We start from the raw sequence: 288358 nt of genomic DNA, 5'->3' as shown, positions 1-288358 counted from the left end.
TAAATTGCTATTATTTTGGCACCATCGATGCACATCTTTGCGGGTGTCCAGCAATATCACAACCTCAGTTATGAGAAAGCAAAAGTGCAACTGCCCCCCGCCAGATTTCTCTGTTCCAAAATGGCACCCATCTAGGATGGAGCACAAGAAGAAGGTCCTTTCTCCCATTTCAGACTATTGGGGTCATTCTAGTGCAGTACTATCTACACCACGGGTCAGCAAACTTTTTCAGCAGGGGGCCGGTCCACTGTCCCTCAGACCTTGTGGGGGGCCGCAATATATATATTAACCCAGAGATGCATGTTTTATACATTTTTGCTAATTTACTAGGGGTTTCTGAAAGGGGTGAGTAACAGCCCTACCTGGGAACTCCAGGGATCAACCCGTGAGCAAGGCCTCCACCATGAGATTGGAACTGTGGCAACAGTTTTGCTTGCACAGTTGCCAAAGGAGAGCGGTCGCTGCAACTATCATGTGACAAATGAACCCCTGCAAATTGACATTCATAAAACAGCCTTTTCAGCCTCCTAGTGTTTCCTCTCTCTGTCTCTTTTTTTAATAGTAGCTTGGCACCCAGGAGACCAGCAAGTGCAGGTTTGGCCTACCCTGTGGCAAGGAAAATCTGCACCTGTTGAATTTCTGCCTGTCACACACATATTAACACTGCAGAGCCTCTGTCGGTTTGCTGTTTGTTGATAGACATTCATATGGATCTATTTGTGTCATTAGGAAAATAAACCTTCAAAGCAACATACCAGGAGCTGGAAGGAGCAGCCTCTGCACACTGGGTGGGTTGTTTTCCATGCTTAGAATTATCCCTTTCATAGAGTCCTTGAAGGATGGAAGACGCACCGGGCAGCTGAGGACTCCACCAAGCTAATATTAGGATTGCTGATTTATAGCTGGAAGGAGCGGGCAATGCAGTGCTGCTCATATGGGCACTGCTCATGTTTTCCAGCCTCGAAATGTTGGTTGGTATGAGAAGGCAGCGAAAAGGAAACTAGATTTGCAAGAATGTAAAAAGAACCTGCCGGATCGGGCCAATGGCACAGTTGGTTCAGCATCCTGTCCTCAGCAGTGGCCAACTAGATGTCTCCATGGGAAACCTGCAAGCAGGATTTGAGATCAAGAGCAACTCTCTCCTCCTGTGATTTCCAGCAGATGGTATTCAGAAGCATTGCTGCCTCCAATTGTGGAGGCAGAGAGGAGCCATCCTGTCTAGGAGCCACTGATAGCCCTCTCTTCCATGAATTTGCCTAATAAATAATGATGGAGATGGTGGTGATGGTGGTGGTGGTGATTATGATGATGATGATGATGATAACGATCCACTATAATAATAATAAAATAATGATAATGATAAAAATAAAAATATACAGTGGTACCTCTACTTACGAATAACTCTACTTGCGAATGTTTCTACTTACGAATGGAGCTCCGTCTGCCATCTTGGATGCGGTTTAGATTTTTTCTACTTACGAATTTTTAGATAGGGTTGCTTCTACTTATGAATTTTTTCTCCCAATGCATTCCTATGGGATTCGACTTACAATTTTTTTCAACTTACGAATGTGCGTTCGGAACGCATTAAATTCGTAAGTAGAGGTACCACTGTATATTATTTATACCCCGCCCATCTGGCTGGGCCTCCCCAGCCACTCTGGGCGGCTTCCAACAGAATATTAAAATACAATAATCTGTTAAACATTAAAAGCTTCCCTAAACAGGGCTGCCTTCAGATGTCTTCTAAAAGTCTAAAAGCGAGGGAACGATATAACACCGGTCCTGAAAGACCTACATTGGCTCCCAGTACGTTTCCGAGCACAATTCAAAGTGTTGGTGCTGACCTTTAAAGCCCTAAACGGCCTCGGCCCAGTAGACCTGAAGGGGCGTCTCCACCCCCATCGTTCTGCCCGGACACTGAGGTCCAGCACCGAGGGCCTTCTGGCGGTTCCCTCGTTGCAAGAAGTGAGGTTACAGGGAACCAGGAAGAGGGCCTTCTCGGTAGTGGTGCCCGCCCTGTAGAACGCCCTCCCACCAGAGGTCAAAGAGAACAACAATTACCAGACCTTTAGAAGGCATCTTAGGGACCCAGGTGGCACTGTGGTTAAACCACTGAGCCTAGGGCTTGCTGATCAGAAGGTCGGCGGTTCGAATCCCTGTGACGGGGTGAGCTCCCGTTGCTTGGTCCCAGCTCCTGCCAACCTAGCAGTTCGAAAGCACGTCAAAATGCAAGTAGATAAATAGGAACCGCTACAGCGGGAAGGTAAACGGCGTTTCCATGTGCTGCTCTGGTTTGCCAGAAGCGGCTTTGTCATGCTGGCCACATGACCTGGAAGCTATACGCCGGCTCCCTTGGCCAATAATGCGAGATGAGCGCACAACCCTAGAGTCGGTCACGACTGGACCTAATGGTCAGGGGTCCCTTTACCTTTAGCTTTAGAAGGCATCTTAAGGCAGCCCTGTTTAGGGAAGTTTTTAATGTTTAATAGATTATTGTATTTTAATATTTCTGTTGGAAGCAGCCCAGAGTGGCTGGGGAAACCCAGTCAGATGGGCAGGGTATAAATGAATTCTTCTTCTTCTTCTTCTTCTTCTTCTTCTTCTTCTTCTTCTTCTTCTTCTTCTTCTTCTTCTTCTTCTTCTTCTTCTTCTTCTTCCTTTACAACAATTGGTTCTGGAAGTCTGTACTTAAACGGAAGCGTACTTAACCTGAAGCGAACTTTCCCATTGAAAGTAATGGAAAGTGGATTAATCCGTTCCAGACAGGTCCGCCGCGGAGTACTTAAACTGAAAATACTCAAACCGAGGCGTACTTAAACCGAGGTATGACTGTACATGGAGAATTCATTCATTTTCTCTGTCCTGAATCTTCCAACGTGCAGCTTCCTAAGATGTTCATGTATGAGTTCTTGTGTTATGAGAGAAGGAGGCATAATTTTAGAAACCTACATCATGCCACTTCCACCTTTTTTTTCTAAACCAAAACCTCCTGCAACCTTTCTTCCATAGGGGTGTCACTTCATCACTCCCTGGATCATTTTGGCTGCCCTGTTCTGAGCTTTCTGCAACTCTACAGTGAGAAGCAGCAATGAAGAACGGTTGCTGGAAACCGCAGGAGAGGAGAGAGAGCTCTTGTTCTCAAATCCTGCTTGCTGGTTTCGGACTGGGTCATCTTTTTGGCCACTCGGAGAACATGATGCTTGACTAGATGGGCCACTGGCCTCACCCAGCAGGGTTTATAGTATGTTAGAGTCCAGAAATCAAAACGGAGTAGTAGTAAATAAATAAATAAAATCCCTGCTTCTCTGCAACAGAACCAGGAACATGAAACTGCAGAGGATTCTTTGAATGAACAAACCATTCTAAGGCTCTATTTTTCTTTGTTTGCTTCCTGCATGAGGGGAGATCCTCTACACACACAGCAAGTTCCACTGGGTTGTGAGATCTTTGGAGGGTAAATTATAAAAGAAAAATTGAAGAGATCATTTCTTGTAGGATGATTCCACCATGAGTAATTTCTTGGCAGGTCAGACTTTCACAGAGGTGAAAAGGGAGACGTCAAGGGAGGCTGGAATGGGATGCTTCATGGAGCCTTTCCTTTGGCTGGGCCTAATCCCAGGTGATGAAGCTGGAGGGGGCCAAGCAGTAACTACTTTAGATAGAGGAGTGAGATTCTGCACCGAAATGAGAGAGGTCAGGGCAGTCAGAAAAGCAAAACCATCCAAGATGCACTCAACATATACTGAGGGAGGCACCTGGAAGCAGGGACCCATGTTCTCTAAGTTGGAAACGTTTAGGGGGGCAGCTGCCAAGAACCAGATCATTTGAATGACACTGGGGGATTTTTCTTGGCTTCTCAACTGCACCCAAGCCCACCATACTAAGTCAGTCAGATTGGAGAGCTGCTCACAGACAGCTCATGTTCTCCTCCTGCTGCATACTAACCCGCCCCCCAGAAATGCATACTCTACAGCTGTGTTTTTTTAAACATTTGTTGCATAACCCTTTTAACTTGTAAGGACAGGCTTTCCCTAATTAAACCCACCCAGGTGGTATGAGGCATCTCCATGCCACCAATCATTCTCTCTGCAGGGGGTGGGAGTTGAGAAGCACCGTAGCGGAACTATTTATTTTTTTGCAAAAAAGACAGATGAGCATCCTGGCAATTGCAGGGGCTGTTGGCTGGGTAACTCCACAAATTTGATTTGCAGCAACTCCCAGTAGAGATGGGAAAGCCCCCTCCCCCTGAAGGGTTGCTGGTGGTCAGTGACTCAGTGAGAGTCTGTTTCCTAAGTCCCTGAGCATTGAGAGCCCTGGTGTATCAATGGCGATTGATGGTTACTAGCCAGAATAGCTATACTTTGCCCTCCACAGTCAGAGGCAGTAATGCTTCTGAATCCCAGTTGCTGGAAACCAGAGGAGGGGAGAGGGCTCTGGTGCTCAGATCCTGCTTACAGGCTTCCCAGAAGAGGCATCTTTTGGCCACTATGAGAACAGGATGCTGGATTCGATGGGCCATTGTCCGGACTCAGCAGGGCTTTCCTTAAGTTCTGATGCTGCAAACATTTTTGAATGTGGAGATGCAAAGAGGTGGAGGGAACCTTCTTTCATATGTGGTGGACATGTAAAAGAGTATTGGGAAATGATCCATAATGAATTGCAAAAATATGTTTAAAAGTACTTTCCAAAAAAAAAACACAAAAAACCAGAGTCCTTTTGGTTGGGGATAATTCAGACTGAAATTCCCAGGTGTCAAAAAAGGTTATTTATGTATGCCACTACTGCGGCCCGTGTTTTGTTAGCCCCAAAATGGAAATTGAGCGAGGTCCCAACCAAAGAAGAATGACAACTTAAACTGACAGAATATGCACAGCTTGCAGATTTAACATATAGAATAAGTGAACAAGAAGAACATAGGTTAAGAGAAGATTGGAAAACATTTATTGAATATATGGGAAATAATTGTGTACAGCTGAAAACATGGGCAGCATTAAAATAAATTCAAGTGTAAATAAGTCTTGATGGATGCAATAATGGAATACTGAATGCTATACTTTCTGTAAAATATGCAGGGATTTATGATACGGTATGTAAAATGAACCATGGAAAGAGAAGAAGGGAAGTCATTGATATTTTAAAGATGCAAAAGTGAGTATTTTAAATTGTAAAACGGAAAATTTAATAAAAAAAATTATAGGGACATTTTTGAATGTGGTTAAATGAAGCTCAGACTAGACAGCTTGTTTTTGGAAATCTGCTCCTAAGCACTTTACCTAAGGAAACGGCTTCTGTTGGATTCCACTGCTCTTAGACCTTAGAATCATAGAATTCACATAGTTGGAAGGGACTCATCCAGTTCAACCCCCTGCAATGCAGGAATATGCAGCTGTCCCAGACGGGGGTCGAACCTGCAACCTTCGCATTATCAGCACCACACTCTAACTAACTGAGTTCAATTCCGGGCATAATTGTGTACTCAGGATTCAATCTCCTTGTCTTCAAGGGGGCTTTACTCCCAGGAAAGCATGTAAAAGGATTGCAGCTTCTGTGCAGCATAAAGAATACTGGACATGATTATACAGCAGTTTCAAGACTGAAATTTAAAATGAAAATAATAGCACTGCAATGTGCAAGCATAAGGCCACTCAACTCGCAGTAAAGTTAGAGCCCAGAGTATGGGGTCCTGGTGGGATGAATCAATGTGAAAAAAGTCCTGTGCTAATCTGGACCCAGTCAAAGGGCCAACTACCCCAGCCACCGCCTCTCACAGAAGTCAATGAGGTGCTTTTGGCAAGCCCAGAAGCTGGTCCAACAAATCTCTCTTGAGCTAGGGAGTTCCACAGGCTGGTAGCTGCAACAGAAAAAAGCTTGTCAACATGTTCCTACCATACATACTTGAGAGAAGGTGCTTGGACCCAGAGATGAGCCTCTCTACCTGAGCTAAGTTGGTGGCCCTGATTTCAACTTGGCCTTTTTACGTTGCCAAATGCGCCCTAGGACCTTTCGGTTGCGGGTGAGCGGGAAATCCAAAAACCACCAGCAAGTGATATGATTTTAATTCTATTTCTATGTACATTTTTACGATTCTTCTATGTTTTCAGCTTGTTCTGGTTTCTCTGCGCAAGCCGCCTTGCGTCCCGGCCTGGCAAAAGGCATGATAGAAATATGATAACGAAATTAATACGAATAATACTTTGCCGTGCCCTCCCAACGCCTTCTCTCTCCAGCACCCGCTGTTCCGAAGGAGGCAGGGCGGGGGGAAAAAGTGGGAAGAAACTGAGAAGGGGGGAACCCCCTTTCCCCCGCAGGTCAAGCCGCACGGCAGCCGGCTCTTCTCTCTCCTCGCCGGTAGCCATCGAGGGGCAGCCTCCTCCGCCTGCTCTTTCTCTCCACCCCGCCGAGCAAGGCAGGACAGGCAAGCAGTCCCTCCGGCGAGCAGAGGAGGGCGAAGCAGGCCAGCCCGCGCGCCCGCCGGGCGAGAGGCGCGCCCGGCCTTGGAAGCGCTGCCGGTTCCGGCGCAGCAGCCAGCCGGGGAGGAGAGAGAGAGAGAGAGAGCTTGGCCGGGCTGCCGACGGAACGCTCCCCCCAGCGGCTTCTCCCTCGCTCTCCTGCTCCGCTCGCAGCCGAGGGAAGCGCCGACGGCTTGTCTCTCCTCCCCCCGGGCATTCCCGGCCCTCTGGCCTGGGCGGAGGGGAAACCCCGAGGGGGAGGGCTCTACCTCCACCTCCGCCGCCTCCCTCCTGCCTTCCCAGGCCGAGGACTAGGAGCGCCCGTCGCTCGACAGCCAGCTTCAGCAGCCTTCCTCTGCAAAGCATCCTCCGTGCGCCCCGTCCAGCGCACCGGTCGCCACCTGCCCAGCCTCGATGGCGCGCCCCAGCCCGGAAAGCGGGGCGGCGGGGATGGCCCCCGGGCTGCTGCTCCTTCTACTCCAGCCTCTGCTGCAGCTGGGGGCGTCGGGGGCCGGGGAGCCGGAGCCCGGGCCGCCCTACGACGCGCTCTACGCAGCCGGCGTGGAGGCGCACTCGCAGGGGGACTTCGCCGGCGCCGTGCGCTTCTTGGAGGCAGCGCTGAGCGCCGAGCGCCGCCTGCGGGAGGCGCGCCTGGGCTGCGCGCTGCGCTGCCGTCGGGAGGCGCCGCTCAAAGAAGCTGAGCCGCGCGAGGATGCTGCCCGTCGGGACCTGCGCTTCTTCGGCGTGCTGCTCCGCCGGGCGCGCTGCCTGCGCTCCTGCCGCCGGGAAGCGCTGCCCGGTGCGGACTCCAGACACATCGCCAGCGACGAGGTGCGCGCGGATTTCCAGCGCAGGGTGCCTTACAGCTTCCTCCAGAGAGCCTACATCCAGGTAAGGGAGGAGGGTGCCCGCGCCTGTCTATGCCTCACCTGCGCACCTTTGCGCACGGAGGATCCCACTGGTGCCCTCATAAGTAATCATTGCGGCGTTGTTGTTGTTGTTGTTGTTGTTGTTGTTGTTGTTGTTGTTGTTGTTGTTGTTGCTGCTGATGTATTGCATTCATATTCCACCTTTTCCTGCAAAGAGCATAAGGATACATGGCTCCCCGTCCTCGTTTAACCCCCACAACAACCCTGTGAGGTAGGATAGCTTGAGAGGCAGAGACTGGCCCGCAGGTACACCTAGAAAGCTTCATGGCAGAGTGGGGGGATTTGAACCCAGGTCTTCTAGGTCCTAGTCTTCGTTTAATGCCCACAACAACAGCCCTGTGAGGTAGGTAAAGCTGAGAGGCAGTGACTGGCCCTCAAGGTCACCACTCACTCATGGCCGAGGGTGTAATTTGAACCCAGGTATCCCAGGAAGAGTTACAAATAAATTTGTTGCTTTTTTATTTCATAAAATTTGTACACTGCTTGACTGTATAACAGCCACCTCAAAGTGGTTTATGAAAAAGATAAAACAATAAAATGATCACTAAGAAAAGTGAACAACAATAATCTAAAACTTTCAAAAAGTTAATTTAACAACAGACTGAAACATAATGAATAAAACTTTATGCATTAATGTTTTGAAGCAGGTGTCAGAAAGAGTACAGTGAAGAGGCCTGCCTGAGATTAATAGGCAGGGAGTTCCAGTGTTTTAAAATAAAATGTTTAAAAGAGTCAAAGCAGGTGACACCTTTCGACCTATCCAGGTATGAGGGTTGAGGAGCCCATCTGGGTTGTGGGGCTGAGTAACCCTCTTGTTGGAACCCCCCCTCCCCCAGCTGCCACCCTTCCACACATACAAACTGGTTTACTTTGATTTTGTCATTGTTCTACTTCCAGGGAGGGGTCTCCAACCAACATGAGATGTGCTTTTCCCTTCAAATTGCTGTAGGTGAACCACCGGGGCGTGAGAGACACTTTTCCCACAGAGAGGGAAGTGCCATTGCTCAGTGGGTAGAGCATCTGCCATGGGAGACACTCCTGCGTGAAGTTCGGTCAGTGTAGACAATGCTGAACTTGATGGTCACATGGTCTGACCTGGTCCTATGTTCCTGCTTAGAAAAGGCCATACCTTTGTGCTGAACATCGCCTTTGCAGGCAGAATGTCCCATGTTCAATCCCTGGGAACGTCTCTTTCTTGAAACCCCGGAGAGCTGTTGCCAGCCATTGTAGACAATACTGAGTTAGATGGTCTGACTCTGCATAAAGCAGCTTACTAGGAGAGCTCATATCCAGCCAAGGGAGATGCCCTCATGCCCTGAGATGTCAGATCTCTCCCTCCTGCGTCCCATGTTGAGGTTCTCACCATCTGCTTGGAGAAGACCTCTCATCCTGGCTGCCCCTTGCATTCCCCCGCCAAGTCTTGCTTAGGAGGGAAGAAGACTCTTCCACTACAGCTGACTACTGCCCTCCACATTGATTGATTTATCCTCAAACATTTGTCCCATCCAGCTGTGCTCTTCCATATCTGCTCCACGGGGATATTTATATATCCCACCTTTTTGTCCAAGGTGCTCAAGGTGACATACGTATCCTCACAACAACCCTGCGAAGTAGGTTAGGCTGAGAGAGACAGGGAAGGGAAGGGAAGGCCATACCTCCGTGGTAGAACATCTGCCCTACAAGCTCTGTTCTACCAACTCCTGCCTGAAGAGCTGCTGCCGATCAGCTTCATGGCCAAGCAGGGATTTGAAGCCTGGCCTCCCAGCTCCTAGTCCAATACTCTAACCACTACACCACACCCACAGATGAACCATTGTTTTCACAACGCCTGGCTGTTTGGCAGCACCCAAAACTGGATGCTGAAAACTGTGTCTTCAGCTGCTTGAACCCCAGGAGGTCCCTGCAGTGGGCTTCCTTGAAGGTGAGAATTCCCACCTGTATCCACCTAAACATTAGGAAGAACTTCCTGACAGTAAGAGCTGTTCGGCAGTGGAACTTGCTGCCAAGGAGTGTGGTGGAGTCTCCTTCTTTGGAGGTCTTTAAGCAGAGGCTTGACAGGCATATGTCAAGAATGCTTTGATGGTGTTTCCTGCTCGGCAGGGGGTTGGACTGGATGGCCCTTGTGGTCTCTTCCAACTCTACGATTCTATGATCTTGAAGAACATTCCCACCTTTCCTACCCCTAACACTAAATCAGGTGACCACTTTAATACTTGTACCCAGTGCTATTTTTCTAGAAAAAGAGGTGGTGGAACTCATCCTGAACACCTCCCTTGTCCCCACCTGAGAGGTGCCGGAACTGAGTTCCAGCTGGAAAAAAAGCCCTGCTCATATCCTCAGTCATTCTGAAGACACCGTCCCCCTCTTTTGTGTCAGGTGAAAGGAGCCCCTGCTTTCTTGCTATCCTTTCTCCAGGGCAGGTTGCAAGGCAGTGACGGGAAGAGCTGTTGGGCAGTGGAGCGTGGACTACCTGGGAAGGTTGTGGGCTCTCCATCGATGGAGGTTTGTTAGGAGAGGCTGGAAAGCCATCCGTCAGGGATAACTTAGCTGTGATTCTGCATTGCAAGGGGTTGGAGAAGATGACCATTGTGAACACTTCCAGCTCTTCAATTGTATCATTCTGACACCTCAAGAGGGGTTCTTAATTGCTTGGCTGGGGTTGCAGTCCAAAACATCAGGAACGGCACCAGGTTGGCCTAATCCTTACTTTTAAAGCACTGTCGGAAGCAGGGGCCAAACATTGGCTCCCAGGACGTTTCCGAGCACAATTCAAAGTGTTGGTGCTGATCTTGAAAGCCCCAAATGGCCTCGGCCCAGTAGACCTGAAGGAGCCTCTCCACCCCCATCGTTCTGCCCGGACACTGAGGTCCGGCTCCGAGGGCCTTCTGGCGGTTCCCTCCCTGCGATAAGCCAAATTACAGGGAACCAGGCAGAGGGCCTTCTCGGTGGTGGCTCCCTCCCTGTGGAATGCCCTCCCATCAGATGTCAAGGAAAGAAACAACTATCTGACTTTTAGAAGACATCTGAAGGCAGCCCTGTTTAGGGAAATTTTTAATGCTTGATGTTTTATTCTGTTTTTAATCTGTTGAGAGCTGCCCAGAGTGACTGGGGAAACCCAGCCAGATGGGCGGGGTATAAATAATAAAATTATATTATTATTATTATTACTACGTCTCTTGTGTGTGTGGGGGGGGAGGCCATAAAGGTCATGGAGCCAGCCCCAGCGAGGCCCCCTCACAAAATCCACACTGTGCTTTTGCCCTAGGATCATCTTATTTCCTTTATTAGCATTTCTGACATCCCCCCCCCCCCCATTCACAGATGATCCCTTGGCAGGGAAAGGGATTAGGTCGCTATTTTCTCTGTAAGTGACCTGCGGCCGTCCTGCTGTGGGTTTGGACTGCGTCTGGACCTGAGGGTTAAGTTCCCGAAAGCCGTAGAGGAAATGAGGTTAGGCTCGGCTTCCTGCTGTGAATCCCGAACAATTGTTCCCCGGAGGGGGGTCTGAGTGGGTGGTTGGGTGGCTGCTGGTTATCTCTGCCCTTTCGCTTTCCTTTGTCTGGCGGAGGAGAGGGGTGGGTTTCAAAGAGGCGAGCGGGTGCTTTGTGTTCCACAAAACCCTGGATTACCCTTCATTTCTCTGCTGGCTCCTGGGAGCAGCCTGGCTCACAATGGTGGTTTGGGGAGGGAACAGTTCATAATAAATCAGGCTGCCCCCCCCCCCCACCTCACCCCCAGTTTAAGACATTGTGCATTTCTGAAGCTCTTACCTGGTCTAGAAGCCACAGTAGGCTTAGGCTGCAATCCTGTGCATAGTTTCTTAGGTGGAACCATAGAATTGTATGATTGGAAGGGACCCCCAAGGGTCATCTAGTCCAACCCCCTGCAGTGCAACAGTCTCATCCAGTGATCTCATCCACCACCTCCTGAGCAAGTGCGTTTCACTGTCCAACAGCTCTGACAGGAAGGCTTTGTGCATGCCACACATTTAAAGCACCCTGCCCCAAGGATCCTGGGAACTGTAGTTTATTAACCCTGCTGGGGGCTCTAGGCCTGCAGCGGATAAACTAAAGTTACGAGGATCCCTGGGGAGAAGGGGCAATGTGCGTTGTTTTTATTATTTTTATTATTTTTATTCATTACATAGCCTTCATCAGCAGCTCCCAGGGCAGGTTGCAATGATTCACAATTCAGAATTAAAAACAGTTAAAACATTAGGCGACATGAACCATTTCCAGCTGGTTCCAATAAGAATTGTGAACTTTTAAGAACCAGTGCCTAAGCTTGCATTTTTCTTTCTCCTTCCCTGTCTCCTTCTCCTTATGCGCCACGACTTTCTGGGATATGTGCTGCGTACGAGAGGCTGCTGTCTCTGGCCTCCTGGCTCAAAAACCTCCACCAACCCTACCCCATTGCCAGCATGTCACCTTTAGACCTCACCCACCCCTCCCCTCACAGCTTGTTCAACCCCTCCTTTCCCATCCCCTCACAGCTCCCCAAATCTCCCCTCCCCTATAGCTTGCCCCCAAAGCCCTCACAATTTCTCCCCCCCCCCCAATAATCACCATGTTCCCTCCACCACTTTGGAGGGTGGAGAGAATGAAAGGAGGATAACAGAGGAGTGAAGGCATTATTGACAGCTGGGAAGAATGAATGAATGAATGAATGAATGAATTAGAAATGCAGAAATACGTGGCCTGGTGGTCCCTGCCCGGACATTATTATAATCATCGTCATTCATTAAATGTACATAGCATTAGCACACTTCGTCCAACGATCCCAGGGCAGTTTACAACATAAGAACTTGTTCTTTATTGCATGCATATCGCACTTTCCAACCGTGATTCCAGGAAACGGTTCTCTCCCTCCCCCCCCCATTTAATCCCCAGAACAGCCCTGCGAGGTGGGTTAGGCCATGGCGGCACCCAGCGAGAGTTTCACGGCCGAGTGGGAGGGATTTGGACCCTGGTCTCCCAGGTCACAGTCCGACGCTCTAACCGCTATGCCACACTGGCAACATTGCAGATTTTGCAATGGCCCTGTGCCTGCTTGCGTGAAGCGCTGAGGGCGTGACACCCCATGTCAAGTGAAGATATGCACCGGGGAGAAGACAACCTTGGAGATGGCAAGGGAGGCTGACTCAGGGGGAATTTTCGGAGAAGGTCCCTCACAGGTTTTCCCCTCTCCCTTGGGCAACCTCCTGTGACTCAGCAGAACGCTTGGCCAAAAGCAACAAGCAAGTTTTGTGGGAATGTTTAAAGGTCTATCAATTCAACATTTCTTCTCTTCCTTTGGAAACTTACTCAAACTTTTTTTTTCAAAGAAATGCATGCTGGCACACCCCAGCTACACCCCTTTGACATTTTGCTTCTCCAGGAGAGATCTGCGGATCAGACACTTTTAAAAATCACACGCTGCTTACATTCCTCGCCGGATTACAATCAGGCACCGTTTCATTTGGCTGTTTCTGTTTAAGCTTGCCAATCTGCATGCAGGTACGTAGACGTGGCGCCATGGTCAGAGTGGGAGACCGGGGTTCAAATCCCCGCTTAGTCACAAACTATGTTTTGCAATTGTGGGCCGGTCACAGTCTCTCAGCCTAACCTCCCTCGCAGGGTTGCCGTGGGGACAGCATGGAGAGAGGGGAGAACCATGTAGGGTGCCTTCAGCTCCTTAGAGGAAAGGATAAATGTGCTTCTATTCTTTTTCATAGAATCAAAGAACGGCAGAGTTGAACGGGACCCCAAGAGTCATCTAGTCCAACCCCCTGCAATGCAGGGATCTCAGCTAAAGCATCCATGGCAGATTTGGGGGATGGGGAGAGATGAAAAGGAAGGGCGACAGTCTTTGGAAATGTGTTTACGTGAGCTATTGACAATAAAGATAAAAGCACATATTCCAAATGCTGAGTGTCCTGGTTCAATCCCAGGCATCTTCACTTAAAAATAGAATTAGCTAGCAAATTATGGGAAAGGCATCCTGGAGATTAGTTGCTAGCCTAAACCACTGAACCTCTTGGGCTTGCTGATTGGAAGCGGCACTTCGAATCCCTGCGACGGCGTGAGCTCCCGTTGCTCGGTCCCAGCTCCTGCCAACCTAGAAGTCCGAAAGCACACCAGGGCAAGTAGATAAATAGGTATTGCTGCAGCGGGAAGGTAAATGGTGTTTCTGTGCACTCTGGTTTCCGTCATGGTGCTCCGTTGTGCCAGTAGCAGCTTAGTCCTGCTGGCCACATGACCCGGAAATGTTGCCTGTGGACAAATGGCAGCTCCCTTGGCCTGAAAGTGAGATGAGCGCCGCAACCCCACAGTCGCCTTTGACTGGACTTAACCATCCAGGGGTCCTTTACCTAATTTACCTATATTGACTAGATCAATCCCTCCTTTTCTCCCCAAGGAGCTCAAGGTGACGTACAAATTTCTCTCCACCCTCATTCAATCCCCAGAACAACCCTGCAAGGTGGGCTAGGCTGAGAATAAGTGGCTGGCCCAGAGAGTTTCATAGCTGAGTGGGAACTGGAACCCGAGTCTCCCAGGTCCTTGTCTGACATTAACTGCTATGCCACAATGGCCCCCTTGATGCTGAGCTTGAAATGAAGTGAATCTGTTGCATCCTAAGGACCGCCCCCTTCATCAACAGCATCCTGTTCTCACAATGGCCAGCCTTAATCAGGATTCGAACACAAGACCAATACTCTGCCCTCCTGTGCTTTTCAGCAACTGGGATTCTGTAGCATGGCTGTCTCCAACCGTGGTGGCAGAGCTGAGCCATCACAGCCAGAAGCCCATCGATAGTCATCTCGATGAATTTGTCTAACCCTCATATAAGCCCAAGGGGCACAGCAGATTTATTCATTTACGCCGGCTGCCTCGGCCTATAGAGCGAGATGAGTGCGCAACCCCACAGTCATCCGCAACTGGACCCTAATTGTCAGGGGTACCTTTACCTTTACCTTTTAATGGCATTTAGTTCTCTTCGGGGGAAGAGTGAGGCAATAAAGGGTTTAAAAAGGAGAGGGCAAGTGAAATTAGGTCAAAATGTTGCAGAATCAAAAACGTTTTTTAAGTGGTGGTGATGGAACACTCTCTTGGAGGTGACCGAACAAATCTTTCTTGAGGCAGGGAGTGCCACAGTTCCTCCCACTGGGTGCAGCCTGGCAGTAGCCACTCTCCCTCGATTCACTTTTCTGGCGGCATTTTTTGGGGTGCTTCCAACTAGATGTCAAGCCAGACTGAAGCGCAACAACCACCCCTTGGAAAACTTTGCTCTGCATTTTTAAAATTCTGTGTAATTGCTAGACTAATTTCAGAGCTTTCCATTCTTTGTATTGCCTATTGTTCCAAGTCCCACACAACAAACGTTGCAGCAAACCAAGGCATAATTCCTTTCGTAATAAGGAATCTGTGCTATTCGCTGGCATTTAGTTCTGGAGTAATCCTGTTCAGCCAGAGAGAAGTTCTGGCTGGCCTCGGTTCCTGCTGGAAACTCTCTGAGCAAAGCTGTCAGTCGGAGGACTCGGCCCTGGATAAATATCGCCCTGCGCAGGATGGTTAAAATTAATATGGGACAAAAATAAACCACGAGGGACTAAAGATGCTTCAGTCTGGCTAGATGCATCACCAGAGAACGTTGGCCAAGTATATGGAAAAAGATCAGAAACTCTGAATCAGCCAGACAGCTGCCATCTAGCATGCAAACATGCCAGGCATTCAAAGGAACTTTCATTTGCAAATTACTACATGTGCTGGGGCTTGCTTCTTGAAAATGCTTGATCATTTTCAAACTATGGGGTGTGGTTAAACTACGGGACTCACTTCCACAGGAGGCAGGAAGGGCCACCAACCTAGATGGCTTCGAAAGAAGATCAGGCAAAAAAGTTCACAGAGGAGGAAGAGAGGCAGCCATGCTTCTGAATACCAGTTTCTGGAAACCGAAGGAGGGGAGACGGCTCTTGTGTTCGAATCCTGCTTGTGGGTTCCCCTTTGGGGCATCCAGTTTGCCACTGTGAGAACAGGATGCTGGACTAAGTGGCCCTCATTGGCCTGATCCTGCAGGCTCTCCTGAGGTCCAGCACTGAGGGCCTTCTGGCGATTCCCTCGTTGCAAGAAGCCAAGTTGCAGGGAACTAGGCAGAGGGCCTTCTCAGTGGTGGCGCCTACCCTGTGGAACACCCTCCCAACAGATGTCAAAAAGGAAAACAACTACCAGACTTTTAGAAGACATCTGAAGGCAGCCCTGTTCAGGGAGGCTTTTAATGTTTGATAGATTATTGTGTTTTATTCTTCTGTTGGAAGCCGCCCAGAGTGGCTGGGGAGACCCGGCCAGATGGGCGGGGTATAAATAATAAATTATTATTATTATTATTATTATTATTATTATTATTATTATTATTATTATTATTACTATGTTCTTAGCCCAATTCCTGAATATTGCATAGTGCTCAGCGGGGATTTTGAAAGCCTTCCTCCGACCTATTCCTCCCTGTGCCTCTCGACACATTCTGCTCCCAAACCATCTGGAAACATGAGGGAAATTAGCAAGCATTGAACCACAGATTGTTGCTGAATAAATCTTAACAGACTAGTTAACAGATGTTAACAGACTAGTTAACAGATCTGACTGGCTCATCAATGCAAACGATTCCTGCATTGTAGCAGGTTGGAGAGAGAAATTGCAAAAAGTAACAATAGAATCACAGAATTGTTGAGTTGGAAGGGATCCCAGGGGCCACCTAGTCCACCCCCTGCAACACAGATATCGCAGCTAAAGAATGTCTGGCAGATGGCCATCCAGCTTCTGCTTAAAGACCCTCCAAAGGAGCCTGTCCCACTGTCAAACAGCTCTTACCGTCAGAAAACACTCTTCCTAATGTTTAGTCAGATATCTCATCTCCTTGTAACTTGAATGTATTTGCAAAATGCCATCCGCACTGCTGTTTTGCAGGAGGGGTGTGTGTGTTGTTGTTGTTAGCAGGACCTAGGGCTGGATTTCGGTTTGATGATTCCCTAAGCTCCTGAAGGTAATGGGGCCCTTTATATGTCCAGCTGTCCTTTGTCAACAACAAATTGTCTCTTTTTTTGTGTTGAATATATGCTATATGGTCATTGATGGACCCAATAGGTATCTAAAGCCATTTGCACATCACAAAAGATGTATTTTATCAAAGTAATTGTTGAACTGAAATACAATTAAGAAGAAGTATATTAATGGTGAAATAATTATTAAGCTCTAACGTAAAATGATTTTTTATTCATAACAAACTTAATAATGCAAACACATTGGCATTTGGCAATAACAAAAGTTCCTTTAGAAACACAATTTAGAAAGACTCATAATCTAGTCTCTAGAAACTTGCTATAACACGAAATAATAATAGGTGTAAATATATGATGCAAACTACTAATAATTATATAAAGCTTTATTAATATGAAATTAAGTGTTATAACTTGTACAATGCAATGGTTTGGGAACCAAGGTACCACAGTATATAGAAATGAGCAAATGAGTGATATTTTCAGGAGCAGGCTAGCAGGCGGGGCCCATGACTTACATCCTAGGAGCCTACACAACACAACACAAAACACTGTTGCTGTATGTAGGCTTTATTTTATTTGTTTTTTATCTTATATTTTTGAAATGTACATCCAGGTTTTTTTCCTTTACAGTGGTACCTTGGTTTGCGGACCCGATCCATTCCAGGGTGCCATTCACACCCCGAAAAGTCCGCAACCTTTGACCATTTCAAACCTTTGACCATTTCTGCGCATGCGTGAAGCACGCAGAATGCTTTTGCGCATGCGCACGTGGCGAAACCCAGAAGTAAATGCTTCCGGGTCTGCCACGTTCGTAACCGGGAAAAGTGCAACCCACAGCGGACGCAACATGAGGTATGACTGTACATTTTTGTGGGGCCCCCAAGAGCTTGTTTAGCTTATACATAAATCCAGCACTGGCAGGAGGAAGGCATCTGAGAGGGATTTCTTAGCCGTGCCACCTATCTGAACCAACACCCCGCACTTTCCTCCCCCCCCCGCCAAGTCAAGGAAATCATTAGCAAGCTGTGCAGCAGGCTGGCATCAAAGGATTTGGGGTCAGCCACTAAATGATCACAGTGGTCAAAATAGCCTAGCCGCCTGCCTCTCCCCACAGGGCCTCCCTGGGCTGCCCAGCGTATGAAATGGCCTTTTGTTTTCTGCTCGGGGCGGGATGCAAAACCCACGCCTTGACTGGCAAATGTGGCCGAATGTGGCCTCAGCCTGCGGGAGGGTGAAGAAGGGTGGAGAAATGTTTCCCTCCAGCTTCTCCTCCCTTTAAAAGCCACGGTTCTCTCTCTGTGTGTGATAGAGATGGGGTACATTGTAGGGGCAGCAGCAGATGCTAAAAAAGTCCTCAGACGCAGGCCCGTGACACAGATGTGTCTTTCAGAAGGTTCAGGGGTGTGTGTTGGAGGCCTCCCTGCCACAGGACTTTGCAGGGGGGCCAGGCACCCCATAAGGAAGGATGGGGCAGAATTCGATTCTGTTTCTGAAACTATACACGAACTGGAATGCAGGCATCCTTTGGTGTTTGCATTTTTCTGAATTTTGCAGTGCACTTTTCCAAACAGGCCATGTGCTCACAACTAAAGTGTTTGTGTCAGGGTACATATTAGCAAAAGGTAACATAAAAAATGCATTATATATTGGGAAATGGCTTTGCAAAAATGTTAATATTAGGCAAGGATTGCATAGAAAAATGTGTAAACTACTTGAAATTATTGCTGTTGTCATAGCTGTTGTTGTTGTTGTTATTATTATTATTATTATACATCACCTTTCCCCCTGATGGGCTGAGGGATTTCTACGAGGCCTTTTGGTGTTTTGGAAACTAATGTGAAAATGTGAAGAACTGGAAAAACGAGAAACCAAATGTTAATTAAGTACCTAACCTTCACCCTAAGGTCTCTGGGCGCATTAGAGCATTAAAACATGATATATATATATATATATATATATATATATATATATATATATATATATATTAAAGGGACCCCTGACCATTAGGTCCAGTCGTGACCGACTCTGGGGTTGCGCGCTCATCTCGCATTATTGGCCGAGGGAGCCGGCGTATAGCTTCCAGGTCATGTGGCCAGCATGACAAAGCCGCTTCTGGCAAACCAGAGCAGCACATGGAAACGCCGTTTACCTTCCCGCTGTAGCGGTTCCTATTTATCTACTTGCACTTTGACGTGCTTTCGAACTGCTAGGTTGGCAGGAGCTGGGACCGAGCAATGGGAGCTCACCCCATCTCAGGGATTCGAACCTCTGACCTTCTGATCAGCAAGCCCTAGGCTCAGTGGTTTAACCACAGCGCCACCTGGGTCCCTATATATATATATATATATATATATATATATATATATATATATATATATACAATTTTTAAAAACTGTAAAAATAAGGTGGATCCTAAAATGGTACACCTGAAGTTTCAAATGCCAGGGTGAACAGGTGCATCTTCAAAATCCTCTGGAAGCTGTACAGTGAAGGTGGAAGGTGCACCGCTCAGGGGAGGGAGTCCCATAGCTTAGGGGCTGCCACAGAGAAGGCCCTTTCCTGGCACACCACCCCCAAGCCTCTGAGGGCAGAGGAACCATCAAGGGGGCCACCCTCTTCTGATCTCAGCCCATTTGTCCATTCCCTACCTGTGAGCAAGGTGTTGTTTTGAAATGGTTAAACGGGAAAGAGGGAAGTGGCCAGAGATCTTGGGCTCCAGGCCTGGAGGTTCAAGCAGGTGCCTCCTTCAGAAAGCCATTCTGCACCTCTTCATCGTAGGAATTCGGCATGAGGAATGTGCAAACACAGCCAAGCGTTTTGGGATAAGCAAGTTTGTTCTTTTCCTGACTCTGTTTGGTGTGTTTGAGTTTCTAATCTTTAATGAGGTGAAAACCCTCCGCAGGGAGGGAGCGTCACTGGGGAGTTGGCACAAGGCTCTCGCCTCCTTTGTCTGGAGGGTCTCGGGCGAGGCGATGAGCTCTGAGCACTGGGCCGAGCAAAAACAGGCGGAGCAAAATGCACATGTCAGCTGTTAGGTGCAGCGCATGACTGAGTGTGGTGGAAACATTGGAGCCACAGTGGAGGAGCACCTTGCCAAAGCATCTCTGGGCAAAACAAAACAGGCGAGGGAGATGCTCGCTAGAGGAGAAAAGGTTGAGCCGGGACCTGGCAGGGGATGAATACATCTGAGGTTTTGAAAAGCAAAAACCAAACCATTGCTAACCAAACCGCCAGCTTAGGGACAATGAGAGTTTTGCAGTGCACACGCATATTTGTAAAAGTACATTGTCTGCGCTCTCTGTTGTTTTTCACTCCTGTGAGTTGCCAACTATTGGCCACAGTGGTTGTGTTCCTCCTCCGCAGTTGGAGGTAGCAGTGCCCCTGAAAGCCACTTACTGGAAACCACAAGGGGGGAGAATTGCCCTTGTGCTCGGATCCTGCTTGCTGGTTCCCGTCTGGTTGGCCACTGTGAGAACAGAACAATGGCCTCAACGGGCCTTTTCTTATATTGTTAAAATAATGTTGCTTTAGAAAATCCTGCAGTTTTGACAGGCATTTTTAAAAAAGCGGAGGCACAGAGGTGCTGGGCCAAGGGAGTTAAGAACATAAGAAAGTAAAGCCATACAAGTTTGTGGCCATCACTGCCTCCTGTGGAAGCAAGTTCCATAGGTTAACAATGTGCTGCGTGAATAAGTCATTCCGTTTGCATGACCTGAATCCACGAGTTATGAATGAATGATAATAATTTTTCTCTATCTGTTTTCTCCATGTCGGGCATCATTTTATAAACTTCTATGATGTTGCCTCTTACACATCTTTTCTCTGAACTAAAAAGTCCCTTCTCTGAACTAAAAAGCACCCTTTCCTCATAGGGGACTCGCTCCGCCCCCTTGATCTCTTGCGTTGCCCCTTTCTGAACCTTGCCCAACTCTACAATATCCATTTTTAGGAGAGGCGACCAGAATGGGATGCATTATTCCGAATGCAGTCGCACCCTCTGGGTTTATATTGCTAGAATACCGGTTTTGTTCATTTCTCAGGCTAATATCCCTTCCTTCGGATTATGAGGGATGATCCTATTTTCCCCTGCAAGCCACACAGGAGCCTGCTTGCCAAAAGGCTTATGGAGAAGTAGATAAAGATCGATCTAGTCCAGGCATCCCCAAACTGCGGCCCTACAGATGTTTTGGCCTACAACTCCCATGATCCCTAGCTAGCAGGACTAGTGGTCGGGGAAGATGGGAATTGTAGTCCAAAACATCTGGAGGGCCAAAGTTTGGGGATGCCTGATCTAGTCCATGTCGGTCCAGGGCCTGGGAATGAGATCTTTGTGGCGCAAATTTCCCTGGAATTGGACGATGAGTGACCTGCCTCTCGGGACCCATTTCTTCACAGGCTCTGCAAAACATACACTGGAAAAATAACTTCGCCCTGTAGCACAGGGTTATCCGTGGGCTTGTTTTGAAAACATTGCATCCCTGCTATTTTAATAAGCGACCATCTCTTTTCCAGGGTTATTTCCAGAACTCTTCTAGTTTACAAATGTGCTTCATAAAGCCCTTTGAAGTTTTCATGGCCCTGGGGAAAAAAAATGCATTAGAGCTCAGCCCCGAGAGACAGCGTTGGCTAAATTCTAGCCTTGCAATCTAAGAGATTTGTTCCTCCTAGTCCGCTCCTAAGAAATGTAGACTGTGCACATGGCAGCTGTATGCGGAGAATGAAATGAGAGCTTTCAGATAAGGAATTAATGGTTCCCAAACCCTTTTTGGCTTGCATCCCTCCAAGGGCTACCAATCATCCTCTATCCTGCATAAACTTAGGAGACTGTGAGCGGCTCCCTCTTAACCCAGCAGGTCTCTGATCCTTTAAGTAGCATCTATAAAAAGCACATTTCTATAAAGGGCTCCCATGGAAAGTTTGGCGGTTCCAGCTGAGGTGGTCCTTTGGGAGTGGCTGGCTTGCCTTCGCTGAGTAACGGATGAGACTGCAAGGTGAAATGATGAGGGCTAGAATTCCGTCACTCTTAAGAATATATAATTATACAAATTGGTATCCTTGGGGTTGAAATGCAATCGCCCATCGTTGCACATCTGGGGAATACCGACCCAGATGCAAATATAGAAGGATAATGATTTCTAGCCTAGTAGCAGTGTCACAAATTCAGCTCAGCAAGTTTACATCAAAGGCAAGGCAGGAGAGAAAAGTTAGAATGAGAGTCACTTTTCCAAATGCACATCCAGATGCTTTTTAATCTCTTAGTGTGTCTCACTAATAATAATAATAATAATAATAATAATAATAATAATAATAGTAGTAACAATAACAATAACAATAATTTTTATTTATATCCCGCCCTCTCCAGCCAGAACTGGGCTTAGGGTGGCTAACATCAAAATATATAATACATTAAGACATAAAATTCAGCAATCATAGAATCATAGAGTTGGAAGAGACCACAAGGGCCATCCAGTCCAACCCCCTGCCGAGCAGGAAACACCATCAAAGCATTCTTGACATATGCCTGTCAAGCCTCTGCTTAGGTAAAGGTAAAGGGACCCCTGACCATTAGGTCCAGTCGTGACCAACTCTGGGGTTGCGCGCTCATCTCGCATTATTGGCCGAGGGAGCCGGCGTATAGCTTCCAGGTCATGTGGCCAGCATGACAAAGCCGCTTCTGGCAAACCAGAGCAGCACATGGAAATGCCGTTTACCTTCCCGCTGTAGCGGTTCCTATTTATCTACTTGCATTTTGACGTGCTTTCGAACTGCTAGGTTGGCAGGAGCTGGGACCAAGCAACGGGAGCTCACCCCGTCACAGGGATTCGAACCGCCGACCTTCTGATCAGCAAGTCCTAGGCTCAGTGGTTTAACCACAGCGCCACCTGGGTCCCAACCACAGCGCCACCTGGGTCCCAGGTGTTTTTAACCCGAGCAAAGTTTTTAACCCGAGGTGGCGCTGTGGTTAAACCACTGAGCCTAGGGCTTGCTGATCAGAAGGTCGGCGGTTCGAATCCCTGTGACAGGGTGAGCTCCCGTTGCTTGGTCCCAGCTCCTGCCAACCTAGCAGTTCGAAAGCACGTCAAAATGCAAGTAGATAAATAGGAACCGCTACAGCCTGTCATACATACCGGTACATATGCCTGTCAAGCCTCTGCTTAAAGACCTCCAAAGAAGGAGACTCCACCACACTCCTTGGTAGCAAATTCCACTGCCGAACAGCTCTTACTGTCAGGAAGTTCTTCCTTACTGTCAGGAAGTTCTTCCTTACTGTCAGGAAGTTCTTCCTAATTTCAATTGACTGAAATACATCTTAAAATCAGATTAAAATCAAAATAAGATCAGATGGCTACCCGCAGTTTATAACTATAACTATAGGGGTTGGGAACCTTAAGTACTCCCCAAGCTAGGGGGCATTGTTTCTTATGATACCATGTGCTCCTGGGGTAGCCCTGAGACTCAAGAGAAGTGGCCGCACCAAGGCCTCACTCCAAGCAATCCCACACCCAACCCTGGATTGATGCAGATTCCACAGGATTTGGGAATGCATTTAAATGGTGGGTTTTCATTGTATGACCACTGGCTTTGAGACGTGCTCACCGACATGTGTGCTTGCAACTGGAATGTGGATAAGAATTGGCTCCGGTTTGTTTCATCTAGCAGCTAGGTTCTAGCCAAGAGCACTGCGGCTCTTTAAGACATCTCCACTCAAAGGGAAGAGAAGGGCGATTCCTTGAGGTTTTCCATTTCCCCCCTTTTTGACTGGAAATCAAATATTAACCTTAAATTAGTAATTTCAAAAGTTGGATTGTGAGATGTAGTTTTTCTGCATGCAAATGAAATATGTGGCTGGAATGGGGATCTTTATTTCACTCACACACTCCTTTCCAGGGCCATCTTAAGCATATACAGCGCCGTGGTGCAAAGCTCCCTCCGGTAGCCCCCCCCCCCCCGGTTTCCAAGAGTTGTTTACCTTTTTTTAGGGAGGGCGGCTCCTCCGGCAGGGAAGAGGTGGAGGCTGGACACGGCGCCTCCCAGCTCAGCTGGCTGCCTCGTGCCGTGGTGGCCACAGTAGGCGGAGGCTCTGGGCACGGCACTGCTTCGGCGTGGCATGGCGGAGGCGGCGGGCTGATGCCAGGAGGCATCGCGTCCAGCCTCTGCCTCCACCCTGGCACCCTGCACCACTCGCCTCTATGGGTAAGACGCCCCTGCTCCTTTCCTTTTTCTTTTTTCTGCTTTGGAAGACATCCGTCTTTCAGCATGGCAGCATGAACACTTTGGAACTCCCTGCCTATTGATCTCAGACAGGCATCTTCACTGTACTCTTTTCTGGGTCTGCTAAAAACATTCTGGTTTAGACAAGCCAGACAAGCTCTGGTCAGACCTCACCTGGAGTACTGTGTCCAGTTCTGGGCACCACAGTTCAAGAAGGATACTGACAAACTGGAACGTGTCCAGAAGAGGGCAACCAAATTGGTCAAAGGCCTGGAAACGATGCCTTATGAGGAACGGCTTAGGGATCTGGTTATGTTAAGCCTGGAGAAGAGAAGGTTAAGGGGTGATATGATAGCCATGTTCAAATATATAAAGGGATGTCATATAGAGGAGGGTGAAAGATTGTTTTCTGCTGCTCCAGAGAAGCGGACACGGAGCAATGGTTTCAAACTACAAGAAAGAAGATTCCACCTCAACATTAGGAAGAACTTCCTGACAGTAAGAGCTGTTCGGCAGTGGAATTTGCTGCCAAGGAGTGTGGTGGAGTCTCCTTCTTTGGAGGTCTTTAAGCAGAGGCTTGACAGCCATCTGTCAGGAATGCTTTGATGGTGTTTCCTTCTTGGCAGGGGGTTGGACTGGATGGCCCTTGTGGTCTCTTCCAACTCTATGATTCTATGATTCTAAGCCTGCCAAGACATGTTGAATGTGCATGTATGTTTTAATCTTAGTTTACTGCTGATTTCAATGTTGCTTTTACTGATATTTTTTATTGTTTTCTTCTCTTTGTAAACAACTTTGTGGTTGTTGGCTGTTGTAAACAGCTTTGAGGTTGTTGGGTCTTGTTTTTTTTGCAATTGAGTGGTGTCTAAATTTGATGAAATTGAATAAATCAATCGACGGAACTTTTGGACCGCAATTTGTTAGTCCCAGTCAGCACGGCTGATGGAAATTGCAGTCCAGGACATCTGGAGAGTATCAGATTGGGGAAGGTTGCATAAGCCCGTAGCCGGATAGTGGAATGTATCTCTGCGCACATTTCTAAATGATGTGCAATTCCTGAGTAATTGCACACCATTGTGATCTTCCACTACAGCTGAGTTGTCAGAGATTGGAAGGAGGCAACACTGTCGGCCTCCCAAGGTTCAGGAAATGGAACTTGAATTGCAGAGGCGAGATAAGCTGCGGCTTCTGCTGCCTTCCCAAGTGGAAAACACTTTTAGGAATCCCATGGCTGTCGGAGCAGAAGCGTCATGACGCAGCCTGGCGTGACTTAGCTGGCCTCCAGCCCTGCGGGACAAGAGTAAACAACTCTATAAAAAAAAGGGAGGCTGGTTGTACTAGCCACTGTAAGAGACTCTCTGCTTGGTCTAGAGAGTAAACTGCCCTCGCTAGAGAAAAGGGGCACAGTGATCTGTGCTCCCCACAACCTCCACCCCCAGTAGGGTTGCCAGACTTCCAGGTCGGAGGTCTGAAGTCTCCAGGTTTGCATGGCCCACTCCAGGCTTGGGAGCTTGAACCTCCAGGTGGGTGAGAGAGCTAATAATAATAATAATAATAATAATAATAATAATAATAACCGTGTGTGCAGCTTGCAAGCTTCAGAAAGCATTATAATAGGGAGAGATGGCTTGCAAGGATGTGCCTTTTTGCCAAAACTGCATACGAAGATGCGTTTATGAGGTCAAATGCAAACTGGTAGCAATCTCCACTCCTGCCGTTTCCAGAACCTCAAAGGACAGCAGAACATACAGTAGCCATCATGGTTGAAAGCCATTGGTTGGTTTATTCATTATTTCATAAAATTCATACACCGCTTGGTTGTTAAAAAAACCTCAAAGAGGTTTGCTAAAACAGTAAAATCAAGAAAAATGCAAACCATACTTTAAAGAATACAAAAGTCACAATACTCAAACAGATTAAAATAACTCAGCTTGCTGGGTAAGCTTGTCTGAACAGGAATGTTTTTAGCAGGCGCCGAAACGAGTACAGTGAAGGCTACCGTCAGATCTCAATAGGCAGGGAGTGTCAAAGGAATTTAAGACTGAATTCTTACCAATGTGGAATGGGTGTTACGTGCCACCTGTAAGTAGTGCCAATTCTTCCGATCAAAGTGCTTGAGGGTACTCCACCTTCCATGAATTTGCCTAATGGGTTGTTTTTTTAAGCCATCCCAGTTGGTGGGAAGAAAACCACAACGACTTGGCCTCGTCCATATGGATTCCTTGGGCCCACCTAGACAACCTCCTTGGCCCCAGTCCACCAGGTTTACCAGCTGCCACTGCTGCCCACCATAGTTCTGTTCTCCACCCATCCTGCACCTGGGGAGAGATGCAAAACCAATCCAGGCAGCAAAGAGAGTGTAGGCTGCGCGGTTTAAAGGTGGACCTTCCTCACGGGGTGGGGGAGCTTGGAGAGCTCTGCTCTGGGACAAGAACCAGCACAGGATCGATCTGGTTTAAGAGCCCTGGACCTTTGTGAGTTCCAAGCTCCGCTCCTCCGCTGTAGAGCAGCCAACTCTCACACTTCGAGAGGGGAACACCCAGTTGTAAAGCCCGGTGTCTCTCCCACTTTGAAATCTGATCTCCAGGCAGTGCCTGGTTGGTTTAATCTTCACTGTGTTTCCTAAATGACTTACAGTACAATCCTGGGCATGTCTGCAAGGTTTGTGTTTAGAGGACATCAGCCTGGGTGATGGTTCTTTAGAGAGAGAGAGAGAGAGAGAGAGAGAGAGAGAGAAAGCTGCAATGAATTAGCTCTCCAAAAATGCATTACTGGCCACCCCAATCTCAGAGCAGTGAGAATGGTGGAATTGTAGAACTGGAAGGGACCCAGGAATCTCAATTAAAGCATCCATGACAGATGGCCATCCAACCTCTGCTTTAAAATCTCCAAGGAAGGAGAGGCTGCTTCTGAACATGAAGGTTCAAGGAAGGCATTATACTCAGTGGCTATACTCTATTAATCTATTTGTCCAATTCTCTTGTTAAAGCCATCAAAGAGATGTGTTGCTTCCTCTTTCTTTCTTTCTTTCTTTCTTTCTTTCTTTCTTTCTTTCTTTCTTTCTTTCTTTCTTTCTTTCTTTCTTTCTTTCTTTCTTTCAAAAAACCCCCCACAAAACTGTGCTTTGCTAACCTTTCCAAGGCTCTGGTGATATAGTAAGATAATCGCTATAGTGACCAAGTGTGAAGCGGCCATGAAAAAGGAGAATCTCGTGCCAAGGATCATCAGGAAAGGAATTGAAACTAAAGCTGCTGAATACTGTAAGGGGAACCAAAATCGTTAAGGGGGTGGAGCAACTCCCCTATAGGAAACGTTTGCAGCGTTTGGGACTTTTAAGTTTAGAGAAAAGATAAGCAAGGGGTGACTTGACTGACGTTTATAAAACGATGCATGACATGGTGAAAATGGGCAGAGAAAAGATTTTTCTCCCTTATAACACAGTAACTCAAGGACATCCAATGAAGCTAAAGGCTGGAAGATTCAGGGCACATAAAGTAAACAAATTCTTCATGCAGCAGGATCGTGTCATGAGCTTTGAAGACACTCGAACTCAGGACGCAAGGGAGAAAAGTGCTAAGGGGAAGGCATGCTTGGCAAATCAACACCGTGATCGACTCCCGCCCGCAAACCAATGTCCCCACTGTGGAAGGATGTGTGGGTCCAGAATTGGCCTCCACAGTCACTTACAGACTCATTGTTAAAACCGTGTTTATGGAAGACAATCTTACTCGGCTACAAGGGATCACAGAAGAAGAAGAAGAAGGAGAAGGAGAAGAAGAAGAAGAAGAAGAAGAAGAAGAAGAAGAAGAAGAAGAAGAAGAAGAAGAAGAAGAAGAAGAAGAAGAAGAAGAAAGACCTTTCCAATCCCACTTGCTTCAAGAGCCCTTGCATGACACATGTTGGTGTCAAGAGAAGTATGTGGCAGGTAAAGTTGGATCAGACACTTGTCCGCCTTTCCCACCTAGGTGAAATGGGATCTCCTGCCCTCCCAAACGTGCCTTCAAGGTCTCCAACTGCACGCCGGGCTCTTAATTGCTTGCAGCCCGCTAGATATTATTTTCGTGCAGGAAAATTTCCTCCTGGCAGGCTTTCCAGAGCGCTTACAGCCAGCCTGTTGTGCATTAGCGAGAAATCAGTTTTTCTCATCAGCAAAGCTCTATTAAGGCTTGTGTTTGTGTTTCATTTGCCCTCGGTTGCCGCACGGAGGTCCTGGACGCTGTTATCGGCTTTGCTCATAAAAGGGAAGGCGGCTGCTTCTGACAGCTGCAGGGAAGGGCTTGGGAGGCCAGCAACGCAGATGTGCCGGGCTCTTGCGCAGCCACACTTGGCTGCAACTCCTGCATCTCAGGGGGTTGGACTAGATGACCCTTGGGCCCCCTTACAGCTCTATGTTTCCATGACCTCAGAAGGTGTTGGACTCTCCTTCATCAGAGGTTTTTAAGCAGAAGTTGGATGGGCATCTGTCAGTGATTCTTCAGCCGTGATTGCTTCATTGCAGGGGGTTGGACTGGATGGCCCTTGGGTGACCCATAGAACTCTCCAGTTCTATGATTCTGTTTCATTGTACTGAGGATGTTGGGGCTCCTGTTTTGCATCCAGTCTGACTCCTTGGGCAGAGAAAAGCCCGGATCTGTATTCATCGTTGCCAACCAAACTACTGTATCCCTTTTCCCTCTGGCGCATCGTACCAGGAACTTATGAATGGTTGATTCCACTGAACTGTCGGGATTGCGGCTGTGGAGTTTTGTGTTTGCTCACGTAATGTTGGCTGTGCCAGGTCTGGGCTAGCCAATTCCGCAGGCCCCTGAATTGCTTGTAGCTGATGCCTTAATGAGTTGCCTTCAGTACATGCTTAGCATTCTTTCCGCTTTATGGCATTGTGAGAGCTCTCTCTCTCTCTCTCTCTCTCTCTCTCTCTCTCTCTCTCTCTCTCTCTCTCTCTCTCTCTCCTCTCCCTCTTCCTCTCCCCCTCTCTCTCCTTACCTCATTAGCCACAGAGAGGCAGCTTGGAAGTGAACAGGAACTTTTCCCACAAAGGTTCCTGGCCTTCCCTTCTCTGCCTCTGGATGCAGAGCCCAAATGGATGTAGTCTAAACATAGGACCGGAATCCAAGATTACCCGTGGAGTATAAGCAGTAGCCTGCCTGAGGTCGGAATCCAACTTAGAACTATGATAAACACAATTACTTGATGTCTAAAGGCTTTGTTTTCTTTTTCAATAAAAGCAAAGGAGTTGGTGGAAAGGGCTGCTACTTGTACAGTGGTACCTTGGGTTACAGACGCTTCAGGTTACAGACGCTTCAGGTTACAGACGCTTTAGGTTACAGACTCCGCTAACCCAGAAATAGTAAGGTAAAGGGACCCCTGACCATTAGGTCCAGTCGTGACCGACTCTGGGGTTGCGCGCTCATCTCGCATTATTGGCCGAGGGAGCCGGCGTATAGCTTCCAGGTCATGTGGCCAGCATGACAAAGCCGCTTCTGGCAAACCAGAGCAGCACATGGAAACGCCGTTTACCTTCCCGCTGTAGCGGTTCCTATTTATCTACTTGCATTTTGACGTGCTTTCGAACTGCTAGGTTGGCAGGAGCTGGGACCAAGCAACAGGAGCTCACCCCGTCACAGGGATTCGAACCGCCGACCTTCTGACCAGCAAGCCTTAGGCTCAGTGGTTTAACCACAGCGCCACCTCGGGTTAAAAACTTTGCTTCAGGATGAGAACACAAATTGCGCAGTGGCGGCACGGCGGCAGCGGGAGGCCCCATTAGCTAAAGTGGTGTCTCAGATTAAGAACAGTTTCAGGTTAAGAACGGACCTCCGGAACGAATTAAGTTCTTAAACAGAGGTACCACTGTACTGCATTTTGCAAAAGCACCACAGCTCGCTCCAAATGCAAGTCTCTTGCTGAGTCCTAAGCCCAGGTTGGGACATCCCAGAAGCAGACCCCATCCCAGATGGTGCATTTTGGTCTCCAAGCAGAAACGTCAGGGGAGGGAACAGCTCCCCTATGTGGAGAGCTTACAACATTTGGGGCTTTTTACTTCAGGGCAGCGGTTGCCAAACCTTCTTTGGTCCACTGCCCCCTTGGTTCCATCAACTCACCCCCAGTGCCCCTTACCCAATAAAAAAGCATCATTCAGAATAGTGGTTTGCAAGACCTACTAAGGAAGAGAATAGCACAATTCATTGCACATTTATTCAAACTCCAATTAAAACTGGTTCAATTCATGCAAGAAAAGTGATCAACTTGATATAGCAACAAAAGCTCTTCAAAGTATGATAGTCACGATTCAGAGCAATGGTAACTTCCATGTATAGATATCTCATGAAATCATTTTTTTGCCTTATGCCTTTTTTTAAGCATTCATGAATTTGCTTCGAAGTACAGAGGGATGCCTTAAGTGTGCTACGAAGTTTGTGGGGTGCAAAGGGGTCTCCAGTGCCCAGGAACTCTGGTTCTTCCTGTAGGTCTCTTTCTGGTCAGTTCTGAGCTCCCTAACCTTGCTCAGGGCTCTTGCGTCAGATGCAGATAGTGTGATGCCTGCATTGCAGGGGGTTGGGCTAGATGACCCTTGGGGTCCCTCCCAACTCTACAATTCTATGGTTCTATTATTTATACCTCTAGCATCCCCCTTAGGGAACCCCCCACCCACGGGGCAGCAGCACCACTTTTGGAACCCAGTGGTTTCGAGCAAACAGGGACAGAAAACTATACATGAACTGGATAATGTGTATTATTATTATTATTATTATTATTATTATTATTATTTTATTGAATTTATATATTTTCCTATACCCAGAGGTCTCAGGTGGTTCACAGAACAAAATTAAATATAAAACCACAAAATATATAATCAAAATAAAAACAACAGCCCAATAACCCCCTCCCTTCCCCAAAAGTAAATTTCAAAAGGGCATAGGATGTCAATCAAATCAACCAAAGGCCGGGTTAAAGAGGAACATTGTTACCTGGTGCCTAAAGGTGTATAATGAAGGTGTCAGGCAAACTTTCTTGGGGAGGGCATTGCAGAGATGGGGAGCCACTGCAGCAGAAAAATCTTCCTCCCTCCCTCTCCCATAGAGAGCCAGTGCGGTATAGTGGTTAAGAGTGATAGACTCGTAATCTGGGGAACCGGGTTCGTGTCTCCGCTCCTCCAAATGCAGCTGCTGGGTGACCTTGGGCTAGTCACACTTCTCTGAAGTCTTTCAGCCCCACCCACCTCACAGGGTGTCTGTTGTGGGGGAGGAGGGGAAAGGAGATTGTGAGCCGCTTTGAGACTCCTTCAGGTAGTGATAAAGCGGGATATCAAATCCAAACTCCTCCTCCTCCTCCTCCTCCTCCTCCTCCTCCTCCTCCTCCTCCTCCTCCTCCTCCTCCTCCTCCTCCTCCTCCTCTTCTTCTTCTTCTTCTTCTTCTTCTTCTTCTTCTTCTTCTTCTTCTTCTTCTTCTTCTTCTTCATAGCACTAGAAGTGGTAACTATCCAAGGAAACTGAAAGTTTTAAGATTCGGGACAGACAAAAGAAAATGCTTCTTTGCATAGGGCATAGTTAAATGATGGATTTGTGCTTCTAGAGGAGGTACTGATGGCCGCCAACTTGGATGGCTTTAAAAGAGGATGAGACAAATTCATGGAGGTGGAGGAGGGGGCTATCGATGGCTACTAGCCAGGATGGCTATTCTCTGCATCCACAGTCGGAAGCAGAAATGATTCTGAATATGAGTTGCTGGGAACCACAGGAGAGAAGAGTGTTGCTCTTGTGTTCGAATCCTGCTTGCTGGTTTCCCTTGGGAGCCTCCCAGCTACTGGGAGAATGGGATGCTGGACCAGATGGGCCCCTGGCCTGATCCTGCAGAGCCTTTCTTATGAGAGAGGCATGTCGAACTGAATTCTTTCTTGGCTCTGATTCAAATATGAATGAGAGTAGTTTTTGTTTAGGGGCGGGTTGAGGGGAGAGAACCTAACTCTCACATCCCATGCTTTTTCACTGGAAATAATAGTGGAAGTGAAACCTGAAAATTGTAACAAGTGATAGCATCAAAAGATGTATGCTAAACAACACAGGAAATTGCAACGTGACCAAGTTTAAGCTGTTTCAGCCCAGTGGACAGCATGACTGGTTTGCCAAGAGCAGAACTCGCCATTCAGCATGCCACGCAAGCCTCCTCAGTTCCAGGGTGATGAGCGGCAGGCAGGATTCGGAAGTCCTGTGAACGAACCAATGGGGCTGGACTAGATGACCCATGAGGGTCCCTTCCAACTCCACAATTCTGTGAACCTCTTGGCCAAGTGCAGGGCAGAAGAAAGGAAAGGAAACAGGTGCCCTGGGCAGGAATATGCAGTCTGCTTGCATGATTTGGAAATGTGGAAGATCCCCCTTGCCCCAGAGGCCACTTTTGAAATGTACAGAATTAGGAGGATCCTGTCCCCAAGAAGATATCATTTCATGGGATCTCAGAAGCTCACTTGCAGGCTTCAGGAAAGCTGTGATTGGCTGTGCTCGAGTGGAACCCCTTCCTAAACAACATTGCCCGACAGCTGCATCCTGTTGGAGCAGGGAAAGGACAGAGTTTGGCCATCTCCTCTGTATTGAGGAGCAGCTGCAACTGCCTGTTCTCAAAGCCTCTGGCGACAGGGACCAAGACGAAAGCATAGGAGGCATAAAGGATCACCCACACACGGTTATTTGGATGTTGATCTGCAGAGTTGCAAAGAAGAAAATGTGGCCTGCCCATTTTAACTTGCTGCCTCTCGACAAACCTATGTAATGTTCGCCCTTCTCTCCAGTTATTGACATCCTGGAAACCAGCCTGGAAATGAGATTCACACCAAATTTCCTAAAGGACAACTCGAGGAGTTGATGAAGCTTTGTGGCTGATGGAGTCCTACCTTCCCGGCAGCCCCGCAAAGCAGACTTGTCAGCGACCCCCGGTGGTCCTAGCAAGCGTTGTATCTGCACATAGCCTCTTTCCTTTGACTTAGGACGCTGCCTGTCTGGGTGCCAGAAAGCCCCTCCAGATGTTCTTTTTATTTTGCTCGTGGTGGTATTGGGAAAGTTATATGTCATGCTTTTCATGCCGTTTGCACCTGCAAATGTTTTAGGGTAGACATGCTACCTCATTCCCTATTAGTGCATGCACCGTAACTCCCTGCTGAAATCCTGCAACTTTTCATACCTCGATTTTTTGATTTTTTTTTTTTGCCAGGGACGGGGTTTGACTTGCTTTTGTGGCCTTATGTGACTTCGCTGTGTCTTCTGCACTGTAGGGAGCTGGAGCAGAGGACCACTGAGGTCCCTTCCAACTCTGCAATTCTGTAATTATTTGTTGCAAAAGTGCCCCTCCTGACAAGCAATAATGCAGTAATATGATAAGTCTGAGGAAGTGCCAGAGAGCAACTAATAAAGTGTAATAAACCCACTATTAATGTGTCAATGAAACACTGCACAAACACCTGCAAAAAGACAACAGCAACACTAGTCTTGAGGGGCCCTGAAGGTGGCTGGGCCCCCTCTTTATTAGTTGCTCTCTGGCACTTCCTCAGACTTATCATATTACTGCATTATTGCTGTCAGGAGGGGCACCTTTGCAAATTCCAGCACAAGCTCACCTGTTCCTTCGCCTCCCAGCCTATTATGTGGATCAGAACTTAGTAAATCGTCGTGATCAAACTGTGAAGTTACACTCAGACACAGATCTCATTATCTAGCACATTTTCTCTCCAAATGCACATTTTTAAATGCATCCTGTTCTCACTGTGGCCAAGCAGATTTTCATTTTGTGAAACCTGTAAGGGGGACCTGAGAGCAACTTCGCTCTCCCCAATTATGATTCGAAGCAATTGGCATCCAGAGACCTAGTTTCCTGGACAGGGAAGGTAGAGCAGAGCCATTGTGGTTAGTAGCCATTGATACATAAAGCCATCCAAGTTAGTGGGAGCGAACGCTTCTCTTGCTTTAACCAGGCGCTGCGTGAAGAAGCAGCCAGCAGGATTTTTGGATCCTGCAGGATTTGTCCAGTGCCTCCTGCTTCGTTTCTCTTGAGACACCATGTGCTGAGATACAATCTGGGTATGTGTCAGTTTATCGACCTGGCCAAATCCAAGCCTCTCCCTCCACCGCCCCCCTGCGCTGATATCACCACCTATTTGCCATTTAAAAAATGTTCACATTGCTTGGCCAGAAATCTCCTGCACTCACATTTAAAAGCCCTCTGATGAAGTGTCCTGGCTTTGACAAGCACTGGGCACAGTTCCCATTGACCTCACCAGTCAACTCATAAAACTCCATCTTAGACACACAAACACCGATGTTGCTGGGACCATAAAGCTTGCTGTCCAACCAGCAAGGCTTGCAAACTGGGACTTTCTTGGGCAGCGGGAGAAGCATGGGTCACTGGGAGCCAGTCAGGTGTGAGGTGTCCTATGAACAGGTGCTCCAGCTGCAGCTGGGGAGGGAAAGCCTTCAAATTTCAACCAGGACCCAGGAGAGAGGTTTGTTTCAGCAGAAAGCCATTGCCTCTTTTCACAATCTTGGCGAGAACACAGACAATATTATATATTATTAACATTCTTCTTCTTGGGACCCTCGTATCTACGGGACCGCCTCTCCTGGGTATGCCCCGCGGAGGACCTTAAGGTCCACAAACAACAATCTGGAGATCCTGAGCCATAAGGTGGCTAGATTGGTCTCTACTAGGGCCAGGGCCTTTTCAGTATTGGCCCCAACTTGGTGGAACGCTCTTTCACAGGAGACCAGGGCCCTGCGGGATTTGTCATCTTTCCGCAGGGCCTGCAAGACAGAGCTGTTCCGTCTGGCCTTTGGGTTGGACTTAGTCTGACCCCTGCGTTTTTCCTCCCTCATGGCTTGAATTTGACTACTCAAAATGAGGCTGCATTTTAAATTTTAATACTGTATTTTAATCTGTATTTTAATTAATTGCTTTTTATGTTTTATTGTAATTTTATTGGTGTGAGCCTCCCTGAGCCCGGTTTTGACTGGGGAGGGCGGGGTATAAATATTATTATTATTATTATTATTATTATTATTATTATTATTGATGCTTGGAGCCCTCATCCAGTTACTGACCTCTGGAAAATGCAGTGGAACGATCTGGCTTCCCATTCCGGGACACTGAGGTCCTGTAACTTGAGCTTTGCATCCTACCTTTTGTTTGACCACTTTAGCAAAAGGCCAGGCATGCATCCTGTCTTCCAGAGCAGGGTTCTACCCCATGGCGAGTCTGCTTCTTTTCCTCTCTGTTTCTTCTTACACCAATTGAAGAGAGAAAAGCTCCGTAGCAGGATTGGTCCAAAGGGTTCTCATCCATCTTTGTGTGAATGTTCAGGGTGGCAGGAGAGGATATATTGTTTATTAATATCTTTCCTAACTTGCGCTAGCATGTCCCTTTACTTAGCAGAGTTTTACATTCCCCTTTTAAATGCAAAGCAGATACTGTAGCTGGTTGCAAGCTTGTTTAAGCCTCTTACTATTAGGTTCCTGGTAAGTTCCTGCGAAGGGGTGAGCGCCCATTGTTCAGTCCCAGCTCCTGCCCACCTAGCAGTTCTCACAGGGGCCAACCAGATGCCCCAAAGGGGAGCCAGCAAGCAGGATTCGAACACAAGAGCAACTCTCCCCTCCTGTGGTCTCCAGCAACCAGTATTCAGAATCATTTCTGCCTCCAACCATGGAGGCAGAGCTAGGCTTCATGTCTATAGCCACTGACAGCTCTCTCTTCCTTCATGAACTTGTCCAATCCTCTTTTAAGGTAATCCAAATTGGTTGCCATCACTGCCTCCTGGGGGAGGGAGTTCCATAGTTTAATTGTGCACTGTGTGAAGAAGGCGTTCTTCTATCTGCTCTGCTTTTCAGGGTATTGGGGGGGGGTACACACTGGTCAAGCGAGAGGCAGGTATAGTTGTTGGCATATCAGATGATAATTTTAATCATTTTTTTATTAATTATACTCTGCCCATTTGGCAAAATCCAGGGTTGCCTTGAAACCAGGGTTTTTTTTCCAGCCAGAAAGCTCAGTTCCGGCCCCTCTCAGGTGGGCTACTGTAAGAGAACAAGTGACGTGTTTATGGTGAGGTCTGACACCTCTTTTTCTAGAAAAATAGCCCTGCTTGGAACTAACTGGAAATTTTCGACTTCAGGTGCCTTGCCAACCTCGAAGCGTTGTTGTAAAATAAAAGTGGGGTGATAACTCTGAGCTCATTGGAGGAAGAGTGCAAATGTACTAAAATTACTTCTCTTTGTCCAAAACCAGTGCTTGCCTAAGTAGATCTTAAACTGGATTTCCTTTTTATGTTTTTTTGAATGGGGGAGTTGAACTCGTTTTCCAAGGTCACTGTTTTTGGGGTTTTTTAAAAGAACTTTTAGTATAGTGTTGGAAAACTTAAAAACCCACGAGTGGAAAAAACCTGGTGGTAAGAGAGCAGATGAATCTCTTTAATGCACTTTTAAACTGCCATTGCACAAATGCAGTCCAGATGTGTCGGAAAGGGGACTTGATTTTTGCAAATCGCTGAGCTGCCGCTTTTGGAAACTGGGCTGAGCTTGAGCATCATGCTTGGACCACTCAGGTACAGAGGCTGCCAGGAGACTGGTGTCGGCTGGCACCGCTCTCCGAAAAGTCTGCTTGCTTGGATGCGAGTCTCAGTGATTCCAGTAGAAATGGCTCCCAAGTCATTTATCTAGGGAATCAGCCTTACCTGTGTGGTTCAAAATCAGGTACTTTGGGACTCTCTTCTTTCCGCCGACTCTCTCCCACCTCTGCTCATTTTCCCAATCTCCTGTTCTCAAGATAGTTACATGGGTTTGCGATTTATTTATTTTGGCCTCGTGAAAATTCACCAGCCTTTTAGTGCAAGATGCACATTTCCCCATGCAAGTTCCCTTAACGCAACACATATGGTACATTATTTGCACTGATATATGCCTTTGTTTATTCACACTGTAACCTAATGCATGCATTTTCGCACTGATTATTTATCTGGGGGACTGCATGGCAAAATTCAGAACAGTCCGAATTTCAAAAGCTAGCTGAACTTCAGTTTGTATAAGAAGAGCCTGCTGGATCAGGCCAGTGACCCATCAGGTCCAGCATCCTATTCTCACAGTCCCTAGAGTGAAACCAGCAAGCAGGATTCAAGCACAAGAGCCTCCTCTCCCTTCCTTTGATTTCCAGCAACTTGTATTCAGAAGCATTGTTGCTTCCCACTATGGAGGCAGAGCAGATAGCCCTCTCCTCCTCCATTAATTTTTCCTGTCCTCTTTTAAAGCCATCCAGGTTGGTGGCTGTCATTGCCTCCTGTGGCAGCGAGTTCCATAGTTTAACTGTGTTCTGCACTAAGAAGGACTTTCTTTAATCTGTCGTGAGCCTTCCAGCATATTGTTTCAGGAAGTGAGAATGTGAAACCTACTTCTTTCGGTCTGAAACCTGCACTTTCAGTCTGAGATGCCTCTCTTCTGCCCAGATAAGCATTCACACCTGCCCTGCAAATGGCAAACTGGAAACTTGGAAGGCTCCCGTACCTCACTCCATGGATCTTCATTGGGTCCCTGAAGGAGAAGGGAGAATGGCCAAGGAAGGATCACTTGTGGAGGAGCTCGGAGGAGCCGCTTTGTTGCCAAGCCACAGAGGAAGCCAGGCTCAATTCAGAGGTGCTGGTGGTGTGGTTTATTTATTTGGATATCCGAAGCCGTTACAAAGCAATATACATGCAACCAAAATAAAACATGTTGCACAGTTGAAAGAATTGTTAAAGCGAGGCAGGCTGTCAAATAGGAATTTAATGCACTGAAGAATTTAACTTTGCTTCCCCACGAACTTTTCTCCTTAAAACTGCTGCTCAAAAGACAAAACAGGCCACTTTTGCAGAAATGATATGGGGCCTGATAATAATAATAATAATAATAATAATAATAATAATAATAATAATAATATAATCAGGTAAGAGATTTATATCTTTGAACGAGGCTGCTCTTAAGTCCTCATAAACAGTGCAAACAAGTCAGTAGTAGGGCAAATATTCAGGGGCTTGATGCCCACCCACCCAACAGAGTCTCTCTTTAGGCAGAATCTGCCATTGCGGCCTTCAATTATAGCAGAGTGCATAGCCTGGAATCGCAGAAGTGGAGAAGCTTTTCCCCATTGAACATTTGTCCTGCTGGTTATGGGGTGAGGGCGAGGAGTCTGAATACCGGTAGGCACCTTGGCATACCAAGAGCCGCATTTGGACAGGCAGGCAGAAGTGTGATCAGCACAAAAACCATGTCTTGAGATACGAGATTTCATACAGCAAGACGCCATCTCAAAGATCGACAACCTCAGAATGCTCCCCAAAAGTCTATAAACATCAGTAACTTGTCATGTTTCCTGATTCTGAGGTGGAATTGCTTTATTACAAGATGGATGATGGGGCATCCCCCGTTCTTTGGATTCCATTGGAAATCCACCAAATGCAAGGGCACAGCCTGACAGTCAGATCATGTTGCCACAGAGTGCCAGTTGGTAGCAGACTCTGCTGCCGCTGGGCAATGGCAAAGGCAGGTTCCAGCAGCTACAAAACAAGGATAGAGAGAGAGGAGATTCCAGAATGAGGATGCCTTCTGCCAGATCCCCAGGCCCACAGATGGTGTGAGATGGAAGCCACACCATGGAGGAGCGGGGGGCAGAAAGTTTCCGACCGTGGATTAATCTAGACATCGTGACATCACCAGGCCTGGGCTGGCTGGCTGGCAAGCGGGCCAGCATTTCCAAAGACTGACGGTAGCTGCGGTGGAAAACGGGAGACTGTATCAGGTCTTGCCAAGTTCGCGGCAGTGTCTAATACAAGAGTGTTATGGGGAGGAAAGAACATTCCCGAGGAAACTCTTGTTCTTTTGAGGGAGCTCCGATGATCCTTTGCGACTTCTTTTATTTACTCAATGGAAATCCCAGGACGGCAACGGAGGCTGCTCTTGAATGGCTGGGCCTTTGCCAAAGCCCAATGAAGTCAGTGGAAAAAGTGTGAGTGTTTTAGAACTTGATCTGTTCCCCCTACAGCCTGGTTTCCTTGCTTGCCAGCTTCCAGATGGAGTAATTGGTCCTTCAGTCTCCAAACTTTCACTCGGCACTTCCAAACATAAACACAGCTTCGCTGGGCAGCCACGCAGCACCGTTCCCCCTTCCTTTGTACCTGGAGAGCTTTTGCTGATAACAGCAACTTTCTCTGCACTGGGAGTTTCTTGCTCTTTAAATGCCTGGTGGGCAGCGGTTGTTGTGGCCTGCTGTCCTCCCCCCAAGTTGGGGGCCGGTTTCCTTTTGGAAGAGAAAATGCAGGAGACTTGCACTCTTGGTGGCTAATAGCTACGATGGCTATGTTCTATGTTAGGGATGGAGGCGATATTTTCCTCCCACTCCTGTCACACTGGAACTCAAGGACATCCATTGTAGCCGAATGTTGGAAGACTCTGGCCAGAATGAAAGGAAGGAAGGTGGTGGATTCTCCTTCATGGGAGGTCTGTCAATGGATCACCCCATCACCAGCTCTACAATTCTGAGAGTTTTTGTTTTGTTTTGTTTTGTTTTGTTTTGTTTTTACAGTTGCAGCATCTCTTCCTTCAAGATGTGTTGGGGGGACAGAGTTGAACTCTGCCTGTTTATGTTGAAATTGGTGTTGTCGTGCTCTCAGCTTGGAGAAGAGGCATGAATGTGGTCCTGAGCTGCGTTGCAAATCACGAGCGTGCGCACAACACTGCCAGCAGCACCCTCATTGAGCGCGGAGAGAAATGCAACTGTTCCATGCTCCGGGGAGAATGAGACAGAGAATGTCCTGGAACCTGGAAGAGAATCAAAACCAGGCCAGATGCAGGCATCCCAACAGCTTCCAGGGACAGGATCGAGATGGGAGGGATCTGACGGTTGTGGATTCCCTCCGTTTCTCATTTCTCCAGCCTTAACCTCAGTTTGCCACTTTTCAGCATCGGTTTGCAAACATTCTGAAGAAAATCCAGCAGCCTTTGGTGCAAACTGAAAGGATCAAGGGGGTGGAGCGACTCCCTTATGAGGAAAGCTTGCAGCGTTTGGGACTTTTTAGTTTGGCGAAAAGGAGAGTAAAAGGCAACATGATAGGATTTTATAAAATTACTAGTGTATTTCAGCCCGTTTAATAACGGGCGCTAGAACATCCTGGGGTTTGGAGAAGCGCTTGTGCAGCGCTTCTCCGAACCCTGGGACCTGTCCTTGCTGTCAGCGGCAGGGGGACAGGAACGGAGGAGGAGAAAGCGCTGCGTTCTCCTCCTCTGTTCCTCTCCCGCAGCCGCCGACAGGAAGAAGACATCCCAGGGTTCGGAGAAGCGCTTGCGCAGCGCTTCTCCGAACCCTGGGACCTGTCCTTGCTGTCAGCGGCAGGGGGACAGGAACGGAGGAGGAGAAAGCGCTGCTTTCTCCTCCTTCCTTCCTTTCCCCCAGCCGCCGACAGGAAGGACGCGCGCACTCTCCCCCCCTGCCTCCTCCAACCGCCGCTCCTCACGGCCAGGGAGGGTTGTGAGGAGGCCTTCGCCGGCCTCCACCCTCGCTTCCCTGACGTGCCCTGCAGTGAGGCGGTGTCCGGCAGGAGCGGTGGTTGGAGGAGGCAGAGGGGGGGAGAGTGCGCGCGTGCAGTCTCTGCTGTCCAATCCCTGTATCCCTGGGGCACATGCGCAGTACCCCAGGGACACACGGGACAGCTTGGACGCAGGGACAACTTGGACTTTATTATATAGGATGCATGGCATGCAGAAAGTGGATGGAGGAAAGCTAAACTTTCCTAAACAGGGCTGCCTTCAGATGTCTTCTAAAAGTCAGATAGTTTTTTTTCTTCCTTGACATCTGGTGGGAGGGTGTTCCACAGGGTGGGCGCCACCACCGAGAAGGCCCTCTTCCTGGTTCCCTGTAACCTCACTTCTCATAGGGAGGGAACCGCCAGAAGGCCCTCGTCGTTGGACCTCAGTGTCCGGGGAGAATGATGGGGGTGGAGACGCTCCTTCAGGTTTACTGGGCCAAGGTTGTTGAGGGCTTTATAGGTCAGCACCAACACTTTGAATTGTGCTTGGAAACGTACTGGGAGCCAATGTAGGTCTTTCATGACTGGTGTTATGTGGTATCGGCGGCCACGCCCAGTCACCCGTCTAGCTGCTGCATTCTGGATTAGTTGCAGTTTTCGAGTCACCTTCAAAGGTAGCCCCACATGAACTCGGTCTCACAGGAAGCAATGATGTCCAGCAACCTAGATGGCTTTATGAGTGCATTGGGCAAGTTTATAGAGGAGAGGGCTTTCAATGGCTCAGCTCTGCTCCCATAGTCGGAGGCAGCAATGCTTCTGAACACCCGTTGCTAGAAACCCCGAGAGGGGAGAGTGCTACTCGTGTCCTCAATTACTGCCTGTGCCTTCTCCACAAGCATCTGCTTGGCCCCTGTGAGAACAGGGTGTTGGACTAGATGGGCCATTGGCCTGATCCAGCAGGCGATTCTTATGCTCTTATCTTTAGCCGTGAATTCCATATGTCACTCCCTGCAATAGACACAAAGACAATCCTCTCTGCTTGAACATTGCTTTTAGTCTCTACTGGAACTTGGAAAGGGGCGGGGGTTTGGAATTGTCTCTCTCCTGGACTTTAGCCACTTTCCTGTTAATACCTCACCTAAATCATTTGCATCATGTAAATCTTCCAAGGCCCTAGGTTGATGAAGAACAGACCCGCCGCTTTCACAGTCCATACATCTGGATTCGGGTAGATGTCCTGGGAAAGATGGGTTCCTTTGAATATTTGAGCCGGAACACTCTGGAACACTCTGTGTCTCCCTTTTGGCTCTGAGCCGGGAGCCAGGTGACCCCCGTAGTTGGTCATTCTCTCGCTTTGGTCCCGAGAGGTGAAAGGGGGAGATCCCCTAGTGGGGCGTGGTCGCCGCAATTAATTTCAAGCCGTGTGGTAATTAATTACAAGGCTGTTTACATGTTGGGATGCCTTGTTTATATCCCTGGGTTCTTCGATGTGAGGTGCCCTGCCAAGTCGCGAAACCTCAGCCAAGACCGTCCGTCTTGTGACGCTGAGCAGATGTGAGGGGACCTTTTAAAGAAAATGCATTACATAGTTTGTTTTGCCTGTTGAATCAACTTTGGGGGCCAGTCCCCTTCCCCCCACCTTTTCCCATTGCTGAAGATCTGCGTGGTCAGCTCAGTCCTCAAGGTTTTGGGATTCCCCTAGATGGGGACGGAGGGGCTGTTTTGCATGGTGTGGAATGGCTGGAATTCAAGAGACATGGCTGGAATTCAACGGACCCTGTGCATATTTTCTCACAAATAAGTCCCACCATGTGCAGTGGAGGAGAAGAACACTGCATTGCCAAACTCTGGAAGACCTTTAGTCTTAATTATTTGGTGGCTTGTATTCAAGGGTTTGGCCAACGGCCCTTCTCGAAAAAATATCTCATAAGCTAAAAGTGTCCAAAGTATCTAACTTGTGGACAGCCAATGAATAGCATCTGGTTGGCTACTGTGAGAACAGGATACTGGAATGGATGGACCACTGGCCTCATCCAGCAGGCTCTTTTAATGTTCTAAGGAATCATGGGAAGCTACCAAGACTGGGATTCCCATGGATTTTGGGGGAAATCATTCCTTTTACCTTGAAAAATATACATATTTCCACACGGAATTTCTTTAAAAGTAACAAGAGCAAATCCCCACCCCACCTCCGAAAATTTCATGAATTTTTATCTCCCCATTGTACGTTTAAAAGTACATTGTCAATAACTGATTGACAATAGCAAATAGCAAAGATAAAACAAAATGCAGAAGGCCCTCCCCCCTCCCGTCTTTTGGCACATCAATGCTTCAAATGTCTGCAAGGAGATTCCTTTATCAGAATGGGAGTGGCCCAAACCCTTCCAGTAATTTCAGCTGCTCAGGTTTGGAATTCCAATATTTCTGGCCTCCTGGGTCCCTGAAATGCAGATCCCTTTGGGGTCTTTAAAAGCCCTCCTGCAGAAGAGTCCCCTTTGCCTCTATAATTTGGTATGCTAGCCACACATAATCTGGGATCCTGCAACAGGGTGGAATCTTCTGCCCTGGTTGACCCTCAAGCCACTTTTCATTAAAGAGCTTTGCTAATGAGGGCATAATAATTATTAATAATTGTTTGGGGCTGAACTGGGGGGGGGAGTCTTGGACTCGGGTCATAGAACAGGGAGGTTTTTGACGTTTGTCCAGGCTTGGACTTTTGGTGAAAGATGGCTGGCCAGCTGGCCAAAGGCGACTGCAAGTCAAAGGTCAATGAACTATAGGGCTGCCCTACTGAGAAGCTTCCTGAGCACTACTAGTATCAGAATACTAGGCTAGATGTGCTCTCTCAAACCCATATTCCCAGCATGTTTGCACTCCTGTCTCAGCGACATCTACACTGCCTTGGCCACGTCCACGGAATGGAAGATGGCAAGTTTCCCAATGATGTGCTCTGTGGGGAGCTGGTTTCTGGCACCAGGTAGGTTGGCAGACCAAAGATGTCTTTGGTGTGCAAGGATGTGCAAACATGTCTTTGGTGATCATTCGTAGCCATGTAAGATTGTCTTCCATGAACACGGTCTTAACAGTGATTCCGTAAGTGACTGTAGAGGCCAATTCTGGATCCACACATCCTTCCTCAGTGGAGACATTGGTTTACCGGCGGGAGTTGATCACGGTGTGGATTTGCCAAGCGTGCCTTCTTCTTAGCAAGTTTCTCCCTTTTGTCCTGAGTTCGAGTGTCTTCAAACCCCATGACACCTTTGGTCAAGGCTGTTCTCCAATTGGAGCGCTCACAGGCCAGCTTTTCCCAATTGTTGGTGTCTCCACCTCCATCATTCTGCCCGGGCACTGAAATCCAGCACCGAGGGCCTTCTGGCGGTTCCCTCATTGCGAGAAGTGAGGTTACAGGGAACCAGACAGAGGGCCTTCTCGGTAGTGGCACCCGTCCTGTGGAACGCACTCCCAGCAGATGTCAAGGCAATAAGTAACTATTTTACTTTTAGAAGACAACTGAAGGCGGCCCTGTTTAGGGAAGTTTTTAATGTTTAATGCTGTACTGTTTTAATATTTGGTTGGAAGCTGCCCACAGTGGCTGGGGGGACCCAGCCAGATGGGCGGGGTATAAACAATAAATTATTATTATTATTATTATTATTATTATTATTATTATTATTATACTACATTTTTTAAAAATTTGCTTTGAGAGAGTCTTTAAACCTCTTTTGTTGACCGCCAGCATTACACTTTCCATTTTTAAGTTGGGAATAGCTTAGTTGCTTTGGAAGACGATAATCAGGTATCCGCACAACATGACCAGTTCAACGAAGTTGGACATGACATGAAGGCTGGCAACATCAACCCTCCCATGTGGGGAATCCCTTGCAGAAGACTGCAGTGCCTGGAGACAGGCAGTCTGGTCATGCTTCCATAGCTGTGACCAGAGGAGGAATGAGCGCTGGGAGGAGCACGGAGAGAAGAAATGCCCTGGTGCATCTGGAGCAGCCCAAGCGGACGCCTGCCTCAGCCCCAGCTGCAACAGAACATGTCTCTCCTATATCGGTCTCTACAGCCACAGCAGGCGCTGTAACCTTCCGGCCGTCTGACTTTACCCCTAAAGGCACACTCCTCCGTTTTCTCCTGAGAAAGAAGGATGCCGGCAGATGGGGCCAGCCTTGGTTTAATCTGGAAAGGCAGCTCCTAATATTCATTTATTATTTAATATTTCATAAAATTCATACAATGCGTGATTGCTTTAAAAAAAGGCTCAAAGCAATTTACAAAACAATGATAAAACAATAAAATTGCCAATAATAAAAAGGTAGACTGTACAAAAGTTAAAAGACTAAAACCAGATTAAAACTTGCATGAGCTTTGTCAAAATCTGGGCAGGTTTGTCCAAAATAATAATAATAATAATAATAATAATAATAATAATAATAATAATAATTCATTTGTGCCCCGCCCATCTGGTTAGGTTGCCCCAGCCACTCTGAGTAGCTTCTAGCATATATAAAAACACAGTAAAACATTAAACCTTTAAAATGTTTTTAGCAGGTGCCCAAAAGAGCACATTGAAGGCGCCCAGCTGATGTCAAGAGACAGGGAGTTCCGAAGTATAGGTTCCACCACACTGAAAGATTAAGTTCCTTACAAATGCAGAACGGGTCCTATGTGTCATGCCCGACGTTGCCAGCTCCGCCGATTGAAGCGGTCGATTGGGCACCAATCGATCAGTCATTTTATTTGTGATGGGGAGGGCGATCTTGTAGGTAAACTGCCTCCCACTTTGGCTTGGCAGTGCCTGGTTAAGCCTGGTGGGAAGCATTGCCCACAAATTATTCCAGGACATTGCCCACTCACACCATCCCTCTGTTGAGCTTGTGTCAAAAAAACCGGCAGTGCAGGGCAATGAGTCGTGGAATGTGTGTCTGGGGGCCCTGGAAGTATAGCTGAGGTCAGAGTAATCAGTTTTAGATTGGAAAAAAGGGCAGCTGGTGTTCCCAGGCCCTTGCTTTCTTCAAGGAGAAGAGCAATTGGAGGCCAGGCAGGGGTAGCTGACCGCAGGGGTTCGGGATCAAGAATTGTGCCTATTTTTCCAGCTGTCGGCTATTTAATGCCATTAATGTCTCCTCCTCCTCCTCCTCTCACAGCTGCAGGGCAGCCAATTCCTGGGCCAAATTCATGGCTCCGGGTTCCCTGTAGATGACGGCTCTCTTCGACTTCTTTCTGGCAAGGAAGTGTGTACTTTTGGAGGAGGCGAAGAATCCCCCCCCCCATTTTTATTGTTTTCATGTAATCATGCATGAAGAAATAGTCAACATTCAACAATGCCCCCCAACAGAAGCACAGGAAGACTTTTCAGTTTAGAGAAAAGGCGACGGAGTGGCAACATGATGGGAGTTTATAGAATTATGCCTGGCCCAAGTGGATAGAGAGAATGTTTCCTCCTTCTCCCCTAAGGTTAGAACCTGTGGACATCCCAGGAAGCTGAAGGTTGGAAGATTCATGACAGATAAAAGAAACTGTGGAGGCAGAACTAGTAACTGTTACCAGAAAAAAGGGGCATGACTTTTGATGGCCCAACTGGTCAGAGATTAATGAGCTGAGGCAGAAATCCAGGGAAAGCAAGACTGATATTTATTATCTGTTGCAACACAGTCCCCCCCCAATTTGTCAGGAGGTGATGGACCCAGAACAAAAGAACACAACTCCTCTTAAAAGTTTGCATTTTGGCATGGAGGAGGACATTCCTTTCTGTGAGGTCACCTGGGATAAGTGTCATGGTTACATCAAATACTAGGTGGGGTCAGGCAGACTGGAGTTTTCATACAGTTCCAGACAGAGTTTGCATAAAGTATGGACATTGGAAATAGAGTTTCTTGGGGTAGTCAACATGATCACAGTGATGCTCAGCAGGATCCGGAGATTTCTTTTATGTACCTGAGCAAACAGGGCAAACTTCTAGGGCGATTAGGACAATAGTGTTGGCAGATTCTGGGAGAGGAACTCCTTCAGGCGCTTCCCTGATGGGCACCCTGCCCATGTGACCCTGGACTTCAGGGATTATGGAAGACCCCAAGATTCCCACAATGCAAGATAGCATGCGCGTGTGTGTGTGCGCACACACACACACACACACACTATAGGCTCAAGAACCATACATTTACAAGCTACCTTACCATAGTTCCACAGAGAAATCCAGGTTTTCATTGTTTTAACAGAGTGAAAGTAGCCGTCTTAACAGTTGAAGAAAGGTCACAGCGTGGGGGTGCTTTGAGGCCACATAAGGAGACACTTGTTTCATGCGCATACTGGGGACATGTGGCAGAGCACACAGCAAATGTATAGAGAAGATGCAATGGGCATTTTCTTTGGCAACACTAGTAGACATTGCTAGCCCTCTCCTTCGAATGGAGACTGCTTATTCTGAGTCAGGCCATTGGCCCTATCCAGCACAGTCCCCCTTACTCTGATGGGTAGCAAGTCAGGAGACAGAATCTTTTTCCAAACCCTGCCCTGCTTCCTACGGGGGGGGGGGGGGGCGACGATGACAAAAAACCCTCTTCCAGCCTCTCTGGGGCACAGAAAAGGAAAGGTCTGGGGATCTCTGGATCCTGCTTAAACCCAGTCAGCTCCTGTGCCCCTGTGCAGTTTGCATCTAATTAGTCTGCAAATTATCTGTGTCCATCAGGCTGACTCCTTTTAATTGGTCCTGACAAACAGCTGATAGAGCTAGGCCTGGCGGACAAAGGGGCTGCCTTGTTAAGAGCTCTTTGTGCCTCTGAAAAAGGACTCTGGTCCGTCCAGGCTCCTGGGAACAAGGGAGTGCAGAGCGGGGGCGGGGTGGGTATGTTTGAGTTCACAAGCCTGAGCCACATGACTCATTCTCAGTCTCTGCCAAAGTAGTAGTACTGGATCAAGGAAGGGACAGGAAGGCTTAAATTAGAAATGGGGGGGGGAGCGTGGTGGAGGGGGGAGAGAGAAACTGGGCCTCCTCTCCTCACTTGAGCTGTTGGGAGCTTCGGCTCTCAAGCAAGGAGAGGCCCAACATCTGCAAGGGTGCAGGGTGTGGTATGGCTGCCCTTTGTGGGTGCACCCCGGGGGGGGAGGTGCATAAACTTATAGAATGGTAGAGGTAGAAAGGACCTCCAAGTACAACCCCCTGCAATGCCGAAATCTCAACTAAAGCACCCCCGACAGGTGGCCACCCAAGCTCTGTTGAAGAATCTCCAGTGAAGAGAACCCACCACCTTCTGAGGTCATAGAACTGTAGAGTTGGAAGGGACCCCAAGGATCATCTAGTACAACCCTCGCAATGCAGCAATCACAGCTGAAGAATCCCTGGCAGATGGCCACCCAAGCTCTCCTTTAAAATCTCCAGTGGAGGAGAGTCCCAGAGAGTCTTTCCCACTGTTGAATGGCTCTATATTGAGTTGGAATCGACTTTCTTGTCATTTGAATCCTTTCATTTGGGTCCTGCCCTCCAGAGCAGCAGAAAGCAAGCTTCCTCCATCTTCAGATATTTATTTGAAGAGTATGTTGAGGACTCTGGTGTATTTAAAGGAATGCATGGATGGTAGCAGCACAGGCAAGTGATTAATCCACTCAAAAGTGTTTGCTAGGCCTTCTCAGCTCTTGCCAAGCTCACCATCAACACGAGGAAGAGTCAAGCTTTCATACAAGAACTCCAGGGTATGGTTGTCTTTAATATAAGATTTCAACTCTTATAAAGTTTATCTTCTTCAACTTGTTGTTGTTGTTGTTGTTGTTTAGTCGTTTAGTCATGACCCCATGGACCAGAGCACACCAGGCACTCATGTTGGTAGCTTTGAGAACACTGTCCAACCATCTCATCCTCTGTCGTCCCCTTCTCCTTGTGCCCTCCATCTTTCCCAACATCAGGGTCTTTTCCAGGGAGTCTTCTCTTCTCATGAGGTGGCCAAAGTATTGGAGCCTCAGCTTCACGATCTGTCCTTCCAGTGAGCACTCAGGGCTGATTTCCTTCAGAATGGATAGGTTTGATCTTCTTGCAGTCCATGGGACTCTCAAGAGTCTCCTCCAGCACCATAATTCAAAAGCATCAATTCTTTGGCGATCAGCCTTCTTTATGGTCCAGCTCTCACTTCCATACATCATATTATTATTTATACCCCGCCCATCTGGCTGAGTCTCCCCAGCCACTCTGGGCGGCTCCCAATTCAATATTAAAACAATACAGCATTAAATATTAAAAGCTTCCCTAAACAGGGCTGCCTTCAGATGTCTTTTGAAATTAGGATAACTGCTTATTTCCTTGACATCTGGTGGGAGGGCGTTCCACAGGGCGGGTGCCACTACCGAGAAGGCCCTCTGTCTGGTTCCCTGTAACCTCACTTCTCGCAATGAGGGAACCACCAGAAGGCCCTCGGCGCTGGATCTCACTGCCTCCATTTCTTCTCCTTCTATTTGCCAGGAGTTGATGGGACCAGTGGCCTTGATCTTAGTTTTTTTTTTTTATGTTGAGCTTCAGGTCATATTTTTTTGCGCTCTCCTCTTTCACCATGCCTGTAGATTGAGGCATTTTGTGTGTGTGTGTGTGTGTGTGTGTGTGTGTGTGTGTTTTGCAGAAGCCCCAGAGAGTCTTTGTAGGCTCACTGCTCCGATGCAATTGCAAAGTGGAAGGAGGCAGAGCAGGAAATGGATGACAACTGAGGTCAAGAGCCCAGAAGACAGTCCAAGATCACGTAACGCGTACAAGGGGGAACCAGTTGAGTGGAGCCAAGGTCATTACTAGGGAGTGAAATGCAAACTGGTAGAGAAGATAGTCCGGGAATCACATCGCCACAAAATATATAGGCTTCCCTGGAAAACAGTGATTGCTATGGCAAAGTTCTTGCTAACTACAGGCAGGGCTAGATGGCCAAACCTGCTGGCTCCTTTGTCAGGCTGTTGTTCTCCAGGTGCAGCAGAAAAGGATCGTGGAAAGTGGTCTAGTGTCCACCTCCCAGCCAGCAAGAATCTTGCTACTGTCCACTGTCTCCTCCGGAGATGAAGACAGAAACCACCCCAGCCTCTTACAGGAGCCCTGTGAGAATTACAGGGGGGGAAAACACAGTTGACTGTAGAGTATTCAAACTACAGTACTGTGTAAAAAAGGACTGTTCCTGCCCCCCCTCCCTGCCGATCCAATTCAGGGCCTGATATGACACTTTGGAATGGCCCCACTCTGACCTGGGTTGACTCAAGGCAGACACAACCAGGACCTCAGCCCTCTCCCAGGACCTCAGCTCTCAACCAATTTGAGGTCAGAAGGGTGGGGATAAATATACCCATACAAGATAGTGGCCTGAATCTCTTCCTGCCCTTCTCCTGACCACCAGACCGCTCCCCTCTTTCAAAAGCCCTGGGTCGCTCCTGTGGATCTGATCTGACTTGGGACAATCCAGAACTCCCCCCACCTGCTCTAGCCGAATCCCTAACCAACCCAAATTGTCCCAGTTGGGTTTAGAATCCAGGATTCAGTCGGAGCCGAGGCACAGCCCTGCTGTAAATGCTGAGCATCGCTGGGAGCTGTGTTTTGAAAAATTCTACAGACACAGAGCAACAGGGGCTCTGAAAAGGAGACACGATAGCACTTCCTTCTGGCTGCAGGGATCGGCTGTCATGACAGGTGCCAATGAGTTGGCTGAGTGTGGGGGGAACCTCCCGGGGGGGGGGCAGCATAAAGCATGCCTGTCTTTTGCCTTACAGGCATCCCATTGTCCCATGGAAAGGCTTAAATTTCAAAGTCTTGGAAAAGGTCAGTGTTGCTCAAGGCACGGCAGCATCGTTGTGATATTCTCCTCTTTTCTTCATCCTCCCACAGTGTTTCACTAGGATTTGCGGATTTCCCCTTTTGCCAAGACTTTGTGGATGTCATGTATTGCCGTGGAAACTGCTCTCCCTGGAGAGCCATAAAGATGTCTGTAAGACATCACCAAAACAGCAGGTGAAGCACCAAAGTTGCCAAGCAAGGACCAGAGACCACAGGAGGTGCTTGCACTTTGCTTTCGAGCAGCTGGTTTATTGTCTGTTTTCACAGAACAATCCTGGGAATGTAATGCCGGACGCCTAGGAGGAATCGACTCTTGACCACAATGGTGTCAATATTTGGACCGTAATAAACTGATAGGGAAGCCAGGATGCTCTCCAAGTCAGATAATGAATAGCAGGTTAGAGAGATGATCTCACAATTACCTCTTCTGCAATTCATCAAGGCGTTGTGTCCGGTTTGATTGAGCGTGTTTTGGTTGAAGATTCCAACTTTGGTCTTCAAAAACTTGGGACCAGTTGTGTGCAAATGGTACCTGGGCCTGATCCAGTGTGAAAATTGATAGGTCTTTTGTGGAGCAAACTGCCACACTGTCAGGAATGCTTTGATGGTGTTTCCTGCTTGGCAGGGGGTTGGACTGGATGGCCCTTGTGGTCTCTTCCAACTCTATGATTCTATGAGGAAGACACTCACTGTACTTGGACGATGGGGTGGGGAGAGTACTAGCCAGTAGCATTCAGGCTATTGGTCTGCGCATGGATTGGAACATTTGTGCTCCACTTTTTGTAGTGCATCTCAGGGTGACCCTACAAGCGTCCCCTTGAAACAGGAGATGCAACAGCCCAAATGAGGAAAGGGATTTGCATGGAAACAGCATGTGCTCATTTATATTGCAAATTTAGAAATTGCCTGGATTTCAGTTTCACAGGCAAGGCAATTTGTTCCACATCCAAATTGCTCCAAATGCATTCTTCAGTCCGTCTCTTCCAGACGCAGGTCACCCCAAAGGAATCTGGAGCTAATTTGTCCCCAAATTATTTTCCCCACACCCGTTCAAAACCCAAAGTCCTCATCCTGTTGCTAACCAATGTTATGAAACATTTCATTATTATTTTTTAGAAATGGAAAGGAAAAAAATGCGGGGGAACTTATTATTTGGAATTTTCCACCCCACATGTTGCAGAAAAAGAGGAGGATGACAGATGTCAGTCTGCCTTAGACCACCCAGGGAGCCCCTAGCCAAAGTGGAAGAAGAACTCCTGGGACCTTCTAGGGTCAAGTGCACCAAGGGAGATAAGGGAGATGTCTTCCTGGGAAAGCAGGGCTGCTTGCTTTCCCCACAAGGCCCCCAATTTGAATGGTTTTAAGGGAGGATTGTAGGGACGCAGGTGGCACCGTGGGTTAAACCACAGAGCCTAGGGCTTGCCGATCAGAAGGTTGGTGGTTTGAATCCCCGCGACGGGGTGAGCTCCCATTGCTCGGTCCCTGCTCCTGCCAACCTAGCAGTTCGAAAGCACGTCAAAGTGCAAATAGATAAATAGGCGGGAAGGTAAACAGCATTTCCATGTGCTGCTCTGGTTCGCCAGAAACAGCTTTATCATGCTGGCCACATGACCTGGAAGCTACACGCCGGCTCCCTCGGCCAATAACGTGAGATGAGCGCCGCAACCCCAGAGTCGGCCATGACTGGATCTAATGGTCACGGGTCCCTTTACCTTTAAGAGAGGATTAGGCAAATTCCTGGAGGATACGGTTGAGAAGAGCTAGTAGCCATGATAGCTATGCTAAGAACATCAGAGGAGCCTACTGGATCAGACCAATGGTCTGTCTAGCCCAGCATCCTGCCTTGATAGTCCACTCCTCTGCTTGTGTACTTGAGATCTAGCACTGCAAATTCACAGCTTTCAGATAATTTCCAACCAAGTTAAGCATGGGGACGGATGGGCACAGCACCAGAAGCTTTCTTCTTCTTCTTCTTCCTCCTCTTCCTCCTCCTCCTTCTTCTTCCTCTCTCTCATAGCCGAGTAAGATTGTCTTCCATGAACATGGTCTTAACAGTGAGTCCATAAATGACTATAGAGGCCAATTCTGGACCCACACATCCTTCCACTGTGGGAACATCGGTTTCCAGGTGAGAATTTATCACGGTGAGGGTTTGCCAAGCATGCCTTCCTCTTAGCACGTTTCTCCCTTGCGTCTTGAGATCGAGTTTCCTCAAAGCCCAGGACACCTTTGGTCAAGGCTGTTCTCCAACTGGAGCACTCGCAGGCTAGTGTTTCCCAGTTGTCGGTGTTTATACTACATTTCTTTTAGATTTGCCTTGAGCCAGCATTGCTGTGACAGCATTTGTTTCCCCCTCTGCTGAGAATTACCAGCTCTGCATTCCCTCCTGTTTTTTTTCTTCTGATGGGTGAGGTCATGGACATTTATAGGACCAACTTTCTCACATTAGCCCCTCTTGAGCCAAGCTGGCTAGCCCCTTCTTTGTCCTGAGCCACCAGAACAGCAGGGTCAAGCCAAGAAAGGTTTCTTGGTGTCGCCATTCCTGGCTGTGGGACATGAGACACACATTCGAGGGCCTGGGCATCAGGCGCAGTCAAGACTTGTTGGTGAAAGAGACACATTTTTGGATGCAGACCAAAGCTGTTCAGCCAGGCAATGAATCCACATCCACTGTTCTTTGGTCCTAAATCTTCCAGCATTCAGCTTCATTGGATGTACCCAGTTCTAGTGATAAGAAGAAAAACTTTCCTCTGTCCACTTTCTCAATGCCAAGTATAATTTTATGAACGTCTATCATGTCACCTCTTCCCATACCTGCCAAGTTGCTGTCGGAGAAATAAGGGACTGGGTCGGAAGTAGCAGACCGGAAGTAGCACTGCCGCCATTTTGGAACTGGGCGGAGCATGCTCAGAAGTGACTTTTGATGCTGCTTTGCCCAGTTCCAAAATGGCCGCCACGCCAGAAGTCGCACTGCAGCCATTTTGGAACTGGGCAGAGCAGCATCAAAAGTCGCTTCTGAGCATGCTCCGCCCAGTTCCAAAATGGCCGTCGCACCATAATAAACCGGGGGGTGGGGTGGGAATCAGAATAAAAAATTCCTTCAGTAGCACCGTAAAGACCAACTAAGTTTTTATTTTGGTATGAGCTTTCGTGTGCATGCACACTTCTTCAGTTCTTGAGTTCCCCCAGCCACTCTGGGTGGCTTCCAACAAAATATTAAAATACAGAAATCCATCAAACTTTAAAAGCTTCCCTAAACAGGGCTGCCTTGAGATGCCTTCTAAAGGTCTGATAATTGTTGTTCTCTTTGACCTCTGGTGGGAGGGCATTCCACAGGGTTGGTGCCACTACCGAGAAGGCCCTCTGCCTGGTTCCCTATAGCTTTGCTTCTCGCAGTGAGGGAACCGCCAGAAGGCCCTCGGCGCTGGATTTCAGTGTCCGGGCAGAACGATGGGGGAGGAGACGCTCCTTCAGGTATAATGGACCGAGGCCGTTTAGGGCTTTAAAGGTCAGCACCAACAGCTAGCCCCTATGACTCGCCAGGTCTCATTTCTGGGCAGTCACTGCCAATTCGGACCCCATGAGAGTACATGTGAAATTTAGATTTATTCATTTATTGCATTACTTTACATTTGTTTACAGTGAACTGTTGGGCAGCGGCATCCTGAGAAAGATAAATGGCTTTTCCTCCTGGAAGGCCCTATGAATATGTGTTTTGCATTATGCCCAAGAACGAGCATAACATGTTTTTTCACTGTGTATCTGGATTTAAGGGGCTCTTTAACAGACTGCAAAGGAGTCGTCTCTGGGCTTTTGGTGCTCTTTTTGGAAAGTTCAGCAGGGGACGTCGGCGTTTTTAGCGGGGAAAAGGAATAATATTGAGCAATGGCCACTTTGTTGCTGGTGAGGAGAGGAGAAATCTGGTTCAGTTTACATTCTGCACCTTTAGATGCGAGAAGAAAATGTTCACCTTCAACCAGGTCTTGGGATGATTAACATCCTAATACCCTTTAAAATGTGTTTCTGGTAGGGGGTGGGGGTGGGGTTATTGTTTTGGTTTGTCTTAGTTCTTGTTTTTATTATGTATTTTGTGTCTTTTATCTTGTACTTTTATGTTGTGGAACCGCCTGAGATCTATGGATGAAGACCGGTGGTTAATAATAATAATAATGATAATAATAACAACAATAATAACAATACAGTGGTGCCTCGCTTAACGAATGCCCTGCTTAACGAAATTTCTGCTTAACAAAAGGATTTTTCGAGCGGAGGCTGCCTCGCTAGACGAATTCGTTTTATGAAAAATTCGTCTAGCGAATCGCGGTTTCCCATAGGAATGCATTGAAATTCAATTAATGCGTTCCTATGGGCAAAAAATTTTTCACATTTTTTTTCAATGCATTCCTATGGGATTCGCTAGACGAATTTTTCGTTATAAGAAAAGACCCGTGGAACGAATTAAATTCGTCTAGCGAGGCACCACTGTAATAATAATAATAATATCTTCATGGGAATGTGCCCCTGATCTCATTTCCCAAAACAATACACAAACTGAAATCTAACTGTCCTTCAAAATCTGCACTTCTCCAGTCTTTGGGGTACCATTCTCCAGCCAAATTGTGTATACAGAAATGCATATTAGGGGGAATATATACATACATACATACACACACACACACACACACTGTATATATATCACTGAAAATAGCATATACAAAAATGCAGTACAGTTGCAGAAATTGCCTGCAAAAAATATGTGCATTGGGCTAATTGCACACGAAATGTGCATATTAGGAGAAATGTGTAAGAAAACCCGTCTTTCTTTCTTTCTTTCTTTCTTTCTTTCTTTCTTTCTTTCTTTCTTTCTTATCTTTCTTTTTAATGTATTTTTATTAAAGATTTTCTTGGTTTACAAAAGTATGTGCAATCTCTCTCTCTCTCTCTCTCTCTCTCTCTCTCTCTCTCTCTCTCTCTCTCTCTCTCTTCAAGTAACATTTTTTATAGATCAGTTTTGTTTGTTGAGACATTAGGAAGAAAAGGGGGAGGGGTGTAGGGGGGAGAGGGGGTGGGGATGGGGTCAGGTGACGATGTTTCTATTTTACTTAATATATGTGGGGTTTGTTGCCAGCGTTGCTTGTGCAGGTTCTCTGTTGTTCGCTTGTGTTCCTTTGGTGGAGAGAGGGTTTGGGGTTGGGGTTGGCTTAGGACAGGCATCCCCAAACTGCAGCCCTCCAGATGTTTTGGTCTACAACTCCCATGATCCCTAGCTAACAGGACCAGTGGTCAGGGATGATGGGAATTGTAGTCCAAAACATCTGGAGGGTCGAAGTTTGGGGATGCCTGGCTTAGGGTATGGTTGTTCATTTGTGGTTGGCTGTGATGGTCTTGGGTGGGTAGGTGGGTGTTTTGGGACATATTGATTTGTATGCTGTTGGTGGATTGTTGTCATTGTCTTGTTGGGCTGTGTATGTGATGAAGGGAAGCCATACCCGACAAACTTTCTTGAGAAGCTTTTTTTTTAAAAAAAATACAAACTGAAGTGTAGATAATATTCAACCCTGGCAAAGCAAGAAACTGAGAGAAACCAAAATTGGCGGGTTTGTTTTCCCTGCTTGTGACACCCATGCAATCAATCTGCTGTATGGAAGTTGGCAGTCCTCATGAACACCTAACTGGAACCCAATTGCCCAGGGCTGGGGAAAAAAAGGCATTAAAAGATCCGAAACATCAAAAATTAATTATTCTAATTTTTCCGTGTTGAGAGAAGCAACTCTTGCCCATCAGAGCAAGGCCATTCGCTCATGGCAGAATCTAGTGGCTCTCATGGAATCATAGGGTTGGAAGGGATCCCCAAAAGTCATCTAGCCCAGCCTCCAGCCTTGCAGGAATCTCTGAAAAATCCTTGACAGGTGGCCACCCAACCTCTGCTTTAAAGCCTCCAGAGAAGGAGAGTCCGCCACCTTGTGAACCATTCTCACCGTCGGAAAGTTCTTCCACCCCAATCTTTGTCGTTTCCATGACAACTTTTTTTCCTCTATAGGAAGCTCTGTTTTAGGGCTGAAGAAAAAGCCAGCCCTCCTGCCCCCCTTGGGACCCTGAGCAAAGTCAGGCCCTTGTCAGGCAGGAAGTGCAGATGTCGGAAACCAGGGCTGTTGGCCGGCATTCAAAGGGAGGGAGGCAACGACATAACCAGACATGACCCTACACGACTTCTCCCTTTATGGAGCATTTCCGCATCTCCACAAACAGCTCTTTGCCAGGGGAGGAACGCTTGCCTTTCAAAGGAGGCCCCAGGCGTGGACAGGCAAGGCAACAAAGGACCATTTATACGAGGGATGCTAGAGCCCTTGGAAGGGAGATGGAGGGAGGAGGAATTCTGGCGAGGTCAGTGGAGAGGGAGCAAGCCCTGGAAACTGCACTGCCGAAGCCACCATGAATTAGCCTTAATCCTCGGTGGGCATGGCTGCCTCCGGTGGGAGGGAGTTCCATTGTTCAACTCTGTGCTGCGTGAAGAAATGTTTTCTTTTAACTGTTCTGAATCTTCAGCTTCATTGGGTGTCCACAAGTTATCGTGTTGCGTGGCGATGTCACGAACCCCCCCCCTCGTGGTATAATAAAGACACATTAAAGACACGATAATTAAGGTTAATGGGCACAAAAAGGCCACAACTTTATTGGTTACAGATGATGAGCAGTATTGGCTTAGGCACTGGATCTAACCAACTATATCTGACTCCAGCCCGTTTTGCTGGAAGTCCGGGAAGGATAGGTAAAGTCCTGCTGATGCAAATCAACTAGGAACTCTCCTTGGGGCCACCGATAGGGGGCGTGCCTTAGGCCCTAACCTCCCTAGGCTTCGGACAGGGCCACGCCCCCCGGACTCCTTTAATGGAATACTCTTCAATATTCGGGGGAGGTGATGGCGCTACCTCCCCCCGGCAGCCTAGCAGAAATATTCCAATGCCTAACCACCCAAACCAAAGTTGTGACCAATTGCTACGAGGTAGGCGAAAACCAAATGGCCAGAGCCAATTTGCCAAGTGGAAAAATTCCTACCAGGCTCCTCAATGACCACCAACTGCAGTCCATAGCAAGGTCCAGGAAAAGGAAAACCTAGAAAACCTAAAGGCTGGGTGGGTAGGTGGGAAAAATGGAGCAGCTGGAAGCGGGGAAGCAATTGAAAGATCCGCGGCTGCGCGCCTGCTTAAATGTAGCAGGCCACACCCCCAGGCTGACTGGATTGGCTGGCCTGGCTGATGACGCGGCCGGGATTCCCCCAATTGCACCCACCCCCTGTGCACGAGGAAGGAAGGCTGGTGACTGCCCGCAAGACCACCTCCTTGCCAAGGCAGAAGTGGCTTTATAAGAGAGGAAGGAAAACTTCAATATCCTCTTTTCTCAATGCCATAAACTCCTACAAGCATAAGAACATAAGAACGCTCTCCCACCAGATGTCCATGAGATGAGTAACAATCTTTAGAAGACACCTGAAGGCAGCCCTGGATAGGAAAGTGTTAATGTTCAATATATTATTACATTTCCATATATGCTGGAAGCTGTCCAGATGGGCTGGGTACAAATAATAAAATTATTATTATTATTATTATTATTATTATTATTATCATCATCATCATTATTATTCTGCTGGATCAGACCAATGTCCAATCTAGTCCAGCATCCCATTCCTTCAGTGGCCACCCAGATGCTCTGGTTGCAAACCTCTAAGCAGCATCCGAAGACAAGAGCGTGTTTCATCATTTACCTATGATCCATAATAAGAATACCTTTTTTAAACATGCCCCGAATCTTCTGGCATTCAGCTTTATTGGCTGCCCACAGGTTCTAGTGTTATGAGAGAAGGAGGGGAAAAAATATTCTCTGTCTGCTTTCTCCAGGCCGTGCATAGTTTGTAATCTTCTGTGAGTTTTCAGCATCCACCCGGAGAGCCAGAAACAAGAAACCGAAATCCTAATTCGGAACCCGCTGAGCCCCCCCGGGGCAGAGGAGGGAGAGAGGAGCATAAGGCCTCCTATTGAGTGTCCTTGGGGTTGGTGGAGGGAGAAGGAGAATCTATGAGAAAGGCTGGTTCTGCTGGAGAGAAGGAATAAATGCATGCTTAGGATAGCGGGCATCCTTCCAGTTATGGGCACAAGAAGATTCCACCTGGTGGTGGTGCTGGCATTTCGAGGCACCTTAAACAAGCTCCATCTTCCCCGACTGGCTCCAGCCGGCTGTTTGCAGAGCTAATTTTGGCCCCCTTCCTGGGCTGCTTTGTGGGAAGCGGGAGGGAGGACGGCTGCCCCTTGGAGGAACATCAAGTAGATGGTTGAGAAGGCAATGCCCAAAAAATAATTTGCTTTCCAGGATCAGACCAAGATGCATTTACAACTCTCCGCTGGTTACAATCCGTTGAATTGGGGATTGAACAAATTCGTGGAAGATAATGCCGTCCATGGCTGCAGACCCCAATGGGCTGCTGGGAATCCCGGGAGGGGGGGACGCGAGTGCAGATTCTGCCTGGTTTGCTTTCCATGCAGGAAGGAGGATTAATCATTTATTCCTGTATGAGGTTGCTTGGCCACTAGAAGGATGGGTTGCAAGAATGGAATATAGAAAGGATAACAACAGATTAAATTGTTACAATCATGAGCCCATTTCCAGTGAAACAAAAACCTTGCCTTGATCCTCAGACAGGGGTCTTCCTATCCCATCATCTTCAGAGACAGTGTCCTTCAGAGAATCAGATGCTGGGACATGGGCGTAGGCAGGGGGGGCAGGAGGGGGCAGCTGCCCCCCCTAGAAGCAAAAAAATTAATGTATTTTACAGACCATAACCAGCACTTCTCCCCTCCAAAAACTGAAGTGGAAAGGGCTTTGCTTTAGCAAGAGCAGCTAAGTCTCCGCTTGCTGGGGGGGGGGGGGAAACACAGCAGTAACAAAAACACATCAAATAAATAAAGCAAAGTGGCTACCAGTAGTTAAGCAGTTAAGACAATGGAGCAGATATCCCCAGGCAAGTTTCGATAGCTGACCATTTCACCCTATTGTTCTTAAGTGGGAGTTGTTAATGAGCATTCAGGAGCATTAAGAGTTCTATTGCCGATTTAATGAGGGTGCAGACTCAGAGGATTCAATTTGACTAAGGTGGCTCTGCAAGGCTAAAAAGAAGTGAATAAGAAAGGGGGGGGGCTGTAGCTTTGACAGACACAGTGATGTTTATAAAAAGCATTGGTGTTCCAGTCTGCCCCTCCTCCTGCATCTGTATACTGTAAATCAGGGGTGGCCACCTCCCAAGAGACTCTGATCTACTCAGAGTTTAAAACTGGGGGTGATCTACCCCCTTTTGGGGGGTTCAGGTCAAAGCTGTTGAGTTTTTTTTAAAGGAAGGGAAGCCCTGTTTTTTGGGGTTTAGGTCAAACTTGTTGAGCTTCTTTTAGGAGGGAGGGAGGCCCATTTAGGAGGAAAATTTTGGGTGAGCTTTTTTTAGGGGTGCCAGTGATCTAGCAGTGATCTACCACAGACATCCAGTGATCTACTGGTAGATCACAATCTACCTGTTGGACGTGCCTGCTGTAAATCAAGCAGAGAGAAAGCTGCTTACAAGGCTCCTGTACATGCAGAGTTCCAGCATCACAGCGTCACCCAGAGGCACCCACAAATATGACTTATCCCTCTCTCTATTCCTTCCTTCCTTCCCTCCCTCTTCCATCCTTAATAAAATACGGGGGGGCAGATAAGCCCCACATAGAAAGCCCATCAACATGGGGGGATGACTCTTTCAAATACGGTATTTACCAGTAATTGGGGGGGGGAGAGGCACCTAGGCCTCTAGGAGTTGGCTGCTATGCCTAGGAGTAGGACAATTCAAGAAAGCAGAACGATGCATATGGTATGGTAATATATCAATAGAATCATAGAATTGTAGTCGGAAGGGACCACAAGGGTCATCTAGTCCAACCCGCTGCAATGCAGGATTTTTTTCCTAAGGTGGGGCTTGAACCATGGTTGAAATATTATGCTGATATGCAGCAACGCCTCGGAGCCGTCGTGGCTGCGGCCATGCCTTGCCTCGCCCTCGCCCGCCCTGCCACCCCTCTCCCCTGCCCGACCCTCCCGTCCTCTTGCTGCAGAGTTCCAGCATCACAGCGTCATCCAGAGACACCCACAAATATGAGTTATCTCTCTCTCTATTTCTTCCTTCCCTCCCTCCCTCTTCCATCCTTAATAAAATACGGGGGGAGGCAGATAAGCCCCACATAGAAAGCCCATCAACATGGGGGGATGACTCTTTCAAATACGATATTTACCAGTAATTGGGGGGGGGCACCTAGGCCTCTAGGAGTTGGATGCTATGCCTAGGAGTAGGACAATTCAAGAAAGCAGAATGATGCATATGCTATGGTAATATATCAATAGAATCATAGAATTGTAGTCAGAAGGGACCACAAGGGTCATCTAGTCCAACCCCCTGCAATGCAGGATTTTTTTCCTAAGGTGGGGCTTGAACCATGGTTGAAATATTATGCTGATATGCAGCAACGCCTCGGAGCCGTCGTGGCTGCGGCCGTGTCTTGCCTCGCCTGCCCTGCCACCCCCTCTCGCCTGCCCGACCCTCCCGTCCTCTCCAGCCAAGCAGGGTAGCCGCCAACGCTACCAGCCCCAGAAGCACAAGGTGGCCGCTGCTGCCACCGCCACGATGTCATCAGGCCCGTTGGCCCTTTAGCCCCGCCCACTTTGTGGCCCCTCCCCTTCTGTGCCTTGGCCCCGCCCCTGAACGACCATGGCTTGCCCCCCCCCTAGTTTTGATCCTGGCTACGCCCCTGTGCTGGGAACAAAGAACAAGTGGAGTGGATCAATCCGCTTTTCTTGTCTGGATTGTAGAATCATAGAAACATAGAATCAATTAATTGTAGAGTGGGAAGGCACCCTAAGAGCCATTTAGTCCAACCCCCTGCAATGCAAAAAGTATAGCGAATAGCTTTTTCATTTGGTTAATAGCAGTACACAACTCTCCCAGATTTGGAGATACTGCAAGCTCATCTCGAACTTGTTTTTGCGGAATTTGTGAGAAGACCTCAGCAGCTACAGGGGAGTTGCGGTTAAGGTGATGTTGGTAATGCAATGCAATAGTTTCTTTATCTTTTAGAAGTGTGATACCGTCTGCCGAGTGTAGGAGGCATATGCCATGATTTATTGGCCCTGGCCCATAGATGGTCTTTGTGGCTTTAAAGAAACTCTGTGCATCATGAGTGTTGGCTAAGTGCTGGATCTCTTGAGCTTTTTTTAATCCACCGGGTGTTTTTTAGTTCTCTCGTTTAAAAAAAGGACACAAGGGAGAAACGTGCTAAGAGGAAGGCAGGCTTGGCAAATCCACACTGTGATCAATTTCCACCCAGAAACCAATTTCCCCACTGTGGAAGGATGTGTGGATCCAGAATTCCTCCACAGTCACCTACGGACTAATTGTTAAAACTGTGTTTATAGAAGACAATCTTACTCGGCTACGAGGGATCACCAAAGAAGAAGAAGGAGATAGCTAATAGCTGCTTTTAGAAACAAGACAGGTCTTTGATGGGCCTTCACATTCATTCTTTTCAACCAAACCAACGGAGTCAACTGCGCCCCAAGGGTCCTCTTTGCTTTCTTTGGCCAAGTTGTCCTCTCCGGGGCAAGACTTCGCCTGCTCTGAATTTTGCAGACAGAATTCAGGCGTATTCCCCGGTCGAGTTGCCCATATCAATGCACCTTGGCATTCTGAATTTATAGCAGTGTGGGCACCCGGCAACATCCCATGCCCACGCTTGCCTTCCGCACTGTGGCTTTGCAATGTGGGCTAATAATAATAATAATAATAAATTTTTATTTATACCCCGCCCTCCCCAGTCAAAAGCCGGGCTCAGGGGGGCTGACACCAACAGAATTACAATAAAACATAAAAACAATTAATTAAAATACAGATTAAAATACAGTATTAAAATTTAAAGTGCAGCCTCATTTCAAGTAGTCCATAAATCCAAGCCATGAGGGAGGAAAACACAGGGGTCAGGCTGAGTCTAACCCAAAGGCCAGGCGGAACAGCTCTGTCTTGCAGGCCCTGCGGAAAGATGACAAATCCCGCAGGGCCCTGGTCTCCTGGGAAAGAGCGTTCCACCAAGTTGGGGCCAGTACTGAAAAGGCCCTGGCTCTAGTAGAGGCCAATCTAGCCACCTTATGGCTCAGGATCTCCAGAATATTGTTGTTTGTGGACCTTAAGGTCCTCCGCGGGGCATACCAGGAGAGGCGGTCCCGTAGGTACGAGGGTCCCAAGCCGCATAGGGCTTTAAAGGTCAAAACCAGCACCTTAAACCTGATCCTGTACTCCACCGGGAGCCAGTGCAGCTGGTAAAGCACTGGATGAATGTGATTCCGCGGCCGGGACCCTGTAAGGAGCCTCGCATTCTGCACCCGCTGGAGTTTCTGGGTCAGCTTTAAGGGCAGCCCCGTGTAGAGCGAGTTACAGTAGTCAAGCCTGGAGGTGATCGTGAAAGCTAGCAGAAAATGCCTGATTGCACATGGCCAGATGTGAGCTTTCTGAGAAGAGACCACACTACTTGGTAGAATAATTCACTAAATGGGGAGAGATGTTTCCATTGAAGCATGTCATCTACAGATTTCTAGATTCTGACGGACCCCTGATTTCCAAAACAACATCTTTTTCCTAGGCTGTTCCTTTCCCCCCAGATTTGTAGCATGAGGGTAATTGGAGACACATTTTCCCCCAGAGGTTTATTGCAGGTCATTTCTCAAAATTTGATGGCACAATTTTGGCGGGGGTGGGGTGAGGGCTATCATAGTTTGGTGCCTTGCAGAAAAATGTTGAAATCCTGAAAAACAGTTTCCTCCGCCTCACAAATAATGCCCATGGAACTGGAAGTGTGCTGGAAAGCACAGCCAGATTAGCTGGAGAACTTTGTCTGCAAGGAAAACTACAAAGGGTTTTTGAGTTTTATCTTTTTAAAAGCCCCTCTGAGGTTTGTTTTTTTAATAATAATAATAATAATAATAATCATCATCATCATCATCATCATCATCATCATCAAGCCGTGTATGAATTTTATGAAATGCATACATGAGTAAAGTAAGTATGGTGGCCCAGACCAAATTCAGACCTTATTCTGTACTCCATTACAGGATGGAATCCAAAGGTTCTGAGATAATTTTCCATCATGCCACTCTCCCGTGTAGGAAAAATACATCTTCCAACTATTTCAACCTCTTCCAGAACAAACTTTCTATCACCTCTTCTGTGGCCATCAAGGCATTCTCTGCTCACCTGTGTCAAGAAATTCCCCCTTTTGTCTGCCTTGAGTCTCCTATCATTCAGCTTCCTTGAATGAGCCCTGGGCTTTGTAGACACAGCTCCTTAATACAGAAATATCTTATCCAGCCTTGCCTACCACCTTGGCCAAGCTCCTGCGATATGTTTACTGATGTAAAAATTAGAGCTTGGCTTTTGCTGCCCAACTATCCAAGGGACTAGGGGTCTCATAAGTCCGTGATCGGTCATAAACAGGATCCAGTGGAAAGCAAGGGTGATATTTATTTTTCTGTTGCAACAGAGTTCCCACCCCTCTTTCCAAGGAGGGAGAGACCATGAACAAAAGTGTGAAGGAACCTTTACAGACTTTGGACATTGCCCAACCTCCTTAGCCAAAGACCACCCCAAAATCACCATACATACATCACAGGAGGTGGTCTACTGCAGAAATCCCGTCTGCCAGGATACCTAATAATGGTCACTGACTGCATTACCTGGGCAGCCTGGCCATTCTTTTTTGAGGGTTAATACTTTAGTTCCTGAATCCAGGTCACACACAGGCTCACCTTATTCATACACAAATACACCCTTAAGATAGGATTTGTAAGCGGAAAGAGAATGGGAAGACTTTCCCCATTTGCCTCCCTTACTGAAGAGGAATATTTGAGGTCATTGGGTGAGGCAAAATGGCTTCAGGATTGCTCTCTTGTACTATTTCAGACACATGGTTTATATATTTAGATATGTGTGCATTTATGAATATTTATTTTATATTTGAGACCTTGGAATTCTTATATCTGGGGTGGCCAACTCCCAAGAGACTGTGATCTACTCAAAGAGTTAAAAACTGGCAGTGATCTACCCCATTTTGGGGGGTTCAGGTCAAAATTGCTGAGCTTCTTTTTGAGAGAAGGAAGGCCTGTTTTTTAGGGGTTCAGGTCAAAGTTGCTGAGCTTTTTTGGGGGGAGCCAAAGTTGGTGAGCTTCTTTGGGGGGAGCCAGTGATCTACCAGTGATCTACCACAGACGTCCAGTGATCTACCGGTAGATCATGATCTACCTGTTGGACATGCCTGTCTTATATCATTCCTCGGACATTAAGTTGCACCAAGGAAAGGTCGCCTTAAACTTTTAAGTCCAGGCTTCCACCTCAGGTCTTTTTTCTATTTGCTTTGTGTTTCATGTGGTCATAGCATTACTGATCAACTGGCCTTTAATCAGCCGACTCTTCTCTGGCAAGGGGAGCCTTTGTTTTGTTTGTTTCAAATTTTGCTTCATTTTATTGCAAATAGTGTTACTTGATTGTTTTACGATGCCTGAGATTTCGTTATTTTATTTTAGTGGGGTTGCAATGTCCAGATGGCAGCGGCATTCAGCTTTGGGCTCACGGATTGCGCATCCGTCCAGAAATAGTAAAGGCCTTGCCTTGGAGTTTTCTCCAAATCTCCCATCTCCATCCCACCCACCCACTCAAACAGATTCTGATTTATCGCAGCAAGCTGAGTGGCATAATTGAATCCAGGCTCTCAGGAAATGAAAGCAGTCGATTTGGTCATCATTACCGAGCGACGGCTGTGGGGAGGAGAAGGAGTGTTTTGGTTCCAGGAGCAGCCTTTGTGGTTTGTGTCCTGGCCAGAATCCTTGCTGATGCCTCTGGCAAATTGCCAGGTCCAACTCCATCCCTTGGAGGCGGGATGGGACCCCTGCCTGCGATGGATTAGCAGCCCCAGGTGGCAAGGTGGGCTTCCAGGGAAGTGGGTTTCTGCCGCAAGTTATCCTGTGACTTGGAAGGGATGCTTCTAAAATTATCTCCCTGTCCAAATTCCTCCCTGGATGCTAGGATTCTAAATGCCTCTGCCTTCTGCCCCAGGGAGAGATGATGCCTCAGGAATTTCTCTTTTCTGAATGGTCTGCAAAATCCCTGTGCAGACACAGCTTGCAGCGGTTTTGAGAGCCTCCGTAGAAACAAAGAAAGTCATCTTCTACTGACTCAGACCTGTTGGTCCGTCTTGCTCAGCATTGTCTACACTGACTGGTAACAGCTCTATCCAGAACTTCGGCATTCAAAGCAGGTGTCCTGCCGCCCAAGGCATCAGCTGAAAGAAATTCAAATCGAGAGAAATCATTTACAATCCAGTAAAGATGGCAGCAACTGGGAGGGAATTGCAGGAATACAGAGCTGCCAGCAAAAAGGCCCTCTCTTTCCTGCTCGGCAGGGGGTTGGACTGGATGGCCCTTGTGGTCTCTTCCAACTCTACGATTCTATGATTCTATGATTCTTGACCCTTGCAGTCTAAATGACGTGTGTTGAAGTGCTGCATGCCGAGCCTGTGAGACCAATCTTAAAGGTTACTGAACCAAGAAATAGCAAGATCCTCTTCCCATGGCCCATCTAGTCCGGCATCGTATTCTCACTGGGGCCAACCAGATGTCCCAATAGGAAACCTGAAAACATGCTCTTCTCCAGGTTTCCAGAAGTTGTTAGGAGCTGGTGGCGCTGTGGTCTAAACCACTGAGCCTCTAGGGATTGCTGATCGGAAGGCCAGCGTTTCGAATCCCCGCGATGGGGTGAGCTCCCATTGCTCAGTCCCAGCTCCTGCCAGCCTAGCAGTTCGAAAGCACACCACTGCAAGTAGATGAATAGGTACTGCTGCGGCGTGAAGGTAAACGGTGTTTCCATGCGCTCTGGTTTCTCTCATGCACCAGAAGCGGTTTAGTCCTGCTGGCCACATGACCCGGAAAGCTGTCTGTGGACAAACGCTGGCTCCCTTTGCCTGAAAGCGAGATGAGCGCCACAACAACATAGTCACCTTTGACTGGGCTTAACTGTCCAGGGGTCCTTTACCTTTTTACTTTAGGAGCACATGGGGCCAGTTCACTCTCCCTGCCCAATGTAGCCTCCTGACTCTCCCCCACAATTGTGACTCTGGGAGGTTGCTGCCCCTGCTCAGACCTCATTGAGCTCTTTTATGGGGAATCTCTCTCTCTCTTTGGGTGTTTTTTTAAAAAAATAAAAAATTGTTTTGCATTTTTGCAAATGTCGCGGCTCAGTCGTTCATGCTGTCCTCATGGCTTTAAAAGAGGATGGGCCACATTCATGGAAGAGAAGGCTGTCAATGACTACTAGCCAAGATGGCTCTACTCTGCCTCCACAGTGGGAGGCAGCAATGTTCCCGAATTTCAGTTACTGGAAACTGCAGGAGGGGAGAGTTGCTCCTGCACTCACTGTGAGAAGAGCGCTCTCTCTCTCTCTCTCTCTCTCTCTCTCTCTCTCTCTCTCTCTCTCTCTCTCTCTCCCCTTGTCCTCTCTCAAAGGCCCTAAAACCCTGCTTATGAAACAAAACAATGGGGTGGTGATTCAATTAAACAGCAAAGCATCTTTGAGGTCTGCTCCTTGTTGTGATGGCCTCTGAAATGTCTGGCACGCTGCAGCTGTGGCTGCTCTGAGACAGGATCCAGCTTCTGCTAAAACAATTCTGAAGATATCAAAGCCTAGGCACTGGGACCACATTCCGACAACATTTCGAGAGGTTCTTTTGGGAGCGCAGGAGAAAAACGTCTTCTTCCTTCCTTGGTATTTATGGGTTTCATTAATTCTACCCCGACCCAAGATTCATTTCATTTTCCAGATGGAGCTGTCACATTCTGTGCCTGCCCTCAAACTTTTCAAGTAAGAAACCTCTAGCATAGTTACTCAAACTTAAAATTCCTAGTAAAGTGCGGATGGAGGACAGAGGCTTCTGTCAGGGGGTGTAATGTACTGAGCTGAATCATAGAACAATAGGATCCAGAATCAGCAGTCTGATTGGTCCGCAGGAGCCACCCAATCCAACTCCAGGTGGAAGTGAATCCGCAACCTGATTGGCCTGCAGGAGCAGCCAATCAGGCGGCTGGCAGAAGTGAATCCGCAACCTGATTGGCCTGCAGGAGCAGCCAATCAGGCTGCTGGCAGAAGTCAATCCACAAACTGATTGGCCCACAGGTGTAGCCCTGAAGTAGCCAATCACGGAAAGCCCATTGTGTAAATTATGTATATAAGCAGATGGTTTTGGGGAAATGGCATTCTTCTTCTCTTCTTCTCTTTGATGACTATGAGCTGAATAAAGAGCATGAAATCCACTCTCGACTCCGAGTATATTTCAGATTCTTTAGCTAAGATTCCCCGTATTGGATGACCCTCAGGGTCCCTTCCAATTCAATTGCAGTTCTGTTGTTCTATATAAGGGATCAGCAAACCTTTTCAGCAGGGGGCCGGTCCACTGTCCCTCAGACCCTGTGGGAGGCCAGACTATGTTGCCATGATTATGACCTGCATTTTTGGCAAAAACCCTTATTGGGACCAATCCCAATGTTGCACAAATGTCATTTTTTGGGGGGGGGGTGTTCCCTCATACATCCACGCTGCTTCCTTTGCGTTTTACACGTTGGTGTAAAACCCAATTTCTCTCGTAAGGTGGGGTGGGGGGCTGAGGTAAGTGTGCCATTCCTGTCAGCCCTGGAGAGCGTGTCCGCATGCATGGGTGAAGGGAAAAGTCGCTGGCCACGCTAAAGCGCATTATCTAATCAAAGATAATGTGGGTTGCGGAAGGGATGTAGAAATCCTCCTGGTTTGGGTGGGTGCTGGGGATCTGCAAGACAGTGTGATTAGGGGGCGTGCATGAATGAATGCGTAATTCTGATTGGCTAATGGGCCCCCTATTTATTCCTGGCATCTTTTGAATTTGGTCACTTTTGAATCGGAGCTGGTACTTTCCAAATTGGACAGATGGTGATGGTCCTGACCCAAGTGGTCAGATGGAAATGGTCCTGCCCCTACGGGCAGATGGAAATTGGTCCTGTCCCAAAGCGGGGGACAACAGCCTAAGCCAACACTCAACTAAATAATTGTAATTAAATAAAGTTGTGGCCAAAATAATGCCAAAAACCCAAACCAAAATTAAGTGTCCTGGTGTGAGTTATTTGGGGGGATTTCGGGCATCCTCGTCACGCAAGTCAGGCCGGTGCTGCTCAAGCAAAAACGTTCTTTTCCCTGAACCGTCCCTGGGCCAGGTCTAGAAGGCAATTGGGCCTGATCCGGCCCGCGGACCTTAGTTTGCCGACCCATGTTCTATATCAGGCACCCCCAAACTGCGGCCCTCCAGATGTTTTGGCCTACAACTCCCATGATCCCTAGCTAACAGGACCAGTGGTCAGGGAAGATGGGGATTGTAGTCCAAAACATCTGGCGGGTCGAAGTTTGGGAATGCCTGTTCTATATGATGAGCTCACATTGTTTAAATCCCTGCCCATCATTGGTGCCGATTGGTGGAAGTGGCAAAGCCTCTGGTTTCTGGCTATTAATGTCACTACACAAAAGGACCTCCTGAAGAGGCCCAAACAGTTGACGGAATCAAACCTGCCTGCTGTCTATTGCTCTGATGACACGAAACACAAAGGAAATCCACCCCCTTGCCCTTGTTTATGAGACCTGTTACACCAACCAGTATCTGTGCCTCCTCCACCTTAGGTAAGGAAAATTCATTCCCAAGGGAAAACTGCAAAACATGCTAACTTTTCTCCAGCTAGTTATTTGCCTATGTACATAGTAAGAACACGGGAAATCCTCTGCAGGACTTGAATAAAGTATTGACTTGAATAAAGTATTGGAGGGGCCCCAATAAGCCCTCACAATGGTGAACAGACACTATTTGAATATATCACCTATTATTATTTCATGTTATAGCAAGTTTCTAGAGACTAGATTATGAGTCTTTGTAAATTGTGTTTCTTTTTTTTTGTAATTATTTTTATTAAAGATTTTCTTAGGTTACAAAGATAGTGCAATGTCTCTTTTTTCATGCATCATTTTTACACATCGATTATAACTTGTTGAGACATTATGAGGAAGGGGGGAAAGAGGTAGGTGGGAAGGGGGGTTGGGTGTGGTGAATTGCCGATGTTTCTGTTTTTCTTGATATGTGTAGGGGTTCAGCGTCAGCGTCGTTTGTGCAGGTTCTCTGTTGTTTGTTCGTGCTTCTTTGTTGGTGAGAGAGGTCAGGATTTGTCTTAGAATGTGGTTGTTCATTCATGGTTGGCTGTGATGATCCTTAATTTCTTGCGTGAGTGGGGGGGGAGGGTGTTTTGATCAAGTTAGCCATATTGATTTGTATGCTGCCGGTAAGTTTTTGTCATTGTCCTGTTGGGTTGTATAAGTGATGAAGGGGAACCATACCCGACAAACCATACTGGGGTGAAGGTGTCTTCTTCTGTTTGTCCCCGTGTCAGTTTCAGCTTACTGGTTAGTTTTTCTAGCAGGGCCGTTTCCCATACAACTTGGTACCATTGGTCCAAGCCCACTCCCGATAAGTCCTTCCAGTGCCTGGCTATGATGCTTCTAGTTGCTGACAACAGATGGATTATAAGTTCTTTATGATTTGCGTGAGCGTTGTTATCTTGAAAAATATAATTGTGTTTCTAAAGGAACTTTTGTTATTGCCAAATACCAATGTGTTTGCATTATTAAGTTTGTTACGGATGAAAAATCATTTTAAGCTAGAGCTGAATAATTATTTCACTATTAATATACTTCTCAATTGTATTTCACTATTAATATACTTCTTAATTTTATTTCAGTTCAACAACTACTTTGATAAAATAAATATTTTGTGATGTGCAAATGGCTTTAGATACCTATTAGGTCCATAAATTACCATATAGCATATAAAGGTAAAGGTAAAGGGACCCCTGACCATTAGATCCAGTCAAGACCAACTCTGGGGTTGCGGTACTCATCTCATGTTATTGGCCGAGGGCGCCGGGGTACAGCTTCCGGGTCATGTGGCCAGCATGACAAAGCCACTTCTGGCGAACCAGAGCAACGCACGGAAACGCCGTTTACCTTCCCGCTGTAGCGGTTCCTATTTATCTACTTGCACTTTGAGGTGCTTTCGAACTGCTAGGTTGGCAGGAGATGGGACCGAGCAATGGGAGCTCACCCTGTCACAGGGATTCGAACCGCCGACCTTCTGATCAGTAAGCCCTAGGCTCTGTGGTTTAACCCACAGTGCCACAGCACCATATAAAAAACTGTGGCAATTGGTTGTTGACAAAGGACAGCTGGACATAGAAAGGGCCCCATTACTTTCAGGAGCTGAGGGCCTCATCAAACCTAAATCCGGCCCTGGCAATGCCCATCAACTTTTGGGGTCCCTGTCCCCCTCAAATATGTTATTGGGGAGGCGGACCCCTCGGCCCCTCCTGCTCCTAGGCTGCAGGATCAGGTCAACAGCCCCTGCAGTCCGACATCCTGTGCACAGCCAGATGCACCAGTGGAAGCCGTAAATAGCAATCAAAATGTTGCAGGGTGTGGCCCACACCTAGGTCTCGACCGTGCCTGCAGCCCTGCTGAGCACCTTCTTCCCCCAAGGCTCTCCAAAGAGCCGAGCTGAGGCGAGCCTTGAGTTTGGGAGCTGTCAGCTGTGTGTACGTTGGAGCTGGCTGATGAGATAATTTCATTTTCATGTTCTCCGTGTTTCCGTTCTGCTTCCAAGAGGACTCCCAGAGCAGCGAGCAATTACGCACTGAAAGCAAATGTAATAAAACAAACGGGAGAATGTGATTTCCAGAGGGGGAGCCCGGCTGGGCTGCAGCAGCAAACCCAGGAAAGGGTCATTTGGCTCTTGAAAGGCAGACAAAGCTACAGTATTATGACTTCAGCTCTTGTAGGCAAGAGACCTACCTCTTCACTGGATGCAGTCTTTGTTGTTGTTGTTTAGTCGTGTCCAACTATTTGTGACCCATGGACCATAGCACAGCCAGGCACTCCTGTCTTGCACTGCCTCCCGCAGTTTGGTCAAACTCATGTTCGTAGCTTCGAGAACACTGTCCAACCATCTCGTCCTCTGTCGTCCCCTTCTCCTAGTGCCCTCAATCTTTCCCAACATCAGGGTCTTTTCCAAGGATTCTTCTCTTCTCATGAGGTGGCCAAAGTATTGGAGTCTCAGCTTCACGATCTGTCCTTCCAGGGAGCACTCAGGGCTGATTTCCTTAAGAATGGATAGGTTTGATCTTCTAGCAGTCCATGGGACTCTCAAGAGTCTCCTCCAGCACCATAATTCAAAAGCATCAATTATTCGGCGATCAGCCTTCTTTATGGTCCAGCTCTCACTTCCATACATCACTACTGGGAAAACCATAGCTTTAACTATACGGACCTTTGTCGGCAAGGTGATGTCTCTGCTTTTTAAGATGCTGTCTAGGTTTGTCATTGCTTTTCTCCCAAGAAGCAGGCGTCTTTTAATTTCGTGACTGCTGTCACCATCTGCAGTGATCAAGGAGCCCAAGAAGGTGAAATCTCTCACTGGGACTATTGGATAAAGAAATTGCAAAAACTGACCAAAATTTCTTTTTATATGCCACTGTGGCGGCGAGAACTCTGATAGCCCAGAAATGGAAAATTAACAAAATGCCATCAATTAATGAGTGGCAGTCGAAACTTTTAGAATATTTCGAAATGGCCAATCTTACCAATAGAATCAGGGAACAGGACGAAGGAAAATTCAAACTGCAATGGAGTAAATTTGTTGAATATGCTAAAATTAATTATAAAGGTATGAAATCGTTAGTGGTAATAACATAACTCTCACAATGGTATATATATATATATAATGAATTAGATAATACGATATGAGACTGAAATAACTTACCATCAGCTGGAAGGAAGGAAGTCGCGTTGAGGATCTTGATGTACATAATGTTCTTGGTGTATTAACTTTGTTTGAAAATCAATAAAAATTTATTTCGAGAATGTGAATGTGTGTGCAAAATGTAAATGTTAGAGTAAGGGGGGAAGGAATCTCAAAAAGCACCTGTGCACTTCCTTATTACTTCAAATCTCTGTTTGACATGCAAAAAGAAGGATGTTCCAGGCCAGGAGGAACAGGAAGTTTCAACTGGCTGGACCAAACATTCCCTCGCATGTCTTCTCTAGCATTTCAAGGAATGTTGTACTCGACTGCCTCTCATGGATCACATCCCACAGTGTCGCTGCATCCACCGGATCGTTTGGGTTGTCCTTCTCTGAGCCTTCTCGGTGGTGGCACCCGCCCTGTGGAACGCCCTCCCATCAGATGTCAAAGAGATAAACAACTACCTGACATTTAGAAAACATCTGAAAGCAGCCCTGTTTAGGGAAGCTTTTAATGTGTGACATTTAATGTATTTTAATCTTTGTTGGAAGCTGCCCAGAGTGGCTGGGGAAACCCAGCCAGATGGGCGGGGTACAAATAATATATTATTATTATTATTATTATTATTATTATTATTATTATTATTATTCTGCCAGAGATTCTCAAGCTGCGATTCCTGCACTGCAGCGGGTTGAACTGGATGATCCTTGGGGGTCCCTCCCAACCGTACAATTCTATGATCCTGCAATCTGGGGTCCAACTCCCCACCACCACCGCCTTTCCCGAGTTTGCACTGCCCCTCATTTTAATCATGTACCAGGTAGCGCAGGCTGCAAGGAGCAGTTTGGTGCATTCCGAGCGGAGAGATCCCACCCTGCAGGGCCCTTTGCAGAAATGTGCTGCACGATGCTACTTCCACGCAGGCTTTTCGGAATCAATGACCTCTGGCCCGAAGCCCCCACACCTTCCCCTCCCTGCTCCAGGTGCTTTCCCCCTTGGACACTTTCCAGGATGAGAAGTCTTAAAGTGTTGTTTGAAGCCGTCTCCCAAAAATGCCAACCGCTCAGGCGAGTCAAGGAAAGGGGCTGAGGTTTTTGAGGGAGGGGGAGAAATGGCACGTTTGCGCCCTGGAGGTAGAAGGTGGGGCAGCCATGCTCAACACCGGGTGGGTTTTTTCCTGGCCTCGCAGAGCCCTGCCTGGACGTGCTCGGCACGGAACACAAAGTTCACATTGCAAGCGAGGAAGGAAAGCGAGTGCGTAATTGATAACCACCAGGGTGCTCTTAGCAGATCTGGCTGCCAGGGACGGCCACATTCCTTCTTAAGTGCTGCTGCAGAAAAACCTCTGGCTTTCTGCAAGTTTCAAGAGGTTGCGGAACACAGGAAGCTGCCTTGTACGGAGTTGGACTCGCTGGTCCATCTAGCTCTGTTCTGTCCACTCTGACTGGCAGCAGCCTTCCAGGTTGGGGGACAAGGGGCTCTGGAAATGCCAGGGATTGAAATCAGAAGGACCTTTTGCATGCAAAGCAGGTGCTCTGGCACAGAATCATGGCCCTTCATCTCAGGTTGTGGGTTCGAGCCCCACGTTGGGATGTGTATCCCTGTTTTTTTAATCCACTGTTTTCCCAGAGCTCTGCTGAACTGCATGTACAGTACAAGGCGAGACGCCTCTCGCTGCCAGTTAAGCAAACAGCCCGTTTTATGAGTTCTGGCAGTTGCTTCCCATTTCCGAAAAGCACATTTGCAGAGACACCTCCATGGCCCAGAGGTTGTGAGGAAATCTGTGCCGCTTGCCGCATTTGCTCTGGCATCGCCCTTTCCCATCGGGACATCCTTATTATGATATTTATTTGTTTATTTCCCACCCTCTGCCGTGAGGTCCTGGGAGGGTTATAACATTAAAGCACAATATGAAAAACCATTTTGTTTTGTTTTTTTAAAGACTTACAGTCATAAAAACAAGGTGGACTCTGAAAACTTGCACCTCAAGTGTCAGAAGGCTGAGGTAAAGAAGACTGAGTGGATAATGAACTGGCAGCCAATGCAGCTGTTTTTCAAAAGGGGGTTATATGAGATCTAAATGGAACCCCAGCCGGGGATCCAGCTGTTGCATTTTGGAGCAATTGACCTTTCCGAATCACCTTCAAGGGCAGAACCACGTAGAGAGCATTGCAGTAGTCCAAGCTGGAAATTACCACAACACAGAGTTGTTGGCAGCTGTCTGTCTCACGAGACAATGGAGTGCACCTCCGGGGGTGAAATCACACAGGTGTCTTAGTAGCACCAAAGTGACCCCCCTGGGCAGTGTGTCCGGAAATCCTGGGATGCCCAGCTTGGGGGTAATTCTGTTTTCTTTTTGAAATCATTTTCATTTGGTTTTACAAATACAAAGTTATAAAAATCCAAATATCCACATACACAGATTCCTCTGAATCTCAGCACTTCCCCCACCCCCTCCATACTCTAACTTCCATGGTAATTTTTACATTACAAGTGAAATCAAAATCCTGCCAGTGTTTCCATCTGCTAACAGCAGTCTCCCAAATCTTCCCCATTCTTTTATAAAAAAAAATTTGTCCTCTTGGTTTCAGAGTTTTCCAGTCAGTTTTGCCATTTCGGTGTAGTTTAGCAGCTTGGTTTGCCATGCCTCTCTCTGGTCGGGACTTTGTCTTCTTTCCATCTCTGGGCTAGCAACATCCGGGCAGCTGTTGTTCTATACATGAAAAGTCTTTTCTGCTGCCTTGGAATGTCGGTACCTGTAATTCCTAATAAAAAACCTTCTGGTTTCTTAACAAAAGTTATTATAAACATTTTTTCCCCCATTTCATTATATACCATCTCCCAGAAAGCTTTTATTACCATACAAGTCCACCACATATGATAAAAGGTCCCTTCTTTTTCTTTACATTTCCAGCAGGTATTTGAATTTGTCCTATACATTTTTGCTAACTTACTAGGAGTCAAATACCACCGGTATTTCATTTTCATATAATTTTATTTCAGTGTGCAACATGCCGTAAATTTCAAGTCTGCTTGGGGGTAATTCTAGTTCCACTGTTGTCACTTGAGGCTCATGTGGCTGCAAACCACCCTGTGATCTTCAGAGGAAGGGCAATATATAAATGTAACAACAACAACAACAACATGATGACTGGTTTAAATGGTATAATACTGCTATAAAAGTACTGTGCATAAGGGTCTTTATTCATGTTCATTCATTCTATTGGGTCTACTCTGAGTAAAACTTGCTTGACTCCCACCCATGGTGTTTTCATTGTTGTACTTCATTTTGGCCTTGTGTAAATAAATACACGCGGGTGGCACTGTGGGTTAAACCACAGAGCCTAGGGCTTGCCGATCAGAAGGCTGGCGGTTCGAATCCCCGCAATGGGGTGAGCTCCCGTTGCTCGGTCCCAGCTCCTGCCCACCTAGCAGTTCAAAAGCACATCAAAGTGCAAGTAGATAAATAGGGACTGCTCCGGCGGGAAGGCAAACGGCGTTTCTGTGCGCTGCTCTGGTTCCCCAGAAGCGGCTTAGTCATGCTGGCCACATGACCTGGAAGCTGTCTGCGGACAAACGCTGGCTCCCTCGGCTTATAGAGCAAGATGAGCGACACAACCCCAGAGTCGTCCGCGACTGGACCTAATGGTCAGGGGTCCCTTTACCTTTAAATAAATAAACCCTCTGGGATCTCCTGTGGAGCAGTCACACTCTCCCCTTCTTTCTTTCTTTATACTTTATGTCATAAAAATTATGTACTGCTTGTTCGTAGAAAACCTCAGAACGCTTTGCAAGGAGCCTCAAAGCCTCTTTCTTTCCCTTTTCTTTGCAGCTGAACCAGTTGGACAAGGCAGCTGCTGCCGCCCACACCTTCTTCCTGGCGAACCCGGAGCACATGGAGGTTCAGCAAGACCTGGAGAATTACAGGACCTCAGCGGGGAAGGTGGACCTGATTGACCGAGAGGCCCGACCGCACATGGTAATGTTGCCAAAGAGCGACATTGGGCCTCTTTATGGATCTGAAACAGAACCACCCTTGAAATGTTACTGGAAATAACATGCAAAGCAAATCTGGTGGGATCCTGCTTGGGCAAAATCTTGGTGGGTCAACATGGGAGTTTCAGTAAGGTGAACCAAATGTTCTCTGGGGGCTACAGCACATCCTGAGATGTCCCCATCAGCTGTGTTGGCCAGAGCAGATGCTTGCTGTGGTCCAAAATATGTGGAGGACATCATCTTGGTCTAGGGAGTGAAGAGAAATGGATGCTTTTTTTCTTTTTCTGAATCTGCCCTGCATCTAAGAGGCTAGTGACCAATACTGACCAGTAGCAGATCTCAAGGAGATTCTACCTTGCCTCTCTGAGGATGCAGAGTGGGGTCTTTGGCTCATCTGCCACTGAGCCATGGGTTCTCTGGACTTCCAGCGCTGTCTCACTTGCTTTTGGGGGGTCCCCCTCTTTGGTGGTCTCCGCCAGTGACATCTTGCTCCTAAGGCTCAATCTTTCATGGTATGGATCTTTAGGAAAGAGAAATGAAACTGCCAGTATCATAACGCCTTTATACAAAACTATGGTGTGACCACATTCGAAATACTGCATAGGGTTCTGGTCACCTCATCTCAATAAGGATATTGTAGCATTGGAAAAGGTTCAGGAAAAGGCAACCAAACTGGTCAGGGGGGTGAAGTGACTTCCCTGCGCAGAAAGGCTTCAGCACCGGGGGCTATTTAGTTCAGGCCAGAGGTTTTCAACCTTTTGGGGTCCACGACTCCCTTGTCCAACTCCCTTCTTTCTGCGGCACCCCTGTGGGACTCAGGAACCCAGTTATGCAACCCCTTGCCTGCAGAGCTGGCAGCCTGCCCTCCTTTTTCAAACACACTCCCTTGTGCAGTGTTCCCTCGGCCTCCCCTCCCCTCTCCTTGGGAGTCCTCTGGGCAGCTGCTTCTGCTGCCCCTGGTCTCTGACCTGCCCCAAGGAGAGGTACCTCCTCACATGGCCCCACAGGGGCCTGGGACTTGTCTGTCCATTCCCAACAGCAAGGGCTGGCAGACTGGCCTCCCTTCCCACTTGCTTGCTTACTCCAAGGTCACCTCAGCTCCTGGCAACCAGCACCTCCTGGCCAGCCCCAGAGGCACTATTCTCCTGGAGAGCTTGCAGCCAGGGCTGCTGCAACAAACAAGTGTGCAAGCCTTTGGGAGGCAGAGACTTCAGAGGGCATCCGAGGAGGGAGGGAAGGAAAGAGGGACAGAGGCCAGTGTTGCCAGTTGTGGGAATGTTAGGGATGTGGATTAGGATATATTATTAGATAGATCCTATCCAAGCTTGTGTCAGCAAGCTTCCAATATCAGCAGAGTGACATTCCCCTTTTGTGTGCAGCAAAGCGAGTGCGTTCAGGTTTGCTAAAACCTGTACAATAATATTATACTTTATACTTCAATATTATACTTCCTGGCAAAGTCCCCTTTGTCCCTCTTAAAAGAAATACACAACACAGTGTTTATAAAATAAGATAGAGTTTACTTACAGTTTCATCCTGAGTTAACAGCATAATCTCAGAAAGGCAGGCTTACGTAGAAAAGTTACAACTATGTACATCTGGAGACTACTTAGTAAAGTAAGGCTCCATCTGGTCTCTCTCTTGGCTGCAGGCCAAGAGGGAGAACCATCCTAACTGGAGATTCTCTGGAGATGTGTTCCCATTGAAGGAGAAATGGCTAAGAGAGAGAATGGCTGCTGGCTGGGAGCTTTTGTCTGCCAGCTAATCCATCTCATCTGCATATCTGGAGGAAAAGGAACTTAGCCAGGTCTTCCCCCAGGTGAGTTCCTCTTAGTGGACACTCTAGGAACTGTTGTGACTTGTCTGCCCCAGTGTTCCATCCCACACCAGTGGCACTCCTGAGCATCATTCAAGGCACCCTAGGGTGCCACGGCACACGGGTTGAAAACCACTGGTTTAGGGGAAAGAAGAGGAAGGGGTGACCTGGTGGAGGTTTATGAAACCATGTGTGGCATGGAAGAAATGGATAGAGTTTTTCTCCCTCTCTTCTAACACTAGAACGGCAATGAGCATTGAAGGAAGCTGAGTATTTGAAGATTCAGGACAGATCAAATGGAGTCCCCCTTCACACAGCGCACAGTTAAACTATTTCCCATGTTCTTTTGGTATTACAGGAGGACTATCTTTTGGGAGTGAAGCATTACGACAAAGAAGAGTACCACGCGGCCATTGAGTTCCTGGAAAGGGCTCTGAGGGGCTACCACGTGGCTGATACAGAGTGCCGGGTCTTGTGCGAAGGATCGCAGAAATTTGAGGACTACGAATACCTGGACTATAAGGCCACCCTCTACGAAGGGATCGCAGGTAGGGAGTTCCAGAGTGCGGGTGCAGCCATGAATACAAATGCAGAATATAGGGGGTATTTTGTGACCCCCGTGACAGGGCAAAGGTGGACTGATTCAAGGGGTTGAGGGGCACATGTGAGGTAATAGGTCTGAAGGGTTAAAGGCAGTGGTGTCCAAACTTTTTTCAAAAGGGCCAGATTTGATGAAGTGAAGGGCCTTGAGGGCTGACCAAAGGGTCAACGAAAGTTGTTGACTCTTTTTTGGGATTTTAGGTTGTTGAGCTTTGGTTAGAATTTAAGTTGTTGAGCTTTCTTTAGGGTTGGAATTGTTGAGCTTTTTTTAGGATTGAATTTGTTTTTTGAAGAGTTTTTTTTTAGGATTTTACCCCAGGAAATAAACTGCCACAGGGGCCTGATTAAACCTTGAACTTGACCCTGTGGCAAATCGGCAAGCAGTGGAGCTCTCTGAGCACAGGGGTTATATGGAGGAGGCAAGGCTTCACTCCTGTCAGCAATCGTGCTGCAGCATTCTGTTCTAACTGCAGCTTCCAAGGGAAGCGCCACACAGAATGCATTGCAGTAATCTAGAAGTAGGTTGGAGAATGCACACACTAGGCCTGGGTTCAAGGACAACTGTCTGCTGCTAACCCCATTTTATCTTCCTCTCCTATCTCTTCCTCGATCCAATCTTGCATGGTTTCCGTGGTGGGTCTGGTTCCATGCTACTTTCTTCTTTGGCAACTCCTCGTAGCCAAGTAAGTTTGTCTTCCATAAACACGGTTTTAACAATGAGTCTGTAAGCGACTGTGGGGGCCAATTCTGGATCCACACACCCTTCCACAGTGGAGACATAGGTTTCCGGAGGGAGTTGCTCATGGTGTGAATTTGCCAAGTGTGCCTTCCTCTTAGCACATTACTCTCTTGCGTCCTGAGTTCGAGTGTCTTCAAAGCCCATGACATCTTTGGTAAAGGCTGTTCTCCAATTGGAGCGCTCGCAGGCCAGTGTTTCCCAGTTGTCAGTGTTTATACTACATTTTTAAAGATTTGCCTTGAGACAGTCTTTAAGCCTCTTTTGTTGACCACCAGCATTATGCTTTCCATTTTTAATAGAGTAGTTGCTTTGGAAGACGATCATCAGGCATCCGCACAACATGACCAGTCCAACAAAGTTGATGTTGAAGAATCATTGCTTTGACACTGAAGATCTTTGCTTCTTCCAGTACACTGATATTAGTTCGCTTGTCTTCCCAAGTGATGTCTAAATTATATATTTTTTCCAACGCCAGAGCCCCAGCCAATCCGGAGGCCTCATGCTGCCTGCCAATCACAAGGGCTGACATTGCCTGCAAAGGTCACCTCCTTAGCCCTCTCCTTCCCTAGGTAGCCGCTGGCAAGCACTCCGGGGTCCTGTGCAAGGATGCCACCGGCATGCGAAGATGGAAGATCCAAAATCTGCCGAGCGAAACAGTTTATTCCTTGGCCACCAGCCCAGCAGGGTTAAGGATGGAGAGCATCATAAATTGCTTGATTGGCCATTGGGGGGAAAACACTGGCGAGGGTTCAAGACCTCTTGGCTGGAGGAGGCTTATTTAGCTGGGCCAGGAGAAGGGCTGGGGTTTATTTATTTCTCCTCCAGCTGCTGCTACTATGGAAAATGAAAGCTGCCGTTCAAAGGAGCAAACCACAGGGCTGAAGGAGTGCGGGTTCTTGCAAGCCCTGGGCTCCTAGAAGGCTGAGCCTGGTGACTGAGGATAACGGGGCAGGGGCTCTCCCTCTTCCTCCCAGGTGAGGGCCAGCTTGCCCCCCTCCATCCTCTTCATCTGAGAGTCATTGTGGTGTAGTGGTTAAGAGCGGTAGACTCGTAATCTGGGGAACCAGGTTCGAGTCTCCGCCCCTCCTGCTGGGTGACCTTGGGCTGGTCACACTTCTTTGAAGTCTCTCAGCCCCACCCACCTCACAGAGTGTTTGTTGTGGGGGAGGAAGGGAAAGGAGATTGTGAGCCGCTTTGAGACTCCTTTGGGTAGTGATAAAGCGAGATATCAAATCCAAACTCCTCCTCCTCCTCCTCCTCCTCCTCCTCCTCCTCCTCCTCCTCCTCCTCCTCCTCCTCCTCCTCCTCCTCCTCCTCCTCCTCTTCTTCTTCTTCTTCTTCTTCTTCTTCTTCTTCTTCTTCTTCTTCTTCTTCTTCTTCTTCTTCTTCTTCTTCTTCTTCTTCTTCTCCACTTGGGTTGGTTTTGCAGCTCAGCTGCAGATGCCCTCCTGGACCTCTCTGTGCCACCCCCTGTTCTTTTATGCTGTCGTGGGTGGAGGTGGGCTCAGAGCTTGGGCAAAGCTGCCTCTCCACTCTTTGTCACAGGCTACAATAGAATAGTAGAACTGGAAGGTGTTGGGATTTCACCATTGGGAGGTCCAGCCGGCAGCCCCCTCTTCTCCTCAGTCCCGGTGATTCCCAGGAAAGGTGACTCAGGGTCTCAGCAACCTGAGCACGCAATCAGCAGAGATGCACACGCGGTTTCAGCGGAGATGATAAGGCAGCAGAGAGGCATTTTAAAGTGGTTTATTTACAGCATGCATGAAGAGAGAGCAAACGATGCTTTCTCTCTTCCATCAGATCAAACAGTACAGCGAAAGTAAAAGTCCAAAAGGAAATGCCTAGACCTGTGACATATATCAGCAGCAACATGCCTAAGCCTTAAGGTGGAACTGAATCTCCTGACAGAAGGGACCCCCAAGGGTCATCTGGTTTGACCCCTTGCAGTGCCAGAACTGCAGCCAGAGAACCCTTGACAGATGGCCATCCAGCCTCTGCTTAGAAACCTCTAGCGAAGGAAAGTCCACCACCTCCAGAGGGAGACCGTTCCTCTTACTGTCAGAAGGTTATTCTGGATGTTTAATTGGAATCTCTTTTATTGTAACTTGAAGCCATGGGTTCGAGTCCTACCCTTCCAGAGCAGGAAAATGCAAGCATGCTCCCTCTTCCATGTGACGGCCCTGGAGATATTTGATTTGTATCCAAAGATCCCAGGGCAGTGTACAACATGGATAACATAAATTTGTGCATCATCATCATCATCATCAAAGTCATAGAATTGTAGGTGACCCTAAGGATCACCTAGTCAAACTCCCTGCAGTGCAGGAATATTCCCCTGTGGGGATTGAACCCACAACCTTGACATGATCAGCCCCACAACGGAGCTAACTTCCTTGCACATAATACAGACAATAATAATAGACAGTGTAATAAAAATAATAATCTACATTTCCTGAGCTGGTGTGGATGGTGAATATCTGAGGAATAGGAAATAAAATCTTGCCCGATGACATAAAATCATTCTGGATTCTTAGTCGCCCTGGAAACCGACAGTTTATGTGTTATTTTCCCCGCAATAGCCAAAGTCCATAAGTTCTTATACGACAAAGACAAATGTAGGTGGTTTTTTTAAAAAAAGGTTTTCCATTGCTGAGGTATGGAAATCCTAGCTGCAGCAGACATCCATGCCCAAAGTTCTTTACGGTGGCAAGTTTTCATGTTCATAGAATCATAGAGTTGGAAGAGACCCCAAGGGCCATCCAGTCCAACCCCCTGCCAAGCAGGAAACACCATCAAAGCATTCCTGACATATGCCTGTCAAGCCTCTGCTTAAAGACCTCCAAAGAAGGAGACTCCACCACACTCCTTGGGAGCAAATTCCATGTTGTCAGTCCACATGTTCAGTAATGTCAGGATTTCACTTGTGGATGTCCAGTGGTCCTGAATTTTGGAACAGGAGGCAGGGACAGCCAACAGCCTAGATGGCTTTAAAACAGACCAAAGCATGGAGGAGGAGAGGGCTATTGATGGCTACTAGCCTTACTGGCTCTGCTTTGCCACCGCAATTGGAGGGAGGGATGCTTCTGAATGCCAGTTGCTGGAAACCACAGGAGGGAAGAGTTGCTCTTGTGGGTCATAGAATCATAGAATCATACAGTTGGAAGAGACCACAAGGGCCATCCAGTCCAACTCCCTGCCGAGCAGGAAACACCATCAAAGCATTCTTGACATATGCCTGTCAAGCCTCTGCTTAAAGACCTCTATGGTTGGTACACAAGGAAGCGTATCTGTCCTTGAAGGTAGAAGATTTGCTGCCAAGACCACATAACACCAGTCTTGAAAGACATTGGCTCCCAGTAAGTTTCCAAGCACAATTCAAAGGGTTGGTTCTGACCTTGAAATCCCTAAATGGCCTTGGCCCAGTAGATCTGAAGGAGCATCTCCACCCCCCATCGTTCTGCCCGGACACTGAGGTCCAGCACCAAGGGCCTTCTGGCGGTTCCCTCGCTGCGAGAAGTGAGGTTACAGGGAACCAGGCAGAGGGCCTTCTTGGTAGTGGCGCCCACCCTGTAGAATGCCCTCCCATCAGATGTCAAGGAAAGAAACAACTATCTGATGTTTAGAAGACATCTGAAGGTAGCCCTGTTTAGGGAAGTTTTAAATGTCGGATGTTTTAATGTATTTTTAACCTTGTTTTAAGCCGCCCAGAGTGGCTGAGGAAACCCAGCCAGATGGGCGGGGTAGAAATAATAAATTATTATTATTATTATTCATTTGATTTAAGCCTATTACTCTTACCTTTTAAGAGATACTAATTGAAAACATGCAGAGAAGGAATTGTAATAATAATAATAATAATAATAATAATAATAATAATAATAATAATAATTTATTATTTCTACCCTGCCCATCTGGCTGGGTTTCCCCAGCCACTCTGGGTGGCTTACAACAGAAAAATGAAATAAAACAATTAAACATTAAAAGCCTCCCTAAACAGGGCTGCCTTCAGATGTCTTATAAAAATCTGGTTGCTGTTTTTCTCTTTGACATCTGATGGGAGGGCGTTCCACAGGGCGGGCGCCACCACTGAGAAGGCCCTCTGCCTGGTTCCCTGCAACTTGGCTTCTCGCAACGAGGGAACCGTTAGAAGGCCCTCGATACTGGACCTCAGTGTCCGGGCAGAACGATGGGGGTCGAGACGCTCCTTCGGGTATACTGGACCGAGGCCATTTAGGAATTTAAAGGTCAGCACCAACACTTTGAACTGTGCTCGGAAACGTACTGGGAGCCAATGTAAATCTTTCAAGACCGGTGTTATGTGGTCTCGGCGGCTGCTCCCAGTCACCAGTCTAGCTGCCGCATTCTGGATTAGTTGTAGTTTCCAGGTCACCTTCAAAGGTAGCCCCATGTAGAGCGCATTGCAGTAGTCCAAGCAGGAGATAACCAGAGCATGCACCACTCTGGTGAGACAGTCTGCAGGCAGGGAGGGTCTCAGCCTGCGTACCAGATGGAGTTGATAGACAGCTGCCCTGGACACAGACTTGACCTGCGCCTCCATGGACAGCTGGGAGTCCAAAATGACTCCCAGGCTGCTCACCTGGTCCTTCAGGGGCACAGTTACCCCATTCAGGACCAGGGAGTCCCCCACACCTGCCCGCCTCCTGTCCCCCACAAACAGTACTTCTGTCTTGTCAGGATTCAACCTCAATCTGTTAGCCACCATCCATCCAATTGTAGGGGGACTAATCTTTCCTTTTCCTTCTCTTGGAGACTTTTGGAGTTTCAGCTGTCCTGGTCTTGTGTCCAAATGGTTACCAAAAGCAAGCAGAAGCCAGCTTTTCCACCAGCCTTTTCCTGCTCCTTCTCCTCCAGCGATGGCTATTCCACCAGGCTGCAGAGAGAGCCCAGCTTCCAGCTCTTCCTCTCCTTGAACTGCAGCCTTTGTAAGAGCTCTAGAACTAAGATCAAGGGCCCAGATTTGCTTATCGCAGCTTGCTAAACCGAAAGGTTCATTGTTGCTGCTGCTGTTAGCCGAATTCCCACAAGGGTAGCAAGAAAGGGTGAAGGTAGAAGAGCTGTGGCTCCGCTCTCTTGCCTTGCTCACCGGTTGACTTAACAGGCCAGGTTGAAGGCGCATTTTCAGTTGATGGAAAAGGAAGGCTTACAGACAGAGCGTGTCAGCCTGCCCGTCCTTGAGCCAAGGTCAGCAATCCCCGTCAGCGGCCTTCTCGATTAACGGACTTGCGGCTCGGTCTCCCTTGCTGCCTCCGTGTATCTGCCTAAACATTTAAGGCACAAACGCAGGCTTGAAAGACATCTGCTTGGCTATTGCAGGACATTCCAGCCCGTTCCTTGCCATCAGCTCAAGCAGAAATTCAACCCCCTCCCCTGATTCTTCAAGGGGAGATTTGGAGAGCTCTCTGTGGGCGTGCAAAGCCTGATTTTCCACATGCTCCCCCAAACATTGCCAAGTGCAAAGGGATTAGTGCATTGCTGAGAATCAGGAAGTAGAGGATCTGCCTCCACTCAGTTCCTTTATTGTCCCTCTGGATCACTCCCCCGCTCCTCATCACACTCCCCCTAATTCCACTTTCACTAGATCATCGCCATGTTTTTTCCCCCTCGCTGTGCATTGCAGGGACACCACAAAACATAATAAAACTGCATGTACAAGCACATCAAGTTTGCTAATGTGCACTGGTCGTGGTTGTGTGCTCAGGTAGAAATTGGCAATGACAGGCTGGGCAAAAACGAAGCCTCCTGCTGGCCACGATCCGTTGAGAAGGCAGGCAGGAGCAATGTGATTTGTGGGTGCCAGGCGGATAAAAAGGGTTTCAGGGGTGGGTGGAGGGAGACAAGGGAACAATCAGTCAGGAGAAGGCAGGGGCAGCTCAGATGGGGTGTGGTGAGGAGTCGCGAGGGTGGCATGGCTGTAGGGCAGGGAAAGATGGCAAGGGAAAGATTGAAAGGCAGGGCTTAATCTCCCTGTTTCACTTTGCTTTTTGTTTTGCCCTTTCTTCTTGTTGCCCGCACATCACTCCTAACAGGTGGGGGTTGAAGAGGTTAGAGACAGAGGGTTGTGTGTCCTCTTGCTGTGATTTTCAAGCTCCTCTCTGCAAGGAGAATGATCTGTGGGGGTCTGTTGGCCAGTCCAACCCCCACCAAAGCATTCTTGACATATGCCTGTCAAGCCTCTGCTTAAAGACCTCCAAAGAAGGAGACTCCACCACACTCCTTGGCAGCAAATTCCACTGTCGAACAGCTCTTACTGTCAGGAAGTTCTTCCTAATGCTTAGGTGGAATCCTCTTTCTTGTAGCTTGAATCCATTGCTCCGTGTCCGCTTCTCTGGAGCAGCAGAAAACAATCTTTCTCCCTCCTCTATATGACATCATTTTATATATTTGAACATGGCTATCATATCACCCCTTAACCTTCTCTTCTCCAGGCTAAACATACCCAGCTCCCTAAGTCATTCCTCATAAGGCATTGTTTCCAGGCCTTTGACTGTTTTGGTTGCCCTCTTCTGGACACGTTCCAGCTCGTCAGTATCCTTCTTGAACTGTGGTGCCCAGAACTGGACACAGTACTCCAGGTGAGGTCTGACCAGAGCAGAATACAGTGGTACTATTACTTTCAGTTCAGTAGAAAGGAATTCAGAGCAAGTGTTTTGTATTCTGGAGTTGGAATCCTTCAGAAACTTGGGAGGAGGGGAAAGTGATTGATGTCACAGTGACCCCGAAGCCTGGACACGCAACAAAGTCTTCCTTTGCCCTTCTCCTACCCAAAACACAAGATCCTTAAGTGTTTGGGGGCATTTCTCTATGTTGGTATTTCAGAGGGGACTAAGGTCAGTCTACATAATGCACCCTCCCTGTGGCTCTTCAGAAAGTCCCTCCTACCTGAGTTGAGGAGGAGAGGACAGACGAAGTACAGATGTGACTCTCCATCCCAACCAAAGGAGATTTGATGAGAGTGACTTAAGCCCCGCACATTGCCTTCTGTTCATCTAGCTCCTTTTGAATTATGGCTGGTTGTTGACCTTCGGCTTAGGAAGGATTGCGACACTTCATCTGATTCCCGCCACCAACGGTCTCCAGAAGGCGGGTGGCTCACAAACTCTTATGCGTAACATTTTGCAGCTGGAAGAAAATGCCATTTTGACAAAAAATCATTAGTTGCTTCCCCCACCCACGGGAAGGGACTTAATTTAAGAAAGCAAAACACTTATAGATCTTCATTAGCAGCACCATCCCTCCCTACCCATAAGGTTATAAGTTTATTGTTTTTCTAACCAAAGTCCTGTCAGGTTCTTCCTAATGTTTAGGTGGAATCTTATTTCTTGTAGCTTGAATCCATTGCTCCGTGTCCGCTTCTCTGGAGCAGCAGAAAACAACCTTTCACCCTCTTCTATATGACACCCTTCCAATTCTAATGTTATTTTGCTTTCTGAAAATCCAATTTGCCAACATCCACGATGTAAGAGAGACACCAAAAAGCTGAAATCCAGCTTGATTTCCCATTAAACCTCCGAATTAGCACAACAATTTATCTAACTAGTTTTTCCTGATTTCCTTTGCAGACAGTGCATAGAGGGGCCTCTCTCTGTGTTACGGAAATATTATTGTCCCTTAAAAGAAATTGGACCGTTTCTGCCGGGAAGTACCTGTTTGCTTGTGTGAACAAAGGTTTCAGAAAGCGATCTCTTGGGTCTCTATATCAGGGGCAGGCTAGCAGACGATGACTGATGCCTTCCTGCTGAGGTTGACCACAAATACAAAGTCGGGTGTGCAAATGGGACCCCCACCCCCACTCCTTCCCAAGTTTTAACACTTATATATTTAACCTTGTTTTCATTTCATCAGTTGAATGAAATGCGAGTGGACATCCAAAATACGAGAACATAAGCAGAGCCTGCAGGATCAGGCCCTGTGCTCACAGCCAGATGCCAGAAAGGCAAACCCACAAGCAGGACCTGAGTGCGAGAGCTACTCTCCCCTCCTGCAGTTTCTAGCAACGGGCATTTAGGAGCATTGCTGCCATGGACTGAGGAGGCTGAGCAGAGCCATTGTAACCTACACCAGGTTGAGAAGGCTGCACTAGAAACCTATAAAAACCCCATATTACATAGCATCATAGGATTACAGAGTTGGAGGGGGATCCCGAGGGTCATCTAGTCCAACCCTGGCAATGCAGAAATCTCAACTCAGGCATCCCTGAGGGATGGCCATTCAATCTTTGCTTAAAAATCTCCAATGAAGGAGAGAATCATAGGATGTTGGCAGGTATACTGGGGGTCATCTAGAGATGTATTTTCATGCACCCAAGCAGCTGAAATGGACTGAAAGGAGGCATTTAGCTATAGTCTGTACCGTCATATAGAGTCCTCAGTGTAGAAGGTTTTGAAGTTGAGTAACGATTGCTTATTAAACAACGTTTTGCTTTTCTTGTGTTGCTGTTTATTCCTCATTAGAGCGCAGGAAGCTGAGGTTGGGTTGTTGTGTTTTTTTGCTTCCTTCCTCCTGTTTGAGATTTGCCCCTTGCTCTTTCTTCACAGATCACTACATGCAAGTCCTGGTGTGTCAACACGAGTGTGTGAGGGAGCTGGCGACGCGCCCAGGGAGACTCTCCCCCATCGACAACTTCCTTCCCCTCCATTACGACTTCTTGCAATTCGCCTATTACAGAGGTACAGAGGCTTCCTCGACTTCTTGCCTCCGTTCTGATGTTCCCCTGAGTGACAGGATGACCACCTAAAAACCTAAAGCTATCATGGGTCCAGGGAGTTATCTTGCTTGTGCTGAGCAATATCCATGTGGCTGGCGCCAAATCAGAGTAGATTAGAACCAGAATTTCCCCTGCCCCAAATGAAGATTACTGAATATTTCTGATGATACCAATGTAGCTATATTTTCAAAAGAATTAGCCTTATGTATGATCTTGGCATCTCAAATAGTAATTTCAACTGCACTGACAATGTTGGTGGTCTTTGCTTGTACCCCATGTGCAACTGTGCTCATTCTATGTGTCTGTTTTATAGTTTTCCTTTTCATCTTTTGATTTTCACCTGTTGTTATCACTGTTCTCTCTGTTTTATATGCATTTTGAAAAAACTTTGCAAAAAAACCCCCCCAAACCCATAGAAATTTCTAACAACTGGTCATCCCCCTCCCCACACTTTTTCCCCACATGGAAATTAGAAAGACCTCCAGTTAAATCCTCATTCAAAAAACAACAACATAGATGTACTTATTTGACAATGGATTTCGACAAGTTGTACATGAGAGGAGAGCTTTCACTTTAGAACAAACCATGGTTCCCTGTTACGTACAAACTTAGGGGACAGCTGTGTTTATTTTTCACTCTAGTTAGAAACGATGGTTTGATCCTGGCTTGTCTTAACTAATTTTATTTAGAACAAACCACGGTTCACGGAGTTTGCATCCAAAACTAAACCGTGGCTTGTTCTAAACTGGAAACAGAAGACTTTGAGGTCCTAGTCCAGCTCTCTAACCACTCTACCACTGCTGGAAATAGGATGGGGAGGAACATTCCATCACCTTAATTTGGTGTAGGGGCTTCTTGGACTCCTGAACTTCCAGCCTGTAGCTCAGACCTGTACAATTCATGACAACAAAGCAGACCCAGTTATCACAAACTCAGGCCTGCTAGGTGGTCCCTCCCATCACGGCCATTTTTGCAGTTCCAGACATGCAGGAAAAATAAAAGAGAGTGGAGCTGATGGGTTTTTGTTTTTGCTTAAATCTCTTAAATCTTCTGCGGTTGCAGCAGCAAATTTCCCTGCCCAAAGCTCTCCTCAGAGGAGGGCGCAGCAAAGTTGAAGTGAAATTTCCAGCCAGTCAAAAGGGTTCTCCTTCACGTTTTCAGTGGGTGATTACGTCAAAGCTCTGGAGTGCACCAAGTCTTACCTCCTGTTCCATCCGGATGACGAAGACGTCTTGGACAACGAAAGCTACTATGAAGTCAACTTGGAAGGGTCTGTGGACTTGGGGAGCATCAAGCCTAGAGAGGTAAGAAGCCGATACATGGAATTGGCCACTGGTTGTCAGAAATCTCCTTTGCAGGTATGCAAACCAAGCCAACTCGGATGCTTCTTCAGGGCATCATCTCTCCTTGTGTAACCGGCTATGCATATTCATTCTAGCGCTGCTGCCTCAATTCCACAGTTTCCCATGTCTTGAACTGTATATTGCAAACTCCTTGGGGGCAAGGACCTGTTCTCAGAGGCGGAGCTAGCTGCTGCGGCACCCGGAGCGGTGAACATGTCCTGCACCCAGGGGCGGGGCCATGGGGGTGGGAAGAGCGTCCCAGGGGGTTGAGACACCCATGGTAGGTTTGTGTGGAGCGAGCCGCCCATGGTGGACTGGGCAGGGGGGGGAGCTCCCCACTTTGCCAGCAGCCTTCCTCCCTTCCCTCTTCCTTTTGACAGCTCAGGGGAGGCTCCCTCCCCCCCCCCACCCAGGAAGCAGCCCGGGAGTGGGGGACAACTCCCAAGTCTCCCCAGAGCTGTCAAAACGAAGGGGGACGGGGGGAAGGCCGCCGGCAAGGCAGCACAGCTCCACCCCTTCAGGGTAGGCTTGGGAGTGGTGGGCGGGCGGCACACCAAATGTAACCCCCCTCACTGAGGGCACCCAGGGCGGACCGCCCCCACTGCCCCCCTTCCTACGCCCTTGCCTGTTCTTTTGAGCTCTGTAAAGGCTATTGAGTCATTTGGAAGGGCGATCTATTTCTTCAGAGGCTTCAACCCCCATGCCTACCGATCTGAAAAAGCCCAGGGAGAGCCGTTGCCCTCAGCTCCTCTTCCCCTGGGCTTTAATTGAATAACGGGAAGACAGGGAGGCTGGCTACTGAGTGCCTGAGATCAGCCCAGTTGCTGAAGTTGTTTTCAAGGGAAGGTCTTCCTTTTTTACCTTGGAAGCCAAAAAAAGAGAGCTTCTTCGTGGATTCATTTGAAAGCAATGCTCTTCTTAATTGTCAATTATGAGAGCTCTTTCTGCAACCAGTATGGTTTTATGTCCTTCTCCAGGAAGCTGTGGCATTTCTGAGGCGACATAAGCTGGAATCGTACCTGCTGCAGACCGGGGCAGCTGGCCTGGGTTTCTTGTACACGGAGCCGGTAAGAGCAAGCAAGTGGGAGGCGTGAACTTTCAGGCGCAAGAGGTTAAGATTTAGATTCGCTTCCTGAAATGCCTTGATCAAGTCCCATTGTGTGCCACGCCGGGTTCTGGAGGAGATAAATCTAGACTTGCAAAGGCATTTTGCACACCGAATGATCAACTTGCAATGTTTGCCAGGTCACCTATGCAAAGAACATTGCTGGATCATTCCCAGGGCCCTTCAGGTGAAGTATTTGCTTTCAGAGAATGCCCAGCCAAACGCCTCCCCGAACTCATAAGCTTGGCATTCTGAAGACAGCCCCTCCCTTCTTAAATTCCCCCACCACCTCATGCTCAAAGTTTATATCTCCTCTGAACACGTAGGTTTCATTTAACAGGAAGAGCTGGCAGTTCATGGGTGCTCCAGGAATTTGCTTAATCCCTCTTTTGAAGCCTGTTTACTATGGTTGCTTTCAAACTGGATCGATTTGCCACCATTGGAGTAATGCTTTCCTGAGAAGCAGAATTAAGAGTCTGTCCAGCACTTAACATAGTGCTATAGTATCTAGCAGCGACCTTCCAAGGTCCTTCTGTAAGTTTAGGCAGAAAATCCAGGAGATCCAGGCAGAAAAGGGGTCCCCTGCAACTTTGATTAGATGCTTTCCTTATGTGGCGTCTGCCCACATTACTGCTTCCTGGCATCAACATTGCACACACACACACACACACACACACACACACACACACACACACACACTATCCTTTTCCCTAATAGGGGACTCAAGGAATCTGATGCATAAAAGCACTAAAACATAGACGAATAAATTGCTAAATTGCAATTAAAACTACATACATATATGCTATCTGTTTTAAACCTACAAATCAATGAAAACAGCACAGCACCAGCCCTTTCATTAAAAGCAGCCGGTTCCCAAAAGCCTGTTGGAACAAGAAGGTCTTTGGCTGCCAGCAGAAGGACGACGTGTGTGTGTGTGTGTGTGTGTGTGTGTGTGTGGTACCAGCTTAGCTTCTCCAGGAAGAAGCGAGTTCCAAAGTTGCCTGGGAGCAACACCAAGAATGCCCTCTCCTGCATCCCCACCAAGCCAGCATCCCGGGGGGGGGGGGGGTAGGACCAAGAGAAGGGCCTCCCCTTGAGCAGGTCCATATAAGGAAATACAGTCTTTCTGACAGCCTGGACCTGAGCCATGTAGGGCTTTATAGCTGCACCTTTGAACTGTGCCTGGAAACAGACCGGGGCAACTGTTCTAGCAAGGGCTTGGCAGTCTTGCTGCAGCTCTTTTCAAAGGCAGCCCCACGTAGAGTGCACTGCAGTAGTCCAGACGGGATGTGCCTTACTAAGGCATTACTGAGGCATAGCTTCTTGATTACTCCCAAATTACGGTACTCAGTTCCTATTTCCTGAGATTGCCGTTTTACGGGATGGGGGAGCAGTCTCATTTTTTTTATTCTGTTATTTCAAATGAAAAGTAAGACTGGGGACAGTAATGAAACAGGAGCTAAAAAGTACTTAATATTTATCAGTAATGTCAGGCGCATAAGCTGCAAGTTGGAAGCACCTAAATGTTGTTGTTGTTGTTGTTGTCGTCATCATCATCGTCAATTTGACAACAGCATCACCTCGGTTCTGGCTAAACAGGTGAATGAAGGAGGGGATTTCAGGCTAACCTGCTAGTCTGGAAGCAATCTGTGAGCTGTCTGCCAATATGTTCAGAATGGATATAAATCAGCTTGTCAAATGAGAAAATCCCCCCCCTTAATATAACAAATATCCGTCTTGTTTCAGACATACTGGAGCATCTCTGGGGCTCGGCAAGATGAGCACAGGTAGGCGGCCACATTCGGGACATGGATACATGGGGAATATTCCGTACAAATGGGCCACCTTTTTTTTTAATTCAAGCCCCAAACACACACACAGGGGATCTGGGGAGCAGGAAATCTGAAGTCCCCTTTTCAGACGGAAGTTGTCATACCTTGCGTTACAGGGAGTTGGATGAGGTGGTCCTTCCAACTCTACAATTCTCTGATTCAATGAAATAAACATGCAGCCTTTGGAAGAAGTGAAGAGTTCTGTGGTGTGGTAAAGAGTTGCCTTTTTGAAGAGTTAAGAAAGGAGGGAGGCTGGCGCGGGGCTTGGGATTCCCTCTGCCTGGGAGATGGTTGTGTATTTCAAGGCCTGGAAGAAGAGGGCAAATGGTGATTCCCTTTAGCCATCCACCGGCAGGGATGACTGTGTGTGGCTGCCATTTTTTGTGGCATGGCTGGAAGTTGTGGTGCTGGTCGGCACCATTCCTCTCTCACACAAGTCCCACCGCTGCATGTAAATAGGGCCGGTTCTGTCCTAGGTGTGTCATACGTATTGAGGAAAAACTTGAATGCGTTGCAGAGTTCAGCAGAGTTCCCAAAAATAGACAGAGGCGATACTTCACCCAGCAGAGCTTTCGCTTGTGCTGAAGGCAAATGTAGCATAATAGTGATCAAATCCAATACAATCAGGATTGGCTCAGTCCATACAAAATCCAGTTGCAGCACTTATAGACTTAACTCACAATAATACTAAACCTTAGCACTCTAGCATACAGAAACAGAACACCCCAGCAGAAGGAAGAGAGATAGAGGGAGGAAAGCAAAACCCAGGCTCATTCTGGCCTGTGTTTATAAAGGTACAGTGGTACCTTGGTTCTCAAACTTAATCCATTCCGGAAGTGCGTTCCAAAACCAAACGTTCCAAAACCAAGGCATGCTTCCCCATAGAAAGTAATGCAAAACGGGTTAATCCATTCCAGACTTTTGAAAACAACCCCTAAAACAGCAATTTAACATGAATTTTACTATCTAACGAGACCAATAATCTAACGAAAGCAATAATCAATGTACTGTACTATAAAATAAATAAGATAGTATTGTAGATGATAAAATTGAAAATTTATTTATTTTTCTTCCCTGCACTGATGATAGTCATTGTTTGGATGGGGGGCTTTTATCCATTTCTACAGTCACACAATCAATCAATCAATCAATCAATCAGTAGCTGAACTGGGTTCCACACAGTGACAAAAACAAATTAACCAAAAAAGCCTAAAAAAAAAACTTAATCCAAATGTTTGAAAACCAAGGCGCAGCTTCTGATTGGTGAAGGTGCCTACAGCCGCATCAGATGTTTGGCTTCCAAAAATTGTTTGAAAACCGGAACACTTACTTCCGGGTTTTTGGAGTTTGAGTATCAAAGTGTTTGAGAACCAAGGCATTTGAGAACCAAGGTCCCACTGTAGTCAGCATGACCTTAATTGGAAGAGATCATTCAAACCAGCTTCCCAGAAGATATAACCCAAACAGACCCTTCTGCCTGCTTCTCTCACACAGAGAAGCTTCTAATAGCCTCTTGTGTTAAGTAGAATCGGAAATATCTCTACACATCAGACCAATACTTTCTGCACTAAGAAATGCAAACTGACAGGTTCACTCATGGCCTGGGCTCAGGCAGGCAGCTCAGGTGGCAGAACACCAAGACTGCTTCCAGCGGCTGCTTCCAGCAGGATCTTGCAGAATCTTGTAGACTCCATGAGATCTTGATGGAACCTGTCATTATCAATGCTATGGGGAAGAGAGCCTTTAAGGCTGGGGTGCTGCCTGGGGGGGCAGCTCCTTCTCATTTCACCACCAGGATGGGCCACCCGGGCAAGTGCCACCCCGGCAATTCAACGGATGCGCCATGGGGAATTGTCTCCCGCCATTACTGTGCACCCATAACTCCTTGCGACATCTACTCCGCAGGATTCCTTCGGGGGTCCTGAGCGACAACGCAGACGGCTCTGGGAAGACAGTAGGAAAGAAAACTGTGCCCAAACTGGACCGGGAGCTCAGGGAAGGTAAGATTTGGTCCACTGCCAGCTGCCGACCGCTGGAGAAACTTTGGCTAGAGCAAAGCAACCGCAATCTGCTCCCTAGGGACTCACGCCACTCGTGCTGGGCCATGGTTTATTTTATTGTTTCATAAAATTTATATGCTGCTTGATCGTTGAAAAACCTCAAAGCAGGTTATGAAAGGAATAAAGCAGTTTAAATGCTTCAAAAGACTTAAAACCTGCAGCAGACTAAAAACGCACCAGCTTTCCAGATATTTGGGTCAGCTTGTCCAAAACCAAAATGTTTTTAGGAGGCTCTGAAAAGTGCTCCTGCCTGATGTCAATAGGCAGGGAGTCCCAAAGGTGCTGTCACCATAGGAGCCATCTCCTAGGGGCAGAGGGGTCTTCAGCCCCCCCATAAAATATTTGAGGGGCTGCCCCCCAAAAGTTGATGGGTGTTGCCATTCAAATAGGATGTGTGTACTGCGCGATGTGATCAGTTGTGTGGAGTGGGGCTTGCCTGTCCTCCTCTCCAATATTTTATTCTGGTTGGCACCCTAGCCGCCGCACCGAAAGATCAGTTTCTTACAGGTTTGGATTAGTGTAATGCCCGAATGAGACCCCTGAATGTTTGTGATCTCCCTGTATTGCGGGGACCGGATAGAGCCCATCTGCTTCTTTGTAGAAAAAGTCCAGAGGAGCTGGAAGCCCAAGGATTCCTCTTATCTTGCCATCTTCTGGGAGAAATTCTGCTGTGACAGCAAAGCCAGTTTTTATAGAAACGTTCCGCAGCATTGCTGTTGGCCCTGATGTCATCCTCTTTATTCCTCCCCCTGCTTCCTTCATTCCCCCCCTCCTTGCAATTTTGCAAGCCTGGACAAATTGAGCATGATTTAGGGCCGTCCCACCTTCCTCCCATCTGGTTCGCTTTTTCGTTCCGGCATGCAAGGAGGCCGAGCATCTCCAAACGGCTGGCTTTCGTCTTCTCCTCTCGCAGATTTATTTTATTCTGTTTTATTTGGTTGCTATCAAACCGTCTGGAGGGATGAGGCAACCGCTCCCCTTTGTGCGCCTGAGAAAAGGGCAAAGGCCGCTCTCTCTCTGACAATCAGCGCATTTCCCTCCCGCAGAGTTTCCCGTGGCGCGTGGCTGATTCGCTAGATTGCGCTCGGAGACCCCACCCAAGCTACGGAAAACACCCAATAACCAGCCATGGATTCCACATGTGGTCAGAAAAACACAGGGCTGGTTCCTTTCCAGACACAGAACCTGTTATTATGGACAGTGACTGGAGGTTAACCAGCTGTGCTGAAGCCCATCTTGGCTCACGGCTGACCTCCCTTTCGAGTTCTTTCTACTACTAGCAGAGCTGCCTGGTTTCCTTCCAGTGGCTTGGAGTGTAACGGAATTGCCTTCCCTTTCTAATCAAACACTGCGCTCTATGGATGAGGATGTTTTGCTTAGCTTGAATCAATTTCCAGGAGCCCTTTGCAGCCCTGAAAGCCGTGGCAAAACCGGCCAAATGGAGCTGTCCTGTTTAAGAATGTAGGAAGAACAACAGAATCATGGAATCGTAGAGTTGGAAGGGACCCCGGGGGGTCATCTAGTCGAACCCCGTGCAATGCAGGAATGTTAACTAAAGCATCCCTGACAGATGGCCATCCAACCTCTGCTTAAAGACCTCAAAGGAAGGAGAGTCCACCACCTTCCGGGGGAGTCCGTTCCACTGTCAAACTCCTTTACCGTCAGAAAATTCTTCTTGATGTTTAGTCAGAATCTCCTTTCTCGGTTCGAGTCCTACTCTCCAGAGCAGGAGAAAGCAAGCTTGTTCCATCTTCCATGGGACAGCCTTTTAGATATTTGAAGATGGCTCTGAGAGCTCCTCTCAGCCTCCCCTTTTCCAGGCTAAACATCCCCAACTCCCTCCATCGTTCCTGGTAAGTCATGGTTTCCAGATCTTGGTCGTCCTCCACCTCCCAGCTTGTCAACATCCTCCTTAAATTGGACACGGTTCAAAAGAATTCCTTCTGGATCAGGCCAATGGCCCATCTGGTCCAGCGTCCTGTTCTCACAGTGGCCAACCAGATGTTTGTTGGAAATCAGCAACCAGGATCTGAGCACAAGAGCATCTTCTTCCCTCCTTTGGTTTCCAGCAACTGGGATTCAGAAGCATTGCTGCCTCCAACTGCGGAGGCAGAGGGGAGCCATCCTGGCCAGTGGCCGCCTCCTCCTCCTCCTCCTCCTCCTCCTCCTCCTCCTCCTCCTCCTCCTCTTCCTCCTCCTCCTGCATAAGTTTGTTAACTTTTCCCATTGTATTTTGTACGTTGCAAGTATTACTCTAATCCTGACAAGGCTTTTAGTTGTTTTCAGTGCTCTCTCAAATGAATAATATATCCCCCTCCTCTTTCTTCAGTTTCTTCTCATCCTGGTCTCTCATTCTCCCGGTCAATTTTGCCATTTCCGCATAGTCCACCATCTTCATCAGACATTCTTCTCTGGTTGGAACTTTATCCTCTTTCCATCTCTGGGCCAGAAATATTCTTGCTGCTGTCATCGTATACATAAATAGTTTTTTTCTGCTCTTTCGGAATCCCTGTACCTAAAATGCCTAACAAAAAAGGCTCTGTTGTTGTTTTTTACAAATGTCATTTTAAACATTTTCTTCAATTCGTTATATATTATTTCCCAGAATGCTTTAGTTGTCTTACACATCCACCACGAGAAGACTTCTCTCATCATGGGAGCTGGCCACTGAGAAGCGTCCACTATCTCAGGGCCCCCTGCACCTCCGTACAAAGGCCTCTGTCATCTTCCTCTTGCACCTGTGGGCATCTCTGGGCATCTCTGGAATGTTGAAAGGCGCTTTGCAAAGAATCCTGTGTGTGTATGTGTTGTGTGTGTGCATTTTGCAGACTGCATCCTAATCCATGCTACTCTATTGAACCCCTGAACCATAGCAATACCCCATAAGACGGCAGGGGAGTAAAGCCAGCCCTCTTCCCAGTGCCGGATTTACGTATAAGCTAAACAAGCTCTAGCCTAGGGCCCCACTCTCTTGGGCCCCCCCAAAAAAATTAAAGGGGGGGGAACCACTGGATGTACATTTCCAAAACAAATAAAATAAAACCTTCACACAGCACCAGTGTTTTGTGTTGTGTGGGCTCCTCTGATGTAAGTCGTGGGCCCCGCCTGCTAGCCTGCTCCCTCAAATATCACTGGTTTGCTCCTTTCTATATATAGGGTGCCGACATTCTGCATGGACTGGTTGCACGGCAACATGTGCAAATGACTTTTGGTACCTATGAGGTCCATCAATGACCATATAGCATATATTCAACACAAAAAACAGCAACAATTTGTTGTTGACAAAGGACAGCTGGACATATCAAGGGCCCCATTACCTTCAGGAGCTGAGGGCCTCATCAAACCTCAATCCGCCCCTGCCTCTTTGCATTGCAATGTAGTCGAAGCAAAATTCCAAGTATGGTTGATACTTTGCCAATAAATTATTCTATTCTATTCTATTCTATTCTATTCTATTCTATTCCCACCCACCCATGTGAGAGTTTTGCCCAAGACCCCACATGACCTCATGGAAAGTTCTAGAGACCCACAGAGACAATGATGAGTATTTCAGGCCACGCTGGGCTCTTTGTCCAAATCTGCAACCCCTGCACAAAATGCAATGCAGTTCAGCTAAAACGGAAGATGGTTTATACTGGCCAGGGTACAAAAAATCCATTAGCGCTCTCTCTCTCTCTCTCTCTCTCTCTCTCTCTCTCTCTCTCTCTCTCTCTCTCTCTCTCTCTCTGTGTGTGTGTGTGTGTGTGTGTGTGTTCATCTTTGTGCCTGTCTGTGCTTGATCTCTCCCTCCTGAAGGATTCCAGGCTGAGCATGTCAGACAATGTGGACCCATCTGCTTTCTGAAAAGTCAGAGGGGAAAACAGAAAGCCCCAAACCTCTCCCCCCAGATTCCCATCCTGCTGTTGCTGCCTCTGATCTTGGCTGCAATTCCAGGTCCTCTACTCAACAATTTTGGCATAAAGTGATATTTTTTTCCGGGGAAAAGCCTGTCCTCCAATATGCTGATTTAGCAGCCTTGTAAATAAATGCACAAAGGCCAACTGGCTGCTGTTCTAATTGCCGTTGTTTTCTTTTTAATTCTTTTGGGAAGGCTCTGTTTTGTAAGTATCCAAATCATAGAGTTGCACAGCAGAATCATTGGGTTGTAGAGTTGGAAGGGATCCCAAGGGCCATCTAGTCCAACCCCCTGCAATGCAGGAATCTCAGCTAAAGCATCCATGGCAGATGGTTATACAACCTCTGTTTACAGACCTCCAAGGAAGCAGAGTCCACCACCGCCCGAGGGAGTCTATTCCACTGTCAAACAGCTCTTACTGTCAGAAAGTTCTTCCTAAGGTGTAGTCGGAATCTCATTTCTTGTCATTGGAATCCATTGGTTCAGAGGTCCTACCTTCTGGAAAACAAAACAAAACAAAAAGGTATCTGAAGAAGTGTGCAAGCACACGAAAGCTCATACCAATGACAAATTTAGTTGGTCTCTAAGGTGCTACTGGAAGGAATTTTTTTTTATTTTGTTTCGACTATGGCAGACCAACACGGCTACCTACCTGTATCTGGAAAACAAGTCTGCTCTGTGATTCGTGTGGGATGTAATCCACTAGAGCAGTCAAGGACAACATTACCTGTTTTGCTAGAGTGGACATGCAGGAGGTGTTGGTCCAGCCAGTGGAACTTCCTGGTACACCTGGCTGGAGTATCCTTTCTTTGCATGTGACCAGTAGGACATGTCCTTTTCAGACCCAGTAAAAGGCCAAGTCACGTAGCCACCTCCCTTCTTCTATTCCGTCCTGCCTGCTTCCTGCTTCACCTGGACTGCGCTGCTGGCTCTCAGCCAGCAGTCCCTGGGTTATCTCCCATATGTTGTTGTTTAGTCGTTTAGTCGTGTCCGACTCTTCGTGACCCCACGGACCATAGCACGCCAGGCACTCCTGTCTTCCACTGCCTCCCGCAGTTTGGTCAAACTCATGTTCGTAGCTTCGAGAACACTGTCCAACCATCTTGTCCTCTGTCGTCCCCTTCTCCTAGTGCCCTCAATCTTTCCCAACATCAGGGTCTTTTCCAAGGATTCTTCTCTTCTCATGAGGTGGCCAAAGTATTGGAGCCTCAGCTTCACGATCTGTCCTTCCAGGGAGCACTCAGGGCTGATTTCCTTAAGAATGGATAGGTTTGATCTTCTAGCAGTCCATGGGACTCTCAAGAGTCTCCTCCAGCACCATAATTCAAAAGCATCAATTCTTCGGCGATCAGCCTTCTTAATGGTCCAGCTCTCACTTCCATACATCACTACTGGGAAAACCAGAGCTTTAACTATACGAACCTTTGTCGGCAAGGTGATGTCTCTGCTTTTTAAGATGCTGTCTAGGTTTGTCATTGCTTTTCTCCCAAGAAGCAAGCGTCTTTTAATTTTGTGACTGCTGTCACCATCTGCAGTGATCAAGGAGCCCAAGAAAGTAAAATCTCTCACTGCCTCCATTTCTTCCCCTTCTATTTGCCAGGAGGTGATGGGACCAGTGGCCATGATCTTGGTTTTTTTGATGTTGAGTTTCAGACCATATTTTGCGCTCTCCTCTTTCACCCTCATTAAAAGGTTCATTAATTCCTCTTCGCTTTCTACCATCAACCTTGATGGCAGAAAGCGAAGAGGAATCTCCCATATGGGGTAAACCTATTTGTACATATTTGCAACTTTAAGCCTAAAGCCTGCCTTCGGGGATCACACTGTGCTCTTCCTGATAATGAGTAAAACTTCTTTTTGTTACTTATGAATAAGACTGTTGTGTCTTTATTCTTTTGCTTAGTCGTTTAGTCGTGTCCGACTCTTTGTGACACCATGGACCAGAGCACGCCAGGCACTCCAGTCTTCCACTGCCTCCCGCAGTTTGGTCAGACTCATGTTGGTGGCTTCGGGAACACTGTCCAACCATCTCGTCCTCTGTCGTCCCCTTCTCCTAGTGCCCTCAACCTTTCCCAACATCAGGGTCTTTTCCAGGGAGTCTTCTCTTCTCATGAGGTGGCCAAAGTATTGGAGCCTCAGCTTCAGGATCTGTCCTTCCAGTGAGCACTCAGGGCTGATTTCCTTAAGAATGGATAGGTTTGATCTTCTTGCAGTCCATGGGACTCTCAAGAGTCTCCTCCAGCACCATAATTCAAAAGCATCAATTCTTCGGCGATCAGCCTTTTTTATGGTCCAGCTCTCACTTCCATACGTCACTACTGGGAAAACCATAGCTTTAACTATACGGACCTTTGTCGGCAAGGTGATGTCTCTGCTTGTTAAGATGCTGTCTATGTTTGTCATTGCTTTTCTCCCAAGAAGCAGGCGTCTTTTAATTTTGTGACTGCTGTCACCATCTGCAGTGATCAAGGAGCCCAAGAAAGTAAAATCTCTCACTGCCTCCATTTCTTCCCCTTCTATTTGCCAGGAGGTGATGGGACCAGTGGCCATGATCTTGGTTTTTTTGATGTTGAGCTTCAGACCATATTTTGCGCTCTCTTCTTTCACCCTCATTAAAAGGTTCTTTAATTCCTCCTCACTTTCTGCCGTCAAGGTTGTGTCATCAGCATATCTGAGGTTGTTGATATTCCAGCAATCTTAATTCCGGTTTGGGATTCATCTAGTCCAGCCTTTTGCATGATGAATTCTGCATATAAGTTAAATAAGCAGGGAGACAATATACAGCCTTGTCGTACTCCTTTCCCAATTTTGAACCAATCAGTTATTCCATATCCAGTTCTAACTGTAGCTTCTTGTCCCACATATCTCAGGCACTCTTTTAGGAGGGATCAAAGGGGTACCAGGAATAATAGAACATATCTCAAGCCAGATTGAATTGCTTAAGGTCCACAAACAACAATATTTTGGAGATCCTGAGCTATATTGGCCTCTACTAGGGCCAGGGCCTTTTCAGTATTGGCCCCAACTTGGTGGAACGCTCTTTCACAGTAGACCAGGGCCCTGCGCGATTTGTCATCTTTTTGCAGGGCCTGCAAGACAGAGCTGTTCTGCCTGGCTTTTGGGTTGGACTTAGTCTGACCCCTGTGTTTTTCCTCCCTCATGGCTGGATTTATGGACTACTTAAAATGAGGCTGCATTTTAAATTTTAATACTGTATTTTAATCTGTATTTTAATTAATTGCTTTTTATGTTTTATTGTAATTTTATTGGTGTGAGCTGCCCTGAGCCCAGTTCTGACTGTGGAGGGCGGGGTATAAATAAAAATTTATTATTATTATTATTATTATTATTATTATTATTATTTTCTTAAAAAACTCACACGAGTCTGCAACCAACTTCCTGCTGTGTAATAAGGGAATATGCTCTGCTAAGTGAAGAAACTTACTAGCACAAGTTAGGTAGGATTATATTAATCAATATATCCTCTCCTGTTACCCATAACATCCCCACAATTCGTAATGACTAGGTGCCCCTGGGACTTCACCTAGGGAAGCCTCCTGCTCTTTCCCCTTGAAGACTGCATCTCTAGAGGCAGGCGAATCCTGAGCCCCCGCTGATGCTGCTTTCCCTGGAAGAGGGAGTCGGGAATGTTTAGCCAGGACTTGAGAAGACTGCGAGGAGATATGAGAGCCATCTTCCAATACCTCAAGGGCTGTTGCATGGGAAATGGAGCAAGCTTGCTTTCGCCTGCTCTGGAGGAGAGGATTTGAACCAACAGCTTTAACTTACAAGAAAGGAGATTTCAACTCAACATCAGGAAGAACTTTTTGACAATAGGAGCTGTCCGACAGTGGAACAGTCTGCCTCGGGAGGTTGTGGACTCTCCTTCCTTGGAGATTTTTAAGGGGGCTAAACTAGGTGACTCTTGGAGCCCCTTCCAAGTCTACAACTCTATTATTAGATTTAAGCTTCGGTGAGAGCGTCATCGAACCACAGCTTTGCTTGAGCCTCCTTCTGACTTTCACTGATGCTATTGTGGTCTGAACCTCACCATGTGAAAGCCTATTATTATTATTATTATTATTATTATTATTATTATTATTATTATTATTATTTATCATCATCATCAAGTTCTGAAGTGTGTGATTCAGATCTTGGTCTGTTACTGACAACTACAGGTGTTCTGGCATTGTTTGCAGAGGAGGAAAATGGCTCGGCTCAGTGATGGCTGAGAGGCCTTTATGAATCATAGAACGTTAGAGTTGGAAGGAACCCCAGGGGTCATCTAGTCCAACCCCCTGCAGTGCAGGAATCCCAACAAAGGCAACCAAGTCAGATGAATGGCTCATGCCCTTTGTCTTGCTCCTCTGTGTAAGCCGCTCCCAGCTAAGTATCTGAGGGTTGAGCAAAGAAGCAAAAGCGAACTCCTCTTGCAAAGTGATTTTCCATCTCTCTCGCTCTGTCTGTTCCCAGGTGGCCCCCTCCTCTTCAGCGATGTGAAGTTTGTGTACAACTCAGAGCAGCTGAACGGGACCCAGAGGGTGCTGCTGGACAACGTGATCACAGAGGACGAGTGCCAGGAGTTGTACCGGGTCGCCAATGTGAGTAACCGGTGACTCAGGGTGCAAGAGAAGCTGGGGGCCATGCACAGGAATGCAAATTATTTCTGTTATTTTGATGTCCACAACAGGGGCATGGAGTGAGCATGCTTGTTGCCTTGGCTGCGCCTGATGACTAAAAGTCTCGTGGGGCTTTAAGGCTTGCAGACTATTGCAGCAGAGCCAGCCTGTCCTAACCTAATGGTCTGCAGGTGTTTTGGCACACAATGCCCACCTACCTTTCCCAAATGGTGTGGCAGCAGCTTTCTGAATATTTGCTCAAGAAATTGACGTACTGCCCAGTGTCAAAAGACCACGGGGCTGTGTAGAACAAAGGAATAAAATAGTGGAACATCCATACATAGCACAATGTCCTTTAAAAAACAACAACACCCAGTTGTATAAATGCAACACAATTCACAGTAATACCTCCAGCCCCCAGGGGGCAGCACTTCCCACTCTGCATTCTGCAGCTCGCGCCCCATGGGAAAGGCTACAGAATCTCCCATTCATCTCTCTGGGGTTTGCAATGACCTTCCAAGTGGATGGAATCCCTTGGTGTCATCCTTTAAGCTTGGAAGCTGGAAAGTCCAGTCTTGCGTCAACATATTGGAATAATCCTGATATCCTTTTTCTGTTTCAGGGAATTCTGCTGGCTGGAGATGGGTACCGGGGGAAGACGTCACCCCACACACCCAATGAGAAGTTTGAAGGGGCCACCGTCCTCAAAGCTCTCAAGGTACGAGGGTTGCTGCACAACTTGCGGTCGACTGGATTCTCTTCCTCCCTGGGATCTCAGGATTCCTCCTTTAGCTCTTGATCCAAGCCCGGCTCTGGGCGGCTCCCAACAGAATATTAAAAACACTATGAAACATCAAACTTCTCGTAGGGACGTAACTGCCAGAAGGCCCTCGGAGCTGGACCTCGGTTCTGGCGTGAAGAAATGTTGTAGTGTTTGAATGAGTCCGAGAGGCTTTGCATTTGCCCTGCAGCTTTCCCCAGGGAAACCCATTCTCTAGCGCTGAATCAGAACAAACAGCAATCCGCATAAAACCCAATTTTCATTTGGTCCGATTCAGCGGTAAACCACGAGTTTCCCCAGGGAAGGGGGGGGGCAAACAGCGGTGTGGATGAGCCCTTTGAGGTGAAACAATAGCGCAGGGGTCAGCAACCTAAGGTCCATGGGCCGGAAGCGGCCCGCAGAGGTCGTTTGACTGGCCCATGAGCCACCCCCGAACCAAGTTGCCTGCTTACACGCTGCACTAAAACAGCACGGCACGGGGACTCACTTCCGCGGTGCTGAAAATCGCATCTGTGCAGATGCAGATGCCGAAAATCACGGGCTCACACACACGTGCAATACAGCCCACAGAGGGATCTCTGCCGGACTAATCCAGCCCAGGCAAGATAAACCTTGTTGGCCTCTGCGATAGCACTTTAAGAAACTGTGCATGGCACAGAGAGAGTGGATAGGGAGTTTTTCTCCCTCTCTCCTAACACAAGAACTCGTGCACATCCAGCAAAACTGACCATTCGAAAACTTGGGGTCGATAAAAGGAAAGTCCTTCTTCAAGCAGCACAGAGTTAAACTATGGAACTCCCTGCCACAGAAGGCAGTGATGGCCACCAACCAGGATGGCTTAAATTGAGGATCAGACGGATCCATGGAGGAGAGACGTCAGGGAATGGTCTGATGACGAGGACTGGGGAACGCATTCTGTGGCAGACCAGCTTTTCTCTGATGGAGAGCTGGAGGGGAAAGAGTTGCCCCCCCCCCCCGTCCATAGAAGCAGAGAGAGAGAGAGAGAGAGAGAGAGAGAGAGAGAGAGAGAGAGAGAGAGAGAGAGAGAGAGAGAGAGAGAGAAGCTGAACAGCTTAGGGAGGAGTTACCTAGTTTTGAGATAATGACAAGGGAGCCAGAAGGGAGGGGGCAGCTAGTTGAGCCGCCACTCGAGAGTTTGGGGTACACCCCCCTTCACCATGGACTCGGAGGTCCGAATGTATCAGAGAGCAAAGGAGGCAGAGGGAGGGAGGAACTTCCCGTTGGCGCCTAAAATGCTGCAGAAGTTGGAAGGAGGGTTTAGAGTCGACAACTGCCCTCCTTGCGGAGAGCTGTATATTTGTGCTGTGCTTGCAACATGATGCTATAGTAAAAGGACTATAAAGATATCAACTGCTTGTTAATTCTTATCTGTGAAGTTACCAAAGGGAGAGGAGGACTCTCCACGCCTGACAAGAGGGCTGTCAGTGGCTCCCAGCCAGGATGGCTCTGCTCTGCCTCCACAATTGGAGGCAGCGATCCTTCGGAATCCCAGTTGTCGGCAACCGCAAGGAGGGGATAAAGTGCTTTTGTGTTCAAAATTTCCCTTGGGTTTCTTGCGGGGAACAGGTTGGCCCCTGGTTGGGAACAGGATGCTGGATGAGATAGCCCCTTGGCCTGATCCCGCAAAGCTCTTCTTGTGTTCTGATGTAGGAGAAGCAGGGGTGTCTTACCCATAGAGGCTAGTGGCACGGGGCGCCGGGGTGCCAAGTTCTGGAGGGCGCCAGGGAAGAGGCGGAGGCTGGATGTGGCACCTCCCGGCATCACCTCACCGCCCTCGCCCACTTCCGCCATGCTGTGCCAAAACAGTGCTGCGCCTGGAGCCTCCATCTGCCGTGGCCACTGTGGCACGAGGCGGCCAGCTGAGCCGGGAGGTGCCGCGTCCAGCCTCTGCCTCTTCCCCACTGGAGGAGCCACCCTCCAGCCTCTGCCTGCTTCCTCCAGCCCTGCCAGCAGCACCGTCCTCTCTAAAAAAGGTCTGGGAAACGGTGTGTGTGTGTGTGCTAGAGGGAGCTTTGCACCACGGCGCTGGATATGCTTAAGACGGCCCTGAGGAGAAGCTCTGCACATCCTTGGTTGAAGGTAGGCTGAATTTGGAACTGAGGGAACAATTGCACTCTGGTTTGCCCGCAGTTTGGCTACGAAGGGAGAGTTCCCCTGGGGAGCGCCCGCCTCTTCTACGATGTCAGCGAGAAAGCCCGCAAGATCGTGGAGTCATATTTCATGCTCAATTCCACCCTCTATTTCTCCTACACGCACCTGGTGTGCCGGACGGCTCTGTCAGGTAAGGCCTTCATCAAAAAACTTTCCAGTCTGCATGCTCTTCAGAGATGTCGATTGAATTACATTACTTAGAATGCAGGAACTGCCGTTTTGATTAGCAGTGGTAGAGGCATTGTTTGGGCTCGAATGCGGTCGCCTCCTCGCTATAGGTTTATGTGGCTTCCCTCCAAGAATTTGTTGGTTCTTGTTTGCCGGGATTTGCAAGCCATTTGGAGATTTCTGTTGAGATATGAAGTGGGGCGAGCATTCATTAAGCAAATGAAATACAGTGGTACCTCGGTTTATGAACACAATTGGTTCCGGAAGTCTGTTCATAAACTGAAGCGTTCATAAACTGAAGCGAACTTTCCCATTGAAAGTAATGGAAAGTGGATTAATCCGTTCCAGACGGTCCGCGGAGTAACCGTTCATAAACTGAAGCGAACTTTCCCATTGAAAGTAATGGAAAGTGGATTAATCCGTTCCAGACGGGTCCGCGGAGTACTTAAACTGAAGCGTTCATAAACTGAAACATGGGTGTAATTGGTTCCGGAAGTCTGTTCATAAACTGAAGCGTTCATAAACTGAAGCGAACTTTCCCATTAAAAGTAATGGAAAGTGAATTAATCCGTTCCAGATGGGTCCGCGGCGTTCATAAACCGAAAATTCATAAACCGAGGTGTTCATAAACCAAGGTTCCACTGTAAATAAACTGGGAGGGAATCTGATTTGTGCTTTGTGAAACGACACGTAAAGCAAAACACAGCGGTCCTCTGGAATTCTCCAGAAGAATGTGATACAATTCTCTAGGTAAATAAGGTGAACAGAATTGTGCCTCTTAAGGGAAAACTTGTATAACAATGCACACATTGGTGAAAATATGGCCGGCCATGACTCAGTAGTTTGCACAGCAACAATGAAATAATCTGTTGCCGTTTATTCAGTGAGACCCGGGATGAAATGAGAGATTGCCAGCAAGGCTGAACCTCCCTTTTCTCTGCCCTCTGCAGGCCATCAGGAGTGGAGGAATGACCTCAGCCACCCCATCCATGCTGACAATTGCCTCCTGGACCCGGAAGCCAATGAGTGTTGGAAAGAGCCCCCCGCTTACACTTTCCGAGATTACAGGTACGGTTGGGGACCTGTAACTTCCATTGGAAATTCTCTGTATAGGAATATATATAAATACATCGCCTAAGCCGTTCATGCGCTTCCCAGCCACATTCTGCCTCCCCATTGCCCCAGAATATCTTCCTCCAACCACAGTCCTTGAAACGCAGCTTTAGTCAGTTCTTTTTTTACTGTACATGCAGAACCCTCCTTGTGCCTTCTCTGGAATCGTTCTTTACTTTAACAGTCAGTGTTCCTCCTAAACTGTTTCTTACCAGTTTTGTGGTTAGGCAACACTTTTCCATACATGACAGGGGGCACCCCGATAATGAGCAGACTGGAGCGATAGAGCTTCTGAATTGCATGCAGAATGTCCCAGGTTCAATCTCTAATGGCCCCTCCAGGTGGGTCTGGGAATTGTCCCTGCCCCCCACCCCAATCTGAAATCCCAGAGAGCCGTTCCAAGTCAGAGTCAGGGCCGGATTGAGATTTGATGAGGCCCTGAGCTCCTGAAGGTAACGGGGCCCTTTCTATGTCCAGCTATCCTTTGTCAACAACAAATGGTCACTGTTTTTTGTGTTGAATATATGCTATATTTTATATTTTAATTTGTGGACCTCATAGGTATCTCAAGCCATTTGCCACTGTTGCTGTATGTAGGTTTTATTTTATTTGTTTATTTATCTTATATTTTGGAAATGTACATCTAGTGGTTTTGCCCCCTTTAATTTGGGGGGGGGTCCCTCAAGAGAGTGGGGCCCTCAGCTACTATAGCTTGTTTAGCTTACATGTAAACCCAGCACTGATAATGAGACAAACAAAAATTCCCCGTCCGGCGCTATGAGAGCGACTTCCTTCAGAGCAGGTCGGTGTGGGACCAGGCTCCCTCTGCTCAGTCTAACCCAGGGGTCCCCAGACTACGGCCCGGGGGCCGGATGAGGCCCAATTAGCCTGCCAATCCGGCCCGCGACAACCCCCACAGCCCACCGCCGCCGCCCGCTCTTACGGCGCGCAGCGCGGCAGCGCTCATCCGGGTTGGGAAAAAAGCGCCGAAAATCCTTTCTGCGCATGCGTATGGGCCTCTTCCGACCCGGAAGAAGTCATTTCTGGTGCACTTCCGGGTCGGGGGAGGCCCACGCGCATGCGCACAACGGATTTTCGGTGCTTTTCCGACCCTGGAAGCGCGCTGCCGCGCCAGTAAGCGCCCATGATCGCCAGTAAGCACCAGTAAGCGATCGGCGCGGTGGGAACCGGCCCAAACGCCGGTAAGTCTGGGGACCCCTGGTCTAACCTCCCCGCTTTCTCTCCTGCTAGTGCCCTCCTGTACATGAACAGCGATTTTGAAGGGGGCGAATTTATCTTCACTGAGATGGATGCCAAGACTGTGACGGTGAGCAGACTGTGCTTTGTGCCATCTGACATTTTATGAGTGCTATTGTTTCCCGAGCCCCGGCTGCCTTCCAGGCTCCTACAGGAGGTACTCAAACCGCTGGAGCAGGAAGAGGGGGCAACCCTTTTCAGGCTGGGGCTCAGCCAGTTTTCCAAGGGCAAATTTACCAGTGGCGGGGAGGGTCAGGTAAAGAAAGGAGGTGTGGCCAGAGGCAGAAGTGGGTTGAGCAGCAGGTGTAACTGAAGTCAGAGATGCAGGAGCCAAATGTTGCCTCTCCGAGCCAGAAGCGTTGTCACAGGTTCGTGGGGACCTGCTCAATCTCCTGCCAGCCACATCACCCACCACTTCTCTCAGTCCCATCAATGTCAAAGGCATGCTTCATCATCATCATCATCATCATCACCATCATCTGGCTGGGTTTCCCCAGCCACTCTGGGCGGCATCCAGCAAAATATTAAAATACAATAATTCATCAAATATTGGAAGCTTCCCTAAACAGGGCTGCCTTCAGATGTCTTCTAAAAGTCAGGCAGTTGTTTATTTCCTTGACATCTGATGGGAGGGTGCTCCACAAGGTGGGTGCCACCACAGAGAAGGCCCTCTGCCTGGTTCCCTGTAACTTTGCTTCTCGCAATGAGGGAACCACCAGAAGGCCCTCGGCGCTGGACCTCAGTGTCTGGGCTGAACGATGGGGGTGGAGACACTCCTTCAGGTAAACTGGACCGAGGCCGTTTAGGGCTTTCAAGGTCAGCACCAACACTTTGAATTGTGCCCGGAATTGTCCTGGGAACCAAAGAAGATCCTTTAAGTGTTATATGGTCCTGGCCGCTGCTCCCAGTCACCAGTCTAGCTGCCGCATTCTGGATTAGTTGTAGTTTCCGGATCACCTTCAAAGGTAGCCCCACATAGAGCGCATTGCAGTAGTCCAAGCAGGAAATAACCAGAGCATGTACCACTCTGGTGAGACAGTCTGCGGGCAGGTAGGGTCTCAGCCTGCGTACCAGATGGAGCTGATAGACAGCTGCCCTGGACACAGAACTGACCTGCACTGTGAGTCCAAAATGACTCCCGGGCTGCGCACCTGGTCTTTCAGGAGCACAGGTACTCCATTCAGGACCAGGGAGTCCCCCACACCTGCCTGCCCCCTGTCCTCCCAAAACAGTACTTAGTTGTGGCACAAGGAAGAACCTTTTCTGTTGTGGCTCCCAGATTGTGGGATTCCCTCCCGCAAGTGCTCAGACTGGCTCCCTCCCTGCTCTCCCAGGGAAGATGGAGCAAGCTCGTTTCCTCCAGCTCTTGAGGGTAGGATTTGAACCAATGGCTTCGAGTTACCAGAAAGGAGATTCCAACAAAATATCAGGAAGAATTTTCTGACAGTAAGAGCTGTTTGGCAGTGGAATGGATCCCTGAGGAGGTGGTGGGCTCTCCTGCCAGGGAATTTTCAGCTGTGATTCCTGCATTGCAGGGGGTTGGACTAGATGACCCTCAGGTCTCTTCCAACTCTACAATTCTAAGACTCCATGATTCTGTCGTTTCACTGTCAGCCTAAGGCCTTCCTGTGCTTGGAAAACTAAGGTGCAGATTATGTCTATTGCTGGGCTGCAACCAGGGAAAACTAGATTTTAATTGCTGGTTCTGAATGTGTTTAGATGTATTTCAATGACTGTTTTTAACACATTTGTTTTTACTACTTGGTATGTAATAGGGGTGTTTTCAAAATGTTGTATGTCTCCTCGAATCTCAACTTGGGAGAAAGGCAGGATATAAATAAAAGAAAAAAGATTTTAAAAAGAAGAAGCTAACCCAGTCTCAGTGGTTCAGTTTACTAATTTCAAGTGCAGGCTTTTGGAAAATCATCAAAACCGAAGCAAGTCTCAATCAAAAATTACTTTTAAGTTATGGGACTTGAGCAGAGAAGACCTTTTACTGCCACCTGCTGGTCGTTTCTGGAAAGAGCTTTTTAGGAAGATCTCAAGGATTCCCTGTGTGTTGATTTTTGCAGTGGTGGAGCGGTTCTCAGTTGTCTGTATTAGGGGTAGAAAATCCAAGCTCAAGAAAAGTCAGTCATGTGCAAAGGCAGGTGGGGAAGTGAATCGCTTCCTCTCCTCTCCTGGAGGCTTTTCCCGCTTCTCACAAAATGCATTTTGCTGCTTTGTCCAAAGCAGAGGCCTCCTCCGAACGAGCTCAAGGGGAGATTGCCAGGGGAGCATTGTGGGTGAGCTCAGTGCCGGATGCTCATTGTAGTTGCTGCCCTATGACGAAAGGCGACAACATTTGGGGCTTTGGGGTTTTAGGGGAAACGTTGCAAGGGTACAGAGGCATATCAGACCAGAGCAGCGCTTTCCAAACTTTTTATGTTGCTGACATGCTTTTTAGACATGCATCGTTTCGCGACACAGTAATTCAGTTTTACTAGCAAACCAGAGGCTGAACTAACCCCTTTCCAGGGAGGAGCGCAGGGAACGTTCGCGCAACAAACCTGCAGCCGCGCACTGATGTGTCTTGACACACAGTTTGGCAAGCTCTGGTGTAGAGGGGTTACAGAGAGAGGAGGTCTTCCTCCTTCTCTTGTAAAACTCGAACCCAGTGGGGATCCTCCAAGGAACCTGAAAGGTGGGGAGTTCAAGACAGACGAAAGGAAGTTCTTACTCTCAGTGTTAAACTGCGGAATGCCCTGCTGCAAGATGTAGGGGGGTGGCCACCTATTTGGATGGCTTTAAAGAGGGATTAGTCCCCAGAGAATAAGGCCAGTGGTGACTACTAGTAAAGACAGTCCTATGCCGACTGCAGGATTGGAGGCGACATGCTCCTGATTCCAAACCCTTGGGAAGAGAAAGAGGAATGTCCTGTAACATTTCCTGCCCTTTCTCTGCTTCCCAGGCCTCTATCAAACCCAAATGTGGCCGCATGATCAGCTTTTCATCTGGTGGGGAGAATCCTCATGGGGTGAAGGCCGTGACCAAAGGCCAGCGGTGCGCCGTTGCCTTGTGGTTCACCCTCAACCCTCTCTACCGGGAACTGGTGAGTTTTTCGTTATCACATTTACATGGGAGAAGAGAGCCCGCACTCACTCAATGAGAAAGGCCACCCAATGAATCCGGATGGAAAGTAGAGAGCTTTCAGACCCACACTGATGCTAGTATGCCAGTCATTTATTTTACTATCTTCTTTTCCCTCTTTTTAAAAAATAGGCGCAAATCTGTTGCAAAGATACTGCCCTGGCTTAGTGACAATGCCTCTCCTATCATAGCCAAAGGGAATTAGCAGAAATGTCTTCGACTAGTTCATAGCCCAAGCCAATTTTTTTCTTGATTTTCTTTTTTATCTTTATCCTTTCCCCCTTACAATCAAGATGTGTGTCTACTTTATGAAACAAATGAATCTGTGTTGCACAAACAATATTCAGCTGCCAGTTTTGATCTGCAAACCTTCTTTTCAAAACTGATCCATGGTGTAACAGAAACCAAGTTTATTACTTCAGTAAAACCCAGCTAGTATTTGATAGGGCATCACTTAGATTCTTCTTCTTTGGCGATCCCTCGTAGCCGAGTAAGATTGTCTTCCATAAACAGGGTAGTAGTAGTAGTAATAATAATAATAATAATAATAATAATAATAATAATAATAATATATTATTTGTACCCACCCATCTGGCTCAGTTTCCCCAGCCACTCTGGGCAGCATCCAACAAAGATTAAAAATACATTAAAATGTCACACATTAAAAACTTCCCTAAACAATGAGTCCGTAAGTGACTGTGGAGGCCAGTTCTGGATCCACACGTCCTTCCACAGTGGGGACATTGGTTTCCAGTTGATCATGGTGTGGATTTGCCAAGTGTGCCTTCCTCTTAGCACATTTCTCCCTTGCGTCCTGAGTTCGAGTGTCTTCAAAGCCCATGACACCTTTGGTAAAGGCTGTTCTCCAACTGGAGCGCTCGCAGGCAAGTGTTGCCCAATTGTTGGTGTTCATACTACATTTTTAAAAATTTGCCTTAAGACATTCTTTAAACCTTTTTTGTTGACCAACAGCATTACACTTTCCATTTTTAAGTTCAGAATAGAGTAGTTGTTTTGGAAGACGACCATCAGGCATCCGCACAACATGACCAGTCCTACGAAGTTCACTTAGCTTAGGGTACTGCTGACATCTGGTGGTCTGTTTGTAGAATTAACCCGGGACACATCTCCCAAAATTTACTTCATTATAGCTTTCTTTTGAAAGAGAATGCAATAGGGAGTTGTGGACCCACACACAGCTTGATGAAAGCACATTCCAGCTTTTGAGTCACACAGAGCTCTTCAGCGAGCTGAGCAGAAGAGTTCTGAGCTCAGTCTGTGGTTGAAAATGGCAACGCTACGTGAACAGCAGCCTTATTGCAAAAGCTACAATGCAGCCACATTTAAGCACTTTTCATTTAAGCAGACCTCCCCAAACTATTCACTATCCCTGCTGTAGCATTATTATTATCATGCAATTCCTGCGTTGCAGAAGGTTGGACTAGATGAGCCTCAGGGCCCCTTCCAACACTGCAATTCTATGATTCTGTGCTTCTTTGATTGCCCCCCATCCTTAGGACTGAGAGACCCCCTTGTTCACCACCACATCACCCAGCCACAGAACCCCTTGGAACGTGGTGGACCCTCCTTCATAATCCAGCCTCCGCACTCCCTAGCCCTCCTGACTCCCTCTTCTCTCCCTCCTTCCCTCCAGGAGAGGATCAAAGCAGACGAAGTCATTGCGGCCTTGAACCAGGAGCACCTCGGACCCAGTGAAGCTGGCATCAACCCCAGGGACGAGCTATGAACTAGGCCACGGACACGCCATTAAAAAAAAATATTTATTTAATATTTGTTCTAAATCTTATCAGCAGAACCCTTTATTTTTGTACAAATCCTTGGTATAAATTAACGGACAGGTTTCACAGGGGACGTTGGAGGGGTTCCCAGGCTCTCTCCCCCTCCTCCTCCTGCGCTGGGCACAGCCCTCAGCTCCCGGAGCCATGCTTCTCCTGGCAATCCCCGGAAGTCCCTGCACTTTTCAGGACCCCACACTCTCAGCTGTGGTCCGCCTTCGGCATCCCAGACCAGCGCCGGCTCTCGCCTTTGAGTGGGGTCAAGAAGAAAGAGCCTCTAGGCCTCCAAGCTGCCTCCTTTCTCTTGGACGCCTTCCTCCTAATCCCAGATTTCGGCACATCTCGGTTTTGAGTGTCGTCACTGGCAAGGAACAGCTGCTTTCCCAAAAGCCCAGGGGCACTCTCTGCTTTGGTCCTCTGGACGTCCCATGAAGATGAAGACTGGGAGATTCAGGCCAGAGGCCAGAAAGGACTTCTTCACACAGCACAGAGTTAAACTGTGGAACTCCCTCCCACAGGAGGCAGAGATGGCTGCCAGCCCATGTGGCTATACTAGAGCAGGCATGTCCAACAGGTCGATTGCGATCTACCGGTCGATTGTGGGGCGTCCATGGTTGATCCTGGTCGATTGCGTGATCCAGATCGATCGACCCAAAAGGAAAAGGAAAAGGAAAAAGAGCTCAATAACTGTGGTCATCTCTCCCCTAAAGAAAGCTCAAGAACTTTGGTGAAGGCTCTCCAAAAAAAGCTCCACAACTTTGGTCAATCCAATAGGTAGATCACTGCCATTTTTATTTTTATTTTTAGTGTGAGTAGATCGCAGTCTATTGGAAGTTGGATGTGCCTGTACTAGAGGAATGGAGAAAGAGAGGGCTTGCCAAGGGCTACCAGCTGCAGGGGCAATGCATTGAGGCATCTGGTTGGCTGCTGTGAGAACAGGATGCTGGACTAGATGGGCCAATGATCGGATCCAGCAGGCTCTTCTTAAGTCCTTATGGGACCAGCTGGCACTTAGAAGGTGGGCTATATAGTCAGACTTGGTCTAAAGCAGGCATCCCCAAACTGCGGCCCTCCAGATGTTTTGGCCTACAACTCCCATGATCCCTAGCTAACAGGACCAGTGGTTGGGGAAGATGGGAATTGTAGTCCAAAACATCTGGAGGGCCGAAGTTTGGGGATGCCTGGTCTAAAGCAACTGCCAACGAATTGAGAGAGGATCTTCCCTTCCCAATTTTGGCACTTTGACAGTCATGTAATAATAATAATAATAATAATAATAATAATAATAATAATAATAATAATAATAATAATATATTTATACCCAGCCCATCTGGCTGGCTGCGAGATCTACAGAGCCCGTGGAATCGCCTGATCCTTTTGTAAAGCCCATGGTATCCTGCAGCAGTGAGTTCCATATGTTAACCGTGAGCTGAATGAAGACTCCCCCTCTTGCGTTCCTTCTAATTGTTATGCCAGAATCTCATGGGATGGATAACCTACCAATTAATATGAACTCTCTCCAGATTGTAAAAGGAAAGAGTTTGAGGCGGGAACCACATCTGTCTTGTCTCTCTTTGTGGATGAGGAATTGATCCCAATCAACAGTTCGAGAGCATCTGATGCTGTCACATGGCTGAAGCTTTTCCTTACGCGGGTGGGAGGAAACAGAACACTGGAATCCTTACGTAAAATGCACTGAGCCTGTAAAGGAAAGCTATTAGATGGCATTGCTATTCACAAGAATTTTCAAAGTGAATCTATGGACCTATGGACCACACTCCATTTTTGTTAGCACACTCCTTAGATCTGGAGTCACAAACACACCCAAAACTCTTCTGCACAAGCTCCACTTCTGCACACGCTCCACTGAACATAAGAGAGAGGGAGAGATACTTTCCTTAATCCACTTTCTCCATCATTTCATAAACCTCTGTCATTTCACCCCTTACTCACCTTTTCTCTAAACACGAATTAGTCCCAAATGCCACAACCTAGAGGAGTCACTCCGCCCCCTTGATCGTTTCGCTGGCCCTTTTTGGACTGAACGTTTTCCAACTCCCAGCAATTTCCTTTTTAAGGTGAGCTGAATAAAATGAATGAGAGCCTCTTGGGCACCCCATGAAGCTGAACATCGGAAGATTCAGGGCAGGCAGAAGAAATTGCTTCTCCCTGCAGCACAGAGTTAAACTATGGAGCTCACAAAGAACATAAGACCTGCCTGCCAGTGGCCCTTCTAGCCCAGCTTCCTGCTCTCACTGCGGCCGACCAGATGCCCAAATGGGAAATCTGAAAACAGAACCCGAGCCCAAGAGCAGCCCTCTCCCCTCCTGTGGTTTCCTGCAACTGGCATTCAGAAGTTAGCAGCCACTGATGGCCCTCATCTCTATAAGGAGGCAGAGACAGCCACCAACCTGGATGGCTTTAGAAGAGGATTGGACAAACTCAGGGAGGAGGAGAAGGCAGAATCCTGTAGGCAGGTTTCCCTTGGGGGCACCTGGTCTGCCACTGTGAGAACAGGATGCCAGAGTAGGTGGGCCATTGGCCTGATCCAGCAGGTCGCTTCCACTGTTCTTTGGAAAGCCCACAGTTCCTCTGCCTTGCATGCAGAAGGTCCATTCCTGGTGATGTCCATGAAGGGCTGGGAACGATTCCTTCCTGAAACACAGAAAAAGTCTTTTCCAATGCTGAGCTAGCTGGATGAACGACCTGACTCAGGAGAAGGCAGCTTCCGATAGGAAGCTTGTTCTGCAAGAGGACAAGATTGAGTAGAATTGTGCTTCCCAAGCTGTCTCTTTACGCCCCCCTCTGCTGGCCATATTTGCACCCTTGCATCCACCAGCTCAGATAGCATCCTCATCATGTGCCTGTATTGGTCTTTCCAACCTTCAGTTCCTTGTCATTTTCTCTGCTGGAGGGTCTTGGCGTCGCTGGTGTAAACAGCCCGCAAGCCCTCATTCCTCATTCCCCTTGCCTCCAAACATGCATACAACCTGGCACCCCAATTGCACCCACACAGCCACAGAGGTAGCCAGAGTCCTGCAGAGATGCTGAGGAGTGCTTGATGTCAATCCCCAGAGCTGTGTCTAAGCCCGGGAGGAATAAACAAAATTCAGAAAACAGACCTATGTGTCCCCTCTGCTTTTATTGTCTCTTCTTAGTTCTTGGCAAAGAGAGAGAAGCAGGCGAGCCCTTTGGTGGGGGGCACAGCCATCTTTCCTAGCCTTGAGTGAAGTGAGCAACGGTGAACTGTATTGAAGTGCGTTGTGTTGCTATTCTGTCCACAGTCAGCAGGTGGCGCTATTACTGCACACAGTGCAAGGAATACTGCGGATAGGAGGAATGGTGTGGCTGTTGGGTGTTGTGGGGGGGTGTGTGTGCCTCGGAGGACCGTGAGCAGTTGTGCAGGTAAGCGCTCAGCTTAATCGAGCCCGAAGGATGGAAAACGCCCTCCCAGCCCACAAAGCTCCGGGGTGAGGAAAGGAGCCTTCGCTGTGAGGTTGGGAACTCTGCCGAACCGCCTGCCACACCTCAAGAGGATGAAAGATTTATTTACAACACAGCGCATTGAGTCTGAAGTCAACGGATTATTAAATCTGTCCCTGGGAGGTAAGCCACGGAGCGCTGCAGGAATCTAGCTGATCCCAAATGCAGCTCCACCCTGGGCAGAGTGGGGCAGGGTGGGACCCGGACTGGTTTGGTAACTTTGTTGCACAGCTACTGTGTGGATGGGGGGGGGGGGAACCCACAATGTTTTCGGGAATTTGGAAACAAAATGGCTGAGTTTACAGGTGAAAGGGCAAACCGTTGCCACTTGACTATCGAATTCAGATCTGGGGAAATCACTGATGTCTCCAAGACCTGGAGATGTTGCCATTTTGTGAGGCTGGGGGCCACATTCCCTGCTCCATTATGACCAGGATGTTGTTTTCAAAGTTGCTTAATGCCAGATTCTGGAAGCCACAAGAAGGGAGAGGGCTCTGGAGCTCCAGTCCTGCTTGTGGGTTTTTATTTGTCGGCCACTGTGAGAACAGGAGGCCGGACTAGATGGGCCCTGATCCAGCTGATCCAGCAGGGCTTTTGTAATGCTTTTTCAAGATCTTTGTCCTCCCTCCTGCTTTGCCAACTTATCTCCTGGTTTTCCTTCAGTTGCACCTTCTAAAACATAACATTTGCAAAATAATGATAATAATAGTAATAATTTTCTGATGGCCAGTGAAACCTTTTGCAAGATAGCTTTGCTCTTCCGCCAGCTAACTAAGCTAAATCCGGCAGGACCTGAGAATGCAAAACCGGAGCTTTGCTAAAAATTATGATTGGCTTTGCCAAACCTGAGATACTAAATGGCTCACATGTTGGCCTTGCGACCAGCTGCAACTTTACACAGCCTATTGCAGCTTCGCATCTCAAAGGCCACATTCTGGGCGCTTCCAAAAAAAGAAAGAAAAAGTGAGCAGACCTGGTCCTTTGCTTGAATCATAGAATCATAGAATCATAGAATCATAGAGTTGGAAGAGACCACAAGGGCCATCCAGTCCAACCCCCTGCCAAGCAGGAAACACCATCAAAGCATTCCTGACAGATGGCTGTCAAGCCTCTGCTTAAAGACCTCCAAAGAAGGAGACTCCACCACACTCCTTGGCAGCAAATTCCACTGCCGAACAGCTCTTACTGTCAGGAAGTTCTTCCTAATGTTTAGGTGGAATTTTCTTTCTTGTAGTTTGAATCCGTTGCTCCGTGTCCGCTTCTCTGGAGCAGCAGAAAACAACCGTTCTCCCTCCTCTATATGACATCCTTTTATATATTTGAACATGGTTATCATATCACCCCTTAACCTTCTCTTCTCCAGGCTAAACATACCCAGCTCCCTAAGCCGTTCCTCATAAGGCATCGTTTCCAGGCCTTTGACCATTTTGGTTGCCCTCTTCTGGACACGTTCCAGCTTATCAGTATCCTTCTTGAACTGTGGTGCCCAGAACTGGACACAATACTCCAGGTGAGGTCTGACCAGAGCAGAATACAGTGGTACTATTACTTCCCTTGATCTAGATGCTATACTCCTATTGATGCAGCCCAGAATTGCATTGGCTTTTTTAGCTGCTGCATCACACTGCTGACTCATGTCAAGTTTGTGGTCAACCAAAACTCCTAGATCCTTTTCACATGTACTGCTCTCAAGCCAGGTGTCTCCCATCCTGTATTTGTGCCTTTCATTTTTTTTGCCCAAGTGTAGTACTTTACATTTCTCCTTGTTAAAATTCATCTTGTTTGCTTTGGCCCAGTTGTCTAATCTGTTAAGGTCATTTTGAAGTGTGATCCTGTCCTCTGGGGTGTTAGCCACCCCTCCCAATTTGGTGTCATCTGCAAACTTGCTCAGGATTCCCTCAAGCCCATCATCCAAGTCATTGATAAAGATGTTGAACAAGACTGGGCCCAAGACAGAACCCTGTGGCACCCCACTAGTCACTACTCTCCAGGATGAGGAGGAGCCATTGATGAGCACCCTTTGGGTTCGGTCAGTAAGCCAGCTACAAATCCACTGAATGGTAGCATTGTCTAGCCCACATTTTACCAGCTTCTTTACAAGAATACCATGGGGCACTTTGTCAAAGGCCTTGCTGAAATCAAGATAGGCTACATCCACAGCGTTCCCTTCATCTACCAGGCTTGTAATTCTGTCAAAAAATGAGATCAGATTAGTCTGACATGACTTATTTTTCAGGAACCCATGCTGACTTTTAGTGATCACAGAGTTTCTTTCTAGGTGCTCACAGACTGTTTGCTTAATGATCTGCTCTAGAATCTTTCCTGGTATTGATGTCAGGCTGACTGGGCGGTAATTGTTTGGGTCCTCTCTTTTCCCCTTTTTGAAAATAGGGACAACATTTGCCCTCCTCCAGTCTGCTGGAACTTCGCCTGTTCTCCAGGAATTTTCAAAGATTATTGCCAGTGGTTCTGAAATCACCTCTGCCAGTTCTTTTAATACTCTTGGATGTAGTTCACGATTTCTGAAAATTCACGATTTCTGCCTTAACCCAAACAGAAGCTGTTTCTGTGGTGGGACCTTGAATGATGAGGTGGGAGGAGGTGAGCAGCAGACACAGCCAAGGGAAACGGGTTTGCTCACTTCCTCAAGAGATGAGCACCTTCCTGCTTGTATTTCCAGCCTGACCAGGAACTATTTCTCCTGTGAAATCGCCCTCCACCATCTCCAGCTTCCTTGCCCCCCAGTAGCCTCGGGAGGTGGGCCAAATCCTCATGCAATGTGAAAAGCCAGAAGCGTCTAGCTATTCAACAGCTCACATCTGAAACCCGGCCGCTCCTCGGCCTCCCCTGTCCAATCCCTTGGGTGGGAAATGGAGCCTCCTCGGTGGTGGCACCAGGCTGGATTCCACCGGTCCTGCCATCTTGAAGTGCAGAGTGATCCATCGCTCCTTTGCCCTGCCCCAAGGGATTCTGTGGCTGGGTGACATGGGGGAAAACAAGGGGGTATCTCAGCAGGGGTGGAGCTACCTGCCCTGGCTCCTGGAGTGGCATGGGGCGGGGCTAGCCAGCCCGCAGGAGCAGGGCTAGCCACCCACATGGCAAGTGTCCCTAGCCACCTGCCGCCCACACGGCGAGCGTCGGGAGGGCGCCACTAGCCACCTGTGGCAGCATCATCCCTAGTGGCCCACGGCATGCACAGCGAGCATCTTGGGGCGCTGCCCGTGTGGTGAGCATCTGGGGGCACCACCCACACAGTAAGTGGGGTGGTAGTGTGGTGATGTCACCCGTCCTCACAGCTGACACCCGGTGCGCACCACACACACACACACCCCGCACCCGCCTTCCTCCGCCAATGGTCCTAAGGACAGGGGACAATTGAAGAATCACAGAATCATAAGCTTGTAGAATGGGGAGGGACCCCCGAGGGTCATCTAGTCCAACCTGCTGTAGGGCAGGAATCTCAACTCAAGCATCCCTGACAGTTGGCCACCCGACCTCTGCTTAAAAGCCTCCATTGAAGAAGAGCCTTAAGTATAAAATATGTTATACTGAATCAACCGTTGGTTCACCAAGCTCAGTGATGCCTACACTGACTGGCAGCAATGGGTCACCAGAGCCACCTGGAGGTCCCTATGGGAATTGAAATAGGGACCTTCTGCCTGCAGAGCAGATGCTCAAACCCTGTTTCCCCCCAGTATCACTACTTCGCATGATGCAGTAGTAAAACATCCACTTCTGCCCCTTTATCTTGTGATTTTTCAAGCTACTTTCCTGACGACGTCTTTTCTACTTAGTCCATTTTTCTTGCACTGCGGTTTTCCACATGCGGCTCGCTCTTACTGCTGTTCTTCACTCAGCAGAATGGGCTTTGCAAATCAGGATCCTGCAGGAGGGGTGTGTACATGGCAGTACCAGAGTTAAAAGAAGAGGAAGAGATGCAGGGATTTGTGTAGCGGTCAGACCCAGGTGGCGCTGTGGGTTAAACCACAGAGTCTAGGGCTTGCTGATCAGAAGGTCGGCGGCTCGAATCCCTGCAACGGGGTGAGCTCCTGTTGTTCTGTCCCAGCTCCTGCTCACCTAGCAGTTCGAAAGCACATCAAAGTGCAACTAGATAAATAGGGACCGCTCCGGAGGGAAGGTAAACGGCGTTTCCGTGCGCTGCTCTGGTTCACCAGAAGCAGCTTTGTCATGCTGGCCAAATGACCCGGAAGCTGTCCGAGGACAAATGCCGGCTCCCTCGGCCTATAGAGCGAGATGAGTGCCACAACCCCAGAGTTGGACACGACTGGACCTGATGGTCAGGGGCCCCTTTACCTTTTTTTACAGAGTGTTGGACCAGGACCCGGAAGAACAGCGTTCATAGAAGCATAGAATCATAGAGTAGGAAGAGACCACAAGGGCCATCCAGTCCAACCCCCTTGCCAAGCAGGAAACACCATCAAAGCATTCTCGTTCAAGTCCCTGCTCAGCCACGAAGCTCACTGGGTGTGACCCTGGGCCGGTCACAGCCTCTCAGCCTAGCCCACCTCACAGGGTTGTTGTGGGGGTCAACTGAGGAGGGGGAGAACCATGTACAGCGCCCTTGAGCTCCTTGGAGAAAAACGACGGGATTTAAGTGCAAATAACTAAATAATAAATAGAAAGAAAGACAGCACAGGGCATGTGACCTAAGACCCTCCCACCTTCCATTGCGCTTTGATCAGGGATTGCATCTGCTGAAAAGAGCAATGCAGCGATGGCTCACAGCAAGGGGTCTACATTGCAGGCGCCCCCCCCCCCCGGTGCTGTCTCTTCAGCATAGCTGCCAAGTTATCCCTTTTTTTAAGGGATTTTCCCTTATGCTGAATAGGCTCCCTCGCGAGAAAAGGGAAAACTTGGCAGCTATGCTCTTCAGAGGGGTGGTGGCCAACCGGGAGATCCATGATGAGAGATCCTGTCGTGACCAAGGAATTCTGCCTCTCCAGGCATTTTTATGACCGCCCATCTCTGCAGGCCCTCCGACATTCTGCACTCCTGCGCTCCTGGGTAAAAGTGGAGGAAGGAACAAGGGAGGAGAGGGGAGGAGAGGAGAGGGGGGAAAGCAGGAAGCCTTGGAAGCAGGGAGAAACCAGCTGAACACCTTACAGCTCGGGACTTATGTGGCGCCGGCATCAAACAGTTGAGAAGCAGCAGCTGCCCTTAGTTACAGGACTAAGCAAAACTTTCATGCTCCCGCCAGATTCAGAGAGTAATCCTCTAAAGCATGATGGAGCTTCAAAGTGTGTGATCTTAGGAATAGTCGAAATGGTGTGTTATTGGGCTCCAACTCCATCTATACTGGATCAAGTTTAGGTCAGTGGTTCACAAATCGTTTTGGACCACCGCCAGCCCTTGGTTCCATAAACTCGTCTCCTGTTCCCCATGTCCTATAAAGAGTCAGAACAGTGGTCTGTGCTGCCCACTAAGTGATAACGCAATAAACTTCAGATCAGTTAACCACACATTTATTCAAAAGTCAGTTAAAACTATTTAAGTCAAGAAATGTGATTAACCTGAACCAGCGATGCTAGCTTTCCAAAGTCTGATAGCCATTTAAATGTTGGCATCCATCCGTCTCAGGAGACAACCGAGCACTGCACCTTTGGGGGTTAAGTCAAACCGTTGGAAAAGTTACAATGCCTGCTTTGGCTGTAGAGATCGATACAGGAGAGACATGTTTTGTTGCAGCTGGGGCAGAGGCAGGCGTCCGGTTGGGCTGCTGCAGACGCACCAGGGCATTTCTTCTCTGTGTTCCTCACTGCTATCTATGGATGCACAACCTGACTGGCCGTCTCCAGGCACTGCAAGGGAATCCCATACGGCAGGGTGGATGTTGCTGGCATTCACATACCTTCCAACTTTTTCAGATAGAAAACTGGGACACGCATCTTCTGGGATGCACTCCCAGGTGAGTCATGTGACCTGTGCCATGATCTCACCCTGGAAAAAAAAGCTTTTGGGGGAGCAAGAGCACAGTCCAAGTGATCACGGCACCCTTTTTTTCTGGGACAATTGGCCGGTATGCCTTCATGTCAGGTTTGCAGACATCTTTGTAATGCAGATTTGGTCTGCCAACAGGCCTGGTGCCGGAAACCAGTTCCCCGTAAAGCACATCCTTGGGGATCCTGCCCTCTCCCATTCTGTGGACGTGACCAAACCAGCGTCGACATCGCTGAGACAGGAGTGGGAGAGCACAACGTTGTTTGAGACTCTGCTCTGCCACGTGATGCCCCAAATCTTCCTCATAGCCATTTTACCCCTCCAGCATCTCTCTCCATCTCTCCGTCTCCTCTTACAACACGCACACTTAGCATAAAGATGTTCCGCTGCTTTGGCTCTGCTTTGACAGAGACATACGATATCCCTGGAGCATATTTCCAAGAAGCACAAGATTTAGTAACCTGTAAGGTCCCCAGGGGCAAAGCACAGGATCCTAACAATGGGTGACGCATTGCAGAAATCCCATCTTTTTCAGATTAGCACACCAGAGAAGGAACGGAGGGAAAAATCTGCTGATGAGATGGATCTGGGTGGTTGAGAAGCAGATTGCTCGCTCGCTCGCTCACTTCATAGTTTAGGGGTGAGGAGCAGGGCAGGGAAAGAGGCAGGTGGATCAATGCCTGAGGATTTACCTAAAACAGGGGTCCCCATACTTACCACGCTTCGGGCCGGTGCCCGAAGCGCTCATCACATGGCGGGCTGGACGGCGGGGGAGCGTGCGGCCATACGTGTGTACACACACTATTTCTGGCGCACTTCCAGGTCGCAGGAGCACCGGAAATAGCTTGTGCGCATGCGCACGGGCCTCCTCTGACCAGAAAGTGCACCAGAAATGACGTTTGCTCATGCTGTCCATGGAGGCGCAGGTCAATTCTGTGTCCAGGGCAGCTGTTTATCAGCTCCATCTGGTACGCAGGCTGAGACCCAACCTGCCTACAGACTGTCTCGCCAGAGTGGTGCATGCTCTAGTTATCTCTCGCTTGGACTACTGCAATGCGCTCTACGTGGGGCTACCTTTGAAGGTGATCCGGAAACTACAACTAATGCAGACCACATAACACCGGTCTTGAAAGACCTACACTGGCTCCCAGTACGTTTCCGAGCACAATTCAAAGTGTTGGTGCTGACCTTTAAAGCCCTAAACGTCCTCGGTCCAGTATACCTGAAGGAGCGTCTCCACCCCCATCATTCTGCCTGGACACTGAGGTCCAGTGCCGAGGGCCTTCTGGCGGTTCCCTTGTTGCGAGAAGCCAAGTTGCAGGGAACCAGGCAGAGGGCCTTCTCAGTGGTGGCGCCTGCCCTGTGGAACGCCCTCCCATCAGATGTTAAAGAGGAAAACAGCTACCAGATTTTTAGAATACATCTGAAGGCAGCCCTGTTTAGGGAGGCTTTTAATATTTAATAGATTATATTATTTTTCTGTTGGAAGCTGCCCAGAGTGGCTGGGGAAACCCAGCCAGATGGGCGGGGTATAAATATTATTATTATTATTATTATTATTATTATTATTATTATTATTATTATTATTATTATTATTTCTATGGGGGTGCATTATTAATATTGGCGTTGGTCTTGCACTCTAGGAAGGTTGCACAGTTGTTCTGAGGGTACAGAGAAGGTAGTTGCAGCCTGGATACACTTGCCCAATTCAAACTGAGTCCAATTATAATTTATATAGTGCCGTGGTTCTTCTTCTTCTTCTTCTTCTTCTTCTTCTTATTATTATTATTATTATTATTATTATTATTATTATTTCTAGTCCTCCTTCGACCTAGAAGTGGGCAGCCACGCCACGCCACACCGGTAAGAGCGGGTGGTGGCAGCGGGCGGCAGGGCCGGATAAATGAGGCCTTCGGGTTGTATCCGGCCCCTGGGCTGTAGTCTGGGGACCCCTGACCTAAAATGTCCCATCTGAGGTGCCCCTGGCCATCTTATCAGCTCTCAACCATCAGGATACAGCTTCCCAGGTTGCCCTCTGCATGCCCACTCCAAGTCTGCTGAAGCCAATCACCTTCAGACTCTCCCTTTCTCTGCAAGGATGTGTGAGATTTCCTCCCACCCCACCCATTCAATTTCTCACTGGATACCATTCATTTTTAGCCTGGGTCCCTCAAGCCACACCCGCTTCTCAGGAAGTGAGGAGCACCCAGAGAACTCCATGCGTGGCCTGGAGAAAGTTGAGAGAGAAAGCTTTCCCCCTTTCTCATAGCACTACAATTCATAGGCATCCTATGAAGCTCAACACTGGAAGGTTCAGGGCAGAGAAAAGAAAGCCTTTCATTTTTATTTTTTCATTGGGATTTTTCAAGACTACAAACTTAACCCCAGTCAACAGTGTGATGCAGCAACAAAAACCAGTATTCCTATTCTAGACTGCATCAACAGAAGTATGGTGTCAAGATCAAGGGAAGAAATAGTAGCATTCTATCCTGGCTTGGTCAGACCGCACCTGAACTGCTGGGTCCACTTCTGGGCTCCACAATTTAAGGAGGATGTTGACAAGCTGGAAGGTGTGCAAAGGAGGGCATCCAAAATGATCAAGGGTTATAATGAATGGTTGAGGGAGCTGGGTATGTTTAGGCTGGAAAAGAGGAGACAGAGAGGAGATGTAAGAGCCATCTTCAAATATCTGTGTCACGGTCCGGTCGGCGGGAGGTAGCAGTTCCGACTGAGCACGTCAGGACCGGGGGCAAGATGGCGGAGAGGAAGCAGGAACAAGAGTCCAGGTGGCACAGGGCCTGAGGGTCAAGCAGCAGGGAGTCACGAAGGCGAGGGTCCGAGGAGCAAGGCGTCATGAAGGCGAGGGTCGAGAGTCAAGGAGCAAGAGGCCAGACGCAACAAGGCAGGGATCGTGTTGCTGTGGCAAAGAGCCGAAGGGAAATCCTCAGCTTATATCCCTCCCCAGCTCTTGCCACCAGGTGCAGTGAGTTAGAATCATAGAATCATAGAGTTGGAAGATACCACAAGGGCCATCCAGTCCAACCCCCTGCCAAGCAGGAAACACCATCAAAGCATTCCTGACATATGCCTGTCAAGCCTCTGCTTAAAGACCTCCAAAGAAGGAGACTCCACCACACTCCTTGGTAGCAAATTCCACTGTCGAACAGCTCTTACTGTCAGGAAGTTCTTCCTAATGTTTAGGTGGAATCTTCTTTCTTGAAGTTTGAATCCATTGCTCCGTGTCCCCTTCTCTGGAGCAGCAGAAAACAACCTTTCTCCCTCCTCCATATGACATCCTTTCATATATTTGAACATGGCTCTCATATCACCCCTTAACCTTCTCTTCTCCAGGCTAAACATACCCAGCTCCCTAAGCCGTTCCTCATAAGGCATCGTTTCCAGGCCTTTGACCATTTTGGTTGCCCTCTTCTGGACACGTTCCAGCTTGTCAGTATCCTTCTTGAACTGTGGTGCCCAGAGTTGCCAAGTGGTCTCACCTGAGCGGCCACACCTTGCTTCTCCAGAACAAGCTGAGGAGGGCCCCAGGGTCCCAGGGCCTGGCTCCTGCCCATACTCCTGACAATCTGAAGGGCTGTCCCATGGAAGATGGAGTAAGCTTGAGGACAAATGAGATCAAGGGCAAAGAAGAAAAGGTGTGGGGCTGTTGTTGTTATTGTTCCCTGGTCCTACTTATGGGCTTCTTATGTAACAGGAATCTGATTGGCTGCTGCAAGAACAGGACGATGGTCCAGAAGAGCCCTTCTTTGGCCTTATCCAGAGCCTCTTCTTGCATGGTGAAAATGGGTGGAGGAATTGAGCAACTGAGAACTCAGCCCCGGGAACCAAAGGATGCCAAAAGGACTTTCACACTCTGCAAACAAGTTCAGTAAGTTTTCAGCAAGTTCTTTGGCGGTGCCAAAATATATATATGCTAATTTGGAGGCAAACAACTAAATTTGTTTTCCAAGCACCTATCCCCTGGTGGTCCCCTCACCTCCCATGGCTGATGGGAAACCTTTGCCTGCCTTTGAAGTGGTCTTTTTACCTCCTCAGAGGAGGAGATCAGCGGCTGTTTAGGCCTGGCACAGCTGTGGGAAAGGAGGTGGCATTCCTGATGCGAGTGAGACGCAGAAGGATGCAGCCAACCTCCTGCTTACCCAAATCCTGTGTGTGTGCCCACCTAGGTGGGATGGTATAAGGCTTAGGGACTCATAGAAGTGTAGAGTTGGTGGGCGGGGTTCCAAAGGGACATCCAGTCCACCTCACTGCAATGTAGGGGCACCTGCATCTCTACTTTCGCTCAGCAGCAGGTCACATCCATTGGTGAGGCTGCGGAGGAGGGTTGTCAGGCCCCCAGGGCTGACCTGAAGGCTCCAGTTTTACCTGGACCATTGCAGGTGGCAGGTGTGCTGGGGGGGGGCTTGAATCTCCAAATGGGCAAGAGTGCAAGATTCCATACCCTCTAATTGTTCCAACTTCCCCAATTGTCGCAGTTTTCCAGGGACAGTCTCGGAATTATGAACCCCACCCCAGCTTCTGATTTGATAGTCTCAATCTACTTTCCTATTTATGCATGTTGTTTCAACCATCTATTTTTTCCTTAAGCCCACTGTTTCCAAGCAGTGCAAAATGAGGTTGCAAAAGAGATAAACTCAGTTCTAATTCCATGCCTTATTGAATATCTCGGTGGTTTCTGTGCTGGAGCATCTCAGGGAAACAGAATCTACATTTCCCCTTACGAAAATAACCACCATGGGCAACGACCCAAACTGGAATCTGCCAGAAAAAAATTGTTGTTGTTTTTCATCCCAAGGAATTAGAAGTTCATTGAGGGGAAGACTAGGGTTTATGTGGATTTTCACTGGTATTCCATTGTTAAGGGGTTTTAGGCTTCCGAGTGCCAATGGCTGGAAGCCACAGGAAACGAGAGTGTTGCTCTTGTGCTTGGATCCTGCTTGGGGGCTTTCCCCTGCGGGCATCTGCTCAGTCCCTGTGAGGAGAGGATGCTGGACAAGATGGGACTTTGGCCTGATCCAGTAGACTGTTCCTATGTTCTGAAAAGCAGAGAGCATTTGCAGGCAGAGGGAGTTATGTTTTCGTAGCTATCATTGCCGGCTGCCTGTGTGTGTGTGTGTGTGTACATGTGCTTGTGTGTTTAAAAGGCTTTTGTGAGTGGGGTTCCTAAATGTTCCGTGGTGAGCTGTCACAGGAGACCTGGATGAAGCAACTGGCAGGTCCCGTCCCTTCTTCACGCCCAGCTTTTCTTCCTTTTCTTCCCTTTTCTTTTTTTCTGAGAACATAAACAAAGGCCAGGACACCAAGAACAGAATGGGAAAGATCGGCCTCCACCCAGTTCAAGCTATGAATCAAGCCAAACAAACCCAGGAGTTGGCATGCGCTAGGCAGGCGTTTGCCAGATCTCCACTCCCATCCCTCTTGCCCCATGCCAAAGGCAGAAGAGGGATTGAACAAGATGGCTGGGACTGGTTTGGTGGGAAGGAGAGCAAGAAGCTGACTCGCACCGAGTCGGATCGTCGTTGGTCCATCTTGCTTGGCATTGCCAACCTTCGCCGGCAGCAGATCTCCAGGGTTTTTCCGAGCGCTGCCTGGAGATGCCGCCAGGAATTGAAGATGGAACTACCTGCCTACACAGTATGTGCTCTACCACTGGCCTTCCTTCCTGTGCTGGTTTGAATTCTCCTTCCAGGAGAAGCCACTGCCCCAAATAAAAGAAGTTACACAAACTCCTTAAAAAAATTCCTTCAGTAGCACCTTAAAGACCAACTAAGTTTTTATTTTGGTATGAGCTTTCGTGTGCATGCATACTTCGTCAGATACACTGAAACAGAATCCACCAGACCCTTATGTATATTCAGAGGGTGGGGGGGTGATGGGCTGATGGGAGTGGTAAACCTGTGGGTGGCTGTTAACGACTGCTGATGACTGCAATTGGTCCTGGGGGGGGGGAAGCAAGGGCTGAGGCGCTAAAGAAAGCTTGATCATGCATAATGAGATAAGAATCCAATGCCTTCGTTCATCCCAGGTGGCTCCATGGTTTTAAGCTTGGTAATGAGTTCCAATTCAGCAACTTCTCTTTCCAGTCTCTTCCTTAAATTTCTCTGTAATAAAACAGCTGCTTTGAGATCTTGTATAGAATGTCCTGGGAGATTGAAGTGTTCTCCTACTGGTTTCTCTGTCTTGTGGTTCCTGATGTCAGATTTATGTCCATTTATGGGATAAGTTGATTGAAGAGGGTTCTTAATTCTAAGACCCTTAGAATTAAGAACCCTCTTCAATCAACTTAACAAAGACATTGGATTCTTATACATAAGGGTCTGGTGGATTCTGTTTCAGTGTATCTGACGAAGTGTGCATGCACACGAAAGCTCATACCATAATAAAAACTTAGTTGGTCTTTAAGGTGCTACTGAAGGAATTTTTTTATTTTGCTTCGACTCAGACCAACACGGCTACCTACCTGTAACAAACTCCTTAGTTGAAGCAACGTCAAAAATATGAAGGAGATCCAATTACTGTACCTTGAAATAAAAATTCAAATCCTGGATGATTGGTTGGCATCTGTATGTCTCGGGAGATAATAATAATAATTAATAAAAATAATATTTTTTTTATTTATACCCCGCCCTTTCCGGTTCAGAAACCGGGCTCACGGCAGCTAACAACATATTTAAAACACTTAATTGTAATACAACATAAAAGCAGCATAAAACACAGTATAAAAGCATCGATAACAATAAAGTTCAAATTTCAAGAATCAATTTGGGGAAAATCCATCCAATAAACATTAGATAGTCACCAGGGCTAGCTGGCTAAATTAGTCCTACTTGGGCCAGCGAGGAGGCCAGGGGAGAATTAGCTGTGGGGTCCCAGAGCGGGTAATCTTCATAAAAAGGGGAGGGGCGGAAGAGAAGGGAAATAAAAGATCAGGCTGAGTTCAAATTAAAGGCCAGGTGGAATAGCTCTGTCTTACAGGCCTGGCGGAAGGAGGTTAAATCCTGTAAGGCTCCAGTCTCATGGGACAGAGAGTTCCACCAGGTCGGAGCCATCACTGAAAAGGCCCTGGCCCTGGTGGAGGATAGTCTGGCTTCCTTAGGGCCCGGGACCTCTAAACTATGGTTATTCATGGACCTTAAGGTCCTCTGCGGGGCAAAGCAGGAGAGGTGGTCCCGTAAATACGAGGGCCCTAAGCCACAAAGAGCTTTAAAGGTAAAAACCAGCACCTTAAACCTGACCCTATATTCCACCGGGAGCCTGTGCAGCTGGTAAAGCACTGGGTGAATTTGCTCCCATGGCAGGGACCCCATGAGGAGCTTCGCTGCAGCATTCTGCACCCGCTGGAGTTTCTGGGACAGTTTCAAGGGCAGCCCCACGTAGAGCGAATTACAGCAATCAAGCCTGGAGGTGACTGTCTCATGGATCACTGTGGCCAGATCGGGGCGGGAGAGGTAAGGGACCAACTGCTTAATATGGAATGTACCATTGGGGGTGAAGTCAAACAGCACCGATACAGGAGAGACATGTTTTGTTGCAGCTGGGGCAGATGAAGGAGTCCGGTTGTGCTGCTGCAGATGCACCATGGTCAACTGGTTGTCCCAGTGGGAAGTCTGCAAGCAGGACCTGGGTGCAAGAACACTCTCCTCTCCCATGGTTTCCAGCAAATGGTATTATTCAGAAGCACATTGATCCCAGTCATTGGTGCTGTGTGGGGCTCCCCTCCCTCAGGAAGTGAGGGAACCAAGCATCACAGCTCATGTGGTTCTTCGGTTGGTGAACTAATTCCCCAGGACTGTAAAGGGATGATTAGGAAAGCCAAGTCCTTCCTTTTACCCTGGTGGTGTCTGGTTGCAGCTAGGAAGGCTCTTCTCCCACCTAAGATCTTACACCCAGCAAAATTAATTCAGCGTATCCGGGACAAGACTAGGTGGCATAATCTACTACATAATGGCAGTTTTATTCATGGGTATAACTAAGCAAGGTGAGAACTTTCCCAAACCACCTCCAGCTTTGGAGAGCAAGACAACACCCAAACATGGCAGATCTTCTCAGAGTAGGGCAGAAGCTCTGTGATACCTGGAAGCTTGCATATGGTTTGCATAATCACTATGGGGAGAGGAATGCTCAGGTCCACCTGGGAATTTAGGGAGCACTGAGTTCAAGCTCCTTTGTCTGAGAAGCTTTCTCTTATTTTTAAGTCACCCACAACCTTTGACTTCACGCTCCTGGGACCTTGTGCGTCACGACAACTCCCTGTTCTTGGAGGAAAGGTTATTTGAGTCCGCAAGATGCAAATTGCTTTACTGGCAGATGCCAAAGAATCAAAGGGGATGTCAATGTGTTTCTTTTTTTCTTTTTTTTAATTAGCCAGCTTTCCCCTCTGGCAAAACTGTTTCGGCTTAATCAGCATCCTCCAGCAGCTGAGTGTGGTGGGGTCAAATCGGTTTGTGGTGCAAGGCCTTATGAAGCAATATTACCCCTTTTTTGGGGGGGAAGGGTGTCTATTCTGCCCCCCTCCCCAACGTTCTGTAGTTCAGCACAATCTTTTGGCTATGAGTCACAGTTGCCGAAGGGAATGGGGTAGTTCTTGGCACCATTGCTGGCTGCCATTTTGACTTCTGTGCAGGCGTGGTTAGTGGTGTCAGTAACACAGGAACACAGAGTTTCTTCAGATGGTGGATAGAAGAACCAGATGCACAAATATAGGATAGGAGACACCTGGCTTGACAGAAGTGTGTGTTGAAAGGGGCCAAGGGTCTTAGCATGAGCCAATAGTGTGAAAGCAGCTGAATGGTGTGACACATCAGCAAACGACAACTCATGGTCTTCTAGGCTGCACCAATGGAAGTCATAGAATCATAGAATCATAGGGTTGGAAGAGACCACAAGGGCCGTCCAGTCCAACCCCCTGCCAAGCAGGAAACACCATCAAAGCATTCTTGACATATGGCTGTCAAGCCTCTGCTTAAAGACCTCCAAAGAAGGAGACTCCACCACACTCATTGACAGCAAATTCCACTGTCGAACAGCTCTTACTGTCAGGAAGTTCTTCCTAATGTTTAGGTGGAATATTCTTTCTTGTAGTTTGAATCCATTGCTCCGTGTCCACTTCTCTGGAGCAGCAGAAAACAATCTTTCTCCCTCTTCCTTATGACATCCTTTCATATATTTGAACATGGCTATCATATCACCCCTTAACCTTCTCTTCTCCAGGCTAAACATACCCAGCTCCCTAAGCCGTTCCTCATAAGGCATCGTTTCCAGGCCTTTGACCATTTTGGTTGCCCTCTTCTGGACACGTTCCAGCTAGTCAGTATCCTTCTTGAACTGTGGTCTAGCAACCCAGTCAAGGGAAGAAACAGCCCCGCTCTATTCTGCCTTGGTCAGACCACATCTGAAGTCCTGTGTCCAGTTTTGGGTGCCCCATTTAAGAAGGATATTGACAAGCTGGCAGGTGTGCAGAGGAGGGCAACCAAAATGACCAAGGGTCTGGAAACCAAGCCTTATGAGGAGCGCTTGAAGGGGCTGGGCATGTTTAGCTTGTTTTCTCCTGCTCTGGAGGGTAGGACTCAAATCAATGGCTTCAAATTGCAAGAAAGGAGGTTTGCGACTAAAAGTTCGAAAAAACTTTCTGACAGTAAGAGCCGTTCGGCAGTGGAACAGACTCCTATGAGAGGTGGTAGACTCTCCTTCCATGGAAGTTTTAAAGCAGAAATTGGATGGACATCTGTCAGACACACTTTGGCCGAAATTCCTGCATTGCAGGGGGTTGGACTAGATGACCCTTGGGGATCCCTTTCAGATCTACAGTTTTGATTCTATGAAAGACCACTCGTTGGTTGGGTTGGGAAGACATGGCCAGAAGGACCACAAATTTGCTTTGGGGCTGTTTGGATACTTCTCGGATGACAAAGATGATGGCCCAGAACCGGTGCAATGGGATGTTTTGCTCCATGAGCTCCTTTGAAATGAATAGGAGCCGGGCACTGACAATCACCCGGGGATCATGACCACTGGTCTACCCAAGCATCCACCTCCCAAGGCTAAGCTGAACAATATGATAGCAGTGTTTCTACCTTCCCCACCCTTTGCCTTTGGAAGGCTTGCAAGTTGCTGCAGGAGAAGGACTCTGATCAACATCATGGAAGTGGGGGTTTCTAGGACCAAGCGGAATCCGTCAAGGAAGGTCCCTTGTTATTTTTTGCTATTGGGTTTTGGATATTATGAATGCAATCTTGTTATATTTACGGGACTGAATTGTTTCTTTTTTGTGCGCTGTTATGTTTGCCATCGCCTTGTTGTCTTATTGCGCCAGTATGGCATTGTTTGATTTTGATTCCTGTTTTCTTTGTTGCAAGTCATTTGGAGCATTTTGTGTGCATTGAAAAGCGGCATGCAGATAAAATTGTGAATGAATGCTAAGGTCACTTGAGGCCAAACACAATGTGCCACCCAACTCAGCAAACATTGGCGACCTGGTGCCCCCAGCACTTCCATCCCAAGGCTTCTTAAAGCCCAGGGAAGTGCAGGAGAGCTGGCAAATATCACCAGCATATTTATAAAAATAGATCCATTAGATGCACTCCCAGGCATGCACACACACGTGTTTGTGTGCTTTAACATCCATCACCCTTTGAGTGCCTACTTTAATTAACTTATTTTTCTCCCTCCCTAAGGGAATGTCTGTTGTCTTTGTCCATGGAGTTTTCTTGGCAGGGATACTGGAGTGGCTTGCCAGTTCCTTCTCCAGGTGGATCACGTTTAGTCAAAACTCTCCACTATGACCTGTCCATCTTGGGTGGCCCTGCATGGCATAGCTCATAGCTTCTCTGAGTTATTCAAGCCCCTTCGCCACGACAAGGCATTGATCGTTAAACTATGAAGATCAAACCTATCCATTCTTAAGGAAATCAGCCCTGAGTGCTCCCTGGAAGGACAGATCGTGAAGCTGAGGCTCCAATACTTTGGCCATCTCATGAGAAGAGAAGATTCCTTGGAAAAGACCCTGATGTTGGGAAAGATGGAGGGCACAAGGAGAAGGGGACGACAGAGGACGAGATGGTTGGACAGTGTTCTCGAAGCTACGAACATGAGTTTGACCAAACTGAGGGAGGCAGTGCAAGACAGGAGTGCCTGGCGTGCTCTGGTCCATGGGGTCACGAAGAGTCGGACACGACTAAACGACTAAACAACAACAAGGGAATGTCTACCCCAATTTTTGAAGAGCACTGGAAATGCACTGTTTTTGCTCATGCATTTATTCATTTCCAAATAAAATATGTATTTTGATGGTGTCCCATTTTTGCTTCTGGCTACTGAGGGATAGGGACCCAGGTGGCACTGTGGGTTAAACCACTGAGCCTAGGGCCTGCTGATTAGAAGGTCAACGTTTCGAATCCCTGCGACAGGGTGAGCTCCTGTTGTTCTGTACCAGCTCCTGCCCACCTAGCAGTTCGAAAGCACATCAAAGTGCAACTAGATAAATAGGGACCGCTCTGGCGGGAAAGTAAACGGTGTTTCCGTGCGCTGCTCTGGTTTGCCAGAAGCGGCTTTGTCATGCTGGCCACATGACCTGGAAGCTGTACGCTGGCTCCCTCAGCCTATAGAGCGAGATGAGCGCCGCAACCCCAGAGTCGGTCACGACTGGACCTAATGGTCAGGGGTCCCTTTACCCTTTACCTTTACTGAGGGATAGATAATTTTGTCGCAGAGCTGTTGGTTTGACCATACTCCTGTCTATAAGTTTCTCCAAAAATTAAACTGAAGATCAGGAATAAGGGACTTCTGACCTGCCAGATGTTGTTGGACTCCAGCTTTGTGGAAGAGACAGTTGTCAATGGTCACTAGCCGGGATGGACTCTGCCTCCACAGTCAGAGGCAGTGATCCACAGACACCACAACCCAGACAGTTTGCATAGACTTAAGAATAATAGATGCATAGAATCACAGAGTTGGAAGAGGCCACAAGGGTCTCTATCTCAGGGTTCCGTCCTCTCCCCCCATGCTTTTTAATATATATATATGAAGCTGCAGGGAGTGATCATCGGAGAGGGGTGGGCGAGCTGGGTGTTCATCAGTATGCAGATGACACCCAGCTCTACCTCTCTTTTAAATCAGAACCAGTGAAGGCAGTGAAGGTCCTGTGTGAGTGTCTGGAGGTGGTTGGAGGTTGAATGGCGGCAAACGGATTGAGGTTGAATCCTGACAAGACAGAAGTACTGTTTTTGGGGGGCAGGAGGCGGGCAGGAGTGGAGGACTCCCTGGTCCTGAATGGGGTAACTGTGCCCCTGAAGGACCAGGTGTGCAGCCTGGGAGTCATTTTGGACTCACAGCTGTTCATGGAGGCACAGGTCAATTCTGTGTCCAGGGCAGCTGTTTACCAGCTCCATCTGGTACACAGGCTGAGACCCTTCCTGCCCGCAGACTGTCTGGCCAGAGTGGTGCATGCTCTGGTTATCTCCTGCTTGGACTACTGCAATGTGCTCTGTGTGGGGCTACCTTTGAAGGTGACCCGGAAACTACAACTAATCCAGAATGCGGCAGCTAGACTGGTGACTGGGAGTGGTCGCCGAGACCATATAACACCAGTCCTGAAAGACCTACATTGGCTCCCAGTACGTTTCTTAGCACAAATCAAAGTGTTGGTGCTGACCTTTAAAGCCCTAAACAGCCTCGGCCCAGTATACCTGAAGGAGCATCTCCACCCCCATCGTTCTGCCCGGACACTGAGGTCCACCAGCTCTGAGGGCCTTCTGGTGGTTCCCTCACTGCGAGAAGCAAAGTTACAGGGAACCGGGCAGAGGGCCTTCTCGGTAGTGGCGCCCGCCCTGTGGAACGCCCTCCCATCAGAGGTCAGAGAGATAAACAACTACCTGACTTTTAGAAGATCTGAAGGCAGCCCTCTTTAGGGAAGTTTCTAATGTCTGATGTTTTAATGTATTTTTAATATTTTGTTGGAAACTGCCTAGAGTGGCTGGGGAAACCCAGGGAGATGGGTGGGAAATAAATAAATAAATAAATAAATAAATAAATAAATAAATAAATAAATTAGTCCAACCTCCTGCAATGCAGGAATCTTTCACCCAACATGGGGCTCGAACCCACAACCCTGGGATTAAGAGTCTCATGCTGTACCGACTTTGCTACCCACCCATTGTACCCACATAAGAAGACCCCTGCAGGATCAGGACCGTGACCCATCTGGTCCAGCTTCCTGTTCTCACAATGCCCGTGCAGATGCCTCAAAGGGAAACCCGCAAGCAGGATCCGAGCACAAGAGCAACTCATCCCTCCTGTGTTTTCCAGCGAAGGGCATCGCAAAGCATTGCGACCTCCAGCTGTGGAGGCAGAGCGCGTCCACAATGGCCAGTAGCCACCTCCGTGAATTTGCCTAACCACCTTTAGGTAACTCTTCCAATAAATTGTTTAATTCGCTGATCCGAATACATTGCCAGAATCCTGCCAAGTGGTGTCAAATATATACTGTACATAAAAAATATGCTAAGGGTTGGTGAGTTACAAAATTTTGGCAGTTGGGTCCCTTGAGCTCTTCTGGAAGAGGTGCTGAAAGCTGAAGCTGGTGATGGAGGTAAGTCTGCCAACCACACCCAGGGAGTTGCCCTCCCAACATAGCCTTTCCTGGAGCATTGGCTACAAGAACATCACCCCCGGGGCATGATTGAATCCCTAAAGCTTTGCTGCATTTCCACCACTTACCCCTGTTTCTCAAGAGCATCCCTTGCTTCATGGAAGTGCTGGTTGGTTGGTTCCCAAGAAGTTCAGGCCGCCCGAGGAACTTATGAAGGAGCTTGGTGTGGGGTTTGGCTCTGGGACAAGAAAGTTCTGATGTACCTGTTCTTCCTCTCAGGGAAGCCAGCATGGGCAACGCTTGTGGGAGAAAGGAGTGCCAGCTTGGCAGGTTGGTCACGGAAGGGCAAAGCATGATGGGAAACGAAAGATGGTCCAACAGAAGATGTTGCCTGCTGATAAGGAGTAATCCTTCTGAATCAGATTAGCAGTCATTGGATAAGCCTTTGTTTAGTGGAGGGGAGGTTGTAGCCGCTGCCTGCCCCTCCTCAATAAGGGTATCCTGTTAAAGGGATCCAGGGGTGTGGATCCTATCCGAAGCCCGGACATGGGCTAGGGCCATGCCACAACCCAAAGGGGACCCTTCAGGGTGCCCCTATTTGATGTAAGTCATAGGGCTCCCCCTTTTGGTGGTTTCCCCCTTAGTTCGACTCCCTGCAGACAGACGGGAGTCAAGATATAGTCTGGCTTCACCCAATGCCATAGCTGCCAAGTTCTCCCTTTTTTAAAGGGAAATCCCCTTATGCTGAATAGGCTTCCTCGCGAGAAAAGGGAAAACTTGACAGCTATACCCAATGCCTAAGCCAAACTGCTCACATCTGTAACCAGTAAAGTTGTGGCCTGTGTTAGCCCATTAAGCTAAATACTTGTGCCTTTGTATTTATGGATTAATAGGGAACTGCAGGGCAAGGGACCTTGGCATGCTAGAGGAGAGGTCCTCTGGTAGATCAGGAACTGGCTAAGTTGTAGGAAGCAGAGTCGGAATAAATGGATTGTTCCTGGAACACCGATGAGAAACTGTAGCCCTGCTCAGTATTGGGACCTGTGCTTTTAAATTTGTGCATAAATGATCTAGAGTTAAGAAAAAGCAGTGAGGTGGTCAAGTTTACTGGTCATACTAAATCCTTCAGGGTCATCAAAGCAAAAATGGGATTGTGAAGAGCTCCAAAAGCATCTGAACCTGAATCTGAGTTTCCCAACCGTAAAACAGCAAAAGCAATTCAATGTAAACAAGTTGAAAGTGTTGCATTCCAGGGCAAAATAAAAATAATAAATAATAATTTCGCAAATGTGCTAATGGGGTCTGAACTGGCGGTGATTGCCCAGGAATGAGAGACTGGACTCGATGAGAACATTGGCCCATTGAGTGGCAGCTGTGAAAAAGGTGGATTTCGTGGTAGGGATCAGCAGGAAAGGAACTGAAAATAAAAGAACTGATATCATAATGCCATTATGCAAATCTATGGCGCAACTGAACTTGGAGTTTTGTGTGCAGTTCTGGTTGCCTCATTCCAAAAAGGATATTGCAGAGTTGGGAAAGATTCAGAAAAGGACAACTAAAATGAATCAGGTGGTGGAGCAACTCCTCTATGAGGAATGGTTACAACATTTGGGTTTTGTTTTGTTTTCAGTTTAGAGAAAAGCTCAGCAAGGGGAGACATGATAGCTAAAGTCATGCATTGAAGTCCACTTCAATGGATAGCGGACAAAGTTTTTCTTTCTATTTCATAACACTAGAATTTGGGGCTATCCATTGAAGCAGAATGTTGGGAGATCCAGGACAGTCAAGAGAAGGATCCTTCTGGCGGCACAGAGTTGAATTTGCTTCTGCAAGAGGCAGGGATGGTCACAAACATATTCAACTGGCAAGAGCGGTTCAACAAATGCATGGAGACGAAACACTACCTGTCACAATGGCTATACTCTGCCTTCGTACTTCTACCATCAGGAATATCAGCAGCTCTTCATCATATAGAATCCAAGTGGCCAAGAATTAAGGCAAGAGCAGACTGCATATCCGCCAACATTTCTCTAAAGAAAATAGGGACGTCCCATTCCATCATGATACTTTTACTATTTTCCTGGGTTGCCCCAGCCACTCTGGGCAGCTTCCAACATATATAAAACCTTAAACCTTAAAAAACAAACAAAAAACAAAAAACACTTCCCTATAAAGGATTGCCTTCAGATGGCTCGGGGGTTGGATAACTCCATACCCTCCAAAAATTTTCCCAATGAAAATAGGGACATCCTAAGGAAAAGTGGGACATTGCGGGATCAAATCAGAAACCAGGACGGCATCTCTAAAATCAGGGATGTCCCTGGAAAATGAGGACACTTGACGGGTTTGAGACCTTGCTCTGCTCAGGTAACATTAAAAGAATTGCTACTATGCCTATTGAGCATTTTCCTGCACTGTGCTATATGGAATTGGGTGATAACCAGCTCTGGAAAGCAGCTTGTCTTAGACTACGGTATTATCATTCTCCAGAATTGAGCTCTGCATTGACCTTGAATAAGTCTCAGCTAAAGGATTGGCTCTTCTGGTTAGAATCCATGTCCCTTCTGTATAGAACCCAGAAGGGACTTGAAACCCTTGGTATCTACTCTTGAGATCAGAGCATTCTAGAGCTAGTTATCTGGCCAAAATCTCACCAGTCTCCTTAAGAAATGCCTTTATTGAGCTGCATTTCCAAGTGATGTCCACCACAGTTTTGGATGGTCACTACAACAATGTTCCTGTATGCAGACAGACTTTGCATTTGTGGTCAACCTCAGGTGGAAGAAGAAGAAGAAGAAGAAGAAGAAGAAGAAGAAGAAGAAGAAGAAGAAGAAGAAGAAGAAGAAGAAGAAGAAGAAGAAGAAGAAGAAGAGTTTGGATTTGATATCCCGCTTTATCACTACCCTAAGGAGTCTCAAAGCGCTCACAATCTCCTTTCCCTTCCTCCCCCACAACAAACACTCTGTGAGGTGAGTGAGGCTGAGAGACTTCAGAGAAATGTGACTAGCCCAAGGTCACCCAGCAGCTGCATGTGGAGGAGCGGAGACACAAACCCGGTTCACTAGATTACGAGTCTACCACTCTTAACCACTACACCATGATGGAAGACATCATTCATCTGTTAGCCTGCCCCTTATAGAGAGACCCAAGCGATCACTTTCTGAAACCATTGTTCACACAAGCAAGGAGGCACAATCTGGTAGAAATGGTTTGGGTTTTTGTTTTTCTGAATGACAATTATAGCTTTGTAGCCTGCAAAAGAAATCTGGAAAAAGGAGTTAGATATAATCACTATAAGTTGTCATGGTGATTCAGAGGTTTAATCTGAAATCAAGCAAGATTCAAGCTCGTTGGTGTCTCTGGTAACATCTCTCTCTCTCATGTCTTGGATCTTGACTTATATTATGGATGGATGTTCTGTATTATCTTATGAATATTACTGTTACAAGTTTGTCATGGCCTCTGGCTACAAGAAGAACCTTATGAATTGTGTGGGATGTAACATAAGCAGTCAAATACAACATTTCCTGTTTGCCTAAAGTGGACATGCAGGGGGATGTTGGTCCAGCCAGTTGAACTACCTGTTACACCTGGTCTGGAGCATCCTTCCTTTGCATGTGACCAGGTAGGTGGGCATGACCCTTCCAGACCCAACAAAAGGTGCAGTCACTTAGCCAATTTCCTCTCTTGATGCCTTTTCTTCTCTTGGACTGCACTGCTGGCTCTCTGCCAGCAGTACATGGGCCATCCTTACAAGGATGTAAGCCACACTGTATCTTTATCTGTAACTGCAAGCTAAAGCCTGCCTTCAGGGATCCAACTGTGAACTGAATGTGAGTAAGCTTCTTGTTAAACTTTTAAAAGAAGATCCAGGTAGGCATGTTGGTCTGACACAGTTGAAATAATAGTAGAACAAAATGTCCAGTAGCACCTTAGAGACCAACTATCCAGAACAAACATAGTTGGTCTCTAAGGTGTTACTGGACAATTTTTAAACTTCTTTTTAATAAGAAGCTTCTTAGGTCTTTATTCTTTTAGGAGGGAATCAAAGGGGTCTTACCAGGAATAATAGAATTTAAGAGATTCTAACAAATCTGCAACTAGTTTCCTGCTGTGTAAAAGGGGGAATGTACTCTGCTGTATGAATAAACTCACTAGTGTGAGTTAGGAAGGATAATATTATTTAATCAATATACCCTCTCCTGCTACCCACAACATTCCCACAAACTGAACTGTTCCCATAGTGTGGGCTGTCTCAGTAGGTCCCAGAGCATCCTTACTCCCGGATGCCAGTGCTTCCCATCCATTGGCAGAAAACAAGTGGCGGTGAAACTACGTTGCATGAAACCCTTGCACTATGTTCATGAGTTATGGATGTAGCTGGCATGGCAGCGTCTTTCGTCCAGGTGCCCTTCAAACTCTCACAGGGCTGTACTCCTGTGCACATAGAATAATAGAATCATAGAGTTGGAAGAGACCACAAGGGCCATCCAGTCCAACCCCCTGCCAAGCAGGAAACACCATCAAAGCATTCCTGACTGATGGCTGTCAAGCCTCTGCTTAAAGACCTCCAAAGAAGGAGACTCCACCACACTCCTTGGTAGCAAATTCCACTGCCGAACAGCTCTTACTGTCAGGAAGTTCTTCCTAATGTTTAGGTGGAATCCTCTTTCTTGTAGCTTGAATCCATTGCTCCGTGTCCGCTTCTCTGGAGCAGCAGAAAACAACCTTTCACCCTCTTCCATATGACATCTTTTATATATTTGAACATGGCTATCATATCACCCCTTAATCTTCTCTTCTCCAGGCTAAACATACCCAACTCCCTAAGCCATTCCTCATAAGGCATTGTTTCTAGGCCTTTGACCATTTTGGTTGCCCTCCTCTGGACACGTTCCAGCTTGTCAGTGTCACTCTTGAACTGTGGTGCCCAGAACTGGACACAGTATTCCAGGTGAGGTCTGACCAGAGCGGAATACAGTGGTACTATTACTTCCCTTGATCTAGATGTTATACTCCTATTGATGCAGCCAGAATTGCATTGGCTTTTTGAGCTGCTGAATCACACTGCTGACTCATGTCAAGTTTGTGGTCTACCAAGACTCCTAGATCCTTTTCACATGTACTGCTCTCAAGCCAGGTGTCTCCCATCCTGTATTTGTGCCTTTCATTTTTTTTGCCCAAGTGTAGTACTTTACATTTCTCCTTGTTCAAATTCATCTTATTTGCTTTGGCCCAGTTGTCTAATCTGTTTAGGTCATTTTGAAGTGGGGTATTAGCCACCCCTCCCAATTTGGTGTCGTCTGCAAACTTGCTCAGGATGCCCTCAAGCCCATCATCCAAGTCATTGATGAAGATGTTGAATAAGACTGGGCCCAAGACAGAACCCTGTGGCGTCCCACATATTGGTAAGCACCAAGTTCTGTGCTACCAACAGGACTCCCTCTGCTTCCCTCTCTCGGCATGTTCTTCATGATGTTCACAAATCTGGCCTGCAGGACTGGGGAAATATTTAGGGGCAGGGTGCGAGAGGAGGAGATGGGCAGCATGTTCCTCTTTGCAAGGAGAAATAATTGCACTGATGGGGCATTTGTCCTTATGATGCCTTGCAAATTCCCTGGTGGAAGTGCAAGAAGCCCCCCCCCCCCCCGAGTCCTTGGCCATGCAGAGGAGCTAGTCTGTTTTCTAGGGCAGCCATGTCCTTCCTCTGAACTGACACGGCCAACGCACATGGCTTTGTTGTTGTGACCCACAATGAAAGACTCCTGCGGCCGCTTCAAATGCCAGAAACCGTCAACGTTGCTTTTGTAATCTGTTTTTATTTACAATGATATTGACAACAGAGTGCTTTTCATCCAATTAATACTTATTGCAAGTCACGGAGAACTCGTGGATGTGTGCCACTCAAATTGAGCAAAGGAACTTATTTTGAAATCTAGGACTCTTGAAGTCAACCCTTGGCATCTCCCCTTCCCACCGCCCCCCTCCCCCCGAGAGAGGGGTTTTTGCAATCACTTACCCCCCTCTCTCTGTAATCGTGTTTCATTAAGGTCAATATCACAAACACTTTGAAAGTCATTACACAGATATAAGCCTTTCCCATAAAATGGTGTGGTTTGTTTGTTTGTTTAAAAAATAAGAAGTAAAAAATGCAAACAAAATGTGGTTCTGAAAAGCCCCAAACCCCAAAGAGAAATACATTTTTTATATAAAAAAACCCACCCCTCAATAAATGATTGACCAAGTACATGACAAAATTATACATAAAACAAAACTGTACTTACAATGTTTACATGAAAAAAATGTTCTTTGACTGCATTCTAGGCGCGAGAGGAACATATCTGCAAGAAGTCAGAGCTTACTTGGCAGTGGTGGGGTTGTCAGTAGAAATTTGCAGAAGTAAACGAAAAGTTGCAAGAACTCGGGCCAGAAAGGATAATTTCAAAAAATATTCACAAAGTTTTATTCAGGATAACTTCCAGTAAATATCAACATCAGGACAAGGCCCTGTTTCGATGATTCTTCATCAGCTGGAATGTAAAAGTTAACATAAATGTTTGTAATGAGAAATTATTCAACTCTTAAGATATAAAGTTTTAAAACTTGTGTTAAAACTTTATATCTTAAGAGTTGAATAATTTTTCATTACTGTACAAACATTTATGTTAACTTTTACATTCCAGCTGATGAAGAATCATCGAAACAGGGCCTTGTCCTGATGTTGATATTTACTGGAAGTTATCCTGAATAAAACTTTGTGAATATTTTTTGAAATTATCCTTTCTGGCCCGAGTTCTTGCAACTTTTCGTTTACTTCTGGACTTTACCAAGAACTCCAATTTCTACAGTAGAAATTTGCAGCCTGGGGATGTGTTGAGGAGAGGGAAAGTAGTTGAGGGAAAGACTCTTGCATGGTAGAATGAGATGACAGAATAGAAAACAGGCACGAAAACACCAGGAAGATCTGCCCCCTTGGGCATTCATGGTCTCTAGCATGCCTTGTCTAGTGCAGCCAGTTTACAGCAGATGTCTCAGGAGCTAGTTTTCCTGAAAGGCAGGTGGGGGGAAAGGAAGGAAAGAGAGAAGGGAAAATGCAGATCTGCTGGAATCCAACCACAGAAGCCACCCTGAGTGCATTTATGTGGCTAGGCGATTCATGAAATCCAGGTCAGGAGTTAAGAAAAATCCAAGATCTTGCCCAAATAACCCACTCATTGAAATGGTAAGTGAAATCTGACGCAGAGGCAACTCTCCCCATATTTACATCATCATGCTTGCTTCAAGGGGAGATTTTGCAAGCCCAAATATAACGGGGGGCGGGCAGGTATATTTGGCGATCTCAAAGGGAACCTGGCGATAAGGGTTCCTGGTCAAGAGTTTCTTTGTATTTGCTGCTGAAGGAAGAATTGGCTGGGGTGAAGGAAGTGGGCTACCCCCACCAAAAAAAACCACCGCTAACCCCCAAAAGCAAAACTTAAAATGAAAGGTTGGCCAGCAGGAAACCCACTATGCAGAGCATAGGTAAGCCATCATAATTCAAACTTGGAAATCATCAAACTCCAACCACTAGGCAATGCTGTCGCAGATGAGAGGCCTCCCCAACCAAAGGCATTGGACCCTTAAAAACCTCAAAACAAGCACCCTGAAAGGCACCCGAGAAAGGGATCCCCACAGAAAGGGATCCATACAAAAGTTTGCACAGGATATTTGATCTGGTCACACACGGGGGCACACTGCAGCTGGTCCAGTTCGGCGGAAGTGGAAAGGGTCGAGTGCCACAATTGGGGGAATCCGCATTTCTCCAGACACCCGCCACTTCTTACAACATGCAGTCCTTGTCGAGCAGAAGCCGCAAAGGCCACCCCACCCCTCCCCAACAAATGAAAGCTATGGCTTGCGAGAAAATACAAAATAGCTGTGCTTCCAGCAAAGCGTGGAGGCTGCAAGCTCGGAAGGACAGGTGCAGCTAGCGCTGGAGAGCACTGGCCAACCCCCCGTCCTCTCCAAGCCCCTCGCACCATCTGAGAGTAGCAGGGAGAGGCAGGAGCAGCCCAGAGGTCCATCAGTGTGGGGCGGGGGGCGGAGGGAGAACCACAGGCCGGTTCCTCACTCCCCTTCCTCCTTGATGCGCTGCTGCTTGTTGCGGCGGGCATCCAGGTCGAAGTTGAAGTCGCTCCACTCGTCGCGGGGAGGAAAGGAGATGGTCTGGCGGAGGGTGAAGCGCACGGCGTCGATGACACGCTCCCCGCGGGTCTCGCTGGGGCCCACGCTGACCGCCGAGGCGGCCCCGGGGGTACGCAGGAGGTGGGGGGCGGAGGAGAAGTCGTGGATCTGCCGGTGGTCCATGATGCCTTTCCAAATGGCATGGCGGAATTGCTCCGGGATTTTGAGGCTCACCAGATCCTGGAATTGGAATGCGAGGAGAGGAGAGAGAGGATGAGCAACGCCCCCCAAAAGAAGCTACATAGGTTTCTACAGTTTTTCAACAGGGGGGGTGGTGAGTGGGGATTTTGGTGACTATCTCAAGGGTTCTTCAGCTCTTGCTTGGCGGCGCTTAGCTTCAGAAGCAAAGATTCAGTAAGGAAATGGAGAGACCCTCAGCCCGATAGGACGGTGGCCAAGCCCCAAGCAAGCAACGCCAAAACCCCAGCAAAGCAAGAAGGCTTCAGGCGGAAGGGAGGAGGTGCAGAAGGAACCACAGAAGACTTCGGGGCAACCATGTCTGTTTCAGACCTGTGGCTTGCAAACAGTACAAGGCTCTTCCAGCTGGGCCCACCCACCTGCCCTTCATGCAAAAAAACCCCGCTTTTACTGCCACACCACTGTTCTGGACCCATTTATGTGGTCTGGAACAGCGAGAGGCCTAAACGAAGATGGGGAGGGTGGTTGAAAGGGAGAAAGTTCAGCAGGAAAAGAGTCGGTAGGGGAAAGGGTGGGGCCCTCCATTCTCTGACGCCCCTTTGCCAACTGCAGCTTCCCTCTCTCCCGAGGGCACTATTGCAATGGCGAAGGGGCTGCCAAAGTCGGGTCGCAGGCCGGCGAGCTGCAGTGTAACATGTAGCTTGCCCCCTCAATGCAAAGAGTACCTTTGTACTCTCCCGTCCAGCGCAGAGTGCAGAGTTCAAGAAGGGAGGCCCCTTTCTCCCACCATGCAGCGAAAGGGCGGGGCAGTTACTTACATCCATGGAGTAGTGTTCAATCTGATAGATGGTGGTCAGCCCTTGCGCCGTGAAATAATCCACGCAGGAGGAACAGCCCAGCCTTGCTAAGAAACTGCAGGAGGAGGAGGAGGAGGAGGAAAGAGGAAAGGAGGAAAGAGGAAAAGAGAGAAAGAGAGAGGTTGAGATCAGAAGGTCACCCACACCAGGCGCTCTGCTACGCAAAAGCCTTGATTTGTGGGAGCAGGAAGGAACCCCCGTCGCCACCCACCCCAAATTTGTCACCGGGAGGAAAAAGGTGATATCCCCTGAGTGGGACACAGAAGTCAGCTATCCCAAGCCTCACGGAAAGAAGAGGCAACAACAACTCCCTCTCCACGCAGCACATAGTTTAACTGTGGAACTTGTTAAAGCCTGGAGGGGTTTAAGAGATGATTGGACAAATTCGTAGAGAGGAGGAGAGGGCTATCGATGGCCATGGTCTCCCTCCACACTTGGAAGCAACCATGTGAGAAGAGAGGATTCTGGGCAAGATGGGAAATTGGCCTGATCCAGCAGACTCTTCCTATGTTATGCTTCTGATGCTGGAAACCACAGGAGCGGAGAGGGGTCCTGTGCTCAAATCCTGTGTGCTGGTTTCCCACAGCAACCGTGGCTGGCAACTGTGAGAACTGGGTGCTGAACGAGATGGGCCACTGGCCTGATCTTCTTATGTTCGTAGGCTATGCCACAAGGAGAGGGGCTGCACATACTATGGCATCAACTTTGGACCCCTCGGCCAAAAGGGCACCTTGGAAGGGACCTGGAAGCGAAGAGGCAGCTAGCGCAGGTGCTGCTTGAATGCTTAGTGTGGTTCTCCTGCTGTTCACCAGGAGCTAAGCAGCAACACCCTGCAGTAGATGCAGCTTCTGATCCATCTTCAAAGGCAGCCGTGCATTTAGAGAGTCACAGCAGCCAGCCCTGGAGATAAAAATAGCAGGGTTCAATGCTGCGATGTATCTTGGAAGGTGGTGGACCCTCCTTCGTAGGAAGTTGTAAAGCCAAGCTTGGGTGGCCATCTGCCAGGGATTCCTACGTTGCCCTTGGGGTCCCTTCCGACTCTACAATTCTATGATTCTATGACCTAGGAAGGTGATGGACTCCCCTTCCTTGGAAGTTTATAAGCAGAGGTAGGGCGATTATCTGCCAGTAATTCTTTAGCTGTGATTCCTGAGTTGCAGGAAGGTGGAGGAGAAGCCCTTGGGCTCCCTTCTATAATTCTATGATCTCCCTTCATGGGAGGTTTTTAGGTAGTGATTGGTCTGTATTGGGATTCTGTATTGGGATTCTGTATTGACAGGGGTTGGACCAGATGACCTTTGGGATCCCCTCTAACTCTACAACTCTTAAAAAAAATTCTCCTGAAACCAGGACAACAAATGCAGTTGGTGTGAGTTACCCTTGGCTACTATTCCAGGGTTCTCCAGGGGCATGCCAAAGCAGGCCAGATGCAGAGATCGCCACCCTATCCGATTCCATCACATGCAACGATGGGATTCTTCGCTGGAATCCCCTCTGCCTCCTTTCCTTCTCATGTGCGTGGTAGGAAAAGGTCCGGGGGCAACGGCAAAGGGAGGCAAAGGCAGCGCAGCAAGCCAGCTGAAGTAGCTCAGCAGGTCTAACATGACCTGCAAACTGCTTCTTGGACAGAGCAGCCCCAAACGAAGGACCCCGCAGGACAGAGTTGCATGCTGCTGTCACCCGTGATCTGAGGGATGGGGGGTGGAAAGCCTGCACAGCTACAGCTCACTCACCTGACAATGCTGCAGTCTGTTGGGTAAGGGGGTGGCGGGGTGCAGTGGGATGTCGACGGCATGGAGAGGGTAGGGGGCAACGTCTGGGTTGGGCTGAGCCCGTTCATGTCGCCGGCCATTGCCATGTGGGCCCCCATCATTGGAACTGGAACAAGGGAGGGGAAAGAGAGCCCAGAGTTACAAAAACGGAGGCACGAATAGCTGGAAACACCCCTGAGCTAGCCCATCTCCTTTCTTATACAGCCCGATCTCACTTTGCTCTCATTTAAATGACTAAGGTGGTTTCAACCATATGCGGTTGAGACCAGGCTGGTTGAAAGTGCGTAAGTTAAATCTGAGCAAGGCAGAGAACATAAAAGCTCCTGGTGTGAGGAATGGCATGGAAATAGTTTTTAAAGCTCTCCATCTTGCTTGGTGGGAGGGCAAGGCCTGTCTGGTGCGCCAGCTCTGGGATGCTCTCGTGAGATTTTGTGGGGCCATCTGAGACCCCACACGAGCCTCCAGACTTGCAGGCATCCCCAAGCTTCGGCCCTCCAGATGTTTTGGACTACAATTCCCATCATCCCTGACCACTGGTCCTCTTAGCTAGGGATCATGGGAGTTGTAGGCCAAAACATCTGGAGGGCCGCAGTTTGGGGATGGCTGCTCCAGAGCCTATGTGCTGGGTGGGCCTTGCCCCCAAGCAAGGCAGGGGGGTTAAAAGTTCTTTATGCGCCAGCTCCGCTTTCAGAGAATTGGATTGCAAAATCCAAGTAAGCACAGGTTTTGCAGGAGGGCTGTTTCGTTTTTTCTGCCATTTCGGATCGGAACCCCCGCCCCCCTCCCCAGCTAGCCACTCCATCTCAGAATCTTCCAGGCACCCTGCATTTTGTGAAACAACCCTTCCCAAATTTCAGGTGGGGAGGCCTGGTCTGTCAACTCACGAGCTCCTCTTCCAGTGGTTCCGAAACTGATTAATTAAATTAAATAGTTCTAACTGGGTTTTTGAAGATATTGCAGATAAGGGTTTCTGCAGGGTAGGGTAGCAGGCACTGGAAATGTGCTTCTTGAACCAAGGGGACAGTGGCTCAAAAGAGTTTGGGAGGTTCTGCTCTGGCCACTAGTCTGTCACCCCACTCTCCCTAAGCTCCAGATCCAGGAGGGTCACCGGGGGGATAAGTCTCTTACTGTTGGCTCCCATGCTGTCGGGCATCGAGGTGGGGGTCAGGGCATTTCGCTGCTGTGGGTTGATGAGCTGGCTGACAGAGGGCAGCTTGTTCATGCTGTTCATCTTGCCGAGCGGAGGAGAGGTGGACACATAGGAAGACTGGGACTGGATGGAGTTCCTGAGAGAGGGTTGGGAAACAAGGGCGGAGAAGTCAGGCCCATGCGGAGAGGGAAAGGGCCAACCTTATATCCTTAGCGCTTTTAATTAAATTTACGTTGCCTTTTGTTGGCCGCAGTGACTCGAAGCGACAACGTTTCAAGCAGAAAGCAAGCATTTACATCCATTAAAACATAAGAAGAACATTGGAACGGAAGAAGAGGAGGAGCGCAGGATCAGACCAGTGGTTCTTCTAGTCCAGCCTCCTGTTCTTACAGTGGACAAACAGATTCCCGTCATTTGAAACCCACAAGCAGGACTGGAGCACAAGAGCCCTCCTCCCTCCTGGCATTCCCAGCGGCTGGGGTTCAGAAGCAATTCGCATTTTTCTTCGTGCAGAAAGCATTGATCTGATGCGTAGAGGTCTTTCCTGTTCTAATTAATTCAAGAGGGTTCTGGAAGCTTCTCTGCATAAAAGAAACAAGCAGAAGGTTCATGATGTTTGGATTATTCCTTCAGAGAAGCTGAGTACAGCTGGCTTAACCTGGTCCTGTTATCCCTTCTGCCAAGGTCAGGCCAGAAGGAGTCTGGGTTTCTCTCTTTCTATCTATCTCCCTTCCTTCTGGTGTGGTGTTCTGTACATAGAGAGTGTTAAAGTTTTGTCTTCTTATAAGTTATTGTAAGTTTAAGTTAAGTTTGCTGCATCTGGATTTCTTATGGACAGTCCCAATCCTGAATGTTTCGGATTTGTGGCCATTATGCTCATTTGCCTTCAGTAGCAGCAAAGCTCTGCTGGGTGAAATACAAGGGCCTATTTTACTATTTTGGGGGGAATCCTGCAACGTGTTTTTTTTACTCTGCTAACTATATGTTGGAATCTGCTCTGGATCAATATTGAGTAGAATTTCAATGAGATTTGCTGCCCCTGATTGTGGAGGGAGAGCATAGCCGTGGCGGCTAGAAGCCATTGATAGCCCTCTCCTCCTCCATGAATTTTACTGATCCTCTTTTATAGCCACCCAGGTTGGTGACCAGCACTGCCTCCTGCGGGTCCGAGTTCCCTAGTTTGACAATGTGCTGCTTGAAGAAGGACTTTGTTTTATCTGTCCAGACTCTTCCAACATCCAACTTCATCGGATGTCCAATGAATTGCACTTCAGAGGACAGGCCTGCCTGCTGCTCAGCCCATTTCCCTACTTGGTGGGAAGGCAACTATGTTCTCTCGTGACCCGTAGGCATTGTTGCTACAGCCTCAGAGAGTGAATCAAAGGTGATTTGCCTGCTTTGGGCTCAGAAGTGCATTGGCCCTTGTTGTGGGGATCCATTTTCCCCAATGCACCCTGCATTCTCCTGCCACCCATCCCCCATGTGTGTGTGTGTGTGCGCGCGCACACACACACACACACACACACACACACACACACACACAGACCAGCACCCATGCTGCACATCTGGTTGTAGATGCACAGAGACCCACAGAAAGGCTGAAGGCAAGACAGAGTCCTAGCAATGAAATGACCACAGAGGACTGTTCGAATGCACAAGAGCTCTGCTACCTGAGACCATTTAATTGGAGATGTCAAGAAGTGACTATGTTAACTTCTGTATTTGGAGAAGCAGAGAGCCATGAATCCTTCTCAGTTGTTCCACGTGGCAACTGTGGTTCAGATCTGTAGGACAGATGAAAGAAAGGACTTCCTCGCACAGCGAAGAGTCAAACTGTGGAACTCCCTCCTGCAGGGCGCAGTGATGGCCACCAACCTAGGTGACTTTGAAAGAGGATTGGGCCAATTTGTGGAGGCAATGGATTTCTACTAGCCAGCCTGGCTCTGCCCTGCTTCCCCAGTCAGAGGCAGCAATGCTTCTGAATCCCAGTTGCTGGAAACTGCAGGAGGGGATAAGGTTCTTGTGCTTGGACCCTGCTTGTGGGTTTCCCTTTGGGGCATCTGCTTGGCCATGGTGAGAACATGATGCTGGACGAGATGGGCCACTGGCCTCATCCAGCAGGCTCTTCTCATGCTCTTGAATCTGCATTCACAGAGACGACGGAAGTGCTTTCCTCTGTGTTTTTGCCTAAGAAGAACAGTGGAATCTAACATTCCGGACTCAAAACATTCACAGTGGAGAGGAGCAGTCCGATTGCTCACCAAATTGCATTCCTTGCTCCATATCCACCCTGGAATCTACAGAAGGGCTTCCCAGAACCCTCTCCTCTAAGATCATTCAGAAGGCTGGACGGTAGAACAGTCATCTAACGTATTTTGCCCATTGCCCCTTTCTGCCATGGGAGTCCTCCACCTCCCCTAAGGGTGTGCGGAAGAAACTTGAAACCTGTGAGCTGACCCAACTTCCCCACCTTTCCCAAGGTCCCAGACGTTTGCCTCAGGGTATGGGAAGGAGGCAGAGACAGTAGGTACTCCCCAGCTCCCACCGGGGAGCATTTTCCCTAACAGGAACCGGGACTAGAGAAGGAACCCAGATTCATTACCGTAGTAGGAAACTGATGGTGGCTCTCTCCAAACCAATGGAGTGAGAGGGGCCTTTGAACCCTCCCTGGAAGACTCCTTGGAAATGACGGATGCAGTAACCATTTCCCACCAGAGATTGAGGGTTTGGCAGTCCCTTTCCAAGAGAAGTTCCACTGGGGTCTAGGGTGCAGCCATCACCGCCTCCCACTATTTGTCCAGGTAAGTTTCTGGGTCCTTAAGTCAAGGTGCACACTGAATGCATGCAAAAACCCTTGCTTGAGCCTGTTTGCAAAGGCTTGACCCCCTTCTGGGATGAGGAGCGAAGGGGTGTGTCTGTGTGTGTGTGTGTGTGTGACTAGTGAGCAGGGCTGGGCAGATCTGTCCATTCCTGATTTTCTCTCTCTTTTGCAATCTTAAATTCAGGTTCACATCACTTTGTGTATTATTGTTATTTTAAACGCCGTCATGAAAATTCGCCAGCCTTTTAATGCATTGCAAAATTCAGAGAAATGTACATTTTGAAGGGTAATGGTTCTTCGGTTTGCATATTGTTTCGAAAAATGCAAGCTAGGTAAGATCACCTGTAAATGGAAATTGAATTGCACCTCCCCAATCCTTATTAGCATTTCCCCTTGACTAAGTCCTTCTCCATCTTCACACTACCCATAATGAGAGAGAAAGCAAACCGATATGGAATTAAAATAAAAATAAAAAATCCTTCCACTAGCAACCTTAGAGACCAACTAAGTTTGTCATAGGTATGAGCTTTCGTGTGCATGCACACTTCTTCAGATATGGAATTGTTTGCACAAACCTGGTCTAAAACTTGGCAAGACACAAAAGGTGCTTTTGGGAGCTGGTAAAGTCAGATGAGGGCGTGTTTGGAGGAGAGGAGAGTGAGTAAGTGATGAGAGCAATAAGGACAGCACATTCATTTGTTGTGAGAGGAGAAGGAAAAGAAAAGGAGAGGGAGACAAAAGGACAGGAGGCCACTCCAGTTAAAATCAAGATGCAAAAGTTTATTGAAAACCAGCACCACAAATTAAGAAGAGTAAGATGATAAGAGTGAAAGGAATATTGCTCAGAGTGAAAACTTTTTCGTGGTTGACCAGAGGATGTGTGTGGATTCCCAGTAAATGGGGTTCATCTCATAGAACTGCAGTTGGGAGGGACCCCAAGGGTCATCCAGTCCAACCCCCCACAATGCAGGAATTGGACTGCCCAACCTCTGCTTTCAAACCTCCAAGGAAGGAGAGTCCGCCACCTCCCGAGGGAGCCTGTTCCATTGTCAAACAGCTCTTACCAAAAGAAAGTTCTTCCCAGAGTTCCCTTCCCAAAACAATCATTTGGAACGCAGAGCCTAACCACATCAAATGATGCTTAATGAATCCCAAGGAAGATTACGCCTCGGAATTGCTTTGAACCCCAAGCCAACTCATTGCACTTTCCATTCCTAGGGCCTAATGAGGTCAATTAACCAAGTGCACATGTCTTGCCTCTTGGAACTGCTGGCTGGGAGATGCAGGAGGGTCTCTTGTTTGGCCGGGAGGTGGCTCCAGGATGAGGCGGGCATGCCAGGGGCACGAGGAGAGGTGGGCAGGAAGAACAAGTCTCCCACTCTGGGATATGCAGCACTCAGAAGGAGGCTCTCCTCATCTCCACAGGACAGGCCAACTTAGCACAGCACAGAGCCATTTCTTGTAAACAGGGGCAGAAGCCAAGTGACCTACTTCTACTTTCTGGGTTGTATGGCAGGCTGTGCCCGCATGGCATTTTCCCACACTCTGTTGTCACAAGATTTAGGTGCAAACCAGAAGTGCAGGAAGCACGAAGCAGAAAAAGGAGGAGGCACCAAGATCTTCTGCAGCTTGCTCACCCAACCCCACCCAACCCTTCACTCTGGGCCGTGTCACCTGGCCCCCTTCCGCTTCAGTTTTATGAGTGTTTCCTGCTCTTCCTCACAAAGCAGACATGGCACTCCTTGGGTTTGCTAGTCGGGTCCTTAGCTGCTTAGCTTCTGCTGTACTACCTGCCCACACTCCCAATACACCAGCAGGGTCAGTATGGGAACCACCACAATCCCTGCAAGGCTTGTGGAGGTGGACTGCACTGAATCAGCATAACTGACACACACACACCTGGAAGAAACCACAACACACTGAGGTTCGAGTATAGTTTGGACTGATGGATTATGGAGAAAACATGAGATGTCGCTTGTGTTTCTGCAAAAATCTAATGTATGCATTAAACACATAGGCAATTGTGCCCATCAGCATGGCTCATGTACTTCACTGGCTATTTAAGCACATGGTCTAAATCGCAGGTGAACCTATAGCTGGCCTTTGCCAACCTGGTGCCCACCAGATATTTTGGACTATGCTGGCTGGGGCTGATGGAACATATGGAACTCAAGTTCATGTTATGTATTTGTGTGACTGTGCAAAACTCAGAAATGACTCCCTTGATGATGATGATGATGATGATTGATTGCAGGAAGCCAAAATCACAAGTCAACATCCAATTTGCACCAGGAGATATTCACGGGGTAAATGTTTGTTCTTTCCTCTGAGATCTAGTGTAGAAAATAACCACGGTTTCTATTATGGGTTTCTGGTCCCTGAAGAGAATGGTTAGTGTCTTAAGACTATTGGTTTCAACAGGTCTACTTTGCGAATTACGTAGTTGGATATCAACCAGTGAGTACTGATAGCCAATCTCAATACTCAGTAACGTTTCCATCTCTGCCTGGATGCTGACAAAATTCTCGCCGTCCAGATTTCGGGATCCTAAAATACCTGGACTCGTTTGTTTCATGAGGGGCACCAATCTGCTAAGGGTTCATGCCTCTGTTTTGCTTTGCTTTAACTCCAGGCAGTTCAAATGGGCATTGATTAAATCACAGAGCAAAAAAAGAAGAATCTCAAGGAGGCTGCATAGTCTTTTTTAAAAATATGGAACATCAGATCCCAAAGGGATGTCTCAGTACCCCAATGCACCTTCCCTCCACAAAAGGTTGACCAATGAAATGCATGCGCCCCTCCTGATTTCTGGGCTTGCCAACCCCCACCAGCATCCTAAGGCTGCTGAATTTTCTCGACTGTGAATAACTGCAGGTAAGGCTGTGTTCAATCATTTGCTACAAACTTGAGGCAATTCCTTGCAGTGAAGGCAAAATGGGAACACAACAGGAACTTTGGAGCAAAAGCCAAAGAATTTCCCCACTCACTTAAGAGGTTCCTGTGTGATCTCTTTTTGCAAACAAAGGTAGAAATGTTGTGAGTGGCAGCGTACAAGTGCAACACCAACTCTGTAGGAAATAAACAGTTTCATCTGATCCACATCGTGCTCATGTCGTCCGTCTGCCCAGCAGGGACAGGCCATCTCAAATCTATACACATTACCAGTCTCTGACCAGCATTAAAAGCACTTAACAGATTTACAATCGAAAGTAAGTTCTCGAGGCCATAAGTTGCACTTCTGTCTTAGCAAGTAAACACACATCTTTAAGATATGCTTGTAGACTGAGACCTGCTCAAAAGAAATCATTTGAAGGCTGAGGGGTGAAAATAGAAGCACCACATTTTACAATGCAGGAAGAAGACAAGGCGGTTCCAGGAAATGGCTACGTCCACAGCTACGGTAGCTGCTGTTCCTGCAAAAGCTTGATCCCTTTGCAGCGCTTTGCTGTCTGCCCCGTTTCAATCAAGCCATTTTGCTCAGTTAAAGCCCCCTTTCCTCCCATCCCCCCTTGCAACAAGGGAGCTGGCCAAAACCTCTGCACACACACAAAAAGACCCTCCCCACTTTGGTCTATGAGTAGACGGAAGAAGGGTTTGTGGGGCTGGAATGCCTGAGAATGGCGTCGCTTCTTTTGGGGGGCTCCCTCCTCGCTTCCGAAAGCTCGCTCCTGAAGCACGCCGAGAGGAGGCTGCGGGGAAGGAACCAGAGAGAGGAGAGGAGATAAAGGACCCATCACCAAGTGTAAGCAGCCACAAAGAGAAATACCTTCATGATCAGAACCCAGAGGAACAGGAGGAGGGAAGAAAAGACTGTGGCAGAACATGGGGTCAGAGAGAAAGAGCAGAGCTTAAGAGCAGACCGTGGGAATCTGTCTTATTCCAAGTCAGATCGCTTGTACATCCAGGCCCGTATTGGTTACTCTGACCGGCGCCAGATTTACATATAGGCTAAACAAGCTCTAGCTTAGGGCCCCACGCTCTTGGGGGCCCCAATTTTTTTTAAAGAAAAAACAACACTGGATGTACATTTCTAAAATATAAGATAAAAAACAAATACAATGAAACCTACATCCAGCAACAGTGTTTTGTATTGTGTAATCTCCTCGGATGTAAGTCATGGGCCCCGTCTGCCAGCCTGCTCCCTCAAATATCCCTGGTTTGCTCCTTTCTATATATAGGGTGCCTCCATTCTGCAAGGACTGGTTGCATGGCCACATGTGCAAATGGCTTTAGGTACCTATGAGGTCCATAAATCACCATATAGCAGACATCCAACACAAAAAGCAGTGACAAAAGACAGCTGGACATAGAAAGGGCCCCATTACCTTCAGTAGCTTAGGGCCTCATCAAACCTAAATCCGGCCCTGACTCTGACTGGGAGCAGCTCTCTGAGATTTCAGATTTTTTGGGGGGGGGGCAGAGACAATTCCCAGACCCACCTGAAGGGGCCATTAGAGATTGAACCTGGGACATTCTACATGAAATACAGAAGCTCTATCGCTCCAGTCTGAAACTACAGGGGGGTGTTTCTGAAAGGATTCCTGCAGAGAAAAGGCCAGGATGCTGTGAGAGCAAAAAAACCCTTTTGTGGGATATACAGGGCTGGCCCTAAGGCAAGGCTGGGTGGCGCAATGCGCCAGGGCGTCAGGCCGCCAGGGGGCGCCGCGCTGCAGCGCCCACGGCAGCTGTGCTGCGCCCGCCAGACAGCTGTGCTGGGAAACGGGGGGGTGCCGGAGGGATCTTTGCGCCACGGCGCCAGATATACTTAAGACGGCCCTGGGGATATAGCTGATTAATTTATGCATACATTCCTGTCCACATGCAACCTGCATGTGAAGCATGGATCAAGTATCGGACAAATCAAAACAGAACATTCTGAGACTTGGGGTGGGGAAATTCTAGAATAGAGGTGTTATCCCAGCTGTGGGAGATGCTGGCAGAAATCTGGTTTGTAAGCCCACCTCGATACACCAAATCTATTTGTTTCAATTATGTCCAAAGCTACTATCGAGCAGGTCTGGCATAGTTGGGAGTATTTATTTGGCGATGTCCCTCGCGCCCTGCAGTATTTAACAAGGGATGTACTGTTCCTTGTTGATGGTGTTATTTTCCAAGGGGTGGGGTGGTTTTAAGACTTAAAAGACTTTCATAAAGGCAGCGTCTACCAAGACACTAGCCCAGCCCAGTTTTGCTGCCTGCCCGGGACTTGCAAAATGGCGGGTGGGGTCATAGTGCGGTCAAAGCACATGGAAGGCTGCAATGCCAAACTAAACGGTTTGGGGTGGCCGGGGGCTCTGAATGGCGAAGGCCCAGTGGGGCATTCTGGCCTCTTCTGGCAGTTCAGAAGGCTTTGAAAGCAGCTCAGGGGCACAAGCAGAGTGCAGACCGGGGACTCTTGCAGACATCTGGGTTTGCAATGTAAGCCTGCAAGGTCTGCTTCAAGGCTCCTTTTTCTATTGCACCAGCTGAAACCATCCCTAATGGATTGAAAGTGAGCAAAGCGGGGAATTGGGGGGGGGGGGGGAGAATTGGCTGCATATTAAAGGAAGCCCAGTGTTGTTGGTGGGCTGTTTTAAAAGGAGGTATAAGTCTCCCCTCGGCAAGCACCTGCAGGCCAATGGCAGAATTCCAGAGAGAATCCTTTGCAACTTCGTTCAGCTAGCTTCAAACGGCAACGTCTGAAAAAGCTTTCAATGTTTGATGGGAAGCCACCAATCTTTAACTGAAGGCATCGGGATGGAAGTAGCACACGAGTCCGTCCTCCTTGCCCTCCCCTGAGCATTTGTGTTGCAGGATCTGCAGTCTGGTGGATTCAGATGAGGAAAATAGTCCGGTTCAAAGAGTCACTGAGATCATGAAGGTATTTGACGCAAAGAGGAGTCAGAAAACCATGCACAGAAGGAAAAGCAGGCAAAAGAAAAAAGCAGGCAAAATCCACTCTCCCGGGCAAGACACAGGTGCAACACTCACAACCCAAAATTTTGAAACCTGTCAAGCAGCGTTCGAAACTCCCATTGTTCTAGGCGCATTTTGAGACAGGGAATTCAATTAGCGTGAGCAGTTTCTGAGCTTTGGGCGCAGTATTGTGCCTAAGATTTGAGATTAAAACTGTAGAGTGGAAGGAAAGGAGGACCTTTTTCTGCCTCCCCACTTCCAGCTACTCTCTGAAGACTGGAGAAGAGACCCTCTTAAGAATATTAGGGGGGTGGGCAGGCGAAGGACTCGGCCATGTGAAAAATGAACATAATATTTTAGCTGCAGTCTATTCCTTTTCAGCTTTGTATTCTTGTTATAAAAAGAGTGTGCCTAGACATTCCAAGGCTCAAAGTGCCATTTGGCTCCTAGCTTTCCTATCTCAGTTTCTAACACTGCCGACAAGCAGTGGCATTTACACAGAGCAGGCAGCCACGCTGACCTCCTGAGGCAACGCCCCCTGGGCAGGACTAAGGGCTCGGCCACACTCCCATTTGTCCCATGCCTAGGAAACAAGGGCTCAAGTGGTTTTTTTTTCTCTTTGCCCCAGAAAACCCACTCTTTAGTGCTAAATTGGAACAAACATCCACAGAAAACCCAATTGCTGTTTGTTCCGATTCAGCACTGGAGATTAGGCTTCCCTGGAGGAAAGCAGTGGGGCAGCTGGAAGTGTGGATAAGCCATAACATTTCCTGTGCAATGCGAGTTGCAAAAATGAGCACATATAATTCGAGCTCCCTTAATGGGGATTGCAGGAAGGGAGAGCTGCTCTTGTGCTGATGTCCTGCTTGCAGGCTTCCCACAGGCAACAGGATGCTGGACTAGATGGGCCATTGGCCTGATCCAGCAGGCCATTCTTGTGTTCTGATAAGAGACCTTGGAAGAACCCTGAAGGTTTTTGCATCCAGAAAACACTACTATTGATGTGGTGTTTTTAAAAAAGGAAATTAGAGGAAGTACTTGGAAAGAAGGGACCCAGGTGGCGCTGTGGGTTAAACCACTGAGCCTAGGGCTTGCTGATCAGAAGGTCAGCGGTTCGAATCTCTGTGATGGGGTGAGCTCCCGTTGCTTGGTCCCAGCTCCTGCCAACCTAGCAGTTCGAAAGCACATCAAAGTGCAAGTAGATAAACAGGAACCGCTACAGCTGGAAGGTAAACGGCGTTTCCATGTGCTGCTCTGGTTTGCCAGAAGCGGCTTTGTCATGCTGGCCACATGACCTGGAAGCTATACGCTGGCTCCATCAGCCAATAATGCGAGATGAGCGCGCAACCTAATGGACCTAATGGTCAGGGGTCCCTTTACCTTTACCTTACTTGGAAAGAACTTCAAGAAAGTATAAATACTGAGTGCACAGATGTGTTTTTGGTTCACACACAGCTCTCCATTGCATTCATCCCAGCTTTCTACAAGAGCCTTGGTCTCTGCGTTAGAGTTTCAAAGAGAGAGGATTCACAGCTTCACTTTTCTGAAATCCCTGCAGAATCCTACCACCGGAGCCCCAAATATAGTAGGAGCTTGCAAGCAAAGAAGCAACACACATTATCATCTGTAGAAGAGAATCCAGCGAGACCGCTGAGTCCAGAGCCTAGAATTACCTAACTGCACAACTAGTCTAGTTTTGCTGTGTGCCTACTGCAATTGGATGCCTGCAATGAGATTTGGGGGGGGGGGGGAAGGGGGAAGGTTTGTTAACTAAGTGGATGGGTTGCTGGTGGTTTGTTTGTTTGCTTGCTTGCCTTTAAAGCAAACAGCCTTAAAAATGCTAGCTTTGCCTACCCGAAGAGCCAAAAACAGCAATTATCACAAAGCAATTTTGTCAGCAGCAGCAAGAGGAAAAGGTTCATTTATTTCAACGCAGCTCTGATTAGGAGAAGACTTCTCCTTCCCTTGTTGGGAAACCCCTGTGCTTCAAGGGGAGTCTTCCAAACCAGCCGAAAACAGACATACGGAGGCCCTGAACAAGCTTGCAGAACTCTTGCTCAAAAGGTACCAAGAAAGGGCTGGCTTCTGGAAAGTCTCTCCCGGGACTGAGAAAGATCAAACGCCCTGGGCGGTTCACAGTTTCCCAAATACAAGTATCCGCTTAACGAATTCCAGCAGAAAGAAGTGTGAGTGTCTGTAGGCGGTTGAAGGATGGATGGTGGCTAATAGATTAAGGTTGAATCCTGACAAGACAGAAGTACTGTTTTGGAGGGGCAGGAGGCGGGCAGGTGTGGAGGACTCCCTGGTCCTGAATGGGTTAACTGTGCCCCGGAAGGACCAGGTGCGCAGCCTGGGAGTCATTTTGGACTCACAGCTGTCCATGGAGGCACAGGTCAATTCTGTGTCCAGGGCAGCTGTCTACCAGCTCCATCTGGTACGCAGGATGAGACCCTACCTGCCTGCGAACTGTCTCACCAGAGTGGTGCATGCTCTGGTTATCTCCTGCTTGGACTACTGCAATGCTCTCTACGTATGGCTACCTTCTACTACCTTCTACTAATCCAGAATGCGGCAGCTAGACTGGTGATTGGGAGCGGCCGCCGAGACCACATAACACCGGTTCTGAAAGACCTACATTGGCTCCCAGTACATTTCAGAGCACAATTCAAAGTGTTGGTGCTCACCTATAAAGCCCTAAACGGTCTCAGCCCACTATACCTGAAGGAGCATCTCCACTCCCATCGTCCAACCTGGATACTGAGGTCCAGCACAGAGGGCCTTCTGGCTGTTCCCTCCCTGTGAGAAGTGAGGTTACAGGGAACCAGGCAGAGGGCCTTCTCGGTAGTGGCACCCGCCCGGTGGAACGCCCTCCCATCAGATGTCAAGGAAATAAACAACTATCTGACTTTTAGAAGACATCTGAAGGCAGCCCTGTTTAGGGAAGTTTTTAATGTCTGATGTTTTATCATTTATTGTTATTATTATTAATAATATTTGGTTGGGAGCCACCAGAGTGTCTGGGGAAACCCAGTCAAGTGAGCAGGGTATAAATAAATTGTTGTTGTTGTTGTTGTTGTTGTTGTTGTTATTCCACCTATCTCTGCTAGCCACAGTCAGAGAGAGCAATGCTTCTGAATACCAGCTGCTGGGAAGCACAGAAAGAGAGAGGGCTCTTGCCCCCAGGCATCTGGTTGGCCCCAGAATCCCACCCACCCACCCAAAACACACTTCTGCACAAAACAACAAGCAAATCCGAGCAGCGAGGCTCATTGACTGACCGTGTTAATAAAGCCAAAGAGATTCTGGCCTGGGTTAGGGATCTGCTAGCGGCAGGCAGCATAGCAAGAGCGATGCTCTCCATGCACATGGAGCGCACCATGGCCACCCTCCCCCTCTCCGTTGCTCTCAAGCACCCCAGCCCAGGTGCTGTTGGGGCAGTCTGCAAGTTGGCTTCCGAATACTCACTGTTTCTGCAACAGGTGCTGGTGTTGTTGTTGTTGCTGCTGCTGCTGCCGGTACGTCTCAATTGTGTGTTGAGGGAGGTATTGCATCAGTTCCAGAGACTCCTTGATCTTCAGCAGCATCTCATACGTCTCCCGGCCTCGCACCTGAGCACAGACGAGAGGGAGGGAGAGACTTAACAGATGCTCAGGGCTGCTGGACCAGACCAGTCCCCCATCTCGTCCAGCATCCTGTTCTCACAAAAGCCAGCCAGGTGTGCCAAGAGGAAGCCCCCAGGCTTGTAGGCCTCCTTCGGGCATCCATTGGGCCACTATGAGAACAGGAGGGTGGTCTTGATCCAGCTCTTCTGATGTTCACATGGTCTTGTTATCAGTACTACTGAGGAATGGCTGCGCAGGGTCAGATTGTGGTCCCTCTGCACACAAAATTAAAAAAAGAAATAAATATCACATAAATGGGGAAATGAGAGTGAATAAACTTAAGCTTGGAAAGATGAGAAATTGAGAGGAAGCAATATTGGCAGATTCATCCACTCGTCTCTGTAGTTGCCATCAACTTATTTAGCCTTATTTATTGATTGCATTTCTATCCCCCCCCCCCCCCCCCGGAGCTCAATTTCTCCCCCTGGTGTACATGATTCTCCCTCTCCTAAATCAATCCCCTCAACAACCCGGTGAGGTAGGTTCAGCTGACAGAAGGAAGTGACTGGGGCCCAAGGTCTCTCCAAGAGCTTCACAATTACTGAGTGGGGATTCGAACCCTCGTCTCCCAGGTCCTAGTCTAACACTCTAGCCATTGCACTGCCATTGGCTCAAGCACCCTGGAATGAGAAGAGAATTGCTCGGTGTTCTGGTGCCAGATTCTGCCAAAGCTCAAAGAGTGAGAGAGATTTCTATTCCCTTTGGCCTTCCCAAGGCCTGGCACAAACTGAGTTGCCCTTGCTTCATGCCAATCATGGCAGAAGATGAGAAATCCACCCTGCTTCTGGCACAACGGATGGGAAGACATTAAAAAGGGTCAGGATCTTTCTCTCCCAAATCAGCATAAATGGGGAGAGAGTTAAGCCACGTCTCCATTTACCCCGCTGATTTCCCCTGGGAAAACCTGTAGTTTTGGCCCTGAATTGGAACAAAAGACAACTGGGTTTTCTACGGATTGCTGTTTGTTTTAATTCAGCACCAATAACGAGGTTGTTTTTTTTGGGGGGGGGGAGCAGAAAACTGCCCAGACCCAGGAGCCTAGGAAGCAGGAGACAGGTGGAAAACTGTTTGTCGAACTATGTTTCCTAGGCACACGACAAGCAGAAATGTGAATTAACCCAAATTCCCCCCACCAGCAGCAGCGGAGCAAGACGATCGGGTGCCTGGGGCGGCGTGTGTGCCCTGCACCCAGGGGCGGGGCCAGCTGCTCATGGGGGTGGAGCCAGCCACGTGGGGGAGGCAGCCAAGTGGGGCCAGCTGGGGCAGGACGCTCTGTGGGGCCTCCAATCAGTCTGCCTGCCTCCTCCCACTCAGCTGCCCTACAGCTGAGGGGCGCACTGGAGGCCCCGCGGTGAGTGCCGCCCAGAATTTTGTCACCCCTCTCACGGGTGACAACCAGGGCGGACCACCCCACCGCACCCCCTTTCTCTGCCCCTGCCCACCAGGAAATGGTTCGGCACAAATGAGACAAAAGGTTTATGCAAGGACAGGGGGGCAGACATGCCAAACTTACTGGTAGGTATAGCAGCTCGTCATCGGGAGTGCGCCGTTTTTTGACCGAAGTCATCTGGATGCCGTGTGTACTCTGCCGGAAGGCTGCCAATAGGGGGAGGGAATGGCAGTTGTCAAATTAAGTCCAAGATCCTATCAGGTGGCTCACAGCCACAAGGAACATGTTTCCTCTCCGTTCTGTTCCACAGAGCACATGCTATGTGGTGAGCTGCCCCATGCTCTCTCTTTTTTGTAGGAAGGGTGGGGTGCGAAAACTCACATCACAAAATAAAATAAAATAAAAAAGACTGCCTCGAACTGTCTCAAGGCCATTGGTCTATTTTGCCCAGTACAGTGGTACCTCGGAAGTCGAACGGAATCCATTCCGGAAGTCTGTTTGACTTCCAAAATGTTTGGAAACCAAGGCACGGCTTCTGATGGAAGCTGCAGGAAACTCCTGCAGCCCATCGGAAGCCGCGTCAGATGTACGGGTTCCAAAGAACATTCGCAAACTGGAACAGTCACTTCCGGGTTTGTGGTATTCGGGAGCCAAAGTGTTCGACGTGCAAGGCGTTCAGGATCCAAGGTACGACTGTACTGGCTTCTCAAACTGGCTACTTAGGAGTTTTCCAGGCCACTGGTTCTCAAAGGGTGTGGCAGGAGAGGGTGGCAAATGTGGCAGGAACACTCAAGAGCATTTAAACATTTCGGTGTAGTATAGTACAGTAGAGCATCAAAGTATTATTATTGTTGTTGTTGCAGAATATGGACAGATATATTTTTGAATATGGTCCAGTGAGAGCTGGACCATAAAGAAGGCTGCTCGCCGAAGAATTGATGCTTTTGAATTGTGGTGCTGGAGGAGACTCTTGAGAGTCCCATGGACTGCAAGAAGATCAAACCGATCCATTCTGAAGGAAATCAGCCCTGAGTGCTCCCTGGAAGGACAGATTGTGAAGCTGAGGCTCCAATACTTTGGCCACCTCATGAGAAGAGAAGACTCCCTGGAAAAGACCCTGATATTGGGAAAGATGGAGGGCACAAGGAGAAGGGGACGACAGAGGACGAGATGGTTGGATAGTGTTCTCGAAGCTACGAACATGAGTTTGACCAAACTGCGGAAGGCAGTGCAAGACAGGAGTGCCTGGCGTGCTATGGTCCATGGGGTCACGAGGAGTCGGACACGACTAAACAACAACAACAACATATTTTTGAAATGAGAGCAAGAGCACTGAGCCCCCCTAAGATCTTCTGATCAAGGAGGGGGGTATATAAATTTAATGAATGAATAAATAAATAAATAAATATTTTAAAAAAGAGCACTGAGTGATGCTGAAGACAATATTGTCGTGAACAAGGACTTTCAATTCTGAGGTTTCTTTGTGTTGTTGAGGAGAGGAGAGTTGGTTTGTCTCAAATGAGACCTCATCTAAATGAGATTACCCAACAAAAGCAAGCTCACGCCTCCCCTTGTCGTTGTATATGTAAGATACACATGTAAGAGTTTAGAATTTTAATTTGGGAATGATTCCTGCTCTTTTGTAGCTACATTGCTTTGCACTGTCTGGATGCCCCATGTGATCTATTGCAGTTGTGTTCTATGTTATGAATCAAGCGCCGCTGGGATTTGTTTCCTTTTGTTTCCCAATGTATTTCTTATCAATAGAAAACTTGGTGTGGCAGGAGCAAATTGTTATTCTGAAAATGGGGCCCAGAGAAAAAACTTTGAGAACCAATGGAGATTTCCCTGGAGATTAAACCTGGAGCCTTATGCTTGTGAGACACCTGTTCCACAGCCAAGCTAAGCATACACCCCGCTTTAAATCTGGGGTTCTGTGAACTGACAGAGCAGATGTCAGGCAAGACTCAGGGCTTCCTTTACTTTTACACAAACCAGAGGCATCTGGTTGGCCACTGAAAGAACAAGGTGATGGGCTGGATCAGGGGTTAGCAAACTTTTCCAGCTGGGGGCCGGTCCACTGTCCCTCAGACCTTGTGGGGGGCTGGACTATATTTTGAAAAAATAATAATAATGAACGAATTCCTATGCCCCACAAGTAACCCAGAGATGCCTTTTTAAATAAAAGGACACATTCTACTCATGTAAAAACACACTGATTCCCGGACCGTCTACGGGCCGGATTTAGAAGGCGATTGGACTAGATCCAACTCCGGGGCCTTAGCTTGCCTACCCATGGGCTGGGTGGTCCACTGGCCTGGCCCAGCAGGCTCTTCCTGTGTTCAACCCATGCTGAAGGGTTCTGTGTGAACCGCAAAGCTTGCACATTCCTAAAGCACTGCCTCCACAAAGCCCCCTCCCCTCTGCTGGTTCTCTGAGCCACGCAGCCGAGCCCCCACCAACCAGCCACAGCCTCGAGCGCCCCCTGCTGGCCTACTTACGCCTCTTCGTACCATCACCATTCTTTGTGCTGTCGGAGACCTGCTGCTTCCGAATGCTGTCCTCGTCGGCTTTGCGGTCCCTGCCCGGGCAAGCGCAGATCCGAGCCTCGAAGCACCGCCGCCCCAGGACTTGCCCGCTGGAGGATGGAGAAAACGGGGGGTCTGTTAGCTCACAGCCACGGGGAGGGCTGGCACTAAAATAAACACAGCGGGCAAGCATTTTATGCACGGAAACGGCAACCTGCAATGAACCCACATATCTGGGAGCCAAGCTCCAGGTTCGCAAACCACTGGACCCAACCAATGCCCCCCGAGTGCCTTAACCCTTGCCTACAGCTGGAGTCTGCCCCATACACCAGCACATGAATGCATCGGTGTGCATGGCTCGTCTTTAAGATTCCAGCCTGTGTGCTTGGACCGATCCAAGGGCCTAGTCCACATCCTTGAGTCTTACTAACTGAAACTGATTTATACATATTATCATAGAACCATGGAATTGTTGAGTTGGAAGGAATCACAAGGGCCACCCAGCCCAGCCCCCCTGCAATGCAGGAATCTTTTGCCCAACACAGCACTCGAACCCACAACCCTAAGATTAAGAGTCTCATGCTCTACCAACAGAGCAATCCCAGCCTTGGACTCCCCCCATTAGTTAGTAGCTTTGTATTCTTGCAATATTTTTATATGTAACTGTATTTTTGAAATATCTAGTTTAATATCTTTTTTGCATGCCACTTAGTGAAATTGCTAATATAGTAAGAAATTAAATAATCAACCGTGCACTGGTGGAACCGGCAATATTTGGCTGCAGTTTATGGGGCAGGACCTCCGGGCACGATTCTCTGCTGCCCTATGATTGTATGACTACACACCCCTGTTTGTGAATTGGGAATTGCTGTGTTTGTGACAACAACAACGAAAGCAATGAAAGCAAAAGCCCCCCTCTGCTTCTGGATCAAGGTGGGTTTTCTTTCTCTCTTGGGACTCATTTTTTGATCTCCCATCAAGTTGCAGTGGCTTCCAAGCCAGAGTCATGCCACTGCTTGCCACACTGAGCTCCTGCTATTGCTACTTACTCTCTGGTTTCAAGTGTCACGATGATAAGAATCGGACGCCTGTTCATGCCCCCGACGCAACTGCTGTTGCACATGAAATTGTACAAGACAGTGGTGAATTCTGTGCCGACCTGGACAGAAGAAAAAAGTCAACTCTGAGTCACGCAGGAAGTGATCAGTTTGCTGAAGGCTGCTCCAAGACACACACACACACACACACACACACACACACACACTCCATAAAGGCCCCCTTCCCTTCCCGTCTCCCAAGTCTCCAAGAGAAACTTGTCTGCTTCACATGTAACGTTAATTCAGACACAGGAATCTGTTTTGTACCAAGTTGGGCTGTAGATCTCCCTAAGGCCAGTCGTGTTTATTTCGACTGGCAGCAGATTTCCAGGTCTTCTAAGTGTGGCAGCAGCTACACTTTGGAACTCCCTGCCTATTGAGATAAGGCAGGCTCCTTCACTTGTACCCTTTCAGCACTCAGATGCTTCAAAAGATGCCACAAGTTTTAATCTGTTTTTAGTTTATTGATCATAGAATTGTATAGGGAAGTTAAAAGGTAAAGGACCCCGGAACAGTTAAGTCCAGTCAAAGGTGACTCTGGGGTTGCGGTGCTCATTTCACTTTCAGGCCGAGGAGCTGGCGTTTGTCCACAGACAGTTTTCCAGGTCATGTGGCCAGCACAGGGCCGGTTCTAGGGGTAGGCTGAGTGGCGCGGGGCGCCGGGTCGGCAGGGGGGCGCTGCACGGCGAAGCCGCATGGAAACCACGCTGCGTGCTGCGCCGGCCCACCAGCCATGGGAAGAAATGGGGCAGGGTGGGGGCGCCGGAGCGATCCGCGCACCACAGCGCCAGGGCGCCCGACCCGCTTAAGTCGGCCCTGGGCCAGCAGGACTAAACTGCTTCTGGTGCAATGGAACACCGTGATGGAAGACCGAGCTCATGGAAATACCGTTTACCTTCCTGCCAGCGCGGTACCTATTTATCTACCGGCACTGACATGCTTTCGAACTGCTAGGTTGGCAGGAGCTGGAACAGAGCAACGGGAGCTCGCCCTGTCGTGGGGATTCGAACTGCCGACCATCCGATCAGCAAGCCCAAGAGGCTCAGTGGTTTAGACCACAACGCCACCCGCGTCCCTAGAATTGTATAGGGACCCCCAAGGCTCATCAGTCCAGCCCCCTGCAATGCAGGAATCTCAACTAAAGCATTTTAACTTTCCAAGGGTCTTAGATTAGTATTTTTCTCATTGATTATTGCATTGTTTTCTCTGTAGACCACTTTGAGGTTCGTTTACTTTGTTTCTTACAGGCAAGCAGTGAATAGATTTTATGAAACAGATAAATTCCATAGCACTTGCTAGCATGCACAGAAGTTGTTTGCTTCTGCTTGCTGAAAGGAAAGAGCAGGGGCAGCAGTGAAATATTAACAATGGTTTAGTGTGGTGTGTGAATGGGCTTATTCTGTTGCATCTGAAGGGACGAGGCAACAGTCCTGTTTAGAAGACCCCAGCCTCCCAACTTGTGGGATATGATACATAAGTAGCAGTCAAATACAGCATTCCTTGTTTTCCTAGAGTGGACATGCAGGTGGATGTTTGGACCAACCAGTTGAAACTTCCTGTTTCCTCCTGGACTGGGACATACTTCCTCTTGCATGTGACTAGAGGTGGGCGTGACCTTACCTGTGCAGGTAACAAAAGCACAAGGGATGCAGTCCTCCTCCCCTTCTTTCCCATCTTCCTTTTGTCATGTGAACTGCAGTGACTGTCAGTCTGCAGTCACTGGGATTAACCCCCCATATGGGGTAGATCCATATGTACATATTTGTAACTAAGTCTGCCTTCTGGGATCCAGCTGTGAACAGAATGTGACTAAACTACTTTTATATACTCTAAACAAGATTGTGGCGTGTTTATTCTTTTAAGAGGGAAATAAGGGAACTTACCAGGAGTCTAATATTTAGAGGCTTAAACAAGCCTGCAACCAACTACCTGCTGTGCATTTAAAAGGGGAATGTAAAACTCTGCTAAGTTATAGAACTTGCTAGTGCAAGTTAGGAAGGATATCAATAAACAATATATCCTCTCCTGCCTCCCTGAACATTCCCACACAACTCACCTGCGGTGGCTCATAAGGGACCAGGACACTCTGCCTGCCAGTGATGGGGTCCTCAACATACTGAGCATGGCTGTTTCCTTCCACTCTGATCAGGTGGCTGGGAGGAGCTATTTGACCTGTGGGTGGGAAAGGAACAAGGTCAGCAAAAGAATCAGCGTTTCGGAGAGAGATAACCCGAGGAAAGCAAGCAAACTCCCACAGTCCAGGGCTCATTTCTTGCTGTAAAATCCCTGCACCTATTGGCATACCTCAACTCCACCTTGGAGAGCTTCCCTAGTGACAGTGGCTGAAATGGACCCGTTGTCAGGAGTATGGGCAGGAGTCAGGCTCTGGGGCCTGTAGTGCTTTGCAGGACTGGGGCCTGCCTCAGCTTGTTCTGGAGAAGCAAGGCATGGCCACACAGGTGGAGACCTCAGCTTGTGCTGGAGAGGCAAGGAGTAGTCTCTCAGGTGAGGCCACTTGTTATCTCACTGCACCTGGTGGCAGGAGCTGGGAGGGATAAAAGCTCAGCATTTCCCTTCAGCTCTTTGCCACAGCAACGCTATCCTTGCCTGGTTGCATCTGGCCTCTTGCTCCTTGGACCCCTGCCTTGCTGCCGCCTTGATTCTTGTTCCTGGATCCTCCGCCTTGCTCCTTGCTCCTTGGACCCTCGCTTTGCCTTCGCCTTGCTCTTGCCCCGTGGACCTTCGCCTTGCTTATTGTTCCTTGAGCCTTCACCTTGCTCCTTGCTCCTGGGACCCTTGTTTTGCCTTCGCCTTGCTCCTCGACCCTTGGACCTTCGCCTTGCTCCTCGACCCTTGGACCTTCGCCTTGCTCCTCGACCCTTGGACCTTCGCCTTGCTCCTCGACCCTTGGACCTTCGCCTTGCTTCTTGTTCCTTGGGCCTTCGCCTTGCTTCTTGTTCCTTGAGCCTTCGCCTTGCTCCTCGACCCTTGGACCTTCGCCTTGCCGACGCCTTGCTCCTTGACTCCCAGACCTTCGCCTCTGCCTTGCTCCTTGACCCTGCGACTGCCTGCTGCTGGACCGTCAACCCTGCACCTGCTCCTGCTTCTACACCACCATCTTGCCTCTGGTCCTGACGCCCGCTGACCGGACCGTGACACCCGTGTTGTGCTCGCTGCCGTCAACTGGCCACTCTATAGCTAGGCTTCATATTGTTACATAAGTGGGGTGCCTGCCCCTCTCTCTGCCAAGCGATGGCGAGAGTCCGCGGGGTTCCAGGCACTCACCCAGGGTCTGTGGTTCCTCTGGAAAAGGGAGACACAGTGGAGGCTTATTAGCCTATTTACACCTTCAGTCTTCATGGAGGGAGTCCAGGATGGCCATTTCAAGAGGGGCTTGTCCCCTACAGCAATGCAGTCAGGGAATCCAAATGCATCTCTCCTAGCCAGCCTTCAGCCAGCCTGCCCAATATGGATCCCAGTCTTTCTTCTCTCCCCTTCTTCTTCTTCTTCTTCCCAGAACACCCTGCTAAAAACCTCTCTTTTCTTGTCACTTCAAACCCACACCCCATCACCATGGCAACCTCTGTCTGGCCAGACTCTCAGATGGGCCGTCAATTCTTTTTGTCTTATTAAAGCCAGGTGAGGCCTTAATAAGGCCTTTTTGTCTTATTTGTCCCAGGTGAGGCCCTGGCTTGGAAAGGAATCTTAGCCTGTACTTTTCCACTGACCCCCAATCTTCTCTTCGATACTCCAAATAATCAAAATCCTACCATTTATTAATTTCTAGGGTTTGGGAGTGGGTCGCCCCCAAATCTATACAATATGATAAGAATATTGACAAGCCGGAAGGCGTGCAGAGGAGGGCGACCAAGACATGGAAACCAAGACTTATGAGGATCAGTGCATGGAATTTGGGGTGCTTAGCTTGGAGGAGAGGAGACAGAGGAGATACGAGAGCCGTCTTCAAAGCTCCGGAGGCGCCCAACTCACCTTCGTTGAATTCCCGGCTGAGCTCGTGGTTGGGGCAGCGCTTCACCACCTCGGTGACGTGCTCTGCTTTCTTGTACACGGGCATGGCACGGATGACGGCGCCCTGGGGAGGGGGCGTCATCACCTTGATCTGAATGGGACACGTCTTGGCGATCTGGCAGTACAACTTCTTCAGTTCGGTGGAGTACTGTCGGGAGGATAAAAAGGGAAGGGAGGCAAAGTCAGGAGAGCAGCCGAGGAAGACCCGTTTTGCATTGGTAAGAACTCAATCTCTTGGCAGCAACGAAACTCTGGAACTCCCTGCCTATTGGCAACAGGCAGGAGCCTTCTCTGCATTCTTCGGCAGCTGCTAAAAGTGTTGTGTAATGTGTGTATTCTGTAGTTGACTTCCTTTGTAATGTTTTATTTTTAAATCTTTAAGATAATATTTTAGATTCCTGTTAATTATGTCGCTTTGAATGTATGCTTTATATTTGACTTTCTTCAGCAATGTTTTATTTGATGTCTTAATGTGTTGTAAACCGCACTGAGAGTTTTTTCTTAAAAAAACATAGAGTGGTACAGAAATGAGAAACATAGACAAAACATAGACAGTCATGCCCAGATGCTTAGAAAGTTGACGTGAGTTTTAATCCAATTCTTATTGTTCTTTTAACTTTTCAAAAGTTTTAAATTATTGTGGTTATTTTCTCTTATTGATACTGGTATCTGAAGAAGTGTGCGTGCACATGAAAGCTATAAATAAAATAAAAAAAACTTAGTTGGTCTTTAAGGTGCTGCTGGAATGAACTTTTTAATCTTATTGATACTGTTATTTTTAAATCTTCTTTTGGCAAACCACTTTGAGGCTTGAGTTTGTTTGCTTCGTTGACAATCAAGAAGTGTATACATTTTATGAAATTCAATGAAAGCAAAGTCATGAACCACTGCTTCTTATCCTTCCCTCTAGGCTGCACCAATCCTGCTGAGGACTCTTTACAATACATGGGCCTGTGTGCATCCACTAAGAACACAAAGGCAGTCAACACACACTTCATATAAAATATGGAGAAGAAGAGGCAACGGAGAGCGGATGTGAGATCCATCTCCAGATATCTCAAGGGCTGTCACATGGAAGAAGGAGTTTGTGTTCTCCTGCTGTGGAGGGTCGGACCAGAACCGAGGGATTCAAGTTACAAGACAGGAGATTCCAACTAAACATCAGGAGGAACTTTCTGACAGTAAGAGCTGTTTGCGAGGAAGGGTCTCCCTTGGGAGGTTGTGGACTCTCCTTCTGTTTAAGCAGAGGTTGGTTGGCCATCTGTCATGGATGCTTCAGCTGAGATTCCTGCATTGCAGGGGGTTGGAGGACTAGATGGCCTTTGGGGTCCCTTCCAGCTCCACGATTCTGTGATTCCACCCCAGTGTGCAAAAAAAATGCCAAGTGCCTGGAAGGCTGCAGGAGCTTGGCTGTTGTTTCCCCATGGCATGGAAACCCCCTGGGCTGGGCCTGGGGCAGCCCCAGAAAACTGCTGGCATTCCCTCCCTCCCCAGCTATTCATGCCTTTCCACGGGGCTGGCGGGAAGAGTGTGCAGTGCAGCAAGCTGTCTGTTTGCTTTCCGAGCGGCCCGTGAAAGGATGCGTGCTCCCAGGCACGATCCCAACTGCGCAAACAAAAGGGCCGACAGGAACGCACACGTCAGACTGGAGCAAAACTCGCCCTTTGCATCCTGTCCGGATAATAGGCTCCTGGCAAGGGTGCTTGGTTAGGCAGGTGGGTGGCAGTGTGGCAATGGAGGGGATTAGCGGTGGATATTCAAGGAGGCGGGTGGGTGGGATTTTTATTCTGTTACAGGTTGCTCAGGTGAGAAAACATGAATCGGGGAAATTAGAAGAAGTGGCCAATTATTTCCAAGCATGAACGCCGGCTCTCCTCGCTGCTCCCCACCCCACCCCACCCCTTCTCACATCGCTGCCCAAAGGATTGAGGTCATCGCACCGAAAGGCACTACTGCAAATACCTCACGGTTTAAAGCCCTCTTTCGAACGCGACAAGGTCGGATTGTGCAATCCCTTCTCTTTCTCGTGCCCGCAGGCGAAGGATTACGCACACAAAGGATTTACACAGCCTGCGGAAACGGGAGCGTGCCAAGCGAGGCAATATATTGTTTGAAAAAGAAGAAGCAGAAGAAAAAGGAGAGGAAGGAAAACCAGATTATTGCAACACTCAAAGCAAGTTGCTGGAGGGCCGGGGGGGGGGTTATTTAAAATAAAATAAAACGGATTCCCAGAAATCTCTCATTGGAAAGCTCTCTTAATTAACCTAGACTCAGATACAAGAGATTCAACATTAGGATCTTTGGCGAGTTTAAGAAAGGAGAAATTGAAAGGGGAGGGAAGGAACTGCATTGGGACCACAGTACAGTAATAGGCCATGGGGTTTTTAAAGCCTTTCCTCCTGGCCATTTTCAGAAATAGCCCCACTTTCAGGTGTCTGTGTGATCCCTTTCTGCTTCCCCCTATATGGACCTCAGAAGCTGGAGACTGAGGAATTTAACATCAAGAAAAAAGTGGTGTTGAGATACAGGGCTACCCCCTTCCCCCCCCCCCACTGCTCCCCTCGCAATCCTATCTGTTTCCCTATTGACTTTTTAAAAAACAAACCCATGGGAGATGGTAAGCACAGATTCCCCCACATCGCTGCTAGTTGTACCCATGAGAATGTAAAGGAAGCCAAATAGGATGAGATCAAGGGACTCCATCGCCCTGTCCATTGTTGTGGGTGCCGTGTTTTGGACTGGGCCAGAGTGCTTCTCCATTTATCCTTGTTCTGTCTACTCTGACTGGCAGTGGTTCCCCAGGGTCTGAGGTATCTCTCAGCCCCACCCAGCTATCGAGGTCCTTTTAAATGGAGATGTCCCAGGAGCACAGGAAGTCAACCAGAGACAGGCAAACTGATCAGGATAATGAAGAAGTTTATTCTTGTTCTGTGCAACAGGCCAAGATCTTATTTCTTTTGCAATTCATTCTCCCAAGCCACTGGGCTAGCTTGCAGAATCTTACCATAACCGGCAGGTGAAGACTTTCTTGTTCCAACAAGAATTGACCGCGTTTAGTTAAAGGGCTGGTGCTCTGCTATTTTTATTTTAATCATCGGTATGTTTTAAATGGATTTTGCATATGTATATAGTTTTAACTCTATCAAGGTTTAATTGTTTTTTTAATGGTTGATTTCTGTATGTTTTTAGCAACAGAGAGCAGGAAGGAGCTGTACTCCAAGACAGGGCAGCTAGTCCTCTTCCTGGAGATTGTTTCTCTCCCTTGAGATTACAGCTTGGCTTACTTACTTGAGCAGCCTGCCATTTTACTCCAAAAGTGACATTTTACAGAGCTTCTGTCCACCATTTGTGGCCTCCCACGGGTGGTATGGATCGTCTTCAGGAAGGGCCAAAAAGAGGTTTGCATGCAAAGGATCTGGGGTTTCTGGCAACTTCAGGCTTCGATGTCTTATGGGAATGAGGCTACACCAAAATGGGCAGGGACGAGGCTGCAAAGAGATGTTGCCACAAGGAACCAATGGCACCAAGAAGACCCAGCATGGGCTAGACATCCTTTGGGGAAGGAGAATGCTTCGAAATGAAATAGAAATCTATCTCGGCCCTTTTGCTGTCCCTCGTGCCCAAATGCGTTGCACGCAGGGGATTTCTGAGGATATCAGCACCCTGGCCCGTTTACCTAAGAATACGACTTGCAAGGAACACGGGGAGGGGAGCATTCCAATGCCTGCCTCCCTGCCCTTGCCACCTGCCCATGGAAGCAGTATGTGTTACATACTCCTGGCACCCAGGCGGGTAACCCAGCCTCTCTCTGCGCACGCCCCATGCCAGCCACCATCGGCCAACACCTGCCTGGTTTCTCAGCACGATGCCCCCTCCGTTCCTTCCACCTACCCTTCTCCTGAAGGAGTGTTGACAAAGGTTTTCAAAGTCCCACACGTACAGCCATTATTTGGGAGTGTCTATTTCACTTCAAACAAAGGAGAAGCCTGCCAGCGGAACACTTTCCAGCACTCAAAGCGCAGGGAGTGAAAAGGGGGCACCGGGAAGGAAAGGGGTCTTGGTTTTGCAATGAGAATCACCCGAGCTCACCTCACAGGGGGAGTTTTAGTTGGCTGTGCACAAATGTGGAGCATGGAAAAAACCACACACAAATACACACACACTATCACCACCACCCTGAATATTTCAGATTCCTGGGCCCATGAAGAAACTTAAGGACCATTTACTCTCCTTCCTTGGAGACGTTTAAGCAGAGCTTGGACAGCGCTCTGTCATGGGTGCATTAGTTGAGATTCCTGAATTGCAGGGGGTTGGACTAGATGACCCTTGGGGTCCCTTCCAACTCTAACATTCTAGGATTCATTTTGGATATTTCACAGCGGTGTCTTCAGATCTCATTGGCCAGAATCATGGACGGGTTTGTAGAGATTCTAGTCCGACCCCACTTTCCCACTGCACAATCCAGAGGTCTAGAGTGGAGGGTGGGGGCCTGGAATTCCCTAGGGGGGCACTAAGAGGCAAGAGGGGGCACAAGAGGTGCAAGTGACTATCAGACTCCGAAAGGTGGGACCCCTAGATCAAGTTCCTAAGTGGTGCGCACAAAAATAGAACCATACATAATAAAGCAGATGGAAGTCAGTCTTAACTTAGAATTGTTTAAACCAATAAAGAACTTATACATTGACCACTCCACTAATAATGAATCATATGTTGTAGGTATCACTCCACATTTATTATGCTGTTTTTGTGATATACAAACAACATGAGAAAACTTGGTACACTTATTTGTATAACATTATTCTTGTTTATAAAGGTAAAGGGACCCCTGACGGTTAGGTCCAGTTGTGGACGACTCTGGGGTTGCGGCGCTCATCTCGCTTTACTGGCCGAGGGAGCCGGCATACAGCTTCCAGGTCATGTGGCCAGCATGACTAAGCCGCTTCTGGTGAACCAGAGCAGCGCACGGAAACACCGTTTACCTTCCTGCCAGAGTGGTACCTATTTATCTACTTGCACTTCGACGTGCTTTCGAACTGCTAGGTTGGCAGGAGCTGGGACAGAACAATAGGAGCTCACTCCGTTGCGGGGATTCGAACCGCTGACCTTCTGATTGGCAAGCCCAAGAGGCTCTGTGGTTTTGACCACAGCGCCACCCGCGTCCCCATTCTTGTTTATAAAACCCAATACAAAGATTTTTTTTTAAAAAAAAAAGAATAATGGGAACATTGGTGAATGAGGTGAAAGGGCCCTTATTGCGGAAAGGGCCCCCCGGTCTGATGAACCCCAACTAACTGAGCTGCAGTTAAAAGCCCCCTTGCTGTGAAAAGGCCATGGTGGCACTGGGGTCAAAGACTCTTCCAGGCCAGACCAAACATGGAAGGTTTTCCATGCAAAGACACAACAGATGCTTTTGGATTATGGAAGTGTGCGTAGGAAGCCCTCCCACAGCATAATGTAAGATCAGGTATGGGGCCCATCTAGTCTAGCATCCTGTTCTCACAGGAGCCAACCAGGGGCCCAAAGGCAAGCCCACAAGCAGGACCCAAGCTTGAGAGCCCTCTCCCCTCCTGCAAGCTTCTAGCAACTGGGCTTCAGAAGCATCGCTCCAGAGGCAGAGCAATAGCCATTCTGTCAATGGAAAACGCTTAGAAGAATGTAGATACACATTGATCTCTCTAAACTCAGACACGATACTCGAAAAACATGGAATTGTATTTCCAAAATCAACATGACTTCATAAATTAGCTGATGAAGGCGTCCACATCGAAACAGGGCCCTGTCCTGGATTCTTTTCCTGAATCGACTCGGCACTCCGGCATCTATATAAAACAACCCGATAGAACACTTTTGAACTTGGTCTGATATTTACTGCTATTGTTAATTAATATCTTTTGTGTCTTTACATTGTAATGTATTATTATGTACACACATTACTGTGAATTCTAAGTTGTAATACTTATTTGAAGCTACATATGCTCCTGTGAGCTTGAAGCTATTTCCGTGTTCTGTTTAAATCTGCTGTTCTTTCTAGAATACATACTTTTATTTGATTGCAACTCATGAGTAGGATTTATTCCTAGCATTGAAATTTCTGGCCAGAGTTCTTGGTATCTTTCCTTTTAGAACCCATCAATGGCCTGACCCTCTATCATCCTAATCCCATTTTTAAGTCACTTTAAAGCCACTGTGGGAGGCAGTGGAAGACAGGAGTGCCTGGCATGCTCTAGTCCATGGGGTCACGAAGAGTCGGACACGACTACGCGACTAAACAACAACAACAACAACGAGGATGCTGGCCATTGCTGCCTCCGCAGCACAATGCTCTGCGTAATCCACAGTCCGCTTCCTCTCGCCCCCTTCTCCCCTTTCCTTCCAAGGAACCCTCGGAGATCACGAGCTCCGAGCACCCTTTCTTGCCGGCCGCGATGGAGCACCCCAGCCAAAGGCCGCCTGTTGCCACCTGTCAGTTGTGGGGATTAATTGCCGGAGCGAGAGCTGGGAGCGGCACATTCCTCCCCCTGCCGCGCCCACAGGAGATGTTGACACCAGGCATGTGTGCCCCCCCCCCCCGGTGTACCTGAGCCGGTGCAAACTGCAGAAAGGGGAGGCACAGCAGGGAGAGAAAGATCTCTGCGGTGGAAGTTTGGGAAGGGAGAGCGTTGACACTGCAAAAACCACAAGGGGCAGAGGCAAGGAATGTCACACTGGTCCCCTTTGTTCCCTCTGGGTAAAGGGGGGGGCTGCGCACAATGCCAAGCCGGACTCAGGAGGCAGCTGGCTATGCCCTTCCAGGAGGGGGGCACTCCCAGAACATGAAAAGCTGGGCTGCTTTGGTAAACAGGCCAGGGAGGGGTGGCGAGGGAGGCAGCCAGGCAGGATGAAGAAACGTAGCCTCCAGGCATGAATTCAGGAGAAGAGAGCAGGCCGGATCCTTCTGCAACACCCCCTCCAACTTCCACCCTCACCTGAGTATACTTTGCAGCACATTCATAGGTTCCTCTTCTTCTTCTTCTTCTTCTTCTTCTTCTTCTTCTTCTTCTTCTTCTTCTTCTTCTTCTTCTTCTTCTTCTTCTTCTTCTTCTTCTTCTTCTTCTTCTTCTTCTTCTCCTCCTCCTCCTCCTCCTCCTCCTCCTCCTCCTCCTCCTCCTCCTCCTCCTCCTCCTCCTCCTCCTCCTCCTCCTCCTCCTCCTCTGGCTATCCCTTGTAACCGAGTAAGATTGTCTTCCATAAACATGGTTTTAAAAGTGAGTCCATAAGTGACTGTGGAGGCCAGTTCTGGATCCACACGTCTTTCCACAGTGGGAACATTGGTTTCCGGGCAGGAGTTGATCACGCTGTGGATTTGCCAAGCGTGCCTTCCTCCTCTTAGCACGTTTCTCCCTTGCGTCCTGAGTTTGAGTGTCTTCAAAGCCCATGACACCTTTGGTAAAGGCTGCTCTCCAACTGGAGCACTCGCAGGCCAGTGTTTCCCAGTTGTCAGTGTTTATGCTACATTTTTAAAGATTTGCCTTGAGATCTTTTGTTGACCACCAGCATTACGCTTTCCATTTTAAAGTTCGGAATAGAGTAGTTGCTTGGAAGATGATAATCAACATGACCAGTCCAACGAAGTTGATGATGAAGAATCATTGCTTCGACACAGGTGATCTTTGCTTCTTCCATTCTTAGGTTACAGTGAAACATTTGGATGCAAAGGGTGTTGAGCTTTGGGGGGGGGGGCAAAGTTGTTGAGCTTCCCAGATCCTGTCTGGAAAATTCTGGGTGTATATGGATTATACTAACTACCTATGATTGCAGCAGTCATCGCTTGGAAAAGCAAAGGGCTGGGGAGAGCAGGGTAGAAGCATAAGAACATAAGGAGAGCCTGCTGGATCAGGCCAATGGCCCATCTAGTCCAGCATCCTGTTCTCTCATTGGCCAACCAGATGCCCCAACGGGAAACCCGCAAGTTTCCAGCAACTGGAAACATAAATTGGTGAGAATCAGACTTGGAAAGAGGGGGCAAGAAGGGGAGGAATTTTATGTAAGCCCATCTCATTTGCACATCCCGGAAACAATATACGGTCTGAAGTGGAGCTATCCTTCGAATTCCACACCTCTCCAACTTCTGAGGTGACCTTCCCCAATCAAATAACACGATCAAAAATGTGTATAATAGAGGAGGGTGTACATAAAAATGCATTTATTGGTGGCAGCATTCAAAAATGGATTGATAGTGAAAATCCCTCACAAACGTGTGGAAATCAGGAGGGGTGGGCACTCAAAGGCTGGCGAATTTTCGCAGGTTGGTGTGGAAATGTGAACATCAAAATGTACCAGTGCTCAGTTTTTCCTGCTTCAGATTGCCGACTCTGTAGCTGCTTTGCGCAATAGGAAAAAAGAAAAACCCAACCCAACCCAACACACACACACACACACACACACACACACACACACGGATGTATAAAAAATATGGGGTGGGAGAAGACACAAGGCAAGTTTTCTCTTGGGGTAGCCTCACAATTGTAAATACCATGGAAACCTGAACCCATTCTCCCCAGATTTTAAGCAAGCTCTGATAATAATAATAATAATAATAATAATAATAATAATAATAATAATTTCACAGGGCTTTTATGGATGATTTTTCTGTTTGTTTTTGTGTTTTTATGCTGGTGTGCTTTTAACCTGCAATCTTTTTTTTTAAATTGCCCTGGAAACAAAAACCAAAACTTTTTAAAACTAAGAACAAACAAGGTGCATCTCAGTGTATTTAAAACACCGTAGAACAATCAACCTCTTTAAGGAGAAAATTGACACACTATGGGCGGCATCTGTCTGCTGATGAATCTGGTGGTAGACTGGAGGAGGGGTGCAATATTTGGCAACAACAAACCAGACAACCCTGCAGGCCCCATCCAATCCAGCCCAGCTCTTTGAAGATTTCAGGGAGGCACAGAAGGCATTGGGGAAATAGACGAAAAATGCCCCCTCCACCATTTTCCTGGCAAATTCCTTCCATTAGCACATACCAAGAGCCCTACTGTCTCGCCAGAGTGGTGCATGTTCTGGTTATCTCCCGATTGGACTACTGCAATGCGCTTTACGTGGGGCTACCTTTGAAGGTGATCCAGAAACCGCAACTAATCCAGAATGCGGCAGCTAGACTGGTGACTGGGAGCAGCTTCCGAGACCACATAACACCGGTCCTGAAAGACCTACATTGGCTCCCAGTACGTTTCCGAGCACAATTCAAAGTGTTGGTGCTGACCTTTAAAGCCCTAAACGGCCTCGGTCCGGTATACCTGAAGGAGCGTCTCCACCCCCATCGTTCTGCCCAGATACCGGGGTCCATCTCCCAAAGGCCTTCCTGCGGTTCCCGCACTGCGAGAAGCCAAGTTACAGGGAACCAGGCAGAGGGCCTTCTCGGTAGTGGCACCTGCCCTGTGGAACACCCTCCCAACAGATGTCAAGGAAATAAACAGCTAAGTGACGTTTAGAAGATCTGAAGGCAGCCCTGTTTAGGGAAGCTTTTTAATGTCTGATGTTTTAATGTATTTTTAATATTTTGTTGGACGCCTTGAGTGGCCGGGGAAACCCAGCCAGATGGGCGGGTTATAAATGAATAACAACAACAACAACAACAACAACAACAACAACATGTTGTTGTTGTTGTTGTTTTGTTGTTACGGGATCAGGCCACTGTTCAGTCTAGTCCAGCGTCCTGTTCTCACAGTGGCTGACCAGATGCCTTTCGGAAACCAGCAATCAGGATTCGAACACAAGAGCAACTCTTGCTTCTTGTGGTTTCCAGCAACTGGGATTCAGAAGCATTGCTGCCTCTGACTGTGAAGGCAACGCACAGCCATCCTGGCTAGTAGCCATCAATGCCATCTCTTCCATGCATTTGTCTGATCCTCTTTTAAAGCCATCCAAGTTGGCAGAATTCATTGCCTCCCGTGCAGGGAGTTCCCTTGGTCTATGCATCAGCAGGGACTTCTCTGTCGTGGCTCCCTGTCTGTGGAGACCCTTCGCTGGTGAATTGCACCTAACCCATAACTTGTCATAATTATTTCATTCATTTGCTTCATGAAATCGATCTACTGCTTGATTGCAGAATTAAAACCTAAAAATTGGTTTGTAAGAAAGAGAAACCAATAAAATTATCACTGGATTTTTTTTTGATTTTTTTTTTACAGCTGTGATTTTAAACATACGAAAATTCAGACGCAATGTGAAGACGTCTGTATTCACTCAGGCCTTTAGCTCTCGAAACAGCAGCCCTGTATATACATTCTGAAAGGTGTCTTTATCTGTTTTGAGGTTTTTAATTAAGATGTTTTATGGATGTTGATGATGTATGACTGCCCTGGGCTCCCGTGGGAGGAAGGGTGGGATAAAAACCTGGATGAATAATCTGCAGCAGCAGACAGATGCAACCCACTGGACACACACACACACACACACACACACACACACACACACACACACACTCTTATACAAACCAAACTGCGATCATCAGAGCAAAAACTGCAGAGCAGGAATTGGTGAGTTTTGCCTTTCTGTACCAAGTGCAACAGCAATAACAAGGGAGATTCCTCCTTCATGTCGCAAAGGCTTCTTTAAGGCAGCGGAATGAAGTATTATGGGTGGTTTTTTTTTCAAATCCTCCTCCTTCCAAAATTAAATTTAAAATCTTTTTCACGTGTAATAAACTAGCACATCACATTTAAGTAGAGGTCGGGTGACCATCTGTCTGTGGGATTCTTTAGTTGTGTTCCCTGCACTGCAGGGGGTCCAGCTAGATGACCCTTCGGGGTCCCGCCCAACTCTACGATTCTGTGATACTATAAGGGACATGGTTTCATGCAACCCTCTTATATATCACATTTTCTAGCTACCAGCCCAGTTGCAAAATGGTTGTTATTTGCAGGAAAACCACGAACTGCAGAGGCCCAGGAGACAGAAAGGACCATTCTTTCATAATGTGAAAGAATGTTTCCTGTTCCCTGCCCCCGGAGCAGCAGTGCACATTGCCAAGTGCCTAAAAACTCTTTGGGGCTCCGTTTTCACAAACAGCAGGTGAAGGGGTACACCTGTCTTCCCCACTGCACCACTTCAGACAAGTCTCAAACTCTCCTCCCCCCAAAAAGACTCCTGACTCAGGGGAAGGATTGAGTGCGAAGAACCTTCCTCCCTGACACGCTTGCTTTCCGAGTGCAGGGTTTTTATTTCATTTGGTATTGAGGAAACTTCAGTATTGAAAGCCTGAAACGCTCCAGGGCGGAGGAACTCGTAGACCACTTCTGTGCCTTGAGAACTAGGCCTTAAGGCAGCTTCCCCCAAATCTGGTTCTCTCCAGATGTTTTGGAATACCAGGCTCCAAAGCGACTCTCCAAAGGTGATAGGATAACCGTTTTCAAAGGGCTGTCAATCGGAAGGTAGAGCAAGCTCTCTTCCTGCTGCTCCAGGGGGCAAGACCCAAACCAATGGATCCAAATAACAAGAAAGGGGATTCTGAAGAACTTTAATAATGGTACTACTTCTACTGATACTGCTGCTACTAATTTTATTACTTACAGTATATACCACCCATCTGACTGAGTTGCCCCAGCCACTCTGGGAAGCTGCCAACAAAATATTAAAAACACAATAAAACCTCCAACATTAAGAACTTTCCTGTACAGGGCTGCCTTCCAAAATAATAATAATAATAATAATAATAATAATAATAATAATAATAATAATAATAACAACAATACTTTCTGACAGTAAGAGCTGTTTGACAGAGGAATGGTCTCCCTCAGAAGGTGGTGGACTCTCCTTCCTTGGAGGTTTTTAAGCAGAGGTTGGATGGCCACCTGTCATGGATGTCATTTTTGCATTGCAGGGGGTTGGACTAGAGGACCATTGGGGCTCCCTTCCAGCTCTACAATTCTGTGATGTTACTATTCTCATCGGGACCCAGGTGGCGCTGTGGTTAAACCACTGAGCCTAGGGCTTGCTGATCAGAAGGTCGGCGGTTCGAATCCCTGCGACGGGGTGAGCTCCCGTTGCTCGGTCCCAGCTCCTGCCAACTTAGCAGTTCGAAAGCACGTCAAAATGCAAGTAGATAAATAGGAACCGCTACAGCGGGAAGGTAAACGGCGTTTCCATGTGCTGCTCTGGTTTTCCAGAAGTGGCTTTGTCATGCTGGCCACATGACCTGGAAGCTATAGGCCGGCTCCCTCGGCCAATAATGCGAGATGAGCGCGCAACCCCAGAGTCGGTCACGACTGGACCTAATGGTGAGGGGTCCCTTTACCTTTACCTTACTATTCTCCTCAGCCTTGGTGAGCAGGACAGTTTGGGCAAGGCTGCTTTGATGCACATCTTAAAGAAGTGCAATGCGCACAAAGGCCACCTGGATCAATAAGGTAACTCCAAAAGGGACCGGAAAGGCTGATCTGTCCCGGAGTCCTTCAGCTCCTGGCTGCAGACCCCTCGGCCTGGAATGGATGTCTGCAAATTGCACCACTCAGCCAGTAAATTTCCTATCCACTTCAAACGCATTAACCCTTCCTTCCCCCTCTCCTTCTCTCTCACTCCCCCCCCCCTTTACATCTCCGCTTTCCACCCCCAACTAAGACGCAGGGCAGGTCCTGTCAGGTTTGGGTTTGGAGTGAGCAGCAGCAGCAACCAGCTCTCCCCCCCCCCATTTCCTCAGAAACCCTGCAGGCTACGATGGAGAGGCAAGTCCCAACCCAGCACACACCAGCTTTCAAGCACTCGGCGCCTCTGGTCTTGTCTCCGCGCATAGTTTGCAAGTAGCATCACGCCTCTCTTCCTCCGGCCCATTTCATGCACGCCAGGCACCTTGAAACTCTGCTTTGATTTCACAAAAATAAACCCAAGCTGGGGCGGAGGGGAAGGCAGAGACCTGGGAGGTGCAGAAGGAACAGGGCTGTTCCCCCCTTTGTTCTTGGTTCAGGGTTCGAAGCCTTCTTAATTCACATCAGCGATCGGGGACCATAGCCAGGGACCAGTGGCCAAGGGTCTTCCTTCTGCGGCTGGTTCTCGGCATGCTATAACCAGATCCAGAGACAGGCCGCAGCAAGCCACCTCCTCGATAAGGCAGGCACTCTCTAGTTGGGTCATGCCCTGTTTCCCGAATTTGCTCTAAAAAAAACCACCCCTCCCTTCCCAGCTGTTCCAGATGTTCCTTTTCCACTTAGCCAGATGTTGGTAAAACAAGAGCTCCGGTGGAAGGGGGCAGGCAGGGACAGATGCAAGGGGTCTGACTTCAGGGAAGCTGGTCCTTTGCCCTGATGGAAAGCATTTGCGCTTTGGGTCTACGAAGCAGCGGCATGCGGCGAGGTTTTTCATAGGGGAACAGTTAGGGCCAGAGGCGCATGCTTGCGAGGGCAGTGGGGATGTTGTGATGACTCGTGCAGGAGAGTCATGCCTCCCTCCTAAGCCGGGCAGAAGCTTCCCAGGGTTTGTGCAGGAGGAACATTTAGGGGACAGAAGCTTCCCAGGGTTTGTGAAGGAGGAACATTTAGGGGACCAGCCTAGTCTCCTTAGTCCACTGACCAAACGCCGCTGCCACGAACCCAACTGAGTTCAGCACCGAGGCGGCTGGATCTAGGTTCAGATCCAAGCTTCGCAGTGGGCTCTGAGTGAATTCAGACAAAAAGCCGCCTAGTGGTAGGAACCCAATTCCACACCTCAGTTACCTCTGCCCTGTCCAGGCACAGTCCACACTTTAAAGCTCTGTGCCAGAGCGTTTGTTGTTACTGTTTGTCCTCGCACATTCCCCACAAAAATTCACTCTTTATTGCTGAATCGGAGCAAACAGCAATCCCCGGAAGACCCCAATTGCCATTTGTTGCATTTCAGCTGTGAAGAGCAGGCTTTTCTCTCTTTTTGAGGGGGGGGGAGCTCCGGGGCAAATGAAAGGGTGCCCCGTATCTAGAAAAAGCAGTGCAGATAAATTCACTCAGGCACAGCTTCACAATGCGTGTAGCACAATAGATAGGAAGTCTTCAGACTTCTTAACTATTGTGCTATAAACTACAAGTCTGTGGATGAATTGTAGAATTACAGAGTTGGAAAGGACCCTGAGGTCATCTAGTCCAATACATAGCTGTCCCACATGGGGATCGAACGTGCAACCTTGGCATTATCTAACCAACTGAGCAAGCCAATTGAAGAAAAGTTCTCAGAGTGCATGGGAAAGTCTCCCACAGTTTGTGGGAAGCTCAGAAAAGAAAATTCTGAAGGTCAGATATTTGTTTCCTTGCTTTTTAATTCAACTTTCTTATGTTTCTATCCTGCCTTTCTTTCCTTGTGGAACCCAAAACGGGATGAGCGTGAGTCCCAGACAGCCACCTTTTTGGGCAGGTGCAGACCTGCTTAGATTCAGCCAGGTGATGGTCTTCAAACCATCTAAGTACTTATGTGCCTTCAAACCATCTAAGACATAAGAAGAGTATTCTGGATCAGACCAAAGGAAGCCCATCTAGTCCTCAGTCTTGTTCTCACAGGGGCCAACAAGATGCTCCAAAGGGAAACCCACAAGCAGGATCCAAGCACATGAGCCCTCTCCCCTCCTGTGGATACCAGCAACTGCGTTTCAGAAGGCAGAGCAGAGCCATCCTGGCTAGTAGCCACTGAGAGCCCTCTCCTCCATGGATTTGCCTAATGCAGTTGTCTAGAGCTCAGCACCGCCCATCTACAGTGACTGGCAGTGGCTCTCTCCGTGGTTTCAGAAAGGACCTCTTTCCCCAACTCTACCTGGAGAGACCAGGGATTGGACTTGGATTGCATGGAAGCAGTTGCTCTACCAGGGAGCTGCAGCTCTTCCCAGAAGCCTACAGCTCCAAACTTGACTCACACATCCTCTGCAGCAACGCGGTCGCTGTTCCAACTCTGTTTTGCATGGTTGGGAGCTGGGACGTCACGTGGTCATGGGAACTTCTGAATCAGCTTCTCCATGAGGTTGGTCAGATCACTTCAAAGAGTAGCCTGACAGCTTCCAGGAGAACTGGCACTTGGCCTGAACCTTGCAATGCTTCTGAACCTTTAGGGAAGCGGATTCAGGATGTTCCCGCACGTTCCATGTTGAGAATTAAATTTCCCAGGGCAGGCAAAGAAGAAACCAATGTTAAGTCTGCTATGGGCATATCCCATTGCCTCAGAACAGCACCCATGCTTCAACATCTCAAGGATGCACAAGGCAATGTCTCCATGGAAAGAGTTGGGAAAGCCTTGGGTCTCCAGACTGTTTTTGCTCTACGATTTAGAATCATAGAATCATAGAGTTGGAAGAGACCACAAGGGCCATCCAGTCCAACCCCCTGCCAAGCAGGAAACACCATCAAAGCATTCCTGACAGATGGCTGTCAAGCCTCTGCTTAAAGACCTCCAAAGAAGGAGACTCCACCACACTCCTTGGCAGCAAATTCCACTGCCGAACAGCTCTTACTGTCAGGAAGTTCTTCCTAATGTTTAGGTGGAATCTTCTTTCTTGAAGTTTGAATCCATTGCTCCGTGTCTGCTTCTCTGGAGCAGCAGAAAACAATCTTTCTCCCTCCTCCATATGACATCCTTTCATATATTTGAACATGGCTATCATATTTGCTGGTTCACACACCCATGGCTGTGAAATAATTAAGTTTTCAGATGAAGACAAAGACAAAGGCCTGTAAATCTTTATAAACAAACCAACATGGCCACACCTCTCTACGGGATTAGGAAACTAACCAAAACAGATCTCTCCCTCTCCCTCTCCCTCTAGTGAAGGAAAAAGAGCAGGCAAAACGAGCCCTTCTGCAGGCAGTCCCAATGCTAGCAGCACATCTGATGTAGAGGGCTTGGTAGATTGCTTACCCAATTTGCAACATCCTAAAGACTCTGGCTGTTGATGCGGAGGAGGAAGGGAAAAGTAGACTTTGGTGAATGGCTTGTTTTGCTATTGAGGCCACCCGTGTCAGCGCAGGTCAGCTGGGTGTAGAATCATAGAAGTGTAGAGTTGGGAAATAAGCCAAGGCTCATTTCGTCCACCCCCCCTCCCACCCTGCAATGCAGGAAAAGTTTTTCCAGGCGAGTAACTTTTCTGGGTGTGCAGCGGTGCCTTGGTTCTCAAATGCCTTGGTACTCAAACAACTTGGAACCCAAACACTGCAAACCCGGTTTGCAAACTTTTTTCAGAAGCCGAATGTGCTCCGTTTTGAGTGCTGCCACACTTCCGTTTTTTGTGTTACACTGAGGTCTGTCTGTTTTTGCTATTTATTTTGCATTTTTTTTTTGTTTTTGTGGCTCTTTTTTGCGACTGTGTGGAACCCAGTTCAGCTACTGATGGATTGATTGTTTATTGCTTTCATTGATTGTTTATTGCTTTCACTTTATGGATCGGTGGTCTCGTTAGATAGTAAAATTCATGTTAAATTGCTGTTCTAGGGGTTGTTTTTAAAAGTCTGGAACGAATTGATCCATTTTGCATTACTTTCTATGGGAAAGCACGCCTTGGTTTTGGAACGCTTTGGTTTTGGGATGGACTTCCGGAATGGATTAAGTTTGAGAACCAAGGTTATCACTGTATTTGCGAGCCTGCTCTGACATCTAGCACATCATTAGAGGAATCCTGTGGATTCTACCCTGGATCCTGAGGTTCCACAGGACCAGGTCCAATTACTGAAGGGAGGCTCAAAAGGACCTGGTCACATGTCAAACCATACTTAAAGCTGCAGCTCTAAATTAGCACACTTATTTTACTTGCATTAGCAAAAGAAAAAAGAAAAAAAAAGAAAATTTGGAAACTACTGCACTTGCCCAATATTTATTTGTCGTTGACATCCATTTGTAGCTACTAATGAGCTCATGGAACCAAATTATCTGCAGAATAATCAAAGAACTATATTTGGTTTTTTTTAAATACAGACTAAGGGCTATCTTTTAAACGATAATCATAGTCATATGACTGATCCTTTTATCCATGTTGTTTTTAATTGTATATTGTGTGTATTCTGTTGCTATGGCTGTCAGCTATGCAAATAAAGCTTATTGATTGATTGATTGATTGAGAAATTTCTGTATTTGGAAATGTTTCTGTCCCACTTGCTTTACATGCAAACAATGTACCCCACCACTGAGCTGTTACGGCTCTCTCCCTATATATACTGGATATAACGGAAAGGGCGCCATACCTGAATTACACAGGTAGCATTTCTTAAGGTATTTCTGTTTCAAGGCATAGCTGCCAAGTTATCCCTTTTTTAAAGGGAAATTCCCTTATGCTGAATAGGCTTCCTCGTGAGAAAAGGGAAAACTTGGCAGCTGTGGTTTCAAGGTTTCGTGTGCAATCTTTGCAGGAGGCGCAAAACTCCTATGGGGCTGTAAGGTCTGCTTCAGAAGGTAAGCTGCTCCCGCCCTTAGCGTCCATGTTTCTTTGCATCCTTTAATAGACTTTCACTAACCAGCAATCGTCATTGATGCTTGCTCATCACCTAAGTAATCTCTGCTCTTCAGCCTCAGGCCTTGGATTCCCAAGTTTGCCTTCAGTACCTGATGCCCAGTGGTGGCTGTTACATTCCCAGTAAACCATGTGGAAGCCTATGGTTTACACATTTTACCATCTCCTCCTTGTTTAAAGAACGAAAAGGGGTAGCAAGTTGATCAGGGGAATGTTGTATGCAACCATCACAGCAACATCACATTAAGCAGCAAGTTGGGACAAAAAGTTCATTGCTTGTATGTATTCGCTCTGCCCTCCCCTCAAATTGGTTTGCTTCTCATTTCAAATACAGCGGTCCCTTTCCATGGTGTTTTTATTTCTCTCCCTCTGCCGCACGCTGTCGTCGATCTTTCATATCTAAACAACAGTGCTATACTCTCTAATGTATTCTCTGGCTCATAGTTCAAATCCAGCTCGCGCGGTCATCATATTAGAACATTTAAGTGATCCAAAAAAAGCCTTCCCTTCTTCCAATCTTATTTCGAAGCCATCCAAGTTGGTGGCCATCTCTACCTCCCGTGGAGCCTGCTTTGCAGGTAGCCAGGCAAGTCGCAGACTACAAACCCCTGAAGGAACTTTTCATGGCAGTGGGTTGAACTCGAGGACCCTTTTGGGTCCCATCCGACTCTCCAGTTCTATGACTGACATCAGCTTTGCATCTTCTAACTGTTTGTCCTCCAGACTCTCTGCCACAATTCCCTGTGCAAACCAGAGAGGCCCTGTGAACCAGGGGCCTTCTTCCAAGGCTTGGTGGTTAGGAATACAAGACACAATCTGAAAATCAATGATGTTCCAAGTCAGTCCCCCCACAAAAAAAACCCCAAACCCTTCCACTGAACAACAACTGTGAGGGCAGGCCAGCCACTCCCTCAGGAATACACAATCTGATCTGATCTTCCAATTAGGCACCTCCCAAATTATGTGCCATCATTAAGGATGCTTATCATAGCCCTCTGGCTCTTCAATCTACAATGATGTTGCTTCTTCCTCTCTCTCCCTCTCCCAACCCACCGGATAGTTAACATCTTTTTGACTGCAAGGTACGGGGAATCTGACAATGCACACCTGCAGAAAGCAAGACACAAAAACGCTGCCATGTCGTAGGCGGCTCCTTCGCCCACATTGCCTTGCGCACAACACAGGGGACGTCTCGTGCCTGGGGCGCTTGTGGGAAGACTCAGCGCCAACACAAACACTCTTGCAGAGCTTGAACCCGAGATCCTAAAGCCACCTCGTACAGGGCCAGATTTAGGTTGGATGAGGCCCTAAGCTTCTGAAGGTAATGGGACCCTTTCTAGGTCCAGCTGTCCTTTGTCAACAACAAATTGTCACTTTTTTGTGTGTTGAATAGATGCCATATGGTCATGGGTGGATCCAATGGGTATCTAAAGCCTGCTGCACATCACAAACTATCTATTTTATCAAAGTAATAGTTGAACTGAAATACAATTAAGAAGTATATTAATAGTGAAATACAATTAAGAAGTATATTAATAATGATAGTGATGTTTGAGGGAGCAGGCTAGCAGACGGGGCCCATGACTTATATCCTAGGAGCCTACACAACACAAAACACTGTTGCGGTATGTAGGTTTTATTGTATTTGTTTTTTATCTCATATTTTGGAAATGTACATCCAGTGTTGTTGTTTTTTCCTTTAATTTTTTTGACCCCCCCCCCCCAAGAGAGTGGGGCCCTAAGCTAGAGCTTGTTTAGCTTATATGTAAATCTGGCACTGACCTCGTATAAATGGCAGAGAGTTGGGAAGGAGGAGAGCATGATGCTCAGGGAAGAAGAACTAGACATTCATTAGGGCTGTTATACGCAGTGGCGTAGGAATCCGCTCAGGCACCCGGGAGTGGCAAACATGACGCGCACCCGGGGACGGGGCATCGCTACGTAGCACGCATGCGCAGCGTTGCTATGTACGACGTATGTGTTGCTATGTGCGACACATGCATTGCTACGTATGACGCATGCATCGCTACATAGCGACGCTGCGTATGCACGCTACGTATCAGGGTGCTGGTGGCGCTGGTGGCGCTGCCCCCCAAAAGATGGAGCTAGCAGCAAGCCGCCCCCTCCACTCTCCCCTTGCTACACCCCTACCTATATGTCCAGATTTTCCCCCAGACATTACTGGGATTTCAAAGGCAGAATTGATCTTAGGCAAGTCAATCGAAAAACCTTTGGGGTTTTCTGAGAAAAGCTCAACAACTTTTGGGGGTGTCCTTGTTTTATTATGGCAACCCTATATTCATGGCAGCCCTGTGGCTGCTGCTGAAAATGGGGCCCCAATTTCTAGTCCTCTCCCCCCCCCCACAAAAAAAACAACTTGCCACAATGTTTGGCAAAGTTCAGCACTGTGCCAGTCTCTGCTCCACACTTATGTATTTGCTTATTGCATTTCTACACCACCATTTCCTCCCAGGACCCAATGTGGTGATGCGCAGGGTTCTCCTCTCCTCATTTTATCCTCCCAACAGCCCTGTGAGTTAGGTTCGGCTGGGAGAGGGTGGAAATGCAGAAAATGATTGAGAAAATGAGAACCGGAGAGAAGTGTTTTAAGTGTTGCAAGCTGGCCTGGAAACCACTGGTGAAGTGATGATGATGATGATAATAATAATAATAATAATAATAATAATAATAATAATAATAATGATGATGATCAAGGTGTCTCCCCTGCCAGGTAAGTATTTGATTTGAATAATAATAATAATAATAATAATAATAATAATAATAATAGTTATTTCACAAAATTTATATGCAATACCATAACCTCCAAGCGGTTTAGAGGGGAATTAAAATTAAAAGAAAGAAAGAAAGAAAGAGAAAACAACACATCAACATCTACGTGTATGGATAGAGTTGACTAAACAAAAATGTTTTAAACAAGTGCCGAAAAGAGAATGTCAAAGGCCATTTGCCTGATTTCAATAAAATAGTCGATGAAACCCATGCTGCAAATGCCTGATCTCTGCACCTTGAGCTTCTTGGAGGGAGGGTGAAAAATGTAGAAAAAAACAAAGCCCAGAACAGTCCTAATTTCAGGTCATGTTCCTTGCCCAAGTTCACAAATCTGCAGAGAATAGAAGTGGGGTTGCTGGGAGGGGGGGGGGGTTAATTCTAAGGCTCTTGTGGTTTCTAAAATATTCTTCTTAACTTTATTTTTCGGTTTCCCAAAATACATGTAACAAGCAACCCCCATATACCTCCGCTCCCTGCAAGAAACATTCCATGCATATACAATGTAGATGACACAGTCAACATTAGGCTGCTCTCCAGCCTAACAAGCTATCCCAGAGTGAGCCCTGGGTAGCTGGGGGGTGGGGGTGGCAACATTGTCCTCCCCAGAGTAAGAATGATTCCTGAAGTTTCAAAATTGCCTTTGGTCATTTGGCATTGCAGGGGGTTGGACTAGATGACTCCTGGGGTCCCTTCCAACTCTGCAGTTCTATGATTCTATTATTCCATTCCTGAGCATCCAAGATGTTTCATGAAGTTTCTCCACAAGGGCAATACTGTATTCCATTGTCTATCCCAACACGCCTTGAGTTAGCAGCTGTTTCCCAGCACTGTGCTATTATAGATTTGTAGTTGCAGACATGGAAAAGTCTAGTGGGTTCTTAGACAATCCATTCTTATGGTCATCGAAAAGCAGATTGAATAAAGCGAGGTTCTTTTCTAAGACTCTTGTCTGTAAGGGAAGCCGGATCTCTTATGAAACGGGGAGGTTTGGTGAGCAAATTCCAAGAGGGTGGAGACATCAGGGATGGGCACTTGGAGGAGAAGAAGAAGAAGAAGAAAAGCATGAAGGGGATTTTTATTTTAAGAGAGAAGAAATAAACCCTATAATTTTAGCAAACTCAGCAGAGGCTTTCTTGCTCAAGACATCCATCACCACTTAAAAATGAAAAAAAAAATAAAGAAAAAGGATTCTCCCAACAAGGAAGAGAAAGAAAATCCTGCAGATTTTTAGAACCCCAGCTGACGAAAGATTTCTTGTGAGATAGGAAGCGAGATTGCTCAAGGCAGCAGCATCAAAACACAGTCCTAGATGAGGTAGGGCCATATCTCCCACCCGCTTCCCCAAAAGAGGGGGTGGAGAAGAATTGTGTAACAAGTTATTTTCTTTCTTTTTTTTTAAGGCAAAGAAAACTCCTCATAGTTTAAGTAGAAGCTTGTGAAGCAGCAACTTGCTTTGGGATGGCATTTCCCACCTTGGCGCCCTTGAGATGTTTTGGACTACAATTCCCATCAGCTCCTTGTAGAGTAGATGAGAGTGGCTGCCCAAAATAACACTGAAGGTGCAAGGCTGGGGGAAACTGGTGCAGAAGATGAGAATGTCAACCTGTCCTGCCGAGAGCGAGATTATTGTGGCTTTGCTAGGTAGGTGGTGCTGCTAAACTTGCCCCAAGGTCCCCTGGGCTTGACTTAATACTCCCATGTCAACAAGAGCAAAGTCTGCAGGTATTGTGGAGGCTGCCTGTGCAAATGTCTCTGTTCTCTGCAGTCCATACATAGCATCATAAGAACCTAAGAATGGGGAACCCGCAAGCAGGATTCGAACACAAGAGCAACACTCTCCCCTCCTGTGGTTTCCAGGAACTGGTGTTCAGAAGCATTGCTGCCTCCCAGTTTTGGAGGCAGAGCTGAGCCTTCCTGGCTAGTCACCATCCATATCAGTAAAATGGTCCTGAGTTCTGAAAGGCATTAAGAAGAAGAAGAAGAGGAAGAGTTTGGATTTGATATCCCACTTTATCACTACCCTAAGGAGTCCAACGGCTAACAATCTCCTTTCCCTTCCTCCCCCACAACAAACCCTCTGTGAGGTGAGTGGGGCTGAGAGACTTCAGAGAAGTGTGACTAGCCCAAGGTCACCCAGCAGCTGCATGTGGAGGAGCAGGGAAGTGAACCCGGTTCACCAGATTACACACAGGAGACATGCGACGCGGCACCACGGCAAACCTTGCAAGCAAGCCACGGAGTAAGGCAGTCGCGCTTGCATTGGGGCTTCTCCTCGATGGCGGCGGCCGTCAGAGGTGGTCAGCTCCGTCCAGCCTGCTGCCCCCCGCCCAGCCTGCCCCCCGGGGCGGCGCCCCTTCACACACCCCATTACTACGCCACTGTGTGGAGGGGCAGAGACTCAAACCTGGTTCACCAGATTATGAGTCTACCGTTCTTAACCACTACACCACACTGGCTCTCAAGGACACAGGAGCAGCTCTGTAGGGTAAGATCCAAGTGAAGCCTGCTGCACAACAATGGGGCCAATCAAAAGTCTCTGGGAAGGACACTGCATCTGGTCTTCAGAGATAGACTGCCCCTGAACATGGAAGTTCTAAGGAGCCATCAACTCTTTTTACACCGGGATAACTTCTGACCACTCCGCAGCTACAGCGCCAACGGCTACCTTGGGCAGGACTGCTCCACATACAAGAGAACAGCGTGTGCCAAGCCTGAGCACAACAACAACCCTTGCCATAAAATGAAGACATTCTGGGTACCCAGGCTTTCAGTTTCTTACCATTGCTGAGAGAATATGGGTAGTGCTATGGGGCATCAAAGGGGGTCCCTTCCTCTTGCCCACTTCTCCGTTGACACAATCCTACTGTGCTCCCTTTTTATCTCTACTTATTTTTATGGCAAACACACCTGTGTGGGTCTGTGCGCGTACACAAAACAACCAGCCACACAAAACATTGGGGATCCTTTCGCTTCCGTGCCCCATATTCCAAGCTCTTTTGCAAAAGAAGTAAAAGATCCCTTCCCTGGAATTCTGGAAAGAAAAAAAGTCTCTGCTCTCCAGCCAACCCTCTTTCTCGTCTGTGCTTTTTTCTTTTTTCCTTCCACTGCTGCTGCCACACCGCACAACAAGTTTGAGCAAGCCGCAGGACACAAACACGTCCCATACAGAACGGATTGGTTGCAGATGTTCCCCGGCAAGCTCTGTCTTGTCTTCTGCAAGAACATTCATCTCCAAAACACACCGTTTCACCTACATCGCCCGCAGCCCAAACTCACAGGATTAGGAAAAAAATAAAAATAAATCACTGCTTCTTCTTCTTCTTCTTTAACTCTTGATGAACCCACAAAGTGCGTGAGCAAGAGGGGAAAGAAAATGCACCTGCTTGCTCAAGGTGCAGCGGCAAGAGCAATGCTAACTTGGGGGGGGGGCAGAGTGCAGAGAGTGTGCCAGGATGGGAGCTCAGTTCCTGGCCTTGGGCAAGCCACTCCCTCCTTCAGCCTAGCCTGCCTCACAGGGCTGTTGGGGAGAAGATGAATGGGCATGAGTTGGGTGGGGAGAAACTACATGCGCCAATCTGAACTTCTTGAAGGAAGGGAAGGACACAGATGGGGTAAGCTGTGCTTCTTATCATCACCAAATAAGAAGAGTCTGCTGGATCAGGCCAAAGGCCCATCTATCCCAGCATCCTGTTCTCGCAGTGGCCAACCAAATGCCCCAACGGGAAATCTGCAAGCAGGATCTGAGCACAAGAGCTCCCTCCCTTCCTGTGGTTTCCAGCAACTTGTACGCAGAAGCATTGCTTCTTCCAACCATGGAGGCAGAGCAGAGCCTTCATGACTAGTAGCCATCTCCTCCATGAATTTGTCTAATCCTCTTTTAAAATTGTCAGGAGTATGGGCAGGAGTCCGGCTCTGGGGCCTGTAGTGCTTTGCAGGACTGGGGCCTGCCTCAGCTTGTGCTGGAGAAGCAAGGAGTGGCCACTCAGGTGAAGACCTCAGCTTGTGCTGGAGAGGCAAGGAGTAGTCACTCAGGTGAGGCCTCTTGATACCTCACTGCACCTGGTGGCAGGAGCTGGGAGGGATAAAAGCTCAGCATTCCCCTTCAGCTCTTGGCCACAGCAACGCTATCCCTGCCTGGTTGCCTCTGGCCTGTCGCTCCTTGGACCCTTGCCTTGCCGACGCCTTGATCCTCGAGCCTTGGACCTTTGCCTTGCCGACGCCTTGCTCCTTGACTCCCAGACCTTCGCCTCTGCCTTGCTCCTTGACCCTGCGACTGCCTGCTGCTGGACCCTCAACCCTACACCTGTTCCTGCTTCTACATCACCATCTTGCCTCTGGTCCTGACGTCCTCAGCCAGGGCTTCTACTGCCCACCGACCGGACTGTGACAAAAATCACCTACACTGGATAAGAAGCAAGTGTTTGGGTTTGTTTTTCAAAGTGGTTCATCTCTTTTCCACTGGTGAATTAACAGAACACCCTCAATAAGCAAGCGTTACAACCCACTGCTAGATGGGAAAGCCATCTGTAATAGTTTTGCCTCTTCTTTCCCTATTATAAAAATGTGCTCTAAGTCTCATTAATGATCAAAGCCTACAGAAGCATTATGGCCATAAGAACGTAAAAACAACCAGCTGGATCAGGCCAGTTGCCCATCTCGTCCAACATCCTGTTCTTACAGGGGCCAACCAGATGCCCAGATGGGAAATTTGCAATCAGAATTTGAGCGCAAGAGCAACTTCCCCCTCCTGTGGTTTCCAGCAACTGGTAAAGACACACATGTCACAGAATCATAGAATTTTAGAGTTGGGAGGGACCCCAAGGGCCATCTAGTCCAACCACCTGCAATGCAGGAATCTCAGCTAAAGCATCCATGACAGATGACCACCCAACTTCTGCTTAAACAGAAGGAGAGTCCACAACCTCCCAAGAGAGACAGTTCCACAGTCAAACAGCTCTTACTATCAGAAAGTTCTTCCTGGTGTTTAGCTAGAAGCTCCTTTCTTGCAATCTGAATCCATTGGTTCAGGTCCTAGCCTCCAGAGCAGGAGAAAACAAGTCTTCTCCATCTTCCAAATCCACAATTTCCAAACTGCTATCAGCTCAAACTGGCCCCACCAATTAATCAGCTGAAGTGCCTACAAATTTTCCTGCTCCCCTTCCCTTTAAACTTTGCTCCTAGAGATTTCTCTGGTGCTCCTAGTGGCTCCCACCCCACTCTCTGGTGGCTCCCACCCCACTCTCAAATTGTGACCATTTTCCATTGTAAGGAAATACAATCTGTGTCACGTCCCCAGCAACTGCCAGGTGGACCAGCTTCGCGAGTGGTGATGGCTTCAAGGGCCAGGGATGGAGAAGAAATTCTGCTTGGTCTCTCACTATAATGCAAACATACCTAATGATAATGATAATTTATCATTTATACCCCGCCCATCTGGCGGGGTTTCCCCAGGCACTCTGGGTGGCTTCCAACAGAAAAATAAAATACAGTACAGTCGTACCTCTACTTATGAATTTAATGCATTCCAAACGTACATTTGTAAGTAGAAAAAAATTGTAAGTCGAATCCCATAGGAATATGATTGGGAGAAAAAATTCTTAGGAAGAAAAAATCCTATCTAAACTGCATCCAAGATGGACGGACGGAGCTCCATTCGTAAGTAGAAACATTCGTAAGTAGAGTTATTCATAAGTAGAGGTACCACTGTAATCTATTAAACATTAAAAGCCTCCCTGAACAGGGCTGCCTTCAGATGTCTTCTAAAAGTCTGGTAGATGTTTTTCTCTTTGACATCTGATGGGAGGGCGTTCCACAGGGCGGGTGCCACCACCGAGAAGGCCCTCTGCCTGGTTCCCTGCAACTTGGCTTCTTGCAGCGAGGGAACCGCCAGAAGGCCCTCGGTGCTGGACCTCAGTGTCCGGGCAGAACAATGGGGGTGGAGACGCTCTTTCAGGTATACTGGACCGAGGCCATTTAGGGCTTTAAAGGTCACACTTCTCAAAACAACACACCAACCAAAGCACAGGTATTCCGTGAAATTTGCACTCCCCTGAATTTTGCGGTTGATTTTCTTCATTCCAAAAGATAAGTACTGCTAAGAATATGTTAGCAGAAGTGCCAACAGATAGCAGAAGTGTTGCGAACTGATGTGGGCAATCTTGAAAACTGAGCTCAAAACTGGAAGAAAAAAGAGAAAGGGAGAGAACCTGAAATTGACACATCAGAGAGTGGAAGATGACTGGAGCTGAGGAACATTTTGCATGGTTTAAGGGGAGAGCTTTCCCAATCACCTTTTTTTCCTTTTTTTACTCATTCAAGGTAGGACGCAGTAGACAGACATTAGCTCAGAAAAGGGGCAGGTGAGTCAGTAGCCAGGTGGAAGAGAATCCTCTTTCACATCACTTCCAGGGGAAACAATACCAAGATATCATAGCCATGTTCCCAAGCCTATGAGAAATGACACTGCTATGCTGTTGTCACCCATCTGTGAAGATTACTTCAGCACTTTATGATGAACCATGGGGGGGAAATCATCTCGGTTTTTGTTTTGTTTTTCCCATGAAGGTTTTTTTAAAAAGCAAATGGAGGTGATAAACAGAACATAGATCCTATACCACACAACACTGAAATGTTTGAATGTTTATTTGATTGTTGTCGAATCTTCCCACAACACTTGCCTTCCTCTCCTGCCACACCAGTGTGGAGCACCACACCCTTTGAGAACCGCTGTGATAGAAGCTTATAAAATTTTGCATAGCGTGGAGAAAGTGGAACGAGAGAAGATTTTTCTCCCTCCCTCCAAACACTAGAACTCAGTGAATCTGAATGCTGGAAGGTTCAGGACAGAGAAAAGGAAGGACTTGTTCACGCGATGCAGAGTTGAACTATGGAACTCCCTGCCACAGGAGGCAGTGATGAACAATCAACCTAGATGGCTTTAAAAGAGGACTGGACAATTTCAAGTACTGAGAGTGTCAGTAGGGAAGGAAAAGGCCTTTCAGCTATTTGGGGCTTGAGCTGTTTAGGGCTTCAAACACCAATACCGTATTCGCCTGAATATAAGCTGCACTCCCCCCCCCAAATTCTGATTGTGAAAAGTTAAAGTGCGGCTTATATTAATGAACGTATGCCGCCGGTCAAAGTGGCGCGGCTCTCCCCCCACAATGAAGCAGCCCGGGAGCGTGGGGCAACGGTGCCCAGCCCACCCGCCGGTCCCAAGCCTCCCCCAAGCCGCCAAATTTTTAAAGTGTGGCTTATTTTCAGGTGCAGCTTATATTCAGGCCAATATGGTATGCTGATGCCTTTTGGACCAGCTGAAGTTATCGAGTCCCCTGTGGAGTGTGTTGAAATAATCTTGAAGGTACCACAGCAAAGGCACAACTCTTTAAATACCCCTGAATTCCCCTGTTCCCATCCTCCCTCCTTCTCCTCTTAAGCGGAAACAAGATGCAAATCAGGTTGCTCCATCACTTTGCAACCAACTCTTTGCATCACCTCCGGAGGAAAGCTCCCACAGGATGGTCAACGGAGGAGAAGAGTCGCAGCGCAGGAGCCTAGGGCAAGAAACCTTCCGCTGCAGCAGGCAGCCTCAACAGAAGCACCAATGTTTCCCCTGGGTTGGTGACGGCAGACAAAGAGGCAATCATTGCCCCATCTCCCGGTCTTGTTTTGAGTACATCTCACCCTGCAATTAACAGCACCCAAACTGTGACTCACTGGAGAAGCAGCGTGTGAACATGGAACGGTTACAAAACGCTGCTACCGGACTCCTGAGGTCAGCCTCCTCCAACCTGGAGCCCTCAATATGTCCTGGACTGCAGCCTGCGCATGCACACACACACATACACACACCCAGCCCCAGGCACTGCAGCCTAACACAGCCATTTTATTGCACCGCAAGCCACCTCTGCTAGTTTAAGTTGTTGTTGTTGTTTAGTCGTTTAGTCGTGTCCGACTCTTGGTGACCCCATGGACCATAGCACGCCAGGCACTCCTGTCTTGCACTGCCTCCCGCAGTTTGGTCAGACTCATGTTCGTAGCTTCGAGAACACTGTCCAACCATCTCATCCTCTGTCACCCCCTTCTTCTTGTGCCCTCCATCTTTCCCAACATCAGGGTCTTTTCCAGGGAGTCTTCTCTTCTCATGAGGTGGCCAAAGTATTGGAGCCTCAGCTTCAAGATCTGTCCTTCCAGTGAGCACTCGGGGCTGTTTTCCTTCAGAATGGATAGGTTTGATCTTCTTGCAGTCCATGGGACTCTCATGAGTGTCCTCCAGCACCAGTCCTCAAACATGTGGTGAGATTTTGGCTGCAGCTAACCTCTGCTGCTCCAGAGAAGCAGACACTGAGCAATGGATTCAAACTTCAAGAAAGAAGATTCCACCTAAACATTAGGAAGAACTTCCTGACAGTAAGAGCTGTTTGGCAGTGGAATTTGCTACCAAGGAGTGTGGTGGAGTCTCCTTCTTTGGAGGTCTTTAAGCAGAGGCTTGACAGCCATATGTCAAGAATGCTTTGATGGTGTTCCTGCTTGGCAGGGGGTTGGACTGGATGGCCCTTGTGGTCTCTTCCAACTCTATGATTCTATGATTCATGACTGCTCCCCTGGAATATAGTCAGGGCCGTCTTACCCATAGGCGCTAGGTGTGTGGGGCACACGGGCGCCAGACTCTCAGGGGCGCCAGGCCGAGAGTCCAGGGCCCGAGAGTTGAGTCCAGGGAAGAACTCGCCCGTCGGTTGGGGTGCCACAGCAGGCTCTTCTGCTGCGGGCGGCTCTGTGCCACAGGTTCAGGGGAGAGTGAACCAGCGTGGCACTGAGGCGGCCGGCCAGCTCCACCCTCCTGTGTGCCTGGGACTGGGCAACCGGGGGGGGGCAGCACCAGGTGGATCTTTGCACCCTAGCGCTGCATATCCTTAAGACAGCCCTGAATATAGATCAATGCATCATCTGTTCTGTTGGGTTCACTTGGGACTGCTGCTTTTGGGGTCACCCCGAGGAGTCAGGAAACTATTTCCGCAGGTTGGGACCAGCACTGAGAAGGCTGCTGCCACCACAAGCCCACCTCCAGAAAGATCTCATCTAATCGGGTTTAACAACAACAACAACAACAACAACAACAACAACAACAACAACTGCTTTAATCACTATGCTTTTCAAATTGGCTTGTTTTATTGTATAAACCTGGCACAGTGAAATTCCCCCATGTTAAAAGTCTGCGCATTTATATCATTTATATACTGTTTACATGTCGAAATGGCTTCTAAGAGGTTTTCCAGGTATCAAGTGAATCACAAAGTCCATGCAGATCACTTTATTGATCTATTTCATGAAATTTATACACTGATTGTAGGAAGTACCTCCAAGTGGTCTTGCACAACAAAAACCGCCATAAAACAATCGATCCAAAGCAATAAAATACCCAGAATTAAAACAGCCATTAAAACAAACCACATTGATGCTTATTGCGAACATGGGGGTGGTGGTGGTTTTGTTTGTTTGTATTCCTTTTTCGTTTGTGCTCTTTTGCCTTTTTCTCCCCTTTCTTTGATAAATTTGCAGGAAAGAATCAACTAAATATACCGTAGAAAATCAAAATGTGTGAGTGTTTGTGTGTGTAGATTGGGGGGGGGTACCATTGAACTGGGCTCAGCACACCCACAACCTAGTCATCAGTCCGGAGAAGGAAGAAACAGCTACGGAATTTGGGTGGAAGATTTGCAAACTTCCCAGGAACTGCTCTCCACTGCTTCAAGGTGTCTTGAAATTTTACACTCCTGGACACACTTAAAACCCTACTGAGGACCTTAGGGAATGCAGTTCCTTTACCCAGGCCACAAGCGGCCATCTGAACAAAGCTGGAGAGCTCTGGGGCACCATCTTCAAGGAGCAAATGAGGGGTGGGGATGTCCAGAATGATGGTTCTCCACCATCAGAGGAAGAAGCCGCAAAGCCAGCAGAATCTCCCTGCCTCTTGGGCAACTCATTACGCCGTAAAGTTTATGGCTGATATATTTGGGTGGCCAGTTGCAGACACCTCAAGCTCGAAAGGAAGTCTTTCCTTCCTTCCTCAACAGGAGGACCCAGCTCTGAAACAGCACCCGCCATCTCAAAAACGGGAGGGAGAAGAGAACGCAGCTTAAGGGTGACTATCAGGCCGCCCGAAATGTTGCTAGGATTAGTTGACAAATGTTTGTACAGGACTTCACAAAGTACAAACACACACAGACACACACCCCTTTACTGCATCAGATCCTTTCTGCCAAGATAAGCCAAGCTTTAACTTAAGAGGAAATGGCAGGGGAGAAAGAGAAGGAGATGGAGCCAAACTTTGAAGTGTTTTCTTTTGCCTGTCTCAAATCTTCCAGCGTTCAACTTTATTGGATGCCCAAAAATTCCTGTGCCTGTTTGGAGGCAATCAGACAAGCTTGGGGGGTTTTTTGGCATTAACTCGTCACCCTGATTTGAAGTGTCAAGTACTCAGTTTTTTGGGGGGAGCAGCGTGAAACGCGGGGTTTGCAGTGCAGAACTAGCACTAAACTTTGGCATTAGTTTGGGGGGGGGGATCCAGAATTTCTGGGTCACGCATTAATGTTACGAGAGAGGGAGAAAAACATTTTTTTCCCTGAATTGGAAAGGAAAATAAAGATCCATGCAATTTGGTGGGGCATCCTGTTTTCACAGGGAACAACTAACTGCCCCAAAGGGAAACCCAGTAGCAGGATTTGAACACAAGACAACTCTCCCCTCCTGTGGTTCCCAGCAGCTGGCATTCAGAAGCATTGCTGCCTCCGACTGTAGACTCAGAGGAGAGTCACCCCGGCTAGGAGCTATCAAATACCTCCTCCTTCTCCATGAATTTGTCAAATCCTCTTTTAAAACCATCCAAGTTGGTGGAGTGAGTTCCATAGTTTAACTCTGCACTGCATGAAGAAAGACTTTATTTTATCTGTCCTAAACCTTCCATCATTCTGCTTCATTGGATGTCCACAAGTTGTCTTGTTAGGAGAGAGGGGGGATAACTTTCCCCTATCCACGTTGTCAATGTCGTGCCTAAACTTCTATCCTGTCACCTCTTCCTCTCCTTTCCTTTAAACTAAAAAGTCCCAAACTCTGCATTCTTTCTTTCCACCCTCTTGATAATTTTGGTGGCCCTTTGTGGAACCTTTTTCCAACTCCCTTTTGAGGTGAGGCGACCAGAACGACACACAGTATATTCCAAAGTTGGCCACACCACAGATTTCTACAATGGCAGTTGTACTTTCGATCCCTTTCCTAATGATCCCTAACAGGGAAATTCCCAAACTCCTGCTCCTCCGGTGCCTAGAAAACCCATGTCCAAGTGGTTTCCCACTTGTCTCTTGATTTCTAGGCACAGATCCAAGTGGTTTTGCCTATGCCTTGCCGCTTTCCTCCAGAAAATCCACTCTTTACTGCTAAATCAGAGCAAACGACAACCCACCGAAAGCTCAATTGTCGTTTGTTCCGATTCGGCACTAAAGATTGGGTTTCTCCAGGGGAAAGCGGCTGGGAAACAGAAGTGCGGATAAGCCCTACATCTGCTTTAATCGCGCAACCTAAATTTGGCTAGTATATCATTGAATCATTCCTGCAAAATAGTGAGAATCTTGGAGCAGCCTAAGGAGAGGGGCAAACTGTCGGGGATAAGAAACCTTCCACGATGGGCTATGTACCACCTGCCGCACTTTTGATGGGTTATCAAGTACATGGTAATTTTGCATCTCGAAGGGGCAAGAGAGGTGCCTCTGACCCAAATATGTCAGCCCACCAATTATTATTATTATTATTATTATTATTATTATTATTATTATTATTATTATTTAGAAACCCATCTGGCTGGGTTTCCCCAGCCACCCCTGAGAACCAGAAAAGATGAGAAACGGCAACAATCCCAGGATGTCTTGCCAAAGGATTTAGGTTGCCATAATTGCGATTGTGGGTTTTTTTTTTGTGTGTGTGTGTGTTAAGGGATGAAAACATGAGTGTGTGTGCGTGCACCCTTGCAGTATTGAACCTAATGCTTCCCGAACTGCCACCCATTCCGGAATTCGGATCCTTCCAGGAGGTTATGGTGCACTGAATGAGTCAGTTTTGACAGCCGGGTGCCAAGTTCTGCTCGATCTTCCCCTTTGACGAAGAGAGTCGCTTTGACCTTTTCCCATCAACGCCCCCTTCCACGCTCTTCCTTGTCAAAACTGGTTCATCCTACGGATCGGCAGCCCCGCCTGCCGCCTCTGCTTCCTGACTCTCTGGTTGGGTCTCCGCAGGCCGCCCTCCAACAGGTACAGACTCCGCCTCAAGCCCTGTGCAGGTGCCAGAGGAGGCCTACCCCACATTCAGCAGGGCTGAGGAGGGTGCTCTTCGCTGTTCCTGTGGGGTTGTGGGCTGACTTCCACCCGGCAGGCACCTGTGACCTTGCAAACTCCACAACAAGGCAGTTAGGCAACAGGTGAAGGTCTTCCGAGCCATGAAGCTGGTACAGGAGCCCTGCTTGGGCAGCTGTCTTGGAGGCCCACAGATCTCCTCCTTCCCAGGCACTCTCCGGTGACGTCCCCAATATGTGTGGCTGAGGCTACAGAGCAGCAGGTGAAGATCGCTTTGTCCTAGGGACCAGCCAGCCTCAGGAAAGGGCAGCACCAGCTCCATCGCCTGCTCCCCCAGATTCCCTGGGCTGTGAGGGTGAACACCTCCCAGGGGCACAGGAGGGATGGGGGCTGCTCCTTAGAAATCCAGAACGTAAGGACTCAGGGAGGATGAAAGAAAGTCCTTCTCCAGGCAGTGCATAAACTGTGGAACTCCCTAGGGCAGGAGGCAGAGATGGCCACAAACTCTGATGGATTTAAAAGAGGACTGGATCCTGCTTGCGGTCTCCCCTTTGGGGCATCTGGTTTGTGCCTGTGAGAACAGGATGCTGGATTAGGTGGGCCATTGGCCTGATCCTGCAGGCGCTTCTTCTTATGCTCTTAGGGGACCAAACATGCTGATTGGCTCAGATGTTCCGGATTTGCTCTCTTCCCCAGGGGCTCCCCCTGGATTCGAACCAGGGATTCCCTTGCCTGTAGAGCTTGAGCTGTTCCACCAGACCAGGGATCTTTCACAGGACTTCGGGGGTGTGGGTAGGGTAGGGAAGACAAATTTGCGCTCTCTCTATCTCTCTTTCTATATATATATTCTTGGCAACCCAATTTAACATAACCTAAAGAACCAAAACAAAATATAACTGGACCGCTCCTGAACTTGTTCCCACCGGATTAGCCTGGCCTAAATTTAATAGTTTCCTTGAAGAGGGAGAGAGAAAGAACTTCTTTTCATATGTTTTTTTTAAAAACCAACCAGACCACAAGTCAGATTTCTGGTCTTTCCAGGTAGTCATCATGTTTTAGAGTAGCAGGGGATAAATCTTGTAAGACCTCAATGCTACCTGCAAACCTCATGCATGTCTAAATTTAGCAAAAGTTTTGGGTGCAATTCTGGTGCAAGGAGGCTATGAGCAGGGCGGGGCATTTTTACTGCACTGAACCCCCAGTTCCCACAGCTTAGAAGGCCCTCGCCTGTTGCCCAGATCCACCTCCATGACCATGTCCCTCACCTACGTTGGTATACTTTTTGCATCCTCTTTAATCTACAATGTCAAAACTAGAACTCAGAGCCCTCTCCACTTTGCTGTGCCTTTGACTACCAGTTGACAACATCACTTTTGCTTCTTAACCAACAACATCCAAAAGCCAACAGTAACACACTTTGGGTGTGTGTGATACATTAAAAATGCCTTAGATTGGCTTCTCTAGATTGGCTTGATGGTGGTGCCCCTTGTCCTATAAAAAAGATTCTTCAGAATGGTGTTTTGCACAGCCCATCCAGGAAGACCATAACACAATAAAATTCCAAACAGTAACAACAAATAATACATTTACTGGTACTCAAAATCCAAATGATGGTTAGAGTGTCAAACTGTGACTTGGGAGAGCAGAGCTCAAATTCCCAAACAGCCATGAAGCTCAATAGGTGACCTTTGGGCCAGTCGCCATCTCTTAGCCTAGTCTACCTCACAGGGCTGTTGTGAGGATGAAATGGGGAGGAGGAGAACCATGTACATCACCCTAAGACCCTTGGATGGAAAGCTGGTGTATATATGTAATACACACACAAAAAAATAGTTCAATTAATCCAACAAAATTGATGAACTTGATCCCGGGATGTCTGCTCTTTGATAGTCATTTACACCTCTAACCCCCTTGTCTCTTAGTCCCCTCCCCCCATAGGTAAACCCCTACAGGGGATGGTATCACCCACTTTGGACACAACTGGTCTACCTGGTCTAAAGACCCTTTGGAAGAGGCATAGGATGGAAGAACAGAAAAGCAGACCTTCTGGACCAGGTGAGGAGCCATCAGATTCTGGAGCTGGAAGAGGCTTCATTAGCTATTTAGTCTGACCGCAACCCTCTCCCTGCTTGAGCCCCCCTCCCCAAAAATATATAGCTGACCTATAGCCCCTCTTTGAAGACACCCATCCTTTGACCGTTAGCAAATATGAGCCACTGTGTGTGCCCATAATGGTTAAGAGTGTTGGACTAGGGCCTGGGAGAACAGGGTTCGAATCCCCAGACAAGCCACAAAGCTCACTGGGTGACCTTGGGTTCTTCCACCTTGAGATCGTTGGAAGGTAAAGGTAGTCTATAAATGTGATAAATAAGAATAATAAAAAAAATAGCAAAGTCACTTAAACAGTGGAAATCATTCCAACACCGCAAAAGAGGAGAGCCCACCAGTCCTCTGGGTTAATAAGTCCCGCTGCTCTTACCAGTAATCTCCTAATTTCCAAACAAAAATCTACCCCAGGCATCCCCAAACTTCGGCCCTCCAGATGTTTTGGACTACAATTCCCATCATCCCTGACCACTGGTCCTGTTAGCTAGGGATCATGGGAGTTGTAGGCCAAAACATCTGGAGGGCCGCAGTTTGGGGATGCCTGATCTACCTCTTGTAGTTTCATAGAATTGTAGAACAGCAGAGTCAGAAGGGACCCTGAGGGTCACCTTGTCCAAGCCCCTGCCATGCCCATTTGATCTAAGGCTGACTGTTGGGGCGGGAAGAGGGGTTGTCTTTGTCCTCTTCCATGCCCTTTAGGTATCCAAAGGGCACCTGAAAGCAACACAACCCACCTGGCAGGCACAGGCAGGGTGGATAAAAATCAATATGTTTCCTTAAAAAATTTTTTTTAAAAAAATCGATAAGATTTTTAAAATAAAATGCTTTGGGAGAGAGAATCTAAAAATAGTTTTCTATTTAAGTTACATTATAATCCAAAGGCTATTCATCAGGAAATAAGAATTTGTTTTAAGTTTTTTCATGTGTGCTAAAACTCAGTCAAAGTTTTGTGTGTGTGTGGTTTCGTGTGTGTGTGTGTGTTTGTGTGTGTTTAACCACATCAGTTAACAAACATGGATACATATGCTATATTGCTATTGCTTTCATTAAATAAATTGTTTAAATTGCTATTAAGGAAACGATTGTTTTTCTCCTTCCAATAAGCAGAAAAGTTGTCCAAATTGATAACGTATTAAACCTCAGAATAATTTCATAATTATCCGTCTATGTATTTCTAATAATATAACCAAATCAGTAATTTTTGATATAACTGTAAAAACTACTCTGAAAGTTTATTATTCCAAAAATGAAAGCTTCACCTGGTTGTAAATATTAAGTAAATATACCAGCAAGAATGAGTCTTTCTGTAAAAAAAATAAAAAAAAGATTTAAATCAAGTCTTACTGACTAGTGGTTTAAATCATGATTTAAATTGATTTGATTTAAATCAAATCCACCGTGTGCACAGGTAGCCTCTGCTGTTTTTGTGAGCCTTGGTAGCGACTGATAAGAGTCCACCTTCTCCTTTCACCCACGCCAATATTTAATCGAGTTTTGCCCAGCCTTCCCAGGCTGGATCCTCTCCTGCAAATAACATTCAAAGTGGCAGAAAAACCTTAATTCTTATTGTCTGACGTTTTAATCACAGGCTGTTGTTGTTTTTAAAAAGCAGCCCAACCAGATGCAAATATGCACCTCGCCTGGCAACGGGAACACAAAGCAAAACAGCAGCAGAGCGAAGAACATGGGTTTAGTCATCTTCAGATACACTTTTTATCAGTCTGCGGGAATCAAGCTCAGAATATCACATTTTCACATGCCTACGAATGCTCACTCCAAGGGCGGGTGGAGGAAATGGATAGGGCATCCCATGAAAGGGAAAAGGGAGAGGTGGGGTTAATCCCAAAGAATCACTTCCTGCCTCTGAGGAAGGAAATCTTTGGATCTAAGGAACCAATCCACCTGAATTCGAATCCTGCAATGGATTCTGCCAGCGAGAGGCAATTGCCCAACCTCAGTTGCTGCAACAACTTTCCCTGTTGGAATGGGTGGAGGTGGTGGGAGAAGGAAAAAGTCTCTCCTCTTGTGGGAAAAACAACAACAGCCACCATAAGCGCAGCGCTTTCGAAATGCCTTGTTTTCTTCCACATGGGGGAGAAAAAAAAGCACCAGGAAGAAGCCAAAAGGAGGAGGAGGAGGAGGAGGGCACTCCTGTCCTGCCACCTCCTGATATATGGGAATCCAGCAAGTTCTCAGATCCCACAATAAAATGCCGACACACCATTTAAAGCTGATTACAGCTTTGCTCCCAATTGCAAGAGACCTCACGCAAAAGCATCGCAGGAAAAACACACCTTTATCTGCTCATGACTCAAAGAGCACAGCTGAATCTCTTTCTCTCTCTCTCTCTCTCCTGGATTTTCAGACCATTTTCATCTCAAGCGAGAAGAGTGGTCTTCAACCGTCAGGTGCCCTCACCTCTGTCCTTTCCTGTTTTGCTGCAATTTTTCCAACATTTCTTTTCCCTTCTTTGTGGGGAGGCATGCCGCTTTGATTCCCAGGCCAAACAAACCCTACTTGGGCATTTTACACGAGTGAACCTCAGAGTCAAGCACATCCTCCTCCTCCCCCCTCAAATGCTCCGTTTTGATCAGTTACATCCGCTCAGGAAGAAAGTGCCGCTTAGTTAATAAATGCTGAAGCCAAGAAAGAACTTAGCATATGAGGTTGAATGTATATATACTAAAACTTTAAGGGAGAATTTTCTGAGGAAAGAAATTTAACGTTGTAGCTTAAGCAAAGACGAGATGTAACATATGAATTTTTATGTGTACAAATATATGAAAAACCTTGGGAGATAATTTACTGAATAAGCCCGAAACACTTCATGAGCAAAACAGGTGACAAACGCCGGCACCCTGTCTAACTCTTGTGCGCAATACCGTTGACACTTCGTTTGATCAACTTTACCTTCGTTGATATCTACAGGAGTCTGGCTTACGGAATTCTAAAGACTGAAATTTCCTTTTGGCCAAAGTTCGTATGCGTTGCCTGTTTGTGGCTTCTGTAACAGTTTTTGTACATTTCTCTCTCTATTTTTGGATCATTAACATTAGATTTAGAACATGGAATAGTGTGGTAGCTTTTTGTGTGCCGTCTTTGTGCTGCTTATTTCATATCGGTCTATTACGAGAATTGGCAGCATAGGTTCATTTTTTTCAGTTACATCTGAAACAGCAAATCACTTTCATGTGAGCTTGCGAAAAACTAGACAAGCCTAGAAAGCTGCCACTTGTTTTAACCTGTTTTTAGTTTATTGCTATTTTAACTTTTTGAAAGTCTCAAATTGTTGTTCTTAATTCTTCTTAGTACTGATAATGTTATTGTTTTACCTATTTATTTATTTTTGTAAACCACTTTGAGGATTATTATTTTTCAATTCAGAGGTGTATAAATGTTGTGAATTAAACAAATAATAAAGTCTTCCAGATCCAGAATGCCAGCTTGGATCAGGACCTGGTTTGAAGGGATGTTTTTTGCTGGTTCAAATGTAATGCCAAACTGTGCTTTCCAGGAAAGCGGATGTAACTGAGAGAAGGGGGGGAGGGGGGAGTGAAAGGGAGAACACAAGGTTTGTCCACACAAACACAACTTCTAAGTCATGTTGTGATGTCTATTCGGCCCCATTTCTCTCTCTCCTTCTCTCTGTCTCTCTGTCTCTCTCTCTCTCTCTCTCTCTCTCTCTCTCTCTCTCTCTCTCTCTCTCTCTCTCTCTCTCTCTCTCTGACGGACCATAAATTGGTGAGAATCAGACTTGGAAAAAACTGGCTGCAACATGTCAGAAATCACACTCAATAGTAGAGACGTCAAGAGCATTCTGACAACCACTGAAACGGAAGCAAAAATTGCTGGTGTTCAGTGGAAATCAGTCCAGTGGAATACAATCAGTATTTGCCATTGCTTTCAGCCTGCAAATTGTGCAGAACTAGTTACCTTTCCCTCCCCTTTGCATTGTGTTTCCTTTGCATTGTCATGAACGGGGTGGAATAACGTAACGGCAATGCAAATTACAAAATCAATGATGTAAGTTATATGATTTTATCATTTTGCCACAGAAAACAGGATGACGAATAGCACAGCTTTGGGTGGAAGCAAACTGCAGCAGAACAGAAAGAGCCCTGCAGGGGCCCAATGCACTATGATCTTCTGTGATCTTATAAGCTATTAGGGTGGTGTACAACTTAAGGTACACAATATCATAGAATCATAGAATTGCAGAGTTGGAAGGGACCCCCAAGAATCATCTAGACCAACCCCCTGCAGTGCAGGAATCACAACTAAAGCATCTCTAAGAGATGGCCATCCAACCTCTGCTTTAAAACCCCCAGGGAAGGAGATTCCACCACCTTCTGAGGGAATCTGTTCCAAGGTCAAATGGTTCTCACAGACAGAAAGTTTTTTTTTTCTAATGGATGCATATTGCTGCTTAACGATGAAACTTAAAATAGTGGAATTGCTACTAGTATTGTTAGTATTGTTTAGTTCTGAGTACAGAATCTGCTTTGCATTTTTATATTGTTGTTTTATGTTGTATGCATTTATGTATTGCATTTTATATCATTGTTGTTGTAATATGTAAACTGCTGAGATATTTTGTTCAAACATGAAGCAGTATAAAAGTTAACTAAACAAAGTAACTTGGTAGTAAATCTGCAGCCACACCCTTTTAAGTTTTGGGACTCTGCACCAGAACAGTAAAATCCAATTTGCAGTTGACGTTTGCAACCTCTCTCAGTCTCTCTCTCTTGGAAAGAGCCAGCAGTTCTTGGCCCTCCCAAGGGAACTGAACACATCTTGGCTGAGTGGCTTCCTGAGATGGCTCTCCTATGGCTGTACAGTGCTTTCCGAGAACAAGATGATCTACCAGCCAAGGGCCTCTCCAGTTCTCAGCAAGGCCAAACAGTCCTCAAGGGAATAGTTACCAGGGGGTAAAAGGAGGAGATTCTGCAAGGTGAACGCCTTATTCCCCCTGCCAACGCCCTTTGGTAAGAGCCAGTGAAAGCTGAAAGAACACTTTCAAATTGTGTTACTCTTTGCAAGGGTGGGGCATCATGCAAATCACAATTTTAATAGGTCACTGTAACCGAAGAAATCCTTCCAGTTGGGTTGGTTCCTAAACTGTCATCAGGGAGACAGGAAGGTGACAGGCATTCATCAGAGAGCCCTGCAGTCACATCAAGAGGCGAAGGCAAAAGAAAGAGCAGTCTCCTGATGAGATCTTAATTCCTTCTGATTGGGGTGCTGGAGGAGACTCTTGAGAGTCTCATGGACTGCAAGAAGATCAACCCTATACATTCTGAAGGAAATCAGCCTTGAGTGCTCACTGGAAGGACAGATCCTGAAGCTGAGGCTCCAAGACTTTGGCCACCTCATGAGAAGAGAAGAATCCTTGGAAAAGACCCTGATGTTGGGAAAGATTGAGGGCACAATGAGAAGGGGACGGCAGAGGACAAGATGGCTGGACAGTGTTCTCGAAGCTACGAACATGAGTTTGACCAAACTGTGGGAGGCAGTGGAAGACAGGAGTGCTTGGTGTGCTCTGGTCCATGGGGTCACGAAGAGTCGGACACGACTAAACGACTAAACAACAACAACAAGGCAACCTCAAGGAGAGCCGGGGGGGGGGCTAAGATGGCCCCCAGCAACAAAGGAGCCCCTGATAGAGTTGAATATACCTAGAGGAGGTAGACGTTCCATCTCTGGTTCTCAGCAGGTCAAAGGATGCAAACCCAATGAGAACATGGCCAGCTTTGGCTCAGACTCGGGAAGCGTTTGTTTCATTTCTTTATTTCATTGAAATATTTTCATGAATAGCAAAGGTACATATAAACGCTTCTGTTTCCAGTTCATAGAGTCCTTTCGACACGTCAGCTACATTCTGTGTGAGACATTGTTGTCGTAGGCATTGTGAGGATGGGGAGGGGGGAGAGGAGAGGGGAGACAGAAGGGGGAGACAATGATCTTTCTTTCTTTTGCATAGTGTAGGTGCAGAGTTGGTACCCACAAGATACAAGAGAGTACTCCCAGACTCTACAAACCTCATCACAATCAAATACCAATGGGAGCATGACACAAGTTGCAAAACAAACCCTACCCAATGGTCCAAATTGTGTCTAAACCACCCTTGGTGACATGAATTGAGACTATGGCAAAGGCAAAGGGGAGGGCAATAGAATTCTTGCCCTTCATCAGCTCACACAACCACATGAAATGTGTGCATTGTAACCCCCATTTTCCCGCTTGGATTTCACCACGGACTCAACAATTGGATGCATGGTACACTCCATTCTAAACCAGACCAACTAGCAGCTGGCAGAATTGTAGTTTAGGCTCAACCAAATTGCACCGTTCACAGATTGAATCCTGGAGAAGCTGGAAGCTGTCGCCCATGCAGAGAAAGAGCCTGCTGCTTTTGAACAGGGTCTTTGGCTGGTTTAGACTTTAGGAAAATATGAAGCTTTAACCCTTGAGCTGTGCCCAACGGAATTGCATTTTGCACGGGGTATTTAAATTAACTCCGGCTACCAATGGACTTTGGAAAACTACTATGCCTCTTGAGCAACTGTGAATTACGGCAATCTAGTGACTCACCACCCTTATTCTACTATTCACATTCCCAACTTCCTCCAACCCAAAAGTTGTTCCATCCAGCCGATGGGAAAACATGACCAGGAATGACCCATGCCCTACCTTTGGAACTCAGTTCCTTCCTAATGGGGAGAACATTTGACTTTCCAACTTTCCAACTGCCGCCATATTTCACGCACCAGCTTTCCAGTGCCCCCCCCCCAAGCCAGACCCGACCTGCCTGCCAGGAGTCTCTTACCGTCCATGTGGCCGATTTGGCGGTGCTTGATTGTTGAAATGAGACGTCAAAGCTGTGAGGCCCTGGGTAGTCTGTGTTGGAGGGGATGGCCGGCGAGGGCGAGAGGGCGTCAAAGGTTGAGCTGGGCTGGGCGTAAGGGGAGGGCGCAGTCACACTGTTCTGAGCATGGTCCGTGTTGTACGGGCTTGTGGCTGAGGAGCCATTTTGGATCTGCTGGTCCATGCTGTTGAGGAGCCCCAGATTTGTATACTGTGGCTGAAGAGGAGAGAGAAGACATAGATATGTTTCAGTAAGTGAAAGAACCCAGTCTCCATTCCTCTGGAAATAAATCCAGTTCAGCTATCAGTGTTTGGCTATCTATCTATCTATCTATCTATCTATCTATCTATCTATCTATCTATCTATCTATCTATCTATCATCTATATCATCTACCTACCTACCTACCTACCTACCTACCTACCTACCTACCTACCTACCTACCTATCATCTATATCATCTATCTATCTATCTATCTATCTATCTATCTATCTATCTATCTATCTATCATCATCTATCTATCATCTCTCTCTCTCTCTCTCTCTCTCTCTCTCTCTCTCTCTCTCTCTCTCACACACACACACACACACACATTTAATATAATAATACCTTTATTGTCAATGTACAACCTGTGTACAATGAAATTAACCAAGCCCCCCCCACACACACTCAATCTCATTGCACTCTATGTGCTTGTCGCACAACACACCAACCCCGAAAGTCAGTTGCACTATATTATTTTCTGTTCAGCACTATATTATTTTCTGTTTAGCAGCCTAACAGCCCATGGATAGAAACTGTCTTTGGCCTGTTGGTACGGCTGATTATACTTCTATATCTCCTGCCCGAGGGTAGAAGATTAAAGAGGTGCTGCCCGGGGTGTGAATCGTCCCTGATAATTTTTCTCGCTCTCCTAAGGCAACGATCCCTTGCGATGTCATCTAGCGGACTCAAGGGACAGCCCATGATATCACGTGCTGTGTTCACCACCCTCTGGAAAGACTCTCTGTCCATGGCTGTCAAGCCAACGTACCACACTGTGATACAATATGAGAGGACACTTTCTATTGTGGACCAGTAGAAGGAGGTCATCAATTGTTGTTTAACATTGTTCTTTTGCAAGACCCTGAGAAAATAGAGTCTCTGTTGGGCCTCTAGCATCTTTCAGCACCTTTAAGTTTGACACGATCTTGAGAATCACAGAATCATATAATTGTACAGTTGGAAGGTGTCCCCAAGAGTCATCTAGTAGGAATCACAGCTAAAGAATCCCTGGCCGGTGTCCATCCAACCTTTGATTAAAGACCTCCAAGGAAGGAGAGTCCATCACCTCCCAAGCTCATAGAATCACTGAATTGTAGAATTGGAAGGGACCCCAAGGCCCCTCTAGTCCAACCCCCTGTGATGCCGGAATCACAGCTAAAGGATTCCTAACAGATGTCCATCCAACCTTTGATTAAAGACCTCTGAGGAAGGAGAAATCGCCACCTTCTGAGGCTGTCTGTTCCAAGAAGGTTATTCCCTGGATTCTGATCCATGGAAATTTATGGTGCCACCTTCAGCCATACATTTCGTTCAAGCTCAAAGAACCTTCCAACTGCTCTTCTTCTCTTGCTCCCTCCTCGCCAGTGACATCTTAATCCTTCACCTCACACTATTTTACAACAGGGAGGGATAAGTAATATTTTTAATTGTCCTTGACTGAAATATTTAATTGTATTCCACTCATAAAGCACATCAGTCAGATTATATATCTTTGAAGACTATCAGATGTAGGAAGAATCTCAACACTGACCCCCTTTGGACAATCAGATCTTGGACTGATGAACCAAGAAACGTGAGTCTTTTGAACATGCCTACAAAACTTTCACAAACAAACCAGGAAGAGTGTAATTGACCACAGCTTCTCATTGCATCTGAACCAGAGAAACTCTGGTTAGCAGCATGAGAATGAGGCAAGATCCTAAGGCCACTTCAAACCACGGTTTAGGATCCTGGCTCATTCCAGTGCTAGGGACCAAGGTTTCCTGGTTTGGATGGAACAGAAAGCTATGAGACTTCAAGATCTGCTCGCCAAGTAACACAATGAAGATGAAAAGATCTCGGCCATAAGTGTCCATTTATTATTGTTTTTAAGCTGCTCTTTGTTGATTTCTGTAGCTGTTTTGATTATAGTTCATCCATCGCCCGGGGACATCTGTGAAAGGCGATTAAAAAATAGCAACAAGTGAGCAGAGCTTTAGTGGGTGAGCAGGTGCAAGGAGCTCGCTCACATTTTGGCTTATTAAGCTGAAATGCGATTGCCTGAACTTAGCCACTGAAACGTATTTACGTTGGTAAAGAGTAAGGACGCTAGAGGAACCAATTCACTCAGAGAAGAAACCAGCAAGTTTGGCAATGTCACTCAGCAAGCACACCTGGCACCGATGCCAAGAGAAGCGACCAGCCCTTTTGCCTGCCAGCTAGAGGCACCTTAATCCCTAAACAAAGCCACCCCTGCCTTGAGGGGCACCCTTGCTCAAGCAACGCAGTCCTTTCCCCAGCAGGCAGGCAGGCAGGCAGCTCAGCCCTGCGAAAAGCAGGCCGTTCTCTTGGCCATCAAGATTTGCTCCATTGCCACAGCACCCTTACAAGCCTGTCTTGCTTGCTCCTTCCTGCAAGGGATGGGCCACCCAGTCAATTTCAGGTTCTCATTTTCCCAGCCTTGATTGAGCCACATTTCCACATCGGTTTGTGATTCATTTCTGTCTAAAAGTCCTCCTGAAAACTGGCTAGCGTCCTGGTGCTAATTTCTGCTAGTATTTGTGTTTTCGCAAGCCATTTTCCCATTTGCAATGCATTTTTGTCACTTGTTTAAACAAATATATGTATTCCAAATCCCCTTCAAGAACCCCGGATTTATATTTTTTTTTTTAAAAAAAAATGGTGCCAAGTCCCACCAACATCCCACTTACTGCAAAATCCCAATGGAGTTCCTTCAGGCAAAACCATCTGAGGGAGCACCAAAATTTTCAAACCTGGCAAACTCTCTCAGGGGGGTCTGGCATGTCCTTGATTTGGTTGTCAGGAATGTGGCAGATGAGTCTGTTTTAGTCGCATTTATTTTTCTGAGTGTTTAATAGGTATCTTGCCTCTTAAAATGGCTGTTGCACAAGCATTCGCCCTTCCCGTTTCCAAGAGGCATCGGGCAGATCAGATTAGAAATCTTAATCGTAATAAAGAGGAAAGCAAATTGTAAATACGGCAGCCTTGTCATTCCAAGCAAGCCAGGAGCCATCTGTCTGAATGGCGAAGAGGGGAAGAGCCATTCCTCGGCATTGATCCGGCCACATTCCACAGCTCAACCCCCCCCCCAGCTTGCTATTTAAATAGTGATTAATCCTCGCCTTGACATGAGCAGCTGGGAGGCTGCTTGCCCCCCCTGTTCCTCCTGTGATCCTCTAACCCTTTGGCCCACTCCACCCCTACCCCAGACAGGTGCATCAAAATGTCCAGGTGAGAGGAGGAAAGTTAAGACACACAGGGGCAACGCTGGGCTTGGGCAGCCGAGCCCCAGGCCAGAGAGGCTCAGAGGAGCGGTTTGCACCCAGAGGTCAGCGTCTGAGTCGCTCGCGAGCCCTGGGGCAGCCATCAGATAACTCTCTCGGAGGCGTACGCCTCCTGACAAGGGAACAATTAGAAGGGGGCAGCCGAGCCAGGGGGACAAAGGCGCCACGGAATTTGACTCGGAATTTGGCTTCCGATGAAAACACCCCTTGCCCGCGCGCTCTCTCTCCTTCCTTCCTTCCAAAGGCCGCGGCGTCACTTCTGAGAACAAAAAAAGCTCCAGGTTCTTGCTTGACTGGCCACACCATCAAAAGATTGGAAGGAGAAAACGGGGAAAGTTGTTTGCTTGTTTGCAAATTCAGGTGGTCTGTGTTGGTGATGCAAAAAGAGGCTTGCGATGCTCCCCGCCTCCCCCGAATCCTACCCTAGGCGCTCCACTGGGGCACCCAAGATAATGGGGGAAATTCACACACGTGTGTGTGTGTGTGTGTGTGTGTGTGTGTGTGTGTGTGTGTGTGTAGAACTGGGACAAATGTCACCTGCTCAGTTCCCCCTCCGAATAAGGCCATCTGAACACAGTGCTCCACCATGTTTCAGCAAGACTTTTGCAAAACTCCATCTCTCTGCTTCTTCTGCTTCTGCACGAAATGAAGGGGGGACTTTCCCCCCTCTTTACACTTAATGAAAAGTACAGCTAAAAGAAAGGACTTCTTAATGCAGTATATAATTAAACTGTGGAACTCGCTCTCCCAGGAGAAAGTGATGGCCACGAACGGACGCCTTTGAAAGAGGGTGAGGCAAGGTCATGCCACACGGGTGACATTCTGGATATCGCCAGCATACTATTCACGAACACAGGCCACGTGTGCAGAAGACCTGTTAACAGGGAGTTGGGAGGAAGGCATTATGGGATGGTAGCAATCATGCCACCTAAGTCAAGATTAGCATCAGGAAAGGCCTGGGTAAAGAAGAGATGGTGCAAAAACAGTGAACCAAGATTTGTGAACCAAGAGCAGGTTTGGGAATCTAGTTTCTTGGCCGTTCCAAGACTGCCAACTGACTCTCCTCTCTGATTACAGTCAAATAACACCAAATATTCCGTGAAACAAACATGTTCATTTGGGAGTACCAAGAATTCTAAGCACGTCTATGGCAGGGGTGTAGCATGGGATGATGGCCCCATGGACATTTTTCTGGGGGTGCTATGCACGCCGTCCTGCCACCCCTTGCAAAGCAGCTCGGGGCTGGCATCAGCCTGGTGACGTCGACGGCACATGCTGGGCTGGCGTGGCAAGTTCCATTCAACCTCTGTGTCTTGCCACCCCAGCGCCCACCCGCCCGGGCACCAACAAACTACGCTATGCCACTGATCTACAGCCTCATTCAGGCTTCTGCTTGTCCTGCTACTTTCCCCTGGGAAAACTCGCTAAATCTTTACCACTGAATTGGGGCAATTGTCAATGGGGTTTTCTGTGGATTGCGGTTTGCTCTGATTCAGTGCTAAAGTGCTGCTTTTCCAGGGGAAAGCAGAAAACCACTCCGACCCGTGCTCTCTAGGCACAAGACAAACGGAAGTATGGACAAGCCCATAAATATGTGGGGGTTTTCTTCTTGGTTTTTATTGTGTATTTTGTGCTTTTAAATTGTATTTCGCATCGTGAACCGCCCTGAGATCTACGGATAACGGGCAGCATACAAATTCAATCAATAAAAATAATGACAGTTGCTGATCCAGAGATTTAAAGTTTCCTTTAGCTATGTTTCATAAAGCTGCATCAACCTAGATTCCTTCACCCACCCCTGCCTGACTGCAGATATCTTCAGAAAGGTACACCGCCCACCGCAGAAGGGTTAAAGGCAAAAACACACCGCAGGGGTGTTTGTGTGTGGTTTTAACATAGCTCTCTCCAGTCATCTGTTACCTGTAGATTTATCGCGTGATGACAATTGCACACAGTTTGATAAATGAAGAGAGATATTTTTTGCTTGCACGCCAGAGCAATATCCACCCTATTAGGAAGCAATCCGGTAACCTTAGAAGATTTCTCTCACTGAAGCAGCACCAAGAGATATCCATCTGTCTCTTGTACAAACACAGGCAGCGGCGGTAGAAGGAGTGAACTTTGCCTTTCCAAGCTATTCAGTAATGTTGAGGGACTTGCGAGCTCCATTTGGCTAAAATGCTGGATGTAGCAGCAAAATGCCCAGGTAAGGGCCAATCAGAATAATCATGTGATACATACTTCTCTGGGACTGTTTCACTTCAGACTGGGGGTAGGGGTTACACGTCTGAATGTGTGCCTTCATTTTAAAAGCATGGCATCCACGCATGCAGAAAGCTAGCACTGCAGAGGGAGAAACGTTTTAGCTTAGCGCTTTCAACTAGTCTTCTACATTTAAAAAGTTGTGTGGGGCGGTGATGGGTGAACATTAGCAAAAATACAACCGCCTCCATCTGCAGGCTGGGATAGTAAAACCTCGACCAAGGTACTTCAGGTTGTATCAACAACTGAAGCTTTGTAACTGGCCCATCCAGGTCAGTACTGACTGCTCTGACTGGCAGCAGCTCTCTGGAGTTTCAGCCTCTGGGGTTTCTCCCAGCTGAACCTGGCACTGCCAGAGACTGAAACTGGGGCTTTCTTCTCCAGCACACACACCTCCAGAAACTGAAAGCTCAGCACAGCCCTTTGCCAAGTGAATCCTGGATTTGCACAGATACCTGTCTCAATACCATTGATGCACGGAGCTACAAAGAAAGGGGGCGTGTGTCAAGGATGAGCAGGTGATTTTCTGTTCCATTTTGCTCAATGGGTTGGCTGCTCTCCTCCACTTTCTGTCCCATCAGACTTTGAAGAATCTCTGAAATTTATTAAGAAATGGACACATCTGCAATTTGCCAGCTTCCAGGCCTTTTTTTGCCATACAGTTTGCGATGCACACAAGCAGGTGAGCACGCTGGATTGCAATACCAGACAGCAATAAATCCCTCGAAGCACCCTGGGGAATGTGTACACAGATTAAATCACAGATCAGAAATGTTCCAGTGTATTTGTATTGCTGCATCACGATTCCTCTGCTATAAGTAAGATTTCACCTCAGACAAAGGCTATATTGAATCCCAAATTTAACTGTTATATACAGTGTTTCTCTCTCTCTCTCTAAAAAAGCGGGGGTTACTCTCATTTTGGCTAAAGAAAATCCCTATTTTATAGTTCAAATCAGGAAAAACAAATACAGTAAATGGACAAAAGTACAAAGATTCACAAAATGTTTAGGGGTATGTGTCCCAGAAGAAAGCACTGGTTATATATCTCTCTTCCAACTAGAAATGCAAATGCAAAAGGCCACTCAGATTCCCTTCAATAGCCGTTAATTACTCCGTACCTGTACACATGCAAAATTGTATCGCAGCTTTTACTATTCCGGATTAGTCCAATTTATTTCCTCGATACTTCATTTAATCCACTGTTGTTAAATTGCATCCCACATAGCTGTGGTGTTCAATAAAAAAATGGTGCTGCAATCAATGTGCATTGATAGCTTGGCAAAGGAGTGGAGGCATATCGGTCTGATAAATAAAAACGGCAGCAGACTGTACAGGTCCAACAGCCAAGCAGAAAAACGACGGCTTCGCAAAATTGCTGGCACAAGATTAGGTCCTTCGGAGTCCCCAAGATCGGGGGGGGGGGGAGAGAATGGGAGGCAAAACTGTCAGAGCACCACAGAAACTCGGGGTTTCAAACCTGCGTAAAATGGACAAGGCATCTGGTGGCCCTCCAGATATTTTGAAACAGCCGCAGCCAGCGCTTGGCAGAGGATGGAACAAGCTGTCCAGCAGAATGGATACACATGTTTCAGTGGCTGAAAATCACTGGGTAAAGGTCTGGAAGACTTTACTACAGGTATCCCCAAACTGCGGCCCTCCAGATGTTTTGGCCTACAACTCCCATGATCCCTAGCTAAGAGGACCAGTGGTCAGGGATGATGGGAATTGTAGTCCAAAACATCTGGAGGGCCGAAGTTTGGGGGTGCCTGCTTTACTACTTTAGGGAAAGTGGCGTGGCAAAGAGCAGGGAGAGGGAAGGGGCACAGAGATCACACTGCCAAGTGCATTTTTCAGATCCACCACAGCTGAGCACTAACAAATCCACACACTGCAATTTCCACAGTCGATTATTGCTTTTTCTATAAAACAACAACAACAACAACAACAACAACAACAACAACAACAACAACAACACTAGCGTATAAGTTTGTTATGGAAAGGCAGAATGTGTGCAGCGTGGCAAAGAGAAGTTTAACCAAGAAGCATGGGTAGGTAAATTTTCAAACATTTAAGAAGTGGAGCGGAGGAGAGAGAGAAAGAGGAACTCCTAATTGTAACTACGTAAGCCAGGATAAGTAGCTGCTATTTAAGACTGTGCACAATGTACATTATATGAGCTGCCTGCGCCTTCCTTGCCAGGATCAAGCTTAGGAGAACTAGTTCTGCCTGTATGCAGCAGAATCTGGCTGTGCACAGTGCTGATTGGCTGGCACCCGTGTCGTCACAAACTCCTTCCCAATTCTCCCTCCCTCTAGAGTGCTTTTGCAAGTTCCCTAAGTTGGCAATCAAGCAAAACACGGGGGATCTAAAGTGGTCATCCCACCTGAAATGTGGAAGGGAGAGCGAGGCTGATGGCTGAATTGCCCTTTGAATTGCTGAGAAGTCTGTCCAGTGCATGGGGGGGGGGGGAGAAAGATGCAGCAAGCAAACTTTTTCATGCACCAAATCAACGCCCAGCCTTGCCTGAACGAGAAGAAGGAAGTCATCTTGAGATGGCTCCCATCGTCCCAGACCAACAGAGTCCAACAGGATCCGAAGGGATCCTGCAGCCATGGCTTGGGGGGGGGGGTTAAACAACCATCTGAATGCCTGGCTGCCATAGGGGGGATGCCAAGCTGACTTCCTCCTGGTTCAGCCAACCCTGAGTGGATTTGGTGTGTGTAAAATGTCATTCCCTGGATGCTATCCGCTTGCTGCTTTGTCAAATGTCTGCTATCTAAAGCATGAAAATCATGCAGACAGTTAACAGTCATTTGCAAAAGGAAAACCCTAGGTCACAAATGATCTCTCACACACATCCTTCTGACGCAACTAACACTTCTGATCTTTCAAACATGCAGTTGGTACTCAGGTACACCAATACACACCAGTGGTTGTTGTCCTAGGAGAAGGCGGCAGTCTTCAAGTTGACGATTTGGGTATTTGGTCAAAAGAGTTTTGGTCCGTTGACCCATCAAATATTGGTCAATACTGGTCAATGCTGATGTGGAATTTTGAAATCACCCTTTTCATTAGAACAGTGTGTGAGAGGAGCTGAATCATCAGCAGGTACAATACTTTTGCTAATTACAAAAACAAATCAGTTAAGTCATGTGGTGAAAGTTTTTTTTTTACAGTAAATAACTCTCAAAATATGTAACTGATTATAACTTTAGGTTTTGTTTCTGTTGAATGGTTCACAGAAAAGTTCTCCTCTCTGACTTCTACCCTGGAATAACAAGGTCAGTTTACCTTTCTCTCTCTCTCTCTCTCTCTCTCTCTCTCTCTCTCTCTCTCTCTCTCTCTCTCTCTCTCTCTCTGTGTGTGTGTGTGTGTGTGTGTGTGTGTTTGTTTTAAAAATATTAAAACAAATAAAAACCAAAACATGGCCACAACTATTAAAAAAACAGAGGCAGTTTTTAAAAGATGGTTCGGCCAAGGAGGCAAATGCAGGCCAATTCTCCAGATGTTCTGAAATACCTGGCTCAACTAAGCATTGTGCCAACTTCATCACATGCACGCTTACTTGGAAGTAAGCCCCCATTGAGCTCTGTGGGATTGACTACGAAGTAAACCTGCCTAGGAATGTGTTGTTATTCCGATGCAAGGTTAAGACAAGAAGGTAGAGGCTCAGGCTGCATAATATGGAGACGGAATTTAGCTGCAATTTTCTGCAGCCCATTGAGCTCAATGCACCTTTCTTCTGGGCTGTTAAGACTTTGTAGACACCTTAAAACCTCAAGGCTATTTTAACCACCTCCTTCCCAATACCCCCCCACAATATTCTGACATTCCAGTGCTTTATTACTTTCTGTTTTTAACGCTCGCTGCCCATTCCTGAAATTGGGGAGGGGGGAAGTTAGAAGTGCCAGACAATGCCAATCTCTCTGCTTTGGCAACAGGAATACCGGTATATGGAATATTTCTGGTCAATGTCCAATCTGAGTATGGGGGATAAGGTGAAGGATAAAATATTTATTTATTTATTTATTTATTTTTAAAAAGATCAGGCACAGAAGGCAACGACGGTGTTGCCGGCAGTCTTTAAAATTACGAAGGTTTCTCTGAAAAACTCCAGACAGGTTTTCCAAAATGATCTAAGCCTCTGCCCGACACTGTCTGAGACATGAATTACCTACTCTTAACTCAACCCGGGTTCTGCAACATAAGATCAATTGAACTCCCCCCCCCTTCCTTGCAGGAGACCCTGTCAGCAGCGGGAGGGAGAGTACCATCCAAATAAACAGCGCCCCAGGGCAAAATACTTGCCATTTTTTTGGTCTCCTACCACCTGCCTCTGGTTCGCAATAATAAAAAAGGTACAATTTGTTTCAAGCCAGGATGGTCAGAGAACAGAACACACACACACACACACACACACACACACACACACCCTCCCCAGTGGGGAATCATCAAGAGCAGCCACAGGAGGACAAACAACTTTAGCTGAAAATCGGTGGGGTTTTCCCTCTCGCACTTTACTCCTTTTTCCAGTTGTAACAGGAAACAATTTTTTAAATAAAGCAAAACAGCCAGCCCATGACAGCAGGTCAGTGCAAAACAAGACGAGCTCTTGCCCCACACGGCAAAATGATATATATATATATTTAATATGAAGACTCTGCATTGGTGTACGGAAAGGAAATATTTAGGGAATAATAATAATAATAATAATAATAATAATAATAATAATAATAATAATAATAATTTATTATTTATACCCCGCCCATCTGGCCGGGTTCCCCCAGCCACTTTGGGCAGCTTCCAACAAAACAGAAATTCTAAAATACAAAAATCCATCAAACATTAAAATACAGAAATCCATCAAACATTAAAAGCTTCCCTAAACAGGGCTGCCTTGAGATGCCTTCTAAAGGTCTGGTAATTGTTCCCAGGACTGGTCTGGGAAGATGTCAAACTTTGCTTTTGAAACGCAGGAGCTCGAAGTTCCCTGAGTTTTTGGAGACACACACCAGTCCTGACTCATTTTCCCTGTTGCACAAGTGATTTTCACCCCAAAGTGAAATTCAGCTCTCCCTACTTAGCGGTGATCTCTGTGATCTTAAAAAATAACTGTTTATAAAACTATTTCTAGGGTGCATCTATGTTATCCCTACTAAAGTTTGTTGCAAGCATTCATTCCCACTGGGGAAAGCACAGAGCAGGACCCAAAACGCAAATAATTTCATTTCAGTGTGGACTCGGTCACAAGCAACTGATATGCCAGGGTTAGAAAATTCCAAGAAAGATCCCTTTATGTTTGGAGCTTACAAACTGACCCAACACACTCAAAGACTAAAATTAGAAAATAAAGTACAACCCTTTTTTAAAAAAGTGGGACTATCATTCGCATATCGAGAAGTAAAAATAATCTGTCCCGTTTATCAATATGATTATTTATCAACCGTAAGTAAATATATATTTTACAGAGCCTCACTTCATTGTGAAGTAGGGCATGTTTATCCCTTTCCAGATCAGAAACCCTGTCCAAAACCCTACAAGGAATTCATGACAGGGATGTGCAGTCCTAGCTTCAGAAACACACAGTCCTCAAATTACCTGCCATTTCTACATTTCCAGGTATAAATAAACATTGGGGGTGGGGAGCAGGATCCTGTCTACAACATGTAGGCTCCATGGAGATTACAACAATGTCAACCGATGGGATTCTGCTTCCCCACCCTCCCATTTTATTTTATTTTTAATTTCTGCCCAGATGAGCAACCGGGCAGAGTTTAAGAATTCATTCTCATCATCATCATCGGTTATCAGTGCAAAAGGATAAGGAGGTATAAATGATGGGAGGGCAGAAGAAGAGGCTTCTGAACCTAATGTGACACTTGGCACACAATTTTTTTCCCCTGGATGCAAAAAAGCAACAGTTTGCCTAAATCAGCCCTGGGAAAGATGTCACCAAAGCTTCGGCGCTGGGAAACAAACAACCTTGGGTGGCAATCTCCGAGACAAGAGCAAAATTGCCTTCAGATGACTGAAGGCAACTCTCTTTTTTTATAAAGAGAAGGGAGAGCTGTATCGGGAGATCAGAGCTGAAGGAAAGTTGGAAAGGGTTCGCGGAAAGGGCGAACAAGGAAAGCGTCGGTGCCAAGGGCTTATTCGCCATTCTCCTTTCATTCCATCTTTTGTCAACTGTAACAATTATCAGCAGCCATCTCACATTTTATTGCAATGGGCAAAAGCACATCATCACTCAGGGCTGACAGGAGGCCGGCCTGCGTCACCCGCAGAGGAAAGGTGAGCAGATGTTGTGACCTAAGGTGAAGCGTGGCCGGAGGGCGACAGGATGGGAAGACTTGAGCCCAGGACAAACGTAGGGGCACACATCTCTCCAGATGTTTGTTGCTGCCAGGAGACAGTGTGTTTGTGCAGGTCATCTCACCAAGGCCAGAGGAGGAGCAGATGCAATAGCAGGCCTCAATTTCAACACTCACCATCTGCAACTAAAGAAACCCAGGAAGCTGCCCTATACTATCTCAGACCATTGGTGCATCTAGGTTCAGTATTGCCTACACTGGCTGGCAGCAACGGCTCACCAGGATTCCAGGCAGGAGCCTCTCCCAGTCCTACCCAGAGATTCCAGCGGGGATTGAGCCTGGGAACCTCAGATTCTCTGCCTGTGGCCAACGCCAAAGGAAACCCAAGATTTCTGCCAGGGTGCCCAGAAAGCAGGGTAGCAGTTGATGCTCAGAACCTCCACTGCCCTGGACCAAGTATTTAGGGCTACACCAACTCATTGCCATTATCTCCTTCAAAATGGCACAGAGTAAGTGCCCAAACGGGTCACTTCTTAGCTCAAGACATCTACCCCGCTAGCCCCAGATGCATTGTTAAACAATCCTGCATCATCGTGGCTGCTTGTTTTGTCTGCCCAGGTCCCTGAGATGGTTTCCTGGGTTCTGAAATTCTCTCGCCTCAATCGGCAGCTTTAGCGTCATGTGTTGTCATTCGACTGCCAGGGAGCCCTCCAGAAGCAGCTAGAGTTTCATGCAGAGATGCTACAGATCTGCTGACAGGACGAGATGTCAACTTGCAAAAGACAGGCACACATTCCTTATGGTAAAGTCCATCTCTCAAAGAAGTTGCCAGGGGAGGCAAAACCTCCCCAATTCTCATCAACTCCTCTCGCACATTCACACAACCATTTCAAAAACGCCTGGACCCTCTCGTCAGAATCCTCACCCTCTTGCCTTTTCCACCGCAAAGATTCACAGAACGTTTCCCATTCTTTTTTTAGGTACGCACGGAAACTTTGAAGGGTCTGTGACGCACCTGAACTTACAGTACAGCTTAAACTGCTAGTATCTTGCATTTCCTAAATGCATAACACTGAAACATGAGTCTCTTTCATCATTGCTGGCCACAGTGGTGCAGACGGAATCATCTCCTGATCTTGTAAACACTGCTACATTATTATTATTTATTAAATTTGTATACATCCCCGCCATCTGTAGTTCGCAACATAAAAATACAAATTGTGAACACAAAATAAATGATAAAACAAGAAGAAAAAATAAACCATCCATCCCAAACACAGACTTTTTGGCTCCTGTGAAGGCTCTGGGAGCTACCTGTGGGTTTTTCATCCCAGCCACACACATGCGCCAATGCCCCACATCCTTCCCACACAAATTCCTCACTCCCATCTCTTTTCAACACCAACTATGCTGTGGCACTGCACATTGCCTGTTAGTGAATGAGTCTGAAACCAGGGTTCGAAGCTGCTTGGCAAGCCCTGGTTGAAAAGTAACCACATTTAGCATTATCCCGGTGGAGATTGTTATGTATTCAGTGGTCTGTGTTTGCCTGAGCTTGAGTCTGGACTAAGGATTCTGAGCTCCTGTGTTCTGATTCGATACATGATGTCCAATCGCAGAACATTTCAGAATTTGGGCCTCTGCCATTGGCCCTTAAACTCTGAGCCATGATTCGCAGCTTGGAAGTTTAGACAGCCAATCACGGTGGGAGTGGGAGTGGCCCAGGCTTTCAGAAACGTACATAAAGTTGTGTAGTTCAATAAAGGTTTTGCTGTTATCGCTGTGTCTTGCCTCATGGGAACCCACCTACACTTCACAGACACAACACTGTACTGTGGCTAAGTGGAGTAAGGGGAGGGAGGGAACCCCCACCAGGTAGTTAAGGGATCAGGAAATGATAGGTGTGCACTAGACCTCTTGAGAACAGCTCCCTCCTGAATGCTTCACTTGAGATCCCTGCATTGCAGGCGGTTGGATTAGATGACCCTCAGAGTCCCTTCCAACTCTACAATTCTATGATCCTGTGACCCGAGAGCATTAAAGCAGATGGGGGGGAGAAGCATGAATGGAGGATATATCTTTAATGGAAGTCAGGGATGCAGCAGACAAAGCTAGGATGGCAAAGCACAACTCTGAGAGCTGAACCTCAATGACACTGCAAGGGAATTTGCTGCAAATCCTTGTGGATTGTCCACTACTGGAGAACATTCTGGGGTCAGCCCTGAGAGACAGAGTAAAAAGGTATTCAGGGTGTGTGTGTGTCATAGCTGCCAAGTTTTCCCTTTTCTCGTGAGGAAGCCTATTCAGCATAAGGGAAAATCCCTTTAAAAAAGGGATAACTTGGCAGCTATGGTGTGTGTGTGTGTGTGTGTGTGTGTGTGAGAGAGAGAGAGAGAGAGAGAGAGAGAGAGAGAGAGAGAGAGACAGAGACAGAGAGAGAGAGAGAGAGAGAGAGAGAGAGAGAGAGAGAGAGAGAGAGAGAGAGCAGTCTCCTGTTCCCACAGGGGCCAACCAGATGCCCCAATGGGAAACCCACAAGCAATATTGACGCTCTCTCCCTTTGTACGATTTCTATCAGCTGGGATTCAGAGGGCATTACTGCATCCAGTTGCAAAGGCAGAGCAAAGCCATCCCAGCCAGTAGACATCAACTGCCTTCTCTTCCTCCATGAATCCGTCCAATCCTCTTTTAAAGCCATCCAAGTTGGTGGCCATCACTGCTTCCTGTGGGAGGGAGTTCCACAGTTTAAGTAGGCGCTGCATAAAGAGATCTGTCCCGAATCCTCCAACATTCAAGCTTCATTGGATGCCCACGAGTCCTCATGTTTTGAGAGAGGGAGAAAAACTTTCCTATGCCTACTTCCTCCTTTATACGTAAGCTTCTATCTTTTCGCCTCTTACTCTCCTTTTCTCTGAATTAAAAAGTCCCAAACGCTGCGACCTTTCTTCCTAAGTTGCTCCATGCAAATGATCATTTTGGGGGTCCTTTTGTGAACCTTTTCCAACTCTGCAGTCTTCTTTCTGAAGTGAGGCAACCAGAACGGTACACCAAAGACTTGTAGAACGGGGTTCTGGTGTCTGCAGCAGCTTGATTCCTTTCCTAATGATCCCTAGCACAGAATCTGGCCTTTCCCACAAGTGCCTCACCCTGCGTCTCTAAGGGCTTCAGGGGCCTCCCTGGAAGTTCTCCAACCTGGTTCTCTCCAGATGTTCTGCAGCTCAACACCCATCAACAGTGGCTGGTGAGAGTTAGCCTCCAAAACATCTGGAGGGGGGCAGGTTGGGGGAAACTGCTTTGATGATTCATTCCAAAAACTATTGCTACACCTTTGCCTTGCACCCTGCCATATACCTTGACCCCTGCGCTATCCTGATTTGCAGTTTGAACTGAGAGCCAAGGGGAACAGGCCAGCCGCACTGGCCTTGCCGAACCTGCATTCGTGACTCAGTATATAAAACAACCACCACCCTCCACCCGGAAGTGCCCCAAACCTATTGTTTTGTGAGGTTCCCATGAAGCGCTCGTCCCTTTTCTGAAGCCAGCCCCGTAATCCCTGCCGTCGATCACTTGCTTTGTGCTCAAAGGCACATTAATATCGATGTACACAAACCCAGGGCGTCACAACAAGGTGTGAACATTTCTCAGAAATCCCTTAGTGGCAAGGAAGACATAACTGGGGGGGGGGGACAAAGCAACAGCAGGAAGGGGTTTTTTTGGTGGGGGTGGAAGTGTATAAAAAGAGGGAGAGGAACAGGTTTTTTTTTTCACCAGTGAGACAAAACCCACCCATGTAACTAATTGAAGCAGAAGCTTTAGGTTAACTTCAAAAGAGGTGGGGTTGGAGATCCTTGGGTATATTGAAGACAGGTAATTTTAAAGACGCAGGATCAGGAGCCCATTTCCCGCATAAGTAGCAACAGTCTAGTTTGGGGAAGATTCCTCCAAAGTGATGTTTCAAAGGTGAATCCGGTGAGAGATTTGCTGAAGAAATTACATTTCGAGGGAAGCAGAAGGATAGCTTTGATGGGACAGAGAAATGTCGGCGTTGAGAGAGGTTTCCATATATCCCAAGGTTTTGAATTTAGATATGGGGATAAATTCAATTCCACTTGCGCTTAAAGGCAACTCGACCTCATTTGCAGTTTCCAAAGCGACGAGTGAACCAAAATGCAATCCTCCCTCGAAATTCACACTGATCCAAATTTTGCAATGCAATTCTTCGTTCAAGTAATTCGTGCCCAAGCACAAGAGGAAGAGGTTTATGTGTGTGAATGCATATATTTGTGGGACGAAAGCCTAGAACTATCCATCATATTAGGGGAAACAACTTTGGAAAAATGAGGCCATTAGGCAAAATTGCATGCGGACATCTGTAGATATTTGGGAGAAATTGGCACTAAAAGGCTGATCATCTTCTGAGAGGAATTTTTCTTTTTAAAAAGCAACGGATGTGGAACTGTGGAGAAGTGGACACGAAGTTTGGGGAAATGAGAAGCAAAGAGGGGCTGCAATTGTCAGATTCTCCCATCCCAACGCTTATTGTTGAGCTGCAGAGTCAGGCACGGATCCAGTTGAGCAACTGATGCCATGTGCAGAACACGGTGCAGTTCTACCTTTGGCATATGATGGTGAGCAAAATGCAAAGTACAAAACGCAACGCCCAGATCCACAACAGGTCCTGGGGTATACACTTGGTCAGTAAAGACTGCTTCCGCCAGATTTTGACTGCCTGGCGAGAATCAGCCTCCATCCTGTACAGCTTAATCAACATGGCAATCCTCTTTCAAAAGGAGCTGGGACTATTGCACATTTGACTAGGAAGGATTCTGAGCACAATGCTTCTCCGAAGGCAGCACTTGTCGAGAAAGGCGCAAAGTCTGGATGAGCCAAAGACAAGTGGAACAGAGTTCAAATTGTGCTTCAGTGGCAACTGGCTTCCTTCCCCCCCCCCCAAAAAAAAATCAGCTAAGCAACTAAAAAATGCTATGGGATGGGTGAGAGATTTCAGAGCAAAAATTAAACAACAGGGCAATTAATGCAGCTCCAGATCATAAAAGGAAACGGTACACAATTTAAGGTCAGAGTGGGTCCTTCCCAGATTTTGAACAGTCAACTTCCTTTGTCCACTTCAAACAGCCGGGCGGAGGGGGGAGGGGAGGAGAGGAGAGAAAGAGGAGGAAAGTAGCATCACTCAGTGTTTGTATAGCCGTAATAATTTCCTTGTCAGCACCTTCGTGGTGGTGGAACTCATTCCACTGAATGATTGGTTAAGTCTCTTCCTTTGAAGACAGAACTGCCTTCCCCCTTGGAAAGGGGCCAGAGAACATGGCCTGTGGGGGGTAGAGGGGGGAGAAGAGGAGGGGAGGGAGGGGTGGAGAGGGCTGTCTGCAACCTGGCTGCAGGTAGAGTTCTTCGCCATACTTTTCTCTCTCTCCCAAATATAGCCATTTGAAAGCAGCCCTTGAGTTTGAAGCTAAAATACTTTTACGTATTGCAATTGCATTGTATTATTGCATTTTACCCCCTTTTCCCACCCAGGGAGCTCAACGTGGCACACATGGTCCCCGCTCCCCATTTCATAAACAAAACAACCCTGTGAGGTTGGTGCAGCTGAGAGGCAGTGACAGTGGTCAGGAATGATGGGAGTTGCAGTCCAACAACATCTAGGGACCTGAGTTTGAGAAAGGCCCTGTTTTAACCACTATACCACACTGCCTCTCAAGATGGTCGTCTGAGAATGAACACCATTAAGCCCAGAGCCGCAGGAAAGAGTCTGGCTAGGGGATGGATTTTTGCAGGGGAAGGTTAGCTGCACTGGAAAACAAGCGGCTTCCAGTTTACAGGTTAAGGCCAGGTTTGGCCCCTGCAGGAACATCGCCCGACACTCAGCCAAATGTCTCTCTGTGTGTTTTGTCTGTTGTGGAATGAGACCAAGAGGATCCATCTATAGTCTGGGCATCGACTTCCCATGCTGGCCAACCAGATGCCCCCAATTAGTCAATTAGTAGGACCTGGAGGGAAAAGGCATTCCTCGCATTGTGTGTCCCCTGGCACTCAGAGGTCTTCACTACCCCTGACCATGGAGGTTCTCCTTTAGCTCCTTGCGCCTGGATTTTTTTTTTTAAAAAAAAAATTAAATTAATATCTGGGTTTACGAGAGTGGATTCTGATAGGTGCCTTGCCTTTTGAGCCCAGCACAAGCAACTCTTTGGATATCACAATGCTGAGTGCTTATAATCTCTCTCTCTCTCTCTCTCTCTCTCCTTCTGCAGCTGCAAAAAAAAAAAAAAAAAAAAAACAGTTCCTTGACCTGGCCCTGTCCCCCTGGCAGATGGGGATTTAAGGAGTAGCATTTGCAGGACTGCAATGGTGGGCTCTGTGTTGTGAGCTACCCAAGGCACCGGGGCGTACAAACGTTCTTGAAAACTGCTGTACGCAACAGCCCTGGGAAAATGGCGCTGCAGAGGATTGCGTGTCAGGTGTCCCGGGTTCAACAACCTCCTGAAGACACAGGCAGAGGAGGGCGGAGCCTTCCCTCCACACCGCGTGCAGCCTGCAGATCTCCTCCCTTGCTCTCCCCCTTTCCAGCATTTAAAAAAAACCAAAAACCTAAGTGGCAGATGTCTTGCCTGTTGCCTAACCACCCCAAATGCTCGGCGGGGTTAGGGAGTTCAATGCCTCACACCCAGTAGCTTTCAAGCGCGTTCCCCGCTTTCCACTTGGCCAACGGCTGCAACAAGGTCGCCGGCACCCTGCTCTGGGTGAGTCAGGGCCAAGGAGGAGTCGGGTGTCTGTCTGGCACAGGCGAGACCCGCCTGCATCTTGCCTCACTTCTTCCTCTATGACATCAGCAGCCCCTGAGCTCTGGCACATGAATGGAGCCACACGCTTGAGCGTTGGACTCCATGAACTTGGCAGAAGAGCAGAAGAAGAGCCTGCTGTGTCAGGCCAAAGGCCCATCTAGCCCAGCATCCTGTTTTCATAGGGGCTAAATGCCCCGAGCAACATTGGAATCTCGATAGACTGCCTCTGGGGCTGGAGGTTCCACCTGAGCATCAGAATAGCCCTGACGCAGGCCAATGGCCCATCTGGTTCTCACAGAGGCCAACCAGATGGGGAACTTGCAAGCAACGATTTCCTCAATGGGAAACCCAAAAGCAGGGTTTTCACAACAACTGGTATTGAGAAGAGGCAGAGTACAGCCATCGTGGCTAGTGGCCATTTTTCATAGCTTTCTCCTCCACGAGGGGACTTCGTTGCTGTGGTCTGAGCTCTTTGGGTGCAACACAGCAGGGGGGGGCATGTTCAATGGGCACCCCCAGCCCAGCTGATCGCTCAGGATTTGGACTTCACGGGCGAAGGGAGCGTGGCCAAGGAGCACAAAGGATTGCAAAGGCCTCTCCTCTGCAGAGGTACCTGGGAGGGCTCTCTTCTCCGCAGGCCCTTCATTAGGACTTGCACAACAGTTCTGCCTCCCAGGCTCTCGGGTGGAACTCACTCACAGGAAACCCCTGGCCAGAGACGTCGTCTGGGGCTGAGAGGAATGAGTCACAAGGAAGAAGAGGCAGTGGGAGCCAGAAGGGTAGGAGTTGCAAAAACTGAATCATGGAATCAGAAAATTGAGGCGCTAGAAAAGGATCCCCTAAGGGTCATCTAGTCCAACCCCCAGCAATAACTAAGGAGCCAACGCCCATTCTCCCACCTTTCTGTAGGCTTTATGACTTGGAAAAGAGCCAGTCACTGGTCCTCACTAGGCCAGATGGCCAAGCTTTCCTTCAAACCTATTCCTTGACCTCTTATAGCCCCATAAGAGCATAAAAACAGAGTAAGAAGGGCTCCAGTCGCAGTGGCCAACCATGTGCCCGCGGGAAGCCTGCAAGCAGGATCCGAGCCCCAGAGCCCTCTCCCCTCCTGTGGTCTCCAGCAACGGGTTTCAGAAGCATTGCTGCCTCCAGCTGTGCAGGCAGAGCTCAGCCATCCTAGCTAGTTGCCCCTGAGAGCTTTGTTCACCTGGGCAGAGCTTCTCTCCACTGTCTCCCACCTCCAAAAGTTCTCCAGTTCCCCTCACTCCAGCCCTTCCACTCCACCCTTCCTGACCCATCTCCTCTTCTTGCGCCTCCAAATCTAAACGATGGCAAAATCCCTCTCAGGCCAGGTTCTAGGTTGCTTCCGAAAGGTGGTCCAGCCATTGGTGACACTCAACATGCAGAAGTAGAAGACATCTTTGAAAGGAAGTCCTCAGGCCCAAAGAAGAGATGGGTTGTGCAACCCTCCTCGCCCCCCGAGTCTGGATATTTCCACACTCGGGCGGTGGTGGTAATGGGTGGTTGAGGCAGCATTCCTAAAACTTTGTTAAAAATCAGCATTTTCACTTCGGTTTCTGTCACCCGCTTCAAGGACTCCGGAGCAATGTCAACCATTTGGAATTACACGATTTTCACGTCCCACCGGAATTGCAAAGAAAATGGTGCCGGAGCCAAACTGTTGCAAAAAATAGCGCAAAGCGCTGTGATTTCCCCCGCCGTGTAATTTTCTCAAACTGCAAAGCGGCTTCCCTCCCCCCTCTCTTCTTAATTATGGATATGGTGGTTCAGAAGCCCGAAATGAACACCGTTTGCTTCGACCCAGCCCCCTCCTCCCCACGCTCCTCTTCCCACACCAGAAGAGCAGCATCAAAAGACCAAAAGCATTTCGTGAGGCCTGCACGGTATCAACGCTTGAAAGAAAGAAAGAAAGAAAGAAAGAAAGAAAGAAAGAAAGAAAGAAAGAAAGAAAGAAAGAAAGAAAGAAAGAAAGAAAGAAAGAAAGAAAGAGAGAGAGAAAGAAAGAAAGAAAGAAAGAAAGAAAGAAAGCAGGACTGTCCAATTTGAAACAGAGCCGAAGCTTCCCCCTTTCAACAAAGAGATGCCGCTAACTCTGCAATGCATGAAATGTTTGAACCCGGTGAATGAGGGGCCATTGGGAACCGTCAGGAGGATAAGGGGAAGTAAGCCTGGAAGAATCAGATGTGGTGGAGACCCCTCTCCTGCAAAGAGGTAATGGACGTGGATCAGACCTGGCCAGTGTGGGAGAGACACAAGAACAATGGGGAGCAAGAAACAGTGACAGATAGATTCACTCCACAAAGGCAGTGGAGATGCAGGAGAGAAGCAGAAATATTCCAAAAACACAACACAAGAGGCCATCAACATAGAGCGTCCATGCTGTGCTTGGTTCTTGGCAAAATTTTGCCAAGAGCAGTCCAGGATGGAGTTAGATATACCTCCAGCCCTAGCCCCAGAGAATCGTGGTCAGAAGACACATTCTCTTCTTGGCTACATTGGGCGATCTTTCCATTTTACAGATGGGCAACTGAGGCGTGGAGCAACGTAACCAGAAAAAAATCACAGCTGAACAGAGAGGCATCTCTGCCTGGCCACATCTGGAGAGAAAGCAAGGCACGAGCTGGATGGCGAAGGGGGTAAGCCAGCAGGGCCCCCCTTGTGATAGTCTTCCTACTTAAGCCTCTTCCAAGCTTCTCCAGGGCAGCCGTGCCCAGCGAATGCTCGCCTAACTGTTTGGAGCCGTTTGCACAAAAAGAAATTTGCCAAGACAGAACTGCTTTCTTGAACCATCGCTCCTTTCCATCGACACACTCTAGGACAACTGCAATCCCAGCTACAGGAAGGAAGGGCAGGATATAAATTTAAGAAATGATGATGATGATGATGATGATGATGATTTTAAACTATCTGGGCAAGCTGCAGGGAGATGGTCCTCCTCCGGGAGGCTTTCTCAAATCACAGGGTTCCGCCGCCTCCCCTTTTCGGGTGGCGTGTCAACACAGCTGCCCTCTCCTCTGGAATGTAAGCTAATATTGTTGTCAACCTGGAACATAAGGGCTAACTTCCTCTGTGTGTAGCTTCCCCCATAAACACACACACACACACACACACACACACACACACACACACACAAGCGTCCTGAGACTCAGATCAGTCCAACATTTCGAGTGCACGCTCTGCGCTCACAGACTCCCTCTTGCACCCAGACAGAAATAATGGCTCTGCAAACAAGGAATCCAGGTGATGCTCGGCACACACATTACAGCCGCATTATATGCATGGCTTGTTGACAGAGACTCAAAAAGGGCTTTTCTCCGCCTGGACGGGATAATTAGCCACCTTAGAAAAACTAGCTCCATTAAATCGCTATCTGCAAGCAATCAGGTCTCCAAAGAACCTCTCTTTGCATTGCTTTTCAAACCCGAGTCAAGTCCTCCGCAATGTACTTCTTCACACCCAACCATCTATTGTGGCAATAGAAAGACAGTTACAATGGTTTACAGTCAACAACAGAGAACAAAGCACCCAATTTCTACAAACCTATAGGGTTGGAGATTTATTTATTTTATTTCTGCAATTCTCAAAATGCTGCAGCACTGTCCCATACCCAAATATTAACCACCCCTGCCCCCAGTTAATAAAATGGGAGGTGGGGGGGGGGAGGCGAAAGCGTTGCAGACTTTCTCCCTGGAAGGAATGGGAAGAGAGAGAAAAATGTTAGCCAAGACCTGCGACGTCTCCTTACCTCACTATACTGGGATTGGGCATTATTCTCAAGGTACAACATGTTAGCAGTGAGGTTAAGCAGCGCGGCTGTCCTCTCCTCGGGCTCCAGGGTGCTGTTCCTTTCCACCAGTTACCCCCCACCCCCAATAAGACCCTCTGGGGTAACGTGGGCGATCCCGCTTGCAAGCTGTCAAGACAAGAGTGTGTGCTCCTCTACGTAATTTAAGGTTGCCTTATATACCTCTGTGGGCAAGGAGGGGGGGGGTGTGGGTGTGGGGCGGGCCTGCTTGGCTGTACCTGTCAAAATGTTGCACACCTGGGCTGCTCCACGCCAATGGAGGGAGGCCTCTCCCAGCTCATTAAGTGGCGAAGGAATCCTTATCACCAATCTCTAAAAAGGAAAGGAGGAGAGGAAGAGGGGACAGAGGGAGAGGGAGAGGGAGAGGGAGAGGGAGGGGGGAGCACGCCAGACAGAGGGCTGAACATAAAAAGAGCTTGGAAGGGACGGAGAGGCTTATCCTGGTCACTTCTTGCAATATCTGGAGGACAAAAGCAGGCAGAGAAGCCAGAGCATCCCGGCAACTTTGTTAAACTTCACGCAAAGCAAAATGCACCTCATGGTCCTTATTTATTTTTGCAAAGTGCTCTAACCAAGCCACACAACTCATTTAAGGCAAGATTGGGTCGCAAATCTAGCATCTGCCGTTCCCATTTCCCGGGTAAGACCGTAAGAACATAAAAAGAGCCTGCGGGATCAGGCCAATGGCCCATCTTGTCCAGCATCCTGTTCCCACAGGGACCAACCGGGTGGCCATTATGGTAAACCAGCAAGCAGAATTCAAGCACAAGGGCAACGTTCTCCCCTCCTGGGGCCTCCAACAACGAAGACTTCTGCTTGCCCCATGCTTAGAAAAAGTGGGTTGCAGTGGTTTTGCCCTCGCCCTCCCCAGAAAACTGCTCTTTAGTGGCAAATCGGGACAAATGGCAACCCCCGATTGCTGCTTGCTCCGATTCAGCGCTTCCCCAGGGAAAATGGAGATGGGGATAAGAACCAAGAGTCAGAGAAAAAGCTTTGTTGAGAAGTTATTTACCAATAGTTATTTGTTGTGGCAGTTAAAAGAACCTCCAGTTCCAGGAGCAGTATACTTTTGGCACCAGTTCCTGGGAGGTGGGGTGTACAATTACTGAGAGGCAGGTGTTGCTTTCTCTGTGGTCTCTGGCCGCTGTGACCTTCATTTGGGTGTCCAGTCAAATCGAGCGTCCTGTTGGAAGCAGCGGGTGCCAAGCAAGGATCTCTATGTGATGGCCGACAGCAGAGGAGAGACTGACTTCAACCCTCATTTCTCCGACTGAAGTATAACTTATAATTGGTCCTCGGGGTTTGGAAAGTGGGAGACAAGGGAGGGAGGGTTTGTTTACTCCTGGGAAGGGGTACTGGGTGCCACACAACACAGTTCAGTTTGGAACAGAGAAATCCAAAGGTACTAGGAAGAACTGAGATGGGCACCACATACACAAGCTTTCGGATGACACACGATTCCTCACCAAGCGAAACAGAAAAGCTGGCTCTTTGGGGCAGAGTTCTACAACCCTTACAGCTAATAAGAAGAAGAATAACGGCCATTTAAATATATATTGGAATTTCCCCACACTTCCTTTCCTCCCGGTGAAGAGATCTGTGTTAATACGAAACTGACTCCCATTATTACAAGCCTGCAAGGAGACCAACGTCCTTGGCAAGAGACATCTCTTGTATCCCTAGATTATTACACTGACGCATCAGATGTAATAATAATATGCGCAGATATACTTTTCATTAAATGCATTTCATCAACTATGAGCATTAGTAAGAGTTGGTGCAGCCGACTCATTAAGACGATGAGCAACAGGCCAGGAATTCCCCCAGATCTCACCTCTGACGTGAACTCTGCACTTGGCCTGAGCAAAGTCACCTCTCAGCCTCAGCTGCAACATGGAGGAAAATACTGGCAGACTTTATCGGGCTCTTGTATAGATTACAGCAATTTTTATTTTATTTTTACTGTCTGGAATATCACTTAGAGACTGCTGTAACAAACATGCTTTGAGATCCAGTGTGGTGCAGTGGCTAGAGTGTTGGACTAGGGCCTGGGAGGCGAGGGTTCGAATCCTTGTTCAGCCAAGAATCTCATTGGGTAACCCTGGGCCTGTCAGGTCCTCTCAGCCTAACCTACCTCACAGGGTTGTTGTGAGGGTTAAATGATGAGGGCATGGCCAGATTTAGGTCTGATGAGGCCCTAAGCTACTGAAGGTAACGGGACCCTTTATATGTCTAGCTGTCCTTTGTCAACAACAAATTGTCGCTGTTTTTTGTGTTGAATATACACTATATGGTCATTTATGGACCTAATAGGTATCTCAAGCCATTTGCACATAACAAAATATGTATTTTATCAAAGTAATTGTTGAACTGAAATACAATTAAGAAGAAGTATATTAATAGTGAAATGCAATTAAGAAGTGTATTAATAGTGAAATACAATTAAGAAGTGTATTAATAGTGGAGATAATTATTAAGCTTTAACTTTAAATTATTTTTATTCATAACAAACTTAATAATGCAAACACATTGACATTTGGCAATAACGAAAGTTCCTTTTATAAACACAATTTACAGAGACTCATAATTTGGGAGAGGAGGGCAAGAGAGAGGGGGCCCTAAACTACAGCTTGTAAATCCGGCACTGGATGAGGGGCAGACTCAAGGACACCCGGCTGGGTCTGGATCCAGAATCTCCTTCATGCACAGAACAAAGAAATCTGCTATACATCTTCCACCTGGAGATTCCACTGGGAATCGAACCTGGCGCCTTCCGCAGGGCAAAGCAAACTCTCTGGCACTGAGCTTTGGTCCTTTTCTGCTATGGTGAAGCCATCTCCTCTCCCTGATTCTAAGCCAGAGATCTTGGATCTGCTCAGAGGCGGAGCTAGCGGCTCTGGCACCCGGAGCTGCGCACATGCTGTGCACCCAGGGGTGGGGCTAGCCGGCTGCAGGGGCAGGGGCAGCGTTCCAGGGGGTGGGGTGGCGATGTCACCTCTCCCCTCAGGGATGATACCCAAGGCGGGCGGCACCCACCACACCCTCCCTTCCTCCACCACCAGTGGATCTGCTTCTTCTTCGGGGCAGATCAATTTAAGGGGCCATTATGCGCACCTTCCTCACTGCAGGGAGCCCTTGGCAGGGTGCCCGGGCGGGGGTGGGTGGGTTCGCAGTTGAATAGCCCCTCTTTCTCTCTTTCAAAAGTTGGGGAATCCAGAAACAGAGAGGAGGAGGGAGACACACTTGTCTACATAACCTTTAGATTTGCAAGTCATATACAATATAGCCTTTCTTTTTAAGAAAGAAAAGACTTTTCTCTCACATACAGCCCATGGCACACCAAATGTCTGAAAACCATCAAGGTATCTCTATTTAAGACAAGAAATTCCACCATAATAACTCTCTGCACCCCTAACTTCAGGATCATAAGCAATGCTGAAATTCACCCCATGGCTGAAGCATACCCATTCTCTCTCTCTCTCTCTCTCCTCTCTCTCTCTCTCTCTCTCTCTCTCCTCTCTCTCTCTCTCTCACACACACACACACACACACACACACACACACACACACCTCAAATAGACGGGCAATGCTGGCTTCCCGGTGCAGGAAAGACACTTTGCACATGCTCTAAGACACACCCTCAGATCCCTGCCGCCAGTCCAGCATCCTGTTCTCATGCTGGCCAGCCAGAGGCCTCTGTGGGAAGAATGCAAGCAAAAGATCAGCAGCTCCTGGTGGCCCTTGTCTGAGCAGCCGAAGGTTTAGCCCCAGATTCCAAAATGAGACAGATCAAATATTTAATAGAGAGTGGGACATTCACAGAGTATACCTAAAAGAACATTGTGAAAATCTAAATTCTTTGGCAGGCCTAGATTGACTTCTGTTTGAAATAAGAGAATTGTACAGACCCCTACATTGTACAAAATTAATACAGTTGAAAATGTAATTTAGGAATCACAATGGGGCGATTAGAAGTCATATTTGAATTAGTTATGTTTAAATTTTTATTTTTATTTTGGCAATATGTATCAATTTTGGACTATTTTGTTGACTGTTTTGTTTTGTTTTTTAAATCAATAAAACTTTTTTTTTAAAAAAAGCAAGCTTTGGCTGCAAGGTCTAATAACCCCCAGGGGCAAGAAGATCTGCCTCCTTTCATGTCTGCAGAGAAGTCACTCACCCTGAGCCCTTGGGGTAGGTCAGGATACCATAAAGACAAACCCCACAGTGTTGGAAGGTTACAGGAAGGAGCTTCTGCTGGGTATTGGTTTTTCAAAACAACAAAGAAAAAAAACTTTTTTTCATCAGGGAGACCAGCTGTGGGCCGTATCCATTCTCATTGTGACCACACAATTGTATAACCCCCTTTCTCTCTTTCAGAAGGTGGGGAAACCAGAAACAGTCCCGGGGAGGGTGACCCACTTGTCCACCTCAGCTGGAACATAAAGCGATGGGGGCTTTTTGTTTTCTTTTTTTTTAATGCTGTGATTTCATGTTGTCCACGTCTGGGACTGCACGCTCCGAAATATAATTACAGCATTAATAATTGCAGCATTAGCAATTTAGGGATCGCCGGGTTTTCTTGCCTCTCTGAGCGGCACCAGAGCACACGCTGAACCCAGGAGTCCAGATCAGGAACAGAAAGGTAACTCTAAAACCTGCGCCTTCCTCTAGCAGGAGACTGCAAAACGCTTACAAGAGAGGCAAGGAAAAATACTCCTTGGCGTGGCATACACCTGAAAATGATGCAATTCGTTCGTACAAGACGTGGCTCTGTCAGCTTTAAAGGGGGACTGGACGGGTGAGCTCCCGTTGCTCGGTCCCTGAACCTGCCAACCTAGTAGTTTGAAAGCTCGTCAAAGTGCAAGTAGATAAATAGGTACCACTACAAGCGGGAAGGTAAATGGTCTTTCCGTGCGCTGCTCTGGTTCGCCAGAAGCGGCTTTGTCATGCTGGCCACATGACCTGGAAGCTATATGCCGGCTCCCTCGGCCAATAATGCGAGATGAGTGCCGCAACCCCAGAGTCGTCCGTGACTGGATCTAATGGTCAGGGGTCCCTTTAGGTTTACCAGTGGCTATTTACGTGGACATGGGGACTCCATGTCCAGAAGCAGTCTACCTGTGAATACTGGAGAGTCACCACTGCCTTCACATTCTGCTTGAAGCTTCCCCAAGCATCTGCCTGACCACTCTCAGGGTGTGTGGTTAAAGGAATTAAATCTCTTTCTGATCCAGGATCCCAAGGAACCCACATCTGCCAGATGGCTTCCTCCATTTTAAACTGAAGGCGGTTTTGCGGAGCTTTCAACGCTGTCCTTTTTGCGCTGCAGTGTTTTCTTGTAATGTAATTGCTTTTATGCTCACTTCTAATTTTGCAAGCCACCTTCTGAGGGTTTGACCCTAAAAAGAGGGCTGTGAATAATAATAAAAAAACTACGAGGACAGAAGTGGGGGTCAAGTGAGGGGGGGGGAGAGGAAGCTGAAAATGCCATCACCACAAGTACAGAGCCTGCCCCTCAACTAGACGATACCCAATCAAAAAAATACTGAATCATAGAATTGTAAAGTTGGAAGGGACCCTGGGGGTCATCTAGTCCAGCCCCCTGCAATGCAGGACTCACAGCTAAACATTCACTAGGAAGTTGGCCACCCAACCTCTGCTTAAACACCACCAAGGAAGGAGAGTCCACCACCTTTCAAGGAAGTCCCTTCCACTGCTGAACGGCTCTTAAACTCAGAAAGTTCTTCCTGATGTTTAGTTGGAATCTCATTTTCCTATCATTGAAATCCATCGCTTCGGGTCCTGCCCTTCGGAGCAGGAGAAAGCAAGCTTGCTCCATCCTCCCTGTGACAGGACTTCAGAGATGGCTGTCATATCTCCTGTCAGTCTCTTCTTGTCCAGGCTCAACACGCCCAACTCCATGGCCATCTGCCATGGGTGCTTTCGCTGAGATTCCTGCATTGCAAGGGGTTGGACTAGATGACCCTTGGCTGTACCTTCCGACTCTGAGATTCTATGACTCTGTTCCTCACAAGGCTTGGTTCCCAAACCCTATTATTATTATTATTATTATTATTATTATTATTATTATTATTCATCTTTAAGAACAGAAGGAAAGCAACAGATGACAGTCTGGAACTTACATAACCAAGCACCTCTCCTCTCTCCCCAGCCAACTTCTTCTGCTCTCTAATTCCTTTTTTGCTTGTATCACATGTCTCATACTAAGAGCTGCAACGTTCATTTTGAAAAAGCAACAGCGTTTTGGCCAGGCTCCTAGGAGGGGTGTGGATTTGTGGGTGATACATCACGAGTGTCCCCAAAGTTTGCACTGCTTTCTAGAGGTAGAGGAGAACTTTAATCCACTTCCTATTTGAAGGCAAGCCTACCTAATTTTCACTTTCTGGAACAATAATACAAGGCAAAGCACAGCTACCCTTCGAAGTCTGCACTCCTCAGAATCTTGCAATGCAGTTCTCCAGTCAAGCAACATGTACAAAAATGTATATTAAAAGTATATATTCTGGAAAATAACACAAATAAAAGTATTAGGGAAACTGCTTTGCGGCATTGTGCATGTTAGCAAAGATTAAATATGAAAATGTGCAAACAAGATGAATTTTAACAAGGAGAAATGTAAAGTACTACACTTGGGCAAAAAAATGAAAGGCACAAATACAGGATGGGAGACATCTGGCTTGAGAGCAGTACATGTGAAAAGGATCTAGGAGTCTTGGTAGACTACAGACTTGACATGAGTCAACAGTGTGATGCAGCAGCTAAAAAAGCCAATGCAATTCTGGGCTGCATCAATAGGAGTATAGCATCTAGATCAAGGGAAGTAATAGTACCACTGTATTCTGCTCTGGTCAGACCTCACCTGGAGTACTGTGTCCAGTTCTGGGCACCACAGTTCAAGAAGGTTACTGACAAGCTGGAACGTGTCCAGAAGAGGGCAACGAAAATGGTCAAAGGCCTGGAAACGATGCCTTATGAGGAACGGCTTAGGGAGCTGGGTATGTTTAGCCTGGAGAAGAGAAGGTTAAGGGGTGATATGATAGCCATGTTCAAATATATAAAAGGATGTCATATAGAGGAGGGAGAAAGGTTGTTTTCTGCTGCTCCAGAGAAGCGGACACGGAGCAATGGATTGAAGCTACAAGAAAGAAGATTCCACCTAAACATTAGGAAGAACTTCCTGACAGTAAGAGCTGTTGGGAAGTGGAATTCGCTACCAAGGAGTGTGGTGGAGTCTCCTTCTTTGGAGGTCTTTAAGCAGAGGCTTGACAGGCATATGTCAAGAATGCTTTGATGGTGTTTCCTGCTTGGCAGGGGGTTGGACTGGATGGCCCTTGTGGTCTCTTCCAACTCTATGATTCTATGATATTAGGAGAAATTTGCCTTAAAAGGCTGAATTTTCACGAGGCCTTTAAAAACGAAAATATAAGCTTCGGGAATGGTGGGTAACTGAACTTAAGACTGGGAAAATGGGAAATGCAAAGAAACAGAAATGTTCAGGCCTGCCAGTTATTCTTTGAATGGAGTTCTAGGAGTAAAGAAAAAAGACATGTGCATTTCTCCTCCTCCAGTCGCTGCTGTGGATATATGACCTGACTCTCTGTCCCCAGGCTCTCTGTCTGTCTGCAAGAGATTCCCACATGGCAGGGTTAATGCTGCCAGCTTTCACATCATGTTTTCAGACAACTTTGTAAGGCAGAGTTGGTCTGCCAATGGGCTTGGTCTCCATAGAGCACGTCCTTGGGGTTCCTGCCATCTTCCATGCTGCGGATGTGATCTGCCCCAGCTGCAACAAAACATGTCTCTCCCCTATCGGTCTCTACGGCCACAGCAGGCGCTGTAACTCTACAATGGTTTGACTTCACCCACGAAGGCACACTCTTCCATTGCCTCCTGGGACAGATGGGTACCAACCAACCAACAAATGAAAACAAATGCACCCCTTGTCTCGCAGTGTCAACCCCAAGGAGAGCCACCTTGTGGCCTTCAGAGGTTGCTTGGCATCATCTTCCCTCATCCCTGACCACTGGCCATGGGGCCTGAGGTTGGGGGGGGGGGGATCTAGCACCATCTGAAGGTCCTCAGGCTTCCCATCCAGGCTTCCCATTTGCGGCGTTGGGAGTCATGACTGGATCACAGCTGGATCTTAACCGGGCCCCCAAAGCAACACCACAAATCATAAAAATGAGTGGTAAAATGTGACAGAGTGGGCTCCCCAATTCATTTTTATTTTACTTAGATTAATGTTTTTCAAACATTAATCTTTTCGTCTTTTTCAAACAAAAGAAGATAAAGTGGAACCTTGGTTCCCGAATTTAATCCGTTCCGGGAGTCTATTCGATTCCCAAAACAGTTCAGGAACCAAGGCGCGGCTTCTGATTGGCTGCAGCAGCTTCCTGTAGCCAACCAGAAACTGCGGAAGCTGTGCCAGGCGTTCAGCTTCCAAAGAAAGTTTGAAAACTGAAACAATTACTTCCGGTTTTTGTTCATTCGGGCGCCAGAACGTTCGGCTCCCAAGGCATCCAGGAGCCGAGGTTCCACTGTATTTGATAATAATATTTGTATAAAATCTAATAAAATTTATTGGGGGGGGGGATAGAAAGGAGAGTCCATCAACTTTCAAAGGATTCCGTTCCACAGTTGAAGAGCTCTTATGGTCAGAAAGTTCTACCCAGTGTTTAAATAAAGAGATTCAGTTTCTATATCCCGTCCCTCATTATCATCCTTCTTGGTCAGTATATAATGAGGGAAAGAGGAAGCTGCCTATTGGAAGTCAGACTATTGGCTCATCTAGCTCCATATTGCTTGCACTGACTGGCAGCAGCTCTCCAAGGTTTCAGGCAGGGAGTGATCGGCAGCCCTCCCTTGTGCTCTGCTGCTGAGCTAACGAAAAGCCAGCATGGGGCCAAGAGGAAGGCTTACTCTGGTGCAAATGGACAGAAAGGGTAGAGTTGGCCATGGGAGCAGGCATTGAGAGAGATAGATCCAGCTAGCCTTTCACCCTTGGCAGCTGTGTGTTGCAGTGGTTAGAGTGCTGGACTAGGGCCTGGCCAGCCCAGGGTTCACAGCCCAGGGTTCACATCCACACTCGGCCAAGAAGTTCCCGGGGTGTGACCTTAGGGGCCAGTCATTACCTTCTCTCAGCCTTTACCTACCTCGCAGGGTTGTTGTAGTGGGGAATCATTGAGGAGGAGGACCACCTTGAGTTCAGAAATGCAACAAATAAATAAAAAAGTGAACACTTTTGGCAGACAAGTGACTTCCCTGTGGAGGGGGCGAGGCAATTGGTCCTTCCCATCCTCCCCCTCCCCCCCAAATCCCCCAAGAAATCTGAAGTTACTACCGTAAGCAAACAGTTTTAATTAAGAGCTCATCTCGCCGATTTTCCCCTGCTTTTCTAAAAACAGAAAAAGTAAAGAAAGCTTCCCACCCCTAATTAGGTTAATTTAACAAATTCTGGTCCCCCACCCACGGCTGAGATACTTTAATCTCCTCCTTCGGCTTGGGAGCTGAATTTTCTACCCGTTTCAGCATCGCACACATCAAAGGTCTGGCTGCGGGATCCCCTGTCTCGCGCTCTCCCTGAACCCGGGGCTTTCACAGCGGGCGCAGATAGAGGCAAACCCAGTTAGCGGGAAAGGTGGTGAGCTCTAAGATGGAGCCTGGTGCTTCGTGTGCCAAGTCCGCTCATCTCCTTTGGTGCGGCGGCAATGCCGGATGGAAGAGACTTCACTGGGGCCCCAACAGTGGCACCTGCCCCTACTACCTATTAGGAGCTGGATCTTAGCCTGCACCCTGCTTTGGCAAACGGGGGTGCAGGCTGGGATGTGGGCTGTGCCCATTTAAGCAGCCAGCACCTGGGGCACAGCCTGTTTGTTCCTGCGCCGGGTTCCCCCCCCCCCAATTTCACCCACCCACCGTTTACAGTGATAGTCAATGACTTTGCTGTGGCTACGGTGGTCGCCGTCCTTTAAGGGGCCGGGTAGGAATTTGCCCACTGGGCTAATCGGCACCGACGCGGTGGTTTCGCCTACCTCATAGCAATCGTCACAACTGGTTGTGCATTGGGACAATCCCTTGTTTTGGACAGAGGGGGAGGTTGTAGCCCCCTGCCCCCCTGTCCATTTGCCGGGGGGGCACAGGGCCGAAGGCACTCCCTCAGACGGCACTCCCTGCAGGGGTCACCCTATTTGATGTAAGTCTGAGGAACCCCCTTCCTGGATGGACCACACGTCACTTCCGTTAGGCAGACCAAAGTATTTAGATTGCCCCATGCCCAAGCCAAACCTCTTTCATCTGTATTCAATAAAGTTGTGGCCTGTTTTTACCCCCAAACCCAGTCTTATTGGACTCTTATTTATACAGTGATACCTTGGTTCTCACGAACATGAGTTTGACCAAACTGCGGGAGGCAGTGGAAGACAGGAGTGCCTGGCGTGCTATGGTCCATGGGGTCACGAAGAGTCGGACACGACTAAACGACTAAACAACAACAACAACAACCTTGGTTCTCAAATGCCTTGGAACTCAAACAACTTGGAACCCAAACCCTGCAACCCTGGAAGTAAGTGTTCCAGTTTGCGAACTTTTTTTGGAAGTTGAACATGCTCCATTTTGAGTGTTACACTGAGGTCTGTCTGTTTTAGTTATTTATTTTGCATTTTTGTTTTTTCAGCTTTTTTGTGACTGTGTGGAACCCAGTTCAGCTATTGATTGATTGATTGTGTTACTGTAGTATAAAATTGCTTTCATTTTATGGATCAATGGTCTCATTAGATAGTAAAATTCATGTTAAATTGCTGTTTTAGAGGTTGTTTTCAAAAGTCTGGAATGGATTAATCCATTTTGCATTACTTTCTGTGGGAAAGCATGCCTTGGTTTTGGAACGCTTTGATTTTGGAATGGACTTCCGGAATGGATTAAGTTTGAGAACCAAGATGCCACTGTATGGGTTGGGGTATGGGAAGTCCGATGCCTTGTCCTGCAAGAGGTGGATTTCATCCCAGGCCACAGCTATGCTAGAATAAGTGTTGAGCAATGCTCTAAAGTGCAATGAGACATCCCTGGGTGTCAATAGAAGGCAAATTTGTACCCTGGAGAAGCAATTAACAGGAGCTTCCTCGAGTCTATGGCCTTTCCCTGGCACCGTTAAGCATGGGGCACTCCTGCTAGCAGATTTTGTAGGTGCCAAAACGAAAACACAGCTTGATGCGTCACTAAACCAGACCCTGGAAATAACAGGCCCCCAGTGCATGCCAACCGCAAACAAGACAGGCCGCTGCTCAGGGGTAGGGCATCTGCTTGGCATGCAGAATGTCCCAAGAGACTGTGACTGGCCTAGGGTGACACCAGGTTGGCAAGGGATTGGACTAGAGCAACACCTGAGATTGTGGAGCTGCTGCAAAGTGACCCCTGAGGCAGCTCAGCATTCAAACACCTGCCCCTCAAATAATTTGGGGAGATATTAAATTTTGCCCTTCCTTTTCCCAACAGCTCTTGGTTGCTTGTTTTTTAGAAGTCTTGCTTTCCTGCAAATTGCCAGGCTGCTGGTGGTGTTTATGTCAGCATTTTTTTTTCCATTTCTCAAAATCCCTCAGCACTTTCTTTTTTGCTCCCCCTGCTGCCAAACTCCCAAGACCACCCACGTCAAAAATTTCATTCACTTCCAGGAAATACTTGAATTCCACACCTGTATGGCATGCAAGAATCACCACATAATATCGCCGTGTTTGCTATGGAAGAGCCAACTGATGGAGATGTGAGCAATTTCTCATTCCTGCAAGACCTCGCGGGGCATTAATTAAGCAAGGTTGAAACAGAGAAATTGCAAGAAAGGACTGCAACCTTCCACAGCAGAGAACTGCAACATAAATTAAGCAGAGATGGCAACTTGTTGGCTATAAAGTAACACAGAGAGACATCAACACACTAGCAGCCTCAAACCTGATATCTTCCTTGAGAATCCTAACTCCATTTCCCCCATATCAATGTAGCATTGAAATTAGTGGGAAAATTAGCATAGTGTCCAAACAGAGACCAAAACAAAAACAACTTGCTGCTTGATCTCAAGAACCATTATACATGATTTTGTTATTTCTTTTTTCCTCCTCTTTTTTCTTTTTAGGTAAAGGTAAAGGGACCCCTGACCATTAGGTCCAGTCGTGTCCGACTCTGGGGTTGCAGCACTCATCTCGCTTTATTGGCCGAGGGAGCCGGCGTACAGCTTCCGGGTCATTTGGCCAGCATGACTAAGCTGCTTCGGGCGAACCAAAGCAGGGCAGAGAGCTGCGAGTGGGAGCGCGCCCACCCAGATGTTGCACCCGGGGCAGCGGCCCCCCCAGCCCCCCCACACTACGCCACTGAAAGCAGTGCACGGAAACACCATTTACCTTCCCGCCAGAGCAGTACCTATTTATCTACTTGCACTTTGACGTGCTTTCAAACTGCTAGGTTGGCAGGAGCTGAGACTGAGCAACGGGAGCTCGCCCCATTGCGAGGATTCGAACCGCCGACCTTCTGATTGGCACTAGGCTCTGTGGTTTAGACCACAGCGCCACCCGGTTTTTTCTTTACTAAAGCTTAAAAGAACAAAGACAAGGCAGTACGGTATACAGAAATATACATCAGATATCAAGCATGTTTTTAACATAACAAATTAAAGAAGAGAATAAAAAAGAATAAAAACTTCCAATTCTCCATCTATCCACTTTAAAAAATTGTGTAAATTTCTTACTTCATAATAACATTCAACTCTTCTACTTTCTATGAACCAAACTTGTTTTCAGTCTTCAAAGCCTTATAACAGGGGTCAGCAAACTTTTTCAGCAGGGGGCCGGTCCACTGTCCCTCAGACCTTGTCGGGGGCCGGACTATATTTTGAAGAAAAATATGAACGAATTCCTATGCCCCACAAATAACCCAGAGATGCATTTTAAATAAAAGGACACATTCTACTCATGTAAAAAATGCTGATTCCAAGACTGTTCGCAGGCCAGATTTAGAGTGTGATTGGGCCGCATCCGGCCCCTGGGCCTTAGTTTGGAGACCCCTGCCTTATAACACAAGTTCACTTTCCCTATTGAGCAGAAATTCCAAAAGGGGTTTCCAATCATTAACAAATGCCAACAGTGATTTTTCTCTAATTTAGCACGTCAACTTTGCCGTCTCAGCCAAATTTCAATAGCCATTCTTCCATAGTAAGCAATAACACATTACAATTTGCTTATGATTTCTTAAGATGTGTCAAAATGCAATCAAACAAAACATCCTTTCAAATTGTACAGTAGATTCATGGCAGGTGACCAGCACTGCCCTAGAATTTCTAGAAACTAAAAAATACTGTCATTTTTAAAATGGATAAGAGTAATTTTTGAGTTTGGACTCAACACCCCCAAACTGGCTGAAGCAATGCCAAAGTCACATTTTGGCTCCTGAACACTTTTGGATGAAATTATGACACCTTCACCAAAAACGTTAGCTGCCACTGATCTCGCCCACTGGTTGCCAGCGGCTCCCCAAATATCTTTCCCACATGTGCAGCCTAAATCCTCTTTGCTGGATGTGCCAGGATTTGAACTTGGGACCTTCTGGATGCAAGCCAAGTGCACCAACAATAACCTGTGTGGCCTCAACCCACATGGGCTTTCCACTCCCATTGTATTTGTCTTCTTACATTTAAACACCACCATAGCTCGGACGGTAGAGCATGAGACTCTTAATCTCAGGGTCCTGGATTCGAGTCCCATGTTGTGCGAAAGATTCCTCTCTTTTTTTAAAAAATTAATTTTTTTATTCATTTTATATACAATAACAAATCCTCTCGTGGTCCCGTCCAACTCTGCTTGTTCTATGATTTCTTTCAACATAAAACCCAGGGCATAAAACCACAGATACGTATGTGGTTGCCAGACTGTGTCTCATCCAGATACTGACTCGAACCCGCTTAGCTCCAGGAAGGTGGAGGTGCCATGCGCCTTACAGACCACACCCTGGAAACCTAGCTGTGGTCTTCTCTCGCTTATATGGCAAATTGGACTGGCCATGCTGTGCGGATGCCTGATGATCGTCTTCCAAAGCAACTACTCTATTCCGAACTTAAAAATGGAAAGTGTAATGCTGGCGGTCAACAAAAGATGTTCAAAGACTCTCATTGCAAATCTTAAAAAATCTAGTATAAACACCGACAATGAAGAAACCCTGGCCTGCGAGAGCTCCAATTTGAAAACAGCCACTACCAAAGGTGCCATGGACTTTGAAGATGCTCAAACTCAGGACGCAAGGGAGAAACATGCTAAGAGGAAGGCATGCTTGGCAAGCCCTCACCAGGATCAACTCCCACCCAGAAACCAATGTCCCCACTGTGGAAGGACGTGTGGGTCCAGAATTGGCCTCCACAGTCACTTGCGGACTCACTTTTAAAACCGTGTTTATGGAAGACAATCTTACTCAGCTACGAGGGACCACCAAAGAAGAAGTTATGGCAAATTGCACTGAATGCAGCAGGATGTGATGGATCGGGCGTGCTGGCAGCTCTCACCATTGCATTGCATTGCAGGGGGTTGGACTAGATAGCCCTTGGGGGTCCCCATCCAATTCTACAATGCTACGGTTCCATGACTGCAGCATTGGAGAGGCAGCCTTTCCTTCTGGGATCCTACACCTAGGAGCTCTCCAGAACCATTGGGGCAGCCACACGGAGCTGGAGGTGTTTCCTCGCCAAGGCTCAGCCTCAGAGAGGTCTCAGAGGAAATTAAGTGGTGGAAGAGAAACTGTTTTGAGCACTCGGGACTCTGCGGGGGTGCAACAGAGGCTTCCCGCGCGGCCGTTGCACACCTCCGACTTTGCTCTCCTTCCAACCACCAGAGGCCAAAAGCGCCCGGAGCACGTTGCTTTAAGATCAAGATCATTTTTAATTAAATGTTTATGCAGCACTTTGAAGATGTGGAGCCAAGTGCTAAGTAGCATCGCGGGGAAGGTTGCTTCACATCCCAAGCCATGAGCTGTGGGATCGGACTGAGAAAGAGCGAGGAGAAGGCAGCTCTATTTACAGGCCCCTTTTCATTCTGCAGGGGGTGGGTTTCTGCGTTGTGGGAAAGCTGGTCAGAAAGAGACAAGGACTCAGTGGTAGAGTACTAGAGGAGGTCCCATGTTCGATCTCCAGGAAGGGCTGGGAGAGACTGCTTGCTCGAAACCCTGGAGAGCCTCTGTCAGTCAGTGTGGACAATATTGAGCTACACGGCCCAATTCTGCAAAAGGCAGCTCTCTTGCAAGAGTGACAACACAGGACTGATCACCGTTACAACTCAGAACCAGTTTGCTGGAGTGGTTATTGGCTTGGGAGGCCTTCCTCATCAATAGGGAAAAACTTCTAACCTCTGAATATCAGAAGAACATCTGCTGGATCAGGCCAATGACCCATCTAGTCCTGCATCCTGTTCCCCACAGTGGCCAACCAGATGCCCCAATGGGAGACCCGCAAGCAGGATCCAAGCACAAGATCCCTCTCCCCTCCTGTGGTTTCCAGCAACTGGGATTCAGGAGCATGGCTGCCTTCAACTGTGGATGCAGAGTAGAGCCATTGTGGCTATGAGCCGTCCCATGCCCTCTCCTCCATGAAACCCCTGATGTTCTACGATGGTCGCAGTTCCTTTTCATGGAAGGCGCCAGAGGTGGAACTGCAATGCATAGGCTTGAAGATCAGAGCAAAGAGGCCAACTCTCCTCGACTGGAGGTCATTAAGCAGAGGTTGGGTGGCTATCTGTCAAGGTTGCCTTGCTGTGATTCCAGTACTGCAGGTGGTTGACCTAAATGGCCCTTGGCATCTCTTCCAGATCTACAATTCTATGATTTTATCTTGCAGACTGCCTTCTGATCTTCAGAAGGGCAGTATAGAAATTAATTAAGTAATTAAAGATGAGATGGTTTTTATAGAATTAAAGATTATACTGTATTATATAAAGGTTACATCATATAGAATCATAGAACTGTAGAGTTGGAAGGGACAATCTAGTTGTCACCTTGCCTACAAAGGTCCGTATAGTTAAAGCTATGGTTTCCCCAGTAGTGATGTATGGAAGTGAGAGCTGGAGCACAAAGAAGGCTGATCGCCGAAGAATTGATGCTTTTGAATTATGGTGCTGGAGGAGACTCTTGAGAGTCCCATGGACTGCAAGAAGATCAAACCTATCAATTCTGAAGGAAATCAGCCCTGAGTGCTCACTGGAAGGACAGATCGTGAAGCTGAGGCTCCAAGACTTTGGCCACCTCATGAGAAGAGAAGACTCCCTGGAAAAGACCTGATGTTGGGAAAGATTGAAGGCACTAGGAGAAGGGGACGACAGAGGACGAGATGGTTGGACAGTGTTCTCGAAGCTACCAACATGAGTTTGACCAAACTGCGGGAGGCAGTGGAAGATAGGAGTGCCTGGCGTGCTATGGTCCATGGGGTCACGAAGAGTCGGACACGACTAAACGACTAAACAACAACAACAGAGTTGGAAGGGACAATCTAGTTCTAGTCCAACGACTTGCAATGTGGGAATCTCAACTGAAAGCATCCATGACAGATGGCCACCCGACCTCTGACCCAAGGAAGGAGATTCCACAAAGCATCTTCTGAAAGGTGGTGGACTCTCTTCCTTGGAGGTTTTCAAGCAGAGGCTGGGGGAGGCATCTGCCAGGGATGCTTTAGGTGTGAATTGCAGGGGACTGGGCCAGATGTGACCCTCAAGGTCCCTTCCAACTCTATGGTTCTATGGTTCTATGACATCTGGGGACCCCAGGTTGAAGAACGCTCAGCTGGGTGGACCAAATTCCAGCCTTGCTGTAACCCCACCTTCTGTGCTTCTTGTTGAGGGCTGATCCACATATGTCATGGGAAAATGCCCACTGACTTGCAGCTTAATGGTTAACTGCCAGGGAGGGTTGGGACTCTGTACTGCCTGACATCAGAAAAAAAGGAGTTTTTTCTTTTTCTTTCTCTTTTACCGTGGGAATAGTGATCCAGCAGTGCGCATAAATCATTTCCCGGGTTTTTCTGTTTCGGAACCCAAGAGCCTGTCGTACCGGGCAACCCAGTCAGATGGGTGGGCTACGAATTCAAAAGATATTATTGATTATTGTTAATGGCCCATCTAGTCCACCCTCCTGTAGATGTCCCAATGGGAAACCAGGAAGCAGGATCCAAGCCCAAGAGCAACCCTCTCCCCTCCAGATGGAGAGGGGTATAAGTAATTTGTTGTTGTTGTTGTTATTATTATTATTATTATTATTATTATTATTATTATTATTATTATTATCAACTCCCTTTGGGAAGTTTCCAGCAACTTGGATTCAGAAGTATGGCTGCCTTCAGCTGCGGAGGCCCCCTGGAGAGTAGCTGTCAATGGCTCTCTCTCCTCCATGAATTAGTTCAATCCTCTTTAGAAGCCATCCAGGCAGGTGGCCATCAAGCAGAGTTTGCTGCTTGAAGAAGGACATCTTGCATACAAAATATGCAACTCAAACCTCATTTGAATCTGCCTTTCCTTTCCTTCGGACCTGTTTCACCCACCCAATCATATGTTTGTGCATAGATATGTATCTCCACGGAGGTTGTGCCATAGTTACAAGTCTTTCCCCCGCTTCAAGAAGAAGAAGAAGAAGAGCAGTATATTGTTGTTGTTGTTGTTGTTGTTGTTATTTATACCCCGCCCACCTGGCTGGGTTTCCCCAGCCACTCTGGGCAACTTCCAGCAAAATATTAAAATACAATAATTCATCAAATATTAGAAGCTTCCCTAAACAGGGCTGCCTTCAGATGTCTTCTCAAAGCCAGGGTCTTCTAAAAGCCTTGACATCTGATGGGAGGGCATTCCACAGGGCGGGCGCCACCACTGAGAAGGCCCTCTGCCTGGTTCCCTGCAACCTCACTTCTCGCAGGGAGGGAACCGCCAGAAGGCCCTCGGAGGAGGACCTCAGTGTCTGGGCTGAATGATGCTCATTCAGGTTTACTGGACCAAGGCCATTTAGGGCTTTCAAGGTCAACACTTTGAATTGCGCCCAGAAATGTACTACCAAGCACCAGACTCCCAGATGTGGAAAATTGCACGAGGAATCCCAGTCCTCCAGAGGACTTCAGTACCAAAGATGAAACTATAGCAGCACCTCGGACTCGGATTCTGTTGTGAACATTGATGCTGAATCGTGGCATGCTCGACGTCCTTCGGACACTGCGCTGCATGCAATTGTGAGGCGAAGAAGCAACGGATGATGAGTAATCGCATTAGATGACAGTTGGGGTCCCTTCCAACTCTTCAATTCCATGACTCTCTCTGAAAATGAAGTTGTTTATCACAGACCCCGGAAACGAGCTTAATTTACTGAGTGGTTTTACACTATGTTTTGCTCAGGATGGTGGACCCATTGAAGTGAACGGTGCCATATCCATTCACTTCAATGGATCGCTCCTCCACTTTCTCCTTATGAATTCCACCCTAGGAGTCTTTGCAAAGGAGTGAGGGTGTGCGGGGGGCGGGAATGGAGATAAGCAAGAGTGAAAATGGCAGAAAGCCCCCCCTTCGCTCAGTATCCAGCCTTCCTCCCCATGACAGGACAAAGAGCCTTTAATAAATGATGGGAAAGAAACCCCCCCCCATCTCCTTTTAAGGAGAAAAGCTTTCAAAATGCATATACTTGATTATAACAGCAAAGCTACATCAGAAAGGATCTGGAAGAGGAGGAGGCAAGATTTTCTTTCTTTCTTTTTCCTCCACAAGAAGGCATTTTGTCAAACTGGTTCAACCAGGCTAGACCGCCCCAGGGCAGCAGGGAAGATGAGCAGGCAGGGAGAAGAAGGCCTTCCCCCACCCCCCAAAAAACCCCTAGTGAAAGGATGGCTGGGGGAGAAGAGACAGAATTGAGTTTCATTCCCTCTTGCTCCCAACTCAGAGACCTCACAATGAAGTGCTTGACTAACCGCTTCCTGGGAGCTCAGGGTTCAAGGGTAGCTTAGCAAGGGCTGCTCAAAGGCAGGCAGCCACGAACCCCTCAGTTTTGGGCACGGAGATGTTTTTTTCTTCCTCACTCCTAATGCGAAAACTCCAGGGAATATGAATGTAGGAAGGTCCAGGGGGGGGGTGAAAAAAAGGGCTTTTTCATATGCTGCAGAGTTAAAGGGCAAAGCAGAGCTTCCATTCCCTAAAAAAGCAGAATCATAGAATTTGGAGGGACCCCCAAGGGTAATCCAGTCCAACCCCCTGCAATGCAGGAATCTCAGCAAAAGCATCCAGGACAGATGGCCATCCAACCTCTGTTTGGGAGCCTCTAAAGGAAGAGAGTCCACCATCTCCTGAGGGGATCCGTTCCGCTATCAGAATAGAATAGAATAGAATAGAATAGAATAGAATAGAATAGAATAGAATAGAATTTTGCCAGACTTTGTAGCTGCAGTGCACATTTAAGCTTAGGGCGCAATTTGTCAAGTCAAAAGACACTTCCTCTGCTGCCACACACTAAAGTGTTTATTTTTATTATTCTGGGTGTATTATCCATATTTGTTTAGGTCTCATAATATTTAAATACCGCTTGATTAAACAACAGCAACAAAAAAGCATTTTATCCTTGCCTTTCAGAGGGGAGGGAGGCTGGGTGTGCATGGCTCCCCTCAAGCCACTTTGTGGAGGAAGCGAGATTCGAATGCAGAACTCCCCAGTTTATAGCTGGAGGAGGGCAAGGGAAAAGCCACTAGCCAGTGGCAGCAGGGCATCTGCTTGGTATTCAGAAGGCTCAACTCCCTGGCACCTTCAAGCAGGGCTGGGAAGGACTCCTTGCCCGAAATACTGAGGAGGAGGAGCTGCTGCCAGTCAGTGCAGACACCAATGGAGCAGATGTACCAACTGGTCTGACTTGGTATGAAGCATCTGGCAATGTTCCTTTTTTTACCTGGAAGGTAAAAAAAAACACTCTGCATATGCTCAGAGGTGCTCTGTTCAAAGCCACAACCCTGAGATTAGGAGTCACGTGCTCTTAGCCCTTGTTGCAAAGTTGGCATTGGGCAGGGTGATGTGAGCTTCCTGTGTAAATGATCTCAGGTCAGAGGACTGGGAGAGGCTTCAGACACCCACTGCTACCTGGCAATAGCAGGGAAGACGGAAGCAAGGGGGAAGCACCTGCTTTGCATGCAGAGAGCTCCAGCTTCAATTCCTGGCACCTTCAGGTATGGCTGGGAAGTTCTCCTACCAGGAACACCCTGGGCAGCAGTGCAGGCAAGACGGAACTGGGCAAACCAATGGTCTCAGCCAGTGGATGGCAGCTTCCGACGTCTCAGTCACCGCCAACAACACGGCGGGCTGCCCGGGACATCCAAGAACATCAGAAGAGCCAACTGGATCCGGCCAACGTCCAAGTTGCCCAACCAGATGCCCCAATGGGAAGCCTGCAAGCAACTGGCGATCAAAAGCATTGCTGCCTGGGTGCCTTAGAATCGTAGAGTTGGAAGAGACCACAAGGGCCATCCAGTCCAACCCCCTGCCAAGCAGGAAACACCATCAAAGCATTCCTGACATATGTCTGTCAAGTCTCTGCTTAAAGACCTCCAAAGAAGGAGACTCCACCACACTCCTTGGCAGCAAATTCCACTGCCGAACAGCTCTTACGGTCAGGAAGTTCTTCCTAATGTTTAGTTGGAATCTTCTTTCTTGAAGTTTGAATCCATTGCTCCGTGTCCGCTTCTCTGGAGCAGCAGAAAACAATCTTTCTCCCTCCTCCTTATGACATCCTTTCATATATTTGAACATGGCTATCATATCACCCCGTAACCTTATCTTCTCCAGGCTAAACATACCCAGCTTCCTGAGCCGTTCCTCATAAGGCATCGTTTCCAGGCCTTTGACCATTTTGGTTGCCCTCTTCTGGACACGTTCCAGCTTGTCAGTATCCTTCTTGAACTGTGGTGCCCAGAACTGGACACAGTACTCCAGGTGAGGTCTGACCAGAGCAGAATACAGTGGTACTATTACTTCCCTTGATCTAGATGCTATACTCCTATTGGTGCAGCCCAGAATTGCATTGGCTTTTTTTGAAAAGAGGATTGGACAAATTCCTGGAGGAGAGGGCTACTGGTGGTGGCCGGCTCCTAGCCATGATGGTCCTGCTCTGTCTCCATGGCTGGAGGCAGCGATGCTTCTGAACGCCAGCTGCTGGAAACCGCAGGAGGGGAGAGTTGCTCTTCTGTTCGAATCCTGCTTGCAGGTTTTCCACTGGCAACTGTTAGGACAATGTGAGAACAGGATGCTGGACTAGATGGGCCATTGGCCTGATCCAGCAGGCTCTCCTTATGTTGTCCAGCATGGGAGCAAAGCCATCGTGGCTGGTTGCCTTCGACAGCCCTTCCTTCCATGGAATAGCATAGTACACCTGAAGGAGCGTCTCCACCCCCATTGCTCAGCCTGGACACTGGGGTCCCTCCTCCGAGGGTCTTCTGCTGGTTCCCTGACTGCGAGAAGTGAAATTGCAGGGAACCAGGCAGAGGGCCTTCTTGGTATTGGCACCCGCCCTATGTCAAGGAGATAAAAAAAACTATCTGACTTTTAGAAGACATCTGAAGGCAGACCTGTTTAAGGAAGTTTTTAATGTCTGATGTTTTGTTGTTGTTGTTGTTGTTGTTGTTGTTGTTGTTGTTGTTGTTGTTATTTCTGTTGGGAACCACCCAGATTGGCTGTGGAAACCTAGCCAGGTGGGTGGGGTATAAACAATAAATCATCATCATCATCAAATTGTAGAGTTGGAAGGGACCCCGAGTGTCATCTAGGCCAACCCTCTGCAATGCAGGAATCATTTTGCCCAATGCGGGGCTCGAACCCATGACGCCGGAGTCTCAATCTCCTACCGACTGAGATATCTCATTGCTTTCTTACCACCAGCTCTGTCCCTGAAGGTTTTGCACCTCCACATTCCTTTGTATATTTACCCGCCCCCGTTTACCAACCCTCCCTTGCCCTGGCAGAGAGTTTTATGCATACACACAGAGAAAGAGGGGGGGGAACGCTGCCTCTTCTGAAGTGGCACCGCAGGGTGAGACCGGTGGCAGGTGCTGGGCGTCCGCCTGGCCTGGGGCGACGCAGAAGAAAAGCAGGAGGGGGGGAGAAAGGGCCGAGAGGAGGGCTGCATTTCTGATTAAACACAGCAAAACACCTCGCCTGGGGCGACAGGTTCCTCTCGCTGCCTTCCTGGGGAATTGCAAAGCAAACAGCAGACTCCTCCGCCAGGCTGGGCTGCCACCTGTCAAGTGATGTTTGACAATTTATTAAATAAATAAAAAAGAGGGGAGTGGGAGCGGGGGCAGAGAGAGAGAGAGACAAACTTTCCCCTGTTTCCAGAACAAACTGTTTGCACAGAGTCCCGGGAGGAGGAACAAGACCGTGGTGGCCGCCAAAAGCCTTTTGTGAATGAATGAGCGACTGAATGAAATGGATGGATGGGTGCAGGGGGCGTGAGCCAGCGGGCCGGGAGAGCAGCATATTTCTGCAGGGAAGACGGGGGCAGAGAGCACTTAGCGGCGGGCCTTGAGTCAACAGCAGATTAGAGCCACACGCCAGAGTTGCTCTGAATCGCAAAAGCAGCGTGCCTCGGAGGCAGCGGCCTGGAAGGAGCAGGCCCCACGCTCCCAGGAGGACGACGGCAGCAGGCAGCCCGCCCGCCCAGGGCACAGAGCTGGGGAAGAGCACGTCTCCCAGCAGCTGAGCAAACGCTCACCACAAAGGAGAGGAAAGGAGTCGGAGGGGACCAGAGGGTCATCTAGTCCAACCCACGGCAATGCAGGGGGATAAAGGGGAAAGGTCGTTCTCTCCTGCAACCCTGCGCAGGACTTTGGGTTCGGGGCAAGACAGCTCTCCTTTGGGGAAACCAAGTGCGATGGCATTCACTCGCACAAACTGAGGTTGGGAATAAATAAAAAAAAGTGGTGGAATCCTCTTGATTAGGACCCGAGTTCGAAAGGACGCGAGCAAGCTTCTGCGATGCACAGAACTCCGCCACGGGGTTGTTCTCGCTTTATTAAGTTTAAGAATCACTTTTTCACCAAGGGAGCTCATTGTGACTTACAACCAAGAAACGCATATGTTAAAACCAGCATGAAAGAAAACGAAGGAAGATCTAAAGCACAATCCTATTTTTGAGAGGCGGGATAAGAACACCCCTCTCATTCAAAGAGGCCGCAGAGAATTAAAAGCCAAAAAACTATGCATGATCAAGTACAGCTTGCCAAAACATTGGGCAGGGTGCAAGCATTGCACATCCACACATACAGTATTTTTCATGCAACCACCACTTTGACCCAGGTTTACCTTCTATGATAAACTGGTACTTAAAAATTAAAACAAACAAACCCAAGCTTTCTTTCCACATATGCCCTGGGCTACTTGTTTATTTATATCCCACCTTTGAACCAGGAGTTCAAAGCAGAGTGTGTGGTTCTCCCCCCACCCTCAACACACAGGCACTCATTTTATTGTCACAACAACCCTGCGAGGCGGGTTAAGATAAGTGTCCGTGATTGACCCAAGCGTCCCGGGTGCTAGCCCAGCATCCTAACCGCAGCATCCTGACATTGGCTACTCACCCACATTGGGTCTCTGATCTCCGAATCCTGCATCCGAATGCAATCCATGCTGATCTCAATTTTGTTTGCGGGGCCATTTTCCGTTTGCTCCTCCAAGAAATTCAAGTCAATGGGCTGAACCGAGCAGATCGGCCTGCAGAATAGGAGAGGGGTCTGAAAAGTGTTTCACTGGACATCAAAGATAGAAGCGCACACAAGGAGAGTCTGGTTGCTGCCTGGATCAGGCCAAAGGCCCATCTCGCCCAGCGTCCTCAAGCCAGAAACAGAAACGGCTTCAGTAAATCCAGGGCTGTCCCTGGAAAATGGGGACACATGGAGGGTCTGCTGCTTGGAGATGCAAGGCAGGTGTGCTCCACCACTGAGTTACGACCCGAGCACCTTCAGTTAAGGTGCTGCCGGTCAGAGTAGACACTATTAGGCTCATTGGAGAAATAGACTGGCTGCCCCTGACCTTTAGCATATTGGGCAACTGTTGGGTGGGACTCCAAGGCCCTTCCAGTTCAACAAGTAGAACATAACATACCCCCACACCAGACAATCCCCCGCCCAATTCATCTATCTTGCTACTCACTGATGATCGAGGATATCCCAGATTTGCTGGAAAACTTCCGGACGGCCATATTCTCTCGCCTGCGAGCCTTGAGGCATGGTAGAGTGGTAGTAACTCTCCATCCACGAGAAATGGCCTGGGGTGTCCACAAACCTACACAAAAGGTAGAAATCGAGAGAGAGAGAGAGAGAGAGAGAGATTGTGTTTCTCCGAAAATAAGACACCGTCTTATATTTATTTTTCCTCAAAAAAAAAAAAACAACAACACAGTATGGCTTATTTTCATTTATTTTCTAGCTACGTCTCATAACAGGGTATATGTGTGTGTGTGTGTGTGTGTGTGTGTGTGTGTGTATATATATATATATATATATATATATATATATATATATATATATATAAAATTTATTAAGTTTTCCAATTTAACAATCCAATTAAAACCACATTAAATACATTCCAAATTATAATACAGTCATACCTCGGTTTAAGTATGCCTCGGTTTGAGTATTTTCAGTTTAAGTACTCTGTGGACCCGTCTGGAACGGTTTAATCCACTTTCCATTACTTTCAATGCGAAAGTTCGCTTCAGGTTAAGTATGCTTCAGTTTAAGTACTCTGCAGACCCGTCTGGCATGGTTTAATCCACTTTCCATTACTTTCAATTGGAAAGTTCGCTTCAGGTTAAGTATGCTTCAGGTTAAGCACAAACCTCCGGAACCAATTGCGTTTGTAAACCGAGGTACCACTGTACAATCAAAAAGACCAGTTTTTTTTAAAAGACCAAATTTTATGCCAAATTATAAATCTTTGGGGAACTTCCCATGCTCTGAAGTATATATTTTGTATATATTCTGAAATATATATTTTAGCCACCCCACAGTGGATGGAGACAGAAAAGGCAATCAGTAAAGTATTTTAAATAAAAATGATTGAATCGCTATTTAAAAGTTAAAACCTCAGACACGGTGGTAGGAGGCACATACAGGCACAAATCTAGCAGTGCAATCCTATACATATTTGCCCACTGCGTTCAGTGAGGTTGATTCACATGTAATTGGATTCAGGATGGTAGCCTAAAACGGCAGCCATCACGACAAACTTGAAATTTTGCATCCAAGCTCAGATTGCGATTTCCGAACCCTAAACCACGACTAATGGTAACTTTGGTTTGTTGAAACAAGCCAGCTTCATAAACCACAGTTAGGTTAACAGAATCAGAGCCAGGGGATTAGTGGATAGGATGACGATGAATGGTCACAGGGAGAAGACTTGAGGGAGGTGTTGGACGCGTAACCAGTTGCAAGGATATTGCTCGCCCAGTGATGGAAAGAGGACAAGATGCTGTTTAGGGAAGTCTTTAATGTTTGATGTTTTATTCTGTTGGGAGCCGCCCAGAGTGTCTGGGGAAACAGATTGGCAGGTGATACTACTAGCCTTTGCAGAGAGGGCTAGACTGACTGGGAAAATCAGGAGGACCAAAACTTCAGTAGAGAATGGGATGAATACAGAACACTGCAAACACTTGAAGTCTTTGGCAGGCTTTGAATAACTTTGGACATTTTGGATGACTATGATTGGGATGAACTACAATATACAGTTGATTAAAATATTCAAAGGACCTACAGAGGGGAGAAGGCATATTTAATATTTTGTTGGAAGCAACCCAGAGTGGCTGGGGAAACTCAGCCAGATGGGCAGCGTATTATTATTATATTGTTGTTGTTGTTGTTGTTGTTGTTGTTGTTGTTGTTGTTGTTGTTGTTAGTGTTGTTGTTGTATTACCACACTGGAGAATGCTGACCTAAGCTATGGGGGAATGCAGATCTGTTCATGGAAAGCCTTGCAAAGAAGGTGCCATGATGCTTGTTCAGGGTTTCCTCTTGCAGGGAGGAAGTTTTCAGGACCTCTTAGCTACAGGAAAAGAGACTCCAGTTAAATATTGGGAAGAGCTTTTTTCCGAGGGCAATAGCCACTCGACAGTGGAATGCATGACCTCAAATGGTGGTGGAATCTCCTTCCATAGCTGCCAAGTTTCCCGTTTTTTTGTGGGGAAACCCCCGGATTTTAATCCGTTTCCCGCTGGTCTCCCGAATTGAAAAAAAATCCCAGAAATCCCCCGGATTTCCTACCTGCCAGGAGGGTCCATTTTGGGTGCTGGCGCCACCCGATTTCCAGTGCCCAGACATTGGTAGCGCGCATAGCTGTCAAGTCCTGGACGGAAAGATCCGGGATCGGCAGCCCGCAACACCGGAAGTTGCGTAGACGCAACTTCTGGTGGCGTTTTGCCCTTCTATGGGCACCAGAAAATGGCGGCGCCAGCGCCAGAAGTCGCTTCTACGCATGACCGGAAACGCGTAGAAGCGACTTCCGCCGGCGGTGGCGCCATTTTCTGGTGCCCATAGAAGGGCAAAGTGGCACCAGAAAAATGGCCGCTGGCAGAAGCAGATTTAAGGGAGAATATTTGTGCCCCACCCTTCATCTGCAGATCTCAGGGCGGTTCGTGACATAAAAATGCAGAATAACAACCCCAAAATAGATAATAAGAACCAGAAGAAAACACACAAACCAATAAACCCCTCTCCTCCGCTACTAATTTTTTAAAAAATTATAATTAAAACTATAGATGAACTGCTGTATCTATCACTATATGAGAACTACTAAAACATATAGCTAAATACACTAAAAAACATTATATAGAGAAGGTGTTCCAAAGGCCTACTCAATGCAACAAGTGGATAGGAGGCGATTGCAAACGTGTTCCAAATAATAAGCACTGCAGGTACTATTATTATTATTATTATGAAACAGCAAACAAACCTTGTCTAAACAGCTGCTTTAAAATATGCAAAACACCTTGCTTCCTTTTCTACCCAGATGTAACCATTTATAAACTGTCCTCAGTTTTTCCACATGTATAATGGAAATAAACTTACTATACGGACTTTCCTATTTGCTTGCTGGGGCAATAGATTTACTGCCTCCACGTTTTGTCATCTCTTCCACAGGAGTTTATTTAAATATGCCAAATTCATTTAAACTGTTTGCAGACTTAGAATTCCCCGTTATCTTCCCTGCCCAAGCTCCGCTCCGGAGGGGGGGGTCAGAGTGTGCAAAATTGGCTCCTTCCACACATAATCGGTCACCTGACGCGGTGCATGTGCACCATTTGAATGGCATAGCCCATCAACTGGGGGGGTGGCCCCCTCAAATATTTTATTTTGGGGTGGGGCAAAGATCCCAATCTGAACAAATTGCCAGTTACACAGATCTATGGGTTTATGAAATCGGAACACAACGTACTAGTGTTAGTCACTATATCATTTTATTGCAAAAGAGTTCTGTGTTGGCAGGCGTGCTGCACCAACAAGATCCCTCTGCAGCGCCACAAATCCAACTCAATGGTGTAACGCTGGAAAATGACCACTTCTCCTACCTGGGCAGTTATCTTTCCACAAGGGCCGACGTTGATGCCGAAATCCAGCATTGCCTGAGCTCTGTGAGTGCGGCTTTCTCCCGATTGAAGCGCATAATGTTTGAGGATCGGGACATTCGCAGGGAAACCAAAATGTTTGTTTACAGAGCTATTGTACTAGCAACCTTACTATATGCTTGTGAAACATGGACCACTTATAAACACCATCTCAAACTCCTCGAAAGATTCCATCAATGGGGTCTCTGAAAAATCTTACACGTCACTTGGGAAGACAGGCGAACTAATATCAGTGTACTGATGATCGTCTTCCAAAGCAACTACAGTGGTACCTCTACTTACGAATTTAATGCGTTCCGAACGCACATTTGTAAGTAAAAAAAAAATTGTTAGTCGAATCCCATAGGAATGCATTGGGATAAAAAAATTGTAAGTCGAAGCAACCCTATCTAAAAATTCGTAAGTGGAAAAAATCCTATCTAAACTGCATCCAAGATGGCGGACGGAGCTCCGTTCATAAGTAGAAACATTCGTAAGTAGAGTTATTCGTAAGTAGAGGTACCACTGTACTCTATTCCAAACTTTAAAATGGAAAGCGTAATGCTGGTAGTCAACAAAGGAGGTTTAAAGACTCCCTCCAGGCAAATCTAAAAAAATGTAGTATAAACACCAACTATTGAGAAACACTGGCCTGCGAGCGCTCCAACTGGAGAACAGTCTTTACCAAAGGTGTCATAGGCTTTGAAGACACTCGAACTCAGGACGCAAGGGAGAAACGAGCTAAGAGGAAGGCACGCTTGGCAAACCCTTACCGTGATCGGCACCCGCCCAGAAACCCATGTCCCCACTGTGGAAGGACGTGTGAATCCAGAGCTGGTCTCCACACTCACTTAACGGACTCAATGTTAAAACCGTGTTTGTGGAAGACAATCTTACTCAGCTACGAGGGATCACCAAAGAAGAGAAGAAGATTGCAAAAGAGTTTTGTGTTGGCAGGACTACAGTTGGGAATGGCAGTACGGGCTTATAGGTAGGATAGCAATAGGGCAGGACCTGAACCAAGGGCTTCAGGTTACAAGAAAGGAGATTCTGACTCAACATCAGGAAGAACTTCCCGACAGTAAGAAACGGACTCCCTTGGGAGGTGGCAGACTCTCCTTCCTTGGAGATTTTTAAGCAGAGGTTGGATGGCCATCTGTCCTGGATGCTTTAGCTGAGATTCCTGCATTGCAGGGGGTTGGACTGGATGACCCTCGGGGTCCCTTCCAACTCTACAATTCCATCATTCTATGGCTGTTCCTAGCACCCCAGTTAAAGGCTGCAGACTTGTGGAGAGCAATCTAAGTCCTTGCTTGCCAGCTGCAGTTCAAGCAGCTCAGCCACAGGATTTCCAGGGTCTTCAGACCCCCACCACCACCACCAAAATAGTTATAATTATTATTTATTGCATTTATCTACCTTCCTCATTCAATGCCCACAAGAACCCTATGAGGTAGGTTAGGCTGAGAGATATTTGGCCCAAGGCCACCCAGTGAGAGCTTCGAGGCCGAGTGGGGATTCGAACCCGGTTCTCTCTCCCAGGTCCGAGTCCCGACATTCTGCATTATCGTGTTTTTAATATTCTGTTGGAAGCCGCCCAGAGTGCCTGGGAAAACCCAGCCAGATGGACGGGGTATAAATAATTTTTGTTGTTGTTGTTGTTGTTGTTGTTGTTGTTCTAACCACTGCACGGCACTGCTCCCCGTTTGAAGCTGGCCTCTTGTTCCATTGATGCTCCAGGTGGAACAAGGGTCAGGAAAGCTGCTCAGGGAGATGGTGCGTGTCCATTCGGCCACGATTGCCAGCCGGACGCTGGACTCTGTTCTTGTATTTTTAGCCCTTGACGGGGGGGTGGGGAGGGGGGGTGAAGGCACGTCAGAGCTTGAGGGTCTTGGCAGCGCCCAGTGTGCTGGAATTCCCCTCTGCCGCATTTTAACATGCGGGTGATTTGTAGACAGCAGCCAGGCTATGAAACGGAGCACGCAGCTGTGCGAGGGGAGAAGGAGGGAGGGGGGAGAGAGACGGTTTTCCTGGATGGCCCAACCAGTTTCAAACAAGGCGTCCCGTCATGTGGAATTCCCCTAATTCTGCAGGGTCTCATTTATTCCCCACAGACCCCTGACTCCACCATCCTATCGCCATCCGGGACAATGGAGTCAGGGACTTAAAAGCCCACCCTTCCATATTTGCGCTGGGAGGAAACAGATTTTAATTTGATTTAGTATTTGCATTCTGCTCTCCCAACGACACGTGTTGAGCTCCAAGGGGCTTGCAATAATTTCAATAATGGGGGGAAATGATGTTTTCTGTTGCTGGGATCCCCGGGAGGGGAGAACGGTCTTGTGTTTGAACTCTAATGAAAGCAAATGTTGGAAGATTCAGGACAGGTGACGTGAAAGTGGTGGACTCCTCAGCATGTCGGACTAGGACCTGGGAGACCAGGGTTCGAATCTCCCCACTCAGCCACGAAGTTGAGTGACTTTGTTAGTCACTCCCTCTCAGCCTAAGCTACCTCACAGGGTTGTTGTTGTGAGGATTAAATGTGTGTGCGTGTGTGGGGGAGAATAACCTTGAGCTCTTTGGAGAGAAAGGTAGCATGTAAATGCAATGAATAAATGCAATGGTTACTTACCCACCCCTCAGGCCCCAAGGCAGGTTACAACCTTTAAATCACACAATTAAAATCACTTTTAAACAGCTTTCAATCACAAGAGATAAGGTGGGTGTGAAAAATATGCATTTCAGTTGTCAAAAGAGCTGTGCCCGAAAGCTGGACAATGCAGGCACCAGGCATACACCTGTGCAGAGGGAGTCCCACAGCTTAGGGGCCAACACAGAGCAGGCCCTGCCCCCTGCGTCAGCAACATAGTTAGCCGCTCAGGTGCCTGCCACGGGGGCGTGTCCTGAATCCGGGGGTGGGGCGATCCACCCATGGGGGCGGGGCAACCCTCTTCACCGCTGGGAGCCTCTCTGCTGCCTCCCCCTCAGCTCTAGGGCGGCTGAGGGAGAGGCTGTAGGCAGGCGCAAGTCCCATGCTGCGGTTTCAGGCGCCTAATAATAATAATAATATATTTATTCCCCAGCCACTCTGGGCGACTTCCAACAGAAAAATGAAATAAAATAATCTATTAAACATTAAAAGCCTCCCTAAACAGGGCTGCCTTCAGATGTGTTCTAAAAATCTGGTAGCTGTTTTCTTCTTTGACATTTGATGGGAGGGCGTTCCACAGGGCGGGCGCCACCACCAAGAAGGCCCTCTGCCTGGTTCCCTGCAACTTGGCTTCTCGCAACGAGGGAACCGCCAGAAGGCCCTCGATACTGGACCTCAGTGTCTGGGCAGAACGATGGGGGTGGAGGCGCTCCACCACATCACTCCTAAAAAGTTTCGTGAGCCCTTTAAAACACACACACCCCTCATTTTGTCACCCCCCCCTCAGTGATGACACCCGGGGCGGTCCGTACCCCCTGCACCTCCTTTCCTCTGCCACCGCCCTGCATCACCACCACCCTGAGCCCCTGAGGTTGGAGGGTCTCCTCTGTGGATCTCAGCCCCCAAGAGGGTTTATAGGAAAGGAGGCAGTCTTTCAGATATTTGGGACCTGTCATTGAGTGCTTTAAACACCGATCTGAGAACCTTGAATTGGGCTCAGAAACAAACCAGCAACCGGTGGAGCTTTTTTCTTCCCTTTTCCCACATCACTTTTGTTAAGTCTCCAACAATATTTTGAAGCGTTCACCATCACATACCGTTTTTTTAACATACAAAGTTTCTTCCTGACTTCCCAACCCTCCTTTCCTGATGTTTGTTTGTTTTTTAACTTCTTTTTATTAGCCCATATTTTTATTATCTAAACCCCGCTTTTTTCGAGCAAGGGTTCCATGAGGTCTTAGTTCAACCCCAGCCAGTGATCCGGCTGCTGCAGTTTTGGACCGACTGAAGTTCCTGAGTCTTCGAGAGGAGCCCCACGAGGAGCGCATCACAGTCACCTAATCTGGAAGTTGCCAGAACTCAGAATATAGTGGTCAAGACAACTCTGCCCGAAAGAGGCCCTGGTTTGAGAGCGGCAAGATCATTTGTGCATTCATGCATGGGAAAATTTGCAGTGTAATCCTGTATTGGAAGAAAGCCCCATTGAGCTCAGTGGCGTTTACTCCCAGGGAAAGGGGTGCAGATTCGCAGGCACGGTCTTAGCTTCTAAAGACCCTGGGAAAGGGCTGAAACTTGAGGAATGGAAACATTTTAACAGGGCATCCCCCAAACCCTGAGTGTGATGTAACAGGGACTGTCCGTGGTAAATGGAGAATAGGTTGTGTTGGAGACTATGCTGATATCTGTTTCTGAATGCATTTATGTGTGTGTCTAGCGGCGGGGGTGAGAAGAGTTGCTGCGGTTTCTATGGGGAATCTGCACCTCGAAGTGTGAACCTTTTTTAAAAAATAAATAAATCTATATTTCTTTTAAATGGTGAGTGAATTTTCTGTGTGCCAGGCGTTCACTTTGAGGGGATCTCTCTTTCTGACTGTGCTTAAGGTTACTCAATTTGTCAGCAGAGTCTTGGCACCAGAACATGAATTCTGAACTTCAAATATCAAACTTGCAAAATGGTCCCCGGAAATATCCTTCTGCAACAGACCCCAAGAAGCGAAGTGCATTTGCCGGGGAGAAATTCTGAATTCTGAACCATGTATTTGCACTTTGCAACTTGCATCTCAAATATGATCTGTATTGGAGACAATATGCTGAGATTCTAATAAACAAATATCCTACACTGATAATTTGGAGTTTAAAGCAGGCGATGGCAGCTGTAGTTCAGCAACATCTGGAGGTGCCAAAATGCCAAAGGCTGAGACGGGCCTTTGGTTTGGTTTAGCAGGACGTCTTATGCAAGGGGACATGGAACATAACTGACCAGTATTTCTTTCTCATCATGCTTCTAAGCCAGCCTTCAACTCAACAAATCCTGGGGCAAATATTAGCGTTGAATAAAGTGGTAGTTTCAAAAATTGGGACACAATATAGCAGCAGGCACAGATAAAGAGTACAGAAGCAGCTTCCCAAATTCCAAAACTTTGGGGACATCCAATTAGTGCCCCCCCAAATTCTGAGCAAGCCAGTGGGCTTTAACCTGATGCTAGACTCCCATCTACCTAGAGATGTGTGGTTAAACCTTTTCCGGCTGAGGGCCACCCTCCCCCGCAGCCAACCCTTGCCAGGTTGGGGGGGGGAATGTGTTGAAAGTGAGCATGTTCAAAATGGCAAAGTGGGCATGGTAAGAAATTCTGTTTTCAAGGCTGCCTCTCCAAATCTTTCCCTGTAGACTGTAGACTATTTTAAACCATTAAAAAAATTCACGGTTATTTTTTTGTGAATAATAATGAAACCAAGGAGGCGATGGCCATATGTGTGTGTGTGTACACACACACACGGGGGGGGGGGGACCAAGGGGGGACCAAAACCCTAGAGGGGATATGGCTCACAGACTATAGATGAACTACCACCATAGAAGAGTCCCGCCCCACCTCTTGACCATCTCCAGTTCAGAAAAAAGCATCTCTCTGTGTGCATTTATTTCCTCTCCTTTTGCTGGATCAGAGTAGATTACAGATGCCTTCCTTGCAGGTCCTTTAGAAAGTTTTATTGATACTTTTTGGCATGAAATACGATAAGAATCAAACTAGTTTACAGAATGAGAATATTTTAAAAATCAAAAGAGAAAAAAGCAAGGGAGAAAAGAGAAGAAAGAGAGAGAAAAGACCCATACGGCTCTTTATCCTATTTATATTATATATATCCCGCAGTGTTGCCATACATCTGGGCAGAAATGGGCAAAATGTCCAGGAGAACCCGGACACACGGGACGTCATGTCGGCAGTGTCGTTTTTGCCGATTTCCCTAAAAAATAGCTCAGAAACGGCAACTTTTGTGTCTTGGTTTTCACTTTTTGAAATACGGCCACCCTAATGTTCTGTTATTTATCCAGATGTAGAGATGGGCCTGTGGCCTGCCCTGCAGGCCTGGCACAACGCCAAGATCAAATGCATAACGGCCTCTTAGAGGAGTCACAGACCGGACCTTTTCAATTGGCAGGGGTCAGACCCAGGAGTCGAGACCTCGCTGAAAAGCGCCGGCATCAGGCTGATCTGGAAACATTTGACAGGCGTATCTCCCATGTCTCTATTTCTCCCCACCCCCCGTCCCCCCGCCCCTTGTGTCAAATCTCGAGGTCCTGGAGATGGTCAGCCTGGAGAGAGGACTAAGGGTTGCAGTGCTTTGGAGAGAGCAGGTGTCAAAGGGTTGCTATCGCAGGTCAGGCAAGGCAGACATTCCCCAGATTCAGGCGCGGTGAGAGAAGCAAGAGTGACGGCCGGTCGGGGTGACATCATTCCCGGGGTGGGGGGGAGAGGGAATTAAAGAGTGACACCCCCCCTCTCAGAAAGAGAGGGAAAGGCTGTCGCAGAAACCGAAGCCTCTTGGACGAAATGACAGGGAGCTCAAAATTAGAAGGCTAACCTCAGAGGAGTGGGATTGTGACCACGCACCCCAGGCGTGAAATCGAGGAGGCTGTTGAAAACATAATAAAAACAATCCCCGTCAGGATTCACACTGGTGCTGTGCTGTGTGTTTCTAGGTAAAGGGACCCCTGACCATTAGGTCCAGTCGTGACCGACTCTGGGGTTGCGCGCTCATCTCGCATTATTGGCCGAGGGAGCCAGCGTATAGCTTCCAGGTCATGTGGCCAGCATGACAAAGCCGCTTCTGGCAAACCAGAGCAGCACATGGAAACACCGTTTACCTTCCCGCTGGAGCGGTACCTATTTATCTACTTGCACTTTGATGTGCTTTCGAACTGCTAGGTTGGCAGGAGCTGGGACCAAGCAACGGGAGCTCACCCCATCACAGGGATTCGAACCGCCGACCTTCTGATCAGCAAGCCCTAGGCTCTGTGGTTTAACTCACAGCGCCACCTGGGTCCCACCACTGGTGCTGTGCTGTGTGTTTCTATCAGGGTACAAAGCCCTCGGCCACTTAAGACCAAAGGTGACCAAACTAAAGGAAGGTCACCTTACCCCTCTGGGCTCACCGGACCACTTTGACTGCAAAACCAGCACCTTCGCAAGCGCCACATCGTTTTTGTTCTGCTCTTGAGAGAAATCAATATTTTAGTTTTGCAGGTCCCACTCTTCTGGCAGACACCTTCGTTGTACTGCTTTTGATGCCTCCTACTGCTTTTGATGCCTCCTAAAAGATTTCTTTCCCTTTAGGCAAGCCTACACAGGCATTTCACTATAGAATAATAGAATTATAGAGTTGGAAGGGACCCGATGCTAGCCAATTATCTGCTTTTCATGACATTATTATTATTATTATTATTATTATTATTATTATTATTATTTTCTACACAGCCTTGTACCCACAGGCCTCTGGGAGGTTCACAAGATTGAAGATAAATATTATTATTCATCTACAAAAAAAGATTCAGATATCTCCTGATATTAATAAATAAATAAATAAATAAATAAATAGGCAAAATAAAACAATGGTAAAGAGTATAAAGAAATACCACCAGAGCAGGTTGAAAGCAGCCTAGGTTTGGACATTATCACTGATAGTATTGTTCTAAACTATTACAAAAAGCATTCATTTCCCCATAAACCTGTTAGGCTGATTTATATGTATTCTTTTGTGAAAAATTAGCTCAGTCCTAATTAGTTTGGGCCAATTTCCCCCCATCCATTCAGATATAGTAGGAGATACACTCCAATTTTTAGCCATTATAATCTTAGCAGCAGTTGTAAGCTTGAACACTGTTTCTTGATCTGAATTTTGCTTGATCTGAATTTTGCTGGATCTGAATTTTGCTGGGTCTGAATTTTCTGATTTCTGTGTGTGTCCCACCTTTAACATAAACTGAAATGTTCAGACGTTTGACAGGTAGGACTCGAACCCATGGCTTCAAGTTACAGGACGCCAGGAAAAACTTTCTGATGGTAAGAGTCATTCGGCAGTGGAGCAAACTCCCTTGGGAGGTGGCCGACTTTCCTTCCTTGGAGGTTTTTAAGCATAGGTTGGGTGATCATCTGCCATGGATGCTTTAGCTGTGATTCCTGCATTGCAGGGGGTTGGAATGTATGACCCTTGGGGTCCCTTCCAACTCTACAATTCTACAATTATATAACAGATGCTCAGGGCCAGCAATGGCACCCTCTGGCTTCTCCTCCTGACCCCTCAGACATGCTGCTGTGCTGTCACAAGGACTCTTAGGGTCCTGTCTCCAGTGTTGAAGCAAGATGAATTTTTGGACCACCTTGTCCTTTGCCTCAGCCATCCAAATGTCTTGTGCCAGCCCTGTTTCTCTCCGCTGGTAATTTTCTACCTTGCTCCAAACTTCTCCATGTGAAGCAGACCTCCTCTCTTTACATATAGTCGTACCTTGGAAGTTGAACGGAAGCCGTTCCAGAAGTCCGTTCGACTTCTATTTTAATATTTCTGTTGGAAGCCGCCCAGAGTGGCTGGGGAAACCCAGCCAGATGGGAGGGGTATAAATAATAAATTATTATTATTATATTATTATTATTATTCTAAAACGTTCAACTTCTGATTGGCTGCAGGAATCTCCTGGAGCCAATCGGAAGCCCCGTCGGACGTGCGGCTTCCAAAAGAATGTTTGGAAACCAGAACACTCACTTCCGGGTTTGCAACGTTCAGGAACCAAAACGTTCGGGAACCAAGCTGTTCGACTTCCAAGGTACTTGGAGCCATAACTGTGGCGATCCATGGGGAAATCTGCTGTTGTTGCTTTTGGACAAACAAACAAACAAACAAACAGAACCCCACCAAATCCTGCAGAGGCGTACAAAATGGGCACAGCAATTTCACTTTTAAGGAAGGAACCTGCAGGCTGCTATAGAAGAAATCCATTTTAGAGCGTTTACCGCAAACACAAAGCACATCTGAAGAACCGGGGTATTGAGCCCTTAATTCCCATTCCCAGCTTTCTCCAAGGCAGGGACCACATGAAAGATCAGGAATATTTAGCTTGCCTTCCCCTTTAGGGCCTGGCGGGGGGGGGGGGGCAGAGAGAAAAGAAGCCAGAGCAGTAATGGGGGAATCAGCTCCTGTGTAATCCTTTAAAAGACTCGAGCTGGGCTTCTCTCAGACAGACAGCTTAGGAGCCTATTCTCCTTCCAAATCTCCTTTAGAACATCTAAAGCCCCCTGGATGGCTCAAAGAAGAGGCAGGTGACACCCCTGCGAGGAAGGAGGAAGGGAAGAACAGGGAGAGGCAGCAAAAAGAGGTGGCAAAGCTCTTCCCCGATCCGAACGCTGCAGGCTGCCTGTTGGAGCCTGGGGAATCAGTGTGTCTCATTCATCGCATCTATCCCCCACCTTTCTTCCAGGGGGCTCAAGGTGGCGTACATGGCTTCTCTTCCTCCCTATTTTATCCTCACAACAACCCTGTGAGGTAGGCAAGGCTGAGAGTCAGAGGCCGGCCTAAGGTCGCTGGGTAAGGGGGGATTCAAACTCTGGTCTTTCCTACACCCCACAGGCTTGTTCACATGTTACACTGAACATAGGGGAAAAGCTGTGTACATACATTGGCTATACATTGATTGATTGATTGATTGATTGATTGATTGATTGGTGTTGACTCCCCTTCTTCGGAGGTTTTGAACCAGAGGTTGGATGACTATAAGTCCTGGATGCTTTAGTTGAGATTCCTGCATTGCAGGGGGTTGGACTAGATGAGCCTTGGGGATCCCTTCCAACTCTATGATTGTACGGTTGTTTTTAAAAAAGTATCCTCAAAATGTTGTTGTTGTTTTTTTAAAAAACCAAACAAACAGAATTACAAAAAAGAAGAATAATTTTTTTAAAAAAAAATTCAGTAGACTGGGTAGGAAAAATATTTTTAGGAAGCACTGAAAAGAGTACAGCAAAAATGCCTGCCTGATGTCAATAGGCAGGGAGTTCCAAAGTTTCGGTGCCGTTGCCCTAAAATATTTATTTCTTACAAATGCTGAATGGTTATTATGGATAGATCAAATCTATCCATTCTTAAGGAAAACAGCCCTGAGTTCTCATTGGTAGGACAGATCCTGAAGCCGAGGCTCCAATACTTTGGCCAGCTCATGAGAAGAGAAGACTCCCTGGAAAAGACCCTGATGTTGGGAAAGATGGAGGGCACTAGGAGAAGGGGACGACAGAGGATGAGATGGTTGGACAGTGTTCTCGAAGCTACTAAGATGAGTCTGACCAAACTGTGGGAGGCAGTGGAAGACAGGAGTGTGCTCTGGCGTGCTATGGTCCATGGGGTCACGAAGAGTCGGACACGACTAAACGACTCAACAACAACAAAATTATGTGTTATCTGTAACTTTGCCAGTTCCACTGATCAAAGGGGTCGAGTAGACACCAACAGGGATGGCGATCTCACAGGGATGCTGGTCGCAAGTTGTTAAGAGATTTAATATAGGAAAGCTTTGAGCTCAGACCCCGCGTCCCCTTTCTGTTGCCCTGCGGCCTGGCTCGCTCGCTCGAGCCACCTGCTGCCACTGGTTCTACAGGCTGCTTCACGCGACCCACTTAGCAATCAACGTGGTGGGGAGAATTATATGGATGTCCGTGGCCGTTGGCGGTTTTGTGTCGAGGACTTTTAGCACCGGGTGAAGGAGGTGGGGGCAGGGAGGGATGGAGCAGAAAGTGCCGTGTTTTAGAGGGAACAGGTGCAACAATTTCAAAGCCGCCCTTAATCCCGAGCCCCTACACCTCGGAGCTCCAGCATCGTCTGGCTGTCATTTCCGAAATTGGGAGTGGCTGGTCTGCAAACAACCCCCCCCCTGCCTAATCTCTGGTGGGGCAGGGGGTGTAATTGCATAGCTGGGAGCACTGAGCCTTTGATCGCAACTACAGAGCCATCGTGGACTTGGCTGTGGTTGCTTTCAGTCTCGGGGGCGGGAAAGAGACGTTTCTGGGAAGGCACATAATTCTGCCTCCCAGTAACATGTCATAGAATCATAGAATTGTAGAGTTGGAAGGGATACCAGGGGTCATCTAGCCCAACCCCCTACAATGCAGGAATCTCAACTGCCCCCTCTCCATTTCCCACCAGTGTCCAAACCCAGAAAGCCCCCTTCAGTCGGGCAGCTGCGAGGCTGAGAAGGTACCGTCTGTTGCTGTGGATGAATTCAGAAGGAAAACAGACCTGCCTTCCACTCCCATCTCATCTCCTCCATGCTACCCCTTTGCTGGGCTGGATTCCACATTCCCCAAGCCTTGCCAGCTGAAGTCCAGGAGCTGGTTGCAATTTCACGCCGCAAGTTCCCTGCTAGATGGAGCTTGGCCCTCTCCTTTTTGCACAGGCCTGCCAAATGGGGCAGCGAAGAGGAACACAGCAAAGAGAGCCGAGCAGATTAAAAAAGACCACCCAGCAAAAACAAATCCCATTAAGTTAAAGAAAGAGGGGGCTCACCTACACTTTTTTTATGTCGATTCCTGTTACATCCATTGTCCGTATTTATCTTATCTTATTTATTTTGCATTTCTGTTCCACTTTTCTCTCCAAGGAGCTCAAGGTGGCGTATGTGGTTTTCTCCCCATCCTCATTTAATCCCCAAAACAACAACCCTGTGAGGTAGGTTTGGCTGAGAGGCAGGGAATGGTCCAAGGTCACCCAGAGAGCTTCATGGCCAAGTGGAGGATTTGAACCCTGGTCCGCCAGTCTGATACTCTAACTGCTACGCCACACTGCCTTCCCACAATTCCCCCTCTCTCAGCCCATCATTTCCAGAGCAAAATAACTCCAAAAGGGAGAAACTCTATGGAAACAACCTCAGATTGAGGGAGGGGAAAGTGTGGAAACACAGAGATTTGGAGGATAATATCATAAGGACAATGGAGATTTGGTACAGGTACTTTTAATCTTCCTATCTACCTTAGGATGAGTCCAGACTGGAGTTCCTGTGACCACCCTACCCAGTCAAATGCTATATGTCTGTACAGCCCTGTGATATTTGCACCAGCGACGAAAGAGACCCAGGCACAATGAAGTGGCCAAGACTGCAGTCCTAACCACACTGACAATCACAGAATTGTAGAGTTGGAAGGGACCCCCAAGGGTCATCTAGCCTAACCCCCTGCGGTGCAGGAATCACAGTTCAGGAATCCCTGACAGATGACCATCTAACCTCTACTTGAAAACCTCCACTGAAGGGGAGCGAGCCCCTCTGAATTCAGTAGGACTTATTTCTGCGTCAACATGGTTAGGATTTCAGCCTCAGTCCATTTCTTAGGCAATGCAAAGCAGTCGGTCAAGAGGTCTTGAAAGGAAACCTGACTTTGCCATGGGTGGGCGAAATTCCAAAAACCAGCTTTAACATCACATTTCATCTAGCTGCGAAGCTCTGCTCACTAATGCCACATACCAAATAGCGAGAAAGAATATACACAGCACATACTCAGAGGACACTTTCTTTAGTAATATTAACCCTATAGCAGAGCTCGACTTGGCTGGGCGTGAAAATTTTGTTCCCAAACCATTTTTTCCCTCCCAGGGTGTCCGACTAAAACTTTGCAACAAGGGTAGCACAGAACAGCCGACCTCTGAGCATATGCCGAGTCCTTTTCTTCCTCATGCCTCCCACAGCCTCTGCACACATAAGACTGGCTGAAATGCCTTCCGGGTCAAAACAAACATTGGAAACTGCCTTATTGTCCAAATGGGCAGGGAGCAGCTCTCTGAGATTTCAGTTAGGGTTGTCTTCCAGCCATGCCTTGAGATGCCATCGGAGGCTGAAGCTGAGATCTTTTGCATGCAGCGCAAATGCTCAAACACTGAACCACAGCCCCTGAAGATTTCCAAGCAAATCAACACCCAATAACTTCTTTTAGAAACAGGGAGCTTGACACAACCAGACATCCATCAGAAATGACAAGGCCCAATATATAAACCCAGAAGCAGGTGCTTTCCTAGGAACTGAGACCTAGTTCAAATCCAGGGCTGGGTAATACCGTAGGGACTGCAATCCTAGCCATGTGCACTCAAAGGTAAAACCCACAGAATTGAACGGGGCTTCCTCCCAGGTAAGCGGGATTGGGATTTCAGCCATTATGAGTATGGCTGCCTCTGAGCATGTGCGGAGTGTCTTCTGTCATCCCTAGCTCACCACAATCTGCACATCTGGAAAAGCCATCGAAACCTAAGCCTATGTCTATCCAACTGTCCTCGTGTTGATGCGATTAAGCTAAAACACAGAAAGCTGAGCAAGCGATTGTTCAAGCAGCGTGCCATTAACTTCTGCAACCCACAGGCACGATATGTGGTGGACAGAAGTGACTAGATGGTTGGAATACAGGACAGCGGGCAAGGTGGAGCACGCGGGCACTAGCCATTGGAGCAAAATGGTACCTAAGCAACATACCTCTGAATGCCAGATACATGAAACGAAGGAGAACCAGCTTGTGAACCAGCCCTTGTTGGAAACAAAATTCTGCACAGATGATGGAAGGTGGCAGATCTACATTGGGGGGGGGCTGAAGCTTGAACTGTTATGGGGGCTCCTTCACAAGCAGCAAAGAGGTCCAGGTAACCACTGTTATCTTCTTTTTTAGGAAGCCCCCCAAAATAGTGCTCCCCCCAATTGTTGCCTTTTCCATCGCATCGCCATACACCCGAGTTTTCCCTTACATTTTGCCAATTCGGCAAAATTCCCCCCGCCGCCATTTTTACACCCCCAAAACAGGCCATGTCGGGAGTTTTCCTACATTTACATCTGGAACTTTGGGATCGTTGAAATAGACAACAAAAAAGTTATCAGTTTGAGTCATGTGGCACAGATTGGTTCTATTAGGCCCAAAATTTTGAAGCCATGCCATGCCCTCCAACATTTCTCTGGTGAAAATAAGGATGTCCTAAGGACAAGTGGGGCATTCCAGGAGCAAAAATCAGAAACCGGGGTGTCTTCTGTAAATCTGGGACTCTCCCTGGAAAATAGGGACGCTTGGAGGGTCTGCAATGTGGATAAAAGGCATTTTTGGGGTCCCTCTGGAATTCAGGCCCCCGAAGGCTAAGTTCCATTAGTTTCATAGTAGTTTAACCCTGGGAGGTGTTCTGATGCAGCCCAGCAACCCTGGGGCTCTTAGGAACTATCCAGAGCATTCAAGCATCTCAGGTGTTGGGATCTGCCCCGCTTGAAAGGGATCTGCCCATTCATTCTGATGCACACACATTCCTTTGCATCCAAAGATTGCCTTTTTCTCCTCCCCTGAATGAGATGCGCATAGTGCTCTCTCTCTCTCAGTGTACGCACATGCTGGAATGCACATGGAATTCTGGAACTATTTATTTAGCTAGGAACACACTCAGCTACACTTGCTCACTGCAGATGTCAACATATAGATTGACACAGATATAGATTATTATTATTATTATTATTATTATTATTATTATTATTATTATTTTACTCTGCTGCCGGGACCCAAGGTCCTTTCTCGTTTTCAGTCACTCTGTGTGACACTTGTCAAACAAGCTGTCCTCCGGGCAGGCTTTTCTTCTGCCTCTTTATTTACTGGGAAGGAGTTGCCAAAACGGAGGGTTGCCTCCGATGGAACAATAACTAACCGGGCAGCCAAAAACAATAATCAGCCTTGCAGAGCATGAAGCAAGTGGTGTATTTCTTCGGGGGCACACAGCACAGACATGCGTGCAGAGAGCCCAGCCCAGCCAGCTGCCACCATCTGATAGCAGAAGAGATTTTTAAAAAATTGCGTAGCAAATGCAGGCTGACAAGAAGAAGAAAGGAGAGAGGGAGACTCACCGCTGGAGGTAGGCATCAGGGCAGCATGGCAAAGTGGGATATGGGGCAGCTTCAAAAGTCATTTCCTCCCAGGATGTCCTCTCTGGGTGTCAACCAAGCCAAATAAATAAATATCTCTGGGCGTATAATAAGGTCAGCCGGCAAAACGCAATGGGGTCAAGTGGCATTTGGAGATAGGGTTTTCCGAAGGTTTCTTTTACACTTGCAAAGGGGTGGGGCCGTCCGGGGGCCTGGCCAATGGGATCCGTCCAGTGGCAACTCCCCCCCCCCCCCCGGCACCAGCCTTGCAAAGTGTCACTCTCCGTGAACCAAGCATCTCTGTCTTTCTGCAAAAGCTTCTCACCCTCCCTCCCTCCCTCCCGCCTGCCTGCAGGATGCAGAATTGCCACTGGCAGCCCTGAACACCGGGCTTTTGGGAAGTGGTCCAGGCCATCGCTGAACTTCTGATCTCGACGCTGGTTGGCTGTTCCCTCCAGATGACATCAGGGCGTAATCCTGGAAATGCGGAGCAACTGCACCTCACACCAGTCCCCCACAGAGGTAAGGCCTCGTTGCAGTTTCAGGTTCAGCTGCCTCTGCAGGAAACGCTGAGCTAAAGGAGCTTTCTTTCTTTCTAATATCGCTGGCCCGTTATTTTGCAGTTACAGGCAGTGGTTTTAAAAGCAAACTTAGGGAAATCCCTCAGGGTGGATTCATTCTCTCTCTCTCTCTCTCTTATAAAAAGCCCAGGGACTCAAGCACCACCAGTCTGTCATAGAATCATAGACTCAAAGAATTGTAGAGTTGGAAGGAAGCCCAAGGGTCATCTAGTCCAACCCCCTGCAATGCAGGAATCTCAGCTAAAGCAGCCATGGCAGATGACCACCCAACCTCTGTTTACAAACCTCCCAAGGAAGGAGAGTCCACCGCCTCCCGAGGGAGTTTGTTCCACTGTCAAACAGCTCTCACCGTCAGAAAGTTCTTCCGGATGTTGAGTCAGAATCTTGTTTCTTGTAACTTGAAGCCACGGGTTCGAGTCCTACCCTCCAGAGCTGGAGGAAACAAGCCTGGTCCATCTTGATCATCTATTAGACCCAAGACCCTATTAGAAAGATCTCAAGGAGGTTTCTATAGCCCTTTTTTTCTGCTCACCCTTCACAGCAAAATGGAACTTCCCGCCACCTAAGCACTATACCTCTGAATACGAGATAAGGGGAATGAAGGAGAGAAGGAGGGTTGCCACCATCGTGCAGTCTCTGCTTGTGAACCTGCCTTTGCTGGAAACATGATTCCACTTGGGATACGTAGATACTTTTAAAGCAATTCCCAAGGAGAGAAATGTGAATGCAGGGAGGGGAATCAGTCCCTCCCTGGTTATCAGAGGGGTGGCTGAGACGCCACCAAATGAGCCGAGAGAGAGAGAGAGAGAGAGAGAGAGAGAAGGAGAAGGAGAAGGAGAGGGAGATATAAATAGATCTGATCAACATCAAGAAGAAAGCAAGTTTTACAATGCCCATTTTGCAGGGCAGATATAACCGATTAAGTTCCTCCTCGTCTCGTTCAATAGGGCAGGTTGCAAACCTAGACTACTTTGTGGTTTTGGCAACAAACGGGGTATTAATCAGGAGCTAAATTAAAATGGATTCCGGGAGGGGGGGGTAGCCAGACGGTGACTATGTGCCTACGCTCCACAGAAGACAATGCCATGCAGGCCTACAAGTGCCTTGCTCGCATGCTCATGCGCCACCCGAGCATTATTATTTCATAAAATTTATACACCGCTTGGTTATACACAAATGAAAAAATACCCCAAAGCAGTTTGCAAAGGGAATAACATTGTAAAATTATCAGTTGGAACAGTTAAAAGATGAAAAATAAAATCAGCAATCAACTGAAAACAGATTAAAGCCTATGTCAACACGCCACATGATGTTTCCAGAGACTCTCTCTTTCTGCGGAAGCACCAGAGGAGGTGCCTGCCTGGTTCCTTGCTTGGAAGGCCGTGGTGTGGAATAAAATACCCTCTGCCGCTTGTGCCTGAGTGGCAGGAGGAAGCTATTTAAAAACTTGACATTCTCTACCGCCCACCCCTGTCTCTGATGAGTCCTCAGCATCTGTGAATTGTGGACTCAAGGGAGGGGAGGGGGAGAGAAATGCTCTCTTTTGGTCCGGGTCCAAGAAACAAGGAAGACTTGGCTGCAAACATGGAGGGCAGTGGCTGGAGAAAACGTTTGCACTAATTGGGAAGTATCTCAGCAACGTGCAGGGGGCCTTTCCATCAAAAAGCCCTCCAGGTCGACATTCGGACAAAAACACCCCCATTCCTTCCCAAAAATAATTACTGATTTATTAACCAGGGCCGTCTTGAGCAGGTCGGGCGCCCTGGCGCTGAGGCGCGGAGATCGCTCCTGTGCCCCCGCCCTCACAGCGCGCAGCACGGCTTCCGCGCGGCTTTGCCGTGCAGCACACACACACACCCCGGTCCGGCGCCCTGGCGCCCCGCGCCACTGGGACTGCACCTAGAGCCGGGCCTGTTATTAGCACTGGTTAAAGAGGCCCCTTCTGAGCCAATGAATGTTAGCATTCTGTTTCATATCTTGGTCCAAAATGCGGTTTTGAATTATTATTACAGTGGTACCTCAGTTTACAAACTTAATCCATTCTGAAAGTCCGTTCTTAAACCAAAGCCATTTTTAAACTGAGGAGTGCTTTCCCTAATGAAGCCTCCCGCCGCCGGTGCCCTTCCACCATTCGGCTTCCGTTCGTAGACCGAGGTAAAGTTTGCTAAGTGGAACACTACTTCTGGTTTTGCAGAGTTCTTATACCGAATAGTTCGCAAACAGGGCTGTTCTTAAACCGAGGTACCACTGTATAGAGTGGCTGGGGAAACCCAGCCAGATGGGTGGGGTATAAATAATAATATATTATTATTATTATTATTATTATTATTATTATTATTATTTATTGTGATTATTCATTCCATTTCTGTATTGCCCTTCATCTGATTATCACAGGGTGGTTCACAATATAAAAACACAAGAACACATACCATTGCAACAAACAAAAACTATGATCTGCCTCCAATTACTAGTAGCCTTTCTCCCCAAATCCAGAATGATCTCTTTTAAGGGTCCAACTAGATATATATGAATATTTGTTTTAAGTCGTAATTGGGAGGGGGGGCAAGGGAATCAGGAGAGCTCACTTCTGCAAGAGGCAATCTTGACCACCAACTTAGATGGCTTTAAAAGAGGATTGGACAAATTCATGGAGGAGAGGCTGTCTGTGGAAACTGTTGGTGAAGAAGGGTGGCTAATAAGTTCATATCATTATCATCATCATCATCATCCACAAGAAGGGAGGGCAGGAGCCTTGAATATGATCATCCACAGGGAGCAGGTGCAAACATCAGTTAACTTGGTCTCAGCCTCAATGAAGAGATGGATTGCATTGCTATCATTTTAATCCTTCCTTATTGCTATTTTCCAGCAGCCCAGGACCTTCAGCCTCTTGTGCGCTGTTTGAACAGAGATTTTTCACCACAAAACCTCCCCTTCAACTTTAGTTTTGGAGGCCCTATGTCAGAAAACATACCATAACAAACAAACAAAAATAGCAAATTACTATTTGTTACTCAAATCCACTTCACAATGACTCAAATGACTTCTGTTTCAGTGTATCTGACGAAGTGTGCATGCACACGAAAGCTCATACCTATGACAAACTTAGTTGGTCTCTAAGGTGCTACTGGAAGGAATTTTATTTTTATTTTTTATTTCGTTTCAAATCCACAAGTTAGACCTTACCTCTGGGGCTGGCCTTTCATTTCCTCGGATGCTGGTGTACATTATAAAGTTCCACCCATGCTCTGGCAAAAGTGTCCTCGTGTTTTCGTTCCTTTTGCTCATTTCAGTTTTGCTGTTATTTTCCCCAGGAGAGCGATTATCCCTGAAAACCTGGGTGAATAAAAACGACTACATCCAACACCAGGAGACCAACCATGTTGGAGACAGACGCACCTCTAAGGGACGAGGGTCACGAAGAAGACCCTCCTTTGGGTTCCCTCCCTGCAAATCCTCGCAGGGACCTCACAGGGTGCTATTTTCCAGAGCTAAGGACTGCATCACAAAATTCAGATAAAGCACAAACTCTGAAGGATAACTCGTTGGTCTATTAGGCTGGGTGGTGGAAGAAGAAGAAGAAGAAGAAGAAGAAGAAGAAGAAGAAGAAGAAGAAGAAGAAGAAGAAGAAGAAGAAGAAGGAGGAGGAGGAGGAGGAGGAGGAGGAGGAGGAGGAGGAGGAGGAGGAGGAGGAGGAGGAGGAGGAGGAGGAGGAGGTTTTGCTTCAATAATCATAGAATCCTAGAGTTGGAAGAGACCACAAGGGCCATCCAGTCCAACCCCCTGCCAAGCAAGAAACACCATCAAAGCATTCTTGACATATGCCTGTCAAGCCTCTGCTTAAAGACCTCCAAAGAAGGAGACTCCACCACACTCCTTGGCAGCAAATTCCACTGCCGAACAGATCTTACTGTCAGGAAGTTCTTCCTAATGTTTAGGTTGAATCGATAGCCAGATCAGACGAAAATTCTCCTCCATCCCTCCTAATGTTAACCAGAGTAAGGCAAGATTCCCTTCGAGTGACACCAGGCCTGGCCAATCAGGACATTTTATACTACCCGCCAATCACAGGGGCTGATGTTACGCAACCTTTTTTAATCCCTGGCCATGCTGAGCTTAGCTTAGGTCCTTGTGTGCAGAAAGGCAATTTGCTTTGTTTATTTATTTCATTTCATGAAATTTATATTCCGCTCGATTTTAATAAAAAAACAAAAAAATAAAATAGTGATTTACATGAAAGATGAAACAATAAAATTATCACTAAGAAGAATTAACAACAACGATTTGATACATTTGAAAGGTTAGAACAGCAATAGACTAAAAACAGGTTGAAACTCAACTTCCTTAAGTCCCTGGACAGGCTTGTCTAAATAAAGATGTTTTGAGCAGGCACCGGACAAATCTCAGTGAAGGTGCCTGCTTGATGTCAAGAGGCAGGCAGTCCCACAGTTCTTTAAAATGTGCACATGTATGAATGGGTCCCCGTTCCACCCATCAAAGCGGAATTGCAATCCTTATGCAACGCGAGAGCTATTCAGTGAGGCCTGAGCCTCTCCGCCTGGCTGTGGGGTTTGGGGATCCCCCCGACAGCTGAGGACAGAGACCTGCCAGCCACAAACATCTGAGCAGGAGGATTTAGAGCTCAGGGACTCTGGGGACCCACAATATTTAGGTGGCTCCAGAAGCTATGTCTGGAGAATGTGTGTAGGTGGGCTCGAAATGCAGTGACTCATTCACCGTTGCCGTTTTTAAGTCTGGGGGAAGCAGACAAAAGCAGGACGGCAAGTTGGAAGGGGTGTTATGGTGGCCCAACTGTTCCCACGCAGCGCCGTCCCCATCTTTGCGGTGAATATTTCTTGGGAGGGGAATCCGGGTGGTTGAAAACATTCCCCACCCCCCGCGTTCAGTGCATTTGATTCTCTAGCTGTGCGAGGGAAAGAGGGGAGAGAGGAGGCAGAACTGGGCCAGAGAAGAGTGTGCATAAAGAGAGGCAGCGGTGGTGTAGTGGTTAGAGCGTCAGACCAGGAGCTGGGAGAGGCCAGGGTTCGAATCTCCCCACTCGGCCACAGCTGAGCTCACTGGGTGCCAGGCGCAGCACGGTTGTTGTGTAGGGATTAAATGGGGAGCTCCTTGGGGGGAAAGGTGGGATAGAAAAGTGATATAAGCAAATGTGAATTCACAGTTTCTGGTTAGAAAAATAGAACTGTAGACCTGGCAGGGATCCCGAGGGTCCTCTAGTCCAACCCCTTGCAATGCAAGGATCTCGACTACATCACAAAAGACAGAGAGCAGTCAAATCTCTGCTTAACAGCTGGTTCCCATCCTAGCTGCCAGGAGTAAAGAGATGATAATTTCTTTATCATTCTCCATGGCTGCCTGTTTTAATATCACTGAACAGAACAGCTAATAGATCTCTCAACTGTGTTCCTTTGAAAACAAAACAAAAAAACCTGAACTGTTCCTACTCTGGGCTTCTGTGTCCTGTTGGTGACACCACTTGCCATGCATCAAAGAACCTAATGAGAGACCTGCAGCAGAATCAGGCCTACAGGGATGCCAAGAACAGGGTCAGGTCCCAGTGGAGGAGAAAGGGTCTTCCCCCAGCAAGCACCGAGCAGCTAAAATTATTTACACATGATATAAAATAGATGTGTGATCTCACTTTTATGTTAATGATAGATATGGTAATGTTAGTTCCTTTTTGAGAAGGTTAAGATCCTAATGGCTAATTTGGATAATATAAGCAGCCCCACGATTGCTACTGAACTAAGCATACATTTTGGCGAACTAATGCCAGTGTACCGGGAGAAGCAAGGATCACCCGTGTCAAAGCAATGATTCTTCAACATCAACTTGGTTGGACTGGTCATGTTGTGCGGATGCCTGATGATCGTCTTCCAAAGCAACTACTCTATTCCCAACTTGAAAAGCGTAATGCTGGTGGTCAACAAAAGAGGTTTAAAAACTCTCTCAAGGCACATCTAAAAAAAATGTAGTATAAACACTGACAACTGGGAAACACTGGCCTGTGAGCGCTCCAGTTGGAGAACAGCCTTTACCAAAGGTGTCATAGGTTTTGAAGATGCTCGAACTCAGGACGCAAGGGAGAAACTTGCTAGGAGGAAGGCACGCTTGGCAAATCCACACCGTGATCAACTCCCGCTTGGAAACCTATGTCCCCACTGTGGAAGGACGTGTGGATCCAGAATTGGCCTCCACAGTCACTTACGGACTCACTGTTAAGACTGTGTTCATGGAAGACCATCTTACTCAGCCACAAGAAGAAGAAGGCATTTTGAATGTTGAAGTTGTCTGTGTAACACAAAGGAATGGGCACCAAACAACCACTGGGGAAACCCAGCCAGATGGGCAGGGTATAAATTATAATTTATTATTATTATTTGTTGTTGTTTTCACACGGTGTTCACAAATGCAGCCGTGCATCATACGAGGAGATGGCAGTGCCTTAGAAGACTGTCATATTCCACATGTCCCCACTCGACCCCTTTGGCACTGCTATAGGTGCCACAGAGGGTACCCCCTCTACATTCCATGGAATCATAAAAATGTAGAGTTGGAAGGGACCCTGAGGGTCATCCAGTCCAACCCCCTGCGATGCAGGAATCTTTTGCCCAGCGTGGCGCTCGAACCCACGACCCTGAACTTAAGAGTATCACACTCTACTGGCTGAGCTAATAAACCAATCTTTTAGTGTGGCAGCGCCTGCACTTAGGAACTCCCTGCCTATTGATATCGGTCTACCGCTTTCCATGTACCGTGGTACCTTTGGTTAAGAACTTAATGTGTTCTGAAGGTCCGTTCTTAACCTGAAACTGTTCTTTACCTGAAGCACCACTTTAGCTAATGGGGCCTCCTGCTGCCGATGCACCGCCGGAGCACAATTTCTGTTCTCATCCTGAAGCAAAGTTCTTAACCCGAGGTACTATTTCTGGGTTAGCAGAGTCTGTAACCTGAAGCGTTTGTAACCCGAGGTACCACTGTATTCTTTGCGGCACCTGCTAAAATAATTCCTGTTCAGCCCGTTCAGGTACTTTGAAAATTGACGTGAATTTTAACCTGTATTACTATGTTAACTTTTTGTATGCTTTCAATGTTGTATGCTTTAAACGTTTTCCTCAGTTTTCCCATTTTATATTTTTGTAAACCACTTTGAGGTGCTGGTTGTTTTTGCAATCAAACAGTGCGTAACTATTATGAAATAACTTTTGCATGGGGTCAGAAACACTTGGTGGGATTCGCTGACTTTTACAATAGAGAAGTAATCATAGTACCAAGAAAGATGAAAACATATGCATGATAATTGGGACACGGGGGCCCAGCCGGACTGGGGCCCCCAGCTTCCCCCCACCCCGCCCTCAATTAACAGTCCTGAGTCCCAGTGGCCTATTTAGTCCAGAGTCCTATTTAGTCCAGAGTCCAGGGACCCAGGTGGCGCTGTGGTTAAACCACTGAGCCTAGGGCTTGCTGATCAAAAGGTCGGCGGTTTGAATCCCTGTGACGGGGTGAGCTCCCGTTGCTTGGTCCCAGCTCCTGCCAACCTAGCAGTTCGAAAGCACATCAAAATGCAAGTAGATAAATAGGAACCACTACAGTGGGAAGGTAAACGGTGTTTCCATGTGCTGCTCTGGTTTGCCAGAAGCGGCTTTGTCATGCTGGCCACATGACCTGGAAGCTATACGCCGGCTCCCTCGGCCAATAATGCGAGATGAGCGCGCAACCCCAGAGTCGGTCACGACTGGACCTAATGGTCAGGGGTCCCTTTACCTTTTACCTGTCCTCAGTGGCTGGCCAGATGCCCCCAATGGGAAACTCCCATAGAATGGCAGAGTTGGAAGGGACCTCCAAGAGTTATCTAGTCTAGCCCCATGCCATGCAGCAATCACACCTAAAGAACCCCTGATAGCAAGACACAAGCACAACAGCGCCCTTACTCCTTTGGGGACCCCTAATAATAATAATAATAATAATAATAATAATAATAATAATAATAATAATAAATTATTAATATCCCGTCCATCCGGCTGGACTTCCCCAGCCGCTCTGGGTGGCTCCCAACCAAATATTAAAATACAGTAATCCATCAAACAATAAAAGCTTCCCTAAACAGGGCTGCCTTCAGGTGCCTTCTAAAAGTCTGGCAGATGTTTTACTCTTTGACATCTGATGGGAGGGCGTTCCACAGGGCGGGTGCCACTACCGAGAAGGCCCTCTACCTGGTTCCCTGTAACTTGGCTTCTTGAGGCGAGGGAACCGTCAGAAGGCCCTCGGAGCTGGACCTCAGTGTCCACGCTGAACGATGGGGGTGGAGACGCTCCTTTAGGTATACTGGACCGAGGCCGTTTAGGGCTTTAAAGGTCAACACCAACACTTTGAATTGTGCTCGGAAACGTACTGGGAGCCAATGTAGGTCTTTCAGGACCGGTGTTATGTGGTCTTGGCGGCCGCTCCCAATCACCAGTCTAGCTGCCGCATTCTGGATTACTTGTAGTTTCCGAGTCACCTTCAAAGGTAGCCCCTGTAGAGCGCATTGCAGTAATCCAAGCGGGAGATAACTAGAGCATGCACCACTCTGGCGAGACAGTCCACAGGCCAAACTCCTGGTATCACCTGCTCAGCTTATCAACAAAAGCACCTCTCAGCTGTTCAGAGGAGAACTGGGTCAAGTCCTTCCCTGTTCTGATCCTCACACAGTGGGCTGGTGTTCTTGTCAGGAATCCAGGGAGCATTGAGCATGGAGGTCTGGCTATGTCTCCTGGTTGAGATTCTTTTTTTTTTTTTTCACCTGGTGGGAAAAGCATGCTTGCACCCCTGATGAATGCTGGGCTACAGCCAGAAGCTTTATAATATTTGAACTGAAGCGAATGCGATTACTGACTCCTTCTTAAATCGTGGGGTAGATAGACAAAATAGAGGTTCAGATTAATCACGGAGGGTGCAAAGGAGGAGAGGTTCAGCTGTTTAAGAGGCAGGCAAATGCTTTGGTGCAGGTGTGAAGCATCTTATACAAGACCAGCAGAACCGGTCCTGGGTGTTCAGATCGCAAGGAGATAAAGCAAAAGCCGGAGTACAAAACAGCTACGGCAGCAAATCAATTAGTTCCAAAAACACTTGTGAAATAAGATGCAAACGAGGACGGGGTTGAGCATCACAGCCGCTCCTTAGTCTTTAAGTCTCTTCAACCAAAAAATACTCTGCAAAGCAGTTGACTGCAGCCCTCAGATAGTAACACACACTTGGCCTTAAACTGAATGGGATTGTTTTAGGCTGTTGCTGCAAAATATCGAGAGCTGCTTGGTGTTCCTGTTGCCTTTAGGGCTGCGGTTCTGTTCAGTGGGTGGCTCACAATTATTGGTAGTAGGACAACGATGAGTGGTCACAGGGACAGGCGACAGAAGCTGAAGAGGTAACAGGGTTTAGTGAGCAGGGAGAGTCTGTGGCAGAGAGAAGTCCGGAAGCAGGAGCTGGAGCTGATGCAGGAGAGGAAGGTGGCCAAGAGGCAGAGATGAGTCATGCTGGAGAGGGAGCCAGGGGGTCTTCTGCTCCTGCTGCCACCAGCTCCCCTCCCTGCTGGCCTTCCAGAACCAGAAGAGGTATGAAGAAGGTGGAGCAAAGACAGACAAGGAGACAGCGTCTCAGATTGCTTGAGAAAGACCTAGGGGAGGAGGAGATTTGGGCAGCTGTAGGAAGGCGGGGACCTTCAGTCTCTACAACTGCCTCATAGGGGCAAGATCTACTGAGAAGGGTTGCTGTGACTCCCCTGGCCAGACCTTGTTTCTGCTAATAAAGAGTTCCTGTACTCTATGTGATTTGTTGCTGGTTAGCTCCCTGAAATCTACTCCCCAGCTGAAATCGCCACCCCCCTGCCTTTGCCACCCTACCCACTAGACTGGAGCATCCACGTGTAGCAATCTGTGGATGGCAATCTGTGGATTACGCCTCTTCAAGATCTCAACAGACCTTGACACCTCTGCTGCTAACTTGCATGCAATTGAGGAGAGGTCTGAGCTTTGGCAAGCAGGAGAGGCTATGGCTCACTCCACTTGTTTGCCAATGGAAAACATTTATTCTTCCCAGTTCCGAAGAGGCTTCCATACCGAATCACAGAATCGTAGAGTTGGATGGGACCCCAAGGGTCATCTAGCCCAACCCCCTCAATGCAGGAATCACAGCTGACAGATGACCATCCAACATCCGTTTGAAAATCTCCAATGAAGGAGTGTCCATCATCTCCTGAGGTGGTCTGTTCTGCTGTCGAACAGCTCTTACCCTCAGTAAGTTCTCCCTAGTCGGAGTTTCCTAAAATTTGAATCCATTGGTTCGAGTCCTCCCATCCGAAGAAGTTGGAGGGGGGTGTGACAAAGTGGGGCCTGACCGGGAACCCTGAAGGGGTCTGATCAACCCCGCTCCTGGAATTGTGTCAATATATTTTCCAGAAATTTGAACTACACACATGAAATGGAGGGGATATCCAGTGCAAATGTTTTGCGGCTGAAAAACAACAGCAACAAAAATTCTCATGACTGAAGGTGTCGCCCCGTCAGACTCCAGCTTTTGCAAAGCAAAACAATCTGCAAGACTCTCTCGCTTCAAAATGGGCATTGCAAAACTGGAGTTGCTAGGAGAGGTCAGAGGGTTGCATGGTTCATAAAATGAACATTGTAAAACCTCAAGTGCTGGTTTGCGCAGGCCAGATGTCTTACAAATGGCATTCACGATCATGGTTAGCAAGCATACCTAAGCCTTTCCCAAATTTGCCTAATTTCTTTTTAAAGCCACCTGAGTTGCTATCTGTCACCACATCTAATGGCAGGGAGTTGAATAGGTTTCATTACACACGAGGAAGTGGTTTATGCCTTTTTGATCTGCACACTTGAAATGGGAAAGGGGACCAAAGAAAAGAAAAGTCGTGACCTATTTTGTATCAATCCAGGCTGATGAGAGCCTTTTGAAATCAGGGTCACAGAAAGTGGGTTTGGGTCTCAATAAAAAGCACCCCTCCCCCAAGTATTATGGGCTGGAGAAGGAGGCAAAGCCCTTTTCTCTATTCACACCACAAACATAATTGGATAGTGCTTTGTCCTATCTGCTTTTCCTCGCTGGATCTGGGCTGTGACCCCTCATTTTAAGAACCCAGGGGTCAAGAGGTTGGCCAAGCGGTGCAAACCAGTGAGGGGTTTTTCTGCCTCACATTGGCACACAGACAACTGTGACCAGTTCGAAAGATACCACCGAAACTTCTCTGTTCCTGCTCAGCACATGCTGAGGCCCGAGGATCTTCGAGGAGGGCTCTCAGGAATTTCCCACTGACCTGCTGCTCTTGAAACTGCTGGGGGAAATCCCAAGCACC

The 288358-nt window shown here is 47.6% G+C and overlaps 3 protein-coding genes across 9 annotated transcripts; 1 reads left to right on the top strand and 2 right to left on the bottom strand.

Moving 5' to 3' along the window:
- Positions 1 to 6524: 6524 nt before the first annotated feature.
- Positions 6525 to 116172, top strand: P3H2 (prolyl 3-hydroxylase 2). Its single transcript, XM_060274256.1, has 15 exons — positions 6525 to 7343; positions 75740 to 75886; positions 78078 to 78267; positions 87614 to 87745; positions 88945 to 89087; positions 90104 to 90193; positions 91978 to 92018; positions 93969 to 94063; positions 102492 to 102619; positions 103260 to 103355; positions 105570 to 105720; positions 106709 to 106826; positions 108123 to 108198; positions 111079 to 111219; positions 112912 to 116172. Exons 1-15 carry the CDS (start codon positions 6867 to 6869, stop codon positions 113002 to 113004), a joined length of 2118 nt encoding a protein of 705 aa, XP_060130239.1. The 5' UTR covers positions 6525 to 6866; the 3' UTR covers positions 113005 to 116172.
- A 26582-nt stretch (positions 116173 to 142754) lies between these two features.
- On the bottom strand, positions 142755 to 234058 carry TP63 (tumor protein p63). Of its 7 annotated transcripts, none has more exons than XM_035132475.2 (12): positions 233883 to 234058; positions 211154 to 211408; positions 169621 to 169807; positions 167687 to 167802; positions 165583 to 165692; positions 164507 to 164700; positions 162129 to 162211; positions 160419 to 160561; positions 148216 to 148373; positions 147049 to 147193; positions 145277 to 145370; positions 142755 to 144500 (listed from the first exon to the last, which is right to left on the bottom strand). In XM_035132475.2, exons 1-12 carry the CDS (start codon positions 233922 to 233924, stop codon positions 144204 to 144206), a joined length of 1824 nt encoding a protein of 607 aa, XP_034988366.2. In that variant the 5' UTR covers positions 233925 to 234058; the 3' UTR covers positions 142755 to 144203. The 7 variants fall into 7 exon arrangements, with proteins under 7 accessions (XP_034988366.2, XP_034988367.2, XP_034988368.2 ...); XM_035132476.2 differs by having other exon boundaries at positions 164519 to 164700; XM_035132477.2 differs by having other exon boundaries at positions 164507 to 164643.
- A 164-nt stretch (positions 234059 to 234222) lies between these two features.
- Positions 234223 to 276521, bottom strand: LOC118093974 (tumor protein 63-like). Its single transcript, XM_035133854.2, has 5 exons — positions 276392 to 276521; positions 258131 to 258262; positions 257533 to 257692; positions 235777 to 235828; positions 234223 to 234254 (listed from the first exon to the last, which is right to left on the bottom strand). Exons 1-5 carry the CDS (start codon positions 276451 to 276453, stop codon positions 234223 to 234225), a joined length of 438 nt encoding a protein of 145 aa, XP_034989745.2. The 5' UTR covers positions 276454 to 276521.
- Between the last annotated feature and the right edge of the window lie 11837 nt (positions 276522 to 288358).

Source organism: Zootoca vivipara, chromosome 5, assembly GCF_963506605.1.
Source record: "Zootoca vivipara chromosome 5, rZooViv1.1, whole genome shotgun sequence".
Lineage (NCBI taxonomy): Eukaryota > Metazoa > Chordata > Lepidosauria > Squamata > Lacertidae > Zootoca > Zootoca vivipara.
The sequence above is the reverse complement of the archived record's forward strand: the minus strand, read 5'-3'. Positions and strand labels throughout refer to the sequence as shown.

Coding starts and splice junctions, on each gene's coding strand:
- LOC118093974 (XM_035133854.2), bottom strand. CDS start 276,453: ATGACTTTTGAAGCTGCCCCATATCCCACTTTGCCATGCTGCCCTGAT. Junction 257,693..258,130: donor TGGGATATCCTCGATCATCA/GTGAGTAGCAAG, acceptor CCTATTCTGCAG/GCCGATCTGCTCGGTTCAGC. Junction 235,829..257,532: donor GCCAATGTCAGGATGCTGCG/GTTAGGATGCTG, acceptor TCCATGTTGCAG/CTGAGGCTGAGAGGTGACTT.
- TP63 (XM_035132475.2), bottom strand. CDS start 233,924: ATGTTGTACCTTGAGAATAATGCCCAATCCCAGTATAGTGAG. Junction 211,409..233,882: donor CCCAATCCCAGTATAGTGAG/GTAAGGAGACGT, acceptor TCTCCTCTTCAG/CCACAGTATACAAATCTGGG. Junction 147,194..148,215: donor CGACAGCATGGGAGCCAACA/GTAAGAGACTTA, acceptor CCCTTGTTCCAG/TTCCAATGATGGGGGCCCAC.
- P3H2 (XM_060274256.1), top strand. CDS start 6,867: ATGGCGCGCCCCAGCCCGGAAAGCGGGGCGGCGGGGATGGCCCCCGGG. Junction 75,887..78,077: donor GAGAGGCCCGACCGCACATG/GTAATGTTGCCA, acceptor TTGGTATTACAG/GAGGACTATCTTTTGGGAGT. Junction 90,194..91,977: donor GTTTCTTGTACACGGAGCCG/GTAAGAGCAAGC, acceptor GTCTTGTTTCAG/ACATACTGGAGCATCTCTGG.